Source organism: Lynx canadensis, chromosome A1, assembly GCF_007474595.2.
Source record: "Lynx canadensis isolate LIC74 chromosome A1, mLynCan4.pri.v2, whole genome shotgun sequence".
Taxonomy (NCBI): domain Eukaryota; kingdom Metazoa; phylum Chordata; class Mammalia; order Carnivora; family Felidae; genus Lynx; species Lynx canadensis.
This window is the reverse complement of record NC_044303.2, coordinates 208,604,680-208,893,037: the sequence shown is the minus strand read 5'-3', so window position 1 is coordinate 208,893,037 and position 288,358 is coordinate 208,604,680. Positions and strand designations below refer to the sequence as shown.

Below are 288,358 nucleotides of genomic sequence, written 5' to 3'. Positions count from 1 at the left end.
TTTTACTGCCCTGGCTACAATATGCTACATTTCATCTCATCAAGACTTCTTTTCTCTCCTGTAACCCTAAAATTCCATTCCTACATGTTTACCCAACAGAAATGTGTACATGTTTACCAAAAGGCATGTACTAGAATTTTCATAGCAGCAGTACTCGTAATAACTCCAAACTGGAAACTATCCAAATGCCCATCCAAGTAGAATAGATCAACTATTTTCTTTCACACAATGGCATATTGTATAACAATGAGAATGAATGGGAATGGTCTACACGACAATATGGATGAATCTCCCAAACACAATGTTAAGGGGAAGAAGTCAAGTATATGCTACATGATTCCATTTATAAAAGCTCCAAAACTAGCAAAAGAATTTAATGTATTAAAAGTCAGAAGAGTAGGGGCGCCTGGGTGGCTCAGTTGGTCAAGCATCTGACTTTGGCTCAGGTCATGATCTCACAGTGTGAGTTGAAGCCCCGCGCACAGCTCAGAGTCTGGAACCTGCTTTGGGTTCTGTGCCTCTTTCTCTATCTGCCCCGCCCCTCCCCCCCAAACACACACACTTGTGCTCTCTCTCCAAAGTAAATAAGCATTAAAATTAAAAGAAAATAAAAAATAATCAAAGACAGAAGAGTGGCTGCTCTTGGAAGAGTAGTGATTGGATGGGGTGGGGAGTGGAGGGATTTTCAGGGGACTGATCATGTTTTGTTTCTTGATGTGGATGCTTGTTATGCATTGGTGTTTGCTTATAAAAATCCATCAACATGCACATTTGTGATATGTACACTGTTCTTTATGTGTATTATACTTCAGTAATAGGTTTTACAAAACAACTTCCTATCTGTTTCAGACAACTTCAGTTTACAGAGACTGTTTTGAAATCCAATCCACCATCCAATGTACTGGCCACCCACTATTTGGCCTGATGTGAGCTTCCTATGCATGTAAAGATGCCACTTTGGACTGTTTAAAGTCTTGCTCAGGGCAAGCAGCCTCCAGTTGTTACAACCAAAAATGTCTCCAGACACTGCCAAGTGTCCCCTTGGAAACAAGTTGATCCCAGTTGAGAAATACTGTCTGTCCTAAAAGGGCTTAGATGTTTTCCTGACCTCCATTGTCAGCTGCTTCCTCCCTCATCTTCTGTCCTGCCTCTCCTTTGCACAAATCCGTCTGTCTGGCCTCCCTGCTCTTCTCTGAGTGTGCCAGGCACCTCAGTTCTGCACCTGCTCTTTCCTCTGCCTGTAATATTCTTCCTCCAGGTATCTGTGTGGCTCGCACCCACTCCTGGAAGGATTTTCCCAAAGGTCACCTTCTCAGTGAGGCTTTCCCTGGCCTCCTTATTAAAAATTTTAATCCATGGGGCTCCTGGGTGGCTCAGTCGGTTGAGCGTCCGACTTCGGCTCAGGTCATGATCTCACGGTCTGTGAGTTCGAGCCCCATGTCAGGCTCTGTGCTGACAGCTCAGAACCTGGAGCCTGCTTCGGATTCTGTGTCTCCCTCTCTTGCTGCCCCTCCCCCGCTCATGCTCTGTCTCTCTCTCTGTCAAAAATAAAAATAAACATTAAAAAAATTAAAATTTTTAATCCTCCATACTTCTTATCTCTACCTTGCATTATTTTCCTTCAGAGAACACATTACCCTCTAACCTAGTAAAAAAGTTTATTTTGTTTGTTTTCTGTCTCCCCTATGAATATGTAAGATCCAAGGAAGCAAGGGTTTTGTTTTCTTCGCTGCTTCTTCTATCCCCTGTGCCTAGAACAGTGTTTGGCACATAGTCAGTGCTCAATTAAAACTTGTTGAGTAAATGAATGGATAAAATCTATAGCCCAGTTCAATGTCTGCTATGCAATCAATGGATATTAGCTCCCCTTTCCTCACTCTTCTGTGACCAAGCCACTGTTATAACTGGATTTTTCAGGATTTAATCACGGTGCTTTTCCTGTCTTACTGCTCTCCTTGTAGACTCCAGCCCCCTCTTGAGATTAGAATCTATCCTTTAATCCCAGATGGTGCCACAGCTTTGGACAAATAGTGCTCTTGATCCCGACTACCTCACTCCCACTACTTCTAGTCGTGCTTAGCCCACCTGCCAGGACATTCACCTTACCTAACCTTCCGAGCACAGACTACTTCCCTGGATTGCCACCTTTCTGTCCCTGGATTCTCTAGGTTCTGTGACCCTGGACACAGGGTCCTGCCTTCACACTGGACCCGCACACTGTCCTCATCCCTCCCTCTGCTCCTACCCTACCAGCAACACGCTCACCCACAACCGTCTCAGAGATGAAGGCAGGTCTGGTCTCCAGCAGTAACGTGACCTACCCGCATCCTCAACTCCACAACTTCCTTCTGTCAAAATCTTGGAAAAGTCAAGAGAGATTGCATCTCCCTTCTCTCTGTTCATTTACCATGAAACCTGAAATTGTGGCAGGCCTCTCTTTCCATGAAAGGCTTGCCTGAATTTTCTTGCTTCCACTTGACTGTAATGAGAGCCAGCACTCGGAGCCATAGAAACCTGACACCTTTTCAATAAGCAAACAACTGTAAGTGCCAAGAGTCAACACGCCGCGAGAGCCTCTAGTGAAGGACGACTTGGAGTCAGGTCGGTCATCATTTTTACTGCGTCAACATGACATGAGACAGAGTCTTTGGCAGGCGTCACAATCATGTCAGCAGGGACTTCTCTGGGTACAGTAGTCAGTTGCCTGTGATAAGAGAGAATCAAGTAACCTCAGCTGTGCTTGGACGCCTGTTGTGGAGAGGCACTTGGGGCAAAACCCAGACACAACCGAGGCATAAATTTGTGACAACTGGTAAAGCAACACTCTGAAAACGAAATTTTTAACTGGAAACAGATCTACAGATATAATCCCAAAGTGCTCACCTAAGCAACATAATTAATGGAACAATAGTGCACTTGTCTGTGATAAAACGGAAGGTCGCCTATCAAGCTGTCCGTGGCGTCCATGATTTGAACTGACACTGATGACACACAGATATTTGAGGTTATAAGAATTTCGTGAATCGCTCAAGGAATTCAAGGACACCAGTCGAAAAGCCTGTTACGATTTGGTTTCTGGACATCTAGCCATGATAAGCAGCCAACTCACTCTCCTCCCTCCTCTCTCTTCCCACTCTGACTCCTAACAGCTTTCCTACAAGCTACCAAAGGAAGGGGCAGACACAGATGAGCCCTCCATGCCCTTGAACTTTTCAGTTCCCGAATGCTATGCAGGATGACAGCTATTTATCACCTTCACAATGGCCTATAGGCTGCAGGGGCAGGACAGGAATCTGGTTTCCTGGCTGATTCTATGTTTTCTACAATGGCCCGAAAATGATAAATACACTTGTTGCCGTGTCAGCTCTGCAGAGGAGGAAAGGTGAAGGGAGGAAGGGCAGAAATTGCCTGATCTGCACGATTACACAAGTTATATATAGAATATATGCATCAGAGATATTTCTCTGCAGTCAGATGTTGAAATCTTGAGTGCCAAAGCTGTCAACAACTAGATGGCATTTAACAGTCTTCCCATATAAACCTCACTTTCTTAATTGTTCTCCACTTTATATTTTGAGCATTAACAAATAAAAGTGGCTGCTATGTTTTGGCTTTTTAAAAAAGAAGCCACACTTAAAAAATAATCTCATTTTTGGAATTTTCCAAGTCTCTGGTAAAACATCCAATAGATCTTGGCAGAACTCTGACTTGTCTCAGAAATGACTCTGCAGTTCAGTGAATGGTGGCATAATGCAAAACATGTTGATATCGGGCTGAGTCATTAATTAGTGACATTTATTGAACACTCGTATACAAGGCATCACACTAACCCGGTATACAAACAAAAATATAAGAATGGGAGTCTACTTATACTAGGGGGAACAAGCAGAGGAAAAAGGTAAAAAAGGTGAAAGAATAGGTCAATGGAGAAATAACTTCACTTATAAGCTTCCTTCCCCTAAATTGTTCCATAATACCACACAAGTGACAGTGGGAGCCATAAGGGGAAAGGCGAATCTGAGTCCAAAACCTTTGTCTGTAAAGAGATCTCGTGCAGATCATCTTGGTTAAAAATCATGAGTCAATAGAAGTCATAATGAGGACTGAACTGCTTCTCTCCATGGTACTTTTAGAACTCTGCAGGAAATGGCTCTGATTCTAGCCCGTAGTAATTAACTTAAATAGACAAGAGGTTGCCAGCATTTTCCCCCTTAAACTTTATGCATCTGTAGAAAATCTGGCTTCCGTGTAAACTACACAATAGTGAATTTAAAGCAAGGTTAAAAAGTATGCAGGTTCAACATATCTATGGGGAAAAATTTATTAACAGGCAATCTTGAAGAAGAAAACACAGGTTCTTGTGACTGCCATGAGACCTAACTGCAGTCTAAAACACTGAGTTCTTCTCTGATATTTTCCCAGAAAGGGATAGATATGGTTTGTTTACTTTAAACATTTCACTTGCTGGCTTGCTTTGAAATTGTTTTCTTTATTCATTTGTTGTCCTTTGGGGGAAAAAAAAATCCAGTGTGTGAGCTCCCTTTCCTGTCAGATTGCTAATCCAGAGTAAGAAAAGTATCATTAAGTCTACAGTGGACAGATTGAATTTTGCCTGCACGGTCTTCATTGCTCCCTTGCTGCTGGGAATAGAGTCCCAATTTCCCTTTGGGAAACCTTTGTGATTTAGATAACTGTAACCTCATCCCTGTCTGCAGAGATGGGCACACAGCCCAGTCCTGGCCAAACAGGGCATCTCTGGCCACAGTGATTGAGCCAAAGATTGGCCTTGACCCAAGCCATACCAATGAGACCCAGCTTGGGGAATTACTAAATTGATGGTCACCATCTTGCTCCTCATGGGAAATTCTGCCTGAGAGTGAAGTAACATGGAGGAAAGAAGAACTGAGAGGTGGAAAAAAATAGATACTTGAAGCCATCTTTTGAGCATCTATATCCAACTGTAAGTAAAGCCTTGATTCCAACTGATTGACACCCTTTACTCTGTCTACCTCCCTACTTTCTTAACCAGCTTCCAAGACTTCCACTAAGTCACACATGCCAAACTTCCCCAGTGCAAATCACCTGAGTAGACTGCCCTTCACCTGTCCCCAGGCTCTCCAGGTAGTGCCTTGCTTACTGGGTCTTCCTCCCTCAGAACCTGCACACCATCTTCATTTGGCCCTCTTATTAACGTCTCCCCCTCCTAAGGCACAGGAGCCATTATGGGACCCTCCCATAGGCAGGTGTGGTCTCCAGTTCTAACACATGCTGCCTGCTTAACCAGCAACAAACTTCGTTCTCTCAAAACCATGGACATTTAATTCTGTAACCAATAAATTTGTTTTGCTTAAGATGGTTTGAATTAGGTTTCAGTCACTTGCAACAGAAATAGCTCTTGATCTTCATTGATAATAGAACTTCATCTTTGTAGAGCAGATTTTTTTTTTTTTTTTTAAAGAGCCAAGGGTCACCTAGAGTCAGGCTTTCTGAATAAGACAGGCATTCACACATGAGTACCATTTTGTGCATAAAATATTTCCCAGTAAACTATAACAAAGTATAATGAATATAAACTAAAATGTGATGTGACTAACTTCATACATGTCATTCAAAGAGGAATCTTCATGGTGCCTCCTTAAATTGAAATGGCAAAAAAAATAAATAAATAAAATAAAATTGAAATGGCATTTATTGGTACCTATACCTGGTAATCAGATGAGTGGCTTTAGAGAGCAATACACTCCCCAAAATGTGGCTGGTAGACCATTGTACTGGTAATATCTTGGGAAGCTGTTATCAAATTCAGATTTCCTGGATCCATTCCAGGCCCACTGAATCAGAACTTCTGGGAATTGGGCCTGGAAATGTCTATTTTCGACAAAATTCCAGGTAATTTTGTAGGCATATAAGAGTTTGAGCACCATTTAAGTCCTGTCATCTATATATTTATATAAATATGTATATGTCACCTTCTGAAATATGTATTATCTAAATCTATATATTTCACCTTCTGAACCTAAAGAGGAATTCTAAGAATATCTCATCATTTATAAAATTGAAACTGAATGAGTACACCTATAAAAGCAGTCGGGCCCATGTAATTTAGAAATGCTTAGAGGAAGGATGGAGTCAGCTTAGGCTAAGTTAGCTGTGGTACAAATGACCTGAAACATTAATGGTTTACAATGTCAATGGTTTATTCCTTATGTCTTTGCATTTCATCACAGGACACTCTAGAGCTCTGCGCTATTGGAACATTCTTTATCTGGCATAGCTGGTCTTGTTAGCAGTGACTACAGGCTAGTTCTTGAAGTGTCTGCTCAAAAGTGACACACGTGACTTGTAGCCACATTACGTTGGCCAAAGTAGGTCCCATAATGGCTCCTATGTTCAGTGGAGTAGGGCAAGATAGTCCCATAGAAAAAGGATACAGGGGCGCCTAGGTGGCTCAGTCGATTAAGCTCCAACTTCCGCTCAGGTCATGATCTCATAGTTCATGGGTTCGAGCCCTGTGTCAGCCTCTGTGCCTACAGCTCAGAGCCTGGAGCCTGCTTCGGATTCTGTGTCTCCCTCTCTCTCTACCCTTCCCCTGCTCATGCTCTGTCTGTCTCTCTCCCTCAAAAATAAATAAACATTAAAATTTTTTAAAAAAAGATTTAAGAAAATGGATCCTATAAAGTAGGAGCAGCAAACATTCTGAACAGAAATACAATCTACCAATAGGACATTTAATAAAGTAGGTCATGTGTTCTTGAAAAACCATGGGGATCTACGGTCAGATAAGTTTGGGGACTAGAGCTATAAGTGTAAACCAACACATTCAAGGCTCCCAGAAGCCCTGCAATGAGAAAAAAATTAAGATTATTTAATCCCACGTTTCCAAGCTTTGTTTCCATAGAGCCCTTTTCAAACACCATCCCAACATACCTTAACAATTTCAGGTACCCTGAAATTGTGTTGTAGATGCAATAGTATTTTCTTCTTCCCCTACTACAGAGCATGCATGTGGGTTATTCCTAGTACACTATTTCCTAATAAATTCTGTGTAGCTTCAAGCTATTCACATGTTAAAAAAATTATGCTATTGTACTAAGTTATCCAAAGACCTGGGGAATTCTATGCAAATATTTTTACTATTATTCTAACTAGCTACAGGCAATTGGAATGTAATAGTGTTACTGTGGATCGCAGAAGAAGCGAAACTAGTAAGCCATTCTTCCAGGTATGAGAGTGTTCCAGAGAAGATTTTACTTTTAAATCTTCCTCATTACCATGTTTGGAATTAAGTAATTCCTGTAAATCGAAGCAATGTACTGTTTCTTTCCATTTATGGGAACCTGGTATTTCACAAGTTCATTAGCAGTTCTGTAGTTATAAATCAGTATAAATGTGGTCCACTCTATGAGAGCCATGACTGGGGAAGTTCATTTCTACTTCTCTGCCTCCACCCAATGCGTCCTTGTATCCCCACGGCGATGCTGGTGATACACGATGTTTATGCCTCTATATAAGCGGAGGTTCTGGTTTCTCAAAGTCATTATGTGGCTGGAGGTGCCACAGCAGAAGTGGCCATAGTCGTCTCCCAATTTTTCCAGTTTTAACTCATTCTAAGCCTCTGTTCTCTGACACCTTTCTCTCCATTATCACTGCCTCTCAGTCTTTCTCTGGCTCCTCCTGCTAGATCTCGTCCTTGAAGGATGGGGTTCTTCTTATTCTGTCCTTGCTCCTGTTCTCACCTCACTGTCTGCATCTGCCCTCTGGCCTTCTGCGCAGCCTGGCTTTGTCTCTGCCCCACACTCTCCTGAGCTTCGGTACCATATTTAATGATGACAGCTCATCTCTGCCTGGGCTGCGTATCCTGCCTCAAAATTAATGTTTCCCAAACAAACCTCTTCATTTTCCTCCCAAACTTGTTCTTTTTTTTTTTTTCTAATTTTTTTTAACGTCTATTTATTTTTGAGACAGAGAGAGACAGAGCATGAAGAGGGGAGGGTCAGAGAGAGGGAGACACAGAATCTGAAACAGTCTCCAGGCTCTGAGCTGTCAGCACAGAGCCCGATGTGGGGCTCAAACTCACAAACTGCGAGATCATGACCTGAGCCGAAGTCGGATGCTTAACCGACCGAGCCACCCAGGCGCCCCCCAAACTTGTTCTTATATTCTGTTTCTGCTCACTGTTTCACCACCTACTTAGTCTCCTAAATAAGAAATGGGGGCGTTCTCTCTGGCCCCTCTATTTCTCTCACTCTTAAGCTCCAACTCATGCCCACATTCTGTACAATCTCAGAAATAGGAGACTTGATACCTTCCTCTCTATTTCCGTGCACTGCCTTAGTTCAGATGCTGAGTATCATTTGCCTGGATTCTGGGAGTGTGGTGTGCTGGCAAAGAGTGTGGGTTCTGGCCCCCCAGGCGGCTTAGGATGGAATTCTGATTCTACCGCTTCTTGCAGAGTGATCAAGCCAACTTATATAACGTCTCTGTGCCTCAGTTTCCTCATTTATATATAATAAAGAATCATTATAATATCTACCAAATAGGGTTATTGTGAGGATTACTTTGGTAAATGTCTACAAAATGCCTGGCACATAGTAAATGCACAATAAACGTTTGTTAGTAGTATCACAACAACTTTTGAGCTGATTCTTCTGGTACTAGTCTCTTTCCACCCCATTAGAATCGTCTTCCTAAGAAACAAATCTCATCATGTCAATCCTTAGCTTTACTGGCTTCCTACTGTGTAAAGAATGCAGCTCAGCTTGTTCAGAAGGACATTTAAAACCATTTAAAAATCTGTTCTCAATTGCCTTTCTGGGTTCCATATTGGCCACAGAGGCTCTACACACGGAGTCTACACTCTGGGCTGTGCTAAGCCTCCCATTCCTCAGAGACTCCATACTCATTCCTAGTTCTGTGCCTTTGCACACAATGCTTCTGTGTTAGTCATGCAACTGTAACAACCATGCCCAGGTCTCTGAGGTTTTCCCTGCGCCAATTAAGGGGCAGAGAAATAAAAACCTCTCACAGCAGGATGGAGCAAATACTTAGAGACAATAATATGGTCTTCCACGGTTCCTTATATTTGAAATGCCATCACACGCCCCTCCTTTTCTCCTTCCTTCAAAACTTTCCAAGCTTTATTATCACCTCCTTTGTGAAGTTTTTCCATTGGCACCTAGCAGTTGGTACACTTCTCTTCATTCTCTCAGGACTCTGGCTCCACTTCTAATAGAGTGTCTGTCACACTGTGCTGAGAGTATCTGTTTATGCCCCCCTTTCTCTCAGAGGCAATGACCACAACCTCTTGATTTCTCTCTTCCAGGTTCCCAGCATCCTAGTAGCCGGAATGTGTCAACAGAATGGATGAATGAGGCAGTTTATTGCCTGGCCATTTATAGGCAAGGCTGGGAAAACGTTTCTGCTAATAGGCAGTGGTAGGTGACCAAGTAACTCCTTCATGAAGGCAGAAAGGAGACCAGTGAGAAAGCCAGTTTGGGGTTTTCTCCGTGCTCACCAAATATTATGTCATTTTCTTATTTTGCTCTTAGTTCATAGCTACGTACCAAGAATAAATGCCTTTAAAAGATGCTATTTTTGCACGTATTAAAAAGTCTTGGGCATTTATGTACGTGTAATATTCAAATGAAAACAGATTATGCCCACCTAATGTTTGTCAAAGCTTTGCTTTAAATCGGGTTGTCTATTGAAAAGACAGTACCAGCAAAATTATCTTGAACCATCAAAAAGTCCCACCTTTGGTAGCATATTACCAAAGATACTAAATGAAGCCAACTGCTAAAGTGCTCAGTGTTACCCCCTAAGGATTGCAGATTCGTCCCCGGTCTCCTCACTGGCACTGTCTTAGTTTGGGCCCGTATCACTCCTTACCTGGGCTCTTCCTTCACACCCCACTTGCTTTCTCTCTGCCCAGAATGTTCTCCCACCACTCCCGCAGCTCCCCCCCCCCACCCCACATCAAGGAAAGCTTTTCATCAGGTGTCACTTTCCCTTTGAACTCCTTCCAGCACCTTCTCCTCACTATACTCCAACAGAGTTAAATTCTGTGCCTGGGTATCTTTTCATCATTGTGTTTTCACAAACCATTGCAATTATTGGTTTACATGTCTGTTTCTTCTCAAATGAATAAGTGTCCTGTGAGAGCAGGTATTGTGCTGTCCAGTTTCTCTCTTAGAGCAGATGGCCTTTGCACATACATAAGGTGCTCAATTAATGTCTGTCCCACTGAGCTGCTGTCGAACAGAAGGCAAAAATTACGACTTACATGTTTTGTGGTAAGCAATGTGGTACAATTGAAAATATTTCCAAAATCTGGTATTTTAATGCATGCTAATACTTCCATGATTCATGGAGAATGTGGTGCTGTTAGTATTAGCCAATATGTTCCAAGTTAATTAATGTGAATTTTAACTTTCATATATAAGCTCCATGCAAAACTTTTTGGAAATGAGCCAATTCTCATGAGCACTGTTTAGAATACCAAGAAAAAGTCTTTAGAGGCAATATTCTCCATAGGGTATTGTTTGGCTAGGGAAAATTTTTAAGAATACAGTAAGTCTCTTTATTATCTTTGCCATGGAAAACAAAAATGAAAAGTTTCACTGAGACATTAAAAACTAAAGAATTAAAGAGGATTGAAGTTACATATGCCTCAGAAACACAGTACAACATGCTAATTTGGCCAGATCTTCTAAGAGAAAAGAAGCCAAGCACACATTACATCCATTTAATTAGCTCAAGAATGAAATTTTCGGTTTTGCTAACTCTAACACATGTTATGTAAGAAATCATGAGTGTAAGCGGGAGAGAAAGAGGGCAAAAAAGGTTGTAATTAAAGTAAATCTTCCCAGAACCCTGGATTGCACCAGGAACGTGGCCAGAATAAGCAAGGCTACTGGCTTTTGCCAGGGTCATGTTTGGAGGTTACTTTATCATAGCCCTGGCTTGAAAAACATAATTTGAGCATAGGAGGGCTCCCGACGTTCAATGATCTCCATGTGCTTCCCATTAGGGTCAGAAGAAGAAATGCTGTGGTGGCTTCTGCAAATGGAATGGAATGGGAATTTTCAGATCTCTTTCCGACTTGGCAAGAAGGCTGTGTGCCAGTCTGGACATCAAGAAGGCCCAGTTATTTCTAGAGTGCACATAGTCATACAGAGTCACCTACGAACCATTGCAAATGGTTACTTAGTCACTCATCCTGTGTAGGACAGCATCTAATTCTGCTCAGAATGGCTGTATGCCTTTTTTTGTTTTTAAGTTTGTTTATTTATTTATTTTGAAGGAGAGAGAGAGAGCATAAGCAGGGGAGGGGCAGAGAGGGAGAGAGAGAGAATCCCAAACAGGCTGTGAACCAATTCAGGGCCTGATCCTACGAATCGTGAGATAATGACCTGAGCCAAAACCAAGAGTTGGACACTCAACCAACTGAGCCACCCACGCACCCCAGAATGGCTATATACTTTATTCTAAATAACATCATAGTTTTTAAAGTATAAGTTAACAACAAAATATTATTAATGAATTCCCTTGCTAACTGAGCTATTATGGAATTGGAAACCACCAGAAATGGTCTGTCAAATCTTCACTTACTCATTCACTCCCACCAAGGGAGCATGACCGATCACGTACATGAGTCTATCCACTTCCCCACTTCCCATTGACAACCAGGATAGCACGAAGACTAAATCAAGTGTAGCATCAGTGGAGTTGCTTATCTAAGACCCATTTCCCTCTTTTTCATCACTAAACACTTGTCCAGCTAAATAGTCACTTTCCCATGCAGTGAGACACAACTAGATATTTGCCTGGGAGTTCTGGTAAAGCCTTTGATATCCCACTGAGAAGAGACAGACAGACCACTCTCCTCCTGCTTTCAAAGCGATGTGATATCTGAACTACAGCAAATGTCTTGGCCCATCTTGGAACATGAGCAGTGGGGATGGCAGAGCAAACAGGCAGAATGACTGGGTCCCTCACGAGCTACAAACAAGGCCAGCAACCACCTGCTTCTGGATTTCTGTATGTGTGAAAAGTAATCTCCTATTTGTGGAAGCCACTGTTGTTTGGGTTTTCTGTTACTTGCAGCCAAATACATCCCTAACTGATACACCAAGTCTATTAACAGAAGCTCAATCAGGAATGCTCAGGGAAAACGTCTCAGGATGCCAGTAGTAGAGGGATTCAAAATTAGAAGAGTAGAAGCTAGTCAGGCTTTCCTCCCTTTTTCCCCAAATATCCCTTTCCTCCCTGCCTCCCTCCCCCTCCATGAAACTTTGCACCAGTCTTAGAAGGTGGAATTAAAAGTTCTCATTTTAAAACATCAGTCCTGATACATATCATACCAACATTATGACTTCATTCCTTGGAATAGTAAAGTTTCTTCCAACACTAAGAATCACCAACATCTATCCTGCCCATGTTAGATTTTCAGCAAATTATGTAACTTAATTATGAGACCTGGTCAGTTGAAAGAAAAGGCCTCACACTTATTTGTAATCTTTTAATAAAAGAACGTGCAGCGGTGCCTGGGTGGATCAGTCAGTTAAGCATCTGAGTCTTGGTTTCAGCTCAGGTCATAATCTCTTGGTTTGTGAGTTCGAGCCACGTGTTGGGCTCTGCACTAACAGTGCAGGGCCTGCTTGGGATTCTCTCTCTGCCTCTCCGTCTCTCTCGAAATAAATAAATACACATTAAAAGAAAAGATGCAACTTTATCACACCAAGTTTCACATAATCTTGTCTTGCTCTCATCATGAAAACCCTACCTTAAAATTCCAGCTGTAGGTACAGTAGTCACACTTTATTACTCAAGTATAAGACTGTCATGCGGATGCCATAATTATCTGCTGCAAATTGTATTTTTACAATGTTCACTGCAGTCATTTTGCAAGTGCTAACATGTAGGTTTCTATAAGCATTGATCATATTTCTGGTAAAAAAAAAAAAAAAATCTCCCCAAACTGGTCACATCTGGTTGACAGACTGGATTATAGACGTTTGTGCCTGGAACGTAGCCAGACCCGAAGCCCATGCAAACATATAATCACGCTAGATCCATCACATCAAAGCCATTTCTATCCTGGATCCAATTTTAGGTTTGGCATGTTATTCTACCTCATTCTGCTCTAAAACTCGCAAATAGTAATCAGAAGAATGGGTACCAAAGGGCACCTTGCTACCTTCCTTTAACTCTCCCATTGGAGAAGTGCCCACCGAAGAATTTATACATGAAACAAATTCATCACTTACACATTCTTATTAGTGATGATAGCCACCATGGACTGAGACATGTACCATGGACCGAGAGTTGTGCTGAACTCTATGCATACATCCTCTCCTTTAGTGCTCACAAGCCTACGAGTAGATATTAGTGTCCTGACACTAAGTCCTTCATGCATCCGGTCAGTGAGTATTATGAGCAGGCTCCGGGCTAGACCCTGGGAGTATAGCAGTGAAAAGGTAAGCCTGACGCTCCCACCCCACCCCAGCCTCTTCCTTCATATCTCATGGAGTCTGATGGGGGGAAAGAGACATCATAGTGCAATGAGTATGAAGAAAGGGGGAAACTAAGGAGCATATACGGGAGTCCTAAACTAGACTTGGATGGGAAGAAAAGTCCCACTGGGAAAACGATGTTTAAGGCCATTCAGGTTATTCAGGTAATGGGAGGAAAGGTGCTGGTGTTGGGGGCAAAAATCATACCAGACGGATGAGACAGTGATAGCACTGGACCACTATTGCTGGAGCTGAGACAACCAGGGATAGAAAGGCAGGAGAACCTGGTGGGCCATGCTTTATCCTGGACACAGCATGAAGCCATTCAGTGTGGTATTGTTGTGTGTGTGTGTGTGTGTGTGTGTGTGGTTGGGGGGGGTGGTGGAATAGAAAAAAGAAGGATCAGATTTAAACCCAGATTCATAAAAATTAAGCATCTTGGTCCAAAGTCACTCCTAAGCCGGAATTTGAACCCAATGTGCTTGACTCCTATCCTTTGTTCTTAACTCATCATTCTCTACTGTCTTCTAGTTTTACCATCTCCATTCTAGTCAGGGAATCTTACCTCTATCAAATCCACCAAGAAAAATATTCAAAACACATGTGTCTAATGCTTACTAGGTACCAGGGCCCACCTTCGTTGTAGGGATTCAAAAGCACTGTCCAGGAGGTATAGCCTGTATTCTGTTCCTTCTTGGAGGCTAGAATTTGGGATCTATGTTCTGACCCCATCCATTTATACATACCCCCAAAGCCACTTGATTTTGACCTATGGCAATATTATGCCAAAGTGAAAGTTCACTGCAACTGGGGGCTCTGGGGAAACACTGTGCCGTCAGCAATGTCTCCACAGTCAGATTTGGTTCTAACAATAACCTTGCAAAGTGAGTGCTCTGTTGCAGATGGGTCAACTGAGGTTCAGAAGGTTAAGCCACTAGCTGAAGGTCGCACAGGTGGAAAGCCCCAGAACCGGGAGACCAGCATCTGTCCCGGGAACCAAACTCTTGGGGCCACACAGCCACGCAGTTTCTCTCTGAGCAGAAAGTCACTCCTGGCAAGGGGGAGAGGGAGGAGCCGGGAAGAGGAAGGGGCTCGGGGGAAATAATTTGGACACTAAGAGCACTGTGTGTGACATGGCATGAGATTGTCCAATCGTTCCCCATGGCTTGAGCTATTTTTAACCAGCCTCATTGTTGAAAAGTCCTACACAAGTCATTGCTACTTAGAAAGGAAATGAATCCAATTCTAACTAAATCCCAAAGCATATTTTTTTCTTTCCTCCCTACCCCCACTCCCCCCCCTTTTTTTTTCTTTAGGTTAAAAGTTGTATGTGGTTAGAGTTATTAGCAGGACACCTGATTTGGCTCAGACAAGTAAAAAATAAAATATTTATAAAATTCAGATACTTGCTTAGGTCTTTGAGTATCTTTTTAAAAAAGGCCTTAAATCCCCATGAATTAAGTTATGTCCTTTCAACTCTGGAAAGGCTTATAATAGGCTAAAAGCTACATTAAGACTTGAACTTGGGAACTTGAACTTGAAAATTTTTCTTTAGAGGTCGGTTTGCTCTAGTAAGATTCGTGAAATGCTCTGAGCTTTTTCTTTTATTTTCCAGATCACCTACCCAATCGTTGGTCTAAACCATGAATCTACAGGTTGGCAAAGTTTTTATATATTCTACCTATCAGAATAAAATGGATCAGATCATGCACATATTTCTTATATTCAGTTTACTTTCACACTGAGAGATCTAGGGTACTGTTCTCATTTTTTTACAATTATGTTCTGTGAGATACTGCCTTCTTTAAGTGTCATGCTTACCCATTCCCCCATTTATATTTTTTACAGGTTAACTATTGATCTTGCCAGATCATGTTCAAACAAGAAATAGTAATGCATAGTTCAAAGAACTATGAATATTAAAGTACGTGCTCCTTAATTGTAAAAAAAAAGAATAAAATATCAAAGTGGATTTGCTTATTAAAAATAATCTGATTTTAATAACAGTTCTCAAATAAATGAAATTGAATCCCAAATTACATGGGCAAAAACTTGCTCCTGAAAATGCCATAAAATTCAAATCTGGTGTCACTCAGTCCAGAAATTTGGGGAGCGGTTAAGGATAAAATTTGATGACCTTATTCCATTAAAGAACAGCATATGTAAAATATTGAAATGAGATTATAGCATCATTCAAGTTTTATTTAGAAATTAGAGAAGGAGGGGTGCCTGGGTGGCTCAGTGGTTAAATGTCCAACTTTGGCTCAGGTCCTGATCTTTTTTTTTTTAACATTTATTTACTATTGAGAGACAGACACAGAGCGTGAGCAGGGGAGGGGCAGCGAGAGAGGGAGACAGAGAATCCAAAGCAGGCTCCAGGCTCTGAGCTGTCAGCACAGAGCCCGACGCGGGGCTTGAACTCACAAACTGTGAGATCATGACCTGAGCCAAAGTTGGTCGCTTAACCAACTGAGCCACCCAGGCACCCCATGCTCAGGTCCTGATCTTGTGGTTCGTGAGTTTGAGCCCCGCATAGGGCTGTTGTCAGCATAGAGCCTGCTTTGGATTTTCTGTCCCCGTCTCTGCCCCTCCATCACTCACACTCACTCACTCTCTCTCAAAAATTAATAAACATTAAAAAAAAAGAAGTTAGAGAAGGAGTCAGAAGGCAAAGAAGAAAAGAAAGTGTGCATGTATTTGTGTGTATGTGTGTGTGTGTATGTGTTCTTCCCCCTTGTTCTTTGTCCTCCAACAGAAAGTAGCCTCAGCCTTTAAAAAGGGAGTCCCAGGAGAAAGGAAAAAGCCCTTAACTAAATCTCCCAGATCAGTTTGGAAACTCAGAATGGCTAGAGTTGGGAGGGCAGGGGGCAAAATTTCTGTTTCATAATTTAGAAACCCTCTTGCCTTAATTGGAACTAGGTCCTTTACATATGCATTTAATTTTCATAAACCCAGGAGGTAGATCACATATCGATCATTCCCACCTGATATTATTCTGAGACACAGCTAATCTAGCAACTTACAGAGATGACTCTGTTAGTAAAGGTGGGGTCGAGAATTAGCCTCAAGTCTTTTCTCTTGTTTCCCCTTCCTGTCCCGAATATAGGAATATAGGCTTCTATCATTTACCTTCTGGCAATAAATTATTTCTGCAAGAGAATGGGTTGCTGAAGAGCATCTTTCAACTGTGATGGGAAGAGAGATCCTATAGGGGAGGCTGATTTGTAAGCGGGGAGCTTTCAGGGAGGACTGGCTAAATACTCGCCTCTCTTGGGGTGGAGAGTTCGAGGTGGGAAGGGAAGGGTGAATTTAGGGAGGTGGTAGAGCATTCTGTAACTTCCCTTGAGCCTTAGATACCCATGTACTCTTGTGAACATCTTTTTGGTATCTCCTTTGACACCCTGTCTCCGCCCCTGCGCCTGGCAGAATGTACGAAGGGAAGTAGCCGTCCTGCTCTAGTGCATGTGACTGGGGACCTCCAAATAATGGATACTTCCAAGGGCAAATACTCCTTCCACAACAACGGCAATAAGAAGAAGAACTATCCCTCATGCGGTGCTCGTTACACATCAACTAGCATTGTTGCATCTCATTAAAAATCGTTAACATTTACGGAGTCCTCACTATGAACCAGACACTGTTCTGAGCTCTTCATGTGTACTATCTCATTTAATTCCCACAATTACTCCATCAAGTCAATATCATTATTATCCTCCTTTACAAAGGAGGAAACTAAGGCATGGGCAGGAAAGCTGCTTATCCGAGAGCACAGGATCCAAGTCCAGGCATTTGACTCCAGTGACTGAAAATAGCTTCCGTGTTTTATTGGGATATTTCTTGACTCCCTACTACAGCCCTGAGCAAAAGCTAACACAATCCCTGCCTTCCTGGAACTTACAGTTTAGCAAAGAGAGACAGTAGATGAGTGAGGATATAAACAAATGTCTAATTGCAATGGTGGCGAGGATTCTGAACGAAAGGTTTGTGGTACTAGGTATTCGTTTCACTCAGTCGCCACCACACTGTTCCCGTTTTACACGTGAGGCAGCAGAAGCAAGGTCTAGGGACAGAAAGGAAAACTAGTTAGGCACTTGGCTGAGGACAATCTACTCAGATCCTCTCAAGTTATGAATCAATTATTTCACTCTGGGACATGTCACATTTCAGTTGCCATTAGCAAATCATTTCGCTTGGAAGCCTAAGTGGTAATTATGCGCACATTAAGAGTTCCAGAACACAGACTTCACTTCAGCGTAACTCACCCTGTTTTTATATGCAAATATTTCCTGCTGCTTATATAACACAGACCAGGCATTTAACTGACCGCTCACATGGGCATGTAGGTAAGAGACACTGCCAGGGAGCCCATGCTTATACTTTAACTTTTCATCTGTAGAGGGCAGAAATCAGATTAAAGACTGTGTTTATTTCTGTTCAAAGTACCGGAAATAAAGGGTTTGTGCAGATGTTTTAAGGACACCATATAGACTATTCACAAGCTTTTGTGGTCAGTTTAGCAGCTATAGTCTGGACCAATGACGCACTCTGACCTGGGTTTTGTCAGCTCTCGAAATACTGTTTTGGTCTTTTCCTTAGCAAGGTTGATGTGTTCATCGTAAACTCTGCTGGTTGGGGAAGGGGGCGGTGGTGGGCATGAAATGTTGTGTGGAATGTTCTGTGTCACAAAAGTTGGTTCCAACTTTCCTAGTTATTCCCAAACTACTTGTGACCCAAGGGGCACTTCAGTCTGGGAGAGACCTTAAATTGGAGCATCTGGTCAAAACCCTGCATGCAAGAAAGCGGAGACCCTGAGAGATGAAGTGATATGACTAATGTCATGGGTTGCTGGTGGCACAGATGTCCTTAGACCTCCAGCCTCCTGAGAGGCTGTCAGCTGTCTCAGATGTCCTGAGAGCCCACAGCCCAGGGCTCCTTGCTCACCTCATGCTGACTCCGGAACTGAAATTCTTAGTTTCTTTTGATGTTATTGTTTCTTCCCTTCTCCTTCTTTCATACCTGAAATATCATACTACAATCATCTAAAATGACATGTGTCAACCCACTAACAATGGCTTATAGTTACTGCCAACTAAAACATTAGTGATGTAATTCTACTCTTTTTCCTAGGAGTACAGAGTTTTGAACAGAGAACATTTAACAGAGGGAGACATAAAAATACATGGTTAAGGAACATGGAAATGCCTCCTAAAATAACGAAATGTTATAAGCTTGTTAATATTATGTGTCAAGAGAAGGATAGGTGCATATTTTATGGCGATGAACCTGACAGATCTGGGAGCTATGTATTCCAACAAGCGGTCAGGCAGGATCCTGTGTCTTTCCTAACTAGGGAAGATTCCCGTGGGAGGGGAGGATTTCAAGTGTAAGGTCAGGGGAAAGTTTATGAACGCTATCACAAAGGGTGATCTGGCAGAGGCAGAAACTTACACCTGTGCTGTCCAATACAATAGCCACCAGCCACACGGGCTAGTTCAGTTGAAATTATTACATGAAATAGAATTCTCAAATTCAGTTCCTCCCTCACACAAGCCTCCTTTCAAGTGCTCAAAGCCACATGAATCTCATAGTTACTGTATCGACCCGCACAGATATAGAACTTTCCATCACTACAGAAAGTTCTATGATGACACAGAAGATTCATCAGAGAAGGGGAGGGACGGATGAATGGGGGAAAGGGGAGCATAAGGTAACGCTGACCAGGGAAAGGATGAACTAGAGCAGGAGACACGAGGAGATGGGTTCACTGAACCGACCCAGGGGAAGATCGTGAAGTGGGCTTGATCTTAGGTGCCAGGCATTGGCTAAGTTTTCTTGTTTCTTTTAGAAAGTAACTTTTACTTTTTTTAAAAGTTTATTTTCTATTGATTTTGAGAGAAGAGGTAGAGAGCAAGCGGGGCAGGGGCAGAGAGAGAACGGGAGACAGGATCCCAAGCAAGTTGTCCATGCAGAGCCCAGTTGGGGGGTTCAAACTCACGAACCCTGAGATCATGACCTGGGTCATGAGCCAAAGTCAGGAGTCAGACGCTTAATCGACTGAGTCCCGGCACCGGCTAAGTTCTAAAAATGATGCACCTCTAGGCAGAAGCATCCCTGCGGTTTTGGCTGGTAGATATTCCTTTGTACAAAGCAAAAAGTGTACCTTCTGCAAAACTATGAAACGGTAAAAGGCTCAGTGGCTTCCCAGGCCTGGGGAAGGGAGGGTTGTATGGGGGAGTTTTAGTGACACTATTCTGAAGGATACAAAATTGGTGAATACATTTTATTTTACACTTATCAAGACCGGTAGAATATGTAACACAGAATGAACCCTAATGTAAACTCTGGACTTCAGTTCATAATAGTGTATCGGTCCATCAGTTGTGACACACGTACCACACTATTGCCAGATGTTAATAATAGGGGAAACTGGTGGGAGGGAGTGGGAGGGGTACATGGAACTCTGTATACTTTTTGCTCAGTTTTTCTATAAACCTGAAACTGCTCTAAGAAACGAAATGTATGAATTAACTATTCCCCACAAAATATTTTCTTTTTCTTCTTTAAGTTTATTTATTGATTTTGAGGGGGAGAGAGAGAGAGAGAGAGACAGCGTGAGTGGGGGAGGGGCATAGAGAGAGGGAGAGGGAGGGAGAATCCCAAGCAGGCTCTGCACTGTCAGCACAGAGCCTGATGTGGGACTGGAACTCACGAATCACAAGATTATGACCTGAGGTGAAATCAAGGGTCAAAGTCTTAACTGACTCAATCACCTGGGTGCCCCTTCCATAAAATATTTTCAAACACTCTAAAAGTCTTCATTTTCATATAAACAATGAAAGGACAACAAAACATTAATTTAGTGTCAGCTGATAATCTTATGTAATTATGTACTTATGTAAATATTTGGTCATTAAAAAAACCAAACAGTGCACTGTCCTTCAGGTGTCCACAGCACAGAGTCAGGCACTCATCTGGGTAAGCAGAGTGCAAGCTGGATTTCAGTCTACACTTGCCCCCTTTCTCAGGTGTCTTTGTGCAGTGCACAAACTGCACAACTGTACACAGTGGCTCTATTGGAACCCTACCCATTACTACATGGTGCTCCAAACAGAGGCTGGTGTGGTTGTAGTGACTGGGGACAAAGGATGACCATCTCTGTAGGTGCCAGAGATGGACTGGAGAAAGAATCTGTTGAGAATAAATCACAGTAAGACATACGGGCAATATTGTTTCTCATTAGTGGAGAGCCAAGAACAGAGCGCTGAGGGACCCTGAGAAGCAGCAGAAAAGTGGGGTGGTAAGAAATTAAAAGGGACGTGGGAGACAAAGCCGGGAAGGCAGGAGGCAAACCACAGCAACACTGTACCTAGAAGCTGATGTCTGAGACCCAGCAGCTGCCTCTCTGAGCTGGGATTCAGTTGAGAGAAGTCTTGGCAAACGCAGTTCTGCAGAGAGAAGGGCCGGGCGCTGGTAGGAGAGGCAGCTTCCAGGAGAGAGGGTTAGGATTTGAGGAGGTTGATCCCAGGAGCCTATATATGCACGTAAGGCATGGTCCAGGGGCTGGAGGGAAAGAGGAGAAGGAAATGCATCCCAACGATGACTGGAATGCATCAGCTGTGCAAAACGAAACTCCTGGGAAAACCTAGCCGCGTCTTGGATTGTGGTTCAAGGAACAAGTAACAGGATAAAGAGCTTTTGCTTCCAGGCCAGCCCTGTAAGCCCCACCCAGGTTAGGAGTTAGCAACGTGCTTCAGATGTCAGCGTGAAAGGAACTGATGGGGCCGGTCTACCTTCTAGTATTGGAGTAATCCTGAAAAGAACCACCTGCCGCAATAGGTAATCCTAGCAGCCAGCTTCACCCAACGACGGCGGAGGGACGCTGAATTGTGATACCTGCTCATTCTTAGCCCTGAAGGGAGTCCCTTCCGAACAGGGCGGGAGCACTGTGGAAAATTTCTACTGCTCCTGCATATATAGGTCAGAGCTTCCCTAAGCTCGGGGCTTGGACCCCTGTCTCCAAATCATGCTGGGATGCTTATGAACAAGACGGACTTCCAGGGCCCACCCTAGACCAAGGAAATCTGTATCTTCAGGGATGGGGTCTGGGACTCTGCATTTCAGTCAGCTTCCTGAGTCATCCTTAGGGACGCCGCATTTGAAGGTAATTAATGCAGACGGGTAGCTGTGAAACTCCAGCACACGTCAGAATTACCCCAGGACTCCTGAGCACACACGTTGGAGGCCCCACCCCCAGAGCTGCCAGGTCAGCATCAGGGGTGAGGCCCGAGAATTTACATTTCTAACAAGTTCCTGGGTGATGTTGCTGGATGTAGGGACAACACTTTGAGAAGACAGAGAAGTGGTCTTCACCTGGCCAGCTCTTAAAAGCTCAGAAAGTGTAAAACTCCACTTATTCTTCATCTGCATAATTGAACTAGCTTCCACCACCCTGTCGGTCAGATGATGAACACCCACGACCTCTTTTTCACCTTGTTAGATAACTTAAATTTTTTTTTTTTTTTTTTTTTATTTTTGGGACAGAGAGAGACAGAGCATGAACGGGGGAGGGGCAGAGAGAGAGGGAGACACAGAATCGGAAACAGGCTCCAGGCTCTGAGCCATCAACCCAGAGCCCGACGCGGGGCTCGAACTCACAGACCGCGAGATCGTGACCTGGCTGAAGTCGGACGCTTAACCGACTGCGCCACCCAGGCGCCCCTAGATAACTTAAATTTTAAATTAACAATACAAAAAGGTATTTCACCCGGCCAGCCCTAGTCTTGTATGTGTTCCTAGTTTCGAAAGCTTGTACTGTCGCCAGCCCTGTCTTTTTCTCCTGTTTGGTGATCTGCATGCAGAAAACCATTCAGCTGTGTGTTACCTTGGGCTTCAAAAACTAAAACCAGCCAGGGGCGCCTGGGTGGCTCAGTGGGTTAAGCGTCCAACTTTGGCTCAGGTCATGATCTCACGGTTCGGTGCCCGGGTTGGAGCCCCGCCTCGGGCTCCGTACTGACAGCTCAGAACCTGGAGCCTGCTTCAGATTCCAGGTCTCCCTCTCTCTCTGCCCCTCCCCCAGCCCCACCCTGCTTGTGCTCTGTCTCTCTCTTTCTCTCAAAAATATATAAACATTAAAAAAGAACCAGTAAAATCAAACCCTTTCTTCGCTTTCCATAAAGAGACACGCTGGGTGGGGGGAAAATGCTTACAAAAGAAGAGAAACCTGGAAATATTCTGAAATTCAGAAAGTGTTATTTTGGGGTGCTTTCTGGGACAGGATGTCCCCATCAGCAGCTAGAGGAAGCCCAGCTTCTGATAAACACCATTTGCCTTACGCAGATCAAAGGGAGCCATTTATTGAAGGAAGGGATGGAAGTATTTGATGAGGCCCTGCTGCGGACTCCCCGTAAACAGGATAAGCCCTATCAATGAAAGCTTATACACTGCCAGGCCTCGGCCCCCAGTAACAATGGAGCAGCAAGAACAGTGGGTGGCAAGGAAAGGTCCTGACAAGATTGTTTTGCCAAGAGAGTGGCCGTAAACAGGATTAGTTGTAATGAGATTATCAACTCAGGCGGGACCTGGAAGTCTGAGCTGGAGAGCTGGTGTTGCATAAAGAAAAGACACAGAAGTGGCTTGTAGGCGAGAGGATTACAAAGCAAGGGGCAAGGGCTTTCCCCTCGGGGGCTCCCTCGGACCCAGGGACGCCATCCCTCCTGGGCTGAAAAGTTAGTCATTGTAATTGCAAATATTGCTTTGCAGGAACAGAGAGCCAGCAGTGGTGTTTCTCAGCCGAGGGACATCGACATCGGTAAAGTCTGGAGACATGTTTGCTTGTCACATCTGGAGAGGAAGGTGCTATTGGCATCTAGGGGCAAAGGCCAGGGATGCTCCTCAAAATCCTACCGTGCACGGGACAGCCCCCCCCACACCACAGTACGCCTTTCTGGGCCCTCCACCTTCCCCCAGACCTATGGCCAGGAAAGACAGCACGAGCAGGCGTCCCCCAGGAGCCTTCCAGCAAAACCATAACTCAGAAACGGGTCACAGAAAAAACAAAGAGTAGAAACAGAAAGTGAATCAGGGATACGGGGTTCATGTAAGCAAGGCCTTTCCCTGCTCTTCTCTAAAGCTAAACCAGGGGCCGTGTCTAGGTCTCCAGGAAAGAGAGTTTGAACGCCCCTGCATTAGACTCCTAAAGCATGTTTGGTAAAGGGCTCCCAAATTTGACTTCAGGTGTTCTGGCCCCAATACTGGAAGGGTCACAAGCCCAGCTGCAGAACCCACGGGGTAAAACAGGAATAGTCAGATGGCAGAGCCACAGATCTGGAGACTGGGGGGCAGGTCGGGACCTGAGGCACATCTCGGGGTCTCATTAGCACAGAGGGCATATGTCACAGGTGGTCTTTGCAGCTGCAGAACTGGATGAAATTAGAGAGGGACGGAAGTGTCGCATGAGAACAGGACTTAGTATTGAAAACGTGCAAACGATTCTGCAGTGTCCTGTATTTTCAGGGGACATTTTGTGTGTAGCTTATCTTCTTAATTACACTCCGTTCCGGCAGCCTTAGACACTTTCAGATTTTAAAGTTTGATCATCTTAGTGCCTTGGACAGAGTAGACGCTCAAGAATTAAATGAATTACATTGACTGATTAAACTTGTTGCCTCCACCATTAAACTTCTGGAAAGAACTTTCCCTTTCCCTTCACTTCCTTTACTTTTACCTGTTTTCTGCCATCAGCACGTGACCGAAACGTCTCTGTAGCAGGCTGTCTGACTTCTGCATTGCCAAACCCACTGGCCTGTTCTCGATCCACCTTCTGTAATCTCTGCAGCATTCAGCACCCCGAGCACCGCTCCTTCCGTTACCAGTCAGCAACCGTGGTTTCCATATCACTGTGTTCTCTGGCTTCTTTTTCAGTCTTCTGGAATATTACTTTATAGCCTCCCTTGTTCCCCTGAAAGCAGATCAGTGCTCAAATTTCCTTTTGTCCCTTTCCTCCCCTTTTTCAAATTCTACCTTGCTAATCTCAGCCATGGTCTCAGTTATGGCTTTTTGTATGAAGATGACTTCTAGATCTAAGCCTCAAACCCTGATGTCTTTCCTGATCATTTTGGTCCTGGTCCTCTGGAATTGGGGGAAGGAGTGAGTGTAGGCACCATTTAACAGAGGCCAGCAGCTCTGGGTTGATGCTGGAAGCCAACATTGGTGTGGCAGGGTGGACAAGGACAGAGGTAGAGCAGGGAACACAGCAGGAAGTTTGACCTTAGAGGGGCCAGTCAACCAGCACACAAACTTGAAGGACTGGAGCAGAGACCGGACGAGGGAGAGATGCAAGGTGCAGGTAGGTGGTCTGGTGTCAGTTCATCATTTCTCTCACGGACCTCAAGTTCCAACCACAGCATGGCTCTGACATGGGCTTATGCACCCCCTGTAGTAGCAGAAACAACACACAGGTCCCGATTTCCAGACCCTATTTCCATGAGTTTTTGCCACGTCACTCCACTGGGACCTCCTGGTTCCTTCCTCCATGCCCACTTGGCATTTGTTCTCCAAGATTCTAGCATTATGGCTAGCTTCTTTTCATTTTGCGAGGTGATTACACCCACTCCAGTGCCTCGAGATACTATTTTTAAATTGACGACTCCCAAATACATATTTCCAGCCTTAACTGCAGACCTGGAATTCTACCTGAACAGTCCATAAAAACCTAAAAATCAGCATCCCCCCCAACTGAAGCTGTTCTCTCCCCCTCCACACGGGACTCTGTTCCCCTGCCTGGTTCTCTGTCCTGACAGTGATACATGGTCATCCAAGCCAGAAACTGGGGAGTCATCTTTGACTCATCGATCTTTCTCCATCCATAAGTCAACTTTGCCTCTTAATCAGGTGTTCATTTGTCATACTCTTCCTTCCACATTGTCAATTTCTTGCTTATCTCTTAGCATCTCTCACCTGGACATTTCAGCAGTTTCCACCAGTCATCTGTATCCAGGTTTACAACCTCCCAGTCAGGCCCCCATGTGACTCTGTCATTGTCCCTTACACTGTGGGAAGCTGAGGATCTTACCCCCAGTTCAGTGACTGCTCATTACCTACCGCCAGATAAAATTCAAACCCAATGCCCGGTGTGCAACCTCCTTCCTGATTTGCCCTCTTTTTTCTAGGTTTATTAACAACCATTTTCCTGGTAGCACCTCATGCTTCACCTACGAATAGTGGCCACTTCCTGGATCATCGTGCTGTCTCCTAATTCCATGTCTTCATGCTCAAGCGCCCGGTACCTAGAATGCCCTTTCCCTTTATCTTGGTGGATGCCAAGTCACCCTTGAAAACTCAGTTCTGCATCAGCTTCTCTTTGAAGCCTTCTCTGAGCCTTTTCCCCCATTGGCTACCACATCCCTGTACCCCCCTGTAATCTGGCACTTAGGAGCCTCCTCATGCAGGCTTTTATCTTCCCCACTAAAATCTGAGTCCTCGAGGGTGGGGCCTTGTCCTGGGATTTCTGTCTCCTCCGCAGCTGGCACAGCACTTCTAAATGGTGCTGTTCAGAGTTCTAGTTTATGGGTATTCCTCCAGTGAGAATCTATGGCCAAATGTGTTTGAGGAAGGCTGCATATTGACAATACACAGGCTCAAGGAAGTCTTCAGCAGAAACCAGTCCAAACTGGTTGAAGCAGATCCTTATGGCATGTGTCAAGGGGCAAAGCTGGGGACATGCCCAGGGTGACCTGGGAGGACAGAGAAGGGGCTGACTCAGGCTCAAGGGGCTCTGGGAGCCTTTCTGGAAGAAGAGATCTCCATCACTCACAGTAGGATGGCCACCAATTTAACCTCCAGGAGGGAAACTTGCTGGTATCCTCCTACTTCCAGAGACTGAACTTCAGGACTGGATGGGGATGTCAGACATGTTTTATTATGCAAAGAAAGTCCAGTCTTCCAGGATGTCCTCTGCCCATATTCATTCCTGTGGTCAGACTCCACTTTGAACTGGCCTGACCCAGGCTGAATCACATCCCTAAACTCAATTCACTTAACACCTCCCATCTGTTATCCCGTTGCTGGTTATATTTTCCTGTGTATTTCCTAGTGCTCTCCAGTCACAGTCCTTAGGTCTCCTGAGGGCAGGTGCTGGTCACTTGGACTGTTGTTCCGTAGACTCTGAAAGCCCCGCGCACCTAGTGGGCACCCAACAAATATTTATTGAATGCTGTACACACGGCATAGTTCAGCATTGCGTGTTTGCATGCAGGCAGCAGGGACACAAAGGTATAATGGAGAGCTCGAGCTTGGGTACAGGGAGGCCTGGGAGGCATTTTCTGTAACTGCTGAGGCCAAGGGGAGCAGAGCATTTTTCTTCTACTTCTACCGGGAAAAGAGTGAGTCTACTAGTTACTATTTAACTCCCAGACCTGAGGATGGGAAGAAGGGGGCGAGTGGCACCTCTAACTTGGATATCTAACACATTCCTCCAGAGAAGGCCAAGTGTGTTAAAGACGTCGGGCTATAGTTCCAGTTTTGCGTGGGGCAGCACCACATCGGGGTTAGGGAGAGCACTCTGCTTAGCGTATGGCCTGGATCCTGGCATCACCACTGGCTGCCTTTGTGCCTCTGGCCAAATTACTTGACCTCTCCCCGTGCCTCAGCTCGCTCACCTGTAAAATGGGGATGATAATCGCAGTACCTACGTCTTGGGATTCCTATGAGGACTAAATGAGTTACAATTTATGTGGCATTTAGAAGGATGCCTGGCATGTAGCAAGTACTATTGAAGTGTCTGTAAAATCAGTCCATCTGTATTCGATTCTGTGTTGGGCAGACCCAGGATGAGACAATGAATAATGGTCAGATGGCATAAATTATCTATAGCGCCAGCACCTACTGTTTAAAAATAGGAATAAAAACTTGTACTTCTGTTGTCTGATTCCACCCCATAATCTACAAAGTGGGTGTTCTTTTCACGTTTTATAGAGAAAACAGGCTCAGAGGTTACCACCCTCTGGGCTGTATAGCTCCGCATTTGGTGAGGGAGCCAGGCTTCAAGTTCATGTCTGTCTTAGTCTGAAGCCCAAACCTTCTCATCAAGTGACATTGTCTCCCCAGGGGATGTCTGGGTTCGAGGCAACCCATTACTTCCCGTGACCTGCTGGTTGGCAAGTGGTTCACAAACCTCTTAAATCACACAATTCATATCAGATCTCACCTCTACGTTTAGCACTAATTAGAACTTTTATTAGACAAGGTTAAAGTTGCATGTGATACTTTCTTTTCTTTTAACACTCTACAATAAAAAGCAAGCCTCCTTCCACCTGCACCTTCTCTCTGCCCACCGGTCCCATCGCCTAAGCTCTCGGGGAACAACCTATGCTTTTGTAAACATCTTCTTTAGAATATGGAGAAATGAGGTCACACCTCCTACACAGGTGTCTTCCCTTGGTTACTTAACATTTGAAATCCAAATACTCTTATTTGTAGGATCTTTCTGCACTTGTTGGGATGATTTTGCTGCAAACCCACTGACAGCACTTAGAGCTCGGGGTCCCAGCCGGCGTTTCAGAGGCCACATCTCCCTAGGCCTCGCATCGCATGTAAGAAGAGGCCCTCCGACGTTTTTGTGTGCCCTCCCCCCCCCCCCCCCCCCACCTCTGCAGATCGGAGCAGGAGCCTGTGCCGGGACGGTGTCCCATGGCTCTCACCTATCAAGCCTTTCTCCGGAGCACCGGAGTTTCAGCATTCAACACGGCTTTCCCAAGTCCCCTTACCCCTCTTCTCTATCAGCCAAACACACACACACTAGCTCAGAGCCTCTCCTTCCTCCTAACTGTATGGAAAACTCCTGTAAGTTCTTACTTCCAGCAGGATAGAGACCTTTATAGGAGAGTGAGTGGAGCAGGGCGTCCACACACTCACTGCAACTGGCTCATCTTGACTATTGAATGGGAGAGAGCTGGAAGCCCCGGAGATTGACCTACTTCTCCCTCTCCATTTGACAGACAAGGAAAGCAATGCTCAGAGAGGGTAAGTAACTTCCCCTAAATCCCACCGCAAGCTGGAGGCAGAGCCAGGAGTGTCTGAAGATGGGTGAAGTCAGGTGCATGGGGTTATAGGCAGCTGCATACATAATAACTGTCACGGAGTTGGAATTAATTTAGAGGCGATCATGATGATACCAACAACACTTTTCAACCCATCGTTCAGAACATGGGATTGTGCATTAACTCTACCTCTGTTTCTGGAGAGGATGTGTCTCTCAGAAACGATCTGTGCATTCATAAACACTTTTTTTTCAAAATATACCAACAAGATCATGCTTTCGTAGTGATACAAGCTTCCTTGCTTATATCCCCAATGTACAGATGAGGAAGAGAGGCTCTGGGAGTGACTCAGCAGCTCACCACAAGAATCTCCTGGACGTCTGCCTGGACTTCTGTCAGACCCACTTAGTTGACTTTCTATTCAGTATTATTACTGAGGTCTTATTGTTAAGAACATGTTCTCTGGGTTTCCTGCTTATCTCTAAGCTGAAGAAAATGTGTGTGTGTGTGTGTGTGTGTGTGTGTGTGTGTGTGTTTCTGTTTGCTTTTCAACCTTCAGCTTCTATGACCTTAAAAAAAAAAAAAAAAAAGAGTAAGCACAAGCTGAGCTGGTCTAAAAGCAGCCTGTTTGCAATGTGATATGGGACCTGGACCGTGACCAGCTAAACCTCGGTGTACTGTTCTCCAAACACATTTCAACGATTTTTCCAAGTGGCAAGTGGTTTATTTCCACTGAAACACTTGAAGATGCTGAATTAACAGTACATTTCCTAAACTGTTGAGTAAGTGGTGGCAAAATGGCAATTCTAAGTCTGAAGGGGAAATGGCTGATATATATATATATATATATATATATTTTTTTTTTTTTTTTTTTTTTTTTACTTTGAAGCTTGGGTACTACTTAACATCCTAGCATTTAGCCAAATGCATTTTCAAAGTTAGAATCGGTTCATACAACATTCTCATAGTCCATAGTTTTTATTGAGATTGATACTTGATGGGCCATAACCTCTAACATCACTAGCTGCTTTAAACTTTACGACTCTCTATAAAATGAAAGTCATATGATCCCTAAATCCAGGACTAATCACAGGCTTTGGAAGTTACTCCTTTCTGTCCTCTCCAACCTCCGCTTCCTCTTGTATCAGAGGAGAGAGAGAGCAAGTAGGTAAATATGACCGCATTTATGAGAGTGGATGGAAATGTGGTCTAACTTTTCAGGTCCTACTTTAATACCTATGACGAATGAAATATTAATTATAGTGTTAAGTAAATCATTCCATTGACTTAGCATCTGGGAGTCTTGCCTTATCAAGGATAGCTGCTTTTCACTGGCTATTTCAAGAGTCCAACCCAAATGTGATATTTTAATCCTTCAAAAGTGGCATTCAAGTTCCCTGCCAACACTTCGACACCCCTTTCATGTTTCCTTCCACCGGCCCCAAAGGTCAACCAACACCTTACTTCTTTTTGAAGAGTCCGCAACTGCTCCCCTTGTCCAAAGCATAGTGTGACCAGGCTTTGGAAGTCTTTTCTTTCCACCACCCACAGCTGGCCTACAGTCACGGGCACTATGCCCACCTTTAGGGTTTTGCTTGCTGCCTTGGTCAAAATCCCCATCTCCACCAATGTCTTCACCAACAAGCCCTCCTTGTCTTCCTCTGCCAATAGTTACAAAAGCCATGCCCTCCCAGTCACCACCAAATTCTCCATCAGAGCTTTGGCTGCTATGTCGAGGCTACATCAACCAGGGGCAATTCATGGTTCCTGAGGTCATTTGGAGATACTTTTTAGTCGTCACAACTCAGGGAGGGGAGTGCTATTGACATCTACTGGGTAGAAGCCAGGGGTGCTGCTTAACATCCTGCAATGCACAGGACAGCCCTTCACAACAAAGAAGAATCCAGCCCCAAATGTTAATACAGCCGAGGTTGAAAAACTTCTCTAGGAGATAGTGGAGGCCCTTTGTTTCTCTTTTTTTCTTCACCTTTGGCAGAAAGACTAAAACGAAAGGAAACAAAACAAAATCTGTCCTCCAGGCACACACCTGGAACTGCCATTCTCTTCCCTACTCCTCAGCTCAGGATTGGAAAACACAATGGGATCTTGTAGAACCAGCCTTCCATTCCCCATGTGGTTCCCTCTCCCACCCGGGCAGGGGCTGGGACACAGCAGTTCAGCTGGGCAGAAGAACCCATCCAGACCAGTGGTTTTCAACCCTGGCTGTACATCAGGTTTACATCATTTCAAATATTTTAAACATTTAGACTACTTAGAGTACAGACACTCAGAATTCAAAGTGAATTGGTCTGGGATGAGAACTAAGTGATATTTTTAAGCCTCCCAACCTCCCCCCCCAACCCCCACCCCCGCAGATAATACCAATGTGCAGCAAGAGGTAATAACTCCCTGGACTGGTAGCCTGCTCAGTGGGGGAGAACAGATCTCCCCAAAGAGCTGTAGGGAATTACTTTTGGGGGACCCTTTAGCACTATAAGACATGCAGCTTTCCGGTAGGAGAGAAGTCTTCTTTCAACTGTGTGGTCAGTCTGGGTCATCTGGGAAAATTCAAATTGTTGACGGTCCTTGTTCAGTCTTCTTATATCTCAATCAGAGGCTTGCACTGATTTTTAATATTTATCAAAATCATGAAAAAAAGAGTAAATCAAAGGTTAAAAGCTACCTTCATAATTAAGCACTTTCCGCTAGCTATTTATTTGTCTGGGGGAAAAAATGCCTTTTTCCTTTTGTAGATAGATAACATAATCATAAATTAAAGCTTTGGGATGAATTATGTCTTATGAAAAATAACAGGACAGTATCATAAATCACAAACAAACATTGTCTCTATGAAATATGACCAGTCTAATTCTGTACATTTCCTCCCTGTTTGAGTACAATAGAGTCTTTACGAGGCAAATTAATTTAGCATTAACCTGGGAATTGTTACTGTGCTTTCACTGATGAACCTGATAAAATAAAAATACTTTCCGATGCTCAAGAATCACATTAAATAATCTGTAACGTAAGTAAATCATATCTAATTTCTATTTCTTTCCTTATCCTTCTGCAGCCACACCCTCAGCATTCCTACAGTAGAATAAACATGGGATCCCAAGCTGGGAAGCCTGGAGCCTAGTTCTTGCTCTGGTACCGCGTAGCAAGACACCTTCTCTAGTCCTTTTCCTTGTCAGTAAAGAGAAGGTGTCGCCAGGCGATATGTAAGATCCCTTCCAGGGTTGGGAATTAACAGGAAGGCAGATGAACGCTTTGACACCCCTAAATAGCAATGAAGCGTCTGGTTTTGTGCATTGGCATATAGGGTGGAAATATGGTAAATATCAGTCGACACTGCAGCATTCTCTCTGCCAAAAATATGGGGCACTGTTAGGGAAGATTCAAAGAAATAGTAATTACACGTCCAAGGTTTTACTTTCAGTAAGATTATAATTTAGTTGGAGAGATAAACAGTTCCATCAGATCAGGACATTCAAAAGTGACGATTGGTAAATAAAAATTGAAAATAAATAAAAATAAAAGATAAAAATAATAAAATAAAATAAAATAAAAATAAATAAAAATTTAAAAAGTGACGATTGGTATTTCATTGAAATACATGAATGTTTATTGGACACCTCTTGGATGAGTTAGATTTTAATGTAATGGCCATCACAGAAAATCGTGCTGATATGCTCAGGGAAGAGTTGTGACTTTTCTTCCTTTGTACAAACTACCGTAATACTACATTAATACTTCAGTTAGTGACATGGTGTTATCTACTGTCTCGCGTATCTCTCAAACTGACTGCTGTGGAATTAACTTGTGTTTATCCTATTCCTGGGTACTTCTACAAATTCTCTCCCTAGGATCTGCTCCTCCAGCCGAGATGATCTTCTCTCTTGTGTTCCTTTGCTAAGTGGAGAGCTGGTGGTCATCAATAATTTGGAAGCTAATTTAATTAAATATGCATTAATTGAGTACTTAGTAGGATATGTGCATCTTGAGCACTGTGTTAAATGTTGGCAATACATACAGAGAGTAAATGTTATTTACAACCTGCCTACAGAGTTCATCGTCAAGCCAGGAAAAATACATGGAAATAATTAAATTTGTTGTGACAAATATAATCATGTCTGTTCCACGTTTGGAGGTAGCTCAAGTAGCTGAAAAGCTTTCTCGGATGTCTTGGTAGAGAGAAGAAGAACAGAAGCGCCCACCCTGCAAAGAGCAGAGATGAGGGCCCCCCAAGTCAGGGGACACAGCAATGAGCCTGGAGCCAGGAATGAATCAGAGGCCTTGCAAGGAGAGTGGTGGAGCTAAGGCTGGAGACAGATCATGCTGGACTGTGGGAACCACAATAAGGAATTTTATTTAAAACCCAGTGAGAAGCCATTAGGGGATATCATGTCGGGGATGGCGATGATCCAGGTTACAGGTTGTTTTTCTGTTTATCTGATTTAGGTGTCAGCACATTATTCTAGGTGCTAAACAGAAACTGTATTGGAGTGGAATGTTTGTGTTTATGGGGAGACCATATAGGAAGTGGACGTGACCTGAAGTAGGCTGGTGGCGGTGGAGGTGCAAAAAAGTGGGGGGGGGGGGCTGGACTTGAGGTTTGTTTTAGAGAAAGAAGCAACAGGCCTGTGACAGATGGGGGAGAGTGAGGGAAAGAGAAGACCCACGGGAAGGCCAAGACCCGCGGCAACCACACACACAAGCCTGAAGCTCAGGGAAGACCTCAGAGGGGGGACAGAAATAAACAAGCCTCTGGCAACTTCATGGTGTCAAAGGATAGGAACAGTTTAAAGCACCCAGAGAATTAAACAGAGAGGGGCCCCTGGCCTGAGTAAGTCCAACATTCACAGGACGTAAACAATGTTGACCTCAAGGTCCCTTACTCAGTTTCTTACCACCCGTGTGTAAAAAGCAACGGGGTATGAAAGAGTGGGCCGGGGTACTGGAGTGATTGTTTTCTGTTTTCACAAGCAGAGGAGTAGAATTCAGAGGAGGAAGTGGCAGGCTTCCTGGGAAATTAAGAAAGCACAGGTTTCAGGCTCCTTCACTAGCAAGGGCCCCTTACGAGACCCCGAGTGTAATTATGTGTTTCTAATTTTGTACTTCTCTTTCTAAAACAGAGAATTGACAAATTACATAAGCTCAGGCCTCACAAAATCTGAGTCTGCCCCTGGTGGGGAACATCAAGGAGCAGACCATGAAATCGAAAACCCCCAGTGACCTGATGCTGCTGATGGGGCCTCTTTGTATAGCTTCTGTGCTGGGCCAACTACAAGTTGTGGGCCAACATATGCTTTTAAGGAAAGCTTTGTCATTCACAGTTGTTTCCTGATCTATTCACATACCCCTTAACCAGAAGCATGGTGGCGACACCATGCGGGAGAAGGGTAAGGCCTAGGTCAAGACTGAGACACTGGAGTTCAGCCATGGGCATTGCTCTGGCCACCAGAACACCTGTGGGCAACCAATGGCAGGGAACTACCTGGGTAACCAAGAGAATGTCTTGCTCTTCAAACCCAAGAAGTTCAGAGAAGGGGCGAAAGAGTAAAAATGGCGAGGCACATTGGCTATGTAATATGTGGGGCCCGTGCAAATTGGAAGTGTGGATGGGTCCTTCATTCAAGAAGTATTAACAATTTCAAGATGGTGAGAGCAAAGCATGAGTGGGGGCTCTTGCAAGCATGGGGCTCTGTCTGGCTCCTCTGGTCACACACCCATGAAGTCAGCCCTGGGGATAGAAGAAAACCTAGGGCCAGCGTTCTCACGTCTATTAGGCATGTACTATATTCCAGAATCAGGGCAAGATATATTCACAATTCATTTTTTTTTCATAACAACTCTGTGAGAGAAATGGCATTACCAACATTTCACAGGTGCGAAAAAAATCTCCAAAGGGTTAGTTTGTTTGCACAAAGACACACAGGTAGTATGCTTGTGTGTGCTCAGGGAAGGAAGAAAAGAGACCAGAGGTTATTGCCCAAGTATTGGTCAGAGGCAGGGGCATTTTGGGTCTCCATCATTAAGCTCATTTAACAAAGCCAAAAAAAATGTCAAAATGCCTTGATTACTGTTGCTGTGTGTGAACCACAGATGAGAGAGTGGATAGGAAACGTAATACACTTTTGTCCCTTACCATTTCCTTGAACTATTTAGCTTTGTGCGGCTGCAGGGAGGTTGTCATTCCAACAAAAGCAGACACATTTGGAAGCTTCTAGGCTTTCGGTTTTTGTATTTAGCTACTCTGGTTGGCACAGGGTTAAGTGACTACTGCTTTATTTGCAATTTATTTATATTAAAAGTCAAATGTCAAGTTCACACAGGGTGAAATAAAGGACTCTTTATAAACATGCAAACAAACGCAACTGTTCACTGCCAAAAATATCCAAACAAACCAAACCAGAGACAAGAAATATCTCCTCAGCTTAAAGGGTACAGTTCATCCACATGGCATCTTCAATAGGGGAAAGGAAGTCCTGAAATTGAAGACCAGACTCAGTCAAACACTAATTTAATGTTTTTCTTAGTAGACACCAAATGAAGGGAGATTTGCTACTTATCTGACTAATTTGAGCACTGTGGATTCCCACATTACAAACTGAGGGGGAAAAAAAAATCTAGTAAGACATAGGAATTTTCTGGTGTTTTGCCAACAGTCGAGTCCCGTGAACACTGTCTTATCATCATTCATGCTTGTCTATTTACACATTTTGATAATGCAAGGTTAAGAATCAGTTTCTTAAAAAGCAAATTACTTTACTTGAGTACAAAAATACACACACGAGCTTATACGTGAGTTTCCAACCTATAGGGGTTCTTAGCCTTTGTGATGTGTAAGTAGGGACAGTCGCAGCGAGACCTGCATACTCCTGAGTCCCAGAGATAACAGATGTGTGACTTCTAAAGTACACGTGGATCTGGCATGATTATCACCAAGGAGATATGGAGCTGAATCAACACAAGGAAATGGAGTTGAGCCTATAACCTGCTTATGCCAACTCCGTGGCCCTTGAAACTGGTGAAACGGGTTTGCTACTTACTTTGATCTACACACATGAAACTCAGGGCTTCCACTGACACAAGAGTCTATGGGATCGTGGTTCTGGTACCTTTTCTGAGAAGGGAGGAGATGGAAATTGGCATCTTCTCTTTCGCCCATCACCCAATGTAAAAGTAGCAGGCAAGCTTACAAATTCGATCACTCGGTGTAAACAAACTATCTGCCATCAGGACAGAAACAGCAGGCATGACACGTTTGGGGAACACAAAGGCCTGGTCTTACACAAGGAATTTAGGCTTTTCTCACAGCCCGTGAGTAAAGACACAACTGAGATTTTGTTCCTAATTTCGGAGGTGGGGAAAACCCTGCATTTCTTAAGCAAATAGTACCACATGTAAACAAAACTCGCACTTATTCCAGTAAATGTTGAATCAATTTCTTAGAGTATATATATAGCATGAAGATCAGTTTGCTGACTTGCCTACAGGAAGGAAATCATTGGAAGAAAGCCTTTATTGATCTTGCAAAAAAGAAGGCCAGAATAGCCTTCTCATATCTGTGCCTGTGGAATATGTCACCAGCAATGATGTTATGCAGAGGCACAACTCCCAGAGCAGGTGGCTTCTGCTGTAGCGATAAAGTGCCCAGGGGCTGGAGCCAGGCAGCTGGCTCCAATCTCATCTAATCTATTAGTTTCTAGTTTTGCTAACTCGTCAGCACCAGTTTCCTCATCTGTAAGATAGAGTTGTTATTTTTTTTAATTTTGTGTTTTACATTTATTTTTGAGAGACAGAGCACAAGTGGGGAAGGGGCAGAGAGAGAAGGAGATGCAGAATCTGAAGCCGGCTCCAGGCTCTGAGCTGTCAGCACAGAGCCCGATGCGGGACTCGAACTCACTTACTGCGAGATCATGACCTGAGCCGAAGTCGGACGCTTAACCGACTGAGCCACCCAGGCGCCCCAAGATAGGGTTATTAATACTATCCCCGTAAGCTGCTTGCCAGTTTCCTATTCAGTGTGTATGTTCCTTTTCACACAACCATGACTCTCTTCAGTTTCATGATATTTCCAGTTAGAAACACTCATTTCCCAGACGTTGGTAGCGTTGGGGTGGCCACGTGACCTGGTTCTGGTAAATGAATGATAAGCAGATGTGGTTGGGTGGGGCTGTCCCGATGGACAGAGATCCCAAGAGCACGTGCTTTGGCTCTTTGCACTCCCCTCTTCCCGCCAAGAATGTGCTAGAGATCCCCGAGAGGAAGCAGCCACTGCAGAATGAACCACATACCAAGAGTGAGGGAACAAGTAGGATTAAGAAGCATTGCTCCTTGGGGTACCTGGCTGGCCCAGTTGGTAGAGCGTGGGACTCTTGATCTGGGGGTTGTTGTAAGTTCGACTCCCACATTAGGTGTAGAGATTATTTAAAAAAAAAATCTTAAAAAACAGAAAAAGAAGCATTGCCCCTTGAACAGTCGCACATATCCCCACTGTCCATCCCTGGATTCCTTGTGATAGGAGAACAGATAAGGAGAGGAAGCAGCAGCCCGTGACGCTAAGCCGAATGCAGCCAAATGCAGCCCTGAGCTACTAACTGGCAAGGTTGGCAGGAAGAATATGAGACGTAAACTGCTTAGTCCAGAGCCTGGCACAGAGAATTCAGGGAAAGTGATGCCTGCTAAATTACCTATAGGAACTATCAGCAGAGGCCCAGCACAGAGGAATACTTCCCTGCTGAGGTGGGTGCCTTCTCCCACCTGACTGGTGTGAACCAGCTGACCCCGGTGCTGGTGGCATTTCTCTTCTCGTGACTCCAGGGAAACCTTAGCAGCTGCAGAGCCCCCATCATGCATCTCTCCCCCTAACTGGCTCCAGCAATGGTGCCCTAGGCGACCTCATTCCAAGACTGGTGAACCCAATGGGATTTTGAATCTCCTTAAAATTCTTGTCTATTTTCTTTAAATTGCACCTTACAGGGAATGCTGACGAAACAAAAGAAGCAGATGTGGAACCTAGCACGGGGTCATGGCCCAGGGATTGGCCTAAACCTTGAATTTAATGACTAATGTTCCCCCTAATAACTTCCACACCCAAAGAGTCAAGAAAGGAAGTGAACCGGAGAGATTCTACTGCCTAGAGAGATCCTTCAAACACCAGCAGTACTGAGACCCACGCCTCAAAGACCCCCCACATGCAACACGTGTGATGAACATGGTATGGCCTTGTCCTTCTGGCTTTCTCCACAGTTTCAAGATGACAAAAGAAGCAATTACAACTGTGCAGTAAACCTATATTGCTCTTCAGATAGAATAATGTCAGTTAGTCACCACACTATTTCGCCTCTTTATAGACGGAAACCGGTTTTTCTACATCTGGGTTTGATCTCCTTTTCTTTTATTAACAGCTTCATTGAAGTATAATTTTATGAAATTTGTTAACAGCTTCATTGAGGTATAAGCTTTACGGAGGCGACATACAATGGACTGCATGAGTTTAAGGTGTGCAGTTGGATAAGTTGTGGCGTATGTATACATCCAGGAACCACCACTGCAATCGAGATAGTGGACATATAACCATCACACCCAAAAGTTTTCTTGTCCCCTTTGTAACTCTTCCCCCAACTCCCACCCCATTGGCCTACTTTCTATCACTATAGATTAGTTTGCATTTTCTATAAGTTTAAATAAATGGTCGGGGCGCCTGGGTGGCGCAGTCGGTTAAGCGTCCGACTTCAGCCAGGTCACGATCTCGCGGTCCGTGAGTTCGAGCCCCGCGTCGGGCTCTGGGCTGATGGCTCAGAGCCTGGAGCCTGTTTCTGATTCTGTGTCTCCCTCTCTCTCTGCCCCTCCCCCGTTCATGCTCTGTCTCTCTCTGTCCCAAAAATAAATAAATGTTGAAAAATAAATAAATAAATAAATAAATAAATGGAGTCACATACTCCATTTAAGTGGACTCCATTAAGTGGACTCATTTTTTTTTTTTTTTTGGTCTGGGTTCTGTCACTCAGCAAAACTATCTTGAAGTTCATTCATCCTTTGCCAGTGTAAACAATCCAACTGTTTTTATTGCTGAGTAGTATTCCATCGTATGGATGTACCATAGTTTTTTATCCATTCAACTGTTAGTAGACATTTGAATTGTTTATAGCTTTTGCCTATTATCGATAGAGCTGCTACGAACATTTGTACGCAAGTTTTTGTATGGGCATATGCTTTCATTTCTCTTGGGCAAATACTTTTGTATGTAAACAAATGTAAACTGGTACAGCCACTACAGAAAACAGCACGGAGGCTCCTTCAAAAGTTAGAAATAGAACTAAAGCAGGACACCTGGGAGGCTCAGTCGGTTAGGCCTACGACTTCAGCTCAGGTCATAGTCTCACGGTTTGTGAGTTCAAGCCCTGCATTGGACTCTGTGCTAACAGCACAGAGCCTGGAGCCTGCTTCAGATTCTGTGTCTTCCTCTCTCTCTCTGCCTCTCACCCACTCATGCTCTTCTCTCTCTCACTCTCAAAAATGAATAAACATTAAACAAATTTTAAATAAGGGGCACCTGGGTGGCTCAGTTGGCTGAGCGTCCGACTTCGGCTCAGGTCATGATCTCACGGTTTGTGGGTTCGAGCCCCGTGTTGGGCTCTGTGCTGACGGCTCAGAGCCTGGAGCCTGCTTCTGATTCTGTGTCTCCTTCTCCCTCTGCCCCTCCCTCACTCACGCTTTGTCTCACTCTATTTCTCAAAAACACATAAATGTAAAAAAATTTTTTTTTAAATTTAAAAATAGAACTACAGTATGATCTGGCAATTCCTCTTCTAGGTGTATATCGAAAGGAAATTAAAATAAGTCTCAAAGAGATATCTGCACTCCTTGTTTACCGCAGCATTAGTCACACTAGCCAAGATATGGAAACAACCTAAGTGTCCATTGATGCATGAATGGATAAAGAAGCCGTAGAATATGGAATGGAATATTATTCAACCATGAGAAAGAAGGAAACATGTATGACAACACGGATGGACCTAGAAGGCATTATGCAAAGTGATAGACAGAGAAGGCTAAATACTGTACGGTATCATTTATGGGTGGAATCTAAAAAAGCCAGACTCACAGATACAGAGAAGTAGAATGATAGTTACCAGGGCTGAGGGGTGAGGAAAATGGGGGAGATATTAGTCAAAGGTGACACCTTCCAGTTGTAACATGAATACATTCTGGGAATCGAATGGATAGCATGGTGATTATAGTTAATGATACTACATTATGTACTTGGAAGTTGTGAAGAGTAGATCTTAAATGTTCTCACCACAAAAAGGAAATGGTAATTATGTGTTAGCTAACACTATGGTAGTAATCATGTTGCAATATATAAGCATATCAAATCAATTTGCTACGTGTATCAAATCAGTGCCTTAAACTTACACAATGCTGTATGTCAATTCTATCTCAAGAAGTTGAAAAACACACGTTTCAAAAAAAGAAAGAAAGAAAGAAAGAAACTTCCAAATTGTCTTAATTACTGTAGCTTTAGAAGAGTCTTGAAACCAGATGATAATTCTCCAACTTTGTTTTCAGAGTCAATTTGGTTTCGGATTTAATTTTAATTTGTTCTCTTGTTTTTTAGTTACTCAAGGTAGAAGCAGAGATCACTTGATTTGACACCCTTCTTCATTTCTAATACAGGTATTTTTGTGCTATAAAAATTTCCCTAAGTACTGCTTTGGATATATACCACACATTTTGATATGCTGTTTTTACATTTTTACTCATTTCAAAAAATACTTTCTAATACTTTTGATTTTTCTTATCCCATGTATTACTTATACAAGTGTGTTATATAATTTCCAAATACTTGGGAGGATTTTCCAAAGGTGTTCTGTTACTACCGAACTAAAATTTAAATGAATTTAATCTAATTTTATTTCATTATGGTCATAGAATATATGACTTGCTGATACTTGCTTTATGACCCCAAATATAATCTATCTTGGGTAAATGACCTGAAAAAAATGTATCTTTGAAAAAAAAATTAATCTTGAAAGAAATATACACTTGAAAAAAAATGTATCCTCCATTGTAGGGGGAGTGTTCTTCAAATGCCAGTTAGGTCAAGTTGGTTGATAGTGTTATTCCTATCTTCTTGAAGTCTCCAGTCTACTTGTTCTATTGATCATTGAGAGAGGGATACTCTCAGAAACAGAAATATCTGGCTAGCATGTCTTATTGGGCCTCAATCAGTTTTTGCTTCATATATTTTGAGGCTCTCTTATTAGATGCATAAAAGTTGGTGAGTCGACCTCTTGATGTTTATGAAATGACTCTTCTTGTCCTAGGAGATAGTCTTTGCTCTGAATCTACTTTGTCTGATATTAATAAGTTACCCCAGCTTTCTTTTGATTCATGTGAGCATGGTATATCTTTTCCCATTCTTTTACTTTTAACCAGTTTGTATCTTTCTATTTAAAGTGGGTTTTTTGGGGCACCCGGGTGACTCATTTGGTTAAGCACCTGACTCTTGATTTCGGCTCAGGTCAAGTGCACCTGACTCTTGATTTTGGTTCAGGTCAAGTGTGGGAGATCGAGGCCTGCATCGGGTTCTGTGCTGGCAGTGTGGAACCTGCTTGGGATTCTCTCTCTCTCTCCTTCTCTGTCTGTCCCTCCCAGCTCACACTCACTCTTGCTCTCTCTCTCTCTCTCTCTCAAAATAAATAAACTTTAAAAAAATATTTAAAACAATAAAGTGGGTTTCTTGTAGGCAACATAAAGCTGAATCTTACTTTTTTATACAATCTCTGCCCTTTATTTTTTTAAGTTTATTTATTTATTTTGAGAGAAACAGAAAGAGTGAGTGGGGTAAGGGCAGAGAGAGAAAGAGAGAGAGAACCCTGAGTAGGCTCTGCACCATTATCAGGGAACCCAATGTGGGGCTCAGACCCACCCTCTGAGAAAATGACCTGAGCCAAAGTCAGACGCTTAACTGACTGAGCCACCCAGGCGCCCCACAATCTCTACCTTTTAACTGGAGCACATAGACCATTTATATTGTATATGATTACTGAGATAACTGGGCTTAAATCATTAACCATATGATTTCTCTTATATTCTGTCCTACCTGTTCTTTGCTCCCCTCACTCCCATTCTGCCTTCTTCTGGATTATTTTTTATAATTACATTTTATCTCCTTTGTTGGCTGATTAACTAAAACTCTTTGTTCTGTTACTTTAGTGGTAGCTTCAGGGTTTATAGTATGCATCTTCAACTTATCACAATCTACCTTAAAGATATGATGCCACTTTGTGAATAGTATAAGAATCTTTATATTAGTCCATATATTAATTAATCCTCTTCTTGTATTAACTAATTCTTTTATATTAATATTAACTCATCCTTTTCTCCCCTACCATCCTTCGTGCCACTGTTGTCATACATTATATACCTTCACGTGTGTTATAAACCCCACACTACATTGTTAGTCTTTTTGTTTTTAAATGATTGAAATATTTTTTAAAATCTTAAAAAGTTCTCTTTTAAGTTACCATTTCCAGTTCTCTTTATTGCTTTGTGTAGATGCATATTTCCACCTGGTAGCATTTTCTTCTGCCTGAAGGGCTTGTGTTAACACTACTTGTAGGGAAGGTCGACTCTGCTGAGGATGTCGTCTTGCAATTTTTTTATGCTTGAAAAAGTCTTTATTTCACCTTGGTTTTGGAAAGATAATTTTGCTATTGACAGCTTTTATTCTTCCACACTTTAAGGTATCATTCCACTGTTTTTTTAGCTTACATTTTTTCCAAGAAGAAATTTGTTCTCATCCTTAGCTTTGTTAGTGTATCTTTTTTTTTAGCGACTGCTTTTAAGATTTTCTCATTGTCTAGCCAAAGTATGGAAGGAGCCCAAATGTCCATCGATTGGTGAATGGATAAAGAAGAGGTGGTATACTGAGGGTTGATGGGGGGTGGGAGGGAGGAGAGGGTGGGTGATGGGTATTGAGGAGGGCACCTTTTGGGATGAGCACTGGGTGTTGTATGGAAACCAATTTGACAATAAATTTCATATATTAAAAAAAAAAGAAGAAGAAAAGAGGAATATATATTCCAAATATATAATGGAATATTACTCTGTGATCAAAAAGAATGATATCTTGCCATTGGCAACAATGCAGAGGGAACTAGAGTGTTTTATTAAGTGAAACAAGTCAGTCAGAGAAAGACAAATATCAGATGATTTCACTCACATGTGGAATTTAAGAAGCAAAACAGATGAACATAGAGGAAGGGAAGCAAAAATAAGATAAAAACAGAGAGGGAGACAAACCATAAGAGACTCTTCAATACAGAGAACAAACTGAGGTGTTGGGTGGGGGGATGGGCTAAATGGACAAGGGGCATGAAGGACACTTTTTGGGATGAGCACTGGGTGTCATATGTAAGTGATGAATCACTAAATCTATTCCTGAAATCATTATTACACTGTATGTTAACTAACTTGGATTCAAATTGAAAATAATAGTAATCAATAAAAAAGATATTCTCATCATTAATGGTTTATAGTGACTTGATTATAACGTGTCTAACTGTGATTTCCATCATTGTTCTTGTGCTTGGAGTTCATGGAGTGTCTTGTGGGTTTATGGTTTTCATCAAAGTTGAAAATGTTCTGGCCATTAATTTTACAACTATTTTTTCTGAATTAGTTATTTATTGCTGTGTAACAAATTTCTCCAAAGTTTAGCAGCCGCAGACACTATGTACTTATTATCTCACACTTTCTTTGGGTCAGAAATCTAAGCACAGCTTCGCTGGGGGCCTCTAGCTCTGAAGCTCTCATGAGGTTGCAGTGTAGGTATTGGCCAGTAGCCACTGGCAGATCTCAGAAGACCCAGTTCCAAGCTCATTCACGTGCTCCTTGGCAGCCTTGGTTCCTTGCCAGATAGACCTCTCTACAGGATTGCGTCATGACATGGCAACTCTTCTCCAGAGAGAAGAGATACAAAAGACAGTGAGAGAGAATGCACCCACGATAGAAACCAGAATCTTTTTGTAATATAATTTTGGAAGTTCTATTTCGTCACTTCTGCCATATTTCCTTCAGTAGAAATGAGTCAATAAATTAATCCTACACTCAGGAGGCAGGGATTAAAGAAGATCATGAATTCCAGCAGACAAGGACCATGGGGGCCATATTAGAGGCTGCCTGTTACTCCCACCCCTCTTTGGGGAACCACAGTTACACATTTATTAGGCTGCTTAAAGTTGTCACAGCTCAGCGACGCTCTGGTTTTTGCTGTTGTGGTTGTGGTTGTTTAAATTCCGTTAGCTCTCTATACTTCATTTGAGATCCTTTTTCTTGTGAGGTCTTCAAGTTTATTAATTTCCTAAAATGTCTCATCAGCTGTTAATCCAACCCAGTACATTTTTCATCTCAGATGTACTTTTCATCTTCAGAAGTTCCATTTGGGTCTTTATTATATCTTCCAAATCTCTACTTAACGTTTTAAGCATATGGAATAGGTTATAACTGTTTTAATGTTCTTTGCTGCTGATTCTAATGTATGTGTTAATTCTGGGTCAGTTCTTTTTTCTCCTCACATTTTCCCACTTTTTGGTACTTTTTTATTGGATGTTATATACTGTGAGTTTTACCTTGTTGGCTGATGGATATTTTTATATTCACAGCAGCCACATCTGCTGTTTTGGAACAGATGTAAGTTACTTGGAAAGAATTTGACCCTTTTATGCTTTAAGATTTGTTAAGTGGAAATGGAAAAAAAAAAAAAAGTTCCGTGTTGAATAATTAGGGCTAATTCTTCCCCAGTGCTGAGGCAAGAACCGTCTATGTGCCCTACCCAATTCTCCATGAATCATGACAGTGTTCAGTCTATAATGTAAAACTAGGCATTATTTCTGGCCCTATAATGGGAGCTGAACATTGTCACCTCATATCCTTTTGGGTAGTTCTTCTTCTGGCCTCCAGATAGATCACTATCCTTTTTTGCTTGATATTCAGTGTCTTGAACACCACTGTTTCATATGCTTTTTAGGTTCCTAGTTGTTTCAAGAGGGAGGGTAATTCTGGTCCTTGTTACTCCATCTTGGCTGGAAGCAAAAGTCAGGTCTCCAGGTAACACATTCTGAGTGGACATCATCAACCTTGCTGAAGTAACATGCTAGTGTTTATTCTTTCTTTATAGAGGATAGGGAAAAAGGAGAAAACCTAGTGTGTCTGGAGACAGGTTAGGGGAGAAGGAAAGAATCCATTTTTTTCTCCTCCACCTTAAGAAACTGCTTCTCACAACACCACCCACATATTATTTTTCTAAACCTCCTCTAACTCACATGCTGTCATTGGATTTCTGTTATAGGCTATCCAACCATGGTTTCGAGACCCACAGATGTTCACGTCTTTCATTTAGCATCTGGCACTAAATGCAGGCCAGACTCTAGCTACAAGTATCTTAGAAGATATTCTTCCTTGGTTCATGTCTTTGAAGTTAAATTAGGGAGCTGATTCATATCTCACAATCAGACCAAACTTTTTGGTGCAATTCACCAATGGTCATTAATATGTCTATGGTACCTCTGTATAAAAGGTGATAATGCCCTGTGAAAAGAGTACTGATTTATTTGACTAAACCAGAATCCAACTCACTTTCCCCTTTCTTGTCTAATTTCTTAAATGTCATTTTGTTAATGTGAATTTTAGTAGTGATTTATGGTAACAGCATCCCTTTACCTTTTCATATAACTAGGTGACTTCTTGAGGTCAAAATCCAGTAAGAACTGCCTTGTTCATAATTCTCATTCTTTTCTATTTCCTGTTGTAATATTTTTAATCTTCTACTTTTAATCATACTTAACTGCTCCCCATTCTCAGGCTGACTTAGTGCACTCTTAATGTCAGGCTTCCCAAAGCACGTGTTTCCTGGAAAGGCTTTTCTTCATTAGCAGGGAAGGACAGGAAATGCTCATGTCAGTGCTCTAGGAACCATCGTCTCCTGTGGCCAGAGGCAGAGAGTTCACACCAAGTTATGTGATCCAGAGGGTTCATCTAATGCTGTGGTCAGGGCAGGGGGACAGTATCAGCTTAAAAGCAGTTCAGACATTTCTGAAGAGGGGGAAAGAACCTTGATAAGCACATCTGATTAAATATTTTTCCGTTTGGGAATATGTTATGAATGCTGACCTTTGTCTTAGCAGTACACGGACTGCCACAATCCACATAGATAAGACCAGAAAAATAATGCTGCAGAGTGGGAAATGGTACCCTCCCAGTCCGAGGGAGCCAGTGTGCGTCCCCTAGTCTCGACTGCAGAATCACTAAAGCATGAGGCAAAAACAGATGTGACAGCCTTGAAGTGAGAGGAAGCTTCTTGGAGCTCCCGGAATGTGAGCAGTCAAGATTGTTGTGGTTAAGAGCACAAGTTCTAGGGCATGACTCCCTGAATTCAAACTTCAGTTCTGTTACTTTCCAGCTGTGTGAGCTTGGGCAAATTACTCAACTTCTCTGTGCTTCAATTTTGTTTTCTGTAAGATGGAGACATAATAGTATCTCCTTCACAGGATTATTGTCTCCTGACAACCCAATTAAAATAAGTTAAAAATGAAAACTCTTGGACCAGTGCCTGGCATATACCAGTGTTGGCTACTATTATTCTTTCTTTATTAATTGAAATATATTTGACACATCACATTGTGTAAATTTAAGGTGTACAACGTGTTGATATGATACATTTTTTGTATTATACTATGGCTGCCATTGTAGCGATCCCATCGTGTTGCATAATTATTTATTTTTTGTGATGGGATGATTACGATGTAATCTCTTAGCAAGTTTGATGATTATACTACAGAATGGTGTCTATGATCACTACCATGTGACTTAGATCTCCAGGACTTACTTGTCTACTACTCACAGCTTTGTGCCCTTAAACAACATTTCTCCTATTCCCCCAATCCCCAGGCCCTGGCGGCTGCCATCTTGCTCTCTGTTTTAACAAGTTTGACTTTAGATTCCACATGTAAGTGAGATCATACAGCATTGGTCTTTCTCTGTCTGACTCATCCACTTAGCATAATGTCCTCAAGGTCTTACTGAGATATTTAGCCAGGGGTTAGATCCGTGCTGTTCAAAATGGTAGCCACTAGGCACATGCAGCTATTAAGTGTTTCAAGTGAGCTCAATGTGACAGAATGATGGGGTTTTACATTTAAATTTTAAATTTGTTTAATTGTAATTGAAACTAACATTTGATTTAGTTATTGGAATAATTTTAAGTATGTTTGGAACAAATGGATAGGTGAATTTACTCTTTGAAGGATGAATTTTATGAGGAGTGCCTGGAGGGCTCGGTCGGTTAAACTTTCACCTTCGGCTCAGGTCATGATCTTGCAGTTCGTGAGTTTGAGCCCCGTGTCGGGCTCTGTGCTGACAGCTCAGAGCTTGTAGCCTGCTTTGGATTCTGTGTCTCCCTCTCTCTCTGCACCGCCCTGCTCATGCTTTTTCTCTCACTTTCTCTCAAAAATAAAGAAACGTTAAAAAAATTTATTTTTAAAAATAAAGGATAAATTTTTATGAAATCTGAATACAGATAAGTATTTCTAATAAAAATTTGGTGTCCAGATTTTTCAGATAAAACATATGAAAAAGAGACTGCAAAATATCTCATTGATATTCTAAATATATTGACTGCGTATCAAAATGATAATATTTTGCATATATTAAATGAAATTAAATATATTAAAATTGTTTTCTCTTATTTCTTCCTACTCTTTAAATATGGATACTAGAACATTTTAAATTTTATACGTGGCTCACATCACAATGAACACTGCTGGGCTAGATTATGGTGGGGGGGGGTGGTGCTTATTTGCCCTGTAGAGATGTGTGGACTTCATCCTGAGAGCAATGGGAAGAAACAGGATCTAATTTACATATTACATACTTACATATCAGAAAATTTACCCTGGCAGCTGTGTGGGAAATGGATTTGAGGGAGAGAAAACCAGAGCTTTGGAGATCAGTTAGCTGAAGAAATGTAGGGAGGAGAATATTATAATCTGGATGTGAATGGCAGTGTGCATGCAGGAAATAGACATATCAAAGAGGTAGACTCCCTCAGTAAGACTGGGTAAGGGGAGGCCAAGTTAACTGTAGGTATGTGGCTTGGAGAGCTAGATAGAATCTCTGAGCTCGAGCCTAGCGGACTAAGAGTGAAATGTGATTTAAGCGTCAAGACTAAGTTCCTTTAATAAAACCATCCCTGATTCTTTCCACTTAGCTCATCAGATTACAGAGCCTTCCACAGCCAAAATGTTGCTTTCAGGAGCTCCTGGCTGTCACATTCTTCCCCTAAGCTGCTCCTAAATTAAGAAGCAAAAAAAATTAAGTCCCAAAATGGTCTCTGTCCACCTCTCTTTTTAAAAACAACAAATAAAGCAGACACATTTCAATGTCATCACTACCATTGGGTGAACATAGTTACTAGTCTTCACTAGGTACTCAAAGAGCTTCCAGAACGCAAAGGGAATATTTTCAAAATGAGAGTGAAAGAGAAGGCCCTTTGGAGACATTCCTCCCTAAGGGAAGCAACATAGCTCCACGGAGAAACACAGGCGTGGAATTCAGATACACTCACTCCTGGGTCTTGGTTCTGCCTCTCTGAGTTTCTCTGCCCTGGCACACGGAAGACTCACAATCAATATTTGTTGAGCAGATGCAGTTTACTCAACTCCTTTGAGCCTCAGTTTCCTGATCTGTATAAAGGAGGTGATTATTTTCACTGTTAAGAGTTGTTTTATAGATGAGATCATCTTGCACATGAAGTGTCTGGCACTTAATTCAATACTCATTCAATGACAGCATTAATGATTACATCTTGGAGTAAAATTCAAACAGAGGACAGAACTACTGTGGCACTTTCCAAACACCGCACATGGCTCACCTTGCCCTGAGTCTACCATTTTGTGTATTTCCAAGGCAATAGGGACACGGCTGGCATAGATCTCCTAAGTCTTGGGCTGATCCTAAATCCCAAACTTTGGCTGTGAGCATCAGCCTTCAGCCCTCTCTCCACCAAGTCTCCAAGCAGGGCTCGTGTGATCACTAACAACATTGCCTTTGTTAATTGTCTTCTTTTCCTTGTCCTTCTTCCTTATCCTTCATGCCCCCTGGGGAAGAAATCTTAGAAACTCAAAATTCTAAAAGGAGGCCAGGAGGGTCTGAGCCAGAGCAAAGGTCTTGGATTACCCACACACTGATTAACTTAAGGCTGGCTATTCTTGAGATGGCAACCGACACTAGTGTATTGGCTGAAAAGATCACCAACCAACCTATCCTCTTTTCCTAAGTTTGGCTTTTTATCACAGCTTAAACAAATATTTATGTAGAAAGTACAAAAAGCAGGCAACTGCTCTTTTCTGTCTTTTAAGAACAATGCCGCTCTTCTTCTCGAACGTTTGCAGGGAACCAGTGTGCTCCCACCCCTGGGCTGAAAAGAGAACACTGAAGAGCTATTAAGAAGTATGAGGCAGGCTGTGTGTGGTGCCGATGAAATGGCCAAGAAATAGAAAGTTTATCCAGACGGGGACACTTGCACAATAATGTTCCCAGAGAAACAAGGTCCTGAACCTTTCATCCATCAAACCATTGTTTGCAAAATGGTTCCACCGTATCTTCCTTGTCTGATCCCATGGAAGATGGGACCCTGGTCCTTAAGGACCTTTCCAGTTATCAAGACTGACAAAACACATACTTGCAATAAATAGAAACTGAATAACTTAGCAGGTATATTAGCCAATAAGTGGAAGATCAGTTTCCAGAAAGGGAATCAATGGTGGCTGGTGATGCTGAAAAGGTCTATGTAAAGAAGACAGAAATTAAGCTAGGGTATGAAGGATGAGTAATATTTCGGTAAAAGAGGGAATGGAGGAAGAATGTTGGAAAAGTGTGCGTGTGTGTGTGTGTGTGTGTGTCGGTGGGGCAGCGGGGAGATTCAAAGGCAAGGAGGTACTGATAAGTAAAGTCCATGTTATTCACTCAAAATCTTCAACCTCACACTATGTTTCTCTCAATCCTCTGCCTGACTTCTCTCCTCTCTGAAGCCTCACCTTACAGTTGTCTTTTGTTAACTTTAAATTCTCTCTTTTCTTATCTTATATCCACTAACCTTACTAATATGTGGACTTCAAGTTATGGCTAATGTTTTAAATATGGAAGTCTTAGCTTCCAAATAAAAGCAGAAGGTCCTCATGGGTTCCCAGCACCAGGCTGAACGAATGCTCAATAACTATTACCCAGTGGGTGAACTTGAATTTCTTTCCCTCCACTGAAAGTCTTTGAGAGGACCAAAGGGCTTCATGACCGCCATCTTGGCATTTTGAAGAAAAGATGTGGGGGACCCAAAATGTTGCTTGAAATTGCAAAAGAATACTTAGGGAAGATTAAAGTTCTGAAATTGCAGTTTACCTTCAATAGCTAGCATTGAAAAGACTCATTTTGTCTGCCTTTCTTTCTCTTTCTTTCTTTCTTCCTCCCTGTCCTCCTCTTTCTCTCCCTTCCCCCCCTCCTCCTCCTCCCTCCTCCCCTCCTTCTTCTTTTTCAGAATTTTTCACAAATAGGTTCATTCACAAAGAGAAAATCAAAGTTTGGTTACAACACCTTCACGAAATAGAGGCCTTTGAAAACATTGGTCTGGATGAAGGCACATGCCCCCTCCCGCCCCACCCCACCCCTAAATTACTCCCTGTAATTTGTTCAGCTTGATTCTACCCTGAGCGTCCAGGCGGTTGGGACCCACAGTCCCTTTGGGCCATGAAAAGAAAGCATCCTTCCTCTCCCCTCCTCTCAGAGGCTCTGAGGCGGCTGGCCCTCTGCCTGGCTATGCCAGAAAGTGGCATGACCACCAGGGCGACTGTGGTCAGCACAGGAAGAAAATCTCGGGTATTCACAGCTAAACTATGGTTTGAGAAATGCTGGCGACTCAGGGTTAGCTGGGTAAAGGAGCAAGAATAGCGACAGAAATGCACTCTTTGACTCCGCTTCTCCCCGAAACAGGCCCTAAAAGAACCACAGAAAGGATCTCAATATTCATGGCTGGGCTTAGCACAGCCTTAGCCCTCCAGAGGGCCAGTGCGGGCCCAGCAGGAGCCTCCCTTGGGGTCTTTCTGAGGATAATGTAGGGATCCCCAAGGGGCCTCCCATGTCAGAGCAGCATTCTTTGGACCTTGAGTAAGACCCTGCAGAGCCCAGGATTTTCCAATCCAGTTCAAAATTCCAGATGCCTCTTCCATTGAAGACAATGTGGCAACACTGTTCCTATTATTTCAGTGGCATTGCTTGTGCTGGTGAGACCCTAGGATCTGCACCACGGCGATGAGTAAAGACTCTACCCACAATGGTGGTTGTTTTTTTCTTTCAATTGCTCCTCTCGCGGTGGAACAGAAGTGGGGCATGCCTCCGTCATGGTATGTGCATCTGGCCTCTGCAGAACTGACCCTCTTCCCTCCTAACTCACCACCTTATGTAGGCCCCCCAAATTGAGGAAACATAAATAGGAGGCACCCCCTTTCTGTTCCATTTTTGTCCCTAACACAAATGGGCCTGGACATGGGCAAAAGGTCTGCATTTGTAGCAAAAGAATGCACACTGGAACAGGGTCATGGGATCCACACTGCTTAGTTACTTGTATTCACTGAAGAGAATCAGGCAAAGCACAGGAGGCCCTCGGGACATGAAAATAAAATTCGGCAGCTAAAATTAGCATCTTTGGGAGTAGCTCGAGCAGGCTGGCACCCACGAGGCACAGCATCTAGAACGAGTTGAGACTGCTCTATCCCAACTGAAGAACACCTGGGAGGGAAGAGTCGGCCTCCCTTAGCCACAGCGTGGCTTCCTGCAGTTTCCAGTTACACGCACTCAGCTGCGGTGTGGGAGCGGATGATCCTCCTCCTGACCCACAGTCTGCTCAGTAGGAACCTAACGCTCCCTCATCACACCTCCGTCGCCTCACTTCGCCTCCTCACGTAGGCATTTCTTCATCTCACAGCATCACAAGAAGGGAGAGGACGGTACCATAAGATATTTTAAGAGAAAGACCACCTTCACCCGACTTTTGTTACAGCGTATTGCTATGATTGTTCTATTTTTATTATGAGTTATTGTTAACCGTGTAGTGTGCCTAGTTTATAAACTTTATCGTAAGTACGCATGTGTAGGAAAAAACATACAGGGTTCAGTACTATCTGCAATTTTAGGCATCCGCTGGGGGGTCTTGGAACGTGTATCCCTGCAGATGAAGGGAGGAACCACTGTAGTTTAAAGAAAGCTAGGGGCGCCTGGGTGGCTCAGTCGGTTAAGCGGCCGACTTTGGCTCAGGTCACGATCTCAGGGTTCATGAGTTCGAGCCCCACGTCGGGCTCTGTGCTGACGGCTCAGAGCCTGGAGCCTGTTTCGGATTCTGTGTCTCCCTCTCTCTGACCCCCCCCCCCCCGTTCATGCTCTGTCTCTCTCTGTCTCAAAAATAAATAAACGTTAAAAAAAAAAGAAAGAAAGCAAGTCCCCTTTATTTTAGGACCAAGCTTGCACACTGTCTTCCAGCTAGAGAGAGACAGGGGTTGGGGCGGGGGGGGGGGGGGGGCTTTTTAAAGGGGTATTCAATGTGGCTGACCAATTTTTCTTCCACAAAAACTGATGTTTAAAGCAAATCCTTTGGCAATCGTGCTTGTACCAGAGCAATAGAACTCCCGGTTATAAATATGCAAAGCATAATGAAAAGATTACAGCTCAGTGGCTGGGGTGCAAATTGGTCTGGATTGTTTACTGCATGAGGAATGCCTTCCCTCCCCCTTTCTCCCCCAGTGCAATCCCACACACAGAGGACGCTCCGTGAACACAAATACCTTTCTCCGTGCCATGTCCCTGCTTCCCCGAGCTAGGACCTGGCCCTGTGGAGCCACACCTGGGCAGGAACGGCAAGGCAGAAGGCAGGGGTGGCAGTGAAGGAAACAGGCTCCCTGATCCCAAACTGATCGCCCTCGTGGGGGCCTCTTCTGGTTCTACACAAGTTTTGGCTCCCCCACAGTGGGTTGGGACCAGATTAACCGCGAATTTGGGCCTAATTCAATGACCTCCAAGAGGCAAGAGGAGGCAGTGCTGAACCTTCCCAGTGTCCACGCTGGCCTGACGTGCATCTTTAAAGCCAGGCCCAGTCTGTCCTAGAAGAGGGTGACCGAATGGGTGGTTCAACTCGAGGGTTGTTGTCCCGGCCCTGTCACTTACAAGGCCTGGGTCCTTAGGCAACTCTCTCAGCCTGGTTTCCCAAACCAGCTTTGTCCACCCTGTGAAGTCGAAATGAGCCCGTGCACGTAAAGCACCATGCCTGGGACAGGGGACATGTGTAGTCAACGAGGCTGTCCCTGGAATGCCGGACACAGACATGGCAGAGAATGTTAGGAAATGGCCGTTCACCGGCCTGTCTGCTGGGGCTTCCCGAGAGCCCGCGTTTACGCAGAACTGCTTTACCTGGCATTGCTCTGCTGAAGCCTCTGGTTTCAGTCTCCCACCAGCCTGGGCCTGCTACTACCTGTGGCCATTTCTATGCCAAGTCTTCGTGTTCACCACCCTCTCTTCATGGCAGCTAAGCATTTTTAATCCTTCTCTGCTCCCGTCTCCTGTCTTGCCCCTTTCCTTAAGAAAACAACTCCATTATGCTGAAATGAGGTGGGAGTTTCCCCATCCAACTTAGAGTTATGTTTTAAATCTTTGAACTCTAGCTAGCTCCCAGGGATTTCCTAGCCTAGACTGATGAAGCAGTTTGCACATGGGTGCTTAGCCTGTCTCTGTGAGAACCAGGTCTGGGTTTAGTCTCCTAACCAGAAAAGAAGAGAAGGACCATTCTACCAGGGGCCAGGCAGTAAGCCGTGGGATGTAAGGGCTTGAAGAGGATGTAAGGGCTCGAGGAGAGGACCATTAGCAAAGATGTGAGCAGGGTGTAGGGAAACCAGAAGGGATAATGCGGAAGTCCGAAGCGAGTAACAATGGGGGGTGGCTAGCACCCCTAAGCCAAAAGGGGCCAGGTAAAGGGGCTGTTCCTAGAACACGGATTCATAGAACCTGGCAGGGGAATTGTGTGACAGGAGCTGTGCGCTTCTGCTCAGGGATGCATCCAGCCTGTGGCAAACGCACAAGGAGAGATGGAGATGATTAACTACCCCAGCCTCACCCTCCTCCCTCCCTTGCGTCTCCTGCCCATGCTGTGTTCCCCACTGGCTGGATCCACCCAGAGTCTGGAGGGCATGAGACCCCTGTGGTAATCCCTACTGCTCCCCCTTCCCTCCTGGGGTGGACAGCAGGGTGGAGAAGGGGAAAGAGCATTAGGCAAACAGGAGACAAGAAGTTTGGGGAGAAAAATCAGAAATACACAATAGTATTGCACTGATCTTAGCCAATGTAAATTCTGGATACACAGCTGCAGCAGAGGCTTCAGCCATTCCCCGGGTGGGGGCGGAGGATGGGGGTGGCTCTGGAGCTGAGAAGCCCTAAGCGAGGCAAATGGGACAACGCTTGCATCCTCACACCAGCCAGTCAGTGGCTGCCCCTGGAAGCGTAACCTTAGGTGAAGCAGTTCTCAGGAGCCAAGGATGATTCCAGGGAGCCATGTAGCTAAGATCTGCCATCAGATGACATTCCCAGCAGCTGAAGCATGGGTACATAGTTCCTGAAGGGGGGACCTCCAAGGAGCTCTACAGCACCCACTCCAAGGGTACTTACATCCACTTGCATCTAAAGGTAATGTTGTCCTATCTGGAAACAGTTCCTCCAGGGTTCTGGCTAGTCTTGTTTCTTGTGCAAACTTAGAAGTACTAGCAAGATGAGCTATAGCCCTACTGCTGCACTTGACCTCACATTCCTAATTGAAGCTCAGGATAAGGAGGTCCTTATCCTCCACTACTCAACCTGGGTTCTTCTCACCCTCAGCCAACAGATCTGTTGATCTAGATAGCTAGCATGGTGGGGTGACCTAGGCTCTTTCCTGAATTACCAAGTCCTTCCCAGGCTGTGGCTGCTATGCCTGAGTATAAACCACTAAGTCTAGGCATAGGAGCACCCAAAGATGTCCAGCTAAAGACCTGCAGGCAGGGACGGCAAACCCATATACGTGGAACATGTATCAATCTTAGTTAAGGTCAGTTGCTCCTTCTTCTAGGATCGAAAAAATTCCACAGAACTGATTTGCTACCAAACGACTGGTAAGGGTGCCATATTGGAGACCCAGCATTACTCTTTGTCACTGGCAGGATGGATGGATACTCAGCAGCATCATTAGCTAAATCAGCCTTTGTGAGCATGCTGTTGGCCAATGCGTAAGGCTTCATCTCTACCGTCATGGTCGCTCTATTCATTAATCCACTGTACAGGCACTGGAGTTGAAGAGGACAGAGGCTGGCTGATACCTACTAGCTGAGTCACTTGGCTGGTTAGTAACTCTTCTGCAGTGTATGCTGTCTGGTCGTGCCCACCACATATTTCCATCCAGGTGCCTCTTCCCCAGATACGCTTGTCCCCAGCCTTTTAACTGTTCTCTTCCCAGGCCCTGGCAAACCAACCAGGCCCCCTGCCACATGCTCTGCCTCCAAGGACTATCCCAGGTGCCAACTATTTCAGGTTCGGCGCCCTGGAAACCAGACTCGGAGATACAGAGTTGCACACAGAAGATTTATTCTTGAATGTACTCAGGAGACACATCTTTAAAGAACTGAAGAAATAAAGAGTAGGGAGAAAGACGGATTGAAGCAAGGGAGCTAGACCTTTTAATCCCCACATCTGTTAGTCATTGGCCACAAACTCTCCCAGACGGGATCATGATCTTGGATGAGACACACTTTCAGATGAAGGCAGTGAGGAATAGTAACTCTGTGTTGTCAAGATTTCTAGGAGCTGGGATGTGGTTATGTCCGTCCTACAGAAGCAATAGGGAGTGTGCCACAGTGTCCATTACGGTGTCAGACCATCAGTTTATCCTAACTCAGATTCAAGTTTTATTTACTGGTGTGTAAGAAATTCCCCCAAACTTAGTTTCTGTGGATAAGGAATTTAGGAGCGGTTTAACAGGTTGGCCTGTTGTAGTGAAAATGTTGACTGAGCCTGCCATCATCTGGGAGCTTGACTGGGGCTGGAGAATCCACTTTCAAGATGGCTCACTCATACTGCTAGCAAGTTGGTGGTGGCTGTTGGCAAGAAACCTCAATTCCTGGCCACATGAGGATTTCCACCGGGCTGTTATAAGAATCCTCTGAACAGAGCAGCTGATTGATCCCTGAGCAGGTGATCCAAGAGAGAGCCAGACGGAAGCCGCAATGTTTTAATAACTCAACCTCAGAAGTTACTCACTGTTGGTTCTATACATCCTGTTGGTTATGCATGGGGGCCCTATTCATTGTGGCAAGATGCTACACGAGGGTGTGAATACCAGAAGGCAAGATCGTCAGGGTGATCTTGGAGACTGGCTACCGTGAAGAGATTTCACAGATATAGAAATCTTGAACCAAAAATTTTTCTATCAAATGCTCCTATCATTTCAATATTTAACTCAGTGTCTGAGGGGGGTTCTATCAATCCCCAGAACTCGAAGCTGGCTGGAATTCATCCTCCTTGGGAACCATCACTTCTCTCCCTGCTACATTGTTTAATGAAGTACATAGAACTGTTTCCAGAAAGCAATCCATCACTGCCATATTAGTCCACTGCAGGTTATACCACAATTTAAAAACATATCAGTTATTGCCCTAGAAATAGATTGAAAAATCATGTCATTGTGCTCTAAAAGCTTATAGCATGAGATTGTATTTCTTCTGATTCAAGTCTTCTCATATTTTCCAGGATTCCAAAGAGAAGCTTATATGTCACCATCATGGAAATCTAAATGCTCCACGGTGGTTTTATGATTATTTTGCACTTCTTTTCAAAACAAGGTATTTACTTTATGAGTGGTAATTATACTCATAAACAATTATTAAGGTCTGTGAGCCAACACTCCAAAGGTAGACAGCTAAACTTGGCTTGGGACAATACAAAGAAAGAAAAACACATGGTTTCTACTCTTAAAGACATTGGTATCTTGTGAGGGAAACAGCACAAACCCATAATGAGCACATAAGAACTTCCGAGATGCATCAACCAAACCGGAAACATCCATGGGAATACCATCTTAGCGAAGATCTCTCTGGCCTCCATCTCTCAGAAAATGCTTTTTTAACTTGGAAACAAGTCTGGTTTGAAAATAGAAGAGCAAACCCCTTCTTCTGCTAGCTTCATGTCAGGGATGGACTGGAAAAGAGGAGAGCAGAGGTCAGTCCTTCCTGCCCAACACCTCGGTGGCCCGGAGGAGTCAACCCCAGCTATAAGTAGAATGTTGCCTCCAACATGCCCTCTCTACCCACCAGATCAGACCACATCCCCTTGACTGAGAGATGCCCTTTTGCCCAAGGTTGTAATTCATTTCCATTACTACCAGAAAGGCCAGAACAAACACGTTTCTCCCAACAGGAGCTACATTTATTTTGTAGATAGAAAATCAATATCCTTTATTTTGTGGATATATGTGCAGTTGGTTTAGAAGCATTGTACTCAGATCTGATAGGAAAAGTCTGTGTGACCTGAACTTAATTTACACCCTAGACTTGGAATCAAGAGGAATGAGCTTTCATTTACTCACTCATCCAACGCATTTATTCCTCATGAAGGTATTGTGTTTTGGACAAGGAGAATGTGGAACTTAAAAGAATAAATAAATAAAATAGAGTCCTTGTCTTAAGAAACTCAAACCCTACTGGGAAAAACAGATAAATGCAACAGAAATTGAGAAACCCTCTGGTAGAAATGTGTACCTAGATTTGGGAGAAAACCTTAGAATTTGTTAGGTGAAGATGGGGGAAGAAAGTGTGCTCTAAACAAAGGAAACATTGGAAAGGGGTTTATCGGAAAGGGGTCAGAGATGAAGCTGGCACGATTCTGGTTAGGGGATATTTGGCAAGCCCTGCCCAGAAGAAGGTTATTGAAACCTTTGGAAGGACCTTAAGGGGAGTGAAATGATTAGATTTCCCTAAAAAAAATCACTCTGGGAACAGCAAAGAAAAAGGATAAGAGATCAGAATGGATTCCCCAGGGAGCTCCCACATTTACAAGAGAAAACAGAACCAAGAAGACTGGGGAGTGGCCAAAGAATTAAGAGGAAATCCAAGAGAGTGGTTTTGTGGACTGGGAGAGTGTTTGGGGGGAAGACAAGAGTACCCAATGCCACAGAGAGGTCAAGGAAGGCAAGAACTGAAACACATCCATTAGATTAGTGACCAGGAAGGAACTGGAGCCCTTAGTGAGAAGGAAAGGCTGTGGAGTGGGGGAGGTAGACTACAGGTAAAAAGGAAAGGGGAGTCTGGAAGGGGAGACAGTGAGTGCCACCTTCTCCACAACCCTGGCTCTGCTGGCATGAAGGTCCCTCACTAGAGGAATCATGCAGTCAAGGGATTTTCTTTTCTTTTTTCTTTTCTTTTCCTTTCTTTTCTTTTCCTTTCCTTTTTTTCTTTTCTTTTCTTTTTTCTTTTCTTTTCTTTTAAGATGAGAGAGATTGGAGCACATTCCTATCTGAGCAGAAAGTAGAGGAAAATGTATGGGTCATTAAAAGAGCAAATTAAAATTAAAAGAGGATGTGGAAAGGCATGGGATCTAGAACATGGGTTGGAGGGCTTTGCCAGAGCCTGGAGGGAAGACACCTCTTCCGTGGTCTAAGGAGAGCCCAGGGGAAAGATGGGGGGATGGTGTTGAAGGGAAGGCTTTCCCTCTGCTGCTTTCTCCACTGTCTGTGAGGTACAGGCTAGAGTCTCTGCTGGGTACAGAGGGGAAGGTGTCAGGGATGAAGATACAGAGACAGGCTAGGAAGGTCTGAAATAGGCACTGGGAAGCCTGGGAGAGAGGCTGTCCACGCATATTTGGAAGGGTTCCTGTGTTATGATGGGGGCTCCTGTCCTCTGCTATGGGAAGAAAAGAGAAAGTCAGATGCTGCTAGATTTTGTGAAGTTGGGCGATGCGGGTCACTTCCCTGGGTTGCTTCTTCCTTGTGCGAATTCTCTCTGAGGTTTCTGCAGCTTTAGCTCTCAATTCTGTTTCTTTTCTTACTCCTTTTATAAAAAGAAGCAACTAGACATCAGCTGGCAGTGTCATAACTGAGGAGACATGGCACTTCCTCTCCCTGTGCCTGAGAAAACAAAGTGAGTCAGCTTCTGGTGTATTAATTAGAGTGCAGTCCGCTTCCATGAAAGTAGAGGCTATCATATGATCTTTACATAGTTAAACCTTCAGTGACAACAACTCTTGGAATGCATCCAGAGCGAAGTGCTCAATCTATAATACTTGTTTGCAGAGCACCGTAGACAGTTCCATTCAATTCATAAGCATTTACGAAGAACTATCTGTGCACCTACAACTATTTTTACAAAATCTACACAAAATGTTGCAGTTTTGTTTGGGGCACAAAGAACAACTCTAGATCATTTTCTAGCTCATTTGTGGAAAATGTTATGACCACAGTCATGGTATAATTCTTAAAAGTTTATTTTTGATCATTCTTCCTTCCAAAATTCTTCCATGATCTCAAAACAAAACAAAACAAAATCAAAAGCAAATCCCAAGCCCTCCTCTAGCTAACACTGCTCACTCTGACCCCCCAAGGACCGAAATCAGAGTGGGGGGGTTGCGGGTGGAAAGGCTTGAAGATGAAATCAGGGCATGAGAACAGAGACGATGATAAACTCAAATCCCCAAACCAATTATTTCTCAGAAACAAAACTCGTGTCTCTTTGGCCTTGCTTTTATTTGGGGAAACACAGAATCCCTGGGCAGGAATGGCCTTTCCTTTGATAATGTGATGCATGGGCCATTCCTACTGACAGCTCAAGAAGCCACCACAGCTATTACTCTTGCATTTGGGGAGCCGGACTCCCTGACACGACGGGAAGCAGTGACAATCCTTTGGTTTGTGCAACCAACACGCACTCGTTTGATTTACATGTAAGGGAAGAAGCATGCATCTTGCAATCCTGCAGGGCAGCCGTGGTGCTCCCTTCAGTCTAAGGGCAGGATTAGAGAATGGGTCTCTTTCTGGGAACCTTACTCAACACTCACATTCTTTTGAAAGTTTTCGAAATACATTAGCAGCTATACGGCATATCTTTCATCTATTCACTTGCTGGGTTTGCTGTCTGCCTCCCTATGAAGCTAATTACCAAGGAGATGGGATTTAGGTCTCTCTTGCTCTCCCCGGTTTCTCCGGTACCTAGAACAGTGCCTCGCACAAGTAGGTGCTCCATAAGTATTAGCCGAATTAATGAAATGAACATTCAATATAGAGACTTATGTTGATTCCCTTTCCGTAATCATACATTCCCAAAGGTGGGAAGGAAATGAGGATGAGTGAGGGCCTTGAGTGCTGAGCATCGGAAAACTGTGAAGTTCCCAGCTTGTTGGTGGAGTGAGGTCTTGCCTCCCTTTAAGACTCATAGCTGAAAGTGTGGGCTTTGTTATGACTCTCATCGGTTCCAAATGAGGCTCTCTCAAAAATAAACAAACATTGAAAATATTTTTCTTGTTGGGGCGCCTGGGTGACTCAGTCAGTTAAGCGTCTGACTCTTGATCTCGGCTCAGGTCATGATCTCACGGTTTGTGGGCTCAAGCCCCGCATCAGGCTACACCCTGTCAGTGTGGAGCCTGCTCTGGATTCTCTCCATCTCTCTCTACCCTCCTCTGCTCAGGCTCTCTCTTTCTCTCTCACAATAAATAAATGGACTTTAAAAAAATTTTTTAAAGTTTTTTGTTAAAAAGAAGAAATACCAGCTACCATCAATTCAGAACAACCTTTGTTTTTCCCAGAGCTAAATAAATCCAAGTCCTTTATATCAGCTTCTTTCTTATCTTGTTTCCCAATCTTTAATCAGATTTGTTGGTCTCCAACAAGAAGTTCCTGTTAGAACCTCTTTTCCAAAGTTCTCCGTGGGTCTCACTAACATTTGGTCCTTAGAATCAAGCCTAGTACCGCAGGAAGGAGCAGGCTGACGTTATTTGTACTGTATTATAGCTGCAAACACTATCTTGCAAAGAGAATGCTGCCCTTGATTTCAGTCTCTGTTACAGGTCTATCCATGAACATTCCTTTAAGAATTTAAAACACCCCGGGGCCACCTATTAAGCCTCTATCATGCCGCAATTTTCCAGACAACAACAGCTTGCTCTTAATCATTTACTTATTTATTCATTTTATTTTATTTTATTTTATTTAAATCCAAGTTAGTTAACATATAGTGTAATAATGGTTTCAGGAGTAGAATTTAGTGGTTCATCACTTACATATAAGACTCAGTGCTCATCCCAATATGTGCCCTCCTTAATGCCCATTCCCCCATTTAGCCCATCCCCCCACCCAACATCCCTCCAGCAACCCTCTGTTCTCTGTATTTAAGAGTCCCATATGGTTTGCCTCCCTCTCTGTTTTTAATCTTATTTTTCCTTCCTTTCCCCTATGTTCATGTTTTAAATTGCATATATGAGTGAAATCATCTGATATTTATCTTTCTCTGAATGACTTATTTTGCTTAGCATAATACATGGTAGCTTCATCCACGTTGTTGCAAATGGCAAGAGTTCATCTTTTTGATTGCCAAGTAATAGTCCTTTGTATACGTATATGTATGTATGTATGTATGTACATATATGACATCTTTATCCACTCATCAGTCAATGGACATTTGGGCCCTTTCCATACTTTGACTATTGTTGATAGCGCTGCTCTAAACACTGGAGTGCATGTGCCCCTTCGGATCAGCATTTTTGTATCCTTTGGATAAATACCTAGTAGTGCTATTGCTGGGTCATAGGGTAGCTCTATTTTTAATTTTTTGAGGCACCTCCATATTGTTCTCCAGAGTGGCGGTACCAGTTTGCATTCCCACCACGAGTGCAAAAGGGTTCCCATTTCTCTGCATCCTCACCAACATCTGTTGTTTTCTGAGTTGTTCATTTTAGCCATTCTGACCAGCGTGAGGTGGTATCTCATTGTGGTTTTGTGTATTTCCCTGATGATGAGTGGTGTTGAACATTTTTCCATGTATCCGTTAGTCATCTGGATGTCTTCCTTGCAAAAGTGTCTATTCATGTCTTTTGCCCATTACTTCACTGGATTATTTGTTTTTTGATATGGAGTTGGGTAAGTTCTTTATAGATTTTGGATACTAACCCTTTATCTGATGTTATTTGCAAATATCTTCTCCCATTCTGTGGGTTGCTTTTTAGTTTTGTAAATTGTTTCCTTCACTGTGCAGATTGTTTCCTTCACTGTTTTTATCTTGATGAGGTCCCAACAGTTCATGTTTGCTTTTGTTTCCCTTGCCTCCAGAGCCATGTCTAATAAAAAGTTGCTGTGGTCGAGGTCAAAGAGGTTGTTGCCTGTTTTTTCCTCTAGGATTTTGATGGTTTCCTGTCTTACATGTAGGTCGTTCATCCATTATGAGTTTATTTTTGTGTCTGGTGTCAGAGAGTGGTCCAGGTTCATTCTTCTGCATGTCGCTGTCCAGTTTTCCCAGCACCATTTGCTGATTTTGTATATGGTCTTTAAAATGTTGAGGTATGTTCCTTATATCCTTATACTTTCTTGAGGGTTTTTATCAAGAAAGGATGATGTATTTTGTCAAATGCTTTTTCTTTATCTATTGAGAGGATCATGTGGTTCTTATCCTTTCTTTTATTAATGTGAGGTATCATATTGATTGATTTGTGGATATTGAACCACCCCTGCAGACCAGGGGAAAAAATCCCACTTGATCATGGTGAATAGTTTTTTTAATGTATTGTTGGATTTGATTTGCTAGTATCTTGTTGAGAATTTTTGTGTTCGTGTTCATCAGGGAAATTGGTCTGTAATTCTCCTTTTTAGCAGGGTCTTTGGTTTGGGAATCAAGTTAATGCTGGCCTCATAGAAGGAGTTTGGAAGTTTTCCTTTCATTTCTATTTTTTGGAACAGCTTCAAAATGACAGGTATTAACTGTTCTTTAAATGTTTGGTAGAGGGCCACCTCGGTGGCTGGGCATCCGACTTCGGCTCAGGTCATGATCTCATGGTCCGTGAGTTCGAGCCCAGCCTCAGGCTCTGAGCTGGCAGAGCCTGCTTTGAATTCTGTGTCTCCCCTTCTCTCTCCACCCCTCCCCGGCTTGTGCTCTCTCTCTCAAAAATAAACAAAAAAAAAATTAAAAAACAAAACAAACAAAGCAAACAAAAAAAATAAATGGTAGAATTCCCTTGGGAAGCCATCTGGCCCTAGACTCTTGTTTGTTGGGAGATTTTTTTGATTACTGACTCAATTTCTTTACTGGTTATGGTCTTAATCTTTTAGAAATGAACTACCACAAAGATCTCCAGTTTATCTAGCGTAAACATTAGACATAAATGACTTTTCTAATTTTGTGACTGTAGAGTGCTCCTTTCACCGGTGTTTTGAGGTGGGGAAAGTAGGTAGCAGGCACTCCAATGCCATGAACAATGTTCAGAGTGTGGGATATGGACTGTGCAGGGACAAGTCAGTGTTTGGGAGGCACACTTGGCGAGGACACACCAGCCGAACGCAAGTGTTGTGTCATCCTTGATTTTTGCTTGGCCGTCCCGGGCACACAGACCGACAGGGCTTGAAGAGCCTCTTGAGACCAGCAAATAGAACCCCTCACCTGATGAACGACAGTACTAGACAGGGGCCACTTCCTGTCAAGACAGGTCTTGGAGAAGGTGGAACAATGTGTCGCCAAACTTCATTTTTGGGTTTAGTAAAGTCTGTGCCTCTTTCATCTAATATGATTCTTCCCAGAAAGCAGGAACTCTTCCTATCTTCCGGATCTCTTTCAAGAAGGTAATTTGCACAAGGCACTAAAGAAAACTGTCTTTAAGATCTCGTCAAACTGAAGACTTCTAGGCAGATGAAGCAAGCACTCCACATTTTTATTCAAGCTTCGACAAGCACCTGAACGTTGGATTTCACCTCTACCTCCATTTACAAAGTAGATGGGTCCACAAAAGTTTAGGGAAATTTGAATTATCTTATAAGACCCAGGGTGTTTCCTATTTAAATGATCCCTGCAGAAATATTTTTGTAAAAGAAAAGATTTCTTACTCCATCCCATTTCCTTTCTTTCTTTGATGTGTTGCAAATTACATTATCAGGTATTGAGGTCAGGCAAAGTGAAGACTATTTGTACTGTTTCAAAGTCTGGAGTTTATACTCAAAAGTCATTGGTATTATGCCAAAGGATGTGATGGCATTTCTTTCGTCTACAGAGACCCTCCTGAAGAGATTTATCTCCTTTTCTGCCTGCCACCCCCTCACGCACTGACTCAAGTCAAAGACAGACTTTTTCAGATGACAAGATGATTATTCCAAATCAGTGCAGTAATAATCATTTTCATTGTGTGTCTTCCCTCCTGCTCTTAGCTTCTGCGGGCAGATGTCTGAAAAGCAGGTTTTGCTTAATTGACCCATAGAGTAAAAGTACACTTTAGTCCTGTCATCAACCAGTGGCTTCTTCCTGAAGAGGAATCACCCCAGGTCTTGTCAGAAAATTAGAAACACAGACATGGAAATCATGTGGCCATTCTTTGTACGGTTTTTAAATGGGGGCCAAGAAGGAACAGGTTTCGTACTTGAGAGGAGTGTCACCTGTAGGAACCCAGTCTCCCACTCAAAATTATCTGGTATTCATCTGGCTAAAGGAGCAATTGCAAGTAAGTCCAGTAAATGATCTTACGTTCTTTCACTCTAGTGTGACCGACTTGGTGCAGGGGTCCTCCAGCTTGAGTGAACCAAAGCCCAAGGACAGTTTCTATGTTTGCCTATAAAGTGCATTTCTTCCCTTCACTACCTCCCTTCTTTCCTTTCCTTTCCTTCCTTCCTTCCTTCCTTCCTTCCTTCCTTCCTTCCTTCCTTCCTTCCTTCTCTCTCTTCTTCCCTTCTTTCTTCTTTTCCCTCTTAACACTTTTTTGAAGATCAAAGTACGGTGATGGGCAGTGACTAAAAGGGCACTACAATCCCTGGAAAACCTTATTAGTGATGTGGCAACCCAAGAATTTGTCAAATTCTGTGGAGGCCAGATAATGCCAAAGTTATTGATTGGTTCCTTTTCTTTTTTTTCTCGAAGAAAAATACCTCAAAGGCAAAGAACAGACCCTTTTTATGTGAGATGCAATTTTAGAAAATTGTGGGAAGTTGATACAATCGGTTGATGTTTTATAGCAATTGTCAGTTGCCTCCCAACCTCCTATATCCCAATCTGACCTTCCTAGTTTTGGTTTGGGGATCCACATTGTCTCACAGCAGTTGGGCTAAGCTAATCTATATATCGATACTCACTTCTATGGGCACTGGGAGTAAACATACGAGTTAAGCTAGATGCTGTCTTCTGGATGTGGGCAAGATGTACATATTGTCCCAGCAGCTGTCCTTAAATCAAAATAATCATAGGATAAGTCAATCACATGAAATGTAAAGCAGAGAGACACAAAATCAGGTCCATTTTTGCATCCTTGAGCGACCTGATTGAACCTCACTTGAAACCGGATCTACAACCAGATTTTTTTAGTTATATTGAGCCAATAAATTCTTTTCATTATTTAAGCTGCGTTGAGTTGAAGTTTCTGGTATACATAATCCAAATGTTACTTTTTTTTTGAGAGAGAGCAAGAGAGCACTAGTGGGGGAGGGGGGCAGAGGGAGAGAGAGAATCTTAAGCAGACTCAAGGCCCAGAGTGGATCCCGATGCTGTGTTCAATCTCATAACCGAGAGATCACGACCTGAGCTGAAATCAAGAGTCAGATGCTTAACCGACTGAGCCACTCAGGTGCCCCATTACTATTTTGATAAGCCACATTTTTGACTAAAGGAACCAAGGGGTATAGGGTGAAATACACAAGCACACACACACACATGCACGTGCATACACACACACACACACACACACACACACAAAGAAAGAACACTTGATCTTTGCACAATGCATTATAACTTTCTTTGGAAGATACACAACATGTAGGACATAACTTTAGGTTGGAAGTCTAATTATAAAATAATTATAAAATAAAAGAATAGTTATATATAATATATATTATATATAAAATTATATAATTTTTATTAATTAATATATAAAATCATAATTATAAAATAAAATAATTATAAAATCAGGGGCGCCTGGACGGTTCAGTTGGTTGAGCATCCAACTCTGGATTCTGGCTCAGGTCATGATCTCACAGTTCCTGGGATCAAGCCCCATGTGGGGCTCCATGCTGACAGCATGGAGTCTGCTTGGGTTCCTCTCTCTCCCTCACCCTCTGCTCCTCCACCACACACACACTCTTTCTCAAAATAAAAAACGTTCAAAACAAACAAACAAATAAGTAAAATGCATATGTAACTTAGAAAAGAACACACAGATGGCATTCAGTGATACAAAATGTCGTCCTTTCAGAGAAGTGATCAGTGAAAGAGGATGGGAAGCTTCATGGAGGAGGTGACATTTAGGCAAGAATACATAAGACGGATGAGAGAGGAGAAATAAGTGAGGTAAATAATATGAGCCAAGAGGCCCGGACTCCACGGCATCTTTAAAGTGTTGTGAGTCGAGGCGCCTGGGTGGCGCAGTCGGTTAAGCGTCCGACTTCAGCCAGGTCACGATCTCGCGGTCCGTGAGTTCAAGCCCCGCATCGGGCTCTGGGCTGATGGCTCAGAGCCTGGAGCCTGCTTCCGATTCTGTGTCTCCCTCTCTCTCTGCCCCTCCCCCGTTCATGCTCTGTCTCTCTCTGTTCCCCCAAAAAATAAATAAACGTTGAAAAAAAAATTTTAAAAATAAAAAAATAAAGTGTTGTGAGTCTCAAAGCCACAAACAACCCCCACCAGTTCAGCTTTCTATAGAATCCCCCGTAGTTTGTGGGGACGCGACGGTAGAGCTGAGACTGGCCCTCCATACTAAGAAACCAAAACGAGTTCTCTCTGGGTGCACCCCATCACTCCCACGTGCACAAGTCCGGGTGAGATTCAGCCGTCTAGTCTCTCCCCTGTGTTCCCTGCATAATTTCTGCCCCTGAGTTACAGGAAATTTCTTTCTGAAAAGCCATTTGGAGACAGATTGTAATATAATGCTCTTGAACATTCCACTCTACCAATCGATAAAGGCAGCCCTCAATGCAGAAATAATCAAACACAGGATGGAATCTAATATGCGCAAAGCTGATATTTTAACTAGACCCAAGAAGCTCAGTGGTTCTTTGCTCAAAGCTGGGGCCTGCTTTGTCTTCCTGCCTTTGTCTTATATTTTTATATACTTTTAAGGTCAAGCTTTTTGAAGTAGCTTATAGTTCTTTTCTTCTATTTTGGTCGTTCAAGGTTACAGCCAAGGTCAAATCTACATAAAAATAAGCATGTTGGCAACCAGCAAAGAATATGTTATTCTAGGAAGAAATAAAATGGCAATTGTGACCCTGGATCCCCTGCCACACCCTCCTCACACTCTCCTTTGACTCTTTAAGGAAGAAGGCTGAATGCTCACACCAGTATGTGCCAAGCAAATCAGAACTGCTTTCTTGGGAAAGATAAGCTTTTCTAGTAAAAAGACATCCTGTCCTTGCTGAATCACCATAGGATGGGGGATGGGAGATAGCTCGGGGACATCATTTGCATTCTATAATCTGGATTAGGAGCAAGATGGGAAACAGGGTTTCTTCTCATTCTTTCTCTTCTCACCGTGATTTTGGTCACCTTCCCTTTCTGGAACTCTTCTCTGTGGATATGTCGCGTGGTTATCAGATCAACATTCTGAGCCTGTGCTTACAAACCACCTTGGAAGATGCTAAATACATCTTAGATAATAATGAGTCATAAACAGCAACAACATCCTCTGCGTAAGATTTAAAGAAAACCATTCTCACTTCAGTCACTATTTAGTCCTTAAAAAGGTGAAAGGATTTATAGTACAGTGACTAAAGAGACAGGAGCCTTCAAATATTTCACAGCTCAAGACAGCATTCAGAAGATTAGTGGGTAAAGGGATTTCAGTGTTACCTTTAAGCGAAAAGTGGTGTCATTATGATTTATTAAATTGACACCACTCTTCCCCCACCCCCACCCCCACCCCCGCTATATGATCGTATAATTATAGAATTGGAAGAGGACAAGTGACACTTCAGGTCTGAACCGGGATCACGGAGGTTCAAGAATGAAATGATAATTCAAGGATTTATTCTCTCAGGAGTAGGTTTATAGAGGAAGTGTTATTTGCCAGGCTTGAAAGGCCAGTGTGTCATCGGAAGTACTGAAGTCACCAAAGACTTAGGAGTGATCCAGTTAAGGGGACTCCTAAATTCTTAACCGTGGTTAATCAGGAATAAACACAGTGGATTACTAGTCAGCAATAAAACAGAATGAGCTACTGATACTCCAGACAACAATGATGAATCACAAAATAATTATGCTCAATGAAAGAAGCCAGACAAGAGTACATGCTGTCTGATTCCATTTATACAACTTTCTGGAAAATGCAAACTAATCTACAGTGACAGAAAGCAGATCCGTGGTTGTCTGGGGTAGGCAGGAGGTGTGAATGGGGACAGGAGGGAGGAATTACTATGGGGCACAAGGAAATTTAGAGTTGAGTTATAAGATCATTATATTAATTGTGATGATGGTTTCATGGGTATATTCATACTTCAAAAAGTATCAAACTGTAGACTTTAAATATATGCACTTGATTATTTATTGTAGGTTACCTCAATAAAGCTGATTTTAAAACTCAGTGATAGAAAAATAGGGGATGAGGGATTTGTCCAGGAATGAACACGAGGCAACTATGGACTGTGTCTCCTAGCATAGCCCAGACACTTTTATTGGTGTTTACTCCCATCTAGTATCAACCTAGTACCTCAAAAATAAGTTCTTGTCCTGCTACTTTACTTTGTATCTCTAAGAAAAGAATTATACCTAAATCACATTAAGTGGCTTATATGATAACCCTTATTACTAAGCTATTTTGACATCTAAGGAAATTCTTATTTGGGAGAGGAGGTCTATCATCATTACCTACATATGGTTTATACATCGACAATGTTTGCAATCCAGAAACTTAATGGTCTTTATTGGTTGCCGTAAGAGTTTTGGTGGGAGAGGTTTTCTAACTCTCAGTTCTCAAATAATACATGTAATTGTGGGAAAATAATGACCACCTAGACAATTGACTTGGTTCCTCCAAAAAGTTTGTGGCAGGGAAGTAGAAGATAAAGACAGAGGGAAGATATGTAAGGCAATAAGATGCCGCTGGTAGGATCCTTGTTCAATCAAATCAACTGTAAATAGACTCCTTTGGGACAACTGGGCAGTTGATCTAAGTGTGTGGGACATGATAGAAGGAATTTCATGAATGGGAAAATGGCATGGCTACTCATGGAAATATCTACAGGGCCTGGAGCTGTGTAAGAAATATAAGAGGAGATATCACTGACGTCTGGGATTCCCTCTAAAAGAAGGAAAGTAAGGGAGCAACTCTTATGGTAAAACTCTTGATAACTGCTCAATCTGAGTGATGGCATGTGGAGTTCAGTATATTATTCTTTTTACTTTTGTATATATCTGAATTTTTCATAATGAAACCTGTTAAAAGACTTTGTTCAAGTACTTAGCACATTTTAAAAAGAGGAGGGGCTGTAAATCACAGTGATGATCAAAGAAATAACTGATCTGCCAGTTAGAGGATGAGGTGAGGGGATTGGCGGGGGGGGGGAGGGGTAGGGGTGGGTGGTGGGTATCTTTTTCTAGAATTGACTGAACCTCACTGAGTGATCTTGGAGAAAGTCCCTTACTCAAGTAAAACTGGGGAAAGTTCCTGGCCTGACAGGTGTAGGTGAGGATGTTGCCTTTTCTGCAGCCCCAACTGGATAGGGAAGAGCTATTCAAGGGCCTCGTATTCTCAGAAGAGTCTTTGTGAGCTATGATGTTTCTACCCTATCCAAACTTCTCCTGGATCAGATGACAAGCAGGCAACCACGTCATTGTGCTCCTGTCCCCAGTGAGGCTGACTTTCCCAGAGTGACTGAATCTCAGAAACACTGCAGTTTTTTTCTGGTGTTTTTGGAGTTAGAAATCCATCTCTCTGTGCTGAGGTTCTTTATTATTTGTGCCCCCCTCCCTATAGCACCGCAGACAAGGACCAGGCGACAAGAATAAGTGAGATGACCCCAAATAAGCTCTCCCTGTACATTTACAGGGCCAACCATGACTTTTCTTAAGGCCCACAAATTATAGGGAGGCAAAGGGTGGAAAAATCCAGAAAAAAAAAACCCAAAATACAACCATACCACCCATAAAAACATGCGAGATGGGAGGGGAAGATGCCTATAATTCTACTGGCTTTCAAATGTATTTATTTAGTTCAATCATTTATGAAACAAAACCCAGAAATTCCAGGCATCTCTCCTAAACAAAAGAACCACTAATGTTTGCTTCTGGTCAGCATGTGAAACTTGGTTAAAACCCAAATGTTAGACATAGGTTCCTAAGGAAGGTCCCTCACAGGCCAGAGCTCAGATATGGAGTGCCACATGCATTCTCATCTAGCCCTCAAACTAAGAGTCCAACCCAGAGTTACCAACAACTGAGAAACTGTTCAGGAGACACTCCTCCTACCTATGTCAAGGGGAAAACTTCCTCCAAAACAATCACTGACAAAGAAGTAAAGATAATTATTCAAATCATGGCACTCCTAAGATTTGCTAGCTGACCTGAACCCCCCAAAGAAATCTTGATTGAGATGATCTAGATTTCACAATGTTATCAGTCATCAACAGATTTCAACCTTCCTTGAAAGTGCTTCCAATTGTTCCAGTGGCTAAAGCGACTTGAATCAACACTGGATACAGCAAAGAAAACAAACCACTTATAAACTCTCCCATACCTGCCAAAACTGGAAAGCTATAAATAGGGGGGAGCAAACACTGTTCAAAAATATTTCTCAGGGAGAAAACAGGCGGAAAAGAGTGAATAATTTTCAAAGAAGTAAGGATTTTTTTTTTTCAAGTTAGTTCAGTCTGCAACTTGGAATTTCTATGGCCGTAAGGAAGCAAGGAGAACAAACCCAGCCGTGGTGAAATGTTTCCTACACCCATGGGAATGCTGGAGGGGTATCCGCTTGATTGAGACAATGACATTGTATGCCATATTGATAAGAGTCACCTCATTTTCTTTGTTAGTCCTCCTATTGCTTTTGACAGAAGGCAGTGCTTTTTCAATATCATTGTCCTTTTGTACTTTTAAGAAGATAGGTTTTTTCCTCCCCAGAGAAAGCTGTTTGTCAAGGTCGTTGGACCACTGAACTAGAACTAGGGTTCAAATCCACAGTAATTTCTCATATAGAATTACTCTTTAACCATGTAGTCTGTTGTCATTAGTTTCTCAAGCATTAAACTCTAGCATTACGTGCTCACTGTTATTGTTCCAAGGGACAGAAATCTTCGGAGTTTAACGATTTTGCATATGAATCTTGCTTCTGTCATTACTAGCTGTGTAACAGCAGGGCAGCTTTTTAAACTCTACCTGCTGCAGAAGTGTCCGGGGTGGTTCGCTTCTCAGAACCCTTGATCAGTTGATCCAATTGTCGATTCGATCATTGAAAATAAATCTATTTTGAAAAAAATCTGAGGGGACACACTTGCATCTTTAGTGTAATCTACCCCACCACTCATTTCCTCTTCTATAAATTGAAAGTTCAATGACTGTGTGTGAAGCTCTTGACATAATGTGCGGCAATGTAGAAGTATTCACTAAATGCTGTGGTTACTTTTAACAATAAACACTTTCTGGTTAGAATCACAGATCAGTCACTTCCCAGGTTAAAGGCACTTCATTTATATGAACATGTAGGAACACAAAATGACAAGAAACATCAGACACATGTCTATGATACCATCCTATCAGTGGTTGGTGGAGTCATTGACTTTATCCTCCTCTCCCACAGCCTTGGCAACCCCACTTCAGAAGAGATGCTTTGTTCGCTCCCTCACTGGTTTCCTCCCTTCCATTTGGAATATGCAGCCTTCCCTTTCGGCTTCTGTCTCTATCCACAAGACCAAGAGTATTCAGAACCTGGAATTAAATGCTAAGGTGGCCCTGCTCTCCATGCCCAAAACTTTGACCTTGCTGCAGTCACTGATGGATTTGTCACTATATAAGGCTTCTCAAAGTCAAGAAGAAAGTCAGGGGGACTAAGGACTGCCTATGGACCCCAGCACACTGAGCTGTTTCACTCCTTTCCAAGAGCATTTTTAGAAACATGCCATTGTCTAGTTTACATAAAAAATGCAGCATATGTGGTCCACCTAAATGTCTATGCACTCTTTATAAGTCGTTTTTAGCGTTTTTCAGCCTTTCTTGTCTCAAGGTCTAGACAGCCTACAGAAACACAGCAGAAGAATTTGCTGTAACTCAATGGGCTGCTCTTCCAGAGGAGATGGGTAAAAGGATGTGTTACTCTGGATTATCCAAGAAGCAGATGCTAAAGTGGGATAAGACATGCCAGGATGCAAAAAAGGGAGATGACTGTGAGACACTGTGTATAGGGCATTGGCATAGCTGAGAGTGGCAATGCAAGTTTGACCCAAATAGAGCAAAGGGGGCAAGCGGCTTGGATGGACACTCCTAGATTGCCCTGCAGTCTTCAAAGGTTCAGCCAGGTGCTCAGGGGGGCCTTGAGTGAAAATCAGCTATCAGAGGAGTCCTGTGTCACCCAGGCACAGGCCTGCCTTGGTTTCCCTGCTGTCTACAGCTGTTGGCTAGGACTAACCTGAAGAACGACCTCAGGGCAAACAGGAGCCGGACCTCAGGTCACAGCAGTGAGGGTCAATTTTGCTCCCCGTAGTTGGAGGTCCACAAGGTGCGTTCCCATGGCCACCTCAGGAAAGATGGTCACTAACTACCCAGGATCTCTTACAGAGACCTCAGTAGCTGGAGAAGGGAGAAAGGCTGTCTGTGGAAGACAGGGCGAGTCCCTACCCAGATCCCCAACACACACACACACACACACACACGTGTGCATGTGCATACACACATTACATACGCAAACACATGCTATGGATACACACACACTATGGGAGACCTATGTACTCCGAAAGGCACAAACAGATACCTTTCTACAAAATAGTGTGCATCAGACCAAGTCCCGTCAGTTCTGTGGGCTTGGCGTGCTGGCCCAGGGACCACTCGGTCATGCCGACCTGGTTTTTCACAGCCAGCTCCTAAGCAGGGGGTTTGGTTTGCATTTCCCCTGACAGGAAAAAATGCCTTAGCAGTGGGGTTGGTTGAAGAGTTAAAAAAAAAAAAAATAAGGAAAGAAAGAAAAGAAAAGAGAGGGAGAAAAAGAGAGAAGGGCAGAGACAGAGTGAGAGAAAGCCAAGAGTTTCTGGTTCACATTACGGACCTCAGTCTGCACTCTTCCCCAAGCAGAGTAAGAACCAGGAGAACCCTCCTTAGCTCCATCAAATTCCCCCAAAGGGAGGTGGCCTTGGCAGTTTGGGGGAGGAGACTTCCTAAAGTAGTTAAAGTAGTTAAGTCCATGAAATGTCTCTGGGAAAGTCAGCGGGGTCTTCGTGGAGCAATTCCAGAGGTAAGTCCTTTGGGCACCAAAGCCCACCCTAGTGGCATCACCCTGCCTGCGAGACACATAGCCGAGGGGAAGAACAGGACTTCCACAGGAGACGCTGGAGAAGCCCTTTGGTGGCAGGGGAAATGGTGTCTGGGAGACTGGAATACAGAGGGAGGCCAAGCGGACCAGAGCCGGACAAGAGGCCAGAGATGCAGCAAGGGCAAGATTAAGGTCTAGGGAGCCCCTCTAGAGTCTTGATTTCTGTCCCAGGAGCAAGAGGAGGCTATCAGAAGACTTTAAAGGGGAGAAGTGACATGACAAGTTTTGCATTCTGAAGAAACCATTCTAACCGCAGTGCAGATCTGACCCGGAGACAGGGTGGGAGGGAATGCAGGCACAAGCGTAGGACAAGAGATGGCGGTGGCGCTAAGCAGGATAGTAGCGGGGGCTCAAGAGATAATTAGGGGGCAGCATGGAAATGGGTTGGCAATGACTCAGATGTAGGCTGAGCTAGCAGGAGTGACTCCTTTCCGGCTTGCACATCTGGCTGGGCAGGTCTGCCTTTACATAGACGGGGAAGAGGCTTGGGATGCAGGTGGGATGTGTGTCTGTGAGACACCCGGGAAGAAATATCAAGGAGGCAATGGCATACGTGTGGCTCCAGTTGCTGACCGTGGGGTGAGAGGGTTGCATTCTGTCCCACTATCCTAGGATGGGCCTGGTGGGGAGGGAGGCTACCCCAAGGAAGAGAGCCAGTGGGGTCAGGGCAGGAAGCTCTTTGCAACTCCTTAATTCTCTCTCCAGATCCACTGGAGCAGCTTTCTACACTGAGTGCTTCAGTTACGGTGCTCAAGGAGGTCTGCGCTGAGTAAACAGGGCTTGAAAGTACCTGGTTAGCAGAGGATCAGAGGGGACCTAAGAGGGGGCTCTTGAGCCCTTGATGGCAGGAAGTCCTGGGGCCTCATATTTGTTCTTCTTAACCCGAAATGTGAGCTACCCGTGGTCTAAGAACACTGTTGACCTTCACCGCGATTTGGTTTCCTGGGAACCTAAAAAAGCACAGCGTGTTCCTGTGCACGGACACAATGTTATCTTTGGCTTGGCCTGAGGCTGCCCCAGGCACCAGACAGTCCGGATAGTGCTTCTGCCACCTGGAGGACAGAGCGGGGATGGAGCCCGGTCCTCCTGCGTTCTCCCCACAGCGTAGGGGTACAGAGGCTCTGGGGGGAGCAGGGAGACGCGGACCTGGTCTCCCGCAAGAAGCTGTGCAGATCAGTGTCAACAGCTCCAACGAGGGCTCCCAGTCCCAGAAGTTGGGTTTGGGCACCAATGCATTCCTGGAGAGACAACTGGATCCCCTTTTCGCATAGATGGCTCCCACCATGGGTCCTGCCACCCGAAAGGGGATAATGGGTGGATGCACCAGGGCTCAGTCTGGTTTGTCTGTTGTTGTTGTTGTTTTGGTTTGTCTGTTTGTATGTGTTTTAAGTGTTGTTGGAACTCTTCCCAGCCTGGGATGAGGACAGATTTATCCTCTGAACTGGGGAGAAGCAGCTAAGGAAGGCACCTCAGCCCTCATGTCTCCTCATCTGGGATCTGTCCATATGCATGAAGCACATATTTTCACCTGCTCAAGAGTTCAGCAGTAAAGACTTTGCCTCTGTGGGCAAGACCTGAAGTTTTCCTGCCTTGCCTATGACTGGGTGGGGAATTATATTCTGCAGCACTCTTTGGGAACCCATTTGGCCTTGCTACCAAAGTTTGTCTTCTAATATAGGCCTTATCAATACTAAAGGTGACTTAAAAATCTTGATCCGCCCCATTCCTATGTCTATGTTGAGCAAGGAACAGGAGTGCGACTTAATGGGCCCCTTAAATTTCTGATGTATTCAGAAGACTATCGAATATATCAAGCCTTAGGGATCTTACTTTGGCTTAAAAGTGAAACATCCTCCCATTTGAGAGCATTTGGCTCTTTCAGAGCATTGAGTTTAACCTTCCAACTGCCATATCGAATACGATCTGGGAAAGGGATATAGTAGATACTTTTTTCATCAGTAAGGGTGAATTAATCATAGAGCCATTGCAGTGCAGAAAAAACCGAAAGAAAAAATGTTTTTGTGTTTTTCTCTGCACTCACAGACTGGCCGCGCAGAATTCTCTTCCACTGGCACCTCCAAACCCATTTCTAGCCGTCTCCACTCCCCGACATCCCACGGAGGTTGGCCTGTAAGGTTTGCATCAGTGGGTTTCTTCTCTTGGGTTTAGTCATTGGAGGGCACTGGTAGGAGATCAGAGGGTGGGAGAGAGTGAGGTCAGGGCATTTTTGACTTCCCTAACTCCTGATAGTATAGTACTTGGGGTCTCAACAGAAAACAGAGTACATTAAGGGTCAAACCACTGACGGTCAAATTCCTCCTATCAAACAGTTCCTCTCCCACCTTATAGCTCTTACTAGGTCCCAGTAACTCCGCCTTCTGTCTTGCCCCTTCAAGCCTAGGGGTGGCGATGCCACTCACTGTTTCAGCCCCTTGGTGCCTCACTGTCCCTTCTGACCCCCTCTCCACACCTCTACAAGTAGTTCCCTTTTTCATGCTCCTCAAATATTGCCCTTAATGTACTCTGTTTTCTGTTGAGACCCAAGTACTATACAACATTATAAACACTGGAGCAAAAGACATCACTTTCAGTCGAGATTTCCAGCCGTGTTCACCCATTCCCTGCCATGCACATCAACCAGTCACCTTCAAGAGAGATGCCTCTTTTGGATGCCCTGCCGCTCACATGCATATCTCCCTGAACAGATACCGTCTATAAGCGAAGTCAATCAATGCGCAGGGAGAGCATAGCAGCAGGTGAGTGTCTGCATCCTAAGCGTGTGAGCTCTGCATGACTTAGAACCTTTGACATTCTAGAACTCTTCAACCTCCCTGACATTTAGAGATGAAAAAATGTGACGTGATTATAAATTTCACAACGCCTTTTGCATGCCTCTCAATATCCACTGAAAATACAAATAATACTGTTATCACTATCCCATGTGTATTTGAAAAACAGATTTTTATTACCCCACCTTCCCTCCTACAAAAAAAGGAATTGAGGAAAAAATGACATGGCTTCAAAGTATAACAGTAAGCTGAACTTTTCTTCAGGAAGAATAAGAAAAATGTGGGGCACCTGGGTGGCTCAGTTAGTTGGGCAGCCAGCTTCAGCTCAGGTCATGATCTTGCGCTTCGCAAATTTGAGCCACGTCCTGCACTGGGCTCTGTGCTGACAGCTCAGAGCCTGGAGCCTGCTTCGGGTTCTGTGTTTCCCTCTCTCTTGCCCCTCCCCTGCTTGTGCACTTTCTCGCTCTCTCTCAAAAATAAATTAAAAAAAAAATTTTTTTTAATTTAAAAAAAAAAAGAAAGAAAAATGTAATGTTTTTATGCCTTCCTGAACTTTGCACTAGATGTGCTATGGAGCAAAACTCATGACTCTTTATTTAATTAGAAACTCTTTTACTCTTTGCCGTGTGCAATACTAAATGAATTGTTGCGATCAGATTTGGAGTTCATTAGTCTTGGTCCATTTGCTTTCAGAGTGTTTGTTGAATATTCTGGAGTTTAGGTGGGAGGAACAGTGAAAGGTGCTTGTCTTTGTTGGACATTTTCCAGTTGGTCCTCAATGTGAAGAAGTTTGGCCTTGCTGATTCTGGACAATAGAGAATAACGCACTTAACCATTTATTGAGCATACATAATGAGACAGATACTGTACTAGGCATTTTACATGTGAAATCTCCAATATTCACCATAATGGGGCAAAAGGTTATGATCATTCCCATTTTACAAACTGAGAAACAAAGCAATGAAGTGATTTCTCTACAGAGATAGAGTTAGTGAGTATTGTTCAAGATTGGGATTCAGGGTAAAAACCTCTAAAATTCTAAAATACTTATGTCAGTCTGCCATTAGGTCCCTTGTTTTGGGGCAAAGACACCGTTTTAACTTTGTCACTAACTATATGATTTTGGATAATTCTCTTTACCTCTCTGGGCTTCAGTCTCCTCATCAGTAAAACAAAGAGGCAAAGTTAAAAGAAGTTTAAGCTCTTAGGGTGCCTGGCTGACTCAGTCGGTAGAGTGTGGGATTCTTGATCTTGGGGTTATAGGTTCAAGCCCAGCATTGGGTTTGATTACTTTAAAAATTTTTTAAAGGGGCACCCAGGTGGCTCAGTCGGTTAAGCATCCAATTCTTGATTTTGGCTGAGGTCTTGATCTCCGGGTCATGAGTTCAAGCCCTGCATTCGGTTCTGTGCTGGGCATGAAGCCTACTTAAAAAAATAACAGTAAATAAAATAAGTTTAAGCTCTAAAATAATTTGATACTAATATTTATATAAAAAAATATTCCCTGATAATAGGTTGTATTAGTCAGGATTTGGTCTCTCTAGTTACATAGGCTAAAAGAAAGTAATTCAGGGATTTAGGTATTTACACAAGTGACTAGAAGGGCCAGAGGAGCAGATACTGGGGAGGTCTGCCAGGAACAATTCCCGCAACAACTCTCCTGATTAGCAGGTTGGGATGTGGGACCCCTGGATGAGAGGCAGGTGTTAGGCAAAATAACTATGGACTCAAAGTCAAATAGCCCTTGGGAACAACTCCAGCTTTCTTATTTTTGAGTTGGGCAATGTATACAAACTCTTTGATCCTTAATTTCTTCAGCTATGAAATCAAACAACAAATGGGAAAATACCCATGACAGTTATTAGCACATAGTAGCTAGTCAATCAAGTTTTTCCCTCTCCTCATTCCCTGGGGGTGCAAACAAGCTTGAGACTAGAGGAGGTGGGTAGGGCAGGCTGAAACAATGGGAAATAATGACAGAGAGGTAATATGGGGCCACAGAACAGAAGTCTTCCTTAAAAAAAACAGTAAGTTGGGGTGCCCCGGTGGCTCAGTTAGTTGAGCCTCAGACTCTTGGTTGTGGCTCAGGTCATGATCTTGAGGTTCGTCTTGAGGTTCGTGAGTTCAAGCCCTGCGTCAGGCTCTGCACTGACAGTGCAAAGCCTGCTTGGGATTCTCTCTCTTCCTCTCTCTGCCCCTCCCCTGCTTGTGCTTTGTCTCTCTCAAAATAAGTAAGTAAATAAACATTAAAAAATAGTAAGTAAACAAGCTTGAATTCTATAGGCAATAAGGCTGATGACAATTTTTGGGTAGAAAAGTAATAAGAGAATTTGGTGCTTTGGGCAAAAATATGGCAGCCATATTCAAGAAGCAAGTTGTTCTCACAATGGTTAATAAGAGATGCCCGCCTTTGCCAATCTCTTTAAAAGAATGTTCCTTTCAGTTTCATGGAAAGTGCCCCTTGGGAAGCCATAGAAGTAGACTTAAGTCCTTACTGTTGGGAAATATTTAATTGAAACAATGCTTCCCACTGTTAAGCTTGGAAGTAGATTATATGTTCCCAAATAGGTGCAATATGGTGGGTCTGGGACCCACTCCCCCTGAGTCATAGATAAAAGGACTGAGAAATAGAGTGATCATGGTAAGACAGAACTGATATAACTTCAAGAAGACTGTGTCCCCCAGAAGGTAATTGCATAATGAGAAAACAGTAGAGATCCTCCAATCTGCCCAGGCGTGAATTTGGGCTGAGAAATCATGTGACCCCCTTAGGAACATGGCATCTGTAAAACCACTCAGGATCTCAAATGATCACAACTCAAGTGAACCTGGACATAGAAAAAAGAAATCCTTTCCAATTTCAAGACATTTTAGAACTAAAACGCACTTTAGATTGTATGTGGTAGTTGCTTAGAAGTAGATTGTATCCTCTGAACACGTGCTTTAAAAATTTGAGTGCTTAGGAAATTTTGATAAAAATCACACATCATCTACCTCCAAACCCTCATGTTTTAAATAAGGTAACTAAGCCCAGAGGGTTAGGTAATTGGCCAAAGGTCACCAACTAGATAGTGGCAGAGTCAGAATTAGGACTCAAATCTCCTGACTTTCAATCGAATGTTTTAGCCTTCACTCTGTCTTGCCTTTGGCTCTTGTTTCTGAGGGAACTGGGTGTCCATGCATCATGGTGTTGCATATAAAAAAAACAATCAACTCATCTCTGTTTCTGGGATCAAAAGTAGGCCATTATAGGGGCACCTGGCTGGCTCAGTCCAGTCCTGGCTGGTGTCCATCTCTTGATTTCTGCTGGGGTCATGATCTTGTGGTTCATGGGTTTGAGCCCCACATTGGGCTCTGTGCTGGCAGTTCAGAGCCTGCTTGGGATTCTCTCTCTCACTCACTTGCTCTCTCTCAAAAATAAGTAAACTTGAAAAAAATAGGCCATCATAGCCATCTTCCCAGTCCTCTGAGGTTCTTGGGACCCAGGGGTCTTCATGATGACATCTTGGAGGGGAAGCATGACTCCTATAATGCACCCAAGAGAGCCACACCAAGGACTGGCTCATATGGTCAGGCCAAAGAACAAGTTCCAGGGTGGGGCTCCTCAGTATTCACAGTTTTCTTCTGAACCCTTTACTGTTACTCATTGTATTAAACATTTCCTCTGTTCTCGGGTGTCAAAACATGAACACCACAGAGGCCAAGTAGGGTCTTAAAATACTACTAACAAATCTTACACATATACAAGAGACCAAGAAAATGAGAAAGAGAAAGAGGGTAAGGGGGAGAGGAAGGGAGAGAATAAAAAAAAAATAATAATAAGGACTAGAGGAGAGAGAAAGTAAATAGATGCACATGCCAATAAAGCCATTTTTTCCTGGGCCACACCCTCCATCAGAAATCTGAAAGTCGGGCTCTAATTCAAGAGCTCTGAAGATGTTTTGAGTTTCTTTCCATAGTTTCTAGGCATCTGATGCTTACCAAGGATTCCCATAGGAAACTGTTATTCTCTCAATTTGGTAACGATTATTGACAAAGACCAATTCTCTCTATTCTTCCCTGTAGGTAAAGAGTGACTCACTAAGGCCGAGAGAGAAAGTCCAACATCTCTAAGAGTTAAGAACCCCCAGCCTAACAATTTGCCATAGTAGTCACTCCTGCCAATGGGAGCATCTTGCCACAGTTCACTCAGAGGTAACAGATGCTTCACGGAGGGTGGCCCTTAGTGACAGTATCCAAGAGCAATGACTCATCTCACAGACAGTAGAAGCTCCTCTGTGAACCGGGGGACAACTGTCAGCACTTACTTAAGTCAGTGTCTTTTCTAGGTCTCAGGGCTTTCAGCTCTTCTAGTAGTTTCTACACTTTTAACCAGAGGAAGACTGCATATGACTCTCCCAGCTCCACTTCTGAGACCAACTCCCAACAAGTTCCTGGTACCCTTTGATCAACAATTCTGTATTTTCATACATACCCTAAAGAAAAATCTCATCCGGGTTCACAAGGAGACCTGACAAGGCTAGTCACTGAAGCATCGTCTGTGATAGAGAAAAACCTGGGAGCAACTTAAACGTCCATCCATAGGAGATGAGATAAATCAATGCTGCTGGCCTTGCCAAATGGAATAAATACAGTAGATAAAATGAATGATACATAGACAAATGTAGCAACCTGGATGAATTTCAAAATTTTAAGAATGAAGAAGAAAAGCAAAATATAGTAGCATTTATATAAAGTGTGGAAGCATGCAAAATAATGCTTTTTATTCTACACTGAGAAAATGAGTAGAGATCCAAAGAAAATGGAAAAAAAAAAAAGTCATGAAGACATTTGGGGGAAGAATGTTCAAGTGGACGAAAAGCAAGGGACTAAGGCCTGAGGTGAAAACACGTTTGATGGGTTTGAGTAAGTGTGGCAAGTCAGTGTGGCTTGAATACAGCACACAAAGGAAGGGAAAGGGTAGGGAATAAGGCCAGAGAGGTAGCCAGATGTCAGACCACGGAGGGCCTTGTAGGTGCCATTGTAAAGTTTTGACAAGGAAGCTTGTGGTGTCACGCCTAAAAATAAAGTCCAGTGTTTATGTCTTCCATTGACAGCTGGGGGATACTAGGGAGGCCTGAAATGGCCATCCATGAGTTCCCCTCCCTGTCCTGCTTCTGCGGAATAGATGCCCTAGCCAAACAACTGGCTCATCATGGACAAGGTGCAGTTCTTGCTTATCTGTAAATTATTCAACCAATCACATCCTCCTGTGGGAATCAGGGGCATCACAGCCTTGATACTACAAAGCTTGCCTTCCACCACCTGTGGTTGTTCACTCTGTTTCTGGTGCAACCACCAGGCAGACCATGCATGCCAGGCAGCGTGCTTCCCCAGACTGTGAGTGTGCAGTGACTAATAAACTGTTGTCAGTCTCATCTGTCCAGTGTTGGGTATCCTGTGTTGGAGCCATTAGCCACACCAGGGGCCCAAGGTGGGAACTCCTCCTTCACCAATGGGATGGATAGGCGATGATGCTAACAGGGTCACATGATCTGATTGATGCTGTAAATAGATGCTGGCTACTATGAGATGAACTATAAAGAGGTGAAAGCAAACACAGGAGTCCCAAACACAAGGTTGCGCACCATCCAGACGTGATCGTTATTTCACGTAGATGAGAGTGGAAGTGGTAGAGGGGAGAGATGGCTGGATTGGAGATGGACTGTAAAGGTGCAGGCAGTATGATTTATTCAGAAAGTGAATGAGTGTGAAAGAAAGAGAGACATCAGAGTCACTGCTTTTGTTCTGATAACGGGTTGCCCTTTATTCCTATGGGGAAACCGGGAGAAGGGCTGTTTCGCAGTGAATCTCCCTGTTTTCAGCAAGCTGTTGCACAAATAAGACTCAAAGGGAAAGGGTCAAACTCATTTTGTGAGGCTCGTCTAGTCTTGACACCAAGTCCAGTTCAAGAAGACAAACTATAGATCACTTTCACTCATGAACATGAGCACAAAAATCCTAATTAAAATACCAGCTATCAGAATTCAATAATTTATTTAAAACATAAAGTATGGTCAAATAGGGCCCATTAAAGAAAAATGGTTCAGGAAGAGAAAATGTAAAACTATTAAAATAATTCATCACGTTGACTGAGTAAAGGAGAAAAATCACGTGATTAGCTCAACAAATGCAGAAAAAGCATTGGATCGGGGTGCTTTGCTGGCTCAGTCAGTAGAGAATGTGACTCTTTTTTTTTAATTAATTTATGTTTTAATTTAAATCCAAGTTAGTTAACATATAGCGTAATAATGATTTCAGGAGTAGAATTTAGTGATTTATCACTTACATATAACATCCAGTGCTCATCCCAGCAAGTGCTCTTTTTAATGCTCATCACCCATTTAGCCCATCCCCCCAACCCACCTCCTCTCCAGCAACCCTCAGCTTGTTCTCTGTATTTAGGAGTGTCTTATGGTTTGTCTCCCTCTCTGTTTTTATCTTATTTTTCCTTCCCTTCTCCTATGTTCATTTGTTTTGTTTCTTAAATTCCACATAGGGGTGAAATCATATGATATTTGTATTTCTCTGACTGACTTGATTTGTTTAGCATAATGCATTCTAGTTTCAACCACATTGTTGCAAATGGCAAGATTTCATTCTTTTTGATCACTGAGTAATATTCCATTACACACACACACACACACACACACACACTACATCTTCTTTATCCATTCATTAGTCAATGGACATTTGGGCTCTTTCCATACTTTGGCTATTGTCAATAGTGCTGTTATAAACATTGGGGTTCATGTGCCCCTTCGAATCAGCATTTTTTTATCCTTTGGATAAATACCTAGTAGTATAATTGCTGGGTCATAGGGTAGTTGTATTTTTAATTTTTTGAGAAACTTCCATCCTCTTTTCCACAGTAGCTGCACTAGTTTGCATTCCCAGAGCATGTGACTCCTGATCTTGGGGTTGTGAGTTCAGCCCCACGTTGGGTATAGAGATTATTAAAAATAACATAAAATCTGAAAAGAAAAAAAGTAAAAACATTGGATAAAATTCAACATCTAAGTTTTTAAAATAAACTCTTAGAAAACGAGGAATAGAGGGGAACTTCTTTAACTTGATAAAGGCTTTCTACTACTGATCTATTGCAATCATCAAATTTAATTAAAAAATTTTAGATGCAATTTCCTTTTAAGTTAGGAACAAGACATGAATGCCTTGGTGTTACCGCTACTCTTTAACAGAGTTCAGGAAGTCCTGGTCAATGCATTAAGTAAGACCAGGAAGGAAGGAGACCAAATTGTTACTATTTGCAATTGTAATACCATGATCAAATGCTTAGAAAACCTAAGAAAAGTAAACAATTATAATTAAAAGGGAGTTCAGCAAGTTTATTTCATATATATATATATATATATATATATATATATATATACACACACACACAATACACACACACACACACACACACACAAAATTAACAGTGTTCCTATAAACAAGCAATAATCCACAGAAAATATAATACAATATAAAATCCCACTCATAGTAGCAACAAAAAACTATAAAGCATATAGATATCAACCAAAGAAAACACAGAGCTTTATAGAGAATAAAATTTAAACTATTAAAGCACATATATACCAGAAAACCTAAATAAATGGAACATTAAATATCATGTATATTAACAGCTTGCTGTAACATCACATAGAGTTAATTCTCCCTTGATCAATCTCTAAATTCAATGCAACTACAATAAAAATCCCAGAAAAAAATTTTAAAATAAAAAAATGGATTCTAAAATTTACGTGGAAAAATAAGAATTTTCAAAAGGTTAAGGTAAAACCAAAAAGAAGATAAATCAGGTATTAGGACATATTGAAGGAAATGAAGAAAACCTTTGTTGATAAAGCTAACAGAAGTGACAGACTTGGAGAATGACAACAGCTAAAACCCACACATAATTAAATGTCAAGATGTGGAAAGAAACTCTTGTAATTCAGTTAAGTCAATATTGACAATGAAATTAGGGGCGCCTGGGCGGCTCGGTCGGTTAGGCGACTGACTTTGACTCAGGTCATGATCTTGTGGTTCGTGGGTTCAAGCCCCGTGTCAGCCTCTGTGCTGACCACTCAGAGCCTGGAGCTACTTCGGATTCTGTGTCTCCCTCTCTCTCTCTGTCCCTCCCCCACTAGCTCTCCCCTCTCTCTCAAAAATAAATAAACATCTAAAAAATTTTTAAAAATGAAGTTCAAAGCAGAGAAAATGGGGAGAATAACCCACACTAAGAGAAAATAAGACAAATTAAAGAGTCATAACCATAAACACCAGCAAAGTTAGGAACCACAGTAAGGAAAAACAAAACAAAACAAAACAAAACAACATGGGCAAAGATATAAATAGTCAAATCACAGGAGGGAACCCCAAGTGGCTAAAAATTATATGAAGAATGTACTACCTCACTAGCAATCCAATTGATGTAAATTAATGTGAAAGTGATATACCACTTAATACACAGAGATTGGCAAAAATTAGAAAGCCAGAAGATAACTAGCGCTGGTAAGCATGTGGAAAAACAGTAATCCTCGTACAGCACTGGAGGAAGTACAAAGCAATGCAGCCTTTCTAGAAAGCAACCAGCAATGCTTCGTGAAAGTAAGATGCGTACACACGATGACCCATAAATCCTATTCCTGCATATATAATTCAAAAAAAATCTCATTTTAAGTGTGGACAAAGATATATTAGAGGGCGCTCATGCCAGATTGTTTGTGGTCGCAAGGAGTTGGAGCCAACCTAAATACCCACTGATAAGGGAAATCTATAAAGAAAAGTGTGGTATATAATATGATGGAATCCTATGTAACCATTAGACACAGTGAACAAGATTTTCACCTAACAACATTGACGAATCTCAAACTGTTGAGTAAAGAAAGAATGAAAAAAGATGAGAATTGAATCTTGATGGCAATTATGAAAATCAAAAACACTGATGCATAATAACATTCGTTTTCAAGGATATACATGTCTAGTTTAACACAGGGAAGGGGGACTGCAAAAATAGAGATACAGTACAGCGAGTGCACATAGAAAGAAGGAAGGGATACTTCAGATGGAGGGGGAAAATATGAAAATAGTAAGAGCAGCCTCACCTGGACTGATGTTGGTAATGGGTCATGAAGAGAAGAGTTTTAATAACTCAATTCTGCCCACCGGAGGCCTAAGAAAGGCAAAGCAAAGAAAGGAAAAGAACCAAAAGGTGGGTTGAAAAATCCTTCTGGCTGATCTGTTACTTGGTGTTCTGAACTGTCTGTCTGGCTTCTTCAGAAAAGAATTAACCCATTAGCTAGGATCCAGTCAAAGAGAAGGTGTCTTCCCCAGGACACTCACTTAACTTTTTAAGCCTCAGTTTCTTTACCTGTAAGTAACAGTCCCTGTCTGCGAGGTCAAAGCAGTAGATTGAAACAGCTGAACCATGCACATCTCTGCAGGGTGTCTGCTTTCAAGCAAGTGCCCCATACCTGGCAACCACTGTTATTTGGAGATACGGATTATTAGACCTTGACAAAATCTGATAGGTGACTGAGTCAACGCTTGTTTCATAACTATGGGACCAGGTGACCAGAAGGATGTGATTTCCCCGTAGTCCAGAGAGAAGGGGGAGAACAGAAATGAGACGCCAGGTCAACTCACGCTGCATCCAGTTTTGTCCACTACCTCTCTTGCCTCTCCCAGCTTCCTCGAGAAGATATATATAAACTCATTTTTCTGGGTCCAAGAGGAATTTATGATTAAATCCATATGGTTGTCAATATTTCTGGGCAGTGGGACATTGTAGAAGGAACAGCAAATACAGAAAACAGAAAAGACTATCACATCAGCTTTTTTAAAGGACTTAATGAAATTTCCAAATCCGGCCAGTGATTGTCCAAAACTAGGAGGAAAAGCACCTATGGGATCAGTAAGAGGAAGTTACAAAGCAGATTATTACGGATCAGGGTGTAGTAAGCCAGCAAGCTGTGCATTGTACCTTGAAGGCCATCATTCTGAGACCCTGCAATGTAGAAAAGGAAGAGACATTTAAAACCAGGGCTCTCCACCCATCCTCCAGAAGAATGCCTTAATTTCTTGGTCTCCCAAATCACATGTGAACGCTAGCAAGCTGCAGCCAACAGCGGGAAGACTTTCGTTTTGATGGACCGCTGCTGTCCCCGCAGAGGCGTCAATACCATGGACCATTATGAACACATGAGAACGGCGACCTTGCAAGGCACGGCCAGGATTAGAACATCGGTTTCAGCCATAACGTCAAATATAGTGAGAGTTTACATGGGAGTTGGCATCAAAACAGGATGGTTTACAAGAACCCAAATCTTGAGAGTCCAAAGCCAGAATCTCGATGATGCCTTGGTATAAACAGCATTATTATTTAACTAAACAGACTCTTGCCCTTCTTGTTGACTTTTCCCCTTCCTCTCTCCTTCAGCTACTTTCTAGTATTTCTTCAAATGCAAAAATGTAGAGCTTTTTGGTATTTGCTTTGTAATCCAGTACATATGCTCCCATCTCTAGGGGCAAACACTCGCACTGTATTTCCCCTCTCCTTTATGCCAAAAGAAAATCAAACATCTTCTGTTCGCTGTCTGTTATACCGTCATTCTATCACATTTCTTCTTGTGAACTCTGAAGTCTGCCTGTAATCTGTTTTAACCCTTTCAATAGAAATGACAACTCAGAGAGATGGTCATGTCTGTGGGTAACAGAAAACAAATCATTAACTCTGTGTGTATGTATACTCAAATGCCAGGCACGGTTTCCCCCAAAATCACTCCTTGTGAGAAGAGGGAACCATTTTATATTCAGAGTCTCCTACAATAGGGTGTTCGTATCATTATTTTATTTTGAATAACACAGTTCTTTTCAGGGAAGATACATTATCTCCAAACACCCTCAATCAATGCAAGATTCAGATGTTTAGAAGTGAAATCGGTGAACTTCAATACATATTTAATTATTCTTTCACTTAGGTGAATGGCCTCACATTTGCAAGAGTGGATGTTAATGTGAACAAGCCTTTTAAATATCACTTTTTACAGTATTACAGTAAGTGGCCACATAGTGGATGTTGAGAATATGCAACGGCAGGAAGGAGAAAATAACTATCCTGATGCTAGATGCTGTTACTTGGGATAAACTGAAATGTGAAAGTGACAAAAATAGGACTATAGTAATATTTCTTTATGTGAAATATAAAATATATAGAAAGTGCTATTCCTATATCAATTTTGTAAGTCCATAAAGTGATTTTAAAAGTATACATGACTCAATTAATAAATTAAGTAATTATAAGTAAAGGGTTGGTGTTTTTTGCTATACCTCTCAAACTTTCGGTGGAGGGAGAGGGCAGACTGACTTGGAAAATGGAAAAGGGTCTCATATTTGACATTGACTTATGTTAGGACACACATGGTAAACACACAGAGTAGGGCCGAATCCTAACTGAGGTCCAAGAGAAAAGAAGAGCCAACACATTCACAGCAAATTCTTTTCTTCCCCCCGTGTTACTGACAAATGTTTACCTGAGTCTTTATCTTGATTCTAGATCCTTAGTAAATGATGGCTCTTCCCTACCCATGACCATGCCAATTTGTGAAACAAGCACTCTTCGTTTTCTAGAAGAAAGTGGGTGAGGTGCTATTGCAAAGGAGCCATTTTAGGAGACCCTATACATTTCTTCAAAGAATGCCAGTCACTGACCAAAGCTGCTTGGAAAGGTCTCTTTGAGGACTGCCTCCAGAGTCAGCTCACAGGCCAAACGATGGAGCTAGGCTCTGCACTTTATAGACAGCATTTTTTTTTAACCCCAAATGGTTATACTCACGCCATTTAACAGATTGGCCTCTGGATGACTTTCTGCTCTTTCCAGAAATCATTAAATCCACTCCCTTGCCCTGGCTCCCATCCCCCACCCCACCCCAAAGGATGAAGACTTGGCACAGAGTGGAACCGTCAGAAAAATGCTCTGCAGGCTCTGAAGACAATTCCACGAGAGGAGTTCCAAATGTTTAGACAAAAACAACACAATTAGAGTAAGTATATGACCTCCCAACGAGAATGTGCTGAAAAGAGACAACATTCCTTTGGGTTCTAAGTTCTGGGAGATCTAGTTTTAAGAATCATTTTTCTATTCCTACGTCACGTTTCAAATTGATAAGCCTTGCATTTCACACCAGGTAGCCAGGTTTAGCAAATAGTTTCATCTGCTGACTACTTAATCGAAACAGAAAGCCTTAAGCTCCTTTTTCTTCTCTTCTTTTAAAACTAAGACCATAAACACGAGCACAATTGACCTGCTTTGCCCATTAGCTTGTTTAGCAGAACAGTGGGACCGTCACCCCAAGTAACAACACTAGAGGCAGACCTGTAGAGGCAAGCATGTGATAGCAGTGTATGTTAGCCAACTTGACAATAAATTATATTTACAAAAAAGAAGAGAAAAAAAATTAATTAAAAAAAACCCCCAACAACGTAGGAGTCATGATTCCTCATCTTCAGTTACTCATTTGCGGAGGTCCTGAAAGCCACAGTTATATGGACTTGTCTTGTTTGCAGGCCTGGTTAATACATCTTTCCTCTTACATTCTGGCCTTCATATGCTGCAGCCTCTCCATATATCATACTCCGGTTTTAGTCTTTGCTGCGTGGTTATTTGGTCATGAATTCATTACTATTCATTTTTCAACACAGTCTCTCAGCACATAAGCTATTCCTTGTTGGGAAATTATGCGGCTTTAGAAACTTACTTTAACTCTTTCAAGCTACTAGGATATTACTTAGTAAGTTCACGGAGGCAGTAATTTCCCATGTAAGAGCAGCTGACCCCTTAAAGGTTGTCAAGTAGCCAACTTGAGAATTGATAGGAAGATTCAATAAATGCAGACTTAATGCAACCAATCCCAGTTAAGAAATAAGTTACTCTGGGGATTTAAAAACAGAAAACGAGTCCAGGGAAATTGGCTAATTCTCTTGGACAGAATTCTAAAATTAGGGAATGAAGGAAAACAAATTAGACTTTCACATATTTGGATTTTAGAAGAGCATTTGATTCAGAAAAGTAATTTTACAGATAGATTAATTCAAGCTGGGTTGACTATTTGCAGACTAAAATACATCATTCTAGTATGATACTCATTAGATTCACATTTCCCGTTACCTCTAGAGAGCACATATTGCCAAATGCAGGCATTTAAGATAAGCCCTTTCACTGTGCAAAAGTTTTAGGAAACTTTTTCCAGGAATTTAACCCAGAGGAAAACCCAACAGAAACAAAAACAATTTACATTTGTCCACAGTAGAGCATTTCTCTGGGTTCTGCCAGGCATTTTTTAGATATTCTCAAATCAATTCCTCATTCCTACCTCTGGCATCTCACTACAACAATACCAGACATTGATAGAGTGTTTGCAGTGGTCGAATGCTTTCTTTCTACGTCATCAGGTCAGATCCGCACAACCATTTTGTGCGTTTAGACACGCTTCTCCACCTGAATGCAGGCTCTAAGAGGGAGGAATTTTGCCTACCTTGTATATTGTTATATCCTCAGAAACCAGAGAAGTGCCTGGTACATGGAAGGCATCGACAACCATTCGTTGACTTGTGTAGACCAGGAAACTCAGGGGCCTCCAGAGGAGTAATAATGACACGTTTGTTAAGCTCCCTGAAATCTTCAGACAGCTGTTCTATTTATTCTGTTTTTGCAGACTCCAATATTTTATGAGGACACTACCTTCCTTTTCTGTCATAATTACACATTATACGCACCCACCCACCCCACCCCTACACACACAGTTGCACATATACACTTGTATTGTCTCTTGTTCTTCACTTAAGACTCTTCCTGAGAAATTATATCTGTTGAAAGCATGCGTTTGGTGTGCTAGTTGTATAATTTTTCTAATACACATAAAAATAAGGACAAAGCTTTAAATTAAAAGAAGTAATAAAGGCTTTAGCCACGCACCATCAGAAATCACTCTCACATGGCACCAGTTGCTAGGCCGGCCACATTGGCAACAACACTATTATCCTCGTTCCTTGGAACAGCCCTGTGGGAGAGACCCCGTGAGCTAAGCCAAGTGGGCACTGTTAGCTCTAATTTACCAATGAATAAACTGAGGTGAATGGATTCGGGGTCACACAACCCCCAAGTGGTAGATTTTGGACCATGACCAAGTCTCCTCATTGCCAGTTCAAGGCCTTCTATTTTACCCCTCCCCCAGCATTCCTGGGGAAATCCGCAGCTCAGCTGCCATTTGCTCCTTTTTAGGGAGGCTGCTTGTACGGAGGGTCTAGTTTATAGCTGTTTAGGAGCAATCATGAGAGGATGATTGCAGACACAGAGAGGTCACCTTAGGTAGGCCTTCATTTGTAGTTGCGATCTAAGGGAGGAAGCACATGCTTGAAAATTGTTGGTGAAAACTCTAATTGGTAATAATGAGCACAGGATGGAAAAGGGTAGAGAGCTGGAATGTGAAGGGGGAAAAAATAGAAATTAGCTGCCAAGAAACACTCCCTGGAAGCTTGTTTGCATGTACTATAACCAACTGGCCTGTTTCACACAATGATTTTAACAACAGTTAAGGTAGATGGGCATACCGACTCATGCCGACTGGGCCAGTGTGTTACGTGCATTGTCTCATGTATTCCTCAGGGCAGGTAGGCTTCCTGCGCAGAGTGACCTTCACACGCTTGAAAGAAAGCAGAATTAGCCTTTGAACATAGTCTCTCTGTTTCCCAGGGTGCAAATTCTTTCCTTTTCCTTTCCCTTTCCATGGCTCTGTGTTGTTAGCTCAGCGATTACAAAGGACTCACATTAACCTTCAGCATATAACCACACTTTGGTCAGATAATGAGACCGAATAACTCTGGATACTGGTAGGTAAAAGCTTACGTGGCCTGCAGGCCCGTGGAGATGGGCAGCTGTGAGATGTGGTCATGGCATCCTGGTGCACTTTCACCTTGGGATCTGGCCTAAACCTGTGGAGGACTATGCAACAACTACAGGAGCCGGTTTTACCCCACCCAACCTTGAGTGGACCAAGGGATACATGCTGAACTGCGCAATAACATCCTGAAGTTGCCAAAAAGTGCTGACAAAATCTTTAGGACTAGTCTGGATGAACAGAGTGATCCAAGGTCAAATGGCTGAAGTCCAAAATAAGGCCTTCCCAGGCTGCCATAATCTTGGCCCATATTTTTATTTTTTTAAATGTTTTTTATTTATGAGACAGAGAGAGACAGAGCATGAGCACGGAAGGGGCAGAGAGAGAGGGAGACACAGAATCCGAAACAGGCTCCAGGTTCCGAGCTGTCAGCACAGAGCCTGACGCGGGGCTCGAACTCACGGACTGTGAGATCACGACCAGAGCTGAAGTCGGACGCTTAACCGACTGAGCCACCCAGGTGCCCCGTGGCCCATATTTTTAATAGTGCCTTGGAATGATCTTGCATCTGGGTTCAAGAAAGGATGACAAAGAGAAGAGCAAAATGCTGTCCTCTGGCTGTTACTCTATTGAATGATAGCTTCTCCTATCACATGCAGCTCTCGGCTCTCCCATGCCATTTAGCACTGGATTCTGATGGACTATAGATGTCAGAGAACAGACGGTCTAGGGAGCAAGGGAAATATTTTTTCCTTATACATCTCCTGTCTCTCACCTGTAAGAAGGCATATGGAAAGATTATAAATCTGTATATTTTTAACCAAACAAAAAAAAAAGAAAAGAAAAAATGTCTTTGGTAATACATCCCCGTTCACATACCTTAGTTCAAGAAGTCTTGACTAAAGTCTAAACAAAATCCCTACCGAATTCCAGCCCATTTCTCTATCCTCAGGAAAAACTAAAGAGAAAGCTCTCATGAGGGGGCAACTCCCACATTTTGAAGGACCAGGGAAGGAAGGGTCCAGTTGACTACTTGTGGAGGAGGTGGAAGAAAAGTTAAGACTGCCAGGACCCAAAAAATCTGGTGGCTTCATATTACGAGGGAGTATCACAGAACAGTTCAATGTACAGAGCTGGAGATTTCCAGATGGAGAAGGGGATGGAGAGGGTATATATGGAAGGAGGTATATGAGTCTGCCTGTGTCTTTTCAGACAACATCTCCTTAGAAAACCTTGTAATTAGGTTCATTGTTTCTTAAATTCTCTTACAATTGCACATTACTTCAGAGTGTCCCTTAATGGTTATTTAGCTATTTTTTTTAAACTTCCTTTTTTAATTTTTTTTTATTGAGTAAAAAAAAAAAAAAAAAGGCTCACTGTTCCCATGAGAAGTTGTTCCCATGACAAGTCTAGTGGTTCTAACTCAGAGGTGTCCGAAACACCACTGTTCACCTAACTGCAGACAAAGTACTTAGAAGAAACTATGAACCTCCACCTTCCAATTTCTGCTATAAGATAGGATTCAACATCATAATCCTGTTTCAAAGAATTAGTCACTCAAATGTACCCCCAAGACTCCGTGACCACCCATTCCATGAGAGGATATTGAAGGAGAAATGTACCAGTCAATATCAGTAGCTGTTGTTGTTTGCTCTCCCATGAGGGATTCTAGGAACCAGCTTCCCTAAGTCTTCTCCTTCCTTTAGAACACCAAGATGATTCTCGAATTCTCTTTGGTTGGGTTTGACCTCCTCTTCGGTAAACCACATTTCCTTATCCCCACTCCATTTCCTGATGGCTTAACTTAGTTACTGCAGCTGCTGCCACTTCTGTGTGATGCAGGAGTTAGACCTGTACCCATTTCTGTGTGGTCCTTTTCCACCTGCTCTCGCAGAGTGGCTTGGTATGGTGCCCTCTTTGCCGTACCTGCTACTGCCTCACTGAAATGGAGAAAGGAGGAGGGAAAGGAGAGGAGGGAAGAGTAAGAAGGCGTCAGGTTTTATGCATCAGTGTTACAACTCCCCCTAGGCTCTTCAAATGGTGGGTTTGCTCTCCTGATTTCTTACTGTGCCTGTAACGGACCACTAGGCTGTCTACTCTTTTACAAACCGCTATCTTCTTGGGGGATTTGGAATAAGTTCTGCTGGACATTTGGGACTTTCTACATCATGTCACACTCCTAAGCTTTCCTCCCCACAATCGGCTTGATGCCTTGGCACCTTTCCTCTCTTCTGCTACAGGATAAGTTGTTCCTGTTTGGGAGCTGGCCAAGAGAACAGTATGTCCATTCCGTACATGCCCCATTGTGTCCAGCTGTCAGTATAAGCATCCAGCCCTTCCTGCTTATCTTCAAGTCCTTATTACTCCATTACTCTTTCTCCCAGGGATCAATACGATTCTCCAGCAAATGGAACACTCAGAAGCATACTGCAGGCCACAGTGGTTTCTAAAATGGGTTTGTGGATTAATTTCTCACTTTACCCCAGGACTCTTCAACTCTGATGGAAATAATATTATAACCCAAAGTAAAAGCCACTAATTGGTGTATTTTATATATAAGGTGAAAGGCGTTATGTAAAGCATGCCCAGCCTTCTGCCATGACTATCAGCTTCCTTTGGCAGGCAAACTGGTCCTCTTCCTGGCCACCTGTCATACCTGGGGGCCTTATCCAGCACGAGGTAGGACTGAGGGCAATTGCCAGCTCTCTGTTCTTGAACTGTTGGTGACAAACTTGTTGTGTCACTTGTGGAGACTTGCTCCCTCATCTTGGGGCTATTCTTCTTTGTTGTAATGTGGGTTTATCCTCTTGACCTTCCTTTCTGAAGTCCTATTGCTTTCAGCATTCTCTGAGCATCTAGCTGGAGACTCCAATCTCCCTACATAAAAATCGCTTCCTGTCCGTAATTTAAGAAACTCTCCGATTCTGAGTTCATCTCTGCCCTCTGGAGCCAATGGCAGACCCCTCTCTACAGCAACTGCCTTCTTGATTGAGACCCTGTTGAAATGCAGACAGCCAAAATCGACCTTTCCTGAATGAGTCAGTCTGACCTCTCTGGCTTCTCTTAGCTGTCTCTTTTAGCTGTCACCCAGAAGCCTTGGGTGCTGACAAACTGGAGAAAAGTAGTGTCTAAAACAACCACATTAAAATGCCTGTGCATGTCACTACTCCACCCCACCCCCCCTTCCCATCCCCCCTACATCCCTACCGCCACCCCCCCCCCTTGCATGTTTCATTGTGTGACAGTGGCCAGCAGCGATCTTTAACTTTTAAGAATTGGTGGAAGCTCTTTAATTAGGAACATTAAAAACCAGTAGAGATTCAACATCAAAAGGAAATAATGACAATTTTGAAATAATAACACTTCAAGTTGGAGCCCTTTCACAGTTCTGAAAGGCCGTGGGTATGTTCACATTTATTCTTTGACTTTTTTTAAACCTTTCATTATGATAATTCTCAAGCATACACAAAATACAGAGAGTAGTATACTGAATCCTTATGAGCCCAACATTCAGTTTCAACAATGATCAACTCAGGGTCAATCTTGCCTCATTTATAACACACACATATTTCTGTCCTACCCTCACTGGATTATTTTGAAGCAAATCCCAGATGCTATTATCATTTCACCCATAAATATTTCAGGCTATATCTCTAAATGATAAGATTTCTAAAAAATTACAACTAAAAACAGTTGAAATAATTCCTTAAATGCCATAAAATATCCCATTGGGGTTCAAAATTTCCTGAAATGTTTATAACACTGTTTTCATAGCTGCTTTTTTGAAACCAGGGTCTAAAAATTCCACCCCTTGCATTTGGTTGACACATTTCCAGGCTCATAATCCACAGCCCCCTCCCTCTTTTCTTTTCTTTTTGCAATTTATTTGTTGAAGACACCAGGTTATTTATCCTGTAGAGTTTCCCACTGTCTGGGTTTTGCTAATTTTATTTCCATGCTATTGTATAAGACGTTCCTCTGCCCCCTCTTTTCTGTAAACTGAAGGCTGAATTTAGAGGTGGGAGCTGATTGAGGTTCCATTTTTTTTTTTTTTTTTTTTTTCTGTAGACACTTTATTGATTGTGTTGCGTGCTCTCTTCAGGAAGTACATCATCATTGTTTCTCTTTTGGTCATTTTAGCCGCCATCATTTATTCTTGAAAAGTAAATGTATCCCATTTTTTTTCTGGGGTGATGGTATACCCACTTTCAAATATTTATATAACACACCTCCAAGTTTTATTGTGGTCTTAGCCCATTTTCATTTCCATTAGTGATACTACATTCAAGCATCAGCTTCCAAAATTCCCATTAATCTCAGTACTGCGCCATTTATTCTGCAATAATTTATTTATTCTGCAATGTGGTGGTTACTCTTGCTCTGATTCTTCCTTCCTCCACCTCCTGTCCAGCCCCACTTCCTCCAGGAGGGGGATAGGAATACCTTGATGGTGCATTTGGTATTTTATAGCAATTCTTTCAGAGTATTGTCTTGTTCTAACAGCATTTTCTTCTGCCTATCCCATAGTGCCTTATCTCCTGGGCCATTAACCTCTCTTCCTCTTCTTTCTCATTCTTACTTTTGCGGGTACATGGTATTCGCTGTACATGAATATATTTCATTTCCTTGCAGCTGCTAGCTAAAGTCTCACAGATTGGAGGTCCTCACTCAGCCTTCTCTCTTGTCTCCAGGTTCTTACCTAATCCAGGAGACACCGAGCACTCCCTTGTTTGAAACACCATTTCTCTTCCAGGCACCTCTTTCTCCTGGTTTACCCCAGCCTCTCATATTACTCCTCCTTAACCTCCGTCTATGTCACCTCTTCCTCCACCCATGCCTGAAACGTGAGCGCTGCCCAGGGTTTTGTCTTTGGCCCTCTCCCTTCACGTGATGCTGATCCACCCCCATGGCTTCAACCACCAACACAGGAGGATGACTCCCAATTCCAGAACGTCAACCGAGGCTTCTGTCTCTACTTAGCTCTAGGATTGCATATCCACCTGTTACCTAGAAATCACTCCCAGATAATTCCTCAGTAGGTACAGAGCAGAACCCATTATCTTCCATTTGCAGCTGGCCATCCTCCTGGGCCCCAAACCGGTCTTACCTCACTCGCCAACCCTGTGAATTGCACCGCTATCAACCACAATCATCAGATCAGAAACCTGGGCCCCTCCTAAGTGCCTTCTTCCATCAGGTCTGACCCATGACTGCTTATGCTGACTGCTCTTTTTCTTGCCTAGTTTGCTGGCCTCCTTCCTGATTTGTGCCCCTTCTATCCATCTTTCACTCTGCTACCAAAATAATCTTTCTGAAACACAAATCTGAGTTACGGCACTTTCCCGTTTAAAGTCCAAACTCCTTGACGGGACAGTCTTCGTTCAGGCTTTGGCCGCTGTCTTTCTACGCCCCACTAAGCACACCCCAATGATCAAATGCAGTAACACATGTTTGTTTCCTAAATAGTGCCTGGTTCAATATACAGCAACTATTTTCAATTTTTGCACAAGATATTTGCTCCTCCTCTTATGTCACATGCCGTTTCGTGCTGTCACATCTTTATACATGCTCTCTCATTTTCCCCACCCCTGCCTGGCCTCCTCCTCCTCCACCTAGAGAGCTCTTACTTATCTTTGAAGCCTTAGCTCAAGCCTACTTACCTCAAGAAGCCTTTTGTTGAAAGCATATGCAACTAAACACCTCTTCTCTGTGCTTCTAAATGTCCCTCCGTTACTTCTGTCATGGTCCCTACATAGTTTAGTGCTGGGTTACTGGCCCCACAGATTGTAAGCAATGGGTGGTAGGTCTTGGGGTTCAATATTTGTACTCCCCAATAATAGACACAGTGTCTGGCCTGTTGTGGGTGTTCAAGGAAGGCAAAAATAAATGCAGCCTGGTCATTTCTACCTCTATACACGCATGGTGAGTTTAGGCCCTCATTGTCTCTACCTGGATAGCCATAATTACTTCGAAGCTGATTTTCGTGATTTCAGTCTCCATCGTGGTCAATTCATCTCCCAGCCCTGATCCTACCATTTCCCTCCTTAAGAGTCCACAATCCTACAATTCCAATATGACCCTTCAGTAGGGCAGGTGCCCGTTGACATTTGGGATTGTTGTACCATGGATATAAATGGGATGGAGGCAGAAAACTGGTTGAGAAACACACAGCCATCCAGACTTTCATCTTTTCACCTGAACCAAAGTGCCCTGGGGTCTCCGGCATTCAAGTCTTTGCTAAGAAGGCATGTGATGAAGTCTGGAATTCTTTCCTTCACACAATCTTCATTCTTCAGGATCCATCTGAAATGCCACTTTGTGAAGTCCTCCCAGACTTTCTGTGCATCCCCACTCCCCACCCCCCACCCCCCGCCCCCGGCATGTTTTGACTCCCACCACTCCTTTACTTAAGGTCCAGACTCCTGTTTTAGTGAGTGCGTTTTAAATTTGTCCCACTCTGCATCATGTCACACAGTGAGGGGTTGATAGCACTCTCCGACACTGGTGCATAAAATCCTTAATGAAGATATAAGGCATTTATCTTATTCATTTTTGTAGCATTATCCCTTCCCGCTCCCTCCTCCAGCCCCACCACCCAGAACAGTTCTTGATGGTCAATATTTGCATAATCCAATTTGCATTTTTCTCGGTAAAAGTGGTTCTTCTCCTATAGCCCACAGTTACTGGAAACCACCACTCCCTCCATGGGTGAATGCTAATTCCCCGAATCTCTTACTTCTCCTTTTCTATCCACAGTGGACCCTTGGCCTCATCTTACCTTGAAACACAAGGTAAGAACCACATTCTTCACATTTCCTTCCGCCAGAACTTTCCTTTGCTGGGAAAGAAACATTCTACCCTAATCTTTTTTGGAAATACAATATCTTAGCATGCTCAAGATTTCTTCCATCTCATTCTCCTCTATGCTTCAGATGTCACATCTGTTTCCTTTAAGAGGCCAAGCATACCCAGCATAGCCTGCTTTTGTATTTTGAGCCATTAATGCCTCTTCATTTCTGCCTCCCACCCACTCTGGAACACCATTGCTTCTTTTTTTAGATCTTGACTTTTTAAAACTGCTTAACCCCATCCATCCATTCTTTTTCCTTTTTTTTTTTTTTGAGCGAGAGAGAGCAAGAGAGAGAGCACATGCACACCAGTGGGGGAAGGGCAGAGAGAGAGAGCAGGTTCCATGTTCAGCACCGAGTCCATGGTGGGGGGTGGGGGGTGGGGTCTATCCTAAGACCCAGGGATCATGACCTGAGCTGAAATCAAGAGTTGGACGTTTAACCGACCGAGCCACCCAGGGGCTCCTTCCATCCATTCTTATGTTGTCTTCTCAACGGAAGAATGGGAAACATTAAAAAAGCCTTGTGCAGATAAAGCCCTGGCTCCAATATTCCAGCCTCCTTCACCAGAACTCAAGTGTCATTGCGCCCTTAATCACATTTATTTTATTGTATCCATAAAGCAATAAATATCCATAAAATATTTCAATCCACACACTGTGCAAACAGTAGGCTGCAGCCAGCTCTAACTAATGAAGATTAAAAACTGGTTCCCAGGCTATTTGATGTAGTGGGTTTGGGTTGCAGAGGGCATTTCTCCTCTACTTTTCTTGTCCTCTCACCTTGCTAAGTGTCTCTCTGTTGTCTGGGCTTTTCCCACTCTGCTTTTGCCTTGTGCTTCCTATCCATTTGGATTCTAGTTGGGACCTTCTTTTCCCTTTTGTTTTCTTTAAAATGCTTCTGCCTTACACATCTCAGTCTGAACTGATGGGAATTGTCTCCAGTGTCTTCTCTGCATGTTCACTGAGATTTCATGTAGTCCACTTACTGCCATATGTCTGCAGAGAGAGTACAGCATGGGGGTCACATGTCCTGTCTGGGGCATCAGCCTCCACTTGGATGCTCTGCCCTGCCACTTTCTAGTTGTGTCATCATGGACAAGTTGTTTAACATCTCTGAGCCCTGATTTCCTCATGGAGCAGGGATAATAGGACTACTTAGTTCATAATGAACATTAACATTAGCAGTCATTATCAGGGGCTCTTTGGCTCCAACTAGATTAGAAAACATGAGTCTTTCTTGCAGCATTTGCATGCTGCGTATGTTCTTATGTTCCTCCCCCACCATCACTATCACTATTTTTAAAACGTGTGTGTATGTGTGTGTGTGTGTGTGTGTGTGTGTGTGTCTGTTTGTCAGTGGGGTGTCTCTGCCAAATAAAAAATAGCAGTTTGTAAATTCATCTCTATCTTGAAGCACTTGACCCTAGGACTAGGGGGTCTGAGAGGTCTCTGGGCCTATCCTTAGGCTTTGGAGCCACAAAGCATGAAGGATGCCTTTGGAATTTGTGTTTGGTTTGCTAAGGTCCCCCTGAGAGTAGAGTGGGCCACTTTCATACCCATGAGCAGCAGGATTTGAGGTGGGGTGGAAAGATCCAGAACTCTTCTCCCTCTGTCAGGTGTCATCAGTCCTTCAGGAATAAACAAGAGCTCTAACGTCCAGGGGAATCCCATTATCCATTAAAGCTTTCATAACTGGGTCCAAAATAAGCACAAAACCAGGGCAACGAGCAGCCTCGGCCCATTTTCCAAGGGCCAGGATGCTAGATCTTCAATTCGGACAGGAAAAACGAACAAACAAATAAAAAACAACTCAGAAGGTTGGGTGACCTGCCATATTAGCTGTGTGACTCTAGGCAAATAAGTTGCTCTCTCTGGCCCTTGGTTTCCTGATCTAGAAGCAGAGGGCTGGATATTGATGAGGAGGCTGTGTCAATGGATTACTAAGATCTGTTCCATCATGACCAGTTTGTGATTCTTTCTATAAAGCAGGTCTTCATCAGCCAGGCCAGTCACGTGCCCATCCTCAAAGGCATCCATACCTATCCCGGATTTTCCAGTATAGCAATGGTTTCTCTAATTCTCAAAGCATATGCACAATTTTTACGGCAGCAAACACTGCCAATTTGAGAGTGGCTTCTGTTCATTGACAATAATGGTGGCCGATTTGCTTGATGGGTTCAGTGGTGGCTCTCCGGGTCAGGGCCCACTGGAAGGCTGTGATGCTACCCATACCTTCATCCCCAGCAGCTGGCTGAGCCCGGCTTAGGAGCCAAACTTTTTACTTCTTTTTTTTTTTTTTTTTTAATTTTTTTTTTAACGTTTTATTTATTTTTGAGACAGAGAGAGATAGAGCATGAACAGGGGAGGGTCAGAGAGAGAGGGAGACACAGAATCTGAAGCAGGCTCCAGGCTCTGAGCTGTCAGCTCAGAGCCCGACGCGGGGCTCGAACTCACGGAGCGCGAGATAGTGACCTGGCTGAAGTCGGACGCTTAACCGACTGCGCCACCCAGGCGCCCCAAGCTTTTTACTTCTTGAGCCAGCACTTATGTGGCACTTACAGTATACCAAGTGCCATTCTAACACTATGCAAATATCAACTCATTTACCGTTCGTAACTGTATGAATTGAGGATTTTTATTGTTCCCACTAGACAAATGGGAAGCTGAGGCACAGAGAGGCTAAGTGACCCAAGTCATAGAGCCAGTAAGTAGCCAATCTAGCTTTTAAACCTACATTAAGCTGCTGCTGTCAGCTCCAGGCACATGAGAGGGAGCCATAAGGATTGCTGGACGCTCAGCTCTGGCTCTTGGTCTGTATTTCTTCCCAACTTTACTGTCTTCAGTTTCTAAGGGCCAATCACGATGAATCTCTCAGCAGACCTCCAGATTTCAACCTATAAGCAGCTGTGGTACAGTGGAAGACTGTCATTCTTATAGTCAAAACACGTGGGTCCCATCCCCACTCTACCTTTTACTGGTTCTGTGACTTCCCATCACCTGCCTCTCCCAGTTCATTTTAAAATAAGGCTATTCGTACCTGCTCAGCAACAGAGAGAAAATCAAGTGAGACCACAAATGGTGAAGTATCTTAAAAACAATAAGAAGTGAAATAGAAATGAAGGGATAATTGTGACCCTTACATGTCATGGTCACTTAATTACACATTTGTTGACTTGATCACAGACAAGAAGCAACACAAAAATTAGGAGAGGATACTGACGCATGAAGGCATCTAGTAGGCAGTGGTTGCCCTAGCTAGGTTTGCAATAGGGAAACTGAAACCATTATTTCCCTAAGCCCCGTGTACCTTTAAAATGATCCGCTCTAAACAAGCACATTTTCCCCCAAGAAGCTCGCAAGCTGGGTCCTCTGGAACCCTCGTGCGTGTGTCCAATAGAGCCAGGTGACGGGTTGGGCCGAACCACAGGCCTGGGCTCTGGGGATGAGTGGTGGAGGAAGCTGCTGGGTGTGGTTAGGAGGGACGTCTGTGTCTACTGAGGGCAGCAATTCCTCCAAGCTGTCCTGTGAGCTTGGTGACAAGGACCCAAACTGATGCTAACCAGAGCCAGTTTTAGGTAAATCTAAATTTTTTTTTAAATTTTCAATGTTTATTTATTTTTGACAGAGAGAGAGAGAGAGAGAGACAGAGAGACAGAGCATGAGCGGGGGAGGGGCAGAGAGACAGGGAGACACAGAATCCGAAGCAGGCTCCAGGCTCTGAGCTGTCAGCACAGAGCCCGACGTGGGGCTTGAACCCACGAACTGCGAGATCATGACCTGAGCTGAAGTCGGACGCTCAACCGACTGAGCCACCCAGGCGCCCCAAGTTTTAGCTAAACCTAAAGAAGAGACTTAAAAGGCTTACTTTTTAAAGTCCCTACAAATGGAAGCTTGAAATCAGTAGCCCATAACGCCACCCCGGTCTGCAGGTAACACCACCAGGTGGGCCCTACTGGTGATAATGGTAAGCGCTCCCGCCATTGCCAGGCACCGGGCGAGGGCCCGGGGTTTGCTGAGCCTCTCCGTTCTAGCACGGCTTAGCTCTATTGACTTGAAAGGATTACTGAGCCTCTGAGCATAAGCAGTGTCCCCTTTCCAGTGAAAAATAAATTTTTTTCAATAACAAAATAAACAGGCCCTGCTGGCTTGAGGAGTCCCTGTGGGCTTCCAGGAACCAACATTCCCCGACTCTCATTCATTTTCGAGAGCGAAGCACAGCCTGCGTGCAATAGCGTTGACTTGTTTAGACACCATCTGGTCTGTGTCCAGTGAGCAGGAATGGGACCACTCGGGCAACAAGGGCTACTGAGAAACTGCCTGTGGCTGATGAGGGAAGAAACATGACCACACATACATTCAAGGAAGAGAAAGTGTGGGCTCGAGGTGAGAAATGTAGAGTCAGCATCACTGAATACCCAGATGTTTTTATAGGGGTGGGGGGTGGTTGAAAGGGGAAAAAAAATTTACCCAAAACTCCCCACAGGCCCAGACAAAGCCACAATGTGTTCCCATTTACCGCCAGCCTGATAGTCACACCCTTCGTGTCTTTTACAGTCAAGGCTGGAGCTCAGCGAGTGGAAGGCACTTCCTATAAACAAAGGCCAGCAGAGATCACATTGCCTTCCATCTCCTCTTCCCCCCTCTGCAGAGCTAGGAGGTCAAACAACTGCTTAACCTCTTGTGTTAATTAACATTTTGGCTCCCTTTTGCATACTAAGAGCCAGAGATAAACGATACATGAATCTGTCATTGGAACTGGTGAAGGAAAGCTTGTGAGCAGAAAGCGGGCTGCTCGGTGTCACAGCCACCCGCCCCCAAAGCGGGCTCTGTGCAAACTGAGGCCAGGGCCGGTTCCGCCTCCCAGGCTGCAAGGTTTGGCTCTCTCCACGGAACACAGCATCCTCTCTGCCCGCCCCGCCCAGAGCAAGGGCTGCAGTTCTTGGAAGACGGTGTTCTGTGTGGAAGATGGCGGGACTCAGAGTTCTAACCCACAGCCCAACTGTGGGAAGAGAACCTCATGCCCATTCTGGACCCTTGCCTTCTCTCCTAGCCTTTGGTCCCCGGGAGGGAGCCCTCTTACTCCTCTCTCCTTCCTGTTTATTTTCCGTACTGTCCTCCTAACCCCCAAGGTTTGGCTCCGGTCCCCCTCGGCTTCCCCCATGTGAGCCCCTCATGTTCTCACTGGCCTCCAAACCTGAAACTCTGAGGGACAGGGCCCTTCCTTGGGCCTTACAGATCACTGCTTGGCACCTGTAGTTGTCTCCTTTGTTATTCTCCTCTCACTGGGGGAAAAAGATTTCTTTCCTAAAGCATTACCCTCCTTCCCTGTCCACTAGTGTGTAAGGTCCGTGAGGCAGCTACTGAAAAGCACGGCTTTCATATATCTGCCACCGCCTATAAGATAGCACAGTTTTTAAAAAGTTGAATACCTGCTCAATCAAATGTGAGCTGGCCACATTCTCTGTCTCTCTCAAGGCCGAGCTTGGGTCCTGCGGCGCCCATGTGTGGCCCTGCCTCCATCCAACCAGCACGTCCATATTTCAGGCTGTGGTCAGCCCGCACTTTACCTTTTGTCCCACCTTTCTTACAGCTTCTCACTGGAGAAAGGGTCCTCGGGGGTCTTTTCTCCACCTCTCCAGCCACCCATGGACTCCACAGGAACTGGTCACCCTATTGCTGCTTATAATTCGTCTCATGAGGTATGGGATTTTGTGGTGACGACGGTTTTCTGTGTGTGTATAAATTTTGTGTCCTTCAGAAGACTGCATGGCAGTAGCTGTCGATCTACAGCATGTGTAAGTATCACTTGGACACTCAGCGAAACATAGATTCTGTCTGCCACCTGCAGAGACTTTAGGAGATCAATGGCTGGAGTTGAGCCTGGGAACCTAGCTCGGAGTCAGTCACTCTCAAGCTAACTCAGGGCAGACCAGGTCTTCAACTGCTTTTGTGTCATCCATGGTGCCAGACAGAGCTGAGTCTGGGCAAGGTGACTGCTCACAGAGCCACCAGCTGATTGATTACAACGAAGTGGGATTCCCATCCCAAACCAGTCTTCTATCTTCCACTATAGGGTTAAGAATTTTCACCTGGGCCCCTCTGCATTAAATGACCTCCACAAAACACATCAGGAAAATCCCTTAAATTCCAAGCTGACTGAGAGATTCCAGGGATAGTTAGAAAATACTTCTCCCTTCTCTACTGAGAGCCAGTAAGAACAATAGTTGGCTCTCAGCCCACACGGCAAATATCATCCTACCGGGTTCTCAGCAATTTTTCACTCTTTTACTACAACATCTATGAAAATAGAACTTTTCTGAAATAGAATTCCAAGTCTAAAAGAGAAAATTTTATGATACCTGGAGGCAAACTCTTCAGATGTTTTGAGTTAATTTGGCATGGCTGAAAGAATTTTTACATTTGCAAAAATATCAAAGTTCATTTTCTGCCTCCAGAGTTTTCAAACTGTAATGAATCTGGCATGAACAATGGACACCATTTCTCAATATGTGACTTTTGTGACGGCTAAAAAAAAAAAAAACCCCTACAACAAAAAACAAACAAAAAACCCCGAAAGAAATGGAGTGTGAACGAATAGAGTAACAGATTTCAGCATCACAAAATGCTGAAACTAAAGCAATGCTAGTCATTTCTCCTTGTCCGGACCCAACTTTTACAGCTGAGAAAACTAAGGCTTTCTCTGAGACACCTAAATAGTAACAGAACAACAATAGAAGCCACAGTTCTCAAAGACTACTTTGCCCCAGGTGGGAATTTCAGTAAAGTATAAATGAAGTGCACATAGGACGATGTAACACAATACTTTTAGGGGAGCAAAATGTTCTGTGAATGCGAGGTGTCCGTAGAGGGGGATGGGGCAGGAAGAATGATAGATTGGGAGACAGGAGGCAGGGGTTCAATGTCCCATCTTGGCCATACTGCAATTTCAGAACCGTGGGTGAGTCATGACTGAGGCTTAGTGTTTTCATCTGAAAAATCAAGGCAGTAACTTGGTGGATGTTAAAGCTGAAGGGAAGGAAACGAAAGGGATTCTGAACTCCCAGATCCTGTTGTGTCTGTGATACGACATGTATGGAGTTGCATCCGGATGGTCTGCTTAGAGGTAAGTCTTCAGGCTCCCTTAGCTGATAGTTCCTTCAGCCTCACCACCAAAGTATAATCCAATTTTTGACCCTGGTTCTCTATGGCCCTTTCGTCTTCTCTGATCCCATCCTGCCACCAAAAGGAGTGCCCCTTGGCCCAGGGATGCCCATCTGCATTCTGGATCCAGAAGAACAGAAAGACAAGCCAATTTCTTGCATTTCTGTCTCCCAGGACCCACACAGTTCCCTGGCCTATGGCAGGTCCTTAATGCTTATCAAACTGTACTGAAAGGAAGAGAATAAAATGAAAAGGAATCGAGTTGAATTTTGTAAAAACGAATTCTACTTCTTCCCTCTCCAAACTGGTTCGCCTTAAAAGACAAGACTGAACTAAGAGGTGTTTATCTGAGGAGATACAGATTTAAAGAAAACAGTGAGTTCTACCTATTGCCGACAAGTGGGAAAGATTTTTTTTCTATTTTTTTTTAAGTGGTCTCTTTTCAGATCTGCTGTCTACTTTTCCCAGGAAAAAAACGGTCCTTTCTTCTAGGAGGAAGTGTATAGGTCTATGTGGGAGGATGGTGTTGATTTGTCACAAGATTTTGTTTGCAAGCTCTCATTATGGGCAAAATTATCATTATTTCTCTTTGGTGGCTCTGAAGTTTTTCTAAGAGTCATGGTGGGGAGACTCCTAGAAAAAGCAGACAGTAACTCAAAGTAATCATTTTTTTTTGGTTTGCTTTTATTGTCTAGTCTAAGAACTGTGGCTCTTGCCACAGTCCTGTCTGTGGGTTTGGGGGCTCTCCCCAGCAGGAGGTTCTCACTTAAACAGCACCTCGTTACAAACCTAGCTCAGCAAAACCTCCAACAGCAGGTACAAGACACTAAATATGCCTGAGTCAAAGATGTATTAACACAAGGCTTCATCAGCTTTGCAGGTTAGACTGTTTACCATGGCAAGAGCCAGGTATAAGGGGGTGGTCTCTCCTTGGAGAGTTCAAGTCTTTGCCTGTGGAGGGACTACCCCCACCCCTTACTGGATACATGGGATGTTTGGAATGTCATGAAATGCCCTGCATACTGGCCATCCTCCCGGCATCCCTGGGATAGAGTCTTCCTTCTGTCCCTATGGAGCAGCCTCGACAACTTTCACCTATTCTCTCTCCTCCAACCACAAGAGAACAAGGCTGCATTAGGAAAGGAAGACTAAACCACTGTCTGAAAACACATGAACACACATTTTTATCTTACCTAGGAGCTACTAGAAGGCAGGAGAGTGACATCTGAAAAAGATTGCTTTGGCTACTCTGTGTAATGACTGCGAAGACTGTATATGTCTTCTTAAAAGCATTGGATATTTGTACAGAATGTTAGAGTTGACAAAATTGTTTTCACAGGCATTGTCTCAGTTGATGGTGGCACCCCATGACTCAAGAGGATTGCTGCCCTTGTTTTAGGGATGAGAAAACAGCAGCTCAGAGAAGGTCTTTAACCGCCCCCCCCCCCAGCCCTCCAGCAATTATGTAGAACAGGCAGCTGACAAACACTGATAAATCAGATCAGCTCACTGCCGTCCTCAGCAACACGTGAGGGAAGGAAACAAACTCTGAGCCCCTGTGGGTCAGGCAGGGGCTGGATATTCCACATTTTCTCCGAGTTCCCCCAACTCAGACTCCCTGGGTCCAAATCCCAGCTCCAATACTTACTAGCAGCATGGCCTTGTAGGCCAGTCATATGCTCGCTCAGCCTGTGTCTCAGTCTTCTCACATGTGACACGAAGGTAACAATATGCCCTCCTTACAGTGTCGTGAGGTTTAAAGCAGGCAGTCCACTAAAACACATAGCCCTGTGTTAAGTAAGGACGCCTTGCACATTACCAACTATCACCATTGTTACTGCCCCTTGCTTCACACAGGAAAGAAGAATGCTCGTGATGATGAAGCGGGAACATTACTGAGATTAGAACTTAAGTTTGACTCCAAAGATCTTATTTTCTGCTGCCTTCAGGTACCTGTTTACTTCCTCCTTTCTGCTCTTTTTCATCCTCCTGGACCCTTCCTCCATTGTCCTGATCCTGGGCCGCCTGCATCAGAATAATCACTATGGACATTCTCCCTTCCTCCCCTATGGACGGAATCAGAAGTTCTGAGGCCAGGACCCAGAAATCTGCATTTTTTCACAAACAGCACAGGTGACTCTTTTGCGCCCTGAGGAAGTGAAGAACCACTGACCCAGAGGGCCCACTGCAGCAGCTGTTGCTCCCCAGCCCCCCTTCACCTCCCCCTTCACCCAGGAAGTGCTCCAAATCTGTGTTGCTGTAAACCCTCCCTCCCCTGCACAGTCCCCATCTGCGTTTTCATGATTAGCAATGATTAACAATACAAGGCTGATGCCAGCTCTCTCTGTGGTGGCTGGTCATTCGATCCACTTTGAATAATGGCTTTCTTGAAGTGACGGCTTATTTTGCCTCCAAGTCAGACAGGTAGGGCATAGAGAAGGGAAGAGGAGAGGCAGAGAGAGGGTCAGGTGATCTCCATTCCATGCACAAGATCCACCATGCACAAAAATACAACAATTACCCGCCTAGAAAATCTCAAAGGGTACCAGGGTCCAGCCTACAAAAATGAGATAACACAACAAGGCAGGCCAGCACCAAAGAGGAGAAACTAAATTAGTATTTGCATTAGAGTTTTATCTTATCTCACAAGCACAGCAGATGCCTTCCAGCACAAGGAGGCCAGGAGGCCAGGTGTCATTTACCACATGCTTTCACTTATTCCTACTTTGCAAATAATTGTCAACCCTCTCCACCCCATCCATGCCGTCCACCAAAAAGCTTTTACCAAAGACCTTCAGAGAATACCATGGAGCCTCAAAATATAACCTTAAGGCAAACAACATTTCTGTTTTCTTAGGTAATTTTTTTTTCCCAAATGTCTTCTTAACTAGACTTAATGTCCAGTTGTGTAAACAGCTGAAGATATCCTAATTCCTGAGAGGATGTCAAAGATTCATACTCGAGTGGGGAAGATATGGAGGGTGTGGGGAAGAATGGAAGGAAAACTAGCATTAACTATTAAACACGGACAAGGTTTTAAAAATTACATACCATTTGGCACTTCTCATCTCCAAAGTATGCTGCCCCCATTAAAGGCAAGGAAAGGCAAGCTTCTCACCATGGCAAATTGGCCTAATTATGCTTTCTCTCTCCTAAACCGGGAAGGGTTTGCATGCACTGGTTTAAAAACACGCTTCCTATGAGTGACCGCCTTTGCTCTGGATGGGAATGCAGTTACCCTATCCGCACCGGTTTGATGCGGTCTCTCATTTTACAAACTGGACTTGGAACCACTTAACAAAAGGCAATAAGCAAATGCATGTGGAAAATATGCAAGTCAGCTCTCCAGGCCAGAGTCCCGGGCATGTTCTTAGAACAGAAACCCTGCTCTCAGCTTTATTTTGCTGCAGGAGCTTGGGGCAGGTCAGTGGTTCAGGGTCTGCGTGTTGAAGGCAAGGTTGGAAATAAAGACGTTCCTGATGTGCCTCACCCTCCACAAACAGGTAGGCGTGGGTTTACCCACCATATTTTCCATATCATTGAATTTCTGCTACAGGTTTCGTATTGCTATTGCAACTTATCGTCACCCAATGATTTGGGTGGCGGGTATTTGGATCTGGGGCTGGGAGGTCTAGTTGCTGCAATCACAGGGCTGTCCTCCTGGCACTTGGAGCTCAGGTGAGGATCGCCCACGTCAGTCATGCCCAACAGCCCCTCTTAGACCCTGGGGAGTCACCTAATGTCAGAGACCAAAATATCCGGGTACCATCTAGTCCAACTTCCTCATTTTACAGATGGGCAAACTGAGGCCCAATGGTCTGGTGTCACTATGACGTGGTGAGTTGATGGCTACACAAAGGCATGAATTTGGGTCCCGTGAATCTTAGTCCAAAAACTGCCATGTTGCTCTTTAAGTCTGAAAAGAATAGAGATAATATTAACACATTCTCTGAAGTCTTCATTACCTTAAAAAGGAGAGAGACAGAAAAGATAAAGATAAAGAAGGAAGCCATGTGTAAGAGTGAGCAGGGGGCAGAGAGGTCTGGGCTCAAGCTCTGAGAGGACGCACGACGTGGATCGGCCACGAAGTTGACGAGTGGACTCGGGATTTACCTAATGTTCTTGAGCCTTAATCCTCATCTTTAAAACAGAGACATAGTGCCTACTTCACAGAGTTGCGTTAGGATTAAAGGAGATAATACTCAGGTCCTGGCACACACAAAATGCTTAATAAATATTGGCTCTTGTTACATCCCCAGTGCAGACATCCAAGGACTTAAATAGACTGCCAAGGCATCTGTCCTGGGGGGCCTGTCCTTAAGCCAAACTTCCTCCTTGCCAACTCCTCTCTTCCGGTCCAGGACCCTGGCTGCCCACACCCTCCCTCTCATCCCTCCAAACAAGACAGTCATGACAATGTTAGTGCCCAGCTCCACGGGATCTTTCCAGAGGGGAGGCAACGTACTGACTAGAAACGAAGTTGCAAAAGGACATGGGATAAAGGGTGCTTTTAGCAAATAACAATGAGAAAGTTAGGAGAGTGACCTACAGGGTTCCTTGCATCTGTTATTACAATGCTGGGTTATGTAATAAAGCCTTTATGGTATAGGGAGTATAAAATACAATCACCAGCATGCCAGTCTCCATGGAAGTTGGAATGGCAGCAAAATGAATGCCCGTTACTCTTCTCTTCCCTTGCATAAGTCATCAGACACCCTGGCTTAGTGCATAAGGTTGGTTTTCTCCCCTCCAAGACCATTAAAACTGTCCCATAGAAGGTGATTTAAGTGGCATTCTGATCACTAGTTCTCTGCTCGGTTACTGTACAATGATAATTAATATTTATAAAGATGACCCTGATTTAACACATAAAGATCAAATTAATATTAATCAATATAAATAATATAAGTTAATATACATAGTATTAATTCAATACGGTTTTCAGGAGAAATGCGTTCGATCACGTTCTGAGTCTCCAAAAGTCGACCACATATTCATCACGCATGTTAACCAGAACACCCTATTTTCTGGCTATATCAGAAAATATAATTCACTCTTTTTCTTAAACTCCAGATTTGCAGTTTTCCTTTTGAGTCCCCATTTATCTTCTTACGAAACATGCGCCCGAGAGGACGACAGGATAACATTTTCTCAAGACAATGTTTGTTTTTGCAGAGTGTGTCCCTGATACTGGATACCACCCGGCTGCTGGAGACCCTTGGGCTCAGAGTCTGAGGCTCTGACGTTGCAATTCAAACCCCAAAGCGCAGCGGATTTTCATCTGGGTTTCAGAGGAGGCATTATCTTCACTTTGTTTCTGGACACTGGAGCTGAACCCCCTCCCCCAGAGATAAGAACAAACAGAATGTGTTCTGTCTTCCCAAAGATGCTACATCAGCATGTATTTTCCACTTAAGGCTTTTAAGCATTTGACTTACACATTTATGAACACCCCCAGTGGACCGTTAGGGTTTGGTTTAATCCCCAAGAAAACTGGCATTAAAATAGACCTTTTCCCGGCAATAATAATCTCATTTACGATAAATTATTCTATTCTCAGTACCTTTGAGACACATGAGAGCTTTTATGTAATAAAGAAGCCATTTATTTCCGAATATTTTAATGCATGTTTCCATATTTTTCTCATTTTTAATGCAAGGGCCACCGACAGTATTGTAAGAGAATGTCTTTTAAAAGCAAATTTATGGCAAATGTTCCAGGGAAATGGACGGCAGCATGCATCATCGCACAGCTATACCACGAGAGGAACAGGACAGAGATGTTCTAATTCTCATTTATGTGCATAAAAGAGTAACCTCTACAGAGAAAGACAATGTTATTGAGTAAATTGATAAGATATGGAAGACCTCGATTCAATTTGGACTCCAACCTTTGATGTGCTATATGTACTCAGCTATTGCTATGTCTCATATGCCTGAAATACAGGAGGCAAAGGGACGGATGTTGGGGAAGATCGTGATGACCACCGAGGAAAAGAAAGTCAAGTCGGAGCCTTTATGTGTTAACTGGACAGAAACCTTGTTTTGAAAGGCCAGGGAATCAAGGAGCAGATAGGACGGGCCCTGCTAGAAGTTCGATTACCTTGATTTTCGAAACTTTCATTTCAGAACTACTCATCTGGGTGCCATCTGTCTGAAAAGCCACCAAGATGGCGATTCTCACTTGGGAAGGTGGTGGCAGGGTCTGGCTGCGGAGACGGTGTCAGAATCAAAATACACACGCCTCTGGTTCGGTGATTTTAATTTATGCTAGACTCCTGGAGTAGAAAAGCACTTTGAGGAATCTCAGATGTGCAATTCTGATATGCTTCCTGATTAAGAACCACTGCACTAGCGTAAGTGTGAGATTTACTTCAAGCACCATCGTATGTACTTATCAGAGACAAGAAAGTGAACCTTGGACATGAGCTGTACAGCACTTCTGGGATAAGAAGCCAACCCTCATGGGTAGACCTCCCACAGGAAATGTCTAAGGAGGCTGGGACCATGGGGACTGATGGCTCAGAGCTGCACTAATGGCAGCCAGTGGCACGTATAGCTGCGGAGCATTTGAAATGGGCCAGTGCAAATTAAGATGTGTTGTAAGAGTAAACTACGTATTAAAAGTTATTATTTTTTCAAATTTTTTTAACATTTGTTTATTTTTTGAGAGACAGACAGTGAGTGGGCAAGGGGAAATGAGAGAGACAGGGAGTCACAGATTCCAAAGCAGGCTCCAGGCTCTGTGCTGTCAGCACAGAGTCCGACAGGGTCTCAAACTCACAAACCGTGAGATCGTGACCCGAGTCGAAGTCAGACGCCCAACCAACTGAGCCACCCAGGCGCCCCAGAGATTTTAAAATTTAGTACAAATTAAAAAACATGTTATCGCATGAATAATTTTTTTAATAAAGCTTATTTTATTTTTGAAGGGACAGAGACAGTGCAAGTGGGAAGGGGCAGAGAGAGAGGGAGACAGAGAATCAATCCCATGCAGGCTCTGTGCTGCCAGCATAGAGCCTGACAGAGGGCTCGAACCCACAAAACCACGAGGTCATGAGCTGAGCCTAAACCAAGAGTTGGACACTTAACCGACCAGGCCAGCCAGGCGCCCCTAGTGAATAATTTTTTTTATATTAAGTATATGTTAATCTGATAACATTTTGGATATTGGGCTTAATAAAATATATTGTTAAAATTAATTCACCTCTTTCTTTTTTCCCTGTTCAAATGGGTGACCACTAGAAAAGTTAATGCTATATATATATATGAGGCTTGACCTTGGGGCTCTCATTATACTTCTGATAGGTGCACTGGTTCAGGCTGTTAGTCAAACCCAGTTCTGAAGTCTAGAAGAGGGGGGCGGGGGGACAACCAAAACTCTGATGTAAGGTGATAATCTGCTGTTACTCAGGACTTCACAAAGGTTCCACACCCTGCATGTGCACCGAGCCTCTGAGTTGCTGAATTTAAGTGGAGGCACTGTGAATCCCCTAGGCCTATACCAACGGCACAGGCTTTGACCAAGGGCCGCTGGGAAGAGCTGTCTCCTCTCCAAACAGACAGAAGAGCTGAGCCCTTGTGTGTCAAAAGAAGCGTGATAGAAAAGCAGGGAGTGCTCAAAAACCACATGAAGTGGCTTCAGGGAGCAGTGGTGTTAAAATGTGGAGAAGCGAAACAAAACTTGGAGAAATTAGGAATCAAAAGGGAATCTGTTTTTGCACTTTCTAACCTCAAGCTTTCAAAAACTGAACAGTAATTCTGTTAGTAGAAAAGTGGGTATTCTCTGCACCCTTCAGGACACCCAGTACTGTGCTAAGTGTTGACATGCATCAGCCTCTCTAATCCTATGAAAAGCACTATTAGGCAGTCACTGCTATTATCCTGTGGTACAAATGCAGAAGACAAGCCTTGGGGAGTCTAATGACATGCTAAGTTTTCACTTCTGCTAAGTGGCAGAACTGGGCTTGAAGCTGAGAGTCTAGGTCTACCCATGTAGACCATGGTCTCCACCAATGCACAGCTCAAAACACGACTCCAATCTCAGGAGGTTCGGGGGGCCTTGGGGAGAAGACAAGGGGTGGGGATATGTCCCAAACAAAGTCCCTGGAGTCATTTTCAGGACAATCCTGGGAGCAGGGACCATAAAGAAAGGTGATGAAGGCAAGTAGCCAGGAGTTGAGAGTCCCTGTTTGGGTGACTGAGCAAGAAATGAAAGTACAACATAGTCACTGAGGGTGTGGACTGTGGAGGCCACTACCGGGGTTTGAATCCCACTGTGACCCCTTCCTAAATGGCTATGCAAAGGCAGTTCCCCAAGCTTTAAGATGGGTTCATTCTAGGAGCTGCCTCAAAGAGCTGCAAGAATTAAATGAGATAGAGGTATGGAACGTGCCCAGTAAGCACACACAGTGAGTCCAACAATGGATATGGCTGTTCTTACCGCAGGGCGGTTTTAGGATAAAGCTCTTAAGCCTCGTTCCCCATTCACCCTTATCACTACTCGCTTCTGACAGGTATGGGGAGTCAAGTCAGCATGTTTAGAGTCATGAAACGTGGAAGTACTCAAGAGCAAGCCAGCTTTGCCCTGCTCCAGAGAGAAGAGGCACAAAAGAAAATTGCCATAAGCTTGTGCCTTCTTCCTCAGATGACAGAGTGTTGAGATACCTGAGGATACCTCCCGGATGCTTAACGGTGCAAAAGTTGGGCTCAGTTTGACCTCCCTTTGCCACAGTAAAGAAAGAGCCCTTTTCCCTGAGTGGGTGAAGCATCTTTCTAGGGAAGAGGACCCACCAGGTTCCCCAGGTCACCATGCTGTAGACACATCTCCATGGCCTGGCATAGCAGGGTGGGCCAGCAGTGTGCCCAGGAATGGCCTGTGTCAGAGGCCGGGTGGGCTGGGCCAGCACAAAGGGTGGAGGCAGGACTGAAGAGCCTATGCTCTTAGTGGTCAGGAAGTGGAATGGCCACAGCAGGCCACAGAGGAGAAAGATCTCGGGGAGCTTCTGGAGGCTTCTTAAGTAGGAACGCTTCCCACTTATAATTCAGGTAACCCAATTCCCTATCTTTGGAAGTCTTGCTTAGAAGCTAGAGATACTTAAGCATGGTTTTCCAAGACTTGGTGCATCTCCTAGGAGGTGTTCCTCTGAAGCTTAGGCCAAAATTTTATTATGGTCGGTGGAAGTGAAGGGAGCACTTCAGAATGAGAGCATTGACTGTTTCGTTGCATTACAGAGGAGTCAGGGGTGGTCCACCTTGGGTGGGAACTAAGGAGAAAGGGAGTCTGGGGCCAGACCTTGAAAGGTGGTCTCTCCTTCCTTCCTGTTTCTCTGTTAAAGAGTACATGTTACAGACAGCCTAGAGCAGAGAAGACTCTGAGCAGAGAAGGCCCCTGGATACTGCTGGCAAGGATTATACCATCTCATAAAGGAAGAGATTCTCTATCACAATGGGGAGTCTCAAATTAGTCAAAGACTTGGAATGGTTTCCTGATAAATGAAATATAATCAATTATGGTGACTTCTTTTGGGGATGTTAAATGTCTTGTTCCTTTCCCTTTGTTTTCTTTGGATTGCCACTGAGGTCAAGTGCAAAGTTGTTGATCTCACCACAATAGCCCAGAATACATGAGCACATCTGCAGCCCAGGATACAACAGCACTCCAGTGACCAGAGTGAAATGTGGTGCTAAGTGAACCAAGCAGAGAAGGAGACACATTCTGGCAATAATCTTTAGCCATTAGAAAGTGAGATATATATACACATATACATTTAAATGATATTTTAAAAAGAGATACGACAACACAAAATGTTGGAGCAACTTCAACTCTCATACGTGGCTGGTGGGAATGGAAATAAATATGAGCACTTTAGAAGACTATTTGGCAATATCTCCTAAGCTTAAATATGTAAATATCTTCTGTTCCAACAATTCCACTCCTACGAATAGACGAACAGAAATATGTACACATGTGCACCAAGACACATGTGTAAAAATGCTCACAGATTCAAAAAAGCCAATACACGAGCATCTCTTTTGCACAACCTCAAAATCCACTTGACCTTACCTTTGCTGACACAGGTGGTTTCACGCAGACTTTGGCTTCTTGTGGGTGAAATCAGTAATGCCGTGTCTAAGACCTGCACCACATACATTTGACTTCCTGCAACACAGCCTCTCTGCCTTGGGATTCCCTCGAAACTCTCACGCGTGCATAACCTGGAAGAAGAGAAGTTATACTGATGGGATCATCCTTGACCAACGGGGGGCAGGAGCCAATGGGCAATGAACAAATGTTTCCACTGCTGTTCTCCCTGGTGAGCGGTTCTGAAATGCGTTGCATACAGTCCCTCAAAAGACCCTGACAGGATTGAGCACCAGCCGACCATGGTAGTGGTTAACCTAGAAACACATCCAGAGGGGCCCTCCCTTCTTCCATTTCACTCTACCTGGCCTGCATACCAATTCTCAGGAAAACCATTCTCAAATGAAGTTTTCACAGGTAAACCTTTATCTCAGGCTCTCCTTTTGGGGGAACCTGGGCTAAGATAGCTCAATTTGGAAACCACCCAGTAGTAAAATGAATGAATGAATTGTGGAATATTCATAGAAAGAACCGTGGCATTCACCCATTCCAAAAAATGACTGGAACTCACAAATAGGAGGTTGAATCAAAGAAGCCAGAGGTAAAGAATATATATACACCCTAGATCCCATTTACATCAAGTTCAAAAGTAGGAAAAACTAAATTATAGTGTCAGCAGTCAGGAGAATAGTTGCCTTTGGGAAGGAGGAAGGGAGCAGTAAGGGGGAAAAGGAGGAAGTTCTGCTTATACTGTCAATATTTTCTTTCTTGAATTGAATATTGTTGAATGAACCTCACTTTATGATAGTTCCTTGAGCTGGGCTTTTAGGTTTTGCACATCTGTGTTATACTTGAATAAGAAATGTTTTAAAAGAGCTTAAAGTCCAGATTGTGGTGACCGACTTCTTTTCCCTGACTCAACAATGCACAAGCTTGCTTTAGGAAGATCACCATTTATATCCATAGTCTATTACAGGAGATGAAAATTCCAGTGCCTTCCCTAGCCAGGGGATAACATAAGCAAGTGAAGAAGGCCCAGCAGGACTGTGCTTTTCTAAACAACGTGAATCCCCTTTAAGTTCCAGCCAGCGTTATGGTGATAAACTGGGACTCCAAGAAAAGGAGAAAAACAGTAAGTAAGCAAGTGAGCAAGTGAGCGAGAGGAGAGAAAGACAGAGCCAGAGACAGAAGGAAAGATGGAGGGAGGAGGGGAGAATGAAGGAAGGAAGAGAGGGAGGGCAGGAGGAAGGCAGGTCAAGACAGGGGAAATAAAAGCTCTAATTTGTAGTTTGGCCAATATCTGTTGAGTAAATCATCCCACTATGGCTGGTTTCAGGCTATCAAGTGTTTAACAATTGGCTTTCAACATTCCTGAACACTTTGTATTTGGTTCTTATGAGTCAGTCTGAGTGGGCTCCAACATGCCACCAGTCCTGGCCAATAGTTGTCATCTTTGAAAATGGTTCCAATGTGTCCCGATCTTGGAATTTTTCAAAAGAAGACAGAAATCTGGATTTGTATCTGAAAACCCTTGATTTTTAAAAGGGTATCAGCTAGTCCAAATGTTTAAAAAAAACATTTTTCAAACTAAGAATAAAAGCACACCTGTAAACTAGATTTGGCCCATAAGATGCCAGTGTTTGAACTCTGGCCTACAAACTCTTTGAAGGAGAGTCTCAAGCCTCAGTGATGAAGCATCGTCTTTTGGACACACAGGGAGCAGACTTACTCTGAGTGGCTATATGGTGCAGTGAAGGACTACTACCTACCCGGGGGTCAGGAGAACTGGATTCTAGCCCCAGTTTTCAGTATTGCAATTGCTTTACTTACCCGAGCCTCAGTTTCCCCATCTGTGTCAGGATGCCTTCTGAAGATGTTCTTGTTGTATTAGAACTTCCAGCATAATGTAATGAGCATACACATCTGTAAGGCTATCCTTTGGGACAAGAAAGATTTTGCAGCATGGCAGGGATAATTCAGTGGTGCCTGGTCACTGGACAGAGAGTGCAACCCACTCATCAAAGAGAAGGTGAGGCTTTCCCGAGGCCATCAGTAGAATGACATCCATTGGCTTGCTGGGCAAGTCCCGTCTGGGTGCTCCATAGTCCTCAGCCTCCTTGATTTCTTGAAGGTAACAAGTCCACTTTCTTGAAAGGAAACAGATTGTAGCAGGAAGCCTTGAACCTGAGAGTTTGTGAGACCTGGGCTTGAATTGTGGCTCTGGAACTTGTCAACTAGGGATTTCAACCTCACTTTCCCCATGAGCTCCTCCTACCTTACACAGATTGTGACAAGAACCATCAGCTGTTTAAAGTGTCTTACACAGTTTCTGGAACAGTGGCAAATAAATGTTAATCGCCATTATCATCGTTACGACTTATCCAGGCATCTACGTATAGGTGCTGGACAGCCAACAGCCCAGATATTCATTACAATTTAATCTTATGTCTCCTTTGGTTTCGTTCTGTCTCTTTACTCTGTTATTTTGGAGATTCAGCCAGAGCTAATATTTCTGCAAGATCCAGACAGGCCTGGACGCAGATATTCTGATCTAATCCAAATGTATGGGCTCAGGAATGCTCACAGAGAGATGCTGCTATGTATTCTGCTGGAGAAAGTTCACACACTGGAAGGGAAAGATTCAAACTTGGAACATCTGAGAAGGCAATTAGGTGGCTTAATCTGGGTCGTTAACTTATTTTAAAATAACATGTGTAAGTTCCCAAAAGACAGGATCAGAACTCTATCGGAACTTGGGACAAAGCGAATAATCATGCAGCCTGATCCTGTTTGTATCTAAAATGTTGATCTTGGCTCATCATGGCTTTTTTCATTCAGTTCGATTTTTAAAATATTGCATGAAAATATTGCCTGGATCACTGCCTTTTTTGGTGACCATTAAATTTTGTACTTCTTCACTTTGGTCCCAACCCTGCTCACTGTCATGTGAGCACCCTAAGCCAACAGCTCCTTGGAAGGGTTGTTGTGTTTTTGAGAATTTCTAGTTGAATTTCAATCAGGAATGAGATCCAAGTCTCTTTACATGCTGAGGCAAGACTTTGTGGAGAAAGGAAAGCACTAGGAGTCAGAAAGCCGGCTTCTAGCTTGAATCTGGGTGTGCTATATCACTTGAGCGGATCATTAGACTTTTCTGTTTCTTTGACTTTGAAGTAAGGATAAAACACATGCATACATTTTTGGCAAGGCTGGAATATCTTAATGTTGACTAAAATATTACATGAAAATATTCACTTTTCTGCTGAGTTCTTGGTACGCCCTCTATGTACAAAGAGAGTTAGACAGATGCTTGGTTGCAGACAGAATTCACTATGGTTACCCCAACTGTGGTCACTGCACTACACTGGCTATTGCACGGGCTAATTGTTCCAGGAGAGACTGCTGGTACAGTCTCGGGAACTGTACCTGGGACCATCGTCACCTCTGCCTCCGTAGACGCCGTGTCTCTCTGTCACCCTAACTGAAAGTCTTCTACTCAGCACTCTGGACTCTGCAAACTCTCCTTCTAATCAAAGTCTTGCATGCGTGCATCTAAGGAGGCCAGCCCTATGCTTCTATCCAGCTGCAAAGGAATTTGGGGAACGATTTCTCGCTCCTTTCTGGGGAACTGGAATCAGAAATCAGGAAAATTTCAAACCCACACGGGGTCTTGGGGAAGTGCTGAGCAGTTAGATGTCATGATGGATGTCCACTGCAGAGGGGTGGCTTTTGCAGGCTCGAAGAGCATTCATGGGTGTATGTGCAAACACAGGGGCAAGGGATCAAAGATACACTTGGAAAACCACCTCCCTCTTCCCTGAAGTCACACATGCTTGAAGCCACCCCATTTCCCTGCACATCCTGGAAACAGAAGTGTTTATGAGAAACCAGTCTGACAGTCACTCCTGGTGTCCCATCATTCATTTAAACCCTTAGATTCCCCTGTTTTCTGGTAATCTGATAATGTGACTTCCTTGCCCCTGTGGGAGGCTCTCTGGACTCATTAATCTGAAAATCCTTGGGAAATTCATCTGCAAAGGCCTATGGCTAACTGTCACCATGGTCAGCTCACAGACAGGCAGCCGAATATTTACAAGTTCTAAAATCCTGGCCCTAGCCTGTCACTTTACCTAACCTGGCTAGATTCTCTGGATAGGACAGAAACAACTCAAAATGACTGCCCTGTCTCTTTTATGCAGATTACCAGGGGTTCAGGGCACCAGCACAGGAAGGTGTGCAGTGAAATGAAACAGTGAAGTCCCCCCCCCCCTCCACCCAGGGGCATTTCCTTCTCTGCAGCTTCTCTTTAGCAGCTGCCTCATTGTGTGTGTGTGTGTGTGTGTGTGTGTGTGTGTGTGTGTGTGTTTGCTTTGCTCCTTTTATATTGTGAACTGATCGATGTTCAGGACCAGAACTCATCTTTGCCTTCTCTGCCCCAACAATGTCTCAAAAAAAAGACAGTTAACAATTTTTTTTTTGAAATAACTTCTATATTTATGCAATAATATTCTTTTGCTCCTTTTCATCACAAACGAGTTGGTTTTTCCACAGAAGGAATAAGGAATATAATAAATGATGACTATATCCTAAAGGTAACATCACAGATGACTATTTAACCAATAGTATTGTCGAAAATTGTCTATTGCAGAGAAAAGAAGTAAGAAAGCTCTTTTTGTTCCTACACTCCTACTCAAATGAAACATAAAATCAGTAATCCCAAGTAAGAGATGATTTCGGAGAGATTCTATACCTCAAAGGAGGCTGAAACTCAAAGAAGAGCAGGTGGCCTCAGAAGCAGCAGTCAGTGGAGCATCTGTGGGATCCTCACAAGACTCCGTAGACGTGAACTTCCGGCAAGTCAGAAGATGCCAACATCAGTTCTTTGTTTAACCTAATTTCATTCCAAACACCAGGGCAGTTAAATCTCTAGAACTATTCTTAGGTTTATTAGACTTAATACAGCTTATCATTTGGCTCACAAATGGGACCAAGAAAGGAGAAGGAATGCTCTTCTCCAGGAAGCCTTTCCCACCTCCTGCCTCCAAGTTCAGAAATTATATCTCCTTCTCGGGCAATTCCATAGTTTCTTTGTTTCTCCCCCCCACCCCCCCTATTAATATTGATTATATCTTCCTGTGTTTTCTGGTACCTGGGTATACAGTGTTCCTCTTCACCAAATTACACATTTCCCAAAACATAGGAGGGTTTGTGCTTTACTTTCTTCACCTGCTATAATAAAAAATATCACAAACCGGGAGGCTTAAGGACAACAGAAATGGGTTTCTCACAGTTCTGGCTGCTGGGAAGCCCAAGATTATGGCTCTGGCAGATTCTGTGTCTGCTGAGAGTCAGCTTTCCCACTGATGGCTGTCTTCTCACTGTGCCCTTACATGGCAGAAGGGACAAGGGAACTCTCTGGCGTCTTTTATAGGCATTAATCCCATTTATAAGGGCTCTGCTCTAGCAACCGAATCATTTCCCAATGGCCCCACTTCTTAATGCCAGCACCTTAGGGGTTTGATTTCAATACATGAATTTGATGGGGTGGGCACAAATATTCAGATCATAGCCACTTGGAATAGAGTTTAGTCATAGAAAGTGTTCTATTATCATTGTTACTATTGTCTCAATTCATCTAATTCCTACATCAAGCTATTCTGTGGGCACTCGATCTGTGCTTGCTAAGTGATGAGCAGATTCTCATGGCTCTGTGTTTATAGTGACTCCCCCAGGGCCCCTCCCCCACGTCCCAGTATACACACACACTCACAGTACCATGACACCATTCCTTTACTCTCAGGTCCATGTTTTTATTTGGAGAGGGGAGCACTACTTTACAAAACAGTGAGGACTTCTGTTCGAATGAAGATGTCTAATTTTTCCTGGGAGACCAAAAAGGGGTCAGACCACGCTGACTGCAGGGAGTGCCTTTAAGTCAGGAGGTTGAGTCCTGGAGGAGAATTTGCACCCACACAGGGGTTCCCTTCCTCTGTATTTTGGGGAACATTGCTGAAGACTGATGAGGGGTTTCCTGAGATCAACATCCATTCCCTTGTCCCATACAAGACCTTGGTTTGACTGCCAAAAGTTCTCAAATTCGTTTATGACTGAGTCGCTAAACACACTTTCATAGAGCTGACTACCTACATAAAGAAAACATGATACCCAGAAATGCCATTATTTTGCACGGACACCCTTTTCTCTTCCTTCACGTGTGGCTGCCTAGGCAAGTCTTCAAGTCTTCCACGCGGTGAGGAAGGCGGCAGCCGGCTCTTGCGTTGGGTCATCAGGCGTTGGTGCCAGGACCTTTGCACGGCCACTCTTTTTTTTTTTTTTTTTTATTTTTTTTTTTCAACGTTTATTTATTTTTGGGACAGAGAGAGACAGAGCATGAACGGGGGAGGGGCAGAGAGAGAGGGAGACACAGAATCGGAAACAGGCTCCAGGCTCCGAGCCATCAGCCCAGAGCCTGACGCGGGGCTCGAACTCACGGACCGCGAGATCGTGACCTGGCTGAAGTTGGACGCTTAACCGACTGCGCCACCCAGGCGCCCCTGCACGGCCACTCTTAACAAAGACAAGCAGTGTGGTGTTTTGTGTACTTAAAGTGCCTCAAAGGTATTTTTAGGTGCTACAGGATACAATAAGAATACACTGATGGCCGAATTTGAAGGCAAAATCCAGACAGTTTGATTATTAACTCTCTGATTTACTGGTGTGTAAATTCAGTTCCAGCTGGAGGTGGGCATCTGCTGCATTGGAGGGCTCTTGACATCTACTCCTTTAAACGGGAACCAGCAAATTGAGATCAAAGGTGAGTCCTGGGGGGAAGGGCTACTTAAAAGGTGCATTTTGTCCGTCCCGGACAGACTGTCTCCAGCTGAGTAGAGAAAGAAGCCCGTGGCCACACATGGGCAGGCAGGAGCAAGGTCCAGCAGGCCTGTGGGACTCCCCAGCCGGCCAACCCACTTTCTCACCTCTCCCCGTCCCTTAGCAGTGCCCCTCATTGGTCCTCGCAGTACAAAGCAAATGCCCGAGAGGAAGGCAGCTGGCCTCTTCACGCCTGCTTGTCTCTGCCTGAGTTTTGAAGTTCTTCCAGGGCCTTTCTGTAGCAGACATTCATCCCCTTGGCTGAAAGGGAGCACGGCTCCACGGGAGCCATGTGGGCTCAGGGCCAGGGAGGCTGAGGAGCATACAAGATGGAGACAGAGCTCAGTCCCACGGCAACCCACCAGGATGAACCTGCTCCAAGCTGGCCTGTCCTACAGAGCCCACTTCCTCACCATTGCCTTGAATTATTCATCAGCTCTTGCAGAGAAACAAAAGGCAAAGCCATTTAATCTCCTCCAGAACTGACTGTCCTCCTCTTTGACCTCAGGGAGTCTTAAAATTCAAGACGCGCATCCAAAACTCCCATGCACTTTCGGAAGAGACTGGAAAATGCCCCATCATCTTCCCCTTCCAGACTCGCTGAGCCCTGCTGAGCAAGTGTCTCTGGCTACTTGGTCCCTCAGCCTGTGCTTTGTCCTTCTTCTCACTGATCATGAGAAGGACGGGCAGGGATCCTTGGCCTCCTATTGAATGACCTGGACATCTTAATAGGTGCCAGGGGTCAGGACAAACGCTCTACCTAGACCCTAGGGCCATCTATGCTCAGCCTCCTAGGCTTCTCTTCAGAGAAGCTCTACCCTCCTGGTCCCGGATAGCCCTGCTTCCCAGACGACTGTGAACGAGGCGAACAAAAGGCACTGTGTCCAGTCGCCGCTGAACTTAAGCCCTCTACCAATCCCACCCCCTTTACTTCAACCCGAGTCCTGGATCTCCGCGTCACCAAGGAAACGCGAGCCACCAGGCAGAAGCTTCTCCTCCCTCCACCTCTAGAATTAGAGGTGCCTAATTCTAGGCCTTCATGCCATCACCCCCTTTCCTGACTCGAAGGAATCTCTCCTCTTAAAACAACTACTGTCTCTAGTTCTGCCCTTTGCCCAAAAGCCCTGCCCCCTCGCCAGGACCCTGCTGGCCTGTGTGCACCTCCTCTGACAGAGTGGCAGTGTGCCGTGCTAATACCTTTTATTTAATAAGTAAATAAAAAATGAAAGATGAGTGCCTTGCTGACATCTTTTATGTGAGCACTGCCACCTAGCAGCCATGTGACCTGGGGCAGTTTCAAGCTGCCCTCGGCTGTGGGGTAGTTAGGCAATTGTCACGGCTTCTGGGAGACAATAGCAATCTCTGGAGATCAGAGGTAAGGCAGCCCTGCACAAGCTCACTGACAGGTGCCCGTTACCATGGCAGCAAGTCTGAGATCAAATTCTGCTAAACAAGCAGCACTATCGCCAAGCAGGCACAAAACCCTCGCCTTAAATCTGTTTTGCAAGCTTGGCCTGGCCCTGCTCCATCCTCAAGCACTCCGGCGAGCACCTCGCATGAGAGGATAGCTTCCAGGCAGACAGAACCGAACTCTGACGGCAGGCCCAGCCAGCAAGACTGGGAAGGGGGGCTCGGGGGACACCGCTGCTTCTTCACAGGTCACACCGAAGTGTCTGCTGAAAGATCTTCAATCATCCCACACACAGTCCGAGAATACGTGACTTAAGCTCTTTGGTACAGCTCTTTCCTCCTTCTGGAAAAATGGCAATAATGATGGCATCTGCCCTCTAGGGATGCCGGGAGAAGGAAGTGAGTTAGTCAACACATCCACAACATGTAAGAGAGAGGCTGGCTATGGTCAGCGCCCGCTCCATTTATTTCTTATTATCATGTTTCTCTGAACTCTCTCATTCTCATCAACCTACAGGATGCCTCCTTAGATCTTACCTTTCTGTCAGTTTACACCCTCTGTGCTGCTCGACTTCTTCAAAGATTAACCTTCAGTCTGTGTCTCTACTGAATCAATTCTACCTCAACTTTCCACTCAAGTCCACAGTTTCCCATAATTTCCTATTCAATTCCTCCAATATCTGTGACACCCCTTGCAGGTACACTGGCCGTCCTGTGGCAGGTGCAGGAGAGATTTCAAGAGGTATATCTGAGGAAATGTACCTCTTTAAGGAGCTCTGGAAAAAGAAAAGAATGCCAAATCGTACATTCCTCGAAGGCCAGGGCCTCATCTTAAAATGTGACTTAACATTTTTTTTAAATGTTTATTTTTGAGAGAGAGAGAGAGATAGAGACAGAGAGAGAGAGAGAGAGAGAGAGAGAGAGGGAGAAACAGAGAGAGAGGGAAACACAGAGAGCCTGACGCGGGGCTTGAACTCACAAACCCTGAGATCATGACTGACCTGAAGTTGGACACTTAACCGACCAAATCATCCAGGTGCCCCTTAAAATGTGACCGTGAAGTAGAGGAAGGCCTGTCCACATGTCACAGATGGAAGTGACTCACTACCCACAGTAGAACACACATTGACATCTTAATACTCCTAGGAGTTGTGAGGTTCTAAAAATAGGGGTGATCAGACAACGCAGGAATCTCCCAATTCAAGGCTGTTTTGTGTTTGACATAAAATACTTTTACGTATCTTAAGATCCAAAGAAAAGTAAAATTCAACCAAATGACCAATCAAATTGAAGGCAAGCTGAAAGTTTCTTTGAACAGCAGGATCACTCATTGTCCAACATGAAAGGGAAAGCCATGCCTGGGGACACCGCAAGGAGCGTTCTTGACAATGGGGGCAACAGGTGAGGGTTGAGTCAGTATCTAGACCAAAATCTCTGCTTGCTGTGTAATCTCCAGCAAGCTGAGAAAGCAACCCCCCAAACGCCGAGAATACGGCAGGATGATCTGAATTGTCCCCTGATACCTTTTATTTGAGAAAGAGGTAAAACCAAGTATAGAAATGTTTAAGAGTATCAAAACTACAGCATTAATATTTTGCCTTAGGAATCTGTGCACGTTTGGTATTTTAGGTATGTGAAAAACTTAGGATAATTTGGCCTATTTCAGTTGTAAAGAGATCAATGTTGAAATTTCATCCTGAATGTCAGGTGGATAACTAATTTAGACTTTTGACTTCAAGTAGAAACCTCACTAAGTTTATATAGCATTGAAACATCTAAGAAAACTTAAGCTTTTCTTTTAACCACCACACTTTTTTTTTTATATATATGAAATTTATTGACAAATTGGTTTCCATACAACACCCAGTGCTCATCCCAAAAGGTGCCCTCCTCAATACCCATCACCCACCCTCCCCTCCCTCCCACCCCCCATCAACCCTCAGTTTGTTCTCAGTTTTTAACAGTCTCTTATGCTTTGGCTCTCTTCCACTCTAACGTCCTTTTTTTTTTTTTTTTTTCCTTCCCCTCCCCCATGGGTTCCTGTTAAGTTTCTCAGGATCCACGTAAGAGTGAAACCATATGGTATCTGTCTTTCTCTGTATGGCTTATTTCACTTAGCATCACACTCTCCAGTTCCATCCACGTTGCTACAAAAGGCCATATTTCATTTTTTCTCATTGCCACATAGTATTCCATTGTGTATATAAACCACAATTTCTTTATCCATTCATCAGTTGATGGACATTTAGGCTCTTTCCATAATTTGGCTATTGTTGAGAGTGCTGCTATGAACATTGGGGTACAAGTGCCCCTATGCATCAGTACTCCTGTATCCCTTGGGTAAATTCCTAGCAGTGCTATTGCTGGGTCATAGGGTAGGTCTATTTTTAATTTTCTGAGGAACCTCCACACTGCTTTCCAGAGCGGCTGCACCAATTTGCATTCCCACCAACAGTGCAAGAGGGTTCCCGTTTCTCCACATCCTCTCCAGCATCTATAGTCTCCTGATTTGTTCATTTTGGCCACTCTGACTGGCGTGAGGTGATACCTGAGTGTGGTTTTGATTTGTATTTCCCTGATGAGGAGCGACGCTGAACATCTTTTCATGTGCCTGTTGGCCATCTGGATGTCTTCTTTAGAGAAGTGTCTATTCATGTTTTCTGCCCATTTCTTCACTGGGTTATTTGTTTTTCGGGTGTGGAGTTTGGTGAGCTCTTTATAGATTTTAGATACTAGCCCTTTGTCCGATATGTCATTTGCAAATATCTTTTCCCATTCCGTTCGTTGCCTTTTAGTTTTGTTGGTTGTTTCCTTTGCTGTGCAGAAGCTTTTTATCTTCATAAGGTCCCAGTAATTCACTTTTGCTTTTAATTCCCTTGCCTTTGGGGATGTGTCGAGTAAGAGATTGCTACGGCTGAGGTCAGAGAGGTCTTTTCCTGCTTTCTCCTCTAAGGTTTTGATGGTTTCCTGTCTCACATTTAGGTCCTTTATCCATTTTGAGTTTATTTTTGTAAATGGTGTGAGAAAGTGGTCTAGTTTCAACCTTCTGCATGTTGCTGTCCAGTTCTCCCAGCACCATTTGTTAAAGAGGCTGTCTTTTTTCCATTGGATGTTCTTTCCTGCTTTGTCAAAGATGAGTTGGCCATACGTTTCTGGGTCTAGTTCTGGGGTTTCTATTCTATTCCATTGGTCTGTGTGTCTGTTTTTGTGCCAATACCATGCTGTCTTGATGATGACAGCTTTGTAGTAGAGGCTAAAGTCTGGGATTGTGATGCCTCCAACCACCACACTTTTAAGATTGTGACCCGTTAATTCTTTAAGAGCTGATTCAAGTACTCAGGATGTTTTGTTAAATCAGGCAATTGAGTTACTTAAAAAGGAAATCAAATGTATTAAATTTGTACACACAGTCTAAAATATTTAAAGTAGTTTAACTGCATTTGGAAGTGATACAACATGTTAATCTAAGGCCTTCAAAAATGATTTTTCAGATTTTCTAGATGTACAAATCTTTATTTATAAGCAGAATTTAAAATCAAGAACTTGAGTTTCAAATGTGTACCTTAATAAATTGAACTTTAAAGAAACAAACAACAAACACAAAAACAACCCCCCTGACTAATTTGTTTTGGCACAAAAACTGCCCTTAAGTAACTAAAGCAATTAAATAATTACTGTCTACTCACCTAGCCTGTGCTGCCTAAATCCTTATACTATCTTGGGCATAAGTCTCATCTCTCTAACAAGCTTGTTTGTGGCACCGGCTGGGTTGTCTATTTCTGCTCTATCCTCCAGGGGACCAGCGGTACATACTCAGCAAATTCTTTTCTCACCTGACTGTATGACTTTGGACAAGTCACTCTGAGCCTCAGGCATCTGAAAAGGAGGGAGTGGACATCCTGCTAAGAGGTGGTCTCCATGAGAGAAGGACCTATGTCTGTCTCATCACGTTGTATCCCCAGAGCCCAGACCTGTATGAGGCACACGGCAGGTACTCAACAAACACCACCGCATGAATGAGCAAATGCACTAGATAGTTCTAAGGCTCCTTTTACACGGACCCCAACTGTTATGTCTCACAATGTCTCAACGGGCCACAGGAGCAGTCCATCAACAGAAAGACAGTAACCTTAGTCACAGCAGATTAGGGTCACAGTTAGAATGAGGCAAAGTAGATCTTGACTATTCCTGTCTGGTCACCTTTCAACCAAAATGGAGTCTGCTGCAGACCAGTCTGCCTTGCTCTGCTGTTTCAATCTTCCTGTCCAAGAATGATCTCCTCCTGGCGCCGTCTGAGAAAGCTAACACCCTTCAGAGGAGAGCACAGCAAGCCCTGCTTTGCCAACCTGGCTTATATGAGTGGCCTCCTGTAGCGTTGTTTTCCTGCATTCTCACACTAAGAGACCCCCTCCGCCCCAGGGGTAGTGGACAAGGAGGCAGGAGGGAAAGGAGACCAATAAACCCCTGCCCCACATACCTGGAGGGAAGTGAGGGAACGTGGGAGCTTCAGTGCCGTGGCCAGTGGTTAATTGGCAAAGTGACCTGGGTGACATGGTGGGTACAGAGTTTTCTTCCCAACTCTGCCTTGAGCTCTGTGCGACCTCAAGCAATGAATCTCCTTCTCTCTTCGGGACCTCCTTCTCCAGACCTACAGAACAAGGGCAGAAATAGAAGATCTAAAGCAGCAATTCCCAAACTTTTTGGTCTCAGGAACTCTTCAGCACTCTTAAAAAGTACCGAACCCCCCAAAAGCTTTTTTTAAATTTTTTTTTTCAACGTTTATTTATTTTTGGGACAGAGAGAGACAGAGCATGAACGGGGGAGGGGCAGAGAGAGAGGGAGACACAGAATCGGAAACAGGCTCCAGGCTCTGAGCCATCAGCCCAGAGCCCGACGCGGGGCTCGAACTCACGGACCGCGAGATCGTGACCTGGCTGAAGTCGGACGCTTAACCGACTGCGCCACCCAGGCGCCCCCCAAAAGCTTTTGTTGTATCTACTGGATTATATTTACTGATATTTACTGTAGTAGAAACTGAAACTGGGAAACCCTTAAAACATAAGAATTCAGAAGCACGCATTCTACTTGTCATCAGAGTGAGGATGTCATCTCCCTAAAAGAATTCCGTGATACTCTTGAAGGAAACCAGAATATATCACCCCAGGATGTGCCTCTTTGACATAAAAATTGTTTTGAGCCGAAGACAATTAGGAGCAGTAAAGGCAGAAAAAGCTCTCCCTTCTCTGCCTGAAGGCAGGACATATGTTCTCCTTCGCTGAAGACAGACTCCCGTCAGCCCTGAGACGGCATCAGAGGAATCCGCAAATAAACCTTGTTAAACTCACTCTTCCCTTTCCAGTTACTCCCTCACCATTCCCAGCCCTAGCCCAAGCTTCTTTGTTTTGACAGATCTTCACAAATGTATTGTTTCTTTGTCTAAAGACTATAAAAGCTGCCTGCGCTGGCCAGTTCGTGGGGTCTTCATTCTCTTACGAAGGCTCCCGTGTATGTGGAACAATTCAGTACAACGTGTATACTTTTCTCCTGTTCACCTGTCTTTGTCAGTTTGATTTTCAGATCCACCGAGAGACCTTATGGTCCTCCCCTATACACTTAGGAGAGAATCAACGTTTTAAAAAATCTTAATGTCATTATGGAAGTAGTTTTGACCTCCAGGACCACACATCTCACCTTGAGGACTACACCCCACTTTGATGCCCCCTCATCAGAATGGTGACATTAGCTTTCATTAAGAAAAGAACAGGGGTGCCTGGATGGCTCAGTCGGTTGAGCGGCCAACTTCGGCTCAGGTCATGATCTCGCGGCTCGCGAGTTCGAGCCCCGCATCGGGCTCTGTGCTGACAGCTTGGAGCCTGCTTCTGATTCTGTGTCTCCCTCTCTCTCTGCCCCTCCCCCACTCGTGCTCTGTCTCTGTCTCAGAAATAAATAAACATTTAAAAAAATTAAAAAAGAGAAAAGAACAGACCGAGGGGCATCTGGGGGGGCTCAGTAGGTTGAGTGGAGGGTCATGAACCAGCAGTTTGTGAAATCGAGCCCCAAGGCGGGCTCTGTGCTGACAGCATGGAGCCTGCTTGGGATATTCTCTCTCTCTCTCTCTCTCTCTCTCTCTGCCCCTCCCCTGCTCAAGTTCACATGCTCTCTCTCTCTCAAAATAAATAAATAAACTTAAAAAAAAAAAAAAAGGAACAGACTGGAAGTTATTAACTTGAAACTGAAGATGCCACCTGACACCTTCATGCCCTCCCATTGGCCTTCACTGCTTGGGACCACACCACCATGGCCTCCTGAGAACTCCTTTCGTTTCACACGTCCTGCCTGTTGTTGCCAGTGGAGCATCTCAGATCGTCCCTCCCTCCTGTCCCGTTCCTGCCAGGCCAGCCCAAGTCAAGGCGCCACGACACAGCTGCCCCTGTGAGAACTGGCGCACCGTGTAGAACAACTTCTGGAGCTCCTGGAAAACTGACTTCTAAAGGGACGGGTGCTTCCTTAGACCCAGGGAACCCGGTGAACTTTCTGCCCAAACTGCCTTCGCAGGCAGACACCCTAAGCAAGAGGCAAGAGTCTGGGGGACGACAGGAGAAGAGGATGAAGGGGACCGAGCAGGCAGCACTAGGATGGTGGGTGAGGTCAGGGAGAGGGGCGAGTGGTCCCCACCAACAGGGTGGGCCCCCCCGGGGCGGAGAAGCCTGCATCCGGTTCTCTGAGTCTCAGGCTAAGAGCATAATCAAGGACTCCCACCCGGTCCCTCGGGCAGATCCAGGGGTCTGATCAGCTGCCTCCTGTCGCCAGCATCCCCCTGCCCACTGGTTTCTGTTGTCGAGCCGTGGCCAGTGCAGAATGAACGGCCCGGCACACCCCGGTTGGGTACACAAGTTCGGTCCCCGGTAGCACCTGCGCACATCTGAGCAAGCGCGCTGGAGGGTCGTGTTCCAGCTCAGGGTCCGTTAGCTTCACACTCCCTTAGGGGCCGGTCACCAACAGCTCAGCAGAGGAGACCCACCAGTGATGAGGACCACAGCCCCACCTGCAGACAAAATCGTGAAGGGGGCCGGCTGCCCCTCTCCACACCTTCCGTTTCTGCGCTCATCTCCCACCACCAAGGGCGGAGAGCTGTAAAGTGCTTTGTTCTGGGACCTCCTAACATTTTGGGAAAAACTATGTATCCTTCTCAGACATTATTTATTATTTAAAAAAAAAAATTTTTTAATGTTTATTTCTGAAAGGGAGAGAGAGACAGAGCAGGAGCAGGGGAGGGCAGAGAGAGAGACAGACAGACAGACAGACAGACAGACAGAGACAATCTGAAGCAGGCTCCAGGCTCTGAGGTGTCAGCACAGAGCCCAATGTGGGTCTCAAACTCAGGAACCGGGGAGATCATGACCTCAGCGGAAGTAGGACACTTAACCGACTGAGCCACCCAGGCGCCCCTATCCTCCTCAGACATTTTAAAAATCACATATAAAATTTGTATCGCAAGTTTAAGTTATTAAGAAATATGTTAGCTTCTGGCACATTGACTTTTCAAATTGTTAAATCACTCGTTTAATGTATTGAATACCCACCTTCATCTATTGAAAAGACACATGAACAAGCTCTTTTTAACAGCCATAAATTTTCCATCATTTATGATGCCTCCTTGCACTCGTATTTCCAACTATGTGACCCACACAACTTTATCTTAGTAGGATAAGCTTTTAAGCTTGAAAATCTTATATTGGTCACCATACCATAATCCTTGGTTATAAAATATGTACATAAGTTAAAATTTTACATATTAAAATTTCCTAGATTATTTGTTATATTTATTATTAATTCAAAATTGAAAAAGTTAAAATTTCCTGTCACCATAAGAATCTACATGTTACTCAATACTATAGATCGATTTGTCATTGCAATTTATATTAGTAAATAATTGGGTAAAATAAAATAACTATCATATACAGTTTTTAAATAATCATCAAGCATAAAAAAGGCAACTAGTCTTTTTTTAAAGATTAGTTTTTGTGTTTTGGATGAATATTGCTTATTGCTAGAGTAAGACAATATTTCGTGGAAATTACCAGCAAAAAGAAGAGAAGCTATTAACAGGGCCACTAAATATACAGAAAAGCTGAAGCAAGCAGGAGACTTGTACCCAAATAAAAAATGCATATTAGCTCACAATACACAATAATCTTCTGCGTAAAAGCGAAAGAAGATTGTTTTCCCATGCATTGGAGCAAATGATTAAGAAAATACCTCATATAATTTACTTTAACTTGAAGCTATAATCTTAGTCTTTCACCCCCTCCTACTTGAAATCAATCCCCAGTATGTACTAGAGACTCGGACACCAATATTTCAAGTTGATCCTTTATTTGGCGCACTGGAGGGTCTCCACCTAGCAAGATGCAGCATGAGAGAAAGAGGTCCCCTGGGGGCTTCTGCAAAAGGGGAGTTGCGGGGAGAGAATCAGCCTGACACCTCGAATGTACCCCCAAGGACATCAGTTTTAGGGAAAAGCACATACGGAAATCAGGACCTGGAAATCGATTCTGCTGAAATTACCCACATCCACGTACTCCTTGATGGAGCTTTGAGTGCTCCCAGTGGTGGTTGTTCTGGGGTGCTCTGTCCATCATCTTCCCCTGCCTGCACCTACCCCGATATCCATTTCGTTCAAGCCAAAGATCTAAAGCCCCCATCGGCAAGCCAGCAAGATGTTCTCCTGCAAGTTCCAGTTGCTCATGTCTTCTCCCCTCCCTTCCCTCAATCTTCCGGACACAGTGGCCACTCCCAGGGACTTGGGGTCGTGGTTTCTGACTGTTGCACAGTAAGACGTACCTGCTGATGAGCTGACATACTAACCTGCAATCCACAGGGAGATGATTTCTAAAGGCCTTGCCTCTGGTGGGTGACATAAGTGAGGATGTGCCTATCTTCCTATGTCCTGTGTTTTTCCCTTCTCCTTCCTCACCTCCTGGACACTCTGCAGTATCTAGGCGTTTCTAGACACAGTAAGCTGCAAATGCCTAAGACACCCACCAGAAATGCAAATATAACCTCAATTTGCTGGACAGACTCAACCGTGGGCCCCTCGCTCAGAAGGCTCCCAGAAGCCCAGTTTCTGGAGGGAGTGACATAGGAGGGTGGGATGGGGTTTCTCAAACGTGGTTGTGATATAAGAGCAGAATCAGAGGGTGCTAGATACCTCAGTGAGTGAGCGGCTGAACAAGAGAACCTAAGAACCCTGCTGGTGTCCCCATTGCCCCTCCTCTCCCTGCACCGTTCCTGTCACTGGAGGAGTGCCGCGGCAGAGCAGAAGAACAGGACTGAGAACGGGGGCAGGAGGAAGGTGGTGACTCCTAATTTCGAGTTCTATCTTCCTGGATGAAGGGAGAGGGAAAGAACTGGCCTTAGGCCACATCTCTAAGCAAAACAGGATTTCCTGCGCATCCTGTCGTCTTTTTTCTGAAACCCTTCCAATAGTGCCTCCCACACGGTTTCTTCCCTTCCCCACCCGGCTCCCTGGCAGGTATTTTTAGGCTGAGGGGCCTCTCTTGTTGGTAACCGCTGAAGAGGAATGCCCAAGCACCTGCATCCCCTGCGGTTTCCTGGACTCAGAAATCCAGGGGTTCCTCCTTCTTCCAGCCTCAGCCGGACAACCCAAGAGCCGTCAAGAACTTTCTAGAAGTGGATCACTGAATCCAGATGAGTGATCTATTGAATACTTGTGTAGCTATAAAATAAGAATTCATTCATTTAGAGTTTTGTCCAGTTGCAGTGTGTAGCCTGAGTCAGAAGGCCATTAGCCGTTCGTTATTACAGCACGGTCTGCTTAAAATGTTTAGTGACTTCTGGGGAGAAGCAAGACATTCCTGTGTATTAGGTATGATGTTACTACTATTGTCCTCATTTTACACATGAGAAATCAGTAGTTTGCCCAAACCCACACAGTCAATACCTGATAGAGAGGAAATGTGAACTCGGGTGCTCCTTTTACCTGATTCCAAGGCCACGCTTGTTCTTGGCTCCACACTGCCTTTCAGCTTCCTAGCCTAGGCCCTCAACAAGCCTCTCCCACCTTTCATACCTTTTACTTCTACCCCTTCTCAAATGGTAAGAGCCAAAACACACAATAATTAACGTGACGAGTAGCACCTAACAAGAGACATTATCAACACCTCCTGAATTTCAGCCCTATACACCCATGCAAACTCCGCCCCCACCCCAAGGATGCCTGCCACCCTACCTGGGTTTATACTGTCCTCTTGATCTTGACATCTATCCCTACCTTACTTTCTGCTCCTCCTTATGACCCCATTGCTTCCCCCATGGGAGGAAAGGGTTCTCCCCAACCAAACTTTGTCTCCTTAGAGCTCTGTTTCATATCAAGGTAGGATCTAAAAGCAGATAATGTAGGGGCACCTGGGTGGCTCAGCCGGTTAAGCATCTGACTTCGGTTCAGGTCGTGATCTCACAGTTCGTGGGTTCAAGCCCTGTGTCGGGCTCTGTGCTGACAGTTTGGAGCCTGCTTCTGATTCTGTCTCTCCCTCTCTCTCTGTCCCTCCCCTGCCTGCAGTCTGACTCTCTCTCTCTCTCTCTCTCTCTCTCAAAAATAAACATTAAAAAAACATTTTTTTAAAGCAGATAATGTAGATGATTCTTGGTAAGAAAGGTAGAATCTCTATTAGCACAATAACACACTGGGGTAATGCTATTTGTCCATATTGGCAAGAGGAAGTTAAAGATTTTTAAGAAAATATTTGATCAGATGATTGCTGAATGAATGAATGAATGAATGATACACTCTGAAGCTAGACCAGGAAAGATGCTTTTCCATGCCTATGCCTCAGTACAAGCAGAAACCAAAGTAGAAGGGCCCAGAGGGAGGGCAGAGGGGGGAAAAAGCAAAAAAAAAAAAAAAAAAAAAAAAAATAAGACTCTGGAAGAGGAACCCAGAAAGGGGGCAGGAGTATTCTTGAGCCCCATCTGAGGTAACTGATCGCAGACTGACAGGTATGCCCAGGGCAGAGTCAAGGGCTACTTTGAGCCACTCTACTCTTGCCTGTTGGTGCTTGATACAGGTTTTCTGTCTGTACATGGGGTCGCTTCCACACTTCAACAGGTCAAGGGATAATTAAAAGGTTACATGTAGGGGCGCCTGGGTGGCTCAGTGGGTTAAGTGTCTGACTCTTGATTTCCCCTCAGGTCATGATCTCATGGTCATGAGATTGAGTCCCACATTGGGCTCCATGCTGCATAGAGCCTGCTTAAGATTCTTTCGCCCTCTCCCTCTGCCCCTCCCACGCTCGCTCTTTCTCGTTCTTTCTTTCTTTTCTTTCTTTCTTTCTTTCTCACTCAAAAAAACAAAATGAAAAAAAGCCAAAGCACAAAGTTACAGTTTTGTGTGTGTGTTTCACCTACAAAGTGAAAAACTTCTTGAGAGCAGAATCCTGGTCTGATTCATCCTTAGTTTCCCATAGATCTGACCCCACGTTACGTGACATAGTGCCTTGTAGGTAGCAGGCAATTGATACATATTACAGATTTGTGACTAAAAGAGTGCATATGCCCCTTTTATGAAACAGACGGTTACATCTTGATTACCACACACCATCCTCCAATTTATCATACACTTAACATTTCCCTGATATACAGCTTCAAGCCACATGCAGCGATTTTCAGGAATATATTCTTTGATAACTCTGCTCTATCTCTCAAGCAGATCTGTGGAATCAACACAACACAACCAAACAAAACATCATATGATGAAGTTCCAAATGTTCTCATCCTAGTGCTGTATAGTTTGTTTACCAACTAGAAGAACATGAAAGCCGACTGTGTAAATAGACACCGGATAAATTTTTGAGCAAACTGTGTTCACCAAATTTAGGAACCTTGATTCCCTAAAAACAGGATATTTGCGAGTAGGGATTCCTAAACTGAGATAAGGAAAATGTGGAAGGGTAGATAGGTAGAGGGTGCTGGCCACTGAAAAACATAAGGTGCTATGCCTACTCTTCATACATTTGTAATCCCTTTGAATCAACTACACATATAGAGATGATAACAAGACCCGTCTTGGTGTCTCGGTTCAAATGAGTACCAAGTTCTTGGGCTGGTTAGGGAAAGCTGCTGGAGGAGCTGAGATGTGAGCAGGACCCTGAAAAATGATGAGAATCTGGGGTCCATTTGAAAGGTCCATTAGAGAAGGCTAAGACTTCAGCCTGGGAAGGGGCCGGGACCAGACAGAACCCGACTTCCCACGCGTGGCATCTTCGCACCCCCACACAGCCATCTCTGGGCCAGCCTGAGTCCTGGGACTCTTCCCGCGTTTCCTCTTCCTGCTGAACTACACCATCTCTGCCCCCCAGAGCTGTAACTCACTCAGCCCAGATGGTGGAGGTGGACATTTGCCGTGTGTGGCAGAGGCTGCTGGTCAACACGATAGCTCTTGTCCCTCTGTTTTCCTTAGAAGTGCTGACCAATGCGATATACACAGGAGTGGTGTGCACCTTCTAGAAAATGTCCTTCAAGGGAAGTGGCTTATCCCACCCCACCCCCATCTCCTTCCTGCCAACGGGAATGCAAATCATGTGGTAAGAGCTCATCCTGAGGAATGCAGAGCAGTAAGATCTACTGAGCCCCGGTCCCTGACAGCTTGGAGTGCCAGGCAGCACTGGTCTGCCCCCGGACTTCTGTCATGTGGGTAAGAAAAAAGCCACTGTTAAATTTTCGATTGTTCAAAATTTTTTTTGTTTTTGTCTTCAGCCAAACTTAACGTTAATTTTACACTCTACAATTAGAGGACACAACACACACACAGATTAGTTCGAGTAATTTAACAGAAGGAAAGACGGTTGTCTACTTAGAAGTTAAAGAAATAGAAATTAAAGACATGAGATGCCATTTTGTCTGCTAAATTCTAAAAAAAAAAAAGAAAACCGATAAAAATGATAATAAGTCTTCGGGGAAACAAGTAAGCTAATGACAGTGTAATAAACTGGTACAATTCTTCTAGAAAACAAACTTCAGATATGTTTTTATACCGCTACCCAGTGGTCCAATTCCTAAAAGGTTGGAAAATGCATCACAATCAATTAACTCAAAAGTAAAAAATGTATAGGGGCACCTGGGTGGCTCAGTTGGTTAAGCCTCTAACTTGATTTTGGCACAGGTCACAATCTCACAGTTCATGAGTTCGAGCCCCAAATTGGGCTCTGTGTTGACAGTGTGGAGCCCACTTGGGGTTCTCTCTCTCCCCTCTCTCTTTGCCTCTACCCTGCTCATGTTCTCTCCTCCTCAAAATAAATAAACTTAAAAACTGTTTTTAAAAGGTAAAAATGTAGAAAAATGATGACGGCAGAGCTATTTTAATAGCAGAAAACCCAAACTGCCCAAATAAGATGCTACAGGGAAATGGAAAAGGATGACATACTAATTTGATGGAGAACCATCGAGCCATTTAAAATAATATATGACAAATACCATGCAATAACTTGAAAACACACAATATCTTACGTAAAAAAATACTTCAGGAAACCGAATAAACGTTAGGACAACAGCTGCCAAATTGTGGCCGTTTTCCCAGTCCTGTGCCTTTAATCAGGTTCAACTTATCTCTCTCTACAGTGTCCAGTGAGAACTGTATGTCCCGGATCCGTTCCTTGCAAATTCCTGGTCTTTTTCTATGTTGCTACCCTTGCAGAAACAATCCCTTCCTATTCTTTTGTTTTGTTTTGAAACTTATTTGTTCTTGAATTTTGAGTTTCGGGTTTTACAAGATGGTTTCCAGGGGAACATCTCAGGTAGACAAAAGAACTTCTAACAATCTTAGTGGGATTGCTTCACAGCAGCCAGACATGCCCAAAGAAGAGAGACGCCAGTCTCAAAAAGAATTTATGGATGTGGTTTTGGAGCATGTAGTCAACTGAAGTGACAATAATAGAACACGTACGGCATTTTAAAGAGAGTTGTACTGAAAAAAGAGACGATACATTCTGGAAAATCTAAGACGACAATAAACAGATCGGTGGTTGCCAGGGTTTGGTGGGGATGAATAGGCAAAACACAGAGATTCTTCAGGGAGCTGAAAATACTCTGTCTGAGCCTATAATGATGGTATGTATCGTTATACATTTGCCCCAAACCAGAGAATGTAGAACATTGAGACTGAACCGTAACGTAAACTATGGACCTTGGACGATTATGATGTGTCAATGCAGGTTCATCAGTAGTAACACATGTACTACTCTGGTGGAGGATGTTGACAACAGAAGGGCTGTGCATGTGTAGAGGAAGAGGGTTGATGAGAAATTTCTGTACTTTCCCCTCAATTTTGCTGTGAACCCAAAACAATTCTAAAAAAAAAAAATAAACTCTTAATTAAAAGCAAACAAACTACAACAACAAAATATATAGCCAGCTTGGAGTAAAAGAGCTAAAATTTCACAAACTGCAAAATGGTCTTTGAGGGCCCCCAATCTTTTTTGTTTTTGTTTTTGTTTTGTTTAGTAAGAGTTGTCTCAGAAAGCTACTCAGAAGCCAACACAGACTATTTCTTAAGCAAAAGAGGAAGGCAAAGCCAAGAACCAGGATGGAGACACCAAAAGCGATGGGGAATAATGGATCAGGAAGGGACTCCCAGGGACAGGACTGGGTCCTGCTCTCAGAACAGAAAGACCTGGCAACACGTGCCTGGCGGGATTCCAGAATTCTTATGAATTCTGTGCCTGCTGTGTATCTTCCCTTAATTCCCGTTTTGAAGGGAAGTATTTACTGCAATTGTCCTGGCCCTATCTTTCATTGTTTGTTGAGTGTTCGCAGAGCATGTAATTTGTCTCTTCCACTTACAGGTTTCTGAATCCAAAGGAACCACAGCCAAGGAATTCACCCTCATTTGGACTTGATAGAAATCACAGGACTCAGGCCTTGGAGCCTAATGCTACAGGTAAATGAGATTTGTAGGGGTGCTCAGAGGGAGGGAGTATATTTTGCACATGACAGGAGAATGAATAATTGGAATTAGGAAAAAGGTTGTGGTCTACTTTTGTAGTAGTGGGCACCAGTGATTCATGCCTTTAGGTAGCCACTTCCCATATTGACTCTGGGCTTGGCCGTGTGACTTACTTTGGTCTGTGGGACACAAACAGAGATAATGCAAGCAGAGGCTTGAAGAAACACTTGCTTAGTGGGGCTTGCCCTTTCTTGCTCTTTCCATGGAGGCCTTCCACTACCATACAGAGAAGCCCAGAGACCTAGTGGAGAATGAGAGATCATGTGGAGACAGGCCTCAAGCTGTCCCACGTGAGACATTCCAGGTGAGGTCTCAAAGATGAGAATGAGTCCCATTCTGGCCCAGCTGGTCCAGACTAGAAGAAACATCCAGCTATCCTATAGAATTATGGTAGTGGTGTTAAGCCATCAAGTTTTAAGGTGGCTTTTTAACCAGCAGATACAGCGAAACTCAAATAGGGGCAAATCTAGCTTATGGAAGGTGGGAGAGGTGACTTGGAAGCAGAGAAATCTCTGGGAAGAACAGGCCTACGTGTGTGGGCAGTTTCCCAAGACAAACTAATGCAGATTCACAGGGGGAGGCCATAACAATGGTTAATGAGGGGCCAAGAAGAAGAAAATGCCAGAAGTTAAGTCTAATAATGGGAAAAGTGAAGATGAAAACTGGAGGATGAGCAGTACTTTTGGAAGTTTGTGGGATTAAAAAGAAGCAAAGTAGTGGGAGAAATGAATGGGTCAGAACAAGTCAATTCAGAAATAACCAGAGAGTTCTAGGTCTTCTTTCAATGGAGCAGCTAACAGCTAATTCGTGTGGTGTGCAGTAAACACTGAATCAGAATATGTGAGGGTGTGACCCTGGAATCTGCATGCTTAACAAGCTCCCCAGGACATGTTAATGTCTACTTTCTTCTCAGTGAGCTGCCCTACATATGAAGGAGTATTGAAAGGGGTAAACTCTGTCAAGTTACCAAAGTTCTAGAATACCCTTTCCCTAGGACAACAGGTCCTTGCTCCCCTCAAACACAACCATGGGAGATCAGTAGTTCCCAAAACAAGATCAGTAGTTCTCAAAACAAGATCAGTGGTTGAGAACAAGTGGTTCTCAAGACATTAGAATCACCTGGGAAACCCAGAAAAAGAAAGAAAGAAAAAGAAGCTCTATGTCCTACTGCACAAGAATTCAATCTGAATCTCTGAGAGTAGCATCTAAACATCAGTACTTTAAAAACGTCCCAGGTGATTGGATTATGGGGTGGAGGAAGACTCTGGAAGAGATGATGTAATCTCTAAACCAAGAATCCATCAGGTTTCTGAGAAATGAGTAATAAATGCAAAATCTCTCTGAACCTCCTCCTTTTCATGTATTTGGCGATTGATCTAAACTGCCATTAAACTCAAAGAGCAGTGTTCAGAATTTGGTGACTAATGGCTATTTCTGAGTCAAAAATGAAATAGCATTTATTTTCATCATGTAATAAAAGTCAGGCGAACATTAACTCAGACCCAGTGAATCAGCAAACGTGATTATTCAAACAGCCTGAAGTCAAGTTATCTATGAAAATATATTTTTGCTTAATTTGTTACACAAAACTTCAAGATTTTGGTAGAAATGTTTAAACTACTACTACTAAAAAAAAAAAAAAGAAAAAAGAAAAAATGGAATCTAAATGAATAAATGAATAGAGCTAGCCTGATGTCTGAGACAATAAAGAGTAGTTGGGAGCTGTGACAAATCAAATTTTCAGGGATGAGAAGATTTTTGTGCCAGTCAAACCTAAAAGGATTGGAGCCCAATTTAGCTGACAGGCTGCTGGTCTACGGGCCTCTGAGTCATAACAGAAACTATTAGGATATAGACAAGAACATAAGTATGAAACTGTGATAGCTAAGGGATCAGGAAAGATTTTAAAGAAGTGGGGACTGTGGAAACATTTTAAAGGCTGAGGATTTTTTCAAGTTTTAAAATGTAATTTAAAGAGTGTTAAACTTTTCATTTTGAAGTGATTTCATGTGCAAGTATAAGTTTAGTACAAAGACTTCCTCCTGTATATTCTTTACCCAGGTTCTCCAGATGTTAACATCCAACATAACTTCTGTACAAAGATCAATATCAGGAAGTTTACTACAATACTGTTATTAATCTACAGACCTTATTTGAATATCACCGACTGTTCCACTAATGTCTTTCTTTTCTTCTTTCTTTCTTTCTTTCTTTCTTTCTTTCTTTCTTTCTTTCTTTCTTTTTCTCCTTTCTTTTCCTTCTTTCCTTTCTTTTCTTCCTTCCTTGCTTCCTTCTTTTCCTTCCTTCCTTCCTCTCTCTCTCTCTCTCTCTCTCTCTCTTTCTTTCTTTCAGGTTCAAGACCTAATCCAGGATCGCACTTTGCATTTGGTTATTGTGTCTCCTTGGTTTCCTTTAATCTGGCATGGTTTCTCTTTGTCTTTCTTTGCCTTTCATGATCTTGATATTTTTAAAGAGTGCTGGTCAATTATTTTATAGAATGGCCCTCAGTTTGGATTCGCCTGATGTTTGCTCATGATTTAAATTCAGTTTATATATTTTTGGAACAAATAACACAGAGTGATGCTGTATCTATCTGAGTGTGTTCTAACCAGAGACATATGATAGTGACTTGGACCATTACAGTAAGTAAAATTAAATCACTAAATGAAGCTGGGGCTTGTCATGTTTCTCTATTATAAGCTTACTATTTTTCCCATTGGAATTAATCATAAGCTTTTGGGAAGATACTTTGACATTATGTAAATATCCTATTCCTCATACTTCTGTTTACTAATGTTAGCATTTATTAATGACTTATGTCTGAAACAATTACTACTACTGTGGTGTTTGCCAAATGGTGATTTTCTTTTTTTTTTTTTAATTTTTTTTAATGTTTATTTATTTTTGAGACAGAGAAAGACAGAGCATGAATGGGGGAGGGTCAGAGAGAGAGGGAAACACAGAATCTGAAACAGGCTCTGGACCCTGAGCTGTCAGCACAGAGCCCGAACGTGGGGCTCGAACCCACAGACTGAGAGATCACGACCTGAGCCAAAGTTGGATGCTTACCCGACTGAGCCACCCAGGTGCCCCCAAATGGTGATTTTCTAATTTCATTACTCTTTCTATGTTTATTAGTGGAATTCTATTTACTTTTCTTCTCTCTCATTTGTTTGTATATGTAAGTATAGTTTGTGGATTCTCACTTTATTCTATGGGTTATAATCTATTATTAGCATTATTCATTTTGTTGTTCAAGTTGTCCCAGATTTGATCATTAGGTACCCCTTCAAGTAGGCTCCTATGTCCTTTTGACATATCCCCATCGTTTCTGTTTTAGTACTTCCTTACTTCTGGCAGCACAAGACACTGCATGCCCATCCTGCATTTTCTCCGCCTCAGACCTAGAACCAGCCATTTCTCCAAGGAACCCTAGTAATTTCCGTTAGAGAACGGTAACCAGAAACCATGATCTGGGCAATTAGCGTGCCCATTGGTACTGAGTGTCATGGCTTCTAGGCTTTCTCTGCAGATAGATATCTCGGTCTGTTGTCATATGCATCTACATATTAAAAATTACAAGTTCATGGTGATGACCTCCAATTTGATTCCAACGTGACCAAGTTCATTCTAGCCTTCCCCTTTTCCTTAATTATAACTCCTTTCCCTGACCGTGAGAAGCTTGGCTCTCATTTTCCATACCATTTTAAATTATTTGCTCAATCCTAGTTTACACGTTAGGTGGTTTTAGACAGTCTACCCTTTTTACTACACAACACCTATATACATCTATCTTCCCATACATGCATTTTTAAAAGCGTCCATCCACATCTACATAAAGTACAATCATTCCATCCCCCAAAATAGACAATCCAAGTATCATTCATTACTGCATCTAGTTCCAAGTCCAGGACTTCTTTCAGTCTGGATGTCGCTCTTCATGGTTGGTTAAAGCATGCATAAGACAGATTTATCAATCACCAACAAATCCAGTACATAACAGCAGAGAAAGACCAGGGATGACCACAATGGAAGAAATCTCTATTATAAAAGAGGAGAATTGGGAAAACATACACACACATGAACACAGACACATCCTAAACAACAATACACATAAAACATAATTCTCCTGGGGTGACTACGTGACTTGAAGGTGAACATGACGTAAATTGTCTAATCAGGGTGAATCTCAGAACTCTGGCTTAGAAGTGCTGTACAAAGGGTTTGCTTTTTTCTTCTCAGCCTCATCATCTGAAAATGCTCTGAGAGGAATAGATTAATCAATTTGGCAGCCTCTGGTTTTCTTCTCCTGGAGGCTTTTTGTTCATTGAAATAGCTAGAGATGTTTCCCTTTCTAGGAGCTACATAATTTTAGCATCCCCTTTTCTGTGTGTGACTTCAAAGAGCCTGAGAGTGTCTTAGGAGTTGAACAGTCATGGACTGTGGTTGTCCAGGATTGGGATTTCTTTGGCAATATAACTCCTTTACAAACTTAGTTATCGTCAAGAGATTTTGACATAGGCTAAGAACCATAAACAGACAGCCAGCCTCTAGTCATTGTATTTAAGTCTAGGACTTTAGACTGTCTAACAATAAGCCTTTGTTGTATGACCATCCCCTAAAGCCTTAGTGTAATGGCTGCTACTTTTGGGTTGGCTTCTGCTTCTGGACAGTTTCTGACCATAACTTGCTGTGGAATGATTTGTTCCATCATAGCTGCTCTTATCTGCCTTGTCAGGTGAATACTGTTTTGTAGGAAGCTTTGGGGAGTGGTCTAAAGAGTCAGGCTTGTCTTTTGCCCTAGTCTTACCTCCTATCTTTACTTCACTTGGAGTAGAGTATTTGGTCTTTGCAACGCTGCTAGATTTCAGTCATCTTGATTTCAGTCCATACCCAAAAAGGGAATTTCTAAGCAAAATCATATACCCTTCCTTCTCTGCCTTCAGATGGGTCACTTCATCTTAAGGTCATTTCTTTATTTTTTATTATGTTATTATTTATTTATTTTTAGAGGGGGAGAGAGAGAGTGAGTGAGCATGCAAGCAGGGGAGAGGGGTAGAGGGAGAGAGAGAGAAAGAGAGAGAGGGAGAGAGAGAATCTTAAGTAGGCTACACGCTCAGCACAGAGCCCAATGCTAGGTTCAATCCCATGACCCTGGGATCATGACCTGAGCCAAAATCAAGAGTCAGACTCTCAGCCAACTGAGCCACTCAGGTGACATGTCAGATTTTTCTTTATTGTAGGACCTTTCTGTAATCAAAAACCCTGGATATTTCCTACTATTTCCCCTTATGTGCCTTGTAGGTTCAGGCCTGACTCTCAACAGGTCACTGCTGCTTACCTCATCACCTCTGCTCAGCCAAATCCACATTTTAGGGTTTGTATTTTACTGTACCCCACTCCTGGAACCAAATTTCTGTATCAGTTATGAATTCTCTGGTGCAAGAAACAGAAGAGTTTGCTCAAATCAGCATAAGCAATGAAGGGATCTAGTAGCTTTTATAAATTGAAATTCGGTGATGAGGCAAACCTCAGAGTCAGCTCACCTCAGACTGGGATCCACTTAGCTGCACACTTCTCTTCGCATTGGCTTCCTCCTTGAGCTCTTTCCATCCTAGCAGCAAAATGGCCCCAGCAGTTCTTGTCTTTCCATCTTTATCCTCTGGTTCTGAGAGGAAAAGCAATTAAAACAACTTCGGTACCATGACTGCATGCCAGAGCCCCAAGATCAGCGCTGATTGGACTGTTGAGATTACATGGCTACCTCTAAACCAATAGGAGTTTAGTATATTTGGCCTAAGCCAACCAGTGCCCATCTCATGGGTGGTGCGTGACAACAGTAGAAACCTAATTGAAAACAGTAGGCCATTAGCAAGGGGAAAATGGATTCTGGGTGGGCAACTAATAATAATCCATTTCCAAGCCTTTCAAAATAAATTTGTTACCAGGCCTTTAAAAAATAACTTCACGTTATCTTTTTTTTTTTTTAATAAAATTAATCTGTATCTGAAATGATGTCTTTCTGAAGAATCTAAGGCTTCGTGAGAACGGGGACCTTATCTGTCCTGTTCATTTCACTTGAAATACAATGCCTGGCATTCAATAAATATTTGCTTAATAAATGAATTAATGCATTGTGTTTATCCTGAATCTCTGAGACCTTCCAGCATAATGTCCCAAACCTCTAGGGCATGAATATTTCATTTGAGATGCTTGGGCTTAAAGCTTCACAGCTGGTAAGTGGATGGCCAAAACCTGAACTCAGGCTTGCTGACTCCACATATCATGCATTTCCGACTATTCCAAGCTGCTCTCATGTGTTAAAATAAGCCCTCAGAGTTTTAGCACAGCTGTGTTCAGAATACATGTAGGAACTACATAAAATATGCTGACAGCTAGTGTCCAAATAACAATTTGGAGGATTAATGGGACTCTAAAACTCACGTGAATTGATGTTTGCTTTTCTGATCTGAGCTATCAACATGCTCCAAGTTAAAATCATATCCTGCCTAACAGTATACGAAAGAATGGGATTGATCTGTTGCTAGTCTACTTTCTCATTTTGTCATGGCAATAACAGAAGGCACATTATAATTTTTCTTATTGCTTATAGCTTCTGTCGAAGGTAAAACCTTTTTATCTGATAGTGTTAGCAGAGAAGACTGATCAACAGAGTAATAACATTAACTGATTATCTACCATGAGCTAGGTACTTACTCATTTACATATTTTAATTTTTATCCATTTATTGTATATTTATTGAATACCTTCCATGTGGCAGGCACTGTGCTACAGGAAAGGGAAACAACACTTAGCACAGGCTAGGGAGATATTACAGTTTACAGTGCATTGATTAAGACGACAAACTCTGGAGTCAGAAAGATCTGAGTTCAAACCGTGGCTTTGCTGTAGCCTGTGAGATCCTGGGCATACACAGTTAACTTATCTTTGTCTTATTTGCTTCATTGCATGCAATTGTTCTTTAACTTATATACAGTTGTTTTGTGAGTCTTAAGTGAGATAATTTAAATGTTGTACTTGCCATGCCTGACAAATAGGAGTTGCTCAATTAAATGTTATTTTTATTATCAGATGGTCTCTATCTTCAAGTTGCTTACAATGAGTGCAGAAAACAGACATAAGCCTTCACACTTAATTTCTCCCAAAACGTTCTGAGTGTTATTTTTCCCCTTTATGAGCAAGGAAATTGAGAATTTCAAGAGTTTGTTCAAGGCCTTCATTAATGAGTAAATGAGGCAGAATTCAAAATTCAAAGATGTCTAAGTCCAAAGCCATGTTATCTTCAGTTATCTGAATAAAGAATTGAGACAGTTGTTCCAGTCCTGATGTTAATGGTTCTCAACCCTGGAGAGAGTCCATAAAGCACCAACTGCCAGAACCCTGTTCCAATTCAATTAAATCAGAGTATCAGAATCGAGGCTGAGTAGGGCATCAAGTTTTTTCAAAATCACCTCAGGAGATCCTAGCAGGCAGCCAGAGTGGAGACCCACTCAAGTCTCTGAAGACTCTTCCGGCTTTAACAGTCTGATCCTTTTATATATGGCGGCGGTTGTCAGAATGAGATCAGTGCTTGTAGAAGCAGGGATATTCCAGGACTTCCCTCCACTGTGGCTCCGTGTCACCCCTGTGTCCTTTAGAGGAAAGGCCCAGGGCAGGTGGAACTCCCTTCACCTAGGGCCACCGCCGTGGGTTGTAAAAGCCAGTAGAGTACCCACCTGGCATACCCAGCAGCTGCCTGAGTGCTGGCAAAGAAGGCTGGTGAGAATCCAAGCTCCCTCTTCAGGGCTGGGTCAACAGATCAACGGTATCCTTCACACATGGAGGAAGGAGCGGCCTGGGAAATGTCCCAAACAGATGCAGCTGTTCTTTGTTGCTGGAGAGGATGCCAATAACATTTTGTTCCTTGGGGTTCTCAAGAATGAAAAGTGTGCATAGCTATAAAAACAAATAAGCCCATAGGGATAATCATCATACTAACCTAAATGTCATATAGACACATATTTAAGTTAATTAAGTCATAACCGATATTTTGACCTATTCTGCCACAGACTTTACATTGCGATATTCAATAAAGGGAAGAAAAACAGTTCATCAACCATGGGGTGCCCTCTGGGATATGTCAATCACTTAGCGTCAAAGCTTCTGCAGCTCCTGAAACTGGGGTCATTTTAGGAACTCATTCCAGAGTCCGGTCCACATAAATCTAACCTGTCCACTCTCTGATTCGCTCCTCATAGCAATTCTGTGAGATTCATGGTCAAGCATCACTATTCTTATTTTACAGAGTTAGGAACTGAGGCTTAAAAAGGTTAAGTGATTTGCTCGCTGACTAGAAAATGCATATCCTACATTCAAGCACGCCCCTCTGGATTCTATGTTCTTAAGCTGACTACCTACACAGCTCTTCCCATCAAAATCTCTGCAGAGTGAGCAGAAGACAGGAGCTCTTCAACTCCAGAGATAGGCTAGATCGGGTTATCAAAGATAGAGGTCTGCTCAGGTGTGTTACAGAAATAAAGCGACTATTTTTACACGCCGAGTACCAAGACCGCATGCAGTGCGCAAAGACACCTTTCTCTGGAATCCTTGCTCAGATAAGTGAACTATTGAGGGGATAGAGCGTCATGGAACAAACTCAGTTTTATCCCACCCACTGCCTCTGCTGGATCTCTCTTCCTCATAGCTTAGTGGTACCTCAGACAGACCCCTTATCTTTTTCAGTCGGTCAGATATCAAGGATTTCTCATTTTCAAATAGTAAAAAATCCAGTTCATTTAACACAAACCTTCAATCTCCTGTATATTTTCAAAGCGCACCTCCTCCCCCGTTCAGGCCTGACCCAAACTCAAATACTTGAATTAAGGAAGGGAGGTGGGTATGGACCAGTTCCTTACTTACCCTAAAACACCCTCTCCTCAACTTACTCTGCTGCTTCTAACTACTCCAGAACTAGGGCAAGGAGAAGGAGGAGGGGCAGAGAGGGAAAAAGCTGTATTTGACCAGCATTGGAGCAATATGGTCATGGTGTCCACTACTTGACAAACCATGGCCTTTTCTTTCTTACATCACTTTTGTTGGTTTTTGGAGACCTCCTTGCTGGAGACATCTCCCTGAAGAGAGTAACATCCCCTGGCTGACCACTCACGATCCCCTTAGCTCCTATAGGACAGCTGACCCATCAGTCTCTGTCGGTTTGTCTAGTCCCCACGGGCAGACCCTTTGGGTGGGGTCCTTTCAAGGCAACCAGAGCCTGGCTTTCATCTGAGGTGTCCTCCCTGCCCCACAGAGGACAGGGTGACACCCACCCCTGCCTGCAACAGATGGAAGTGTTATTTGCTGTCCCTTTGGCCTCTCTCTTCACCCTACACTGGGGACAAGTCTGTCAATATTTCCCCTTCAGACTGCAGGCTCTGTGCCCTGCCAACTCTAGACAACACTTGTCAAACTTCCCTGAGAGTTCTCTCTGAATCCATGGCCATCTTGGGTTTCTGTAGTTATGTAAGCAACTAGTTTGGAGGTGAGTAGTCAACATCCCATATCTTCAACCCTTTCCCAGCTCCTATCACACACTCGATTTGAGTAGGAAGAGGGGCGGAAATATTCTGTTCAGGGGAATCCTCTCTCACTAACCTCACAGCATTGCTGTTGCCTTTTTTGTGTGTAGGTGAGGGTGGGTGATATGCTATAGGGGGCAAAACTCGTTCCAAGTTCTTAGCAAGTCTTACTGATACTCTAGCACCCTCTGCCCTCAGCTTTGGAGCCTGAGTCAATAGGACCATCCTCATTCATATCGTGCTACAGAAGTAAGAGAGCTGGCCACCTCTCTGGGCTGCCTTAAATGCAGTCCTTCTCAGTCACACTGATTTTTAAAAGGAGAACACTGTAATTAAAGTAAGTAATCGATTAAATTTAAGCAATCAAATTACCTCAAGCTGTTTTCCAACATTCAGTTTTAATATTCAAAAGCTTAAGCTTTGTTTGTCTTTTCTAACCATAGGATAATTCCTAAAATTACTTGGAAAGTGTGGGAAATGCTTGTTTTTCTTTTAGGGATATGGAATAATAAACCAGGTATAATACAGAAAAGCAATTCAAGGACCCTTAGATCCACCAATCATTTAACAATAAAGAAGTCTTAACAAAAGGGGCATCATAATATAAGCTTTTGAAAACAGTGTTCCCCTCTTTCACTAGTGCTTGGCTGCAGAAGAAACTTGAAATCAGTTGAATTCTCAGACTATGTAATTCCTATTTATATCCCTGGGGAGACAGAGAGAAATATCAAGAGAATATTTTTTAAAGTTTATTTATTTTGAGATAGACGGGGGGGGGGGGGGGGGAACGAACAGGGAAAGGCAGAGAGGGAGTGAAAGAGAGAGAATCCCAAGCAGGCTCCACACCTCCAGGGCAGAGCCCAACACAGGGCTCAAACCCATGAACCACACGATCATGACCTGAGCCCAAAACAAGAGTCAAATGCTTAACGAACTGGGCCACCCAGGTGCCCCAAGAGAATATATTTTTAAACGCTCAGTAAAACTACAGATTTGAAGAAATATAAATCTTGCCAATCATATATATGAAATCTCTTCTATTTGAACAGGTTGATCTATAAGCTGTTCTTTCCAGGTCATTTTTCTTCCTTCTTCTAGAGAATCTGTGTGAATCATTGTGGCCATAAAACTATATGACTGAACACTGCTAATTACATGACTTTTAACTGGAAGAGAACAATGTTTTAGTTCTCCATCTCTTGATGGAGCCGTCTTACTCAGCCATAGATTTTCTATCAGCGTGCAGCCAAGAGTTGGGCTTCGCTGGTCAGAGGGTCTGACTGTCTGTGGAAGATTCAGGCATGGCAGCCAACAAGACTCAGAGGGGCAGCTTCTGCGGCTTTCCTAGAATCCTTGTTCAAGCTGGGCTTCTGCCCGGCCAATGGGGGGCCAGCCCTGTCCTAGAGCTGGCGGCGCCCTGGCTTCCCGCACCCCACGGGCTCTTGGCCAGATCCCTCTGCCCTGACCCTGGATGGCAGCAGGACGCCCAGGCACATAGGGACAAACCTCCTCCGCTTTCCACTCTGCCATGACATCAGCCGGTGCAAGAAGTGCCAAAGTATAGGAGATTGGTTTAATAACTGATTTAGCCATTTCCCTCAAAATAAAAATAATGTGCCTCTGAATTACAACATGCTCCCGTAGTAATATTGAACACAGTATCTGTGGGCCAGCAGGACCAACAATGGCACCCAGCTCAGCATCTTCCTTCCAAGTGCCCCCACATGCATCAGCTCACTGGGACCTGACACTGATGGGAGGGAGGGAGGCTGCACTAATATTATGACCTCTCTTTAAAGCCATGGAAAGGGGTCATTGCACTGGATGAATCTTGCCTCGAGTCACTAAGCTAGGTACTTTCCAGTCAGAACTGAAAGCCCGATTTCCTCATCCTCACGGTTCCTACTGCATTAACTGAGGAGAAGAAGGCTGCATGGCATTTTTTTTATGTTTATTTTTGAGAGAGAGACAGAGTGTGAGCAAAGGAGGGGCAGAGAGAGCAAAGCCACAGAATTGGAAGCAGGCTCCAGGCTCTGAGCTGTTAGCACAGAGCCCAGTGAGGGGCTCAGACTCATGAACTGGGAGATCATGACCTGAGCTGAAGTCAAACGCTTAACTCACTGAGCCACCCAGGTACCCCTGCATGACGTTTTTTTAAAGAATAGTTTTTTTTTTTTTCTGATTACAGAAGTAATGTGGATTCTTAGAAAAAAAAAAAGAGGAAAAATACAAAGCACTAGGAAAAACAGAAAAATTGCCCATATTCCCAGACAGGATGAGTGCTATCAACATTTGGATGTATAATCTCGTATGTACATTCTTCTTTAAAAACAGTTTCATACTGTGCACACTGTGTTTAATAAGTTCCTTTCATGTTCTTCCCAATTATAAAGGTAGCACATGCTTATTACAGGAAAACCAGAAAACATGGATGGTCATAAAGAACATCAAAACCATCTCATAAACCCACCCGTTAAGAAGCAGTTTCACTGAATCTGACGTTTAGAAAGCCCATAAAGTTGCAACACGTCTCTAACGCAAGGGTAAGATGTTTTAGGAAGAGTAAGGAACCAATACTCTGCCATTTAGAATCTAAGCTGATTTGTCTGGGATGAATGTCCTTTATTCCAGCTTCCCTATCATAAATACAGGCAAGAATTTGCAATTACCATCACAAGAATGTTTTGGGATCGATGATATAACATTCATTGGGAGTTTTGAAGGTTCTGAAAGAAACCTACCATCTCCAGACCATGAACCACACTAATTCAGATTAGGTTTCTCCTTGCCAGGCCAGACCACACGGAATTGGGGCCACGTGAAAACAGCAGAAGGTGGTTTGGCCGGAGATACAAACTCGAGCTTTATCTAGGCCAGGGAACGGAAGGGGCTGACCAAGCGAAGGAGAATGGGGAAGCCCATTGTTCTTCTGTCCAGGCCAAACCACCCAAGCCACATTCATGTGCAGGTGCTAAAGATTCTATGAGGGAGACAGTGCTGTCTATTCTAGGACTTGCATACCAATTTTTCTTTGAAAAAAAAATTTTTTTTTTGCTATATCTCTCATTGCCTTGGAAATGATAGCCCGAATGCGGAATGTTCCGCCATCTAATCTAATAACTATCTTGATCATATAGCTGTACCTACATAAATTGAATAGACACAATGTCTTAACCAGCCAAATGGCAGCACCAAGTTGAAAGTATTCGGACGCTACAGAACATTAAGTCTCAAAGGTAACTCTCAAGATGATTTTGGGTCATGGCTGCGAAGAGGACTCGAGAAGAAGGCACTGAGGTTACCTGGCTAAAATAAAACAGAACAAACTCACCACACAAATGAAAACATGAAGCATACTCCCAGTGTAGACAGTGCACTGTCATCTCCTATGTCCTTGCACCATGTGCTTCCCAGGGCGGGCCCCTCCTCCCCAAAAGTCCTACTCATTTATGGCAAATGATACCTCTGTCCATGCAGTTGCCCCTAAGCCAAATTCCCCAGCATTATTCTTGACACCTCCCTCTTTCCCATTCCCCATATCTAATGAATTACTGGGCCCTGCTGATTCTGTTTTCTAAGTGAGTCTCAAATCCTCACTTTCTTCTACCCCTACTTTTGCCAGCACTGTCCAAGCTGCTGTCACCTCTCATGTAGTCCACTGCTATCCACTTCTCGGTGGCTCCCATTTCCATTCTTGCCATCCCCCCCCCCCCCTCAGAGTGACCCTTCGGAAACACAGAGCTGACAGTGTTTCTCTCCTGCTGAAAACCCTCCAATGGTTTCCCGTAGTTCTTTGAACTAAAGAGTCATTTCCATACAGTAAAAATCACTCTTTTGAATGCGAGATTTTGACAAACGCACCTAGTGACGTAACCACCACAGCATTCAAAATATAGAACAGATCTTTCCTTGTGAATAAGAAAAAGCTGGTATAAAAACTCAGTTTTGTGTGTGCGTGTGAAAGTAAGTTTTCATTCTGTTTGGGTAAATACCTGGGAGTGGCATTTCTGGGCTATATGACAAACGGGTATTTAACTTTATAAGTAACTACCAAGCTGTGTTCCAAATGGGCTGTACCATTTTGCATCCCTGCGTTGTAGGATCAAGTCTGAACTCCATATTAGGTTTTCCAGGGTCCTCTTCTTTTGCCTCCTGTCTGTCCCAGAAGCCAACTACTGGTTTTTCTTTGATCCACAGGATGATTTCAAAAACCTGGGAAACATCAAAATTCCTGACTTATCTTGAAAAATCTGAAGATGTGACAATGCTGAGTCTGTAATTTCCATGGAAAAGCCTTCTGAGCCGAGTGGTGACAGACTGTCCCTCTAGGCAGCATGCATTCTCTCCGGTTTGCCACAGCCCTTGACATGCTGGTGCCGTGTACCTGCCCTTCACTAGCTTAGGTTACTTGTCTAAAGGCATGAGGTTTGATGCCCCACAGTCAATGCTTCAGGGCCATGGTGCAGGGAGTGTGGAGACTGGGGCCGGTCCCCTTGTGTATTCCGTTTCTCTTTCTGGCACATTTAGGTGGGTGACCTCCAAATGGAATGACTATACAGAGTAACCTAAACCTCAGGAAGTCAAGAAACAAAGGCGATGCCCCAAAGAGCTCTGTGATGAGAGGGAGGCAGGGAAGCAACCGTGAATAGGGCGTCCCCCTACCCCGCTCAGGCCATAGACACTTACCTGTGTACAAAAAAGCCTGTGTGGTCTGCAATGCCAGCTGGCAGTGACCCCGCTTCTCCCTTGATGATTTAACTTAGCCTGGAGTCTAGGTTACTGTTCTACCGAAGCACCAATGCATCTCAGGCAGCACTGATCTGAGTTACAGTCTGGCTCGGGAGAGCTCTGGAAGACAGCTAGAAGAAATTTTCCACGCCAGCTTATGTAATCCGGTCTCTACCGCAAATCCTGGCACACGGTCACTGAATAAATCCTTATTGAAGATGAATGAACTTCGTGCAAGTTACTTCTCCTCCTGCTTCATCTGTAAAGCGATGAAGCTAACGCTAAAGACTTCCCAGGGCTCTAGAACTCTGTAGTTCTATGGATGTCTAAGTAGTTTCAAGCAAAGTAGAGGTCAGCAATAAATACCAGGGGTCTCCTCAATTTCCTGGTCATAGTAAAACAGATTTTAATAATGGCAGAAAAAGAATCAGGAAGGCTCCGATTTTCCAGGGCTGAGCGGAAATAACGCTATTAGTCATAGCTGCGTTTCTCAGCATTGGTGTCAGGGTGCATAGATCAGACGTTTACATTTTGCATATGAGTGGAGTTTATTTGCCAGAAATGAGTTCATCAGAATTTGCCCCCAGGACTCAAGACACGTGGCTGTAATGGGTGTGATACACAGGTAAGGCCTGTGCGGTCCGGCCAGGTGACTGGGGCTGCCCTGCTGGTGTGGTTTAAAGAGCACGTTCGGGCTCCTTGCCCAAGAATTTTCTTCTGTTAGCCTGCCTCGGTGCCTAAAATTCCCACTTGTAGTCTCACCTTTGAGTTAAGGCCTTGAAAGATGGTGTTCAGATGCTCCAACATGTCGGGAGAGGTGTTAACCCAAAACGTTTGCATGTGTTATCATGTTTGGAGAATAATTTTCTCCAACCATGATGATATTTGTAATCCGTTATTGAGCACTAATCCTGTACCAAGCACTTTACATGCTGCTGAGTGTGTTTTATTTCCCATCATGTGCTCAGCTACCAATGTGACAGGTACCGTATCTACGTTTGTTTACAGGGGTAAATGTAGGCTTGGCAAGAGTCAGGGGTCACACAACCATAAGGGGATTCAAACCCAGATCTGCCAGTTCTAGATTTCCTCTACTTTTTGTTTTATGGCATAACCTACATGCACTGAAGTATACAATCTTAAATGTATAGCTCAATGACTATTTACATATGCACACCCTCACTTAACTACCACTCAGACCGAAATAGAGATCATTTCCAGCATTCCTTCATGTCCCCTCCCAGCTGGCTCCCCCAGTACCACTCCCCTGCAAGAGGAACAGAACCCCCTAAAGCTTAACTATTTGGTTCTATGAAAGGGGTGGTCGCCCACGCAAGCTCAGGGAGAAAGGAAATGGTCCAAAACAAAGAATATGGGGTGGGGGGGAAGGGAGGGAGACATCATGGGGGAGCTGCCTCAGGGAAAGACAGGGACTTGTCCTCAGGCACCACCTGCCCCTGCAACGGACCCAGCCACCGCCCAGGTAGCTGGGACAACAAGCGGCATCTCCGAAGCACGTGTGCAGAGACGGTGCGGGAGCACAGGATGTGCATAGCGCTGGTCTCTCCCACTGCCGGGAATCCCAGTCTCTAACAAGAAGCAGGATGCTGACAAATGAAAAGGAGATGTATTTGCTGGCACACAGTCCATGGAGTGGGAAGACAGGCCAACCCAGGGCTCCCACAGGAAGTTTCAAACCCACTTTGTAATGCTTAGTTGAGCTATCATCAACTCTTCCCAGATCCAATACTGTGTTTTTACTTTGCTGACTTTAAATCAGACTTCTCTGATTGTCCTTATGTCGGCCCAACAGTTTGGGATGCTAGTTGGGAATTCTACAACCTCGCGGGCTCCTGCACACCATCAACTGCATTCTCTTCAAGAGAGCTCTTCGGCAAGCTGTTGAGTTCTTGCCAGTTATTCCTTAAACAGGCATCACTGTATCTCCAGATCTGAGGTCCTAAAGAGCTGACAGGTGTCGGAGGCACACCTCAGAGAAACTCCGTGACTTCACCTGTGGGGCAGCAGCGGACAAAGACGAGATGCTACATATGTAGGTTTCTGCCGACGGGGAAAGAGAAGCATGATCTTGCAAAGGTGGGCGAAGGTTGCAGAAGGAGGGAGGAAGAGAAAAAGGCGAATGAAGAGCAGAAGGAGAGAAAGAGAAGAAACAGAAAAGCGCTGAGAGGGAGAAGGAGCAAGGGAGGCTGTGAGAAGGGAGGAGAGAGGGATTGAGGAAGAAGGATACAGAGAATAAGTCAAGGAAGGAGAGATGTGGTTCAGACTTTGAGAGGACAACAGGGGACTCTGTGAGACAAGCGAAATGGAGTTTTGAAGGCTTAATTATCCATGTGAATTGTCAACAGCCGGAACAGTTGAATAGTGCCAACCACCTACCTCCATGGGTGCCCACAGAAAACTACACACGAAGCACTGCAAATATCGTTCTGCCCCGCGGTGTCCGAAAGTGCACTTACCCTTAGCAGATAAGGGGGTTCCTATAAACATAGCTGCGGAAACAGGTTTGGCCCTTGTCGGTCACGTCCAACTTACACAGCTGAGAAGCTCTCACAGGTGAGAGCGGTAAAAGCAGACGGAAACAGTTTGGGGCTGCCCACTCTCTACAATTTCCACGGGGGAGATTTCTTGAGCTGTCATCAATCATGCTAAACCGGACACAGTGCCTTTCAGACTAAGAAGTCAGGGGAACACAAACTATACCTGGAGAAAAGTTCTATCTGTCTGTTTAAAACTTTTTGTTCGGTGTTTACAGGTGGTAACCCCTCAGCTGAACCTGAGTCTCCCAGAATGGTGCATCTCGACCCCTGTCCACCCCCCCCCCCGGAGGGCTGCAGAGCCCACGTGTTCCTACAGGTGTTTGTCATCAAAGTTAGAGACGGCCTCAGAGGTGCGCTAAGTGGTGGGTCTGTTCGGTTAGGTTTGGGAGCGATAAAACATTTTACTTTTTTAGCACTGATTTACCAATTCAGTCACATCCCTTGCTAGTCAAAAGATACCAAATTTCAAAAGACTAAACCTCTACCAATAAAGAAACTCCTTTTGAAGAATATAAAAACAGTGGCTCAAATGTATGATATTCTATTGGCATTTTTCCTAACTTGGTAAACATAGAAGTGCTGGTAATCATGACACAAAAGTTAGAATTCTGAACCTGGCCATCTATGTTCACATCTTAGAAAACCTGTTCACAGAAGGCATCTGAGTGAACTAGAAACACTAGGGGGGTACCTGGGTGGCTCAGTCAGTTAAGCGACTGACTCTTGATTTCATCTCAGGTCATGATCCCACGGCTTTGTGAGTTCGAGCCCCACATCAGGTTTTGTGTTGATTCTGCAGAGCCTGCCTGGGATTCTCTCTCTCTGTCTCTCTCTTTCTTCCCCTCCCAAGCTTGCACTCCGTCTCTCTCAAAACAAATAAACTTAAAAAATTATTTTGGAAACATTAGAAATTAGATGACTTTAGTTTTAGTACTTTGTCATCCACTAAATGGGAATTATTCTTTGGGTAAGTCATTATTTATTCATTAATTCCAGAAATAATTTCTTGAGCACCTAGCATGTGTCAGACTCTACCAATCCCTGAGAATATAGAAAGGTCCATTCCTACCACCCTGTACTTCCTCACAGAAAGTAAGCAATTTGTATCTAATTGTTTCAAAGCCTACTGTGTAATACTGGTCTTCTCACATTAGAAGTATCAACTACTCAAGAGAGCTAACTGTGTTATCTATCGATTGTTCACCTTCCTTTCTCCAACAGCTAAGGCAATACAGGCCCGGTGGTATGTGCTCAGCAACTACTAGTCAAATGAGTGCGTTTATCTTAAGTTAACATTTCCAAGGGCGCCTGGGTGGCTCAGTCAGTTAAGCCTCTGACTCTTGATTTCCGCTCAGATCATGATCTCGTGGTTCATGAGTTCAAGCCCCATGTCAGCGCAGAGCCTGCCTGGGAATCTCCCTCTCTCTGCTCTTCCCCCCCTGCTCTCTCTCTCTCTCAAAATTAATAAACTTGAAAAAAAATTTAACATTTACACAACTTACACCCATTATTTCATTCAATCGTTGCAACAACCCTATGAGGTAAGTCCTGTTCTCCTCCATTTTACAGTTGGGGAAACTGAGAAAAAGAGAAGCAAAGAAATTGGCCATAACTCACATAGCACAACTGGAATTCAAACCCACAAAATCTGAAGCCAGCATCCATGCTCTTATATTATACTATACTGCCTCTGAATGGACCAATGAATAAACTAATAAATGAATGAATGAATGAATGAATGAATGAATGAATCTAAGTAGTTCACAGCCTGTGGGTTTTAGGATCATTAATTACAATATGAAGATCCTGGATAGCACTCCTAAACTTTTCCACCAAAGTTTAGTACAAGTTCATTTAACTAATCACTTTCCTAATCATCAGCAGGTACTCTCCATTTGTTAATTTGTTATTTAAAATGTACTATCTGATGTACAGGAATGGTTAAGGCCAGTGGCCTGTGTCCTCTCCAGCATGCCCTTTATTTCTGTTACTGACACTTGAGTTGTACCATCCTCAAATCTGTGTGTGCCTTTTGTCTTATTATAATTATATGATTTAATTAAATGTTCTTTAAATGCATAGATTATGACGACAGAAGGAAATGGAGCTGTTGTTTCTATGAAAGCTACACTGATTAGGCGGTAAATATGCAAGGATGGATTTTTATCTGTATGTTTGAAATATTTAAACATAGACAGTGAGGGGCGCCTGGGTGGTTCGGTTGAGCATCTGACTTTGGCTCAGGTCATGATCTCGGGGTCTGTGCGTTTGAGCCCCATATCAGGTTCTGTGCTGACAGCTCAGAGCTGGGAGCCTGCTTCGGATTCTGTCTCCCTCTCTCTGCCCCTCCCCCTCTCGTGCTCTCTCTATCTCAAAAATAAATAAACATTTAAAAAAATTTAAAAATAGACAGTGAATGCTGGAAAACTAAGTAAAAACTTTTGAAATATTTAAGAAATGCAAGTCACTTGCATTTGCAAATTGCTTCCAAATAACACGTGGAAGAGACAACAGTAGAAGAATTGTAAAACATCTTGACAGATTTTTCACTTAGATTGCTTTGCTGGTGGCTTTAGATTCTCACAAAGACCAGGCACGCAGGGATATCAGACAATAAGAAAATCCAGTAAAGGAAACTACTCTCATAGAAATCCCCTTAGACCAACATCACAAGGTAAGGGCACAAGTATATACTTACATATTTTATATGTGATGTATATATTCTATAATATTCATAAAATGTATGTATTTATGTGTCGTATATTTTAAGAAAAAATAAGACATTTCAGGCAAGCATGCATCATTTTCTAGGATTCCCATATTTAATAGTTTTAGTGTGTGCACATAGGTTTCAAGAAACTTCTTCAAAGTCTTATGTTTCATCCTAAAGTTTGTAAGAACTTTGCACCCAATTCCGTGGTAGACATGAATATTGTTCACCAAATATTTCTAATGCTTCTGGGCACACCGCAGAATTGCATCTCCCTGACCCTCTCTGAAGATGGATGGCTCCATATGACACTCTTTGGCCGATGAAGTATATGAAAGGAAATGACAGGTGAGTATGTCAAGATCTAGTTCATGATTTATGCGTTGTCTTTTCCTCCACTAAGACAATACACAAAGTTCTACAGAGAGTCCGTTCCATGGGTCTGCATCCTGGGATGAGGACAATGTGGAACACAGGCCCCAGCTGCCCCTCGTGGGGGTGCCCCTCGGGGACCCGTTGCAGGAATGAGAAATAAGCTTTGTTGTCTTCAATCACTGAGATCGGAAGTTTTTTGGATACCGGAGCATAATCTAATCTATCCCGACTAATACGTATTCCACGATACATTTGTACCTGTTTAAATATGTACATGTATTACCCTCCAAATCCGAAGATAAACACTGAGCACTCCAGAGAGAGACCACATTTACCCAGTGGCTGTACTGCCTACCCTTTCCTCCCATAGGAGAAGTACAGAACCGATGTCTCTAAGAATCCCTCCAAATGCTAAGATTATGTCATGTTGTGTACGAGGAAAGAACAGAAACCCACGAAAGTTGTGCCGATGTCGCTTAAATAAACCAAATAAAATAAAATTAATTTGATTGGAGAGCTATTATATCTGATCGTCGGGCAACCGATTAGATTTCCATAGAGTCAATCTGATTTGGTTGTTATTGTTTCGATTGTCTTAACGAGGCAACTGGATTGCACGGTGATCCAATTGATTGTTTTGGCAATCGGCCTGCCGACTGTTGGCCATTTAGCCGGTGCCACAGTTTAACCCCAGGACAGAATGTGAAATTAATTCACTCGCGTGCTGCATTCAAGCATTTTTTCCTACAATCTGCTGTGTGTCAAGTACTGTCATAGCATGAAAAAATATTTATCAGCTGTAAATATTTAAAATGTACTATCTTCCCCCTGTATACATGCCACACCAAGAGATCTAAATATTTTGTGATGCTATAAACTTCGATTGGGTCATGCTTCACTTACTTCCCTGCAGAGCTTCATGTCAGCATCCCTTAGGATCAAAAATTGATCACGCCTTGCCTTTACAAACAACCGATTCTGATGCCACCGATTCAAAATGAAACTATTTGTGCGAATGGTGAAAGACTGGACTCCAGCTCCAGCAGACCGGCGACTCGTCTGCTCTCTTCGTGATCGCATGCACTCAAACAACGCTCGGGCTTGCTGCAAAGACCAGTGAATGAATAAGTGAATGAGCAATTAGCCAATGATGGAGAAGAACCGATATTCCCTTATTTCCGTTATTTTCCAGAAGTGAACGGAGTGGTTTTCTGAACACATGAAGCGCAACAGCTTCACGGTTAAGTGCTCTGGGTTTGCAGTGACTTGAGCCTGGATTTCATTTCTGATCTCACTGTGGCAGATATGAACTTGCCACTCCCCTGTCATGACGTAGGCAGCTTTCCCACTGTATTGAATCTAGGTGAGTTCTGAGCAATATAATGAGCAGAAGTTACGATGCACCAGTTACAAGATGTCACCCTTAACTGACCTGGCGGTTTCCACTTCCTGTCTCTTGGAAGCCAGTCACCAGGTAAAAAAAAAAAAAAAAAAAAGCAGAATCCTCTGAAACATGAAGGTTCTGGTTGGATTACTCCTTGGATGATGCACACACAGAGAAATGGCACATTCTGAGAGAAAATAGGACATGTTGGATGTGCTTTACCTTTGGGACTCACAATTTCAGTAGGGACTTGGCTATACAGGTTTGAAACTCAAAAGAGACATGTGCATTGGAAATGTAAATTTGAGAGTTAACAGCAAATAGATGGTACCTGGAAACACGGATAGTTAGTAAGATACAGGTGAGATTATCTTTAAAAATAAAAAGCATAGAGGATCAGAAAAGAAAGTGGGCCTGATTCATAAATATGAGGAATACCATCCCTTAAGGAAAGGGCAGAGGAAGAAAACTGTAAGAGATTGAGAACAGAAGGTCCAGAAAGGTGGTGGAAATGGAGGAGAATCCTGGATCGCGGAAGCAAAGCAAAAGGACTTCGAGAAAGAAGGTGCAGTCAGCCATGTCAAATGCTGCTGAAGGGTCAAGAGAGCTGACAGGGAGGACAGGGCTGTGTGGTAAGATCGAAAAGCTGAAGTCTCTGTTTTCCACAACCTCTGGCAGCTGGGGTTTTAGATCTGAATGACGTTTCAATAATTAGGTGCGTTTGCTTGAGATTTGGAAAGTGAAACTGAGCAATCTTTCTGGAGCTTTTGGCTGTTTTCATGCCCTTTGGTGATACATTTATGAAAACTGAAACCCAGTGCTGCTTCCAGAGAGCACCGCTAGCTAATAACGTAGTGACCACAAAGACCATCAAAAGCCACGTCCAGGGTTGCCTGGGTGGCTCAGTCGGTTGAGCATCTGATGTCTGATTTCAGCTCAGGTCATGATCCCAAGGTTGCGGGATCGAGCCCCACGTCGGGCTCTGCACTGGGTGTGAAGCCTGCTGGGGATTCTCTCTCCCTCTGCCCTGCCACTGCTCACTCTTTTTTGCTCTCTCTCTAAAAATAATAAAAATTAAAAAAAAAAAAAAAGGACACAGTGGGTGTAATGTATCAACAAACACTATGAAACTGAAAGTCCACAGATTCCACTCCATCAGGCTTTCAGATCTGGACACGGCACACAGAAGACTCTGGAGTGCCATCTGCCTTAAAGTCAAAGAACACGACCCAGTTACATCATAAAACAGGTTAGTTTGCATTAACCCACTTTGGCTGCAAGGAGAGCTGAATATGGGAAATTAAGATAGGGAGAAGGAATGTTTGAGTAGGCATGCAGAAACCCAGCTCCAACCCAGCCCCAACAGGGCTTTGGGGCTATGGAGATGCGAAAGCAACAGACAGACTTACATGAGAACAGCAAAGGGACTCAGGCTGGCTTCTCCTGTACGTTGAAAAACTCGCACAGCTGAGAAGGTACCAAGTTCAACTGACAGTGGTTGCCGCCTGGAGCTAAAGGATTATGTTTACCTGAATGGTGCACGTGTTCTGATAAGATCAGAAGACTTTTCAGCTGCTACGACTGGTGACAATTTTAGAAGGAACCTAGGACGTACGAAGCTTTTCCCATTTAGTACCTTTCTTCCACAGCTTTCTTCTGAGAGAGATGGGAAAAGGAATCCATCTCATTACTCCTTGGGCTAAATTTTGGCAAGGCAAGGTTGAAGAACTTCCTAAGGTCAATAAGCAGAAGCAATCCTAAGACTTTTGAGGAGAGGTCCCAAATACATAGTTGTTTCCTGTTTTGAAAGAACCCTACTTCAATTCATTCCTGTCACATCCCTATAAGGAAAATAAGGCAAGTGTTCATACTTGTTTCCATTTCACGGATGAAGAAACTGAGATCCTGGGGAGTTTGACTTAACTAGTTCCTATCACTAAAAGCAGCAGAGCAGTAGAATGTCGGTTTCACCTTTCCTGGTCTTTTGGTGAACGCTGTAGGTGGATTAAAGACAGTCCACCTTGATTTGCAAAAGTAGGGGCTTGCACAGTTACTGAACCTATAAAACTCATGAAAAGTCACCAAGAAATACATTCTGGGGTAGCCTGGGACTTCAAAGTCAAGAGACATATTCTGCACTATTCTAACCAAGCTACGTAAGTAATAGCTATGTTGATACGAGAAAATGATAATATGAAAATAGAGTACTGTAGTTAATGGTTTCGCGTTGATTGGCACTGAATGTCTAAAACTGCCTCCATTTTTTTACACTCCCAAGTTTGCCCAGTCTGCTGTGAGGATGCCTGGAGGCTCAAGAGGGCCGTAAGTATTCATAAGAAAATGACCAGTCTTCTTATGTCTTTCTGCTCTGTGGGTCCACTCTCACCTCCTCCCTTGAAACTGAAATATAACACAGCACTGGGGCACCTGGGTGACTCAGTCTATTAAGCATCCAACTTTCGCTCAGGTCACCATCTCCTGGTTCGTAGGTTCGGGCCCTGCGTCAGGCTCTGAGCTTTAAGCACAGAGCCTGGAGCCTGCTTCGGATTCTGTGTCTCCCTCTCTCTCTGCCCCTCCCCCGCTCATCCTCTGTCTCTCTCTCAAAAATAAATAAACAACAACAACAAAAATGTAATGCAGCACAGCTACGAGATACATGCCATCATTTTTCACAACTTTCCCTTTTGCCTCTACCAGAGATCAGAGTTTTGCCATCTTTATCATGTCGTTAATTTTGGTTATGTTCTGAACACAGACTAAGGGGGTCTTCAAGGCTACGGGTGACTGACAGTGTTTAGACAAGTCCAATTAAGTGTCTTGTGTTTGGACAATCTTGGGAAGATAAATAAATCACTGAAACTCTCATTATGCAAACTGCCATCTGGCCATGGCGATGTTTCTCCTGGGAAAGCAATGAAGATTTGTGTCTGGAGAAAGGGTCCAGCCAGCTGAGTGCGCCCTGCCCGGAGTAGCATTCCTATCACGGAATGAACTGAACGAAGCATCCAGTTCAACTCTGTTTATGCGTGTCACTGTTCTCCCTATCCTTGGACTCCCTTTCCAGCTTTGTTTCTCGGCGAAGTTGTGAACTGAAGAGACTGCCTTCGCTCAGGTTCTTCAGACAGGCTTGTGGTGACGAGGCAGTGCCCAAAGGCGACTTTGGCTTTGGCCAACACACCTGCATCCTGCTATTTGAATCCCAGGGCCTCCCGCTGCCCCCTGTTCTGCCCTTAAAGTGCCTGTCTTCTCCCAGGACTCCCTTCTACCCCAGGTAGAGCCCTAATATAAGCAACAACTAAAGGAGTTTTCTAGTTCTTCCAGAATTTACACCTGGAGCAGTAACCATCCTCCCATGTCGCTTGTTTCTGTCCCCTCCCTACATCCCATGGATAGCTGCGAGTGAAGCTTATGAAGATCACAGAAGTCACTAGGAAGATCAAAGAAATGCGTATGCAAACTAGTTTTCAGATAGCATCATGAGATTTTTGTAATAATTTTGTTAACTTTGTTAATGCCATGGTGGTTATGTAAACTTTTAGAAATGTTCCTAAGCTGGGGATACATCCTGAAACATCACAGATGAAATGGCATAATGCCTGAATTTGCTCTTTAAATGCTTCAGAAAAAAGCAGTCATGATGGAGACAGAAATCGCACCATTTATTGTAACAGGAAATTTAACATAAGGGATTATTAACCAGGTCGCTGACAAGCGAGGAGAATCAAAGGGATCATGGAAGTAGCCACTGCAGGAAGCAGTTACTGCCCTCGGGTTGGGAAACAAGGGAAGGGGTTGGAATTATCAAGACCTAGAGGCTTGGAGGAAGCTCCCCACTCAGCTGGACACAGAACTCTGAGAAGACCACAGAGTCTGAGCTCCAGGAAGGGCTGGGGACCTGAGTTCTCTGACCTCCTGGGGCTGGTGCCTTTGGGAAGAATGGTGAAGCTTATTGTGTGAGTGTCAGAAAAATGACAGCTAGATACTACTGTCACCCTGGGAAGGGACTGCCACTGGGGGAAAGTGGCACTGCAGGGTGGTATTAGCAGGACGCGAACAGGAAGAGGCAGGTCCCCTCTTGCTCCTCCAGCCTCCGTCTCCCTGTAGCACCTGCCATGGGCAGAGTCCAGCAGTCCGTGCACAAAACTGGAATGAGGTTTGAAGAGCCCCAGCCCCCAGCATCTCAAAGAGAACATGCAGGGGTGGGTTTGGAGGTGAGATAACAGCTCCACAACCAGTATGAGGGGGATACACAACGCAAGATTGGCAAATAGAGGCTAATGGTTGAAACTGGGTGATGCACACGTGAGGACTGACCTGCTATCCTACCTCTGCATATGTTCGAAACTTTTCGGTAACATCAAGTTAGGATAAAAAGGGGCTCACTTGAAAAAGAAATCTTCGGGGCGCCTGGGTGGCGCAGTCGGTTAAGCGTCCGACTTCAGCCAGGTCACGATCTCGCGGTCCGGGAGTTCGAGCCCCGCGTCGGGCTCTGGGCTGATGGCTCAGAGCCTGGAGCCTGTTTCTGATTCTGTGTCTCCCTCTCTCTCTGCCCCTCCCCCGTTCATGCTCTGTCTCTCTCTGTCCCAAAAAATAAATAAACGTTGAAAAAAAATATTAAAAAAAAAAAAAGAAAAAGAAATCTTCTTTTCAATTTTGCTGTTATTATTATTATTATTAATATATCAAAAATTAAAAAAAATGATTTTAATGGAAATCAGCAGCACCTGGGTGGCTCAGTCTGTTAGGCATTTGACCTTTGATTTTGGCTCAGGTCATGATCTCATGGTTCAAAGGATCAAGCCCCACATCAGGCTCTGCCCTGAGAGCACGGAGCCTGTTTGGGATTCTCTCTCTCCCCCTCTCACTGCTTCTCCCCTGCCTTCATGTACTCTCTCAAAATAAATAAACATTAAAAAATTATAATGGAAATTAGAAAAAAATTAAGGATCTATCTACAATACTGCTATTTACAAAAAACAAATTTGTTTTTTTTTAAAATATTTAACAGCATTTTAAAGATTTCCTTTATTAAGAATCTCAAACCTTGGGGGGAACTGACCCATGCAATTCACTGTAACCCTCCCGCCCCTCACTGTAGCCTCTTCTTTACTTTAGACAGAGTTCTTAGCTTCCACCTCCATTTAAGGATATGACCTAGCTCGTTGTCAGGCTGCCGAATGACACATATAAGTGCATGTCTCCTTACCTTTTCTCCATGCATCTTTCTTCCATTCCTTTCATCATTACTACTCTGTTCTAAAAAAAAAAAAAAAAAAAAAAAAAGCAAAAAAAAAAGCTTATCTTATTTTTGAGAGAGAGAGAGAGAAAGCACAAGTGCGGGAGGGGCAGAGAGAGAGAGGAGGACAGAGGATCTGAGGGAGGCTCTGTGCTGACAGCCGAGAGCCCAGTGCAGGACTCAAACTCAGGGACCATCAGATCACGACCTGAGCCAAAGCTGGACGCTCAATGAACTGAGCCACCCATGCTCCCTACTTCTACTCTCTTCTTAAACTCCCTCCAATTAGTCCATGGACACAGTGTAATCTACAAGGTTCAGTGGAATCTCAAAGAATGGTTGTTACTGGAAATGACCAGTTAGCCCAAATGGTGCTCTCCGTGTCTCCCATGCCAAGATGGGATGTTTCATTCTTCTTTCTAGGCTACAGGCGGCCTCTTAGAACCAACATGGAAATAGTCATACAATGGGTTGGGTGGCAGCTGGAAGAATATAAATGGTAACTCCTAGGGAGGGACTGCACTGTGATCCCTCAGCAGCTGGAGAAACACATGCACTGATCCTGAAAGGGGACCAGGGAGGCACCTCACAGACTATACGTATGGTTCCGAACCTTGCTTTTCAATGTAGGAGCATGTCCTGGAGATGTGTGCTTTTTAGTAGTTAGATTGATCTTATTCTTTTTAACAGCTACATAGTATTCTAGAAGATGATGTACCACTGTCTTTTGCTGGTGGACATTCAAGTTGTTTCCAGCTCTTTACTGTCAGAGACAATACTGCAGGCCAAATGGGTTTCCAGCTTCTGTTAATGACCGAGGTAAGTCCTTACCAGAGGATGCTCTTTCCCTCTGGAAACAATGGTAAAGCCTACATAAAATTCAAAGGCAAGAGGTGCCTGGGTGGCTCAGTCAATTGAGCCTCTGACCCGATTTCATCTCGGGTCATGACCCCAGGGCTGTGGGGGTTGAGCCCCACATCAGGCTCTGCACTGAACAGAGGCTGCTTGGGATTCTCTCTACCCCCCTCTCTCCCTCTGCCCTTCCCCTGCTTGTGCGCTCTCTCTCTCTCTCAAAGTAAATAAATAAACAGGAAAAAAAAAGAAAATTCAAAGGCAAATACCTGAAGTCACTGGAGAGTGAACAGAAACAGAAAGACCCTTGTGGGGAATAAATGCTTGGAGGAAAGGAGTGCCGTGAGATAGGTTCCCCAGTTCTGCTTGCTTTCAGTCTGGGATTAATGTGGTCCACTTGGCATTTGGCAGCCTGGTGGTGAGGGCACTGATGGAAAAACCCACAGTCCTTCCAGTTAGTAGGATCAGGAAAGTGACGCTGGGGAACGGTTACTCAAGTGAATGGAAGGGAAGAGAAAGGAGACAGACAAAGGATCCCTAAATTAAGTCTACCCATGTCTCAGGCTGATCTCTGAACCACGCCTATGCAGAGCAAACAAAGCAGCCCAGCTGAAGCAAAGGACTTAAACCAGGAGCAGAGCTGCCGCCTGAAGAGAAAGAGTTTTACAGTTCAAGCCTAGCCAAGACACTTGCCTGCTAAAGCAGAGCAAACAACACACATTAGAGAAAAACAGCACACCCGAATCTTCACAACTTCACATTCATAATGTACACGATGCATTGCAAAATAACTTGACATAGGAAAAATCAAGAAAATGTAGCACATTCTCGGGAGAAAAGAAAATGAACCACATCTGACCCCGAGTGAACCAGATGTTGAAACTAACAGGTACCTTCATTCTTGATGAAGTAGAATATGCTCTCAGTGAATGAAAACACAGGGAAGCTCAGCAGGAATATTTAAACCAAAAAAAAAAGTGGAAATTCTAGGACTAAAAAATAAAATATCTGAAATTTTAAAATTCCCAGATGCACTCAATAACTAAATGGAGATGTAAAAGAGGAGTAAACTAGAAAATAAAGTCAATGAAATGATCTAAGAAGATGAACAAAAAGAAAAAATATTTAAAAAAATGGACAAGGGACCTCTCAGATAACATCAGATGGTTTCACATACAGGTAATCTCAGAAGAAGAAGAAGAAAGAAAGCACAGGGCAGAAAAAATATTTGAAGGAATAATAGTCAAAAGTTTTCCAAATTTGTTGAAAACCAGAAATGTAGAGACTCCAGATGCTCAACACCAGTTAGAATAGATATAAAGACTAATGTTGAAATACATGATAATTACACTGTTGAGCAAAGATAAATAACAAAGCTTGAAAGCAGGGGGAAAAAAGACACATTGCATATATATACATTACAAACAAAATCCAATTAAAAAAATGAATTCTCATCAGAAACTGTGGAGACCAGAAGAGAGTTAAATAATACCTTTAAAGTGCTGGGGGGGGGGGGGGGAAAAACTATCAATCCAGAATCTCTCATCCAGCAAAACTATCCTTCAAAGATAAAAGCAGAATAAAAGCAATTTTAGATAAAAGAGAACTAAGAGACTATGGCCCACAGATCTGCCCTATAAGAAATGCTAAGGGAAATTCCTTAGGCTAAAAGGAAAAGATTCTAGATGGAAATTTGGATCCTCACAAAAGAATGAAGAGCGTTAGAAATGATTACAGCACACACACACACACACCTAAGAAATTGAAAATATTTCTCTTTTTTTCTCTGAATTTAAAAAATCTGTTTAGAGCAGAGTATGGCATTGTCTTGTGGGATTATAATATAGATGTATGTAATACACATAACAACTACAACACAAAGGACGGAGCAGAGGAGGATATGGTTCTATGCATTTGCAAGTTTTCCACCTATTACACAAATCGCTACCATGTTAACTGTGAAAAGTTAAGGATATATATTGTATATTACTAGCCAACCACTAAGAAAAATATGCAAAGAAGAATAGCAAAGGGCCAGTAAGAAAATTTAAATAGAATTTAAAACATTCAAATAGTTTTAAAGGCAATGAATGAAAAATGTAGGCTAAAAAATAGAGGATATGGCTAAAAAAAAAAAAAAAAAACCCAAAAAATAAAATGATAGACAGACATACCCAAACAAATAATCACATCAAATATTAATGGATTAAACAATTCAGTCAACAGAGATGATCAGAATGGATTTTAAAAACTACTGTTTACCAGTGAGACACTTTAAATCTGAAGACACAAATAGGCTCAAAGTAAATGAATGGAAAAATACATCTACATTACACAAGTAGAAAGCATATGAAGGCTGCAGTGGCCATATGAATATGAGACAAAATAGATTTCAAGATGTTGTAGGTTGAGTTGTGTTTTCCAGGAAGATGTTGAAGCCCTAACCCCTTGTACCTGTGAATGTGACCTTATTTGGAAATAGGGTTTTTGCTGATGTAATCAAGTTGAGATGAGGTTATGGTGGATTGGGCTGGACTCTAATCCAACAACCAATGTCCTTATAAAAAGAGAGAAACTTGAACACAGAGACACATGGAGAGAAGGCGGCTATGTGATGGCAGAGGCAGACTTCAGATTGATACATCCACCAGCTAAGGAACACCCAACAGAAGCCGGAAGAGACAAAGAAAGGCCTGGAGCCTTCAGAGGAAGAATGGCCCTGCCAATACCTGGAGTTGGGACTTCTAGCCCCCAGAACTAAGAGAGAATACGTTTCTATTGTTTTAAGCCACCAATGGGCGCCTGGGTGGCTCAGTCGGTTAAGCATCCAACTTCACCTCAGGTCATGCGCTCACGGTTCATGGGTTCGAACTACACGTCGGGCTCTGTGCTGACAGTTTGTGGCCTAGAGCCCGTTTTGGATTCTCTTTCTCCCTCTCACTGCCCCTCTGCCACTTGTGCTCTCTCTCTCTCCCTTTCTCTTTCTCAAAAAATAAATAAATAAATAAATAAATAAATAAATAAATAAATAAATATCAAAAAAATTTTTTTCAAATAACAAACCCCAAGTTTGTGGTGCCTTTTTTACGGCAATCCTTAGAAACTAATACATGAGACAAAAAGTGTTATCAGAGATAAAGGGGAATATTTCATTATAATAAAAGGGTCAGTTCATAGAGGAAGGCCTAACAATAATAAATGTGCATACAACTAATGAAAGTGTTTCAAAATACGTGAGGTAAAAATAGCATTAAACACAAAAATAGACAATTCCACAATCAGAAATCTTAGCACCTTTGCATCAGCAACTAATAGAATAAATAACAAGGCAAAGAAAAATAAAATCAGCAAAGACACAGACGATCTAAGAAAAACACTACCCACCACCTAAATATATAAAGGAAGGGAGAATTGTTTGCCTTGGAACATTTTTTTCTGCTATCCGCACTTTTTCTGATGTCCTCAATTATAGTCTTGGCCTTTCTTCAGATATGCAACATATTTACCCTATTTCTCCCTCAAATTTGTGGTTGCAAATGTTTTTAGTTTGCTTTTTAAAAATGTCCTTCATCTTACATCATTCAGGCAGCATTTTTTTTTTCTTCTTGGTCAATCATTTTAAAGTTTTCTTTTCTTATTGATGCTATCTTTCACACATTCCTCTTTTCTGTTTTGTCCTAAATTTATTCTTCTTCTTATAGATTTCTCATTTCCTTAAAAAGATAATAGCAAACACATCCAAATTCTCTAAGTATATTCAGTCTTTTAATTATTTACAACAACCATAAGAAGTGCCATTTTATTCCTATTTTATAACGAGGACGTGAAGGCACAGAGATGTCGAATAACTCAGACCAGACCACACAGCCAGTAAACGGCAGAGCCAGATCCTAACCAGGCAGTTGAGTCCCAGTATCTGTGCTCTTAACTATTGAGCTATAGGATTTGTTTCCTAGACTGCCAATTAAATATACTGACTCCTTTTCAATGATAACCTCTCTTTCATTTCCTCTTTAACAACTTCTTCATTTTCAAAGATTTGAGTCATTCTATCAGTTATGTTACTCTTCCTCAAATTACTTTTCGCTAGCTCCTTTATCATCATGAAAACAATTTTCTTTCTAAGCCTCCTGTGGTAGACTGAAAAACACCCCTTCAAACATATCCATTCCTTAATCCCTACAGCCTGTAAATGTTATTTCATATGGCAAAGTTTTGGCAGATATGATCAATTTGAGAATCTTCGGATGAGATCATCTTGGGTTATCTGGGCGGGCCCTAAATGTAATCACACTTATCCTTAAGAGAGAAGTGGAGGCAGATTTGACACCCCCAGGGAGAAGAAAGAAGCATGTGGGCAGAGCAGAGAGGGATTGGGAGTGGAGTGATGTATCCATGAGCCAAGGAATGTGGTCGTCACCAGAACCTGGGAAAACCAAGCAACCAATTCTCCCCTATAGCTTACGAAAGAAGCACAGCCCTGGTGCCACTTGACTTCTACCTAGGGCAGCTGACTTCAGATTTCTGGCCTCCAGAACCATGGGAGAATAGATTTCTATTGTTTTGAGCTTCTTAGTTTGTGGTACTTTGTTACAGCAGCTGCAGAAAACTCATACACTCCTTCCCTCAGCTACACCATTAAAATCTTTCGTTAGTTGCCTTCTTTCATGGGGAAAAAATAATTTTATTCTTTCATTTGAACAAATATTGGATATAGGCCTACTGTGTGCTGGGCTTGAGGAATGAACATGTAAAACAGAAAGTGTCTTAATTCTGAAAGAGCTCGGGTCAAGGGCAGACAGTGCTGGGTAAAGTAATTGCAAACAAAATATAATAAAGTATATATTATGAAAGTGAGAAAGCTAGGAGATCACACAGGATGGGTATGAGCTTGAGAAGACTAAGGCTGGCTTCTTCATGGAGGTGACAGGAGGGAAGAATGAACCAGGCAGAGTGGTGTTCCAGGCAGAAGGAACAGCATGTGCAAAGGCAGCAATTAACTCCTCTCTCGGGTCCTTTGCATCTTAAGACACCCTTATTTCCTTCAATTAACTGATAAGACCCACAAAAAGTCATTTCTTCTGTACCAGATGCTCGGTAGTTCTCTCATAATTGAAAAGATAAATCATAATTTTAACATTACCAGTTTCCTTTTTTTCCCTTCTGACAACATTCTTCGTAGAAGAATCAGCAGCTGAGGATTGGAGATGGGAGTCCTGGTTCCCATTTCCAGTTCTCACATGTGCATTTCCATAGTTCACAAGTTTCTTGATAGAGCACATGGGCCATAACAAACATGAACATGTTTCCAGAAACACATTGTGTGACCAAAATGGACACCACTCTTGCTCTCATTCGACTTCTAAATATGACCTTCAGTGGGGCGCCTGGGTGGCGCAGTCGGTTAAGCGTCCGACTTCAGCCAGGTCACCATCTCGCGGTCCGTGAGTTCGAGCCCCGCGTCGGGCTCTGGGCTGATGGCTCAGAGCCTGGAGCCTGTTTCCGATTCTGTGTCTCCCTCTCTCTCTGCCCCTCCCCCGTTCATGCTCTGTCTCTGTCTGTCCCAAAAATAAATAAACGTTGAAAAAAAAAATTTAAATATGACCTTCAGAAATTGACTTTTAATTTTCAATATTCCCAAAGACTCAGGAGAGCCACTGGATGATTCTTCTGCCTCCATTTAAAAGGTCTTAGCCATCTCCACGGACATTGGCATGCCCTCACCATCCTGTAGATCATTAACTCACAGTGGGCAGGAACTGACCCCCCACTGTGCTGATATCTGTCCTGGCTCTCCAGCCAGAAACTGTACATTGAAGGTGAAGAAAAATGTGCATAAACAGCTGTGTTTTCCTCTTTCCTTGCCTTCATTGGGGGAGACCCTGTTTAGGTCCATGTTCTGCACAGCTCATAGCTCACGAGGGTCATCTATCAATGTCTGCTAAGATATTTGAAGGTGTTTGTTCACGCTCCTCATCAATGTCATTATAATGATGCGATATACTTAAAGAGCAAGAAAGAAACTGGACAGGGGCGCCTGGGTGGCGCAGTCGGTTAAGCGTCCGACTTCAGCCAGGTCACGATCTCGCGGTCCGTGAGTTCGAGCCCCGCGTCGGGCTCTGGGCTGTATGGCTCAGAGCCTGGAGCCTGTTTCCGATTCTGTGTCTCCCTCTCTCTCTGCCCCTCCCCCGTTCATGCTCTGTCTCTCTCTGTCCCAAAAATAAATAAACGTTGAAAAAAAAAAAATAAAAAAAAAAAAAAGAAAGAAACTGGACACTGTCATGTGTGAGCTTTGAACTCATCAAACAACTCTGAAGGTCAGAGGAAGGAGTTTGATCATAATGAGATAAAGAATTAGGGTGTACTTTAAAAAAAATTATTTTTACTGTTTATTTATTTTTGAGAGAGGGAGAGAGACGGAGCTTGAGCAGGGGGAGGGGGTGCAGACAGAGAGGGAGACACAGAACCCGAAACAGGCTCCACGCTCCGAGCTGTCAGCACAGAGCCCGACGCGGGACTCGAACCCACGAGCTGTGAGATCATGACCTGAGCCGAAGTCAGACGCATAACTGACTGAGCCACCCAGGCGCCCCAAGAATTAGGGCGTACTTTTAAATTTTCTTTCAGAATTGAAGGCTATTAGTAAGATAGAAGTACAGAGGTTCGGGAACTGGATAAGCGTGGAGAGAAGATGGTGTCATTTCAGAGCACAGCTGAGCACATAGAGCTAACCCCCTTTTCCTCCTCGATTTAGCCAACATTTGGTTGGCTGTTACACAGCTTCCAGCTCTGTTTCAGAAGGTCTTTGTTTATCTTTGCAGGGACAATTAAGTGACAGGAATGTACAATAGAGTGAAGTATTGCCAAAACAAACAGCTCTCTTAAAACATGTAGAAGTGGCTATTCTTGCTGGTGTTTCTGCAAGAGTCAGAAACCACTTGCTAATAGCATAATTCCATTTCTCTGCAGGCAGGCCAATCTTACTGCAGAAGAGGGAGTATGTGGGCTGCTGGGTAGAGAGAAGTCCTGGAAGCATGAATGGGCCCACATTTTATAACATAGCTGAACAACTGACTCACTCTGTGACCTACGGTTACATCTCTTAACCCCATAGGGCTTGTTGTCCATCCAGCTGGAAAATTTGGTAAGACGGGAGACTGGACTGCGAATCTTTTTTGGTGCAGCTGTTCCGCTTGACCACAGGGGATGGTTTGGGACTGCTGGGCCTCCCTGGCTGAGTGACAGCCCATGGGCTGTGACTGGTAAAGGTAAGTGTCAGAAGATACAGCGAGAGTTCAGGCTGGTGAGAATATCCTAGAGAGGAGACGGAAACCTCTCTGCACCATCAGGGGACGAGCATTTGTACTCTGTTTCCCCTCTGGCCTTGGTCAATAGTCACATTTCCCTATAAAATGGTTCTTAATTAGAACTCGGCAGTTTGTAGACCCCCAGCTCACTGGCGCATGGTGACAGTGCTTAGCGGGGCAGGTGCTCTGTGTGTTCCTTGCCCCAGACAGCTGCAGAGTCTGCAGAGATGTAGGGTCAGGTCAGCTATGCTGAGGCAGGGATGAGCTGGAGGGAAATGAGGAGCAGGCCCTTCCTTGGATTTCCAAAGGGGAGCAAGTTGGCCTAAAAGACCCGCACCAATGGAAAAGTAACTGATTGAAAATTAATGAGTTAAGTTAAGAGAGAAAACAATCCAAGGAAGGGAATGTTCATCTCATAGGAAATGGACGTTTGGTACTGCCTTTGGGTTTCTGAAAGACGTTAAACGTACCCCAGGATGGTGACTTCAGATCCGGGGCCTGGAATCAATACCATTTCGGTCATGCAGCTTCGGCCTTTGAAGGTGTGACTTCTGATCAAACCTACAAAAATCTAGACTGGTAATGTGCACTTTACCCTAAGGCACAAGGGAGTTTCCAAGCTGCCTGGGAAACTGATAACTGTGCCTGAATTGACTCTTTTACTCCCACAGCTGATAATAATAGGTTTGTGTTTCAGACAACTATTTACCTAGTCTAGTCTTAAGCAGGTGAAAGGAGAATGGTTTGGGATAAATGGCCATCAGGAGGGAAGCAGAAGTAACAAAACACACATGGCACCTTGCTTTACTAACGTCACAAATCCACAGGAAGCCACTGAGAGTGGAGCATTTATCCTCTGCCATGGATTAGCTGAAAACACAGTCAGAGTAGCCAGGTGAAGTCTGTCCTCTGCCTGGTGATTCTAGACGTGACTTTCAGGGCCCACCTCAACGTTTGAAGCCCTCGGTATCCTCCATAGGATGGGTACTTGGTTCTACCATTAATTTCCAAAGAATCAGGAGGGAAACATAGACATCATCCTGGGTTGAATGAGATCAATGGGAATGCAAAGAATTAAGAATGAGAAGATAAATTCGGAGGAATTCAAAAGAATAAACGCCCAAATTGTAGTATTTTGAGCCTAATTTACCTGAGTAGAGAGGTTGGGATGACAGAGGACTTCCCAAGAACCCTGCACTCACATGATTGACAACTGCCTGTCATTCTTCATTCATTTAGCAAACATGCGTTGACTGTATTCACTTGCACAACACTGCCATAGGTACCGCAAAGGATTCAAAGATGATAGGCAACATGACCATCTGAAATAAAATACATAATATGGGTGCACATACCCAAAATACAAAATACAACATGTCAGAAGGCTGATAAGGCAAGATATGTTCTGTCTGCAGGAGGATCCATTTAAAGGAATGCAGGATATAAGATTAGTAAGAAACCTTGAATGATAGACTTCATTCTGTAGGCAATGGGAATATTTGAGTGTTTCAGTCATTCATTTACTCACTCACTCAACAACCATTGCTGGAGAACCTAATATATGCCAGGTCCTTTGGTAGGCTTTGGAAATTTAAGAAAAACCAGAATTTGTCCCTGCCTTCAAAGCATGTACATTACCATAGGAAAACATTCTGCCAAGAGCTAACTGGCAAAAAGTAGTGGACCAGAGTAGTAAATACATACAGCAGCTTTGATATCAGACAGAGCTGGGTTTAAACTTCACGCCTGCCACACACCAGCTGTTGGACCTGGACAAACTGCTTACACTTATCATCTGCAGAATGAGGCTAATAATGGTAGATATTCCATAGGGTGGTCATGAGGCTTAAGTACAGTAGTGGACATAAAGCATTTAACACAATTCTGAGCACATTGGAGCACTTGACAAATGTTTACAATCATCAAAATGATAATTTTCAGGACTGCTATTTGTACCTACGGAAAAGGAGCAACCTGTGCCATGGGAGGGAGAAGAGATGGGCCCATCAGGAAAGCTTCCCAGAAAAGATAATGGTATGTCAGGTTTTGGGGAATACGTTGAAATTCATCGAACATGGGGTCAGAGAATTCTAGGAAACTTGTGCAAAGCCATGAAGAGAAGGCCTTGTGAAGAGTTGTATGTGGCTGACAATCAGGGCACCATGAGGAATATGGGACAGTAGCTGGGAGCGGCCAGTGGTCTTGAGCCTGGTATGCCCGAGAATCGTCTTTACTCTGGCCATGGCCCCAGAGCCTCAGCTGCTGCTCCTTGTTGGCTTTCACCATCAGCTCACCATTTGAGATTTGGTTTCCCCTGTGACTGACTGAACGGGGTAACGACATTTACCTAGCTCCTTTTTAGCCACTGATGAACAAGTTTTACGGGTAGGGTCTGTGAATGAGTTCACAGTCTCTACATCTCTTCCTTCAACTTATAAGTACTAACTTCTGGGTCACCTGGGTGGCTCAGTTGGTCAGGCCTCCAACTTCGGCTCTGGTCATGACCTTGTGGTTTGGAAGTTTGAGCCCCGTATCAGGCTCTGTGCCGACAGCTCAGAGCCTGGAGCCTGCTTCAGATTCTGTGTCTCCCTTTCTCTCTCTCTGCCCCTCTCTCTCTTGCTCTCTGTCTCTCTCTCTCTCTCAAAAATGAATAAACATTAAAAATGTTTTAATAAAAAATTAAAATTAAAAATGAAATTAAAAAATAAGTGCTAACTTCTGACTTGTCATGCAGGTACCATGCTGTTTCTTGTCTGGGTGATTTTCCATCCTTTTCACGCATTTATTACCTGTCCAACTTTTAAGATGCAAATCAAGAATTACTTTCCATCTCTTGTTCTTGGATAGAACAATTCAGCACCAAAAAGAGGTCAGTCTCCCCAAGTTAACTTATAAATTTAATGCGTTCTCGGTACAAATACCAAAAAGTTTTTTCACAATGGAGCTACATAAGTTGATAGTAAAATGAGAAAAGGTACAAGAGGATTAAGGATATTAAGACATATTATAAAGCCTCCATAATTAAAACAGTATGGTACCGCTATGTGAACAGAGACAAAATAGAATAGAAAATAAAGCAAAAACAAACAAACAAAAAACTAGACCCAAGTACCCAGGGAAAATTTGTGTGTGAAAATGGTAGTATTTTAAAACCCTAAAACAAAGATGAATGTTTTAACAAAGCTGCTGAGACAAACTAGATAGCGATTTGGAAAAGGATACAACTAGATTCATATCTCATGCCATAAATAAGAATAAACTTCAATGAATCAGAGATAAAAATATAAAATGTGAAACCACACAGATGGGAGAAGAATACGTGGGTGAATTCTCTATAACTTTGGTATAAAGAAAGACCTCTGACTATGACTTAAAACCCAGAGGCAATAAAAGATGTAAAAACTTACAAAAAAAAAATGTTGCATGGCAAAAAACAAACAAAAAACCCCACAACAACAACAACAACAACAACAACAACAACAGCACTATAAACACTATAAACAAAGTTGACAAAGACAAACTGGAAGCTATTTGCAACATATATTATAGATAAAGAGCTGATATCCATAATACATAAAGAATTCATTTAAAAAATCACAGAAAGAGACCTGGTAGTCCTTTAGGTATTTACCCGAAGGATACAAAAATAAAAATTTGAAGAGGCACGTGCATGCCAATGTTTATCAACAATAGCCAAAGTGGATAAAGAAGATGTGGGGCATAAATATATATATATATATATATATGAATATTACTCAGCCATCAAAAAGAATGAAATCTTGCCATTTGCAATGATGTGGATGAAGCTAGAATGCATTATGCTAAGTGAAATAAGTCAATCAGAGAAAGACAAATACCATATGATTTCACTCACATATGAAATTTAAGAAACAAAACAGATGAACGATTGGAAAGGGGGAGGAAAACAAGAAGAAAGAGAAGCAAACCACAAGAGACTCTTAAAGATAGGGAACAAACTCAGAGTTGACAGAAGCAGCTGGGGGGGGGGGTTGGGTGATAGGTACTAAGGAAGACACTTGTGATGAGCACTGGGTGTTGTATGTAAGTAATGAATCACCGAATTCTACTCCTGAAACCAATACTGTACTGTATGTTAAATATCTAAAATTTAAACTAAAAAATAAAAAACAAAACAACAAAAAAATAGGGGCACCTGGGTGGCTCAGTCGGTTGAGCATCCAACTCTTGATTTCAGTTCAGGTTATGATCTCATGGCTCATGAGACTGAACCCTGTGTCCAACAGTGTGCTGACCGAATGGAGCCTATTTGGGATTCTCTCTCTCCCTCTCTCTCTCTCTGCCCCACCCACTACTCTCTCTCTCTCAAAAAAATAAACATTAAAAAACTTTTTTTAAATGTTTGTTTTGAGAGAACGAGAGAGAGAAAGAGTGGGAAAGGGGCAGAGAGAAAGGGAGACTCAGAATCCATAGCAGGCTCTAGGCGTTAAGACGTCAGTACAGAGCCTGAGATGGGGATCGAATCCATGATCCACAAGATCATGACCTGGGCTGAAGTCGGACGCTCAACCAACTGAACCACCCAGGTGCCCCTAAACATTCTATAAATAAATAAAACAAAACAAAACAAAAGAAACAAGCAAAAGACATGAACAGAATAGACACATACACATAGTTGAACATCACTTGAACATATGAAGAGAAATCAAAATTCAGACTACTCTGAGGTATCATTTCTCACCTACGTGACTGGTTAAAATGTTAAAGTCTGACACCACACTTTGTGGGTGAGGTTGTGGGGAAACAGGAATCCTTAATACCCTGCTGATGGGAATGAAAATTAGTACAATCTTTGAAGAGAAGAATGTTACAGTATTTAACAAAACTACATATGTGTTTACCTGACTCAGCAATCTCATATTTAGGAACTTTCTCTGAAGATACACCTCCAGAAACATAGAAATATATATGCGAGAGGTTACTCAACGCAGTGTTGTTTGTGATTGTAAATACTGTAAATGTAGGAAAGTCATTAAATAAACTATGTTGTATCCACATAATGGAGTTCTACACAGCCATAAATAATTGAGGGTGACGTTTATGAACCGCATTTTTAGGTAAAAAGAGCAAATTACAAAAAGATATCTATATGGTGCCACCTTTTCTACAAAAGTGGATAAATAAGAAAATACGCATGTATCTCCTTAAAAAACAACGGATACTCAGAGATACAAGAGGTAGAGGTGAATACGGTAGAAGAAACAAGAGGTGGGGGAGTGACACTGACTATTGCTGAACAGTTTTGACTTTTGGAATTGTGTTTATACACTCAAAACAATTATGCAATAGTAAAATTTTTATAAATGGGGAAAACAAAACCTAAAATAAAATAAATAAAATGGCATGCAAACAAAAACAAACTTAACCATATTTCAAGTCAAGAGATCATCTAACATAGGAGGGGAAGAGCCAACCCAAATAATTTTTGCACATAGTATCATATACCCTCGGACTAGAACAAGAACTGTAAACAACTATGAACCAAGTCAGTTGAATTTGCCATAGTTTGTCACAGTGCAGGGGTCGGTGGCTATAAAACTGCTTTCAGTGTATTACAGGATGAAACAAGTTAATACATGGAGGATAATGGGGTCAGATTTCTCATTGTCAGAGAAGGTTGTGTTGGATTAGAATTGGAAGTATCAACATGGCCTCATGGTTTATTTTAGATCTATACGATATAGATATATATTAACTTCTATATCTTTGTAGGGATATAGACATAGATGTTATATCCACATCTGTGTAGATATGGATGAACGTATAGATGTGTATACACATATATCCGTTTCCTATGTCCACTGAGAAGGTCTAGAAGCAATGACACCTCAGCAGCAGTGAAAACTCACTCCTATGCCCAGATCTTAGTTTCTGAATTTCAACCTGTCCTCCATGAAAAGAAAACTGGGTCGCTTGGAGATATGGCTGATTTTACAACTAGTGCAGGAAAAGTTCAAGATGAATCTGGAATATCTTCTTGTACAGCAAATTAAGGACATTCTTAAAGAATAATGGCACAGAAGAAAGTTTGAAGCGGTTCCCACTGCCAAATCTGGGATAATCTGAGCATCAAAATAAATTATATTTACAGATTACCTACTGAATAAAATAGGAATTGGTAAGTTCATACTGATATGAACAAATGAATGAATGATGAGTAAATGAGGGAGTAGGAAAAACTATTCTCTGTAATATACTGCCACAAAATAAACATAGAAGAAATAAAGGAGTTTTAAAAATAATTTCACAAACATCCTTGTAATAATCTATTCAGCAAGCATCATCATTAGATGCTAAAACTAGTGGCTGAAAGTTTGATAAGAAATGGTAAATCTAGGGGCACGTGGGTGGTTCAGTCAGTTGAGTGTCCAACTCTTGATTTCAGCTCAGGTCATGATCTCACAGTTTGTGGGATCGAGCCCCATGTTGGGCTCAGTGTTGACAGTGGGGAGCCCAGTTGGGATTCTCTCTCTCCCTGTCTCTCTCTCTCTGTCCCTCCCCTGCTTTCACTCTCTCTCTCTCTCTCTCTCTCAAAATAAATAAACATTTTTTAAAACATGGCATATCTGGGGCGCCTGGGTGGCTCAGTCGGTTAAGCGTCCAACTTCAGTTCAGGTCACCATCTCGCGGTCCGTGAGTTCAAGCCCCGCGTCGGGCTCTGGGCTGATGGCTCAGAGCCTGGAGCCTGCTTCCGATTCTGTGTCTCCCTCTATCTCTGACCCTCCCCCGTTCATGCTCTGTCTCTCTCTGTCTCAAAAATAAATTTAAAAAAAATTAAAAAAAAAAAACATGGCATATCTATGTTGTCTCAAATATCTTTTCACAAAATACTTATTAATGACAAGGGGAAATGGCAAATCTAAAGAGGCGAACCTGGCAAACACCTTCTGAACCTTGTAATCCAATTTAATGTTGCCAGTAATGGGACAAATTGATCACGTACCTACTGATATACCTACTGATGTGATGCACTCAGAAGGATGCAGTGTGATCTCTGTGGTGCTCCTGCCAAAAATACATAAACTTACTCTCATAATGAACAAACATTACAGACACAGAAGTCAGATTTTCCTCTTTGGTATGTTCCTATTTCTCTGCAAAGACTTCTATCATGCATTTATCACACGTACTGCAAATATGCATTGATGAGTCTGCTTCCTCCTGGATCTTGGTTCGTAGAGTCAGGGACAAAGTTATTTATCTCTCTATACTTCTAAGTATATTGCCTTCTTATGCATAACTCAATAATCACATTTATTATGCTATATTTTACATATTACTTTGCCTGGTTTTCTCCTGTGTTTTAGTAAGACAATCCAACTAATAATGGCTTCAATAAGGAAAGCACTTGATTACCTTATAGAGAATTAAATCTGGATGTACATACTTCCAAAGCTGGATCAAGAGTTTAATGATTTTATGGGATTTTGTCAGCATCTCTCTGATTCAATTGGCTTTTCTGTCAATTTCAAGATGGCCACCACTGCTTTACACATCATGGTCTTGTATAACAAGAAGGAAGGAAGTAGGTAGTTCAGGCCTTTACCAGAAGGAGAATTCTTCCCTAAGTCTCTGGTAGATTTCCCCTAAAGTTTCATTCACATGTGCACTCCTAGACAAATTACAAATCATCCTCTCTGGCCAGATACATTACTGTCTGAACAAACTGGGGTTCTGTTAAGAATGAAGAACAGGGTGGGTGTCTACTGAAGGGGCAGCATTAGTGGCTGCCATATTCCTTCACTCTGCTGTAAATTCTCTGATGGCAGAAACTGATTCTTAACTTATTATTATTATTATTATTATTATTATTATTTTTTACCTACAGGGTATAGCATAGCACCTGAAAACATACACTCAACAAATGTTTACTGAATGAATGAAAACAAACAAGCATGGATAGTATAAGACAATAACAAATACGGGGAGGTAACAAAGCTGCAGAAATGTACAAATTCTTATAATCTTGGACTCTGGCCTCTAATTCTCAATTCCCTTCACAGAAGGTAACTTGCAGAAAGGAATGAATTGTAAAGGTGTTTTGTGTTTCGGGGCACCTGGATGGCTCAGTCGGTGAAGCATCAGACTTTGGCTCAGGTCATGATCTCGTGGTTTGTGAGTTCGAGCCCTGCATCAGGCTCTGTGCTGACAGCTCAGAGCCTGGAGCTTGCTTCGGAATCTGTGTCTCCCTCCCTCTCTGCCCCTCACATGCACATGCTCTGTCTCTCTCTGTCTCTATAATAAATAAATGTTTAAAAAAAAAAATGTGTTTTGTGTTTTTTGGTGGTTGATCTAGCATGAGTAAGAAAGAAAATGGGAAGCTGATAGACAGAAAGGCTGATATCTGTTCGGATTGCTCTATATTGAAAAAAATTTTTTTACATTTATTTATTTACTTTTGAGAGACAGAGAGAGACAGAGCACAAGTGGGGGAGGGGCCAAGAGAGGATGAGACACAGAATCCAAAGCAGGCTCCAGGCTCTGAGCTGTCAGCACACAGCCCAATGTGGGGCTCAAACCCACAAACTGTGAGATCATGACCTAAGCCGAAGTCAGACACTTAACCGACTGAGCCATCCAGCTGCTCCCGGATGCTCTATATTTAAAAACTGAACAGCTGAGGGGCACCTGGGTGGCTGGGTCAGTTGAGCGCCCAACTTTGGCTCAGGTCATGTTCTCACAGTTCATGAGTTCAAGCCCCACAAATGGCTCACTGCTGTCTGCTCAGAGCCCGCTTGGGGTCCTCTGCCCCCTCCCCCTTTCTCTGACTCTTCTCAGCTCACGCTCTCTCAAAAATGAATAAACATTTAAAAAAATTAAAAAATAAAAATGAACAGCACAGATTTCACATAACAAGAAATACACGGGAAGGGCAGCCTCCGTGTGCCGCATACAAGGTATGGTTGTTGAAGATACTGCTATCATATCCGGATGCTGCATACCCCAAAGAGGTGAAGAAACAGACTCTTTGGTATTTTAGGAGCAAAGAAACCTTTCCTAAAAGGTCCCCAGTGGACATCTCCTCACACTTCTTTGATCAGAATTTGGCCACATGCCCAGTCCTAAACCAGCCACTGGAAAGTGTGACTGATTTAGGTTAACCGTTCAGGATGGGAGGGATGCCAGCAAGAAAATCTGCGTGGTGGCTCGTCCAGTTTGGGAGTTACGGTCACAATATAGATTAAGAAACTTCAAAAGTCTGAACTTGTCTTATTTATTGTGGGTAAAACAGTTATGAAAGTAGGATCTAAGAGATATTTTAAAGAGAGAACAGTCAAAAAAATAAATAAATAAATAAATAAAGAGAGAACAGTCACTCATTGAACATGGGTGGGGGGAGGGGCAAGTGTCAGGGAGAAATCAAAGAGGTTTTGAGGTTGAATCTCTTCTCAAAATTGATCTACAGCAACAACAGAAAGATGGAGAGCCACTTACAGACTATTTCCAGAAACTTGGAAACCATTCCCAGACTTAAAGTTCAGTTGCGGTTAACAATGAACAAACAAACAAAACCCAAAGCGACTAGCAGAATGCAGGACTCAGAGCATTTTATTATGTGGCAAGACAAGGGGGTAAGGTCAGCTAAGAACAACATACGCAATAAATTCTTCATGTGGCTAAGGACCACTTCACCTCCCAGGGGGTGGAAAAAGTGATAAGGGAAAAAATTCTGCTCAGAATTTTGATCAGTTGGGACAAACTAGGTAAAAGGAAGAATAGTTATGCAGAAAGTAGCAGCTTAAGCTTTGGGAAAGCAGAAACGGATAGCATCAGCTCAGTCAGACATGGGTTTTCAACATCAGGAGGGTGGATCCTCGCAGTTCAGAGAAAAGATAAAAGGCTAGAGGGGCGCCTGGCTGGCTCAGGCGGAAGAGCTTATGACTCTTGATCTTGGGGTCATCAGTTCAAGCCCCACGTTGGGTGTAGAGATTACTTAAAAAAAAAAAAAAAAGATAAAAGGTTAGAGACTCCATGAAGCCATTCTGACTATAGTTTCATCTGATATGGATGGCCTAGGGCTGGGTGGGGTGGCCATAAGAAGTTTTGTGGCTTCCCAAGGTACTCTCTGATGACCCTAAATTCTAAGAGTATCTATTAAAAGAGTTATCATCCCATAGTGGATAAAACCTTGACTATGGAGTCAGATAGAATGGGGGATAAATCCTGTCACCGACTCTTAGCAGCTGTGTGACCTTAGACCAGTTGACAGCTGCTCTGTGCCTGCATCTCCTCATTGTTAAACTGTATGTAACAAAAAAATATATATTATTTTCACCTTTTAAATACTTTTTTTTTTCAACGTTTATTTATTTTTGGGACAGAGAGAGACAGAGCATGAACGGGGGAGGGGCAGAGAGAGAGGGAGACACAGAATCGGAAACAGGCTCCAGGCTCTGAGCCATCAGCCCAGAGCCTGACGCGGGGCTCGAACCCACGGACCGCGAGATCGTGACCTGGCTGAAGTCGGACGCTTAACCGACTGCGCCACCCAGGCGCCCCAATTAAATACTTTTTAATAAAAAGAGAGGAATTAGGAAGAAAATCAGAAACACTTGCCACAATTCTGTTTTCTAGATGAGTCCCTTCAGCAGGCTTCGAGAATTCAATCAGGAGAGAAAAAAACACCGAAGAAATAAGCGAAACTCCCTGCCCCCAACAGACCAGCCCCAGCTCTCCTCTCCGAACGTAATCATCGCTGACAGTTTCTTATGATTACTTCTGGAAAAACATTCCAAAACAAGTTTTATTTTTGAATTAAATGCTAAATAAGAGGCAAATAACAACAAAGAAATTGGTCACATATGGTGTGTGGTGCAACAGAAGTGGACAAGGAAGCAAAAGAGCCCACCCACCGGGTTCTCCTCCCCTTCCTCCCTCCGCCCCTCCCCGCTTCTCCTCCTTCCTCACTTCTCCCCATCTCTTCCTGTACTTCCTTTTCTTTCCTCCATGCCCAGTAGGAAGACTGGAGCTCCCGGGGCTGAGAGATCTGCAGATCCAGCAGGGAGAGGAGCTTGCCATGTGCCTGGCAGAGCTGGCTGAGGTCAGCCGTGGACCTCCGTGACTTATCACCAAGAACTGGGGGGCCTCGGAGGAGACGGGATGGAAATGCTCCTCCCTGTTTTTAAGGGACTTTGGCAACAGGAGGAGAACTGTGCCCTGAATCTCAGCTGGTGCATCGATGTGGACGCCCGAACAGTAGACCAATCACGTCAGTGTGGGACCTGAGCACCTTCTAGAGTGGGCCAGTAAACGGGATGTGAGTAAGTGGGTAAGGAGATTGAGAGAGCCCAAACTGGACCCGCCTCCTCTTTTCTGACCAGGTCACCAGACCTAGAATCCACAAGGAATGCTGTAGACACAGTGGGTCCAGGTGTTATGAGGCAGTTGACAAAGTTGCTTATGATAATCCTTAAGGGGAAGTAGAGAATGTGATCTGGGGGCATAGACATTCATGTGGCTTCCTAATTAGCCGGGCCACCAGAGGTGAAGGATGCTGAGGAGGGGACCGACCCGTGCTGCTTGAGGAACATCATCCACATTATCTACACAACAAGGACATGGTTGGCAGAAGACCTCAGCCTTATCTGATATCCTCTCTTTCTTTCCTTCTTTCTCTTTCTTTCTTTTTCTTCCTTTCTCTTTCTTTCTCCTTTTCCTTTTCCTTTTCTCTTCCTTTTCCTTCCTTCCTTCCTTTTATTTTTATTTTGAGAGAGAGAGAGAAAGAAAGAGAGAGAGCAAATGGAGGAGGGGCAAAGAGAGAGGGAGAGACAGAATCCCAAGCAGGCTCCATGCTGTCAGCACAGAGTTCAGTGTGGAGCTTGATCTCATGAACCATGAGATCATGACCTGAGCCACAACCAAGAATCAGACGTTTAACCTACTGAGCCACCCAGGCACCCCTATCCTTTTTCTTTTTTTAAAGGAGAATGTGCTTTAATGTTGCATGTAAATCGAAATGAAGCCTTAAAATTTTCAGTATTTTAATAATACAATGTTTTAATAGAATTTTATATAAAATTTAATTAAAAGAACGACTTTAATAAAAATTTTCATAATAAAATATCCTCCTGATGTTTCCCCATCTTTGTCAAGGGAAATTGCCATGATCTAAGCTCTTTGTGCTGAATTGACTGCAAAAAATGGCTATACTTACTCACCTCTTCCTATACATACATTCTGTGCACCAAGACCTTGCAGCATCTTCCATCAAGAGATGTCCCTGTTCCTTGAATGGGGCGGGGGGTGGGGGCAGTGTCTAGTGACTAGCTCCGGCTAATAACACGGAGCAGAAGTGATGGTATGACGGATCCAAGCCTAGGTCTTAGGCAGCCGAGTATGTTTCCACTTCCTCTGGGCCACCACTGTGTGCCAAGCCCAGGCTGGCCTGCTGTGTGATAAGAAACACATCACACCACCTCAACACCCAGCCGACGGCCAACACACTGCGGGCAGGTGACTGAGGCCACCCAAGACCAGCCAGCCTCCAATCGGCCCCCTGACCACTGACACGTGAACAAGCCCAGTGGAGATCGGACAGGCCTGGCCCTGTTGGGCAGAACGTCCCGGCTGATCTGTTGGCGCTTGAATAGTACCAACAGCTTATTGTCTGAAGTCACTGGCTTTCGGGTTGGTTTGCTCCACAGCATTAGCCGGTGGTTATGGGCCACACGGAGCTGTCCTGCTGGATCCGTCTTGCTCTCTGGAGCTCATATCCTTTGCTTCCGCTATGCTCCTACCAGACCATACCGTCTGCTCCACAGCTTTACAAATGCAAAACTTCTGCCTGGTTTACCCAGCTCCTCCCTCCCCCATCCTTCCCCTGGCTGATTCCTCCTCATTCTTGGAGGCCCATCTCAGGCACAGCCTTTATCAGGCAGCGTTCCCCAGGGCTCCCTTCTCCAAGCTTCTGCCCAACTCCTGTTGAGTGCGTCTCCTGCTATATGCTCATGGTTCTTATCCATGCCTCCGTCACAGCACTCGTCCTAGGCTACAGTCCTCTGTGTACTCAGCTTTCCATCCTTGTTTCATTAGGAATTCTTTGAAGGTAGAAATCTGGTCTTTCGTCTGTTATCTCCACAACTAGTATATTTCCTTACACATATTCAATGCTCTCAAAGTGTTTGTTCCGGGGTATGATGAAGTGTAACAAAACAAAACAAAAACAAAACCCACTTTATGTGTGTTTTGTACAAAAAAGACAAAAAACAGGAGAGAGTGTATTTTGTCTCAAAAAGAGAAGATATAAAAGATACTAATTATACAAATTTAATAAATACACCATTAGCTTGGGGATAGCTATGGGATACCAATTAGGTCTTCAACGGTCCAGAGTAACCAGCTGATACACGTTAACTCCTTTAGCCGTCCACCCAGCAGGCAACACTGTGTTCCTCAAAGCAGAGGTCACCACCGATGAAGACTGTTGTATCTGCAAAGGGTACCTGAAAAGATCCCATGAAATCTGTCTTTTTTGGGGGGGGGAGAGGTTACCAAGATCACGCGGTGCAATGTCTCAGAGGCCCAGCTTCCAACCACAACTGAGCCGCTGTTTCTATTGCTTTAAGGAATCAGAGAAAAGCAATCGTAGACACACTACAGCGAACGTGCAGGCAGCATGCAGACAGACAGGTTACCCCAAGGAAAGGACTCCAGAATAACATGATAATTTTCTTCAAAGAGTTGTTTAAGGATTGTCACAGAAGAAAAACCCTCTATGATCCTAAAAAACACAGCTAGGACCAAAGGAGGTTGAAGTCAGACAGATAACATGCACGGGCAGATCTCCTAAAAAATTAGATTTCCTTTAAAATGGAGTAAACAACTCTTAAGAAATAGTGCCTTTTTTTTTTTTTTTAAATCCCTGGAGATGTCTACAGAGAAACTAGCTGACAAAATATCAGCAAAGTTGCAAGGAAGTTTCACGCTACAGAGCTCCCTCTGCTTGGCTATTCAGCAAAAGATAGATCTGTTCGGGAAGCAGAGCGTACCCATTTCCCACAAACTATCTGCACTGATGACAGGTACCTGCCTAAGTGTTGAAAACACGTGTGATGCTATCTGCCCAACTCCAAGACCCTTTTCATGCAAACAGCATTTCAGCTCCAATCCTATTTGCAGAAAACACCATCCTCTGGCCAGACTAGACAGACCACGGGTGGACACTTGAATTCACAAGCCTGAATTTCAAATTTGGGAGTTTGGGTATAGTGCACCAACGGCCTTCAACATGCCCACAGAGGGACACGGGAAGCTGCTTTGCTGAGAAGTACACAGATTAATGCTGACTGAGCAAATACCATATGTCAGGCACTGTTCTAGGCGTGGGTGAGCCTGCAGGAAACAAACCAGATAAAATCCCTGCTTTCATAAATCTCACATTTAGTATGAGGCCAGGAAGCAAAGATAAGAGGCAGAGAGACAGAGAGAGCGAGAGAGCAAAAGAACAAGGCCTGAACTTCCTGGCAGGCCCCTGAGAACTGCCTGTGGGTTCTGTGAGAAACCCCAAAGGTTTCTCTAATAAACTTCCCACTTGCTTATGCCGACTGGAGCTGGTTTCTGTTATTTGCAACCCCGAGGGTCTTAACTAGGATCCCATAGGAAACGCATTCGACTTCCTGTCTGTCCACTTGACCATCACCTTGGGGCAGGTGGAGAGGGGAACTTTTTAAGATCAGTAAGTCAGAAGCTAGTGGAGGAGAACGAGAAAACTTTTCTTGCCATCCTTCCATATATCACTTTTTGAATTTAGGGTCTCTGGTTCTCTACTTTCCGTAATAAGGAAGACAGAGAAGCTGCTTCCTCAGATACTCCGGATGGCAGAGCAAAGGTTACGTGATAGGCAGAGTTTCGTGTTCTCTGCGGCATCCAGCTATTATTATTATTTAATATTTCTACTAAACTGTGTGATAAGCAAGGAAGTACATTCTCCACCCAGGCTTATAATAATAAATAAAAATCATTCCAAAACAAGGGGAAAAAAAAGGCTCTTTCCCCCAAGAGCTTAGAGGGGAGACACAAATCAAACAATACAGGACAGGGATGTGGCCCGAGATATGTTCAGGAAGTTTTAAATAGACTGTGTGGCAACGTGGTCAGGTTTCCAGGGGCTTTTCGAGAGAGCAAGGGGAGAGCTATTTGGATGGTGACGGGGCTGGCGTGTTTTGTGGGGGTGTAGGTCCTAGGACAGTATGTACCTGTCCTCCAAGGAGACCCTGGTGGTCAGGATCTAAGTTTCGGAATCTTCAACTTATTAAAAAAAGAGGGGAGAAGATTAAAAAAAAAAAAAGCACCTTGTCATTTGACCAAATCTGCTTTTATTTTAATGACTCTGAGATGCAGATCTTCTTTCAATATTCTACTTGCTGATTAATTTCCTGTTGACTCTGAAGGTAACTGAAAACCTCTTGGATGCAGTAGAAATAGCCCTACTGCAAGTGATTCTTAGTAATGGGATTGAGTCACTTGGGGTAGCCTTCAGGGGCTTCCTCTAAGCTCCGGGTGAGTGGGAGGTTTTTGGCACTTGATCATTTAAAATGTGTCACTCATTAACATAAGTCATCCTTCTCCCTTTTGCAGTGTCCTGGGCGGGTCCAGGTCCTGGTGTTTGGTTCTGGAGGCCCAACACTAGGCTAGGTTGTGAAGTTGGCTCTGTCCTCCCCCTGCTCACCCCCCTTTCTTTGACCTTTCCCATCAGTCTTGACACTTACTCTCCATGTTCAGGCTCCTCATTTTTATGTATTCACCTGGTTATTACAACCTGCAGAAAGAAAGTACTTTTATTTTTTAATTAAAAAAAAATGTTTATATTTGAGAGACAGACAGACAGACAGACAGAGTGAACAGGGGAGGGGCACAGAAAGAGGGAGACCCAGAACTCAAAGTGGGTTCCAGGCTCCGCGCTATCAGCACAGAGCCCGACGCGGGCCTCGAACTCCGAGATCATGACCTGAGCCGAAGTTGGCCGCTCAACCGACTGAGCCACCCAGGCACCCCCCAAAATATTTTATGTTAGGTATGTACACTTGAGTATGAATTTATGTCAGATTACTTGTCCTAAGGGCGCCTACACATAATCCCTTGCATTTGAAGGGCGGAGAGGTTTAAGGGAAAAAGCATTGGGATGGTTGTTCAAAGATTCCAAACCCCCTTTGGCTGGGTTTCCTGGCCTAGACACTTACTTCACTTCTTAGGTTTTTTGTTTGTTTGTTTGTTTGTTTGTTTTTGTTTTAAATTCTAGAACATCAGAGGTTAAACTAGATCACTTCTAATAGTGTGTGGGGGGGAGGGGTTGATATTTGAGGAGAGCTGGAGCGTCCCCAGGTCTCTGAGCTGATCACATCGTGTTCAGCCTCTTTCATCTAAATGCCGAGAGATCCAAAGGCACCTTCCAGCCACCGAGATCCGTTGTCTGCAGATTTTCTGTCTGGGGAAGTTCCTGCCAGGATTTTATGCGAGGAAAGCCATATTTATTATTCTGGGTATTTATTCACACCTGAAGTTCCTAATGCTAACTTCCTAATGCCACCTAATACAGTGTGATCACCACAAAATAAGTTTAAAACTAAGAAATGTAGGAACACACAAGCTTTCAGCTTTCGGTGGAACTGCCAGCCGCCTCCTGTTCCTAGGTGCGTGCTTCCCACATTGCTCTCTGGACAGGACAGTGGTTTCCAGTCTTGGCTATCACATCAAATCCCCTGAGGAGCTTTTAAAGTACCCCACCCAGGTCACCTCTGGGACCAGCTACACCAGCCTTTCTCTCGGCAGTGGGCCCAGACAGCCGTCTTTGAAAATCCTCCTAATTCCAGCTTTCCTCAGAATTGAGGACCCCTTTCGGGACATATGCAGGACCCTAGGATTGTCTGACGTGGAGCGCATCTTCTAACCCCTGCCTGGCTGTAGCCTCTGGGAGACGCTACCTCACCTTTCTTCTTTTTCTCAAAATCTGTGTAGATTAAGGAGTCTCCATTTTATTACTGGGCTTCACGGGGGAAATCACACTCTGCAGGTTACCTTCTTCTATCTCAACCTCATTTTACCTTGAATAACCTACATGTCAGCCCCTTGGAGGTCCCAGTCCCTCAGACTCTAGGGTCTTCCTGTCCTTTGATATGGTCAACTGCATTTCTTTAAGTGTTCACCCAATATATCTGAGGATTCCTAAGGACCTGCATTTCCACTGACACCTCTTCTTGCTTTCCCTGGACTTCTTCTTTCTACCCTCTGTGTTATCTCCTGCCGCCATCATCCATCTTCCCCGTTTTTCTCCATGGTCCACACCGTCCCTATTCCTTCATTCCCTCAAAGCACCACTCACAAAAGACTGTGTGTGTGACAGGCTTTCTGGATAGTTTAGTGCTAACAAAGGGCATGACCACACGGAATGGCATAGGCATCAACTTAAAATTGAACAACAGACTTTATCATCCCAAGATCCAGCAGCCATGGAAAATTCCAGTCACCCATTAGTATTTTGTTCTCTTTTGGCCACACCCGCTCAAGAGACTTTGTCCTTGCTTCTTTGCTGTTGTTAGACTCTATTCCCCCAAATTCCCGACCATTTTCAATGCAAGGAAATTCACCTTTCAACATCTTAGGCTAAACTAGCCTCTGCTGACTTTAACACATCTCCCCACACTCATTTGCTTGGCAAAACAGAGGGCCAAACACATAAAGGAATGCACAGTGGTTCATATAACATTTTCCTTTTAGCCTGATCACTTTTCTGAGCGGAGACATTCTCCTAGGTCACGACTTGCACGGGTCTGCCCGCCTTGTTCTGTTGCACCCATTCTGGTCTGATCTCAATTCCTTGATTTAGCCATCAGTCCATGGCCGAGTAGCACCGCACCACCCGCTGTGCGATATCTCTGCTAGGTGCTGGTGAGGGCAGCAGAACATCAGAGCTGGGAGGGACTCAGGGATGGTCCACCTCCTCCACTTAGGGGTGAATAAAATCATGAGCACCTTGGTATCAGCCCAAGAGTGTGGAGTGGTTCGTGTGGGCACTTAGGCCTTGGGTTCACAGGCAGATACACAGCAGTGTGGTCTTGAACTAACTTCTCTGTGTTATTATTAGCTCTGAGGCTAATAATAGAACCCATCTCATCAGGCTGATAGGATAAATGAACGAGTACATGAAAATGCACTGGGAATAGTGTCTGGGCATGGTACAAGTTTAATCTTAGTATGACCTAGGATCCTATGGCCAGTTAGGAAAAAACAGATTGAGAATCCAAGCCTTTTGACCTCCTGTCCCCTGTGCCTCTTACTCTGCCAGGTAATAAAACATAACACATAGGTGAATTCACGGAATCTAGCCATCTCGCTGGGCAAACGAAACCAGAACACCTAAGACAATCAGAGGCAGCCATTAAGGAATGACTGTAGGAATAAAGCAGTGATTCTCAAGCTTGGCTACACATTAGCATCATCTGGGAGAGTTTTCAACATCCTCATGCTCAGACCATACCCCGGACCAATTAAATCAGAATCTCTAGAGGTGGGGTCCTTAGCATCAGTATGTTGTAAGTCTCCCACGTAATTTCAATACGTAGCCAAGGAAGAAAAATCACTGGTTGGAGTAATCACGACCGCTCATGGGCCACCTTAGTTCAAAAAGGGGATACCATTTGCTTCCAATCACTACAAGTACTTTGGAAAGCCTGAACTTGACCGAATCTTAGAACTCCTCATCCAGTCATTTTTAAAAGTTATGTACTTATTTATTTTTGTAATTCAAGTATAATTAACATACTCCTATGTGGAATTTAAGAAACGCAAGAAATAAAGAAAGGAAAAAACAGTCCCTATTTTTTTTTTAAGCTATCACTGATTAGGACTTTATCATGTGCCACGATGGACACTTCTGGTGCCTTACCTCACTGACAGGGCATAATAATCCAGTGAGACCAATCCTATAATGAGTCCTGCTTTACAGATGTGGAAACCAAGGCTTGGAGAGATGAAGTCATTTGGCCAAAGTGACATAGATTATGTTCACGGATCTGGGACTCAGCCACAGGCTTTCCAACCCAGAGCCAATGGGGGAAGACCATGAGTCCCTCTAACTGCTCTGCCCGCTGAAGCAATCCTTTCTCAGAAATGCTTCTCTGCCCTGCCACCCACAATCTGAGGGCAGACACTCCTCAACTCCTCACCACCACCTCCACTTTCTCCAGCACTGTGACCCAAACACCAATGTTGGTCACTTTTGTAAAATATAGTGTTCTTTTTGCATTTGCTTCAATTCCTCTATCCTAAGAGAGACCAACTATTCCCTCTCTGTGTCACAAATCTTTAAAATAAACTTTTTTTTAACATTTATTCATTTTTGGGAGACAGAGAGAGACAGAGTGTGAGCAGGGGAGGGGCAGAAAGAGAGGGACACACAGAATCCGAGGATGGCTCCAGGCTCTGAGCTATTAGCACAGAGCCTGACACTGAGCTTGAACCCACAAACCGTGAGATCATGACCTGAGCCAAAGTCAGACGCTTAACCAGCTGAGCCACCCAGACACCCCTCTGTCACAAATCTTTATACAGCATGTTCCTTGCTAATTCCCACCGTTAGTTTCCTTTCCATTTCTAGTTACTTTTGTATCTGGACTGCTGAACTTCCAGCATTCTTTGTGGCCATTCAGCCTATTCCTTCCTACTTAAAAATATTCAGGACAGCGTAAGGCTAATCTTTGTCCTCATCTGCTGTGTTTCTATCTCCAGTCTTCCAGAGTATAATTATCTTGGTCTGAAAAGCCTTCATCAAAAGAGTTTGCATTTTCTTTTCCTTTCTAAAGCCAAATTCCTTATTATAGATGTATCAATTACCTATTGTTGTATAGCAGTTATTACTGCAAAATTACTAGCTTAAGACAGCACACATTCATTATCTCACAGTTTTGATATGTTAAGAGTCCAGGAACAACTTAGTTGGGTCCCTTGTCCAGTGTCTCCCAGGCTCTGATCAAAGTGTGGATTGGGCTGCAGTCTCATATGGGGCTCGACTAGTGAAGGATCCACTCCTGAGTTCATTCAGGTTGCTGCAGCATTTAATGTCTTGCAGTAGAAGGACTGAGCACTTTGGTTTCCTGTTGGCTATTGACCAGAGCACTTTGGTTTCCTGTTGACTCAGCTTCCTGCCATAACACATCCTCCACAGACAGCTCACGACAACGGCAATTCTCTTCTTCAAAGGCAGCAAAGGAAGGGGTCTCCCTGCAAAGTGGGAATTACAGTTGTATATACTGTGATCACCTACATGTCATCTTGGTCTAATTACCTTTGCTGTGTCCTATGGGTTAGAGGCAAGCCACTGGGTCTGTCTACACTCAAGGGAAGGGATAAGGGCATGAGTACCAGGGGGCAAAGATCACGAAGACAAGCCCCCTTAGACCTTGTCTTCTACAGTGGGGTGTGGGCACCTCCCACCCCTGCTACTCCTTCTGATTTTTCCCTCTTCTTTCCCCACTTCCACGTCCTGCCTCCCGGTCTTTGCCCAGCATGCCCCAAATTTGGAGGGCAATGGAAGTAAAATTTCTTCTATCCCCAACCCTTACCCTAAGGACAGGAAAGGCATTTGGGCAGAAGTCCTTCATTGTCAGTTAAGGTAATACGGCTTGGCAGTGTGACCCAGGACAAAAAGGGTATGCCCCCCACCCCACAACATAAAAGGGCCTTGGCACAAGTTTACGTAAAATAGTGTCAAATGTATGTACATGAGAGGAATATGAGCTTTTCACAATAATCAAATGGCTACAGTTGGAAGGAAATTAATCCTTGTTATGATGAGGTGACTTTAACCTTGGACATCTAAAGAGAGAGTAAACCATAAGTCAAAACAGAAGCCCTTCCACTCTTTCCCACTGGCCAAAACTCACCCCTATATATACATTGCCCCTCTCTAAGCCAGTTGTCTCAGAGATCAGAATTCACCCTTTTTGCTGCTGAACCAGCAGAAGTTGGGCTGAGAAGAGAGGCCATTGCAGAGGATGCACAAACCATGGAAGTACCAAATGGTGTAGACCTTGATTATTTTTCTAGGGAGTGGAGAGTTTTACCTTCACAAACGGTATATGAGAGTGTAAACCAGAATAAGTATCAGCTGTCAAAACTACAAAATTCCCAAATAAGAGCGACTTAAACAAAAACAAAAATTGGGGGCGCCTGGGTGGCTCGGTCGGTTAAGCGTCCGACTTCGGCTCAGGTCATGATCTCACGGTCCGTGAGTTCGAGCCCCGCGTCGGGCTCTGTGCTGAGGGCTCAGAGCCTGGAGCCTGTTTCAGATTCTGTGTCTCCCTCTCTCTCTGCCCCTCCCCTGTTCATGCTCTGTCTCTCTCTGTCTCAAAAATAAAAACAAAAACAAAAACAAAAAGAAACAAAAATTGTCTCTCTCTCATGTTCATGAAGTCCGGAGATAAGGGTGCTAAATAATCCATGGGGGCAGAGAAGCAGACTCCTCTACGCTACGCCACCACGTGCAATCTCCATTCCCAAGGTGACTTCATGCTCAGAGTGATTGCCAAAGCCCCCGTCATCGCACCTGTCTTCCAGTCAGTAGGAAGGGAAAAAGAGAGAAGAAAGGCATCTTCTAGTCCATTTAAGGACACAGTGTGGAAGCTACACACACAGGCTTCTGCTAACATCCTACCGGCCGAAAGTAAACGGTACGGCCACACCTGGCCACAGGAGAGGTTGGGAAATGGAACCTTTATTCCGGTCAGCTAAGAGTCCAGATAAAAATCATTCACTTAAAAGGAGGTAAATACCAACTGGTGGACAACAAGCATCCTGTTGCCCAGGTGTGTGAAGACGCACCCCCCGCCTACCCCCTGCAAGCAGCGGACAGCCTCCGGCTCAAGCCCCTGCAGCCTGGCCCCGCCGCAGGGAGCTGCTTCCCCCAGGGACTTGTCCACGTTCAGTGGCTGAGATGGGGGCTCGGAAGTCGGCCTTTCAGCCGAGCGTGGGACTCCTCTGACAGACCACCTCACCCCCAGTGCCCCTGTGGGGTTGGCTGAGGTGGCTATTCGGGACTTTGAGGTTCTACCCTCTCCTTCGTCTCAGTCCTGCTCCCGTTTCCTCCTTCTCACAGCTGTTGACACCAAAGTACTACTTCATAAACATCCTTCACCCCAGGCTCTGGTTCCCAGGGAGCCCCACCTGCAAAAACAGGGGGGAAGAGGATTTAAAGAGAAAGGACCACAGGAAGTAAAGAGAGAAGAGAAAGAGTTAGGAAATAGGGAAACATACGAAGGACACAATTAGTCAGGGTTCTCCAGAAAAACAGAACTTACAGGGTGTGTGTGTGCGTGTGTGTGTGCTTGTATAAATATAAAGAGATTTATTATAAGGAATGGGTTCACACAGTTTCAGAGACTGGTAAATGTCAAATCTAAAGTGCGGGCCAACAGGCTCAAGACCCAGGACAGCCAGTGATGCAGGGAAGGCCAAAGGCAGACTGCTGGAGAATTTCCTCTCACTCAGGAAGCTGTTTTTGTTGTTGTTGCTGTCATTGTTTTGTTCTATTTAGGGCTTCCACTGATTAGATGAGGCCCACCCACCTTATGCAGAGCAACCTGCTTACTCAAAGTTCACAAATTTAAATGCTCATCTCATCCAAAACCACCCTCCAAATTGACGCATAAGATAACCCTCAGAGACACCCTCTCGAGACCCAGGAAGCTCCCTTCTGGAACCTTCACGGATCTCCCTTCATCTCCCAATATACACAGGCATGCACACATACACACACACATGTACACAGGCCTAGGTGGTGGACATTTGTACCTAGGGTGGTTCAAGAGAGCAAGATTCCTGATTTTATCATGCCCTCTGATGCCCTGAAAGGTTGTGAGACTTTATAGAATCCCTGGGTGAAGAATCATTCCAGGTATTGCTTATTAACTTCAGGAAAGGTGAGACAGGTTGAGATCCAAAAGGACAAAACAGAGGGTGTCTCCCTCCAACCAGTGCAGAGATGCCGGCAGCTGGATCTGCCAAGGAGCATGTGTGCACAAACAATAACCAAGCCAGGAAAGGTCATTCCTTCTTGCCTTCCATACCCAGGTGAGAAAAGAAAAGGCCATCGCGGAGATTCAGCAGGAGAGGTCTGAGCCGATGCCCAGCACACCCTCACGGCTCAGGGCTAGCCTGGCACCTGTCAGGTTTCCCTCCCTAACTCCATCCATGCTTTACCATCTTTACCCTTATTTGTACTCTTACAATTTCTCTTAGATCTAAGTTAAGTGTGTATTAGAGTCATTTTTTTTTTTTTTGGTCTTTTCTGTTAGATTACGGGAAACCCACTACAATGATGATGTAAGCTCTTTAATATGTACTTGCAAGGGCCAAGGATGGTTTTATTTCTTGCGTGCACTCAAAAAAGTCAAGACCAAGTTCTTATCATTAGAAAAGCAGATTATAACAGAAGGGGTATGGTGTGTTACCATAACTTTCCTGTCCAAAAAGATTTGTATATACCTTATAAATGATAGTGGGGAATTTAGAAAAAAGCAATTACTTGTCTTCCTTTTCCTTGTTAGGATACATTCAAGATACAATGAAAGAAACTTAGAAGACTCAGAAGATCAGAACAGGGAAGCTCGTGCCGATTAAAAAGCCCTCCTGGGAACTGAGACTGAGGAATAACACGATTGGTTCATAGTCAAACAGCTCCTTAGTGGTAGACCTGGGTTTATAGCACAAGCCTGAACTCCCATGATATGTTGTAAATGGTACTCAGGTTTCTTGTCTTCCTGTTTCCATTCAATAAGCCCATCATCTTCACAAAAACAGTATCACATGCAAATGGTACTTTCCAGTGTTTGCTGATGGATTGGCAGATGGTACTTAGACTCTCACTGAAAGCTGACTTTTCTTCTCATTGCATCCGCAACAGGGTCATCCGTACCCTTGCCAGGCACAGAGCAGGGAGAGGATTCTGCTAATGCTTCCCAATTCCTTGGGGTGAGCCCAAATTTCTCCAATCTTTAGGGATTTGCAATAGCTGGCATTTTATCGGATTATATAACAGTCATCTCCTCCCCACCTCAACCCCCATCAAAAGTGCAATCAGGCACATCAAAATGACTTGAAAGAAAGAAAGAAAGAAAGAAAGAAAGAAAGAAAGAAAGAAAGATTGATTAGCATACTTCCTGGAGACAAACACAGCAAACAAACAAAGGCCCTCACAGCCCCTCCCTCCAGGAATATTAATAATACATGAGGATTTTCAGGAATTGCTAGAAGGGTGACACCCACCCTTTCGAGAGTTCCCGGAAGAATGCCGATTCGTTTCTGACAAATTAGTTCATTTAAGCATGTAATGAAATTCAATTTGATTTTTAGACCTTTGCAAATGCTTCACCCCCCCCCCCCCCTCAAACCACGCATCAGGAAAAATTACCCCGTGTTGGACCTTGTGGGGGCTATAACCCTGTGTAAAGAAAGAACTAGAACAGGAGAAAGCAGCCTGCGCACCTCCACGCAGGTGAGGTCTCAGGTTCCTCCCACCCCTCTCCCAGCCCCTGGGTCACTGACCGCAGGAAGGCACACAGCTCCACCCCAGCCTGGCCCCGGGGAGCACGCTGCTCTCCTCCCACAAAGCAAATTTCATCCTGCCTTTGGTAGATGATGGATGTGACTAATTTTCCCTTCTGAGGGTTACGTACATGAGGACCTGTCACAGGCCACATCTTCAACTGAGTCATGAGGGCCGAATTGCCAGTTGTGCCCACGCCATCATGTTTAACGCCCAGAAGTTCTACAAAAACCCGAACCCACACAAAGGAACTTGATAGCAGGGCTCAGACTGGATCAGCCTTGGGGGGGGGGGGTCTCACCCCGGTTCCCTCAGTCTCCTTCCCTGAGCCCCACCCAGACCCTTCCTTGTCAGCCCCTCTCCCTCCCCACCCCGCATCTTGCACCCGCACGACTGCCCCTCCTTGGGAAGGCCACTGCCAGCTTCTGGCTGTGGGAATGGGGATCTCACCAACAGTCCCTAGACCGTGCTCGCTGGCCTCCCAACCTTTCTTCCGGTCACCTTCCCATTCATTTCCTGTGAGCTGTGACCCTTTCTTGGGAACATTAATCAGTTGCGTGTTTTTTTTTTCCCCAGAATTCTAGGAAAGTGACATCTGTATGACTCACACTCCTGCAGTTTAAAAAAATGTTTATTATATTTGATTGAGGCAGATGAGCGTTTTGCTAGATGCTTACTGTATGGATTTACGACCGTCTGTAACCATTCTGGGAAAGGAAAAAAAAATCAGCAGCACTAGTTGTTAATGAGGCTTTGCCGTATCACTAAAACTGAGTGAAAACATATGGGATGAAATATCTTTAAATGATCTCATAAATGTCTTTATTTAGCAATACGACAGATTTCCTTTATAATGCTAGTTTCAGGAATAAAGTTAACACCACCCTTAGACACTATATTCTACCACTCACTGCTTGATAAGAGACTGATTTTTACAACCTCTATTGTTATTATCTAAAGGGTTTTACAATCTATACAATCATAAGCTTGTTAAATAAACTATGCAAATTTATATGGACAAGGTGATTAATTCAGGTCTAAATAAATCAAACCCTAGCTAGACCGTGATTTAATTAAAAACTGAAAATATGACTCATGGCACATATGAGTGCCTGTCTAACGATGTGTACGGCCAAAAGAGCAGTCACTGCTCAGACCGAGAAATGTACAAGGGCTGATAGATTCTTCAAGGTCAAAACAGAGAAAGTTATCAAGACAGACACGGCATCCTAAGACTTCCTATAATTGTTCGAATCAGTGTCTTCAGGTTAGTTTTAGAACAAGGAAAATGTACAGTGTAGTCATATAAACCCATAGATATTCCTTTTTTTTTTTTTTTAAGTTTATCTATTCTGAGAGAGAGAGAAAGTGAGCAGCGGAGGGGCAGAGAGAGAGGGAAAGAGAATCCCAAACAGGCCCCGTACTGTCAGTGCAGAGCCAGATGGGGGGCTTGAACTCACAAACCTGAGATCATAACCTGAGCCGAAGTGGGTCGCTTAACCAACTGAGCTACCCGGGGGGCCCCATAGATGTGCATTTTTATTGTCAGTTTCTCTTCCTCTAGTTTTGGGTTTTTATGGTTCTCCTTACCTTCTTGTGAATATATATATATATATATATATATATATATATAGTTCTAAGATATATAATTTTTTTCACACTTTATTTTTGTTTCTATTTTTACTTTGTATGTTATTGCTTTTATAAAGTATTTTCTCCCTTCTGTTTTCTGAAAGAGGTTTGCTGTTAGCAGCGCCCCTACTGCGTCCCAGGTCCTTGTGCACATTTGACGGTCGATGAGGCTTCTTTCCTGGAACGTATGCAGATAATCTTTCATTTGGCTGAGGCCCCTCTTCAGCCTTGTGTCCCCAAAAAGGACCTGTGACCACTGTTGGATGACCCTGAGCATGAAGCAGATTTCAGGGCAGGGAGTGTGGAGCAGGAATGTCTGAACCCAAATCAGGACACAGGAGCAGACCAGTATGTGTGTGATTATGATAGATACTGGGACAGTATTTGAAACCTGGGTTGTCCTGGAAACCTTGGCGCACACAGCCTGGGCAATCACAGATCTGTATCTGACTCCCGTGTTCCAGACAGCGCAGGTGGAGAGGAAGCGGTGGCCCCAGCAAGACTCCAAGAAAGTCAAGTTTGTCTCCATTCCAGCTCTCTCCTCTTGTCTACGTGCAGCCCAGCCACCCCACCCCACTCACGACTGGCTCCTCCCTGGAGGGCTCGCTGAGTCGTGCCATTTTGTAGTACATTCTTCCTCCAATTTTTCCAATTAAAACCTTCCCTCACATTGGGGTTTTAAGAAGAGTCTCTAGGTCTTCAGGCAAAGGAGTCAGTAAGCTGGAAGTTTGGGGTCTCTGGTAGGATGAGAGAGGGGATTCTCTTTGCAGCCAAAAGGTACTTGGGCATCCTCCAGTCCATACAGGGCTTTTCGGGCCCACGGTCCACCACGTCCCCCCACCGCCCAACGCAGGACCTTCTAATCCTCTGCAATGGCCTGGCTCTGAGAGCTGCAGGGACAGGAGAGGGAAAGGTCGTGCCAGTCCCATGGAAGTTGGGAAACACTGGGGCTCTCGGCAGAGGACAAGGGTGGGGGTTTCCTCACATGCTGACCTTGCTTAGGATAGGGAGGGAGCTGGTGCCAATCTCTAAATTACTGTCCTTCTTTTCATTCCTCACATGAGCTTGCTTCTTCTTCCCCGAGATCTAGAACAACTTTTGGGAGGCCCAGAGAGAAACACAGTATTTGGGATAAAGTTTAAGATGGCCCAGAATTTTCCTCAAGAAATAGCCAAAACCTAGGGTCTAGACGCCCCCTCACTGCCAGCTGTGACCAACCAGGGAGGGGAAGGGGGAAAATAAACAGTTCCTAAAATGACAGAGGCCAGAGCCTTTGCAAACGAATCTCACCTCTAGTCAGTTGATCTGATGATCCTGCCTAATTCCCGAGGAGAAGTGCAAAAGCTGCAGGCTTTTTCCTCCTCATTCCTATCATCCCACCAAAGCTGGTCACCAGGCCAGCTGGGGAAGGCCATCCGTGGGCCTACGGCGCCACCTAGCAAAACCAGAAGGTACTCGAGAAACACTGAGCTGGGATGTTTTTGGTGTTTGTTTTGGTTTGGTTTTTTTCCACAACCAGAAAAAGGGGGTTTCCATTTCATTCAGAGTTCTGGGAAATGGAATTTGTATAAAACCTTTCTTGCACATGATGGAAAACATTTATTAGCATCTCATCAGAGAATGTGGGCCAAAAGCAATTGTAATCAAAACATAAGGATAAGAGTTCAGTTCTCTAAACTTGCATTTTTTCCCCCAGTGACAGCTGTGACTATGCAGATTTTGCTTCAGGAAGAATTTGATTCTGCCTTAGCATGTTCATTTTGAAAACTGACAGAGCCACCATTTCTCCTATTTTCTTTTCTTTCCCTTCTTTTTTTTTTTTTTTTTTTTTTTCCTTTTCTCTTCCAGGTCAGATTTACCTCTGCATGATGCCTGAAGTCCTGAAGGGAACAGAAGCTAACCAAGGACAGATTCTACAGGCAAGTTTAGGAACAGTTCAGTCAAGGGGACATTCTGACAATTTTACAACGTCACTATGCCCATTGGGGTTCCGGAAACTGAGATGAGGCTTCCCCCGTTCCCACCAACCCGGCCCCATAAGGAAACACCTGCCATGCTTGCATAACCGCGGCTTATCGAGGGATCCAGGTACACCCTAACCACAAGTGGACATGGCCCCACCCAGAAAGCTGGACAGCCTGCCCACCTGAGGTACGTAAGCTCTGAGGACAACAGAGACTCAAGGAAGCGTCTAAGCTTCCAGCCAAAAGATGTCTTGATGACCACACTGGGAAGAGACAAGTCTTTGCCTTTGACAGTATGAGGAGAGCAGAGGGGGTGTGCACATGCACTCTGGAAACAAATGTTTGCTCTAAGTTCCATGTTTGCTTCTTTCTACGTAAGCCTCACCTCAGTTCTCTACACACAAAAAAGATAATTCTACCACCTGATGTTCCATAGGGTGAAGACTAAGTGAGATAAACGATATAAAATGCTTATGATGAGGTCTGCCACATGGCGGGCACTTCATAACTATTAACTAGTGTTTAATTATTTCAGAGTTTAAATAAACAAAGCTGAATTTCCTAGTGCTCTCACAAGCCAATTGTGGTTTTCTTTCCCATCTGAAGGTTTCGTTAATTAGCACTGCAAACTGTGCTTGGGTAGCCAACCTCAGTGGCAAGTTCTTTGGATATTCCCACACTGGCCATAGAAACAGGAGGAAATACATAGCGTTAAAAAAATTCTTTTAGGAGGAAGCATGCAAAAAAGTTTGAAGACCACTGGTCCATCTCAAATGGATGCTCAAATAACCATCAGTGTTGTTTCTTTTCACTGTGATTGTTCTTCAACCCCCAGCACTATCTCTGGTTGATTCAGTGAACTTTCCTGAACACTCCTATGGAAATCAGGCTTCCTTTCACGTTTCATCTATTATATTTGAAGTTTCTTAAGAGCAAGGATCTCGCCTGGCCACTCCATGCCCCCAAGCAAGTAGAAACTAAAAACGGTTTTGTACTTTTGGATTAAACACCTAGACAACTTGAAAAGAGGTGATTTGGAGTCAGAGATTACTGGTCAACTGCATGGAAACTAGGGCCAAATGAAAACAAGCCTTAAGTTCTGGAGCATCTCTTAAGGGTCAGCCTCTGTGGATTGTCACTGAACCTGGTCCATTATCATCTTCAATCAGTGCCTCACCAGAATCAAATTACAACACAACATTATAAACAGCACATTTCTTAGGAAGTGGCAAACTGATGTCTTTTCCCGCAAGGTGAGGTTCTGAAGAATTTACCAGAAAGACTCTGACACAGTGAGTAATGCCAGCGAAACAGCACTTTATCTTTAGAAGTCATGGGATACACATGAACATACGGGACTTCTAAGGCCAAAGCCGGAGCACAGGGCTGCCTTGAGCTTCACTGAGCGGGATAAATGAGGTTGTGCTCAGGCATCAGTGGTGGGGAAAATGACTCGACAAGTGTCACATGTCTCATATCTTAGGTCTCATGTGGCTTTCTAATTTAGTTCTCATTGAGCTGCGAAACAAAGATTATGAATATTAATATGATCTAAGTGTAGCATAGTCTACACTGTTCTGATTTTGGGGGGCTCATCCTGAAGCTGTATTGCATAATCCCACACTCTCATCTGAACTGAACCAATAGTCCTTGATGAAAAATTCTTGCAACCTCTTTATAGGTGGGGAGTCATGGGCAGACATAAAAGGCTTTTTTAACTGCTGTATTATGTAGCATTCGCTTCCGAGTCTAGCTGCAGTGTTCATGCAAGGCATGCCCGGAAGTACATTCTTCACCTGTTTATATTGATGTACTTACATAATAGCAATTATAATCCCTGAGATCTTCTGACTTAGGTCACAGCTCTTTATAAGTGAAAACTCTGTTCACAGTAATTGGAGCATAAGATCTCCTTCCTTATCATTATCATATAGTGATATACTGGAGCCAGGAAAGACCCGCTGGTTTCATGTACCTTCATACCAAACCAACTCCCTGCCTCTTATATGCCACAATGGTCTAATGCAGTATAGTTCTGTACAAATGATCTCTTTGGCTGCAAACTATGGTCAAGTACATATGCACACACCCTTGAAGACACATGACTTCACGAATTCAATATAATTCCAAACAAAATTCCCCTGGGCCTTTGGGGAAACTTGGCAAGCTGACTCCAAAATAAATATGCAACAGCAAAGGACCTAGACAACATACTCCAGAAGAAGAACCATATGGAAGAACTTGACTTCCAGATATTAAAATCATTCTAGGGCTAAAGCAATCAAGATAGCATGATTTTGGTGGGCAAAAGTATAGATGGACCAGTGCAGCAGAATACAGAGCACAGAAACGTGTCTACATTTGCAGAGACACGTGACTGGTTTTTTCTAGAGCTGCCATTGCAGATACATGATTAAAATAGTAATTTTTTCAATATATGGGTATGAGGGAAACAAATTACCATATATTTTTTGTTTTGTTTTGAGAGTGCAAGTCGGGGAGGGGCAATGGGAAGAGGGAGAGACAGAGAATTCTAAGCAGGTTCTGCTCCCAGCACAGAGCCCAACGCGGGGCCCCATCTCATGACTGTGAGACCATGACCTGAGCGGAAATCAAGAGGCAGATGCTTAGCGGACTGAACCACCCAGGTGCCCTGTTACCCATGTATTTAAAAAAACTTTTGAACCCTTCACACTACAACTTCTGTAAAAGTAGAATTATAACATTTATCAAAAATGAATATAGGGGTATAGTTTTATGATTTTCTTGTTTATAAGGATTTCTTTGAAAAACAGATATCATAAATGATTCTTAAAATGAGATCAACTAGATTGTGCCTGGGTGACTCAATTGGTTAAGCATCTGACCCTTTTATTTTTTAATGTTTTATTTATTTTTGAGAGAGAGAGAGAGAGAGAGAGAGAGAGAGAGAGAGAGAGTGTGCAAGCTGGGGACGGGCAGAGAGAAGGAGACACAGAATCCAAAGCAGGCTCCAGGCTCTGAGCTGTCAGCACAGAGCCCGACACGGGGCTCGAACTCACAAACCGTGAGATCATGACCTGAGCCGAAGTCAGGTGCTTAACTGACTGAGCCAGCCAGGGGCCCCAAGCATCTGACTCTTGATTTTGGGTCAGTGATTCCCCATAAATCAATAAATCAATAAGAACAAGACAACTGATACATGGGCAAAAATCTTAAGCGTGTGTTTCTCAGAAGAGAAAGAAATAGGCAAAAACCACAGAAAATGAGCAATTTTATTAGAAATTAGAAAAAAATACAAATTAAAACCATAATGATCAGTTACCATATACACAAGCAGTAAGAATACTACTAATAACCAATGTTACTGAGAATGTACAGCAATAGTTACACTGTGGAAGATAATTTGGCACCATCTAGTAAGTTAGAAAAGTAGACAAACTCTCTGACTCAGTAATATTCCACCCCAAGGTAGAGTCCCTAGAGAAACTCACGCTCTGCATACTGGGAGACATGTAGAAGAATGTTTCATAGCAGCCCTGTTTGTAATTAAGGAAAGAACCCTGAAAACAGATGGAATGTTAATAAACAAAAGAATGGATAAATAAATCGTGGCATATTCACAATGAATACATCAATGAACAAATCCAAAAGCCACACTCATTGTAGATGGAATTCAGGAAGAAAACGCTAAGTATAAAAAGCAAGTGGAATACAGTAAAACCTTGGAGTGTGAGTAAGTTGTTCTGCGAGTGTCCTCCAAGATGGGCAAACATTTCTAATAAATGTTAATTTGATTGCTTGAAAGTTGCTTTGATACGCCAGGGGTTTGGATTCCTCTCGCAAACCAAGGTTTTACTGTACATGCAAAATGACTTCATTTACATAACATCAAAGACCATGCAAAACTAAACAATACGTTCTTTGGGGATGTCAATATATAAGACAAAACTATAGAGAAAAGCAAAGGGATGATGAATACAAAAATACAGGTAGCAGTTACTTCTGATAGGGAGTCAGGACGGCTTCCAAATAATGGCAATGGTCTTTCTTAAACTGGGTGGTTGGTAATAGATTTCTGTTGTGTTATTATTATTTAAACTTCCCACATTTTTGTAACATTTTTATTCTGAATTTTTTTTTTTTTTTTTTTTTTTTAGAGAGAGAAAGCACGTGCGAGTTGGAGAGAGGGGCAGAGGGAGACAGAGAGAGGGAATCTCAAGCAGGCTTCACGCTTGGAGCAGAGCCTGATGTGGGGCTCGATCCCACAAACCTGAGATCATGACCTGAGGTAAAATCAAGAGTAGGACACCCAACTGACTGAGCCACCCAGGTGTCCCTATTTTGAAATAGTTTTATATTCACATAGAACTTCTAAAAAGAGCACAGTGAGTTCCCATGTATCCTTCATCTAGCTTACTCCAGACATTTGTATATTTCAACGATCAAAACCAGAAAGTTGACCTTGGTGCCACACACTATGAACTAAACTGCAGATCTTATTCAGATTTCACTGTTTTTCACATGGACTATTCCTGAGTGTGAGTGTGAGTGTGAGTGTGCATGTGTGTGTACCTCTATGAAGTTTTATCGCACGCATATTTTTGTGTAACCACCACCACTCTCAAGATACAGAATTTCTCGGGGCGCCTGGGTGGCTCAGTTGGTTAAGCGTCTGACTCTTGGTTTCAGCTCACGTCACGATCTCAGGGTTCACGAGTTCGAGCCCCACGTCGGGCTCTGCTCTGCGCTGACCGTGTGCGCCTATTTGAGATTCTCCCTCTCTCTGCCCCTTCCCTGCTCGAACTCTCTCTGTCTCTCCCAAAAATAAATAAACTCAAAAACAAAAAAAGATACAGAACTTCCCATCACCACAAATAAACCTGATAGTCACACCTTCTCCCCAACCCTAAACCCTAGCAACCGTTTGTCTCTTTTTATTACTGTAATTTTCTTACCCTATTTATTATTTTTTTAATGTTCTTTTGTATCTATTTAATACTTTTTAAAAACTCAACCTCCAAAGGGAGGAATGCTTAGCAGGTAGAAAGGAGGTCCCCACCATCTGTCCTCATTAGCCTATGTGGTGAAATTTTCCCAGGTTTGCTGAACTGCCTGGTACTTCGTGTTCCCCACAACTCACCTTCCTCCCCCCCAAGAGACCACGGGTAGTGGTAAGAACGCTTTTTTCTCTTTAGAGGGTCATGTCAGAATCAGAAGACCACCCTGTCTTCCCTAACTTGCCCCTCCCCCTTGATCTCAGGCCACTGCAACCGGGTAGCAGCTTATGACAGTTTCCGTTTCAGAGGGTGAGGTTAACCCATCAGAGGGAAGGCTCACCAAACAAATGAGACACAGATGGAGAAAGTACAGATGCACTTTGAGTCATCGGACTGGACTGTGACAGCTCAGCACCTAAGTCATACTTTCAGTTTTCATCCCTGTCCCCGCAGGCTGACTGGCTCCTGCTTAATTAAGCACAGTCCCTGGCGGGTCCCAGGCTCCTTTGTGGCAGGCTACTCCAGGCGCAGCCAGTTTAGGTTGAAGCCAGATATTTCAATTCATTTGAACCCCAGCCTAGCTGCCTGCCTCTCCTGGATTCTGCCCCACCTCTTCTGTAATGTGCCTCCTTTTCCTCCAATCAGCCTCCTGGGGATAAAGAAAGCCTTCCTCTGCTCTACGCCTTTTTATGTAAAAACAAACTCTATCCCATTTGGGCTCCTGTAATTCCCATGATGCTTACTGCATCTTTCAAACCTGGTTCAAACAAAACAGCCTCCACCTCCTCCCTTCCCCCCCCCCCTTTCTAGTTGAGGTGTGTTTTGTTTTGTTTTGTTTCCAATTTATAGTGCTCAACCAGGCATGTATAGGCAGACCCTGTTTTTGCCACAGTCGGTTCTTGGAATCTTTCTCATAAAGGGAATCATATTTCCTTCTAAGAACAATGCCATAATTGGAGGTTGCATTCCTGTAAAAAGCCCAATCACAATTAAATAAGCTTATTAAACTGTATGCCTTAGGATATTATCTTGTGACTTGAGAAAGGGGTTGTGGACAAGAAAGTCTGGGAAACACTGGATTTAACAAAGTTAATACCCACCCCGTGAAAGAATGGTCAGATCTTTTTGTGACCCACAGACTTTTTTGGGGGGTAGAAAGGCAGGGTTTGTACCAGCTACTTGAATGTAGAACCACCACCGAATTAAAGCATATCTATGACAATAATGTATCATTTTTTAAAAAGCAAAGTTAAAAGACCTGACGATGCTATTCTCCAACTCCTGCAAAACGAACACAAACCCGCTACATGTGTTGAGTCTGCTCCTGTGTCCAGACCTACCCTCCACCTCGCCATATCCCCATGGCAGCTGATGGATGACAATGGCTCCCTTGCGCTTCACTCAGGTCTCATCCACAAGCGTTGATCCCAGGAGCACTTCCCAGTAAATGCGTTCCAGAGAACCCAACCTCGGACAAGAGTCAAACAGCTCTATAGATATTATGAGAAGGAACAGCCCCCCTCCCATTTCATTTCTGGTTTTCCAGAGGTAAGTAGTTCCAACTCCTTTGATATACTCTTTGCATATCTCTGGGAAAAAATGCTTATTGTGTTACTATTTTTGAATATTTCTGTTTTAGGCATTACCAATCAACTTTCCTCCATGGAGACTGAGAATATTGCGCTCTTTCACACACGCAGACGCGCACACACACACACACACACACACAGCACACTTCTCATCCACCTATGGCCTCAGTAAAGTTAAAATCAACACTCAGTAAACATATTACTATGATTATACATAAAGGAAAAATAAAGCTTAGCACTGTAACAGAACATGATTGCTTTTTCCACTCACACTTTATTTCCCTAAAGTTAGTATGTCTTGCTTTTCCATTTGCTCAATTTTCTGTTATATATTATTCATTTATTTCCAAATGCTTCCCATCTTGATATATCTCCTCTTGATAAATTCAAAGAAATTAACATGCCATCAATTTCATCTTCCTGAAGATGTCTTTTCTAGAGCCTCTGGACTGCAGTTACCTGAATGGATTGACTTCTAGTGCTGTCTTCTTTTTTCTTGGAGTCTCCTCTCCCATGGTTTCCTTCACATCTGTCTTTCATTGGATCTCTTCACTGGTTTACTTCCCTGTTTTGGTGGGTCACACCCTTCAGTAGTCTCCTTAGCGACAGTGCAGGGAGGTCGAGGTTTTGACAGCGTGCTTGCCTGAGCAACGGCTTATTTTACCTTTGTCCTAGGCTGATCCGGGAAGGCTGTGGACCTAATAATGCCTCCTCCTTTCCTAAGCCTTTGTCTTTGCCACAATCTCTTCTCCCTTTCATGGTTCTCTATCTGCTTAGGCATCCATGATGAAGGAGTCTTGAACAGAGACCTCAACTTATAAGTTAAACGTGTCCTCAGGATAAGAAATTGATTTCAATGCCATAGCCAAATATCAGTTTAGGTTATGTGAGGCACCAATTATTTTTTAAAGTCAAGTTCACTCTTATTTAAAGGTTTAAGCTTAGCTGTCTAATTTCAAACATTTTCATCCCTCAAGGAAGTCTGTATTTCATTATCATTGATATTAATGAAAAATTTTAAATTCCCTCCTGAAATATAGGTCTTGGTGATCCTATGAAAAGCATGAAAGGCTAAAGAAGAGCCAAAGTACCAGTTTTCATATTAGGATAAATACACAGACATATAGTGGTATGAGACATTTAGTATCTTATGGTTTGTGTATTTATATTTGTATATGTTATATGCATGTTATACACACATATATATGTATAGCACCTTGAAGCGCATGACTTTGAATGGTGCAGGCCCACTTATGTCAGATTTTTTGATAAATATAGTACAATACATAATTTTCTTTTTTTTAATTCTTTTTAATGTTTATTTGTTTTTTGAGAGAGGGAGAGAGACAGAGCACGAGCAGGGGAGGGGCAGAGACAGAGGGAGACACAAAACCCGAAGCAGGCTCCAGGCTCTGAGCTGTCAGCACAGAACATGACGCGGGGCTTGAACTCACGGACCGGACCGTGAGATCACACCTGAGCCGAAGTTGGTTGCTCAACCAACTGAGCCACCCAGGCACCCCTATAATTTTCTTACTAACATTTTCTTCTCTAGCTTACTTTATTGTAAGAATACAGTATATAATACATATAACATACAATTGACTGCTGTTAATAAGGCTTCTGGTCAACAGTAGCTCTTAGTAATTACATTCTGAGTTAGTCAAAAGTTATATACAGGGGTCATATATGTCTATGTTGGGGGGTTGTTCAAAGGTCAACTATATAAATGTAGCTAATGCGTCTACATCCTTCAAAGTCAGAGTTCTAAGAGTATACAATTAAAGATTTTTTCCCACCCAGTTTCCTAGTCCATAGAAACCATAATTTGTTTTGTGTGTATCCTCCCAGAGATACTTAATGTACTTGAACATTAGAAAATACATTGGTAACTTGAAAGGAGTGTCATGAATAAATTATTCAAAAAGGCATGGACAAGGTAAAAGGAAATGACATGGAATGATAAAGCATCTAGGGACTAACAACAGCACCAGTAAATTGGGAAGGGCAAAAGAATGGAGAGAAATAACTAGAATCTAGAGATAGCTGCTAGTGAGGGCTATCCAGCATGAGCAATGGCCCTTGATGGAAGCTCACAGCCACTTCAACCCAGGACCAGATTAAAGATCCCTAATCCCATCTCCAGCCAGGGTCTCCCATTGGCTGAGCCCAACTGGAATCCAGAGAATGAGGAACTAGTTCTTCTAGTGAACGAGTTCACTAGATCTGCAAAGAGACAAAATTCAAAGACAATCTTCCCATGGCTTCCTCTGAGCCCATCCAGGCCAGTGTTCACCAAAGGGCTGTTTACAAACCACCTACTGTGCACAATACAGTTTAAGGTGAGACAGGGATTAATGTTCATAATTTGAAAAAAATTTCAAACAATGACAAACTTAACAGAAAATTTGCATGTACAGAAAAAAGAACATTTTCTTCCTGAGCCATTTGAAAGTAAATGGCCCACCTAAAGCCCCCACACCACAGAATTCTTTAGTGTGTTTCCTATAAACAAGGGCATTTTCCCATGTAAACAGATACAACCATCAAAGTCCAGACACTAACCTTGATACATTATTACCATTGAATCCTCAGACTTTGAAACCTAATTCCCAATGTGATGGTACTAGGAGGTGGGACCTTTGGGAGGTGCTTGAGTCATGAGAGTAGAGCCTTGTCAGTGAGATTAGTGCCCTTATAAAAGATGCCCCCAGAGAGCCCCCTTGTCCCTTCTGTCATGTGAGGTTTTGGTGAGGATACAGCCATCTATGAACCAGGAACCAACTCCTACTAGACACTGAAACTACCAGCACTTCGATCCTGAACTTCCCAGGCTCCAGAAATGTGAGAAATAAATTTCTGTTGTTTAACACAGTCTATGGTATTCTGTCATAACAGCCTGAAGGGACCACAAAAAAAGAATTAAATAGAGCAAAAGGCATTTAGAGTAGTCAGGCAAGATGGAAATGATTCAGAAAGACATATTTCTTCATTGAGCAGGCACATATCTACTTTTTAGTTTCTGAGAGGGTATTGCAAAAAGGGTCAAATAACTATAAGGAAAAGCAAGAAAGAAGTATCATATGGCAGTGAAAATTTGCGGTGTTGGTGGTTCACTGAACTAGTGAGCAAGCCACCAATGCTTTTGGCTGAAATGGAAGTGCTATTTATCACCCTGAACCTCTCCAACTATACACTCCACAAACACCACCCTTTTATTTTCAATAAGCCACTTGGGTACGATATTAAATGTCTTAGATATTAAACATTGGACACTTGTCAGAGAGGCAATGACAGACTACTACGGCAACCGATGCCAGCTAGTGAAACCACTTTGCAAATGTTTCTTACTCTACAAGTGAAAAAGGAAGTTGATTTGCAGGAAAATATGAGGTTCAAAGGGAATTTTGACTAAGACGCTAAGAAAAACATAATTTTGTCAAGACGGTTAATTCTCCAGGAAAGTATTCAAGAGCAGTAACTGGCAGCATTTAACAAGCTGGCAGCTGAACAGAATGTGAAAATCTCTTGTTTTTAATTTATTTAAAATATTCAGAACCAAACTGTTCCAATTAAAGTGAGTAGCTAAAGTGACAGGTTCAGTGACAGGTTTTACAGATTAATGCCTCTGTGGTTTACACATTCTGACACACAGAGAGGACTATTTATTGTGGTTAATTGAAACAGTTGTAAACAGTGTCTTGCCAAAAAAACAACTGAATTTTCTCTTTAATAGAAAATTTTACATTACATTCATTTAATATGTAATATTGGTCCTGATAATGATACTGGATTTTTTTTTTTTAACTATCCCTATCTTTTAGAGATGAGATCTTTACAGATGAAGTGATGCGATGTTTCCAATTTGCTTCAAAATTGTCCCGTTGAATGAAAGAAAGCAGATAATCACACACATGGTGTAACACTGGCCAGGAATAGATCATTGCTGAAGCTGAGTGATGATTACGTGGGACTCCTTATGCTACCTTTTCTTACTTCTGTATAGGTTTGAAATTTTTCATAATACAAATTAAAAAAGAAAAAAAGATTAAACCCCCTAGGGTGAGAGGGTAGGGAGTGTGGTGGTTTTGATGGTCATAGTTTCCAGAGGATTGAATTAAATTCATCCTTCTGGTGGATGATACATCAAACCCTTGAAAAGGTAAAGAAACAAAACGTGGGTGCATATTAAGGGGTCTTTAACCTACGTATATGTATATGTACCCGTGGCTCCCAGTAAGTCCAGGCATGTGGATCTTCCACGATCAGCTTTCTTAGGCATGGACTGCTTTCACCTCTGAGGCACATGTTTTCTTGACTCCGTTTAAGTGGCAAGACTGATTTGGAAGAAGTCATTGTGCAAAAGGGAATACATCTATTTTTTAACAGATTATTAAAAAAAAAAAAAAAAAAAGCTTTGTCTAAAGGTTTCATGGTTTTGTCTTGAAGCAATCATATATTTTAGCAGAAGCCCTGGTCAAGGTTGGTGGGAGGCTTCTGAACCTCCCAAATCTCCTCTTTGCAGGGGGAAAAAAAGTGCTCAAAATCAGATGCATTTCCAGATGAAAATTTCATCAAGATGTTGATTAACGTTTGACTTAAATGATAGTTTAACATTTAAAAATTCAATTTAACTTACTTGAAAACTTAGTAATACAATAAAAGTAACTTCAGGCTGTTTGTTGGCTTTACATCTTTTTTAACGGCAAAAGATAATGAATTTGTCTTTCCAACAGTACATGAGGATTCACCCAAGACCTTTCCTTCTTGCTAATGGGGTTTGTTTTCATTTGTTGTAGTTTGAGTAGAAGGTTCAAGAGAGGGAAATGTGAGGAAAAAAAAAAAAACCAACCCGAGGGGTGCCGGGTGGCTCCGTTGAGCTACCGACTTAGGTTCAGGTCACGATCTCGCGGTTCGTGAGTTCAAGCCTCGCATCAGGCTTGCTGCCCTCAGCCCGTCAGCGTGGAGCCTGCTTCGGATCCTCTGTCTCCCTCTCTCTCCCCCTCCCCTGCTTGCACTCTTAAAAATAAATAAACCTTAAAAAGAGAGAGAGAGAGAGAGAGAGAGAGAAAACCTGAACAATTAGATAGAGGCTACAGCAGGAAGCCTTTCACGGTTACATTTCTGTCAATATTTAAAGCGATCTTCAGTCACACACACGGGAGCCCAGTCTCTCTCAAGAACGCCCTTTTCTCTGCAGAAGTCAAGTCCGTCTCTTTAGTCTGCGAAACTGGCAGGCATTACACAATACGCGGGCCATCCACGCGCATCTTTGCAGGCAGCCTTGGAAGCAGCACCAGCACGGGCGATGCCTGGCAACCAGCATCCGGAGCCCAAGAGAACTAGTCCAGCCTCGAGACTTCCCATGGAAGGCGGAATCCGTTTGATTAATTTTTAGAAAATATTAATCCCCCTCTTCCTCCTCCCCCTGGAAATCAAGTATACTTCCCTACCCTCACTGGCTTTGGGCTTGACCACGGATCTCGTTCGGGCCAACAAAATGTGAGCAAGACATGATTGAGAGCAGCTTTAAATGTACTTGTGTATTTGGCTTCTCTCTCGGGCTTCCAAGGTCTGTTGTGGGAAGAACAGGCCCTGGGTAGCTGCTGATCAAGGAGACTGTGAGGTCACACAGAGCACGCCTGAACCCCACTGAAGCCTGAAGCCAAGCCCAGGGGACCAGCAGCCTGGAGCAGAGCTACCCTGAATGATACACAGACCTGTGAGCAAAAAAATATAAAAGCTAATTGTTGCAAGCCACTGAACTTTTGGTGTTTTGTTGTTTTTTTTTTAATGCAGCATTATTGCATCAGTAGCTGGCTAACACAGAAATCATCTAAATATGCAAGGAAACGGAACCACGGGAGGAGATGTGTTTTCTAGACAGACAGTAGGTAGCAGTGACTCTTCACCAACTTTAGAGTTACAGACTTTCTTAAGAATCCAATCAATACCTTGATTAGGTTCTTCTCCAAGCTTCTCGATTCCCTCTGTCCCTCCCCGTGTTTTCACGTGAGTCCATCCGATTGACAGCACCTAAACCATGTCTGGAACCCTAGCTGCAAGGAAGTTTGGGATACGTAACTTTTTAGCTTTTCCAGCCTTTATGACCTAGAAGGAGGCTTCAGTGGGACTTGGGTGAGTCACAGTACTCTAATATACCACCGAGAGGAGGGGGTGTTTAGGGAGGAGAATGAAAAGATGAAGCTAGAGAGAACTGGGAGAGCCTGGTGTCAGAGAAATTGTGGCAAGACAGTATATGAAGAAGTGAATAGTTGATCACTTAGATTAAATGATACAGAAAACCATGTAGAAATGTAAAGAATCTACCGAATTGGGCAACGACAGTGTCCTTAGAGACACTGGAAAAGATAAGGTAGAAACAATGAGTCCTAAAATAGTCCTCTTTCCAGAACTTCGGTTGGGAAGGGGAGGGGAAGGATGTGGTTACCATCCATGTGTTCTTGTGTAACAGTGAATCATTCCTCACTAAGGGATTAGTAACCTTGGTCTGCCCTGAACTAACTAGAAAGAGTCTTAATTTATCTTTCTTTGCCATTAAAAAAAAAAAAAAAAAAAAAAAAAAAAAAAAAAAAAAAACTTTTCCTCTCCCTGTTCCCTGAATCAGGGATCTTCTTGGGTCTCCCAAGTCTTCTTGTGAGTCAAGAGATGTGACTCTCCAATTCCCTGTGCGTTTTCTCGTTGTCAAATTATCACAGCCCACAGCTGTGGGAAAGGACCCTGAAACTGCTGTCAGTGCTAGACCTGTGCTCCACTCGCTCTCTGCCCTTGGCAGCCTGCATCTCATTACTTCCTGGCAGAGTCCTTCTCTCTTGCTTGCTTTCTTTGTCCTAAAATTCACATTAATTCCCACATTGTGCCACAGATCTCAGGCCTCAGTCTTCCAAGTCAAGCCATTGCCTCATAGCATTTGTACACACAACCAATGACCTCCCGATACCCATCTTCCCATCCTCCCTTTAGAAAAAAAAAAAGCAAACAAACAAACAAAAACACTCCACGTTCTGCCTGAGCCTAAAAAGACACTAATTTCTTGGCTTCTCACGGAGCTACCAGAAAGGCGATTATGGATTATGTCTGAACCAAAGGGAGTCTCGCTCCCCCTTCCTTCTGGTGGAGAAAGGTGTTGGCTGGAATGTTCCTGGAAGCCGTGTATTTAGCATGTCTGAGCTTCCCCACCTACCCAGACCACTCACCTCTAGGCTGTTGGATGAGAAGGAGATAAATTTCGGTTTTAAGTAAAGCACAGCAATGTGTTTTAGACTGTACCTGACATAATACAATGGCTATGAGACACATCGCTCTCCTTGGTGACAATGGCTGTGTGGTCCAGCTGCCACATGATGTGCAGGACTGACTTCACAGTGCCCACTGTGTCTTCCGGTCTGACCTCCACGATTTGTTCTCTGCCTCTTATCAGTCTCCTCTGACTAAAACATAATCTTAAAGATGCGTCTCATCTGTTATGACATTTGGAGATTTGGGGGCAAGAATGAAGAGTACTTGGTAGGATTCTTCTGGAAGCTTCGTCCCCTTGGAAACAATATACATATTCCCCATGATCTTCTGGCATTGGTACCATTGAGCTTGCAACAATTGCTTAATAGTAACGCTTGCGTCTCTTACAATGTACGATGTAATGTTTGCGTCTCTTACAAAATAGGGATTATGATTGTACCTATCTCCCAAAGTGGCTATGATAATAGCTTTAAGGGAATATAGTCAAATTATCTTACTTTTGCATACTTTAGGACAAAATAGGACCATTTGAACCGGTGCTTAAATCTCTCCCTGGATCTTGGAAAAGTCTGTGCCGTCAGCTTCACGGTGAACCCCTCTCTGCCTACCTTGCAGGGTCATTAGAGGATGATACAACACAGACCCAGGGCCACTAACACATAAGGCACATTTGTGCTTATTACAGAAGAGTGACACCCCCCCCCCACCAGGACTGTTTGGCTTGGTCAGCAGAACAAGGCTCGATTTCAGCCCTCACTCTTCCCCTTGGCTCGGTGCGTTTGGCATTGCGAAACTCAAGGCTGCTGACACGTTGTGAGGCTGGTGCGTTGCACCAAGGGGTCCAGCCAACAGCGTGGAGTGCGTGGAAACTAAACTCAAGTCCCCTTCTCTCACCAACTGGTGTCTCTCAGCACGCAAGTACATGTGCCTGAGGAGAGGGCATTTCTGGCTTTGCACAAAGGCTCTGTCTGTCTGCCAGGTCCTGCACCCACTTTTTGCTGATGAGCACAGAGGTGCCTTAGAGTTGCGGGTGGCCCAGCACATCCCACCCGCTCACGTGGCGATCCTGATCACTGGCATTCAAGAGGCACTCTGCAGTATGGGAGGTGCTCTTCTGGGCCCCCTATTCTTTCCTACCAGAGGAACCTTTTCCGTACTTGCGCCATCTTGTATACTTCACGGCCGTTTAAAATTTGCACATTTTCGAGGAAGCAATTGGAAAGTTGCTCCAGGGAATTGCTTTCCCAGTGTGTCCTGTGCTTTAAGGAAGGGGCTACATAAGACCGCACTTTGGGGGATTTTGCCAGCTTCCCGGGCTGTCTGCATGGGCACACTGGTGGGAAGAAATTCTGCACCACCTGGGGAACAGCCAGACTTCATTTATGGCAAAGCTGAGCCAGAGGGCTGTTCCTGGCCAGTATCAGAGCCTGGGGGTGGGGAGTGGGTGGCCAAGCCTCGACACCCTGTGATGTCAGACTTGTCTTTCAGTGCCAAGGGGGGAAGGAAGACTCAACACTAATTCCTTAAGGAGCCTGTTCTCTAAAAACCTGGTGGCCACTAGAGGGCTCTTTAGGTTTTCTCTGTCTCTGTCTCTGCGTCTGTCTCTCTCCTCTCTGCGGCTTGTCCTGCTAGGAGCTGAGAGATTTATTGAGTCGCTTTGGACCTTACCAGGCCTGCTAAGGGATCGAGAAGGATACTTGTATTTTACAGGGTAGATTACGAAGGTGGACAGCAGGAAGACAGAACCCTTGCTCACCCATCCACTTTATTTCTGCTGAGGGAGTTACCCTGAGGCAAAGGGGCCTTCTTAGAAGCCCAATTTCTCCAAAGTAAACACGCATTAAAAATTTTTAAAAATGTTTATTTATTTTGGAGAGAGAGAGAGAGAGAGAGAGCGAGCAGGGGAGGGGCAGAGAGGGAAGGAGACACAGAATCTGAAGCAGGCTCCAGGCTCTGAGCTGTCAGCACAGAGCCTGATGTGGGGCTTGAACTCACAAACCGTGAGATCATGATCTGAGCTGAAGTTAGACGCTTAACCAACTAAAATTTTTGAAATATAGGGGCTCCTGGGTGGCTTAGTCGGTCGAGCATCTGACTTTAGCTCAGGTCATGATCTCACAGCTCATGGGTTCAAGCCCCACGTCAGGATCTCTGCTGATAGCATGCAGCTCAGAGCCTGGAGCCTGCTTTGGATTCTGTCTCCATCTCTCTGCCCCTCCTCTGCTCAAGCTCTGTCTCTCCCTTCTCTCTCAAATATAAATATTTAAAAAAAGAAAACAAATGTTTAAAATAAATTTTTGATAATATAAAGGCTGAGTAACTTAAACTCCTACAAACAGCATGTAAGAATTAACTGTTGACACATACTCTCATTAACATTGGACATGATCAATCTCATAAAATTTTCCAACACAATGCATTAAAAATACACATAAATGTTCTTGTTAATGAGCATCTGTATTTTGTCTTTTGTCTTTTTTTTCTTAAGTTTATTGATTGATTTTGAGAGATACAGAGAGAGCATGAGCTGGGGAGGGGCAGAGAGAAAGAGAGGGAGAGAGAGGGAGGGAGACAGAGAATCCCACACGGGCCAGCACAGAGCCCAACTCAGGGCTCAAACTCAAGAATCCATGAGAACATGACCTGGGCCGAAATCAAGAGTTGGACGCTTAACTGACTGGGACACTCAGGTGCCCCTTTGTCTTATTTCTACCCTCTCAAAGGTCTTTGCCCAATGTGGATAATAAAAAATGATATATATTTTTTAATTCACAAAATCTCCCTGTGCAAAGGAAATATGACTTCCATGTAGGCCTTCCCTACTAGAGTATCCAGCCACCTTGGCCTAGCCCTCATTCTCTCACAAACACGCTGTGGCTGTCTGCTTACAAGGACAATGTTCACTGTGGGACTGCTCTACTGTGATAGTTTTGTGACTGAGCCTGTCAATATGTGAGCACTGTCTATTTATTTATTAAAAATTTTTTTTAATGTTTATTTATTTTTGGGAGAGAGAGAGAGAGAGAGAGAGAGAGAGAGAGGGCATGAATTGGGGAGGGGCAGGGAGCGAGGGAGACACAGAATCTGGAGAAGGTTCCAGGCTCCCAGCTGTCAGCAAAGAGCTAGAGGCAGGGCTCAAACTCACCATGAGATCATAACCTGAGCCCAAGTCAGAGGCTTAACTGACAAGCCACCCAGGCGCCCCTAGCACTGTCTGCTTTAGATTAAACCCACCTAAAGGGCAGACCCCGTTTAGTTCTTCGCTCTGTTCAGCAACATGTATAGTATGCCATAAGTGTTGCACTTGGCAAGGATAGGTTTCAGACTTGGCTTCTAATACCTGATTCTGACCACAGTTAATATGTAAAACGGGGGATTTGGCTAGGATCTATGCTGGGAGGAAAAAGAAGCAATAAGCAGAGAGCTGCCCTCTGCTGATGAAAAGAAAAAAAAAAGCTTAGTAGCATAACTTCAAATGCATGGTCTGTAGCAATTTATAAAGGAATTTGAAGTGTCAGCTCTGGTTTCAGATGTTCTGAGGATTTCTTCTCCACTTAAAAAAAAAAAAAAAGCCCTGTTTTTAAGATTATAGATATTTCTTTTCAAAGAAATATATGATTACTGAAGAAAATCAGCAATTTCTTCAAAAGTATAAAAAATTGGGGGCACCTGGGCGGCTTAACCTCAGTCAGTTAAGCTCCAACTCTTGATCTCGGCTCAAGTCATGATCCTGCAGTTTAAGAGATGGAGCCCTGTGTCGGGCTCTGCACTGACAGCGTAGAGCCTGCTTGGGATTCTCTCTCTCCCTCCGTCTCTCTGCCCCTCCCCCCACACACCTGCTTTCTCCCTCTCTCTGTCTCTCCAAATAAACATTTTAAAAAGTATTAAACAGGGGTGCCTGGGTGGCACAGTTGGTTGAGCATCCGACTTCAGCCAGGTCACGATCTCACGGTCCGTGAGTTCGAGCCCCGCGTCGGGCTCTGGGCTGATGGCTCAGAGCCTGGAGCCTGTTTCCGATTCTGTGTCTCCCTCTCTCTCTGCCCCTCCCCCGTTCATGCTCTGTCTCTCTCTGTCCCAAAAATAAACAAAAACGTTGAAAAAAAATTAAAAAAAAAAGTATTAAACAAAGACTTATAACCCTATCATTTTAACGATAACTACAAATAACATATCTTGTACTTCCTTCTTGTCTGTATAAGCATACATACATACATATAAATGTTATGTTTTCCAAAATTAGTAAAATAAGATTCTGTATCTTGCTCTTTCCATTGAACATTGACATTTCCTGCCATTAAATACTCTTTGAAACCTGATTTTTAATGGCTGAATATTTCCTTCCAAAGGCGTATCATTAATTTATTAACCAAGTTCCTTCTGTGCCCAGACAACGTCTTCATGGCTTCCTGCTACTGCTTTCTCTTCTTGGGCACACAAGATGCTTCCATTTCCCAGCCTCCCTTGCAGCTGGTGGGGACGCAGTGACTGAGAGCCAGCCAACGGAATATGGGTGAGAGCGGCCCTGACCTTAAAGCCAACCCATGCCATCCTCCCGCCCTCTCTTCTGCTACCGCAGCCAGTCTGCCAGCCATGTGTTCAGATGGCACATGGTTATAACACGGAAGCAGCCTCCGTCCTACAGGCACCACTTGGAAGAGGGAAGAGCATCAGACTGGCCTCAGATAGGACTCAGTAGAAAACAAGCCTGGGTGTGTTCCTGCACACAGCCTAGTGATGCCTGAGGTAAAGATAATGTCAGACCTGCGAGTTCTTTCCAACTTTCCATTGTTGTAAGTGGCAACATTTTGCTCCTTGCCAATTATGCTGCTATAATAAGTAAGAAGTGTTAGGATTTCCTCCCTTTTAAATAAACAAATTGTTACTATTTCCTTCTTTATATGTTTATATAACTTTACAGTTTTCTACAAAGGACTATTTTTTAATATAATTTATTGTCAAATTGGCTAACATACAGTGTGTGAAGTGTGCTCTTGGGTTTTGGGTAGATTCCGTGGTTCATCATTTACATACAACAGTCGGTACTCATCCCAGCCAAGTTCCCTCAATGCCCGTCACCCATTTTCCCGCCCTCCCACTCCCCCATCAACCCTCAGATTGTTCTCTGTATTTAAGTCTCTTATGGTTTGCCTCTCTCCCTCTCTGTAACTTTTTTTTCCCCTCCCTTCCCTTCCCCCATAGTCTTCTGTTTGGTTCCAGGCAGTCCGTCTCAGGACAACCTCAACCTCAAGGTTCATCTTCCAGACAACTACAAGCAGAATTGTCTGGAAGATGAACCTTGAGGTTGAGGTTGTCCCGTGACGGACTGCCTGGAACAAGGGCTCCCTCTTCCCCATGGGAAGCTCTGTGCCAAGACCCAGGCCCCTGTGGGGCTTCTTCCCCCAACTCTACGAGGCCAACATCTAGCTGCCAGGTTCCAGGAGTGGCATTCTCAGGCTGCCGCTACCCAGCCTGCATCTCAACACAGACCGCCTGGAACCTCAGGTCTTCATGATGGGTAAAGCCCGTAGTTGCCACGCTTGGCCCCTAGGTGCACAACCTTCAGTTCAGTGTGTTCCATTTTACGGGGGGGGTGCCGTCATAGCATTTTTCATTTTAATGCTTCTTACTAAAGCTTTAATGCTTCTTTTTATTGTATATAAAAATTCAAAAGATAGAAAAGGGTAGAGTTAAAACTCTCCCCTCTGCTCCTCAGTCACCCTGTTTTCTTCCCCAAAGGCAATTGATTTGGTTTCTTCTGTGTCCACAGAGAGGTTATAAGTGATTATAACTTGTGTGCGACAACCAAAGTAAGTAACAAATGACGTTCCTTCTTAAAATTTTTTTTTTCAACGTTTATTTATTTTTGGGACAGAGAGAGACAGAGCATGAACGGGGGAGGGGCAGAGAGAGAGGGAGACACAGAATGGGAAACAGGCTCCAGGCTCTGAGCCATCAGCCCAGAGCCTGACGCGGGGCTCGAACTCACGGACCGCGAGATCATGACCTGGCTGAAGTCGGCCGCTTAACCGACTGCGCCACCCAGGCGCCCCATGACGTTCCTTCTTGATCAAGGAAGGCATCTTTTGATTTTTGAAATTATTGCTTTTTATTTTTTTTAAATTTTTTTTAACGTTTTATTTATTTTTGAGACAGAAAGAGACAGAGCATGAGTGGGGATGGGGCAGAGTGAGAGGGAGACACAGAATCTGAAACAGGCTCCAGGCTCTGAGTGGTCAGCACAGAGCCCGACAGACCGTGAGATCATGACCTGAGCCAAAGTCGGACGCTTAACTGACCAAGCCACCCAGGCGCCCCTGAAATTATTGCTTTTTAAAAGTGAAAACATTCGTGACAAAAAGCCAGTCTATACTGGCTTTACATTACACACCACCCCTCATTCTTAGACCTTCTCCCCCAGGAACAACCACAGTTACCAATATCTCGTAATGCACTCAAAACATTCTTATGTATCTATCCCAGAAATATTAGCAAATTAAATAGGTGTATGGACGTACCAAATACACATTTTTGACTCTCACTTTTTTCACATAATTACGTGTCTTGGCTGTATGTCCATAGCCGTACATACGGTTAATCTTCTTTCTTTTGAAAGAATAAATCGTGAAGTTTTCAGTCTTCTACCGGAAGATCTTCAGGCTGTTCCGAGTTTGCTGCTATTACAAACAACGTCCCTGTTTTCCCTTGTCCCCATTATTCACACAATGTCTTTCTAACGAGTGTTGGGGGGGTGTGTATTACAATTTTGCAACTATGAACATTTGTAAGCCTAAATTTTCAGTCACGTAGACTATTCTTTCTTCCTAAGAACGAGAGAGTTTCAAAAGAAATTGTCTATTATCATTCTTGTTCAGAATGTTTGCACCTTCATCCTAAGCAGCATCTTCCAAACATTTTGAGGAAGACAAATTCTTATTATTTTTACTACAAGATTTAATAAAATTGAATAACATTTCCCTCCCTCTTGGGTGTTTCAGCTTATTCTAGTTCAGCTCGGTTATTTTGCGGTGAATTTCAGTGAATCTTTCTCCTAAAATGCCTCGGGTGTGTGGAAATTATCTGAGCGTTATTCCAAAGTGACTAAGCATCCGCTGCTGTTTGGTAATGCACAAAATAATTGCCGTTGTGTTACAATTGGATGAAGATGGTGACATCTGAGAAACTGACAAGACTGAATACAGAAGTGAGCGCCTTTGGGGAGCTTTCGTTTCAATCTGGATGAAATGAATTTAAGCACAATGGAGTCACGAAGATAAAGATATGGCTTACTGTAGCTCCCTCACATAAATTTGTTTTTGGCATTTGAACAAAGTTCAAAAGGAAGGAATACAGGTGAAATAGCAGGTGAAAATACAACTGTGGGAGTGCCACTTTCTGTCATAGCTGAGTAACTCCTATTAAACTGATCCTCCTGCACATAACAGTATAAAACACTAGAAAATATATTTTTAGGGGCGCCTGGTGGTTCAGTCTGTTAAGCAACCAACTTTAGCTCAGGTCATGATCTTGTGGTTCATGAGTTCAAACCCCGCGTCGGGCTCTGTGCTGACCGCTCAGAGCCTGGAGCCTGCTTCAGATTCTGTGTCTCCCTCTCTCTCTGCCCCTCCCCCACTTGCACTCTTCTGTCTGTCTCTCTCTCTCTCAAAAATAAATAAACCCCTCAAAAATTTTTTTGAAAGAAAATATATTTTTAAAAAACACATTTAAGTGCAGAGGACATTGAAGCACCTGGGTGGCTTAGTCGGTTAAGTGTCTGACTCTTGATTTCAGCCCAGGTCATGATCTAATGGTTCCTGGGATCGAGCCATTCATCAGGCTGGACTCTGGGCTGGGATTCTCTCTCTCTCTCTCTCTCTCTCTCTCTCTCTGCGCCTCGCCCTGCTCGCGCATTCTCTCTCTCAAAATAAATAAATAAACTTCATAAATGCAGTGGAGAATAATCTACAGCAGAAAGATTCAGGGTGGGGAGGAGGGCAGCAACACTTGGGAGGAGGGGAAAGACGCAGTTTCCCCGGTTTTATAACCCTTAGTCTCAGACTGGCCCAAGTCTGTGCAATTGACCCCTCACTGTTAGAAGATACATAATATTTCTGGCTAGAAGAACCAGAGGTCAGAGTTTGGGGCAACCATACCTTTTGGAAAGGAGGGAAATCACAGAAAAGAGAGAGCTAGACAGGAAGAAGCTGTGTTTAAAGCCTACATCATGCATACTGTCTGAGCCGTGCTTATGCAAAGCAAACTCAAAACAGCCCAGCTCAGCCCCCAAAAACTGAACTCAGACTAGAGCTACTACTCATGGTAAGTAGCATCAAGTTTGCAGCTTGAGTCTAACCATGTGATTTGTCCATTTAAAAAGAATGGAACATTCTAAAAAGAATGCCATTGGTGGAATATAACAGAATCCAGTCTTCATCACATAATATTTACAATGTCCAGGTTATAATCCAAAATTATTTGACAACCAATAAATAAACAAACATACAAACAAACCAGGAAAATGTGATCTGTCCTCATAAGAGAAACAATCAACGCAGATTGATTCCACTATTATCTAAATAATAGAATAATCAAGCAATGCTTTAAAAAAGCAGTAATTATATCTATGCTCAATGAGGTAAAGAAAATAATGCCTGTAATGAACTAAAAAATAGGAAGTATCAGTAAGGAAACAGAAAATATTTTTAAAAGAATAAATAAATAAAAATTCTAGCACTGAAATGTACATCTTTTTTTTTAAGTTTATTTATTTTGAGAAAGAGAGAGCATGCAAGTGCCAGCAGGGGAGAGGCAGAGAGAGAGAGAGGGGGAGAGAGAGAGAATCCCAAGCAGGCTCCACACCACCAGTGCAGAGCCCAGTGTGGGGTCCGAAACCACAAACCGTGAGATCATGACCTGAGCTGAATCAAGAGTCTAATGCTCAACTGACTGAGCCAGCCAGGTGCCCCTGAAATATGCATTTTTTTTTTCAGAGACAGAGAGAAAGACAGCAGGGAAGGGGCAGAGGGAGAGAGAGAGAAAGAGAGAGAGAGAGAAAGAGAAAGAGAGAGAGAGAGAGAGCAAGAATCCCAAGTAGGCTTCACAGCCAGCACAGAGCCCAACACAGGTCTCAATCCCACCACCCTGGTATCAGGACCCGAGATGAAATCAAGAGTCAGACACTCAACCAACTGAGCCACCCAGGCACCCTGAAATATACATCTTTTCAACAAAATTTACTGCATAGATTTAATAGTAGAATGAGGATAAGGAGTCAGCAAACTTAAAAATAGCTCAACAGAAATGATCTAGTCTGAAAAATTCAGACGAAAAATATTTAAAACAATTAATAGAGGGGCACATGGCTGGCTCAGCTGGTAGAGCATGTGACTGACACTTGATCTCAGGGTTGTGTGTTTGAGCCCATGTTGGGCATGGAGACTTCTTTAAAAAAATTAATAGAGCCACACGGGCATTTGGGATCATATGAAGAAGCCTCACATATTCATAACTGGAGTCTCAGGAGGAGATGAGAAAAGAAAATGAAGCAGAAAAAACATTTGAAGAAATACTGAAAATTGCTCAAATTTGGTAAGAGACAAGTTTTCAAATTCGAGATGCTCAATAAATGCCAGGCAGGATGAATAATGGAAACCAATACATTATATACCCAGTGATTTGAATAATTGATGATGCATCAGAAACAGTGAAGGCCAGAAAACCATAGAACAACATCTTTAAATTGTTGGAATAAAGAAGTCGTCAAGCCCAAATCCTATATCCAGCAAAAATATCCCTCAAGGATGAAATGAGGTGAAGACATTTTAAAATAAAAGAAAACTAAGAGAATGGACTCCAATGGACCTGAACTAAAACAAAAATGCTAAAGAAAGTTCTTCAGGATTAAGAAAATGAGGTCAGAGGGAAACTTAAATCTTTGGGATAAGGACTGAAGAATGTTGGGAAATAAATACGTGGGTAAATACACAAGACTATTTGTCCTCTTGATTTCTTTAACATATATATCATGTTGCAGGCTTCATTCTGTCAAAGATATAATACAATTTATGACTACAACGTAAAGGGCAGGTGGTGTGGTTAAATGAAGGGAAGTAGTACAATATTATCTCAAGTAGACACTGAGAGTTAAGGGTATATACATTGTGATTCACAGAGAAAACATGAAAAAAATCACGCAAAGAGGAAGAACAAAAAAACAAAGGCAAATAAAATAAAACTAAAAAATATTCGACTAACGTAAAATAAGGCAGAAAATGACAAATACGAGGATAAAAACCAGAGGGAACAAAGCTGAAAACATACAGTAAAATGGTAGGCTAAACCCAATCATATCAATGAATGCCTTAAATGTAAATATGCTAACCACTCTCTATCAAATTGAAACGTAGAGACTACCAGAATGAATTTTTTTTCAAAAGTCCCAACTACACACTGTCTGTAAGAGATGCTGTTCAAAATATAGATGTGACTATAGACTTATTTTGGATTAAGGATGGCAAACAGTTTTCGAAAGTCCCAAAAATCCCCATCAAATTCTCTCTAAGCACTCCTGCCGTCGTATTAGTGTTCTATCCTTAATGACTGCTCTCATATTTATTAATTCTCATAAACACAAGCCAAGAGAATAAAAGCAGATATCGAAACAAACACATATTCAACATTCTCCCTAAAGCCCATGGGAAAAAAAGAAAAGTTCTCCCATTATCTGATTGCTGATGATTTCTAGAACACAGTGTGAACACGTTACAATATCCAGGAGAGGGTGGATTGTGTGAAATTGGTCAATTAATCCATCCATCAATCTTCAAGTAATATGTAGTTCAAACAAAAAAAACTCCTTTAGAACTATTAAGGATAACGTTATCCCTCACTGAAATTCACTTAGCAGACATTGAAAGGAAAGCAATTCATAATTAGGAATTCATTATAAGGAATCCCCTTATAATCCCCTGAATTATAAACTGTCAAAGTTCCATGTGGTTCTTGAACACTCAACACCTTGCTTCATCGTTGCTGGCTCTATTTTATGTATATAAAGTTGGAAGTGATAGCTGTCCCTTAACTAATCAAACTTTATGACATATTGTAGATTAAAAATTTTTTTCTGGAGGCCTATTCGGTTTTTCACGGGAATACATTTACAAAAGAACACTTTAATTTCCACTGAGTTTCCTTAGAAGTGATGTTGGCATCATCCACAATCATGTCTTAAGCAGAATCATGACAGCAGCATACTTTCAGACCTAAAAGTGAATCTTTTGGGGCGCCTAGGTGGCTCAGTCAGTTAGGCATCAGACTTGATTTCTGCTCAGGTCATGATCTCATGGTTTGTGGGTTGGAGCCCCGCACTGGGCTCTGTGCTGACAATGTGAAGCCTGCTTACGCTCCCCTTCTCTCACTCTCTAATCCTTCCCTGCTCATGCTTACGTTCTTTCTCAAAATAAATAAACATTAAAAAAATTTTAAGTGTATCTTTAAAATATCAAATGTGACATATTGCCCCCCAAATAGAGAATTCTTGTCCGTGAGGGCAATTACAAATTCGCATCTACTGCTTACCGGATGAAGCTACTTTCTTCAGAAAATTCCCGGCTCTTTCCAACTCCATTAGTTTGGCTACCAACACTGCCAAGCATGTAATTTTAGATATTTATAGTAGTTGAACAACAGAATCATGATTATATTTCACAACTGACATAGCTGATTTCATATATCTATACCCATATTGGTGTCTATATAGTGTTCCTGACAGTTATGGGACTATTTTTCCTTTGAGAAGTTGGATAGAGTAGGGATACATCTCCCTTGTGCCTCTCCAATGATGGTTACACAGGTGAGACCTGGTGGATGATGGATGATGAGGGAGGACAGATCAAAGGTCATTCACAGGTCTTTCAATGTAGTATCTAAATTAAAGGTTGGGCTGTTCCCTCAGCATAAGAGAATCACATGGGGAAAAGTCAAGAGTTTAACTTGGACAAATTGATTTTGACATACGAATAAGATGGCCTGGAATTCAGATGAAATTACTGAAATTACTGCAACAGGAAGAAAGATCCAGGGTCCTCGATGCACAAGTGATCACTGAATTCAGGAGCACAGATGTGTTCATTTGGGAGACTAGATTCAGAGAAGAATGTCAAGGATGGAGCCCCGGACACAAGAAGCCCGAGAAAGTGACGGGGAAGAAAGTCTGGGAAAGGGGGGGTGTGGAGTGTGTGGTGCTACTGAAATCAGAAGGAAGAGGGAACAGCAGAGTCAAATGGAGCCGAATAAATACGTATTTTCCCAACCAAATCTTGTCAACGCTCAACAGGGAAGGGTATTTCAGCCCTTGGCTCAATATGCCTTTGGTATTTTTTTAATCTTATCTCATTTCAGCTGTGTTTAGGCCAACTTTCCAAACTAACCTTTGGGATATGTATGTCATGTATACTTATGTATCAGTTTCTAGGGCAGCTATAACAAATGACCACAAATTTAGTGGCTTAGAACAACTCATTCTCTCCCAGTTCTAGAGCCCAGACGTCTGAAATCAAGGTGCTGGCAGGGTGAGTTCCCTCTTAGGGGCTCAGGGCGAGAATGTGTTGTGTACCCTTGTCCTATCTTCTGCCGTGGCCACCAAGTCTTGGCCCTCTTTGGCCCGTGGCAGGATAACTCCAGTCTCTGCGTCAGTACTCACATGGTGTTCTTTCTGGCTGTCTGTGTCCAACTTTCTCTCTTCCCATAAGAACAGCAGTCATTGAATTAATAGGACCTCATCTTAACTTGATTTAACCTACAAAAATATTTCCACATAGGGTCATATTCTGAGGTTCTGGCTCGACATGAATTTTTGGAGGACACTATTCAACCTAATATATCATCCTAAGGGTACGATCACAAATTTACAGGTGCTATAGCAACGAGACTCTAGAAAGGGGTAAATTTAAGATATCAGAATGGTACTCAAAATAAATGAATTATATGTGGGCACCTGTAGGAGGAGGTCAAAGAGAAGACGTGACGTCCGGTTGACCCACGAACTGGACCTAGGGAAGCAGAGGCTCCTATCCCCTTCTCTGTCCTTGAAATGTATGTTCTGCCCACAGTGAGGCCACTTCAAAGACACTGCCTTAAGACAGCAATGTGTTACTGAGATCATCTGGCCTCTACACTGACTGAACCCAGGCAAGGCTTCTAACTCTTAAGATTCTGGCTGGCGGGTGTGGAGACCTACTCGTCTTGTAGCCGCCCAAGACAAGCCTAGTGCGTGAGCCCCTTTGCTTATAAAATCTGCTATCTACCAACCTGGAATGGTCTTCCTCTTTCTTTGGTCTTTCCTTGCCCTCCCCTAATGGGGCCCTGCTTTGAAATTCACAGGCACTCCCAAGCATGGAACCAACAGCCTGGAATTTTTTGCGACTTGGTTTCCTTCCTTTGTCATAGGAGCTCAAAGTAAGATAAGACTCACTTTGCAGAAATGTTCACACGGTATTTTTTTAAGTTGGCATCTCATCTGCTCCTAAGAGATTGTGAATAGTTTCTGTAAAGAAGAAATTAACTTTTTTTTTTTTTTCCTCACTCACTGAAATATAGAATCAGAAAGCTTTTGCAGCCCTTTGGGATCTGGACTGGTAGTTTCCAGAGCCATGCAGATGGCAAAACTAATGGACTCGGAAGTACTGAGGTGTGGCAAAGGACCGTATGTTTATTTAGACAAAAGTACCTTCTCTTCATTATCATCAAATATTTACTATGTACCATGGTCTTTGTGGCACTATTAGGCAGTAAATGTATTTGGGCCTAAAACAAAATTCTTTCCCTGGGGTGCCACTGGGGAGGAGTAAAAACTGCGTGCAAACACAGAAGTAACATTTAGGCTGATTCCGACAACATTTTGAGCCACCCAATCAAGAAGTGATTCTAAGATAAGATATGATGCATGCGCAATCCTTCTTAATCATTCTTGGGTTTCTTCCCCTCCTACAGTCCTTGGCAATCATGACACTTCCCAGGGTCCCTAAAACCGACCAGAACAGGCCTAGCAAGGCCCCACGAATAATCCTGCAAACTGTCAGGCATCCAGGTGAGTCCTCCAGACCCCAGAGCCTCACTGCTCTCTTCTCTGGGTCCTAGCTGGTCACAGAAGCAGCATGTGGATCCCAGACCCTCTTGGGAGCTTCCCAGGTGAAATCTGAAACCGGCCAGTACTTGGAGGGCAGGGAGAGACTTATGAGAGACACTGGCCACTCAAGCTGGTAGATGCTATCTTTTTTTTTTTTTTTTTTTTTTTTAAAGTAGGGCCCAGTGTGGGTCCCAGCTGGTGGGGCTTGAACTCACAACCCTGAGATCAAGACCTGAGCTGAGCTGAAGAGTCAGATGCTTGACTGAGCCACCGAAGCGACCCTGTATTTAGGTACAGTTCTAACAAGCAAAGGGAACTTATATAGGAGACTTGAGTGGTAACAAGATGAGCCATCCCTGCACCCCTCTGCCAAACCTTAAAAGTTTATGCAGAGATCTTAACTAGGTTTAGTCACGTGTACCCTGCAGGTGTTCTCAACACTATGTCACTATCTCAAGGTTGTGTCCATGGAGCATCCCCTAAGAGCCCAAAAGGCAAGCAGAACCCACTTTCCAAGGACAGGGGAAGGGATGAGAAGCGCAGATTGCCCAAGCGCAGCTCAAGGGTCAACTCGAGGTCGTGTCTCTTCCCTGACCTTCCCCAACAGGGCAGTGTTAGGATGATCTCCACAACAGCTCCAAAGACCACAGGGGCTCTCCATAGTCCCATCATAAAGAGAGGCCCCATAGGTATTTCAAAGGCCCAGTATTTGAAATGTGAATTTCAAAGACTGGATGGCATTTTTTAAAAATATTTTTTAACGTTTATTTATTTTTGAGACAGAGAGAGACAGAGCATGAATGGGGGAGGGTCAGAGAGAGGGAGACACAGAATCTGAAACAGGCTCCAGGCTCTGAGCTGTCAGCACAGAGCCCGACGCGGGGCTCGAACTCACGGAACGTGAGATCATGACCTGAGCCGAAGTCGGACGCTTAACCGACTGAGCCACCCAGACGCCCCTGGATGGCATTTTTAAGAGGAAAAGCAAATTGTAGCAGACACAGCTTTCTGTGACACAAAAGCTTCAGGACTGTTGCTACAGATGAAACTCGGCGCGTTTCAAAACCCGGACCAGAGCCAGGGTCCTAGGACTAACTGTCCAAACACCTTTTCGTCTCTCTGACCGCCTAGTGGAAACACAGCCCGAAGTTTGGCTGAAGCACTCGTCTTCTGCCCAAAGATTTTCTGCCGGGGAGCCCAGGGTTCCGCCCCCTCGCTTGGGATAACAAGTGGCCTCGCGCGGTCACACCAGGTCCCGGGGCCCTCGGCAGGCCTCGGCGTCCCGCCGCTGCGGGGCCCGCCGGCCGGGGCAGGAGTGTAGGGCGCGCGACGCCTCCCGCGGAGCCGTGGGTTCCCCTGTTCCTTCCCAGGCCTCTCCCACTTCCTTTCCCACCGCTCCCCGCCCGCCCGCCCGCCGAGGCCCGGGGCCGCACCTCCGCGGGGTCCCGGCCGCCTCCCGCAGGGTCCCGGCCGCTTCCCCCCCGGGACCAAAAGGGGGAGAATTCCTGTGGGTCCCAGGAGTGCCAAGAGTGCGCAGCAGGACGGGAAATTGCAAAAGTCCTCAGCCCTCTGCCCTCCCCCGCGGCTTTCCCGTAACTCCCGCCCCTCGGCGCTCGCCCCGCAGCTGATTCATAGCCCCGGCGCGGGGCCGCCCCTGCACGTCCACACCGGCGTCCGCACCCGCGGCCCCGCGCCGCCCAGGACCCGGCCTGGAGCCGTCCGCCCGCCCGCGGGGTGAGTACCCCGGCCGCCCTGCCACCCCGCCGCCCGCTCGCTCTCCTCCGCGCCCCGCGGCAGCCTTCCCCGCGCCCCGCCAGCCCTGCCCGCGAGCGGACCCGGCGCGGCGTCCGGAAGGATCGGACGGCTTTGCAAGCCCCTTCCCGGGGTCTGCCCGCCTGGACGCTGCCCGGCGCACGGCCGCCTGCCTGACCCGCCCCGCGCCGCCTCCGCCCGGCGTTTGCTTTGGCTCACCGTTCGACCCGCTCCGAGCCGGTGCTTTGAGGGCTCCCCGCCTCTGGCCCGCCTGCCTGGTGCGTAACTTGTAAAGAGTAATTCTTTCCAGAGCGCACAATGCTGGGTCCGTCGCGGCGTTTCCTTCCCTGCTTGGAAGTTCACAGTCCCGTCGCTTCTTTCTCAGTAGTCAGGAATGTGTGTTGAATTAAAATTCCCACTTAATCCACCTTTGCTTCTCTCCCAACACATCACCACGGAAGTTAATTGTATTCCCCAACACCCCCCCCCCCCGCCAAAGTTCACTCCACTCGGAGTTGTCGGTGGTGTCCCTCCTGCTGGCCTCTGTTTACACCTGGAAGTGGGCGGCGCTCACCCCGGTGTGCAGCGAGGCCATCCCGGGGGTGCGGTGGTGCGGGAGCGCGGGACAGACACCTATTCTCCTCCACTCGAATGGAGGGGGCGCGGAGCTGGCCGGTTGAGCGGCGAGAAACTTGCAAACGCAAACGCCCCCCCTCCCCACCCCGCATGGAGGGGTTCAGTAACTTGTCCAAGACCGAAAAACTGGCTGCGGTGACTCCAAAATCCCGTAGCCCAGGGCTTTGGCCCTGACACCATGAGTCCTTTCTTGATGGTCCTTGGCCTTTCATCAGCCCAGCCATGCATGCATGCATCCTGCCTGCCTGCCTGCGGTGAGAGGCGCCACTGAGTGCCACGGAGGTGCCACTGAGAAAGGCCACTTGGTAACCGACAGGCTCCAAGACTCTTTGGGACTGAGCTTATGCTCCAACTCAAGAGGAGTAAAAGTGGGGGTCCATGTAGAGGATCCCATAGAAATAAAGATGGTATATTTGATTTGAACAGGAAGGAAAGAAGCTTTGGGTGTTATGCCCAAGTCTAAAGCTGACATTGGGACTGGGGTGAAGTTAATCATCGCCTCAGCCTCAGTTTCCTCCTCTGCAAAATAATAATGGTTCATACGACGGACCAGGCACTGTTCTGAGTACTTTACATATGCCAGCTCATTTAAGCTTTGCTCTGTCATTCTCGTTTTATCAGTGAGGAAGCCAAGGCCCAGAGAAGTTCTGTAATTTGTCTGTGGTCACACAGCTAACAGGTGAGAGTCAGGTATTGGCTTGGAGTCTCCTTATAACCACTATGCTGTGCCTCAAACTCTAGGACTCTTTTTGGAGTGGTTCTGGGGTGGTGCTTCATTACTGTCCTCGTTTGTCTCCCTCCTGGGCTGCTTTAAAATGTACCCTGGAGGCTGAAGGGCCCCAATCCTTGGAGCTTATTAAAAGCACTGGACTCCAACTTCAGCTGCCTGTTTAGAATCTTCAGGTTGTGCTCAATTTGTATCTGCCCTGGTAGCATTCAGTACTATTAGAAGCTAATAGTGCTGGGGAGCTCACCACCTAATATTTCATTGCCAGACAAAGTTAATTCTCAGCTGTAACTTGTCTCCTTGTGACTTACATCTTGGTCCTGCTTCTGCCTCATGTTGTCCCAGCAAATATGTCTGAGCCTTTTGTATCAAAGGTCACCTTGACAGTGTCCCACTCAGGCCACATTGGGGAAAGTACTTACGCACTGGGTCTCTCCTTCTACCCCTTTCTTTAACCTGAAGGGCCAGGAACACCTACAGAGATGCACATGTAGGTGTGCCAGAGTCTCTAATGATTCTTATAGCGCTTTTGTCTTAGAAAAGGAACCGAGTCAGGAAAACTATGGCTTTGAAAGAGAAATCAGTGGTAATATCCTTCCACAAGAGGAAGGAGATGTTTTCCTGTGGGAACTGGGCTGGGGCACTGTTGGCTCGGGTAGAAGGAAATCTTCCTGAGTGTCATCTTGCTCAATTACAGGAACAGGGAGACTTGGCCCTCTTTTCCCTGGAAAAGGAAGTCCTCCTTGATTTAAAAAAAAAAGTAAAATGGGGAAAAATCAAACAAATAGAATATTGTGAGAAATATCCTTCCCTCCAAGCAGGCTTCTTTGTAGCTGCATAAAGTGAGTTTCTTTCCCAACAGCTGTGTTATTGGCTTCACAGCCTTCCTTCCCTTCTCATTTTAGTTCTGCAGTTGGCCCTTGAACAGCGCGGGTGGTAGGGGTGCCTAAAAATCCACATAGAACTTTTGTGTCCCCCAAAACTTAACTGCCAATAGCCTACTGTTGACCCGATAACACAGTTGATTAACACATTGTGCACGTTATATATACTATGTTTTTACAATGAAGTAGGTTAGAGAAAGGGAGATGTTCTTAAGAACATCATAAGGAAGTGAAACTACATTTACAGTTCTGTGCTGTATTTATTGAAAAAAATCTGTGTGTATGTGGACCCATGCAGTTTAAACTGGCATTGTTCAAGCATCAACCGTACTGGCTTTTCAACATTTATATATTCCAGGTTGTCCGAATTTCATTTTTATGTTTTAAAAGTAAATTAAGTAATAACTGACTATATTCTTATTCAAAAAAATAGAGAAGTGTAGGGGCGCCTGGGTGGCTCAGTCGGATAAGCATCTGACTTCAGCTCAGGTCATGATCTTGTGGTTCTTGGGTTCGAGCCCCGTGTCCAGCTCTGTGCTGACAGCTGGGAGCCTAGAGCCTGCTTCGGATTCTGTGTCTCCCTCTCTCTCTGACCCTCCTCCACTCATGCTCGGTCTCTCTTCCTCTCAAAAATAAATAAACATTAAAAATTAAACAAAATTAAAAAAAATAGAGAAGTATATGGAATGAAATGTGGAACTACCATGATCACTCTTATTCTCAGAAGAGGGATGGTTACATTTGGTAAATACCATTCCATGATTTTGTTTTCTTTTCTGTGCATTTGCATAATATGTACACATACATATGTCTTAATGTATGTAAATGAGATCTTACTATATATTGTGTAGCTTACTTTTTCATTATCCAGGTCTTAGGGATCTTTCCATGTCAGTACAAACCTTTTGTTAAAGACTACATGTTATTCTAAATTAGAAACATAATTTATCCATTTTTTCCCTTCTTGATGGATATTTGGATGATTTCAAATTATTCAACATTAGCAGCAGTACTTTAGGAAAGACTGCATTCATCTTTGTGTGTAAACCTGAATATTTCTGTGAAATAGAGTTCTAGGGTCCAAGGGTTTGTCCATTTTTTCACTTGATACAGTTCTTCAAGTCATAGCACTGCCTCCCACCCCAGGTACTGATTTAAATTCAGTGCATGAGAATCTGCTTCCCTCATCCTTCCTAACATCAGCCATTGTCTTTTTTTTTTTTTTTCCATTTAAATTTGCAAATCTGGTAAATGAATGAATATGGCATTTTAATTTGTATTTTGCTTATTACTACTGCAATTTTATTTCTCTTAATATTTATGGTCATGTGTGTCTTCTGTTCATGTCCTTTGCTCATTTTTCTTCTATTTTTTTAAATGTTTAGGGGCGCCTGGGTGGCTCAGTCGGTTAAGCATCCGACTTCAGCTCAGGTCACGATCTCGCGGTCCGTGAGTTCGAGCCCCGCGTCAGGCTCTGGGCTGATGGCTCAGAGCCTGGAGCCTGTTTCCGATTCTGTGTCTCCCTCTCTCTCTGCCCCTCCCCCGTTCATGCTCTGTCTCTCTCTGTCCCAAAAATAAATAAATGTTAAAAAAAAAAATAAAATAAATGTTTATTTTTTTGAGAGAGAGAGACAGAGCGTGAGCATGGGAGAGGCAGGGAGAAAGGGAGACACAGAATCCGAAGCAGGCTCCAGGCTCTGAGCTGTCAGCACAGAGCCCAACATGGGGCTCAAACTCACAAACAGTGAGATCATGACCTGAGCCAAACTCAGATGCTTAACTGCCTGAGCCACCCAGGCGCCCCTCTCATTTTTCTATTGAGTTGCTTTTTCCTATTCCTATGAATCTCAGAAGCTCTATACCTATTCAGGATCTTAACCCTTTGTCTGTTGTAAATTATTTCAATATTTCTTCTGTGTGATTCTCTCCCCAACCCCCAATTTTTTGGTCGTAAAATACATAATATAAAATTTACCATTTTAATCATTTTTAAGTGTACAGGTCAGTGTTACTAAGTACACCCTTATTGTTGTGCACCCATTGGCACTGTTCATCTTTGGAATTCTTTCCACCTTGCAAAACTGACACTCTATGCCCATTAAACAGTAACTCCCACTTCTCCCGACCCCGGCCCCCTGTAAGCAGCATTCTACTTTCTGTCTCTATGAATTTGACTACTCCAGGCACCTCACAGGGATTGGAGGAATCGTATAGCATTTGTCTTTTCGTGACTGACTTAATTCACTTAGCAAAATGTCCCCAAGACCATCCATGTTGTAGCAAGTAACAGATTTTTTTTCCTTTTTAAGAATAGATAATATTCTGTTGTATGCATACACCACTTTTACTTATCCATTCATAATGCTTTTGTTTTTAACTATCTTTTGCTACACAGAAGTTTTAAAAAAAATTTTTTTTAACATTTATTTTTTGAGAGTCAGAGAGAGACACAGCACAAGCAGGGGAGGTGCAGAGAGAGGGGGAGACACAGAATTGGAAGCAGGCTCCTGGCGCTGAGCTGTCAGCACAGAGCCCAACACGGGGCTCGACGCGGGGCTCGAACCCACAAGCCTGAGATCATGACCTGAGCCGAAGTCGGACGCTTAACCGACTGAGCCACCCAGGCACCCCATGTCATTTTCTCTTTTGTATAAACTTTACAAATAGCTTGCCAAGCTAAAAAAAAAAAAAAAAAAAATTCCTGTTGGAATTTCTCTTTGGATTTTCTTGGGTTTCTAAGGGTTTATAATTGTTAATAATTCTTTATGCCTTAATGTCCATTCTGGTCTGAGCTCCAACTCTGGAGGAAGCAATGTGTTTGGAAAAGCACTGTGATCTGGGGACTGACTCACCTGGACTTCAAGTTCTGGAAGAACGATGTCGCCCTGTGTCAAAGTTAACTTTTAACCTTGTGAGCTTTTGTTTCCTCACCTGTGTAAGTGGATGATAACTGAATTTCTTTCCTAAGACTCTTGTGAAGATTCAGTTAATAAAATCATGCAGATCACATAGCACAGCACCTGGCAGGGAGCTGGGGTCCACTTCGTGCTGGCTAGGATCATTTTCACATTTACTTTCATATCCTAGTATGGCCTCTGCAGTGCACCTCATCGTAGAAGGAACCAGTAAATGTTTCCTTTCTGTATCAGTAGTATCCTGGGAGACAAAAATATGTAATAGTTATTGAATATGGTAGTATTTCTCCAACTTGGGTGTGCATGTGACATCCGCTAGGAATTCTTTTTTAAATACAAATTTTTATTCGGTAGCTCTAATGTGTGGCTGATTTTACATTTCTGGTCTCTTCGGTGATGTCAGTGCTACAGGTCTTCCTCCACGCTTTGAGTATATAATTTTTCACTGGTATTTAAAATCATACTGCTGGTGATAGTATTTCCTATTGGATTAAATGTGGTTGACAGGACTTGTAAATTGCTTTCTTTTAATATTATATGCTAGAGAACTTGCACGTAAGAGAACTTGAACTGAATTATTGTTGTGTTGTTTCTTCCCTCCCTCCCTTCCTTCCTTTCTTCTTCTTCTTTTTTTTAAGGACAGAGGGTTAATAGGGCACTAAATATAATACCAAGTTCTAGTCTTAGATCTGAAATCACTGAGGCAATCAACTCTCTGGATTATTTAAAACTGTTGTCTTAAGATGACGATTGCCACATAAAATACATCCAGTCTGAGTATGAAATCTAAAGTCAACTAAAAAGCCATAATTTCAAGTGTCTTACCAAATAGAAAAATATAAGATGTAAGTAACACTTGGAAAAATGTAGGATAAAAAGAACCCTTGGAAAACATGGAATTAGCTCCTACTGTGTGAGAACAGTAGATGTTGTACGTCAACAGAAGCTATGCTGTCATGTGAGTAAACTTTTCATATGTCATGTGATCTCATGGTCACCTCTTTCTGTTCTCCATCTGTCCAATGGGGGGCTTTGAGCAAGGTCACTTCACATTCCTTAGTATGCTGGTCTGTCAGAAGGGAATGGCAGTATGTTTTTCTACCCAGGACATTGATTACTTTCTGTAATTTAAAATGCATTTTCAAAGCCCCTATATTCTCTCAGGACCTGAGAGGTCACGTTTTTGTACAGAAACACACGACACGCTTGTAGGCTGATCCAGTACTTAAAAAATACCAATCTTTTTTGGGGCCCCTGGGTGGCTCAGTCAGTTAAGCATATGACTGTTGGCTTGGGTCATGATCTCACAGTTCTTGGGATTAAGCCCCTTGTTGGGCTCTGCGCTAACAGCACAGAACCTGCTTGGGATTCTCTTTCTCCATCTCTCTCTGCCCCACCCCTGCTCGCACTCTCTTTCTCCCCTTTTCTCTCTCTCAAGATAAATAAACTTAAAAACAACAACAACCACCACCACCTTTTTTTAGGTCTATTTGACAAGTATGGTTTGGATTTGAATCAAAAACTATTGTCAACTGGTTTAACCCTGTTGGGATATATGGTTCAAATCTGAAAGTAATGGAATTGCCACTACTTGCATGTGTAAATATGTGTAAAACACGCACATGTTGTAAAGAATGCTTTATGTTGCAGAATTACATAACTTGAGAGCATTGACCATAATTTCCATCCTGCTCACCTCCTTTACTCCATCCCAGCTCTAAATCTGTAAGTGTTACTAGTTGGGTGTGTCTTTGGGGGCCAGTTTGGATCCTTGAAGTAGAAGACAGCAAGGCAGAAATGGATGTGCAAGAGATTTGGGGGAAATGCCCTGGTGAGAGATAAAGGGACAAGGGAGCGGGAAGAGGCAGAGAAAGCCTGCAAATCCCATGCAAGGTGACAGGGAAGAAGGAAGATTGAGAGGGAAGGGCTTCCACCTACAATGCAGTTCTGAGAATGTTTTGCCCAGGCCAGTGGGGAGACGTCGATCAATGTTGCCTATTGGAGGAGTCCCCTGTTGAGCAGAAAAAGTTTGGCCCGATCATCTGCTGGGAGCAGCCTGTAGGGACTGTGGGCTGGGGTTTGAATGTGCAGCGGATGGAAAGGGGCAGCAGCGGAGGCTGTCAGTCAGCTATGGTCCTGAGGCAGAGCCTTCTAAAGGGAGTGCAGAGTGGCACGGTTGCACGCTCGCACACCCGTCTTCCAGAGGTGTTTGTGCGCACACGCTATTCTGAAATGGGCTTTTTCACTCAGTATTTTTTGGATATTCTTCCATGGCAGCACATAGATCTGTCTTATCCTTTTCACAGTTTCATAGTACTCCTTTGTGGAAATGCACAACGATTGAATTTTCTGATTCTTTTTCACGGACATTTGGTCACTTCACGGAAAACATTTCACGTTTTCATTTTTCCTAAATATTAACAATACCACAATGAACCCTCTTTAAAATACATCGGTTTTGTATACAGACACACGTATACAAGCATACTATTTACAGGACAAAATTCCAGAAATAGAATTTCTGGATCAAAGGGAATGTACCCTGGAATTTTAATAGGTATTTTCAAAATGACCTTGGCAAAGTTGTGCTGTTTGACCATCAGTGAGTAACAATGCCTGCTTCTTCAAACTCTTATCAATGCTAGGTATTAAGACCTTTTTAGGCTTTGCCAGTTGGATACCACGCAGACCCACATATAGACATATAAAATTACTTTTTTAATTTGCATGTATTTAGTTAATAATGATATTGCCCTGTTTTTCTTTATTCTCTTGTGGCTATTGGTATTTCGTTTTTTCGTGAATTACATATTCATATCATCTATCCGTTTTTTTTTTACAGGGTAGCTTATCTGTTTTTGATTGGTTTCTTTTTTTTTTAATATTTATTTTTGAGAGAGAGCACACAAGCAAGGGAGGGGCATTGAGAAAGGGAGACAAAATCAAAGCAGGCTCTAGACTCCAGGCTGTGAGTGCAGAGTTGGACGCGGGGTTCGAACTCATGAACCATGAGATCATGACCTGAGCTGAAGTCGGATGCTTAACTGACTGAGCCACCCAGTTACTTAATGGGTTTAATTTAAGTAACATGTCCACAGTGATATAGTTATTAAGTGCCAGAGCAATGATTGGACCCTCAGCATTCTTATGTCAGAGCCCATGCACTTGACTATTACAGCTTCCTTTTCTCACAAAGGTCTAGGTTATTGTTCCAGTACGATTCTGGGGAATAATCTCCATGTGATTTAACTCCATGTCTCCAGTGATTTAAAATATATTGTTAGCATGTACTAAATTCCTACATCTTCTTTAGGTCCAGAATACTCCTTGGATCTAGGTTTTCTATTCCTTTCTTTGTCTTTACTTACCACTCAAAGATCCAGCTTTAATCAGTCACAAGTTCCAAGAATCTTTAACTGAATGTTGATTTAAAAAAGAAAAGCAAGGGGCACCTGGGTGGCTCAGTCGGTTAAGCGTCCGACTTTGGCTCAGGTCATGATCTTGCAGTTTGTGAGTTCAAGCCCCGCACCAGGCTCTGTACTGACAGCTCGGAGCCTGGAGCCTGCTTCTGATTCTGTGTCTCCCTTTCTCTCTCTCTGCCCCTCCCCTGCTCATGCTCTGCCTCTCTCTCTCTCTCTCTCTCTCTCTCTCTCTCTCTCAAAAATAAACATGAAAAAGATTTTGAAAAGAAAAAAAAAGAAAAGTGTGCATAAGCCAATTCAGTCTCATAAATAAGGGATGATCTTACAAAACTAGTAGAAACACTTAACCAGGCAGGTTTAAAGAGAGGACAAGGAGTGCTTAAACCTTTCTTTGGGCACCACCTCCAGGTGCTGGATACTTTATTTTATTTAATTAATTTTTTAATGTTTATTTATTTTTGAAAGAGACAGAGTGCGAGCATGCGAGGGGCAGAGAGAGGGAGACACAGAATCCAAATCAGGCTCCAGGCTCCGAGCTGTCAGCACAGAGTCCAACGCGGGGCTCGAGCCCATGAACTGCGAGATCATGACCTGAGCCAAAAGTCCAATGCTTAACCGACTGAGCCACCCAGGTGCCCCTGGGTGGTGGATACTTTAGGAGGAAAGGGGGGTGGAATTGCAGTGAAACCTTACAAGTAATGCATCCTGTGCTATAATGGTGGAGGCCCTTTCAAAAGGGCTCCCAATCAAAGAAAAGAACAAAGTAGATGAACTTGGGAAATGTGGGGAACATGCCATGCAGCTCTTGGTGCTGCCGCACAGAACTCTTTCACAGGGAGCACACACCCAAGCACACTTCCTGGATGAACAGCTTCTTTCTTTAAAATAGAATTTGCATATGACATCACTGGGCACCCAGCCAGTTCTGAAGAGTTTGGCAACACACCCCCGTTCTTGGGAAGCAAATGACTGGTCATGTTGCTTCTCATGGGGATTATTTATGGTGAGGAAACTTCCCAGGAATAAATATTTTAGTAATGACGGTACAAGAAGTCCTAGCGAAGAAGGGCAGACTCACACCCTTTGCAAAAGCTGTGCCTGTAGTGTTTGTACTGAGGGACGTTCAAAGGTATCTTCGTTTTGCACAGAGACAAGATTTGAATGAGAAGTTCTACAAAATGAGTGGGTAATTTTTCTTTTCTTTTCTCCCTTTGTCTCCCCAGAGAAGAAATGTCAATGAAAGACTATGAATTAGGCAATGTTTGGCAACAGGAAAAGTAGAAGGGCCTGAAAAAGAATCTCCTTAATAAAATAAAATTGAAAGCAAAGAAGAAAGAATGTGAGAAAATTAGTACAAACGTTTATTCATTTACTGGATATTTACTGGGTAACAACCACGTCCTGGGACTATGATAGACAGTGGGGACTCGGGTCCAGGCCTGTCCTCAGGCAGCACATAGTCTGGCTGGGAATGATGGAGATCTGAAAAATAGAAATAAAGAACAGATTTGGGCAAAGAACTAAGTAGTGTGGGTGAGGCAGGAAAGTGGTTTTGCCTTTCTGAATTCTTCCTGACTTCCTTTTCTTACTGGACACTGGAAGTGGCAATACTCCCCACGGACATGGCAAGAGAAAGCCTGATGGAAGAACCAGAGGGCACGGTGGGCTTTTCCGGAACAGCAGTCCCTAGGAGAACAGGCGGAGCACTGACTGCCTCGGAAGGGGCTCGCCGGCCCAACTCACACTCAGCCCTTATCCTCCAGGTGCCGTAGGAAGGCCTGGCCTAATCCTGCAGTGTCGTTGATCTGCATCAGGGGTCCAGTCTAGGGCGCAGGGCGCCCCAGAGCTCGTGTGCTGACCTCTCTTCTCTGTCTGTATGGAGTCTGCAGGCGATCATCCAGTCCTGTGGCTTAAGTACCACATGCATGCACCGAGGATGATTTCTACCCCTGCCCGGACCCCTCCCATGGACCCCACTTTGTGTGTCCAGCCAGCTCACGTGGCTGTCACATAAGCATCTCCAATGTAGCAAGCTGCAAACCGAGCCCTCGATAGAGCCCACTACATCTGTTCGTCTCTTCTCTGTTGATAGCAGCCTCCCTTCTGCCAAGAGCTCAGGCCATTTTGGGGGCTGCCCGTGATGTCTGACTTTGTCAGCCCCTGTCACATCCTGCCAGCTCTGTCTGTCAGATCTCTCCTGAGTTCCACTGCTGTTTCCGCCTCCACTGCCGTGACCGTGGCCTGAGCCAGTGCCATTGTCCCTGGACTACTGCAGACCTTCCTAACTGCTGTCCCTCCCACCGCTCCTGCCCCCTCCTGTCCCCACCAGTCTCTTCCTGTTCTGGTGAGTGAGATAGGCTATTCCTGTCCCGAAACTCCCCAGTGGCTCTCACCTGGCTCAGGGTAGAAGCCACAGTTGGGAAAATGCTTCCCTGTCTGCTCTCCCTCTGTGGACCCTCTGTTTTCACCTCCTGCTTCTCACCTCTCACTGCAGCAGGAGCTCCTGCTGTTCCTTGAATGAGCCCAGCACTCTCCCACCTCAGCGTCTGGGTGCCACTCACCCCTTCACCTCCAGGTTCTTCCCTGTGGTTGTGGGGAGCTCACCAGCCAAGAGCTGGTGCCCTCGGAGTAGGCACAGGGTCTTTGGAGGCAGGTTTACAGAGGAGGAGGGGTGGGGGCCACATGGGCTGTGCAGGGTCACCTGGGGCCTGGGAGCAGCTGACTCAGAGCCCTGGGTGTCTGTGTCCTTCGCACGGCATCAAGTGTCGGGAAAACTGTTCATGCGGCGTTTCCCAAAGGCTGACACCGGTGTCTCTGGGATGTTCTTCCAGCTGCTGACTGTCACTCTGCAAGTTTTGGTGAACTTTACTGGTTTTGCCAGAGTATTCAGACGACAGCCAGGACCCATAATCCCTCTACAAGTGGTCCTGGCGTGGTCTGGGGCCTGAAGTGTTGGGATGGGGGCTGTCCAGTCACACCACGGGAAATAAGCACTTCGCCCAGGTGCAGGCAGTGACTGCTGTGTCCCGTTTGCCACCTGTCCAGCACATCTAAAACGGTGCACGTCAGAACAGATGAAAGGAAAAACCGTGGATCTGAATGGCTGCTGAAGCCAGCCTCCTCGGGATTCACAACCTGCCATGTGTGAGACGGTGGGGGAGGGCGGGACTTCCAGACGGGACCGTCCTGGTGCTTCTCAAAGACTTTCCTGTGATCATCAGACCATAGAAACAAGTCCTTTGTAAATGCTCATATTTTTGGCTTTGTTACATGAAAACTTTATTCTTTAATTTCTGGTTACCTTCGATGGGTAGGTGGCTTCTAACTTTTGGTTTTAAGTTTCTCTGTCTCTATAATTTGTTTACATTTTGCAACATGTGAACTGTTTGACTTACCAGAACTCCAAAATTCTAAAAACACTTCAAAGAGCCCTTTCGTACAGAGAACATCAGGCAGCCTACCTCACTCCCTGAGCCATCTGGTCTTCGATTTATGGGATGAGATTTCCTCACAGCATGGCACCCTGCGTTCCTCAGGTGATGTCGGTGTTGGGACGGGAAGATCCTGTACCCGTAGACTAGGACCGGAAGGATGCTTCAGTTGCACACTGAGCGCCAGAGGCTTCGTGCCAGCATTTTCCTTTGCCTTGCCTTTGACTCTGAGCAGAAACGATTTTCTCTTGAATTTGGTTTTCTCCCTGGCTTTGATATTTAATTGTAACAGGAACCTGTTTTTTTTTTTTTTATATATATATGAAATTTATTGACAAATTGGTTTCCATACAACACCCAGTGCTCATCCCAAAAGGTGCCCTCCTCAATACCCATCACCCACCCTCCCCTCCCTCCCACCCCCCATCAACCCTCAGTTTGTTCTCAGTTTTTAACAGTCTCTTATGCTTTGGCTCTCTCCCACTCTAACCTCTTTTTTTTTTTTTTCCTTCCCCTCCCCCATGGGTTCCTGTTAAGTTTCTCAGGATCCACATAAGAGTGAAACCATATGGTATCTGTCTTTCTCTGTATGGCTTATTTCACTTAGCATCACACTCTCCAGTTCCATCCACGTTGCTACAAAAGGCCATATTTCATTTTTTCTCATTGCCACGTAGTATTCCATTGTGTATATAAACCACAATTTCTTTATCCATTCATCAGTTGATGGACATTTAGGCTCTTTCCATAATTTGGCTATTGTTGAGAGTGCTGCTATGAACATTGGGGTACAAGTGCCCCTATGCATCAGTACTCCTGTATCCCTTGGATAAATTCCTAGCAGTGCTATTGCTGGGTCATAGGGTAGGCAGGAACCTGTTTGAAGTTGTAAGTAGGGCTGTTAGAGGGGGCGCATGACCCGTCTGCCAAAAGTAGAAGTAGTGGAAGGTGGTGCTTAAAGGACTGTGACTAAAAGCCGTCGTTTGCAGACTTTTGCTTCTGTTTGCAGGCGGGCTCATGTGTAAGCAGATTTGACTACCCTAGAAGAATGGAATGGTTTGGTGTAGTCTTTTCCTGTCTTCACTGCTGTTCCCATTTAGTTGGGGGTAGTGAAAACGGGTGATGTGGTTCACTGATTTTCTGGCTTTTGATGAAGTCCAGGTGGCTAGACAGAGGCAAAACGGGCTCTGAACTGTTTAATTGCCTCTCTCTGGGATGAGTCAGACTTTGAAGTAAAAAAGTGAAACTCAAGGCTTCCGTGGACTAACCCTCTTATTATAAATTAAGAACATGTTAGCCTTCTTGAGGTCACCGAGGTTCATTCTTTGTGCCCTCAGGTTGGCCTGTGGTCAAAGGACCCGATGAATCAGTGCAGTTCTTTGACCTGCCGTTTACAGGCCTCCTCTAAAGCAAGGAAAGCCGGAAACTATTTTGAACAATGAGACACTGCCTATCTCTCTAGGTGGAATGTGCTTGTTTTTCCTCGGTGAAATTTTATTGAGGGAGATGACTCCTCTGTAAGTAATCAATTCAAATACAGCTCTTCACTGACCATGGTCCTTTTTTTTTTAAGATTTAACTTCGTTTCTTTGCTTTACCCTTCTTTACCAACCTTCGCTTGGCCTGAAGAAATTGGTAGGTCACTTGTCTACTGGCACACAGCCTCGGTGGCACACTCACTGTGAACAGTCATTGCTCCTGCACCAGGGGTCGGCTGCTGTTGGCCGGCTGCTGGCTGAGCTCGGCTGGCCCCTGGGGGAGCAGCCGTGGTGACTCAGTTCTGCCTCCCGTGTTGCTCCTTCTCCTCCTGGGTCCAGGAGGGGAGCCCAGAAATGCTCTTTTCATGCCAAAGAAACACAGAAGAGCAAGCAGAATTACACAAGGCATTTTGAGGTCTAGGCTCCAAGCTGGCACCCCACTGCTTCTGTTTTATTATGGGTCAGTCACACGGAGCAGGGAACTAAACTCTTATTTTGCGGGGCAGGGGGAACTCCAGACTCACCTGACAAGGGGCATGGACGTAGGGAGGAGAGGAGAGTGGGAGCCCTTAATACCATCGTCTACCACAATTGGGTCAAAGAAACCTGCTCAGAGCTAAAATTGAATAAAATTTTCCTTGTGTACAATTTATCTTTTTCAGAAAACCAGAACCTATGGCTCTCTTTTCAGCCTTTCAGACAACATTCCTCTTGGCATTGCTGTCCTTGAAAACTTACCAGAGTGAAGGTAAGAAGTGGAAAGAATGGTAAAGAAAAAAAAAACCAAGGTAATTGGTGCTTTGGAGAAAAGTGGAACAAGTCTTCTTTTCTTTGACAATTACCTGGAATTGGTGAGGCGTTCACTCCATCACTTGGAATTGGTGAGGAGTAATGGTTTCCTTAGTCTTGACTATCCTGGTCTTCATTGTTCATTGTAATCAGCCACACTGTGACCCTGATTTCCTGGTCAGTGCACTGGTCATCGAGGCACTTGTGAGTGGATCTAATCTGGCAGAACTTCATGGTATAGACACTCTACGTGGCCATTGCCAGAGAAATTCCTTCTGCGCCTTGCCATGTGGAGACGGGGCACACTAGCCCAGTGTTGGCCACTAGGTTAGAACAAGTTGTGATGTCCTTCAGCTGCATTCACGGAGCAGCTCTTTGCTGCAAGACAGTATGCTAAGTAAAGAAATTCTGTTTATGGATGAAGAAATGGTGTTTGTTACTTAGCTAATCTCCCAATGAAGGGGTTTTGCAAAATACCAACTTTGTAAATCTCGTCAGTAAGAATTCAACACTTGTAGGATGTTTATAAATACTGCGTATATTACTTTGAACTAGCTTGACAGTCAAGCGTGAGCGAGTCTATTGGTTTATAACATTAGTTGGGGTGCCTGAGGGGTTCAGTCAGTTAAGCATCCGTCCAACTTCTTGAGCCGTGTTGGGCTCTGTGCTGACAGCTCAGAGCCTGGAGCCTGGTTTGGATTCTGTGTTTCCTCTCTCTGTCCCTTCCCTGCTCATGCTCTGTCTCTCTCTCTGTTTCTCTCTCTCTCTCTCTGTCTCCCTCTCTCAAAAATATATAAACATTAAAAAAAATTGTGTTGCTTTCACCTGTATTTTACAAAGCTTTACATTTTCCTCATTCTGGGTTTATTTGCTATACTCCCTTCGTAACACAAAGTACAGGCATATGCTCTGAGTGATTATTCACACAGTTCCTTTCCATCGATTCATGAAAATGATGTTTGCAAGAAATACCCATAGAATTTTTCTATTTCCTTTAAAACTCCGTGAAAAGATGTTTAGAAATAAAAAGGAGATTTTGTTCTGGTAATAGCTCAGTTCTCTGATATTCTTTGGGTCTGGGTCTGTTTCTTTTAGGTTCATGCTACATGAGAAGATGCTACTTTTCTGACTTCTTAAAATTCATAGTTTATTGATAATCCCCCATAATCTGGAGCTCAAAGACGGGAATTAGGACTTCTCATTTGTAGTCGGTGTCCCCCTCACTCTGTCTTACTTGCTAAACGTGACACAACTGGACTGAGTGGGTGGTCCGTACCATAGGAAGGTTCAGGCCCAGCTAGAGCCCCTGATTCCCAGACAGAACCACACCCCCACTCCAGGCTCTCCAGGAAATCCTAGGCATTTAATTCCAGGCTTTTGGCACAGCTCACTTCCCTAGTGAAGTCTCATTATCTGATCCAACGACAACAGACTGTGTGCCTTCCATTTACAACACACTCTGTTCTCAGAGGGAACTCTGGTGAAGAAAACACACTTCCAGCCTCTTTTATTTAGATCAGACGTGCATGTACCTCTTTCTCTCTCCACCAGTCTTTATTTGTGTTTCCAGCTTTCTCAGCTCAGCTCGCCTGCTCTGCCAGCTTCCTGCTCCTGTCCCCACCTACACTGCTTGGATTTCTTGTCTCGGTTTTTGCTGCATCTGCCAAGTACCTGCTAAATCTCCCACCCGATGACCCAGCCAGGCTCGGGTCCGAGACTCCGGTGCAGACGACCTAGCTTCTCCTGAACAATGAGACAGAGCCCAGACTCACTTCCAGTTAGCCCTGGGTTATGTCTGCTTCAGTCAGAGATCGCGACTCTAGCGTTTGGTTGTATTTTCTTCTTTTCTCTCGTGCAAGTATATACAGACCAACATGGAGATGCAAATACATAGATTTTTTATGGAAGTAAACTGGTACTATATATACTGGGAGTATTTATACTATAGATACTTATTAAACTATGTGTAAAGTATGTATATTGTGTATAATGTATGTATGCTGGAAAGTTCTATAATTTCTTAAATATAGGAAAAGTATGAAAGTATGTATGGGTGAAGTATGTATACTTTAGTAATACATACTTTATTATATACTTATTCACACAATACAACATTATGATGAGGGTTTTTACCTTTGAGGGTAAATATTCTTCTGAAATAGCATTATATTTAATGGCTGTGTGATGTCCCAACTTGTAAGTGGATGATGGTTTATTTTCTTAAGTAGTGTTGGGGCCAGACAGAGAAGCTGGGTGGGGAAAGTGGGAGGAGAGTCTGTGATGAAACCCGGGCCTGTCTGATCGCCAAGTCTGCCCTTCTTGGCCCCATTCCAGTGCACATTATAGAGAGAGAGCTGGGCCAAGGGCCAAGAACTCTGAGTTCTGTTCTAGTTGTGTGACCTTGGGAAAGTCCCTTCCCTTTTTTTAACCTCAGTTTCCTCATCTGGAAAATAATGGGGTTGGATTTAAGAATCTCTGAGGTCCCTTAATCTCTCTGACTTTACCTTGACATTTCCCACTCTTTCCCAAGGAAGTCCTCAATTGCTTCTGACCAAATTATTTCTGACTGATGTCTCTCAACTACCTGAGTCACTCAACACTCACTGATAGCATACATCCATATAGTGTTCCTCTTTTGCCTAAAGCATCATGCGATAGCTTCCTAGAGCTTCCAGAAAAAGAGTCAATGCTGGTGGTTGACTCATTCATTCAGCAGGCGGTCATGGTGTCTACACTGTGACAGGTGCGTTACTGGTCTTGGTTTCAGTGAGCTGAGTAAGACTCAGTTACACCCTTCTTTAGCTCCCAGTCCTTGGCGGGGACACAGGAGAGGCTATTTCCGCATGCTGCGATCAGTGTTCAAACAAGGGCTTAGAAAAGCAGCCCTGGGGAGAAGAGAACGCCAAGGCCGAGTAGAGGTGTTAGTGAGCCAGTGCTTGTCATGCTCCTGAGCCCTTGTGGAGATCCTGGGTCTCTCTAATTTGAGGTCAGCGTCTGCTGTGGAGAAGATGTTGTGCCAAGTGCTGGGGACAAGAGTCCATTCAGAGATGCCTACGCCTCAGCCTCTCCCCCCCCCAAGGAAGTTTGAATCTAGAGTGTGAGACCGACGGCAACAAACCACTATGCAGACAGGATGCGATGAGGGCTGGGAAAGACGGGGTGATTTAGCAGGCACCGGCATTCCCCGGGGCTACTGGTGCCACAGTTATGAAAAATAGTCCTTCCTGGGGCACCTGGGTGGCTCACTCAGTTAAGCGTCCAACTTTGCTCAGGTCATGATCTCATGGTTTGTGAGTTCAAGTCCCACGTCAGGCTCAGGCTCTGTGCTGATGGCTCAGAGCCTGGAGCCTGCTTCGGATTCCGTGTCTTCCTCTCTCTCTCTCTCTCTCTCTCTCTCTCTCTCTGCCCCTCCCCCATTCACACTCTGTCTATCTGTCTCTCTCTCTCTCTCAAAAATAAACATTAAAAAAGAAGAATCAGAATACCAATTTATTAATTTTCAGTGGGAAATAAAACTGGAAAAGTGACTGGTGCCCAGCCTTTTGGTGCAAAGTGACTTACAGGACTAAATTATGCATTCTGAAAGTGTCATCGTAGTGAAGTGAACCCGTTATCCTAGAGAAATATTTCTTTTAAAACCTAACATATGGCTCTGAAAATAATGCATATTTCTGAAGAACATTTACAAAATACAGAAAAGTATAAAAAAGCAAGTTAAAATCACTCAACCTCTCTGTCCAGAAATAGAGTAGTTTTACCTCCCTTTATAGCTTTCTTTAAAAATTTTTTATTTATTTATTTTATTTTTTATTAGAGAGAGAGAGAGAGTGTGTGTGTGTGTGTGTGGGCAGAGGAGAGGGGCAGAGAGAGAGGAGAAAGAGAATCCCAAGCAGGCTCTGTGCTGTCAGCACAGAGCCCGACACAGAGCTTGATCCCACGACCCCGGGATCATGACCTGAGTCAAAATCAGAGTTGGACGCTCAACTGACTGAGCTACCCAGGCACCCCCCTCTATAGCTTTGTAAAAAATAACATAAGTACTTTGAAAAGTACAAAATGGAATGTATAGTTCAGTGTATTTTTAAAAAGTGTATGAAAAAGGTCAAGAAAAACATAGGATTCAAACTTGGCAATGGAGAGAGAAGGGATTTGGTAGGATGGACCTGGTGGGGACTCAATTTCTGTATTATTTGAACATCATCATGATCACATATATTAAAAAAAAATTATTGAAGTGAAATTCACGTAAGATAAAATTAATTATTTTATGGTTAAAATGAACAAATCAGTGATATTTAATATATTCAGAATATGCAACCATCACCTCTGTAATTTGAGAACATTTTTATCACCTCCTAAGGAAGCCTTATAATCATTAAGCGGTTATTTCACATTCCTCCCTTCCTCAGCCCCAGCAATCGCCAATCTGCTTTATCTCTCCATGGATTTACTTATTCTGAGCCCCTTGTGCCTCTCCAGCTGTGTTCCCTCCTTGAGCTAAGAATGTTGTCACAACTATTTTACATCACACTAACTGCCTTGCTGGTTTCATCCAAAGAGTTTAGTAAATTCTTGCCAGAGGTGTTTTAAGTTTAGTGCATTGACACATAAGTAATCATGTCTAGAGATAGGATGTGCTCCCACTTCATAGTCTTTTAATAAACTATAAAATATTGACTTTCAGAGAGATAATTCTTTTTGATTTCCAGAAATATGACATTTATAGCCAAGAGTCCTCTTGCTTTATTTGGCCTTGCTAGAAGTTTCTAAACAAGTTGGATTGCCCAATAAAATATCCTTTTGTTTTACTGTTTATCAGTTTAGTAACTCGCTGTGTCTTCTTGAGCAAGCCATTTCATTTATCTAGATCTTAATTTCTTCATCTACCAACTGGCTTCTAAATTCCCTTACAGATTTTTAAGATGTCTGATTCTAAGGTGCACATGTGAGCAGTATTTTCCAAAACTAAACAATGGTGATATTGACCAGTTTATTATCTGTGACTGTTCAGTTGTGCTCCTATTAAATTTCATTGTTTGTATTAAATGTCTTGGTTTTGGTCTTTCAGTCTTGTCTGAACCCTTGTCATTGGCCCCTGAATCACTGGAAGTTTCCATCGATTCTGCACGTCAGTGTTTGCATTTACAATGGAGTGTCCACAACCTTGCTTATCATCAGGAATTAAAAATGGTTTTTCAGATAGAAATCAGTAGAATTAAAACATCTAATGTCATCTGGGTGGTAAGTATTTTTTGGTCTTTTTGGCTCAACATTTTAAAACTCCTTTTCTGACACCGTGATTTGTCTTTTATAACATTTGCAAAAATCCCAGTATGGAAACACTTAGCAACACAAAATGGTTTTCCTAAACAATTACCTTTCTGTGTTTTTAGTTAAGAGGATAGAGGACAAAGTAACATGACATCTTCGGTTCAGTAGGTTGGATGAGATGTGTTAAGAAAATAGATTATTTCTTCATTTCTGCCCTGTCCCCTAAGAAGGCTCTTGGGGCTGTCCTTATGAGTACTAGATTCCAAAAATCCATGAAGGTCAACCTCTTTCCTCTTCCCTGTCCACCAGAGATTTTCCTAAATAAGGTATAATTTTTTGGCAACATTCTTCTTGTCAGTTTCTTTGCTCATACCATGCTGAAATACATTTCTATCCAGTAAAGAAAGAGGTTCTTCATGGACCTACCGTGTTGGAGAGTAGCACAGGATGTTCTTTGTTGCCTTACTTGGGGCTTTTTCTACAACAGATTAAATTGTGAAAATCCTTATTTTCACAATCTCTTTGCCTTTGAATTCTTTGGAATAGATTTTTCACTTGCCTTGGTTCAAATCATGGTTGTGTCCATTTAGCTGATGCTTCTCCATCTAGTGCACTGTGACACTTTGGTGGTTTCTTTCAATTTCCATTTATGGTCCAGGGAATCTTAATTAATCTATACATACATCATGCTCGTTCATTATCATGGGATGTTGAAAGACAGTACAATGGAATGTTGTCTCATTGAAGGGGAACAGAGAATTTGCCTGAATTGAAGGGAAACACAGGGATGTGTCATTGCTGGGGACCTCCATTTGCTCAGTGGAAGGACAATCTTCTCTCAGGCAGTGGAGGCATGGGTACAGGGTACAGAATGGTTAGTTCCTTTAGTAAAGTATAAATGCCACTAATTTTATGTTATTTAAAAAAAAATTTTTTTTACACTTATTTTTTTGAGAGACAGAGACAGAGCCCAAGCAGGGGGAGGGGCAGAGAGAGAGGGAGACACAGAATCTGAAACAGGCTCCAGGCTCTGAGCTGTCAGCACAGAGCCCGACGCGAGGTTCGAACCCACAGACTGCAAGATCATGACCTGAGCCGAAGTTGGACACTTAACTGACTGAGCCACCCAGGTGCCCCATAAATGCCACTAATTTTGAAGCCTCCAGTTACTTTCCATATTCGTGATTGCATTTGAGATCTGAGTGAGAGGCCTAAATTAAATAGAACTCTGACTCTGTGAATTTAGGATTGATACCAGGTCTGCAATTCCACACGTCCATGGGAAACTACCAAGAATGAAAGCTCGTTGGTGTTCTGATTTTAAACAACAGTAATGCTCATGGACAGCTGCTCACCGCCCACCGTCGGTACATCTTCCCACTATTGTACCTCATGCTAATCATTTTTGTATTTGTATATCTTTGATGGAAACACTCACTCGTTGTTGATTTGGACCCAGTAAAATATTACGCAAAGGTCATATTGAGACTAATTGTATAAGAAAAAGAAATTCAGGAGAAATGCTGGAAGAATCTATGGAAAACTAGTACCTCACACTACTAGCAGAAGTGACACTGACCATAGACGGACTGGGTTCCATTTTCTATTTTCCTAACAGGCAGTTGTTCATATCTGTTTTCACCTTTGATTCGTGTAAGAGTTCTTTTCTCAGGGTAAAGCACCTTGTGAAACCTACTTCTGTAACTACTAAGACTCAAGATCTTTGTCCAAGGTATTGTCCCCAATTCACCCAGCTCAGCCTGACGGGGGGAAAGGAGAAAACCAAGGCCTAGAGAGGTCTGTTGTGCTACTCAAGGTGACAGAGTCAGCGCAGTGCCCTTCTTCACCCACGTGCCCGGTCAGCGATGACGGCCACACGCAGTCCCCAGGACGTCAGTGGCCGTGTGTCCCACAACAGTGCCGTGAGAAGCCCTTGTCTGAACCTCGCAGGCCTAAAGTCAAGGAAAGACATGAGGTTCCCCCTCCAGTGCAGGGGAAGAAAGCCAGCCAAGGGGGTCTGCTTCTGTCTCGAGCGCCATCTCCCTTTCGTAAGGCCGTTCCCTGTAATGCAAGCCTCACGGGACACTTTCATTCATGCGCAGAAGGAGTAGCTTTTAGGACTCGTGCCTCAGATGATCCTGTTCCTAAACAGGCCTAGCAAGAGCCCCCTGCCCCAAGTGCTCACAGCTGGGCCAGGGCCCCTGAGCCACCTCCCAGAGGGCGCGGGCCACTCGGAGCCTTGCTGGCGGCCACGGGCTCTACATGGTCTCCCCTGGGCCGGGCTCTGCCCTCGGCCCGTCCAGCCACTTGCTTTATGGTCCCGGCAGTGGCAGAAGGCAGAGTCGGGTGGTAGCTCCAGCCCAGAAGGAGGCCCGGAGCCGTCAGCCGGGGCTCCGCGAGCACCTCAGGAGCCAGTCGGTGGCCTCAGTTGGACTTCCGTATCGATGCGTGTGCCAGATTCTTGTGACTTACTGGTGTCTGCCGGGGCCGAATGAAACTTGCCACTTCAATTGGTGAAAACGGCCCAAACACAGTTCATCACTTTTTTTTTTTTTTTTTTGTAATCACTGAATTGATGCATTCAAGGAAAATTTTATCTCCTGCATTGCGAGTCTTTAAACAGCACACAGTACAAATTGTGGTTAGACAGAACCCACACAAGTAGCGTCTGAAAGAAATAGAGCCCACAGCATGTTAATGAAGTGATGAGATCATTCAGCGCGTCGTTGGAGACTGGGAGCCTGGGTCCAGCCATTAATTCAAGGCACAGGTCTGTGAGCGCTGAGCGGGAATGAGGAGGTAAACGCAGGAACAGGGATGTCCTAAATGTGGGAAGCGCCATGCTGGCAGCTGACAAGGTCGCTGAGGGGTTGGGATTAGGCCGGACCTTCTCCAGCAACTTGAAAAAGGACGGTTTGAGCCAAAATAAGAGACAGGATTAGAAGCTAGTGTAGAAGGGAGGGTGGAGAAGAATGTTCTGGGAAGAGCCCACAGGTCTGAGCCAAGGCCCAGAGGGAAGGGCTGTGAGCTCCCAGGCCTGAAAACACTGAGCACTTGGGGGCGGGCGTGACCCAGGGGTGGGCCTCACCGGACACTGGGGGTCATGGTCACTTCTCCTGTTTTATCCTGACAGCCATAAGGAGAGGAATGACAGGATCTGGTTGGACGTGTTTGAAAAGTCCACTCTGGCTGCGGGTGGGGAAGCTGGAAGAGGCGGAGTGTGACCCGTATGAAGCGGGCTGTGGGGTGGGTCCAGCAGAGAGGTGCGTGGAGTGGCTGGGGACAGTGGAGACGACAAAAGAGGCTAAATCTCAAAGAGAAGGAGGTAAAATCCAGACTGTGGCCTGTTGACAGCAGGGTCTCCATTATGGATACAATCTTGTTGTTTTGTTTTTGGTATTTGCTCTTAAACAATATTAATCAAAATATACTCAAGACTGCTCATATTAAATAGTAGAAGTTGCATAGATCAGGACCTGAAAAGTTATACTTAAAAAATATTTTTTTAGGGGCTCCTGGATGGTTCAATCAGTTAAGGTCATGATCTTGTGGTTCGTGAGTTTGAGGCCCATGTCTGGCTCTGTGCTGACAGAGCAGAGACTGCTTGGGATTCTCTCTTTCCCTCTCTCTATCTGCCCCCCCCCCCCCGCCAAATACATAAATAAACTTTAGAAAAAAATAAAAAATAGGGGTGTCTGGGTGGCTCAGTCCGTTAAGCGTCCAACTTCAGCTCAGGTCATGATCTCACGGTTTGTGAGTTCGAGCCCCGTGTCAGGCTCTGTGCTGACAGCTCAGAGCCTGGAACCTGCTTCAGATTCTGTGTCTCCCTCTCTCTCTGCCCCTTCCCCTTCACACTCTGTCTCTGTCTCTGAAAAATAAATAAATCACAAAAAAATAAAAATAAAAAATATATTTTGTAGTTTAGAGATAAAACAATCCAATAAACCGAGATAGAAACATTCCGTAACTCACCAGTCCTGCATAGAGGATGAGCACGGTCACCCTCGGGTGCTACCCAGGTGGACTGAGGTACTCTCACCCCAGGGCTGGGTTGGCTTCTGCCCAGGGTGATGGTTAAGGTTGGCAGCCTGGGAAGAGAAGAAGGCATCAGTGGAGGGCAGGCCTCAAGGTTTGCCAGCTCCAGGTTGTGTGTGACATGCATGTTGCCCCATCCTCTTGATTGTAGGGCTTGCACTTGGCCCTTAGAGTTGGGGGTTCAGACTCAGTTTTCTGCAGGAAGCGCAGGTGTTTGTTGTCCCGTCACCCAGCTGTGGGGGTCGAGAGCCGGTGTCCTGGAGGGGCCCACCGAGGAGCATGCGTGCCCAGAGCCGTGTGGGACGTGAACAAGAATAAAGCCCAGTCCCTGCGGTCTTGGGGCCATGCTCGAGCCAGGGACACAAGGACAGATGAAGTACCAGCAGCTACACACAGTGTACAGGAGGGCTTCAGGAGAGGCAGGGTTGGGTGCGTCCTGCGCCTGCACAGTGTGCAGGGAGAGTGGGGACCCGAGCCAGGGGCCCTGTGTGAGGAAACGCTGAGGTGGAAAAGCATAAAGCTATTCCTGAAGTGCGAGGTAGAGCACTGTGTCCAGAGAGATTCCTGCAAGGGAGAGGTAGGTTGGGGTCAGAATATACATGGCTGTAGATGGTTTACAGGAGCCATAGAAGCCTATGGAATTAGAGAATGAAAATACCAGTAATTTAGAAAGGTCAAGATTAAAGGCTGTGGGGGAAGACCAGTTGTAGTTCCACGTGGGCAAGCTTCCCACAGTGGAAGACATTCCTGTGTGGTTGACATTCTGACAGATGGAGCTCAAAGAAGAGGATCCAGTCCCTGTGGCCACCAGGTCTACAAAGATAAGGGACCAAACCAAACGAAACAGAAAACAGACAAACAAAGCCCACGGGCCTCATGGAGATCCATCTACCGGCTTCTGACAGTGGAACTCCTGGGTGCCATGAAGGGCTGCCCTCTCTACTGAGATTTGGCCAACATGATCCGACCCTGGCTAAAAATGAATGTTAAAAAAATACTCATTAGTCTTGCTTATACTTTTTAATTATACTTTTTAATTTTGTATTGTTTATTTTATTTTTGAGACAGAGAGAGAGTGTGTGAGTGGGGGAGGAGCAGAGAGAGAGGAGACACAGAATCCGAAACAGGGTCCAGGCTCTGAGCTGTCAGAACAGAGCCTGACGGCGGGGTGGTGGGGGGGAGTCTCGAACTCACAAGCTATGACATGACCTGAGCCGAAGTCGGAAGCTTAACTGACTGAGCCTCCCGGGCGCCCCTGGTCTGCCTTATTTTTAAAGAATGACTCAATTCTCTAGTTTGCAAAAATTTTTCTCAGCAGGCCTGTGTGACAAGCACGGTGCCTACCTTCTGACTCTGCTCTCTTCCCCTAAGACGTAAGTAGCTTCAGTTTTCTCTCACTTCCTCCACATGAGCCATAGCGCACGGGAGCTGAGTTCTCAAAGGACAGGAGGCTGCGGCAGGTGCTGCTGAGACATTGGAGCAGGGGTGACTGGCTGATTGGGAATGAATTACGCTTGCGCGTGTTGGGAGCTTCGGTGGGCTCTCAGGTGTGCGCTTTGGGGTAACTGGTCAAGCCATTTTCCAGGGCAGCATCGCTCCATGTTTCCAAGTTTTTCTCTTTATTTCTAGGAGAACTATAGCACCACTGTGAAGCGGAACCAAGTTCTGCGTTGGAACTGGGAATCCAAGCTTCCTTTGGAATGTGCAAAACACTCTGTAAGAATGAGGGGTGCGGTGGATGACGCCCAGGTCCCCGAGCTGAGGTTCTGGAGCAATTGGACTTCGTGGGAGGAGGTAGATGGTAAGGAGTGAGGTGATAAAAGAATTAAAGTGTTTCATATTTAATATTATTTGGGGATCAATAGTCAAATAGTGGAAGTCTCTTTTGAGGAGACTGGGTAGAAAAAGGACATTGTTTTTCTTTGTCTTCCCTTGGAACTAAAAACTGTGGGTGTGAAACTTGCCACCAGGAGATAGACATCTATGGTTTTGCCTCAGAATTTGCTCATTGAGGTAATTAGGCAAGTTCAGACACCTTTATATTCATTTTCCAAACATGTGACACAGGCAATGCTAAGAAAACACGGCAGGACATAAATTGCACATGTTGTTATTAGAATAGGACAAGATGTGTATGCATCTAGAACAGAGATTGGGAAGCTTTTCTGTAAAGGGCAAAATAGGAAATATTTTAGGCTTTACAGCCCTTGGTGGTCTTAGGACTATTCAGCTGTGTATTTTAACATGAAAGCAGTCCTAAGCAATATGTAGACAAATGAGAATGGTTGTGTTCTAATAAAACTTTATTTACAAAAACAGATGGCAGGCTGGAGTTGGCCCAGGGCTATAGTCTGAAGATGCCTGATGTAGAGAGAAGGGGGTGAAATATGGAAAAGTAAAATCGGGTCTTCATTTGAGTAATGAGATTATAGATAAATATGTCTTCAATATCTCTTAATTTTGATAAATTAATTTTTTTATAATTAAGATTTAGAGTAGATTCCTCCAGTTTCTTATGCTTCATTTGAACTATAGGCAGGTTCTAAAGCAAAGGCATTTGGCTCTCTCTCAACCTATATACCCTGCCAGAGTATCTGAAATTCCTGCCAATAGAACAGGAATGTTAAGTGTTTATGCAGATTTATTAAGTCAAACTGATAACACATTAACCCGTGAGTAGCCTAGTGATGAGTTTAATACTGGTAATAGAATTAAATCTGCATTTTAGTCATATTCTAAGTAGTCTACATATTCATTTAGCCCTCAACTCAGTCCTTTGACATGTGTCTTAGTCTTATTCCCACTTCACAGATGAGGAACCTGAGGCACATTTCGTTTAAAGAACCCACGCAAGGTCATCAAGCCAGTTAGCGATAGAGCCAGAATTCCAACCTGACAGCGTGGCTCCAGGGACCGCCCTCTTCACATCAGATCCAACTGTTGAAAGAGAACACACACAAGAAAAACAGAGATTAAAATAAAAAGATAGTAAGAGAGAGAGAGAGAGAGAGAGAACAACATTAGTAACAACTTTGATAAGATAGACTAGATTTCTCAAAACTATAACCTCCAAACTACTCAGGAACAAATGGAAAGCCTAACTGATGGTTCCTAACCCCCAAACGCTGGTTCTCAACCATGGTTACACATTAGAATCACCTGAGGACCTTTAAGAGCGCTCCTATGCCCAGGCTACACGGTGTGGGTGACGTTGCTGGTGGCAGGTTCAGTGACAGCAGTGGGCCGAGTGAGCAGGAGCAATGGGGCCGAGCGCTTAGAAAGGGGCAGCTCCTTCAGGGAGGCTGACCGTGGAGGAGCAGGTCCAGAGTGGGCTGGAGGATGGCGAGTTGGCTTACAATGCGGGACACCTGAGGATTTTTATACACTGGTGGTCATACAGAAGGGGCACAATGGAACAGGAGATATTTGAGTGACTGGCATTTCCGAGAAGGTGAGAAGAGATGAAGAGGGACACATGGCCGGGGAGATGGGCAGACCTGGCAGGTGTGAATGTGGCTTTGCCACATTTGCTGAGCTTGGGCTCAGACCTAGCTGTGGCGGTGACGAGAGGGGGGGAAGGATGGCATGAGATCATGTGCAGCCCACTGAATGCAGATCCTCCCTCGTGGCTGCGGTCCATAGAGGGCAGCTACCGCTGTCCTAGCCAGATTCTAGCCATGACCCAGTAATCCCAGTGTGACAGGACGTGCTGTCTTTGTCCAGCAGCAGCTTTCGTGTGACCACAGGAGCCATCTTGGGAAGGATTGTTTCTGCAGGCTCCCAAGTTTAATGGTTTGCCTAGAAATTTAGGCTCCTATTTCTCGAGGAGGTAGAGGAGGTAAATTTATCTGTTGAGAAGGGAGAACAGAGGGGCTGGTTTGACTTGAGTGATGTTCTAACTGAGCTGTCTTTTTTTTGTCTTGTAGTACAGAGTTCTCTTGGACACGATCCATTGTTCGTTTTCCCTAAGGATAAGCTGGTGGAAGAAGGCTCCAATGTCACCATTTGTTACGTTTCTAGGAGCCATCAAAACAACATATCCTGTTATTTGGAAGGCGTACGGATGCATGGAGAACAACTTGATCCAAACGTCTGTGTGTTCCACTTGAAGAACGTTCCTTTCATTAGAGAAACTGGGACAAATATCTATTGTAAGGCAGACCAAGGAGACGTTATAAAAGGCATCGTTCTCTTTGTATCCAGTAAGTATGTACGTTCTCTCTGCTCTCTCTTCCCATTTCTATGGAGTAGCTGGAATGTCCTTTACCAGAAGACAAGTAAACATTTCCACTCGTGGTCTGGATGTTCTTTTGTCTCCCGAATCTTTTAGGAGAGACTCTGGCAAAGATCCTCTGAAGCAGTACTTGCAGGATTTCCTGTTGTTTTCTTGCCCTTATGAACCATTTTCTTCCTAGAAACCAAGAGTATTAAAGGGGGGAAAGTTCAGGTCATGGCCGGGGCCACTGGGAAGGGCCCTGCCTCGCCTTAGCCGTGCTGCAGTCGGACAGTGGGGAGAGAGATGGCAGGTCAGACGACTCCGGAGAGGCAGCCAGTGCTGTGCCCAGGAGACCTGGCTTTAAATCTTCCCACACCTGGGCGTGTCATGTTGGCTAAGTTTCCTAGCTTCTCTGAGCCAGTTTCCTCCTCTGTGAATGGGCCCAGTAATGGTTGTTTGAGGGTGAATGAACACAGATGGGGCCTGGCCCCGACACTGTAGCTGCACATAGTAGGAATTCGGCAAATGGAGGCCATCCCTGTTCTGAGGTGGGTGCAGAAAGTGTCAGGTGCCTCCGTCGGTGGCAGCCAGTGGAGAGGGAACGTTTTATTGTTTATGTAGGTCTGTGTGAACATACATGCCCGCTGGCCTCCTGTGTTTTGTGTGGAGGCCTCCCTTCCCCTGCTCGCTAGGTAGGCCAATATCTGCGACTGCCGGGTCCCTGCTTCTGCTGCCAGGGGCCGACTCCAGGCTCCCAGACACCTGGTGCAGCTGTTCCCTTTGGAACAGCCTCTGAGAGCCTCAGTGGCTCCGGCGGCTTGGTGGTGCTGCCCGGGTCCTTAGAACTCCCACTCCCTGCTGCTGAGTTTAATGGCTTCCCAAATCTGACTTCCCGGCATCCCAAGCATAATAGCCCTGAGGCTCTCTGCAAGCCCCAGCTTCCACAGTGAGGCAGCAGGCAACACTGACTCCATTCATTCATTCCTTCTTTCGCTCACTGACTCTGACACTTGGCGACTTGTTGAGCGCCTACTAGCAGGCACTGGGGGTCCAACTTCCATCACATGGACACAGCGCAGCTCACCGCAGAACTACCACCGGTCCCCGTCCCGGTGATGCCTCAGAAAAGAACAAGGAAAGGAAAAGAAGGGGCCAAGATGAGGCACCTGACACGTGACCTTCTGGAGCTGCCAGTGTGATCCTTCTGTCATTCAGCCCTGTGGCCTCAGACTCAAAGGGAGCTTTTCCTATTTTCCTTGTCTTTCAATAAAGGGATTTGACTGATCTTTCATCTGTTTTCTTTGTGTGGCCAGAAGTATTTGAAGAGCCCAAGGATTTTTCTTGTGAAACCCGGGACTTGAAGACTTTGAACTGTACTTGGGCTCCCGGGAGCGACGCTGGCTTGCTCACACAGCTTTCCCAAAGCTACACTTTGTTTGAATCGTAAGTCGGCTCTGATTACGTTCTTGACAGGTCCCTTCTTGTGCCAACAATAAGGGTCACATTTAGATGTTACAGACAACGTGAAGAAATAGTTTACAACCACCCTACCAGAGTCAGAAGGAAGTCTTTAAGCGGTCACAACTGTATAATGCTTTTCACCTGAGTTCCGTGAAAGGAAAACGTAGCATAAAAATGATAAAAACAGTTAATGGTGAATCTTGAGGTATAAATTGTTCCATCTGGTGATCTGGGTATATCTAATTTCTAACTGTTTAAGAATACTCAAAATAAATTGAGGAGTACTCTCACCACCCATGTTGGGGGTGGGCAGTCAGCAATTCATCGCTACATAAACCAAATAAACCTTTAACCACATAAATGGAAGTTGTTGAAACAACATCTTCCTTGGTGGTATTTGTTGATGCAAGTGGATCAGTGCCATTGTGTGCAACACAGTTTGAAAGCCACCAAGTGTGCCCCAAGGGTACAGGGTTGCAGACCTGCGTTGACAGAAGTGGAAACCCTGAAATTATTGTTTTGGGTGTGTTTTTCTTTTAAGGTTTTCTGGGAAAAAGACACTTTGTAAACACAAAAGCTGGTGTAACTGGCAAGTATCTCCAGACTCCCAAGAAATGTACAACTTCACACTCACAGCTGAAAACTACTTAAGAAAGAGAAGTGTTCATCTTCTTTTCAACCTGACTCATCGAGGTGAGACCAGTGTCAGAGCGTGCTGTGGTTACTGACTCGTTGTTGTGTCACACACTGTGTGATCAAGGAAATGTGCTGTAGATGTTAGCCTAAGTCACATCCTACGTGGACATTTTAATCTATATCTCTTGTCGATGCCACACTTCACGGATGCATGCATGGCCCCTGGTCCCCTATGATTTATTTTGAAGATGCAATCAGCACCTGCATGCTTACTACTCACCTTTAGACTAGAATTCTAACAGTAACTCACTTCATCTCCTGCCCCACAGCCCCCCACACCCTGTTCCTCCACTGAGATCATTTAAATTGTGCACGTGTGTGTGCCTGTATGGGAGTACGTATTCTCACTTCTAATGCAATTCTAAAAAGACTGTATTTTTATTTTGTTTGGTTTTAATGTATGTAAAAGACATCAAGCTATATGTAGTAATTTAGTAATTACTATGTAGATAATATTGAATTGCTAATATTGACCCATATTATTGAGTGTTGTTATAGTCTATTGATTCTCACTGTTATCAAGTATTTCATTGTGTAAGTATACAGTATTTTGTCCAGGCATCTCATTTGTTGGTTTTTCAGGTTGTATCAAGGTTTTGCTCTTGGGTGTGGTGTTAATATGAGCATTATGTATGCAGGACTCATCTCCAGTTGTTTTTCTTGAGTGTGTACCTAAGAGTGGGATTGGTGAGGACATAGAGAATTTGCATGTGCCACGTAGGAGACAGTGCCACATGGCTTTCCAAAGTGGCTGTACCAATTATACCCTTGCCCTTGAATTCATGTAGTCTTTCCAAGGTGGTATGGTCGGTCACCCTTTTCATTATTGTCAGTTTAATGGCTACACCGTGGTATTTTATGGTAGTTTCGATCTACAATGTTTGACCACCTGTTTTCTCTTTTATAAAACGCAGAATCTTTACACATGTTGTTCACTTTTTCTGGAATGTTCTTCCTTCCCCTTTCACCTTCTTAATTCCTGCACATCTTTTAGATTCATCACCACTCAGTCAGCTGGGTAATTACAGAGCACCTCCAGTGTGGCAGGCACTGGGGACCTGGCAGTGAACAAAACTGGATAGCTGCCCCTTGTGAGCTTGTCTGCTAGTGTGTGTAGGAGGAGGGGTTGAGAGTGGGGAGTGGAGACATACAGTAAACATAGCATACTTCAAGTACTGATACGTGCTATGGAGAAGGTAAAATTCAGGTTTAGGGGAGATAATGCCTGTATCAGGATGAGGGAGTTGAAGAAAGAAAGAAGTAGAAGACGTCTAGGGGAAGAGCATTTGAAGCAAAAAGAATAGGATTTGAAAAGGTCATGGGATAAGACCAAACTCTGGGTTGTTGGAGAGACAGAAAGAATGTCCTCATGCCCATACCAGAGATAAAGGAGATTTGGGTGGCAGGCAGTGTCCTGGTCATGTGACAACTGTGGAACTGGATGGTCTTACCTAGTTGTGTTGACAGGTGTTCATCAGGGCAGATAAATGATGTGACTCACACTGTGGGAAAAGATCACTCAGGCTGGACCATCAGGGGCAGGGGTGGAGATGGAGAGCTGGTTAGGAGGCCGCTGCGGTTGTCAGGCAGAGACTTTGGACCAGATGGGGTGATGAAGTTGGTGGGGAAGCGGTCATATTGTGAATTCACTTTGGGATGGAGTTGGTAGCACTTACTTAGGGAAGGCATGTGCATGGTAAGGGGAAGAGGAATTTAAGATGGTTCCTTAGGATGATTGCAAGGGTTTTGGCCTAAGCAATTGGGCCAGTATTGGAACTATCCCCTGAAATGGGGAGGTACTGGGGAAGAGCAGCTCCGAGCAGGAGCACAGACTTCCGTGTTTACCAAGTCAAGATTGAGATGTCTTTCAGATATCTCAGGGGAAATGTTGAGGAGACAGTTGGATATAGAGTTTGGAGCGCATCGAACAAGTCTGGGATGGAGAGTTAGACTTGTAAGTGAGTCATCAGCCTGTGGATAGTGACTGAAAAGGAGATAAAAAATGAAGGCTCAGGATAGGGACTTCTAGAACTCCATCTTTTTGGCCAAAACTCCTTTTACACTTTCACTGTCATGACCCCACTTGCAATGTTACATTTATTTTGTAGTTGTCGATTTGTGCTTGCTCCTCTGTTGCCCTTTGAAAGCGAGGGCCGTGCCAGCTTTTGTTTTCTCTCCCATCTGACAATTTCTGTTTTTATTGGTATGTTTGGACCATTTATATTTAACATAATTATTAATAGGGTTGGACGCACGCCTACCATTTTATTAGTTATTTTCTATTTGTTCCCTCTGTTTTTGATCTACACCTCCCTAAAATTGAGTATTTCTTCCCAGCCTGCCACCTTTGGATTATTTGAATACTTTTTTAGTATTCCACTTCAACTTATCTACTGGCTTTTGCCTACATATATTTGTATTCCTTTCCCCGCCCCCCCCCCCCCCCCCGGAGATTACAATGTGTCATTAATCTTTCACAAGAGTTAGTATTTTTCACTTTAAGTAAAACATAGAAGCCTTCCTTTACCCTCTCACTACCAATGCAGCAATACTTGAATTTCTGGTCTTCTCTGCCTGCCACTATCAGAGTTCTCAAATAGAATATTCGAGAATGCTCCATGTGATATATTTAATTGGATTCAGGGGGATAGACAGGATGGGAGGGGCTTTCTTTATTTTTTCAAGACCTGAACCTCATCCAGTCAGTTTTTCGTTTCAGATATTATATTTTTTGGCTCCAAAATTTCCATTTGATTCTTTTTTTTTTTTTAATAGTTTCTATTTCTCTGCTGAGAAGTGTTTTTCTTCTATTCATTTCAAATGTGTTTACTTTTATGTCACAAATCTGCCTTAAAGTCCGTACGAATTGCATTCTTATGGGCCGGTCACCGTGAGGTTGGCATCCTTTGACTGTCTTTTCTCTTGGAAATTGGTGACATGTTCTGGAGTTTTGTAGGTAGAATAATTCTAGATTGTACCTTTGATATTACTGACGTTATTTTATCTAGATTTTGGGTTCTGTTATATTCTCCCCATGAGCCCCTTCTCCAAGTTTTGATTCTCCTTCATAATCTGCCTGCTTTTGTTTAATTTTAAGAGTCCTCAGTAGTTTCTTTTTATGTTTTGTTCAGAGTTTCTAATATAATTGGTGAGAGAGAAAGGCTATAGTTGGCTTACTCCATCTGTGCTCTAAGTCTGGTTTTGTTGCCATTTTTTCAAAATTAAACAAAAATAAATAAGAAATGAGCTGCCTATTTACCAAAGTCTTTGGATTTATGCTTGAATTTTTTTTTAATTTTGTTTCCTTTTTTTTTGGCAGTTCACCCAATGGCTCCCTTTAACGTATTTGTCAAAAATGTAAGTGCCACAAATGCCACCATGACCTGGAAGGTCCACTCCATTGGGAATTATTCCACACTATTGTGTCAGATTGAACTCTATGGTGAAGGAAAAGTGATACAAGTAAGAATACTGCTTCACTTTCTATTTTCAAAAATCTCTTTATGTCCTGAACAGAGAGACTAATGAATAAAACCTCTTTAAATTTTTTTTTTTCAACCTTTATTTATTTTTGGGACAGAGAGAGACAGAGCATGAACGGGGGAGGGGCAGAGAGAGAGGGAGACACAGAATCGGAAACAGGCTCCAGGCTCCGAGCCATCAGCCCAGAGCCCGACGCGGGGCTCGAACTCCCGGACCGCGAGATCGTGACCTGGCTGAAGTCGGACGCTTAACCGACTGCGCCACCCAGGCGCCCCTAAAACCTCTTTAAAATCTTATTTCTGTGTGGGTTCAGATGATATGGGTCATCTGTTTAAAAACAGCCCTGAAATTAATCACAAGCTTTAGCATTGGGCAGAGGGCCTTCGAGATTTTTTCACAAAGAAGTAGTAGTCGTACCCCACCTCAGAATGGACCAGGCTGTGATTGGACTTTGCCATGAAGTGTGCTCGCTGTCCTCCTGTCTTCTTTCTTCTTTCTTCTTGTCTCCTTTTTTCATTTCATTTCATTGATTTTCTTCTTTTCCTTCCTCCCTTCCTTCCTTTCTTCGAAGAAGCAAAATGTTTCTGTCAAGGTGAATGGTAAGCACCTCATGAAGAAACTGGAGCCTTCCACAGAGTACGCGGCCCAAGTGCGCTGTGCTAATGCCCACCACTTCTGGAAATGGAGTGAATGGACTCGTCGCAACTTTACCACGGCTGAAGCTGGTATGTTCAGTTCCCTGCTCTTTAACCCAAGGATCTAAACTGACTCACGAGAGATGGGTTGGTTTCCCCGAGAGCTTTCAGTTGTAACAAAAACTAAGGAAAAACTATTACAACAGAGGCTGAATATCATCTTTTTGTGGTTGTTTTGTTTTGTTCATTTATTGTTTTTTAGAGAGAGCACTTGCGAACATGAGCTGGGGGCGGGTTGGAGGGGGGGGCAGGCAGAGGGAGAGGAAATAGACAACCTTAAGCAGGCTCCACACCTAGTGAGGAGACCACCTTGGGACTTGATCCCACAGCCTGGGATTGTGACCTGAGCCGAAATTAGGAGTCAGACGCTTAATGGACTGAACCACCCAGGCGCCCCTGAATACCATCTTTTAAAAAAAGAACTGAATTAAATGCTTAGATGTAAATGGGAAGACATTCACCTCAAACCTAGGTCATTCAGCATTTTTTCTTTTGTACATTTTCTCTCTCGTCTTTGGTTTTGCCAGAACGGCTTATAAGCTCCTGGCATTGCTGGATTCCCATCGGATCTGGGGCTCCATAAATTAGGATAGGTTTTTTTTTTTTTTTTTTTTTCAACGTTTATTTATTTTTGGGACAGAGAGAGACAGAGCATGAACGGGGGAGGGGCAGAGAGAGAGGGAGACACAGCATCGGAAACAGGCTCCAGGCTCCGAGCCATCAGCCCAGAGCCTGACGCGGGGCTCGAACTCCCGGACCGCGAGATCGTGACCTGGCTGAAGTCGGACGCTTAACCGACTGCGCCACCCAGGCGCCCCAGGATAGGTTTTTAAATTAAGGACTGGGGACAAACAGTAGTGTTGCTGCCGAGGAAGGCATTGCTCTCATACCAAACAACTTCAGGCTATGTTTGGAAATGTAATGGTGTTTGGAAACTTAACAATTATTGATACATCATTTGTTCAACAACAGCAAAGTGTGAGCGTTCTCAATCACTGTTGCGGTAGGAGGTTCCTCACCACTGACGGAACAGTGGGTGGGTTTTTCTGACAAATAACCATTATCTTTCAGTTCACATAGGCCTCAGGAGACTGGATGGCCCAGCCCTGCTTTCCTCTCCTCCCAATTCAAAATAATAAGTTACTGTTGTTGACCAGTTTACAGATGAGGCAGTTTGGGCCCATAGATTGGAGAGACTCACCTAGTTTGCAAAGTTAATGAATGGCAGAGACATAACAGTATTAATAATTGTAATAGCAGCTAACATTGAGCTCCAGACAGCTTGAGGCGCTTGCTGTGTTTTTCCCTTTTCCTCCTCACAGCACGCAGGAGACACTATGAGTAATTATCCTCACTTCCTAGATGAGGACAGGAGGCACAGAGAAGCTAAGTGACTTAATTGGCTTAGCCCGTCAGCCTGTTGACTGTGACCCACACCCAGGCCACCTGACTCCAGAGCTCCACCCTTAACCAGAGCTGGATTCTATGTGTTCTGTCTCTTGATGTTGTTATTACAGCCTTGAGATCTTGTTGATTCAGGTCTTGTTCTTTGGCTGCCAAAGGAAGGATTATATGTATATATTTTATTCTTGCTTATATTTATGTGTATAGGCTGGCAGGGCTCTTTCTGTGTCTTTCCATGAGGACCATTTTATTTTATTTTATTTTATTTTTAAGATTATTTATTTATTTTGAAAGAGAGAGAGCAAATGCACATGCTTGCACATGTGGGAGAGGGACAGAGAGAGAGAATCCCAAGCAGGCTCCACATTGTCAGTGCAGAGCCCTGTATGGGTTCTCGATCTCACGAACCTTGAGACCATGATCTGAGCCGAAAACCAAGAGTCAGAAGCTTAACCGACTGAGCCACCCAGGCGCTCCCCCTTGAGGACCGTTAAAGCAGTGACTCGAGCTGAGGGGTGACAGGGACAGCTGATCGGGTCCTACACAAGGGTTGGTCACCAGTTGTACTTGGCAGGCTCCCTCTCCTTGTCTGATGTACCCACCCCTCCCCTCACTGGGAGCATAGACCCCTCGAGAATCTGCCGCAGAGAGCCCTGTTCCTGACGGTAATGTCACTCCCCAGTTTTGTCTTATTAAAGAATTTTTACTTTGTTACTGCTTGGCTTTGGGTTTGTTTGTTTGTTTGTTTTTTTTGGAAGTTTATTCCAACACTATAACGAAAGTTAAGTGCAAAAGGAAAGTGGCAAACGGATAGAGTGTTTAGTAAATTGTATATACTTTTAGGTTATAGTACCGTAAACCTTAAAATAATTAATGTTGCTTTTGATGAGAACAAGAAAATGAGATGAATTTGCTAGTGATGAATCTATAGATTTTTTTTTTTTTTTTTTTTTTTTTTTTTGCCTCTGATAACACTTTGCTTGATGCTGGAAAAGTCGATGCTTATGTGTATTATAACCATACATAAGTAGAATTGTAGTGAGCAGACTTAAATGGCACCAGGGTAGAGACTATGTGACACAAACATGGAGCACTATCAGCTGTGCTGTGGGGCACTGTTCTGACAAGGACTAATTTATAAACCAGCTGAAGACTTTGCATTAAGCTTAGAGTCCCATGTTGTTTCAATACGTTTTTGATTTAATACTGGCTTCTCCAGTGGGCTATTTAGCAAATTGAAATCTGCTTCAATACATTTTTTAAGAAAATACACGGTCATCTTTAAATTGAGGAGAAAGTGTCCGCAACTAAAAAAGGACTTAAATTTCAGTTATCGGGGGCAGTAAACTATATTTTTATAAAACGGCTAAATGTGTTATTTTTATAAAACGGCTCTTTATGTGTTATGTTCCAAAGTAATTCTTCCTCCATGGGGATGTTTGGAATCAGATCACTTGTCCTACAGTTGATTGGAGGTAAAGACAAGGATGCACACTTTTCCAGAACAATGTAGCAAGAGCAGTGAACGGGTGCCCTGAGTGTCTGTCGGGCGGGCAGCTGACCCAGGCAGGCCAGGAGCTGGGGGAGAGAGCAGCGTGGGGAGGCGGGGGATGTGGCCTTCCCAGTGGAGGGGGATCGATGAGAGGCGCCCAGGCTAGGACCCGGTCAGAAGACCAGCCAATGTGAATTGTGAAGGTGTGGAAGGGTACAACCAGCCTCCGGGCTGTCCATTAGCACGCTTCCGTTACAACCTTTGCGAAGGGAGCAAGGCTGTAGCAATGGTCTGCTGCTCCTAGAAATTCAACAAATGGGAAATTTACCTAACTAACCTCCTAGAGTTGGTCTAGGTGATGGATGGTTCCAAAATGTTCCGGTGGCTTCCAAGAGCTCAGGCTTGATAAGAGCTTTTCAGTTTGATGCAGCAGACCTTTTGTATGGCACCTACCATGTGCACTGGGTGAGGAGGGAACAATGCGGCCGTGGTCACGTGGGTGGAAGTCACAGAGAGTGAGAAAATGAGAAACAAGCCTCAGGTAGGACGGGACATCTTCGCCTCCTTTGACCAGAGTAGAAAAAGGGTGAACGTACCGTTTTCCGTACATATCGCAACCCACGATCTTTTCTTTGGTTGATTTCAGCTCCCTCAGAGGCTCCTGATGTCTGGCGGAATGTGAAGTCAGTGCAGGGACATTGTGTCGTGACTTTATTCTGGAAGGTAAGATGCACAGATCCCACCAGACACGTTGGCTTGGCACTGTCCCTCCGTGGGACGCTGGCTGCCGGCGCAGGGCTCCAGCTGGCAGGGATCTTAACATGAGTCCAGCAGAACGTCTTACCCAGTGGGGGAATCCCCGCCCCCACCCGTCTCCTTGATGCTCAGACTGTTCCCTCCTGGACAGCCGGTGGCGCGGGTGGCGGGTTCTGACTGTTGGAAGCTGTAGCTCTGTAACTTCTGTCCAGCCTTGCTCTAAGTTTCGCAAGGCCCAGGGCACCGGTGTAAGTGGAAAAGCACATACCATATTTGAAAGATACGACTATTTACGTACAGTAACTTACATGTAGGAGTTAGGGGTCAAGCTAAAAAATACTTTACATGTATTTTGAAAAAAGTAAACTAAAATCCATTTTGTCATTGTGCCTTGTCTATTAAGGCCTCCACGGCAACCTGGAAGTCCAGGATTGTGCTTGAAACTCCCGGATTCCTCAGCTCGTGTTTTTGTATCAAACATGACCGTACCGGATGGCTTGGCCCCCAGCCACCGCCCACCTGGCTGTCCTTCCCACCTCCACACTGGCCGTCTCCGCAGGGAGCCCAGGCACTCACACATGGGCACAGCCCCACAGACAGCCGCTCTCTGCACCCATTCTCAGACCTGGGGGTGCTCACACCAGGGGCACCGGCTGTTCTTGAGAGGGCAGGCTGGGGGGGGACGGCCCCTGGCACCAGGCTTGGGACCTTGTGGGCAGGGAATTCTCTTCGACCTGGAGGATGGTCTAGAGGGAACCGCGTGCTCCGTGAATGGCTCAGGGCACAACTGCGCAGGGAAAGATGGCTGGAGGGGGAAGGGAGGCCAGGGGCCAGGCCCCTCCTGCCCAGGTCTGCTCGTGTCTTCTCCCCTCGGTGCCCTCTGAGTCCCTTCTTATCCAGGCTGAAGGAGCCCCTTCCTCTCCTGACTTGGTCATGCTTCTCTAGATACAACATGCTCTTGAGGAGCTCAAGTAGTCCTGTTCTGTACTCCACTTCAGTTACCGTGGAATGCCTGATTTCAAGCTTGCTTTAGACGGTTATTTTCTCTATTAAACTGTTTTTTAATTTGCTGGTGTGTGTGTGTGTGTGTGTGTGTGTGTGTGTGTGTGTGTAAAGCAGTTGGGGGCCAGGAAAGATGAAAAAGTAATGATGCAAACTCCTTTCAAAGAAAAACCCATTTTGAATTTTTTAACATTTATTTTTGAGAGAGTGGGGGAGGGGCAGAGAGCGGAAGACAGGATCCCAAGCAGGCCCCCGCTATGAGTGTAGACCCCAATGTGGGGCTCGAACTCAACAAGCTGTAAGATCATTGCCTGAGCCGAAATCAAGAGTCGGCCGCTTAACTGCCTGAGCCACCCAGGTGCCCCGAAAACCCATTTTGAAATGATTATCCGTATTTTCTCTCAGCCACTATCAAAATTGCAGGCCAATGGGAAGATTCTCTTCTATAATGTAGTTCTAGAAAATCTAGACAGACCATCCACCTTGAAGCTCCTCTCCATTCCTGCTCCGGCCAATGGCACAGAACTAACCCTCGACCGGTGTTCTTACCAAATCCACGTCACAGCTAACAACAGTGTGGGCACGTCCCCCGCTTCGGTCATCGCCGTGTCCGGAGACCCTGGAAACAGTGAGTTTCGTTTTGTTTTTATTCTGTGGCCCAGGTGATGTTATTAAGTAGCAACGGACACATTGGAAAGGCAGTAACCTGGCAGGACAAAAGAGCTAGCTCCTGAACGCCATTAGTCTCTTCTTTTGGTCCAGGCATGGCTGTGTGTTTCCCGGGACAGCCCTCCTCGGTGTGAGAGTTCAGCCACAGCTCAGGACACTGCTGCCCTGAGATTCTCCAAGAAATTCAGAGAATTATCTCACATTTGCTCAAGTAAATGCAACACCAATAAGCAGTCTTCGCTGAGAGCTGGGGTTGGTGTAAACGTGCTTTGTAGCTTATGAAATCGCGGGTCGCATTTATCGTACTGTAAAATATTTGTCAGTCCTTGCCACCCAGAAAGAGCCCATTAGCATTGCCAGAGGTGAGAGGGAGAACTGACTGGCATCATCTTTCTGGAAGGCTTTGCTGAAGTAGAATGAAAGATGGCAACTGGCTAATCCCTCAGCCTGTGAGAGACCAGACAAGGTAGAGGTGACCTTACATGGACAGTCAGTAGCCATATGAATTACCTTCTTGGGAGAGCTGTAGAAAGAGGTTGGATATACTACCCCCCTGCCAACACACGCACGCACAGGAACGCGTAGGAGACAATGCACGCTTGGGCACAAAGTAGTCGACGTCGTGTACTCATTTGTGCACCTGTCGATCATGCTCTTCTTCAGGCTCTGCTGTGACACTTTCAGGTCCTGCTCATGGGGCTACAGCATGTTGTGTTATACCTCTTACTCAAGCTAGGCTTCAATTTAGGTTAAGTAGGCTCGATGAGAGAGAAGTGTTGCTTGGTTTTATTTTATTTATTTTTAAAGAACAATCCGGTGTGTCAAGTAAGAAAAAGAAATTAAGCTTGGGCACAGAAGAAAAACTAAGGAGTTACTTAATGTGACCTTTGCTTCTCAAGAACTGCATTAGAGAAGGAAGTGAAAAGCTGTATTCTGTCTTCATTAGGACAAAGCAGGAAGAGTGGGCATTTCATTCACCCTGGGGGAGCTGATAGATAAAAGAAGACGGCCTTGAATGAGGCCCGGTCCAAACAACACTAAGCACTGTAACCTGTTTGGGGGTCTTCTGTATCTGTGGGTGCCTACGGAACCTTCCTTCCCTATGCCCTGCTCTCAGACCTCCATGCCTTCCCCCGTGAGGGTATCCAGTCTTCCTTAAGTGGCCCACATTCTTTTTTTTTTTTCTTAATATTTATTTATATTTGAGGGAGAGAGAGGGAGAGTGAACGTGTGAGTGGGGGAGGGGCAGGCTCCAGGCTCTGAGCTGTCAACACAGAGCCCAACACGGGGCTCAGACCCACGAGCTGTGGGATCATGACCTGAGCCGAAGTCAGACGCTCAACTGACTGAGCCACCTAGGTGCCACCCAGTGGCCCACATTCTTAAATCACTTCAGTGGATAAAATCACCAATGTGCTATGAGGCCGACTGTTAAGGTTAAGCCAATTCATACTAGAGTGTGAATGACTGAAAAAAGATGCCCTTTCTCCTTCCCTCTATCTCCACTTCTTAAAACGTATTTGCAGCTTTCAAACAGCAGCTTGATAAGAGTTACAGTTCTAAGTTTGGGATGAAATTTTAGCCAGTGTGAATAAGAGTGAAAAATGTCAACTTTGATGCAAACGAGATTTATTTCTTTAACGGAAGAAGACAGGGAAGCCACATAGGTGGGGTATACAAAGGCCTTCATGGGGAACCCTTTATCTTATACCTAGAGCTACACATCCCTTTGGGTGTCCCCCACTGGATAATAACTAGAAAAATTAATAGCACTGTGCTTTCACACCAATGTTCAGGTGTAATTAGGATTGCCCAATAAAATACAGGATGCCCAGTTAAATTCAAATTGCAGGTGAACAACGAGTCAAGTTTTAGTAGAAGTCTGTACCAAGCCATGTTTGCTCCTTTCAGAGCAAATACTGCTTTTCTGAGCAGCTGTCTGCAGGCCACTCCTGGTCTGGGTCTGTCTCACTTGACTGGCTGGGACCACTGCCCTGTCAACAGTGGCAGGCTGTGAGGTCAGCCTCGGGAACTAGGAGAAATTCTCATCCCTGAAGGCGCAGGGGGAGTCTGCTTGAAATCACTAGAACTGTCGTCCGTTGAGATCGTATCGCTTTTTTCCAATTTAAACCTATCGTGGCTTATAAAGTGTGTTGAGATTGGTCATGAGCAGTGTGCACGTCCCTGCATAGTCCAACTTAGTACGTATCTGAACTCTTTCCTTTGTTGTTCTCACTCGCTTTCTACCCCTAACATCACAGACGTAATAGTTCAGGAGCAGCCAGCATCATGTAGGGGGATTAAGGCGCATTATTTATCTGTTCAACAGATATTTTTTAAAAGCAGATCGAGGGGCGCCTGGGTGGCTCAGTCAGTTGAGCGTCCGACTTCAGCTCAGGTCACGATCTTGCGGTCCGCGGGTTTGAGCCCCGCGTCAGGCTCTGGGCTGATGGCTCAGAGCCTGGAGCCTGCTTCCGATTCTGTGTCTCCCTCTCTCTCTGCCCCTCCCCCGTTCATGCTGTGTCTCTCTCTGTCTCAAAAATAAATAAACGTTAAAAAAAAATTTTTTTTAAAGCAGATCGAGTACCAAGGGGTGCCTGGGTGGCTATGTCGATTAAGTGTCTGACTCTTGACTTTGGCTCAGGTCATAGTCTCACGGTTCATGAGTTCGAGCCCCACGTCAGGCTCTACACCAACAGCACAGAGCCTGCTTGGGATTCTCTCTCTCTCTCTCTCTCTCTCTCTCTCCCCCTGCCCCTCCCTCTCTTGTGTGCTCTGCTTCTCTCTCTCTCTCAAAATAAATAAATAAATAAACTTTAAAGAAAAAAAAAAAGGTAGATCAAGTGCCAAACATGGGGTCAGCCAGTTTTTCGAGTAAAGGGGAAGATAGGAAATATTTCAGGCTTCACAGATCTGCCTCTGTTCAATATCGTACGATCGTATGATCGTATGATCGGCCTCTGTTCAATATTCTGTATTCTTTGTTTTGGGCAGCTCTTTAAAAATCTTAAACCCCTTCTTAGCTCAAGGGTCATAAAACAAGCTTTGGAGGCTGGATTTGGCCTGATGGCAAGTTGTTCACTGACGCTTGTCTTGGGGCTGAAGTCTCGTTGGGTCTCAGAAGATTAGAACAGAGGTATCCTAAGGGCAGATGTAAATATTTGCTGGGAGGTGAGAGGCAGGAAATCACCTGTGAAAACATTACCCCATCCCCGAGCTTCTGTAGCCACTCAAGTGATGGGGCCCTTAACTGTCAGAGACAGTACGTGTTCAAGTTTATTTTCTTCTTCAAACACTTTTTCGAAAATGTACAATGAATTCCATCTGAAGCATGGCTGTATTTGTAATGTGCAGAAGAGGTTGAAGAAGAAAGAGTCAAGGGCACAGAGGATGGATTCTGTCTGTCTTGGAAACCCCAACCCGGAGACGTCACAGGCTACGTCGTGGAGTGGTGTGAACGTCCAGGGGACCCGCTCTGTGATCTCCAGTGGAAAAACCTAGGTCCCAATACCACAAGCACAGTTGTCAGCTCAGGTAAGAAGAGTCCTCCGTGTTACCATCTTGTTCCCTACACCTTGCAGCAACTTCAACCAGGACCTCTGGACCATCTCATGGATACTTGGTGTAAACTAATCATTTTGAAATGACGACATCAGGCCCGGGGGTAGGAGTTCACATTTTGCAATGATGTGGTCTAAGATTTGGCCTGAAACATACTTTCACAGACACGCTCTGGACCTGAGGCTGGGATAGGTTTTCACAATTTTATAAATTTGTGCCTTGAAATCAGTTCTCTCAAATGAACGGCAAAGGGACATTATAACCCTCCCCCTCTAGAGAGGTGTATGGATTTGGGACACATTTAGGACATAGCGTTGTCGGAGTCAATCATCAGCTCCTTCACTTTCGGTGGCAAATGTAGAATTTGATCTCTTACCTCCCACGTTGGAGTTGTAATTTCAGGATTGGCAGTTTAGTGGAGTCCCAGAAGCCTAGGTTTGCCACTGGAGTAGAGGTGTCGGTAGCGCCATCTGCTGGGCTCGAGGTAAAGATGTGGGGAATCGTCGACCTGCAGAGGGTGACGGAGGCCAGGGAGGGCATTCAGTGAGGGAATGAGGCTGCCCTCGGCCGGGGCGGTGTCAGTGGCATGGCGGGTGCCGAAGGTGGATTGCAGAGGTGCGGGTGTGAGGGGAAAATGAGGAAGTGAAAGCAAAGCCTTCCAGTGCTCAGCTTGGTGGGGTGGGGGGTGGCGAGAGAAGACAAGTCGCTGCAGGGGACTTGGAGTCAGAAGAGACTTTAAAATGGTTTTCTGGGGACGCCTGGGTGGCCCAGTCGGTCGAGCTTTCGACTTCGGCTCAGGTCATGACCTCACGGCTCATGGGTTCGAGCCCCGTGTCGGGCTCTGTGCTGACAGCTCCGAGCCTGGAGCCTGCTTCCGATTCTGTGTCTTCCCCTCTCTCTCTCTGCCCCTCTCCTGCTCACACTCTGTCAGTCTCTCTCTCTCAAAAACTAAATAAACATTAAAAAGTAAAATGAAATGGTTTTCTGTGCGTGATTGAATTCTGCACCCACTTTCCTGCACGTGGACAAGATGGTGTTCGAGAGCCCTTGTTGGAGAGGACGGCGTAGAGGACAGCTCCCGCAGGCTTAGTTGGAGACAGTGGACTCTAAGGCCAGCGGAAGCAGGGAAGACGGTGGAGATGAAGTGCAGAAATCCCGAGGAGGAAGGCATTTAGGAGACGCCAATTCATTTTTCATTTGTTCCTTTGCAGATATAAAGAGAATGTCACTCTGTGTTATTGAAAACCTGTTGACCTTTCTTCCGTAGATGCTTTTAGACCAGGGGTTCGATACAACTTCAGAATTTATGGAATTTCTACAGAAAGGATTCCTTATTTATTAGAGAAAAAAACGGGATACTCCCAGGAACTGGGTAAGTCTACAGCGCTTAACATGTCCGTGGGCAGACTTGTTCAGAACAATCCAGAGATCTGAGCTGTGGGTTCAGGAATATTTCAACACTCTTCCTGATTTTCAGGGTCCCATTTGTTCTGGTAATTGGATTTAAAAAATATTTTTAGTCATAAACTATAAACCATTTTCATTAAAGACAGTGTATGGCAAAAGAAGACAAACTCATTGCTAATTTTGCCACCCCAGAAAACAAATATCCCGAGTTAATATTTGATGTATATCCAGGTATTTCTCTCCCTGTACAGATAAACATTTTTAAGTAAAAATGGGACTTTATCCAGTTTATAAAGTGCTTTTTTGACGCATGTCACTAAGTATTATTTAACTATATCATTGCAAATAATTGTTTGCATATGTCAAATCGCCTGTCGTCGGACATTGAGGATTACAAGTTTTTCAACTATAAACTATGAAACGCATCTTCCAGTGATTTCTCTCTGTAGTGCTCAGTCTCTTTTATCCTTAGCCCAACCTCTTATGCCCCGAGTCACCATCATTCTAGTGAAATCTTTGTCCATATCCACAATAATGGTTTTTAAATGAGGTCTTAGAATACTTGAATCAAGGCTTGAATTTACATAGTTTCTCATTTCTTTTACAATTTTTAAGACTTTTGACACATGCCGTGAAATCATCCTCTGGAAATTTTCCTGTGGTTCCACCAGCCACGGAAGGCAATTTCGATCCCACTGAAATCTGGGCCCTTTGGGACCTCTCCTCCCTTGCACCGATCAGGTCACCTCTTCCCACCCCTTCATGGGTGGGAGGGGGCTGAGACTGGCAGGGTGTGCGCGCACGTGCGTGTGAAACAGGCTCAGGAAACCTCCAGAACAAACACTCCTGGGTTGCTTCAGTGACGCTTGCGTAGCTTGGTGCTGTCACAACCCGGGAGCTAGAGTCCCGCCAAAACCCCCTTCAGTCCGTCCCCTGGCAGGGTCTTCCGTCAAGCACTGTTTAGAATCCAAGAGCAGAATGAAGTCTAAGAAGGCCTTCATTCTCCTTTTTGCTGCGTGACCTCGTGCAAGCTGTTGAGTCTCTCTGGCCGTCCTTGTCTTCATCTGTGAAAGGCAAGACTTGGACAGGAAGATAGGTCCCCTCCTTCCCAGGCCTCACAAACTGTGTCAGGGCATAAATCCCCCCGGGGAAGTGGAGAAAACTCCCGAACGAGGCATGTAAGTGCCCACAGGCTCTGGGGTTGGCTGTGGCCCTACTTTTAGTTCACGTGAGCCCTCTGAGAAGATTTCCGAGTAATGACTCTTCTTACCCCAACTTCCTTTCCTAGTGCCTTCAGACAACCCTCAAGTGCTCATGAGTAACCTGACCTCCTACTCCTTTACTCTGAGCTGGAAGGACTATGCCGCCGAGTCCCAGCCCGGTTTTGTACGAGGGTACTCCCTCTATCTGAAGTCCAAGGCTGCGCGGTGCCTCCCGGGATCTGAAAAGGCAGTCCTCTCAGGTGACGCGTGTGTTTGTTGGTTGGTTTACTCTTTCAAGACTTCACTCTTCAAAACCGCCAGCGAGGCGGCCATGTCTGAGCCCGGCCACACCGAATCCTGTTCTCGCATGCTTTTTGATCCAGAGTGTTCTTCAGCAAACTAGTGGGCCAGACGGCAGGGGGTCAGTGTTTTGACTTACTTAAAACAGAGTGCCCGGTATTTTGGGAAGCATTTGAAATACCATCAGCTGCTTGGGAAAACCTGCCGGTTACGAAGCTTCCTCGCTAAGCCCTTTTTCTTTTTTTCCCTTTGACTTTGTTAAAGGTTATTACAATGTATTTTTAAGTCTCTCCCCAGCTCTTACTGTCTCTCCCACACTTGTGTGCTCTCTCTGGATCACCAGCTTTTCTTGCCATGTTTTCAAGATTTCACCCATGACCCAGAGTGATGAAATGATGATTTAGTATTTGATTGGTGTAGGATGTTGATGGTGCTGAGTCAACAAGACGATTATTGGTGCCCAACCCTGTCATAAGATCTCTCTCATGCTCTTTTTTTTTCTTGAAAAAAATTTGTTTTTTCTTTTAAATTACAGATGATTCAATATGTTGCAAATACAAAATTGACAACCCCAAACAGAAGACATTTGTCGTGGAAAACCTGCAGCCTGCGTCTTTCTATGAGTTTTTCCTCACTCCATACACCAGTGTCGGCGAGGGCCCCCAGGGCGCTTTCACAAAGGTCACAACTCCAGATGAATACTGTGAGTTGTCGAGATCAGGAATTTTTAAACCTTTCTTCTCTGTCTCTCTTTCTCTTTCTCTAGATGGGATTCTGTGTCACACACACAAAAAAAAATGTCACACAGAATCCAACTACGTTAAACAGACAAGAGTCTGACTGACTTATGGCCTGGAACCTTCCTCTGGCCTGTCGCAGTGGTCCCTGAGCCACTCGGGCCCAAAATGACTTGAACTCAGTCCCAAAATGGCTGGAAAATCACAGATGGCAGTTTCCTGTCAACTTCAGAAGGGCCCCCGGGGCCCCAGGCCCACTGTCTAGAGGAGGGCGGGTGGTTTTCTCAGCAGAGCTGCCCTCGGCAGCCGGCTCCCTGGCTGGTTTCCCTCAGTGGCAAACCAGCCGCTTCCTGACTTTGCCTTTCTGGGGGGCAGTTGAGAGAGATGGGGTGGGGTCTGCTGGGATCAGGCAGGTTCCTTCATGAACCTGCTGTTTGCCGATTGCTGGGGGAAAAACGAGACAAAGAGATCCACTTTTCAAAATGCATTTGGCTTGAAAGAAGGAGAAAGAAGAGGGCAGGGAGAAGGGCAGCAGGAACCAGTTAATGGTAAATCAGATTCTGGTGGTAAACACTGACCTCCAATAAACAGGAAGGTGGGGGTGGGGGTGCAGGGGGAGGAAGATACTGATGGAGAAGAAGAGGAAAAGCAAGTATCAAATTGTGTATCATGGAAGGTCCCCACTGGAAGGGACCTTTGCAGACACTCCTCTCTGGGAAACAGGCTGAAAAGTCTGCCTCAAGTTACCAGCGATCCTAGGTCCTCGGTGCAGGGTCCCTTTGCTGGTGGCGGAGCCGTAGGGACATGGTGGCCACAGCAGGTAGAGCTGCTGACCAGGGGTGAGGACATTTGTGTCTATGCCGGCAGATCGGGGCACTCAGGGCTGCTCACTTGTCAGCTGCAACGTGGCCCCAGGTTTCCAAGTTGAAGGTTAGAACTCTCAGATGTCAGTCAAGGATTTATATTATTTGAGCACTCTTAACTGTTTTAGGGTAAATTCAAAAAATTTTAATTTATATTCAGGCTGTTGTTATTCCAGCCTTGGTATTTATTTAGCTGGTAGAGGGTGTGTGTGTGTGTGTGTGTGTGTACACATACATCATAATACAAATAACTATCTTTACCTCAAGTATATTTTCTAGATTTCATCTATCTCCCTTATTCATGATAAACCTCCTTAGCCTCGGCTGTGACTCTTTATTGGCTTATTGACTATTATTAAGAAGGAAAATAAAGTGTGTAATTAGAGCAATGAGAATGACATTCTGCAGTTACAAAAATAATACGGGCGAATGTCACAACTGCCATGCCGAGTGACAGAAGCCAGCCCTGACCCTTGCTGTAAGAGTCCGCTACAGAAAGAGGCAAATGCCATGTGTGTTATTAGAAAGCAAGATGGTGGTTACCTTGGGAGGGGATGATGATTGGATGGGGACACCAGGGGGCTTTCTGGGGAGCTGATGTTCCTTTTCTTGCTCTGGGTACTGGCCACGTGTGTTGGCACTTGTGAAAATGCATTGAGCTGTGCTCTTATGAGCACTTTTCTGAATGCATATAATGCATTTCATCATGCATTTTGCTAAAAAAGTTTAGCAAAACCAGTCTGAAACTTGGAAACTACCATGGCTAGGTCCCCGGGCTTCTTAAGTAAGTTAGAAGTCTATAACTTAACCGAATCTTAAAACCAGTTATAGTAGTCCAAAGTACTGAGTTGAGAGCAAAGTATTCTTTAGTGGAGTCAGGAAGAGAGTTTCTTCCCCCTTTCTGCCATCAGGTTTAACTTCAGGCCAGTTGGTGAGGTGTTTGCTCCGGCATCGTCTTACCTCTCCGTGTGTCCTTTTCTTCAGACCCCTGTGCTGCCTCATAGCACTGGGCTGGGCATCTACCCAGGCCCGTCCTCCCTTACAAAATGCCAACATTTCCCACCATATTCCCAGCCCAAAATCAAACCTCATTCCTTCCAGGACAGCCAGGTGTCAGGGCTGGTGAGCAGGTGGGGTGGGGGGGACGCTGGGGTGGGGGGGCAGGGAAGCAGATATATTGAACAGAAATATACGTACATGTGTACGTGTGAATGACCGTTAGCCCACCAACCCCCCTCCCGTGCAATTTGCATCTGCAAAAGACGGTGTTTACTGGCCCAGTGGAATTACTATTTGTTGGGCTTGCAGGCAGTGGGAACAGAAAAGATGGGTATTTAAGAAAATGACCTATCTGAGGAATCAGAATGGATAATTATTCCAGGTTAAGGCACATTCAGGTCATTTTGTCCGAGACTGACTAAAAGTGGGGGGTGCATTAGTTCGTTTCTGAAGTGTAACGGAAACCCTCAAAATCTCCGTGGCATACAAAAACGAATATTTCTGTTCATGCTCTTGGCTTAACTGATCTCAGCGGGGCCGTGCCAGGCTGGACTCGAGGCTTCCGTCAGGTTTGGGTTGGTTCCATGGCTTCACTCTGGGGCTCAGGCTAAAAGGGCAGCGGTTGTGAGAGACAGATCCTTCTCCTGGTGGATCACAGGGGCCTAGAGGGCAAGGCAGGCTGTGTGTGTGCACTTAAAGCAGCTGCTCATGTTACAGCTACTACCAGCCCATTGGCCAAACCTAGTCACGTGGCTGAGCCCCAAGTCAGGACACAGGGAAGTACGCTCACTGTGAAGCTTTGGCAAGGGTGGGGGGGGGTAATAATTCTGATATGGGGGCGGGAGGGGGTGAAGAATTGGGAGTAGTGATCCGGTCTCATAGAGGAGGGACCAAGTCCAAGTCTAGGTGTTGACGGTGAACGGTCCCTGTGTTGGTTGGGAGGTGGAACCCCCCACCCCATTAGCCAGAATTCAGATCGAATCTTGCATAACTAGACCTTTGAGGATTAATAACTATGTAAAATTACTCTCAAACTTACCTTTGTTCCTTTGAGGAGGGAAAAGTACTCAGGAAAATTTTCTCTGTTTTCTTCTCCAGCCCATATACTGATACGTATCATACTCCCCATGATTTTCTCCATTTTGCTCATCATGATCTTATGCTACTTGAAAAGTCAATGGTAAGTGCGTGGGGAAGATTTTATCTAAGAAGAAAGAGAAATATCTAGAAAAGAGTTTAATAAGATAGAAATCACATGGAATAAAATGAGAGAAGGTGCTACAAAGGTGAAGGACAGAGACTTCGATGAAAATGTGAAAATTCTGTTAACATTTTTGCTTTTCAGGTCGAGACATAAGGAAAACAATAGCCGTTTGAAAAGATTGCAAAGCCTGTTCAGTAACACTAGTTAAGATTATGGTATTTCATGTAGTGTGTGCTTGGCAGTATTCTAAGTGATTCTGAGTACTTTGCCTCCGGCTCATTTAATCCTCTCCACGCCACTTGTAAGAGCCTTATCTCCGTTGAATGGATGAGAAGATGTAAACATAGCGGAGTTAAATAGCCTGGCCAAGGTCCCACAGTCAGTGATAGAGCGAGGGTGAGCACCCAGGAAGCTGACTGCAGACTTCTCTAAACTATTCACTATATTGCAAAATTCAGTCTAATTTTCACTGTTTTCTAGGATGAAGGAGAAGTGTTACCCTGACATTCCAGATCCTTACAAGAGCAGCGTTCTGTCATTAATAAAATCCAAGGTAAATGCTGGGAGATTGTACGTATACCATGTATCTGTTAAAGACTAATCGAAGGTTAGGGCTGTGATAGTACTTTTCTAGACTTCCTTAGGAGATATAACAGCGACGGCCACCTCGTCTCCCAGGGCTGTGAAACGGGTAAATGGAGCCTTGAGATTTCTTCCATCAGGGGAAAATCCTTTGGTTTGCAACAGCACCTGCAGTTAACTTGTGACTAGGAGAACACACACACAAAACCTGAAGCCCTGAGTGCGTTTCACATATACTTTATATACTCTGACACACACACACACACACACACACACACACACACTATTTGCATTTCTTTTGTTTGTTCCAGGAGAACCCCCGCCTAACAATAATGAATGTCAAGGACTGTATTCCAGATGCTATTGAAGTCATAAACAAGCAGGAAGGCACTAGGAAGTCACTGACAGAAACTGAACCCACCAAGCCCACCTACCTTTACCTCCTCCCAACAGAGAAGAGCCACTCCGGGCCTGGTCCCTGCATCTGTTTTGAGAACTTTACCTATAATCAGGCGGCTTCTGACTCCGTTTCTTGTGGCCACGTCCCAGTAACCCCTAAAGCCCAGCCAAGTCAGCTGGGACTGTTGACATCATCTGAAAATGTACCGAAGGCACTAGGAAAAAACTACGTCAACTCCCTGGGAGAAATACCAGCTGGAGAAACTAATTTGAATTATGTGTCCCAGTTGGCCTCACCCATGTGTGGAGACAAGTCCAGTCTCCCCACAAATCCACCAGAGCCAGCACTGTGTTCAGAGTACAAAACGCAAATGGCCATTCCCATGGGTCTGGCCTCTCCTCCCTCGATTACCCTCTTAGATGAAGGTGAGCATGACCACTAATCAGTATGTACCCGTCGCATGCCTTTCTGCTACACAGACACGAACAGGAGGCTCGGCGGCACCATTCTGTCACCAGATGCCTCGGTACGTAAACCCACCGAGTGGTCACGGGGGGGCGTGTGAGACCACTACGGTCTGGCTCGGTTTGAGAGGTCAGGAGCTATGGAACTTAGCACTCCTCCTTGGAGCAGGCTTGCCGTAGACATGGCAGGCTCCTGGGGACAGGCTCCCTTGCTGGTGTGCTCGAGGCCCACCTTTCGAACAGCAGGCCTGGAACCTGACATAGAGAGACCCCAGACCCTCAGTACTGGACAGGGGGGCTGTGGTCCCACAAGTTCAGTTTTCAGTGAGGAAATTTTCCATTAAGCTTTACCCCCACGTCCAGGATCTTTAGGGTAAAGGAACTAGATTTAAGGTTTTAATAAAGGCCACAGAAGATTCGATACTAGAGCATGAAGTGTCAATGTTATTCCGGGTGTGTTTGATGAAAAAAATCACAGACGTTTGAGGGTAAAACAGATTTTAGACTTGCCTTGAAGCGATGATAATGTGTAGTTCACCGATGCAGTAAAATGAACTCTTCTGGGGGCACAGACCTTAGAAAGGTAGACACGTGAATGATCAGGAAGATCCCACCTGCCTTTCCACTGAGCTTACTGCATGCGAGGCAAGAGCGGGACTGGCAGGGACTCTTAACTTACTGTCAGGATAACAGCACTCCTACTTGGTAGACATCAGTCTTTGACCGTGATTTTTGACAACTACCTCCGAATAGAAACGAGAAAATGTTATTAATTCCATTCACATTTTCTGTTTCCTCTTTTTTTCAAGAACTACTATACAGAAATGACCTGTTCTCATTTGGCACCCTTTGGTCTTTGCAATGGTCTGGGTCAAGAAAATACCCTCACTGTCTTCATTTATATTCCTGTTATGCTAACATAATGAATAAAGTGCACCCCCATCGTTGGGCATGGTTTAGACATAATTGTAAAAAGCTCTATACAGGGTGGGGAAATTCTGTATTCGCTCAGCAGCGGCTTTGTCTCCTTGAACCAGTATGTACAAGGCACCGGGGGCATAGCGGGCATTCCACACGTGCCCGGTCCTTTCTCTGCCTTCTGCCCATCGGCGCTTTACGTTTATTTACCATGTTTTAAGCAAGCATGTTTAGGAAGTCCTCGCTTGCTGTGCAGGAAGCGACAGCGCCTCCGCCTCTGGTACCGAACGCCCTGCACTGTGTCATCGGCACCACACAGCCAAGACTGAGAGCAAAAGACGCACACCTCCAAGTAAGGTGACTGCCAACTGGCCGAAATATACCAGCACAAGCAGGGCTTCTGTTCAGGCTTTTCAACCTTTTCCTTACACAGAACTGAACCTTTTGCTGGAAAACTGGGCATGTATTCCTAACACTGTAAAAATGAGTATCTTGAGTAATCTAACAGCTTTGAGAAGACTTTGGGGGCCAGTATTATCATCACTTAGACTCCTTGCTCCTTTCTCATGCAACTATAAAAGAAATGGCAATGGCAGTGAAGACAGATTTGTAACTAGTGTCTTTCATATGGATTTTCTTTTAAAAATCCACAAGACCTTGAAGTCATTTTTGTTGCAAAAAAGCCTTAATTAAAATATTTCGCAGCTGCATTTTGTGTGTTCTCTACCTCAATGAAATGAAAATCTAACAGTAAGTATAGCCAGTAAGTCACCTCATGAGCTCACTAAAAATGTAAATTTGGCGGTAACACTCCAAACCTCATCAGAATCTCCATGGCTTGAGACCTGAAATATGTGTGTCATCAGCTCCCTTGCAAGCATTTGGATGCACACTCAACCTTGAGAACCATAAAGCAAAATACCAACAGGAAATGTGGGGCTACATAACTTAATGCTTACAATATCACTATGACTGCAGTTTTGGCTATATTCTCCCATGTCCGTAACACCAAACGCAGTCATAAAGCGTTTGTCAATACTACGTGGCGTCTTAACAGCATTGCTTTAAGCAATGTTCTTCAGAAACTTTGAAATTTGTATTCATGTGTCAGAATTATTAGGATGAAAAAAATACTCCTGGAGAATTTCAAATGACAGAAAAGTATAGTAAGTTTAACAAACCCTTATGTATATCATCAGCCCCACAGCCACTAACCCACGGCTGTTTCAGTCCATCCGTGCCCTTATCCGCCCTCCGTCCTGATTTTTGGAAGTGAATCGTATGATTTCATCTGCAAATATGTGCGTTCCTCTAGATAAGCTCTACTTTTGCTAACATAACCGTAAATACCTTTAAAAAGAACTGTACCTAAAGCCGAATTAGTAACACTTCCTTAGAAATATCAGGGTATTTTGATGGTGGGCAGCACTGGTGTTAATGATCTATAAATACCACATCAAACTGGAGAGCAGTCCTCAGCTGCCTGCAGGGGACCGTGACGGTTCAGGCTGGGTGCAGGGACGCCGCCACACCAAACCACGGACTTGCCACCAAAGGTGCTTGCTCCCAGTCTAACACTTGACTCGCGCTGATTCTAACGAAACCGATTCCCCGCTAGAATGTGTATTTACTGAGAAGATCAAGTTGAATTAGACATCTAGTATTTCTTGTAAGAGCTCCATGGAAAGAAAACTGGCTTTCATCGCAAAGAATTTACAAAACGTATTAAGCATTTTGCATAAAGAACCTTTAAAAACCCTTGAAGAGATACAACAGAAGAGAAAATGCCTTCAGAATGAGCAGTTAAAAGATATACAGTAACTAAATATATTCAATTTAAAGCACCAAGCAAAGGCAGTTGACTTGATCCTCTAAGATAAGCATTAAAGAAACAAGCTTTAGTATTTTTTTTTTTAATCAACGCAAAAGTAGTTGCTATGGTCTGAATGACTGTCCTCCTCCAAATTCCCATGTTGAAATCCTAACCCCCAAAGATAACGGTATTAGGAGATGGGGAAGGTGATTAGGTCACAAGGCTGGAGCCCTCAAGTCCTCGGGATGAGTGTGCTTATGAGACCCGGGAGGGCTCCCTATTCCTTGTGCCACGTCGGGACACAACGAGAATTCTGGGGCCTAGTAGACGGCCCTCCCTCGACCATGCTAGCACTCTGGCCTCAGCCGTCCAGCCTCCAGAACCGGAGAAATAGATTTCTGTTGTTTGTAAGCTACCCAATCTGTGGTGTATTATTATAGTCGCCCAAATGGACTAAGACGGTATTTTATTTTTGAGTATTTTTATATACCAAAGAGTCTTCTTTTTAAATGAAATAAACTTTCTAAAGTTTAGGTCTACAAAGATCAGCTGTATGATGATTATTAAGTATGCTTTTTTAAAGTTTGTTTTGGGGCCCAAAACATGCACATACAGAAGGCAATGGGAAAATGATACACAGAAATATGCCCAAGAACCAAGTTATCCAAACAATCTGTTTCTGTAAGCGAGACTATCGTACCACACATAGTCAAAACTATAACCTAGCTTTGACCTGGCTTCGTCATTGAATTTTACTCTCCAGCCTTGGTAATTTCCCTTGTGGTATTTTCTTTCGCCACTAGGTGGCTATATGATACCCTATCTGATGAGGACAAGTTTCTGCAGGAGAAATCAAATACCTTCCCACAAAAAGTCATCATCATACATACCATCATCACTTATATTGTATATTTCCTCGAAAAATTTAGAACTGTTTTAAAGACAGATCCAGTTTTTCAAACCCTTTACAATGAAGTAAAAAAAAAAAAAAAGCTATAAAGTATTTGCTTAGATTATGAAGAATGTTTTCTAAGTATAGATATTTTAAAACATTTGGAGTAGGCCACTGATGTGTTAATGGAACTAGACTCTTATCTGTAGTACCTAAAAGTCATTTTTACCGGGCGTCACACGTATCAGCCATAGTGGCACTGATTCAAATCAACGCAATTCAATCCACTGATTGTTTTAAAATTTCAAATAGAACAACACAAGTTTTAAGAATTTTAAGTACATTTTATTAACAATGTATCCCTTTGATAAGATTATGCTTCAGGAGGCTTTTAATGCCCTTGACATAAACTGTACACATTATACAAAAACAAGAAAACCACACACGCGCGCACGCACACACACACACACACACACAATCAAGGTGAGCAAAACCATTTGGGGACCAACCTTCTTTAAATTATACACAACTCAATGAAATATTCTTACGGAAAATATATAAATACTTTTTCTTTCTATGTTACAGTTGTACAATATAAATCAGATTTCAATGTCTGTTCAGTGACCTACAAACACCAGAACCTCCAAATATGTAGCAGCTTATTACTAAATAAAAAAAGAATATCGTGTGGTTAGGGAGCATTAAGTCCGAGATTTTATTCACAATCCCTTACCACTTACCACTTTTCAAAACTAATCTACACCATTTGTTTTACAACGCAGCTTCAGGGTTTCTGCCAGGCCAGTAATGGAACATTTTTCAACTATTATCTACGAACAATTTTTATCTCCCCGCCTCTGCCCCAACGCTTTGTATATTTGTGCTAAATCAACCAACTTAGTGACAAAATTATAAGGTATACTTTTTGGCATAAATTATATTCTTCAAATTAAATATTTTATAAAAAGAATCAAATAAGATGTGCAATTAATGCGTGTTGTGGCATAGCTATCCACCTACATTACAAAAATACTCCAAAGGGGGGTGGGGAATCCACATTCTGTGTGAGTCATATAAACCTACTATGAATGAAATCTACTCTGGAAACCTGGAACTAAAAGAAAGAAAGAATGTTCCTAGAAAGATTCTCACAGATTTCAACGTTGTCTGAAAGACACTGCTATCCATTTCACTAGTAGGCTTTTATAAGGAAACTCTCACTGTAGTGATACTCTGGAAATGAAGCTGGTAATAATGGATTTCCTGAATGGGGAGACAAGGGAGACCTTCCCCAACTTACATTTTGGAAAACCTGAAACGTTCTCTCCCCATCAGTTCTTCTCCCAAAACTCTCTCAGTTAGTTCTACCTTCTCTTTTTTCCCATGTGTATTGGATTGTTGATCTGAGACAACACTGGAAGCATAAAACAAAAGGGGGAAAACCTTCTTTCCAAAGGACTTTTCCCAACGTGGTTTACAAAGCTAATCTCACACAAAGTTAGCACCTCACTCTTACCATGCAAAAACGACTGTGGTTGTAATCTGGACAATTTGATGGGTTTTTATTGCTCAATGATCTGTGCTTTAATGTGGGGATAAAAGGCATCTTCTGAATGGAATGAAAAAACAATTTATATAAAGAGCAGTAGACAAATCAGAATAAGCACTGACGCCTCACTGTCGAACGCTTTACCACCGTGATGTGCCCTGAAGAACTCAGCTTTAATTACCTCAAGCCCTGGATAAAAGAGCTGAAGACTATTAAAGCTACTATTTCAAAAGAACTTGTACACATGATGTTAGAATAACTGGCATAATGATGTATATCGATACCTCCAGAGAGCCTCTATTTTATTTTTTTTTTTTTTTTTTTTTTTTTTTTTTTTTTTTTAAATTTTTTTTTTTCAACGTTTATTTATTTTTCGGACAGAGAGAGACAGAGCATGAACGGGGGAGGGGCAGAGAGAGAGGGAGACACAGAATCGGAAACAGGCTCCAGGCTCTGAGCCGTCAGCCCAGAGCCTGACGCGGGGCTCGAACTCCCGGACCGCGAGATCGTGACCTGGCTGAAGTCGGACGCTTAACCGACTGCGCCACCCAGGCGCCCCAGAGAGCCTCTATTTTAATGTCACTGTCTTACAGAACGTACTTATGCTACTAATCTTTATTAGAAAATTTTTTATTAGGGAGACATTTCCCCCCTTCAAATCTACCTAGGCATAAATAGGAAATAAAAGTATAAGAAATCTTAGACCATATTTAATTATCAATACTAATTTCTAATTTCCTTATCATTTATCAGTATTTACTTTAGTATGTGAAGCTGAAATCTGTTCTTGAAAAAAAATTTCAATTAGAAATAACAATTCACTTTATAATTAGATATTCACAGCTTACAACAAGCACAACTGCTCAAATTCCTCCCAATTATTCAATAATTACCAATAGTACAAATTTATATGGACTAAGATTAATTCTAAAATCTCAAAAAACTACAGTATTG

At 43.8% G+C, this 288,358-nt stretch overlaps 1 protein-coding gene and 1 long non-coding RNA gene across 6 annotated transcripts; one reads left to right on the top strand and one right to left on the bottom strand.

Annotated features, from left to right (window-relative positions):
* Nucleotides 1-115,141: 115,141 nt before the first annotated feature.
* Nucleotides 115,142-231,329, bottom strand: LOC115524543. 3 transcript variants are annotated; one of them, XR_003972134.1, is made up of 5 exons: nucleotides 231,271-231,329; nucleotides 146,191-146,410; nucleotides 144,001-144,122; nucleotides 127,913-128,083; nucleotides 115,142-115,292 (listed from the first exon to the last, which is right to left on the bottom strand). It is a non-coding gene; the product is annotated as an uncharacterized LOC115524543 (long non-coding RNA). The 3 variants fall into 3 exon arrangements; XR_003972128.1 differs by lacking the exon at nucleotides 115,142-115,292 and adding an exon at nucleotides 121,717-123,812; XR_003972131.1 differs by lacking the exon at nucleotides 115,142-115,292 and adding an exon at nucleotides 121,717-123,812 and having other exon boundaries at nucleotides 146,191-146,386; nucleotides 231,271-231,310.
* On the top strand, nucleotides 230,984-283,860 carry OSMR (oncostatin M receptor). 3 transcript variants are annotated; one of them, XM_030330876.2, is made up of 18 exons: nucleotides 230,984-231,033; nucleotides 245,207-245,292; nucleotides 250,402-250,574; nucleotides 256,269-256,440; nucleotides 258,566-258,841; nucleotides 260,169-260,298; nucleotides 260,858-261,009; nucleotides 264,332-264,474; nucleotides 265,067-265,220; nucleotides 268,733-268,809; nucleotides 270,250-270,472; nucleotides 273,868-274,047; nucleotides 275,342-275,446; nucleotides 276,770-276,943; nucleotides 277,519-277,686; nucleotides 280,681-280,762; nucleotides 281,267-281,339; nucleotides 281,680-283,860. In XM_030330876.2, the coding sequence occupies exons 2-18, from the start codon at nucleotides 245,220-245,222 to the stop codon at nucleotides 282,208-282,210; spliced, it is 2,886 nt and encodes a 961-aa protein (XP_030186736.1). In that variant the 5' UTR covers nucleotides 230,984-231,033; nucleotides 245,207-245,219; the 3' UTR covers nucleotides 282,211-283,860. The 3 variants fall into 3 exon arrangements, with proteins under 3 accessions (XP_030186736.1, XP_030186755.1, XP_030186746.1); XM_030330895.2 differs by having other exon boundaries at nucleotides 230,989-231,033; nucleotides 260,172-260,298; XM_030330886.2 differs by lacking the exon at nucleotides 230,984-231,033 and adding an exon at nucleotides 231,275-231,329.
* Nucleotides 283,861-288,358: the final 4,498 nt, after the last annotated feature.

What these genes read in the sequence shown, in the direction of transcription:
- OSMR (XM_030330876.2), top strand. Translation starts at nt 245,220, where the DNA reads ATGGCTCTCTTTTCAGCCTTTCAGACAACATTCCTCTTGGCATTGCTG. An exon ending in TTCGTGGGAGGAGGTAGATG is followed by an intron (nt 256,441 to 258,565) that starts GTAAGGAGTGAG and finishes TTTGTCTTGTAG; the next exon opens with TACAGAGTTCTCTTGGACAC. An exon ending in GGGATACTCCCAGGAACTGG is followed by an intron (nt 275,447 to 276,769) that starts GTAAGTCTACAG and finishes TTCCTTTCCTAG; the next exon opens with TGCCTTCAGACAACCCTCAA.